The sequence below is a fragment of the Cnephaeus nilssonii genome, assembly GCF_951640355.1.
Source record: "Cnephaeus nilssonii genome assembly, chromosome: 15".
In the NCBI taxonomy this organism is placed as follows: domain Eukaryota; kingdom Metazoa; phylum Chordata; class Mammalia; order Chiroptera; family Vespertilionidae; genus Cnephaeus; species Cnephaeus nilssonii.
This window is the reverse complement of record NC_137086.1, coordinates 17675370-17963727: the sequence shown is the minus strand read 5'-3', so window position 1 is coordinate 17963727 and position 288358 is coordinate 17675370. Positions and strand designations below refer to the sequence as shown.

Genomic DNA, 288358 nt, shown 5'->3' with positions numbered 1-288358 from the left:
ATGGCGGGGCCCCCCAACCAATCACATTGCACCCGCCTTGGCTGGCCTGGTGCCAGTGTGTGTCAGTGTGGTCATCCAGATGGTCGTTCTGCTGTTCAGCCGTTTGGTCGATTTGCATATTACGCTTTTATTATTATAGATATTACTATAAAATGGAAATTCCACTTACTTTTCACTTTTAAGAGCCTGGTTACATCTATAACTTTAATCTCACAAGACTTCTGAAGGGCCTCTAATACTATGCTCAGATGCAGAGATAACACTCGATGAAATTCAGTGACTAAGCTGGACACTTAACGGTCTGGCAAAAAAGGAGGCCAATCAAGATCTCCCATGGGATTTTGGAATCAGAACACTGAAAGCTTTGAAAACTGTGGGAGCCAAGCTGGAGACCATATGGGGCCCTGATTAAGATGTAGAAGATGAGGACAGAGCGAGATGGAGAGGAGAAAGCGTGTGGCCCAGGGAGAAGCGGAGAGAGCAGACGCCTTAGTTTCTGGCCACTTCCCAAGTCCCATTTCCAGTGAAGGAGGTCCAGCTGGACCTGGTCTCCTGTGCATGACATGGATGTTGCTGGGCCCTTCTGTGCCAGCCAGTGTGACTTTCTGTTCCTGAAAGCTTTGATTGTTGTTTTGATTGTTGTTTTACTTATCTCCTGTTTCCCTGAAATGATGAGTAGTAAAATGAAAACAATTAAAATGGGAAGGGCATGTGTACTTGTCTTTTGGTGGCATCGAGGCAGGAGTGGGAGAAGCTGAATCTGACGCTGGAGCCAGCTCTGAGAAGAAGAATCTCATGAGCTGTGGCAGCCACTGAGAAGGAGAAGCAGCCTGCATACCTGGAGCACTCTGGGAGGCAAAAAGGGAGAGGATGACCTTGAAATTATGCTGTAAGAATGTCACTGTGGAGTCCCTGATGTATCTATGGTCAAGGTTCCATAGGGTTTGTTTGTTTTTTTTATCCTCACCCGAGGATATTTTTCCATTGATTTTTAGAGAGAGGGAAAGAGAGAGGGAAAGACAGAGAGAAACATTGATGTGAGAGAAAATCATCGACTGGTTGCCTCCTGCACAAGCTCTGACCAGGGCCCAGGACAGGGAGGAGCCTGCAACCGAGGTACGTGCCCCCTTGACCGGAATCGAACCTGGGACCCTTCAGTCTGCAGGCCTATGCTCTATCCACTGAGCCCAACTAGCTAGGGCCATTAGGGGTGTTTTTGCCACTCCCCTCCCCCACCTCCAGGAAAGATTTGGCAATGTTTGAAGACATTTTTGCTTATCACAACTTGGGGTGGGGGGTGCTACTGGCCTTTAAGTGGGTAGAGGCCAGGGATGCTGCTAAACATCCTACAATGCACAGCACAGCCCACACAACCAAGAATTACCCAGCACCACACGCTAAGAGCGTCAGAAATGACAAACTCTGATTTAGACCATGTTTAGTTCCCCAAGTATTTATCTATATAAAAAAGAATGTGCTAGGAATTTCCCACACGTATTACAGGTAACTGTCTTGATGACTAACATGTGACCTACTAGATCCCCTTCTCTGGGATCACTTGGATTGCCATGTGCAGCCAAGGCAAATCCTAATGCAAAGATAGATCTTCACCCCTGGGCCCTTGGGCGTGTCAAAGGGCTCATGCGTGTGCTCAAAGACTGATGTATGCCTTGCCGTGGGGTTCGCTGATCCATGTGGCATGTTCCTACATGTCAGGAAACCAAAAAGGGAAAGCCTTTTGTGGTGCGTGTGTGTCAGACCATCACGGTTACTTCGTTAAGAACCTGACATATGGTAATGCTTACCACATCCACCAAGGCTTCAACCAATAGTGATTTCTAGGGAGGCTGCAAACAGTAATTACGTTTCTGAAGTGGTAGTTTAGATCTTATATTGCCAGTGGGAAAAAATACTAGTTTGCAGGCATGCCCCCAAATGAGCTCTAAAGAACTGCTTCCAAGAGTCATTTATCCTCCGTAACGGAAGGGGCACGAAGAGCAGTAAGTCCGGGGCGGGGGGAGGCCTCAGTAAAGGATGAGGTGGGCCCTGACCGCCCCTCTTAGTTACTCTGGAAACGGCGCGGTCTCAGAGTTCCCGTGGAGTCTGGACGATGAGTTCTCTCATCTGAAGCTTCTCCACCTAACGCGTTTGACACTGGGTCAGCCCTGCCTCCTCCCAGCGAGCTGTCTCCTGGGGCACTGTGGTCGCGGTTGCCAAGGGGCCGTGCACTGTGAGTTTGGAGCTGGGTATTTGGTTCAGTCCAACTGTGATCCCCAGAGCCTGCCTGGCCTGAACATTCTGTTCTTTTTGCTCTGCCTTCAATTCGGAGGCACAGGAAAAACACTTTTCGCATTTGGCAGAGCCTTGCAGCTGAGGTGGGAAGGAGGATGAGGGTGTGTCTGTAAAATCCATACTATCTTCCTCTCTGCCTCTTGATAAAGAGTGGGTATGTCTCAGACCACGGGTTCCAGCTCTCCCCAGGCCGCCCAGAGGCAGGCCTGGGGCTAAGGGTCAAAGTCCCAAAGTGCATTCCTGAATCCCAGCAACCACTGGGGAGCTGGAGGGCAGAGAGGAGGGCGGAGACTGAGGCTGAGCGACTGGGGGCTCTGGAGGATGAAGTCCCAGAGGGTGGCAGGGACCAACAGAAAGAGAGTCATTTCAAAGCAGGAGACCCAGCTCCTAAGGAAACCACGCAGCCTCACGCTCCAGAGGCCCCCTCTGGACCATTGCCAGCTTCGAACCCTCTTTCATGGCCCTCCTGCCAGTTTTGACCCAGCTGTCTAGTGGCCTGTTACACAAGATGGGATTGGTACCTTTGTTCTTCATGGAAAGTTTTATGTTGGTGACGTTTTCATTCAGCTCCTTATAGTTCTCATTGAGTTGTGTGTATTTGTCATCCATCCGTTTAAACATCCTTATAACGAATACTCTGAATTCTTTCTCTGTTAAGCTGCTAGCCTCAAGTTCATTTAATTCCCTTTCTGGTGATTCTTCCTGTTCCTTCCTTTGAGAATTTCCTTTCTGTCTCCCCATGTTTTCCTTTTTCCAGGAGATCTCTGCCCTTCCCAGCTGCAAACTGTCTCACCAGCCGCTTCTCCTTCGCCAATTCCAGTTTTAGAAGTTTAGAGTCCACTCCAACAATAACTGTCATCTACCGAATGCTTACCATATGCTACACACTGCACATATGTAACCTTATTTTATCATGGTGATCTGGTCAGGTAAATACTCTTATACCCATTTTTCAGAGTAAGAAGTTGAGGCTTAGAGAACCTTAGTAAGCTGTCCAAAGTTATAGAATGAGTATGTCGAAGAACCAGAATTCCATCCCAGGCCTCAAACATTGAACCCCACTCAGTACCCCCATTTGACCACCCTGCTGATGGTTTCAGCTTCCTTTTTACCCTGATACATATATCCTAGGCCAGTGGTCAGCAAACTCATTAGTCAACAGAGCCAAAAATCAACAGTACAACGATTGAAATTTCTTTTGAGAGCCAAATTTTTTAAACTTAAACTTCTTCTAACGCCACTTCTTCAAAATAGACTCGCCCAGGCCGTGGTATTTTGTGGAAGAACCACACTCAAGGGGCCAAAGAGCTGCATGTGGCTCGCGAGCCGCAGTTTGCCGACCACGGTCCTAGGCTTTTTTAAGTATTCTGTTGACAACAGATAAGACTCACACTGTAAAATACATACACTGTGTAATGAAGTTGTCTTAGAAGTTCAAGAGATTGTCTTGAGTTATATTTGGGCCTGAACTCGCTCACAGCTTTCTCTCTCACACAAATGTTATTTAGGGTAAAGTGATGCATCAGGCATATTTTTAAGTTTGACCAGACATAATACGCCCATCTAAATAGACATTTGAGTGCATTGTAATTGACTGTGTCATGGGATGTTAAAAATGGGATGATCCTTTGTCTTAGCTTCAGATGCGATGACGTGCCAACTACTTCCATGTTCCAAAGTGGTCCTGAGGCTCCTCTCACTATTTCCTGAAGTGGGAGGAGTGTGGGAAGTGGGAGGAGGAGGAATAGGAGGAGGAGGGAAATGCCAACAGTTTTTCCTAAAGCTATTCCAGCTCTCTGGTCTCCAGCTACCCTCTTGGCGTCTGTAACCTCTGGTATAGTCTGGCAGTTAGCTGAAGATTGCGGTTCTTGGTTACTCCTTTGAGTCCAGCTTGGATGCCCAGTAACCCCATTTGAAATTACTGAGCGGTGGTGTCCCTTGGGGCTGGAGCATAGGGGACTGGTGTCTGACGGGTGACTAAGACATCTACAGGAGAGGGAGGAGCTTGTGGCAAATGAGACTACCTGTGCGAGAGTCAGCCTGGAGTCGCCTCTCCAAAACCGGTTGTGTGTGGAGGGCTGGGGAGCCCACAGCAGGAAGCAGCTGGGGTTAGACCACCAGTTCCTCAGGGGCTGAGGGAGGAACTGTAAACACCAGCCAGAGCAGACTCTCATGTATCCGCATCCGGAGAACGTGGTGAGGGTCCCCAACAAAGTGGGAAGTGCCCCACAGGAACAAGAAACAACTGTACATTCCCACCAAGCCCAATGAACCGGAATGCCAGCTCACAGTAGTAGCATCTCGGAGGCCTTTCTGTCACCTTCACCTCTCCTCTCTGCACCCCCCTCCTGTCCGCGCCCCCCTCTCCCCTCGGCGCCCCCCTCTCCTCTCCTCTCCGCACCCACCTCTCCTCTCCGCACCCACCTCTCTTCTCTGCACCCACCTCTCCTTTCCGCACCCACCTCTCTTCTCTGCACCCACCTCTCCTCTCCGCGCCCACCTCTCCTCTCCGCGCCCACCTCTCCTCTCCGCGCCCACCTCTCCTCTCCGCGCCCACCTCTCCTCTCCGCACGCCCCTTTCCTCTCTGAACTCTTGAAGAGACTGTCGCAGCCACAGGGAAGACAGGTAGAGGCATAGGCAGAGGAGAGAATCTAGTCGTGCCCCTTCCCATTGCAGAAAGCAAGCCTGGAAGTGCACGATGAAACTTCAAACTGGGGTGGCCATTGTAAAGTTGTTAAGTATTACCCAAGTATTATCTCTATATTAATGACAACTGAGACTGTTTGGAGATGTAATATGAACAAGGTCTTTTTAAAAACTCGAAGCGTGATCTGCAATACTAAGGGGCCTACTCAGACTTCACCCTGGGCAGAGGCAAGAACCGCCCACAGTGTATGAGCGGGCAGTTGGGGTGTCCTCTGTGTCTGCTTGTCCACACTACACCCTGATCTCCCCTCTTCCTCCGCACTCAGCCTGCTCCAGACACTGGCCTCGGAGCAAGGTCCTGCCTCAGGGCCTTTGCCCTTGCTCTTCCCTCTTCCCCACGTATGCACATAGGGTGCTCCCTGGCTCCCTCCCCTCGCTGTTTCAGCGCCCCTTTATAAGACATTCACATGACCATGCAGTGTAAATCCCCACCCACCCTCACTGCTCTGTGCAGCCCCCTTCCCCACTGTCTCATGTCTTCACAGCCCAGATCACCGCCAGACCCCTCATGTGTATTTGTTTATTGTGTGTCCACAGGTTGGCAGCTCTGGGAGAATGGAGGTTATTTTGTTCACTCCTCTTCCCAAATACCGAATTATGGATGGCACGTGGCGATGGCCCCATAAATATTTGCTGCTGCCACCACTGAATGTTGCCTCTGCTTCCCTAAATTCCTTGTAGCTTTAGGATACAGGTTTACTCACTGTATTATACAAGAAAGCCAGTCCGGGCAAGTTGACTTGCACCTTACAGCCAGAGCATGTTTTCTCTGTGACCAAAGGAGCCGAGAGGAGGGGATTCACTGAGCACTGAAATGCCAGTGACCTCTTCCCCTGGAAACCAGACATTGGGGTCCCCGAAGGAGGAGATTTTTCTTTTCTTTTCGAGACGAAGGAATGCAGAAACAGAGTCCCATCTCACTATAGCCTGGAGGGCGATTTTTATGAATTTTTACCACATGTCCACACAAAACTTCTGCCTTTCTCTCACTGAGGGAAAGAATTTGAGAAATTTCTATGGGGGTCTTGTCAATGTAGAGACTCTTACCAGGGAAAGTGATTTTTTCGGAAGCAATCTGAGTCATAGGAAAATAAGATTCTGTCTGTGACTCGCTGAGGATTTAACCTGTAGGGATAAAGGATACCTTCTGGGGACTGGCTACTCCAAGGGCTTGGTAATGACGCCTACTCCGTGCTTTCCTCCCGAGAGTCATGTCCTCCCAACACGCTTGAGAAGCGATTCTTAAATCAGGAGATGGTCCGGGAACGCCAGAAATACCTCCTCCTTCCCAACAGCCCTTCTGGGCGTGCCTTGCCTTCGCTCTTCACCATCGTTATTAGTGCCCTGTCTATACTTGTGAGGAAGAATAGTTTTCATTGAAATTTGACTTGGCTTGAAGGCAATGTTTCCCGAGATGACAAAGATTAATTGAGGGCAGTGACGGAAAAACCAGGACTGTGCAATTACTGCCCGATAGGTTACGAGTGTGAGCTCTGGAACTACACTGCTTGGGTTTGAAGTTGAGCTCCATCACTTCCTAGCTGTGTGACCTCAGACAATTTCCTTGACTTCTCCGTACCTCAGTTTTCTCATCTGTATAATGGGGATAGTGATAACCCACCCCATATGGATGCTGTTAGGATGAAGTGAATTCATATGTGTAAAGGGCTCAGATTTCACCCTGGGCAGAGGCAAGAATGGCCCCCTTTCCTACCGTCACATGTTTTCATAGCCCAGATCAACGCCAGACCTCTTAGGTGTATTTGTTTATTGTGTGCCCACAGCTTGGCAGCTCTGGGAGAATGGAGGCTATTTGGTTATAATATAGTGAGTAAATCTGTACCCGCTGTAAGATGAAGTGAATTAATATGTGTAAAGACCAGTACTTGGCACATAAGAATAGCTCTGTACATGTTAGCAGTTATTATTGTTGTTGGGGTGGTGATTAATCGTGATATACTGTCATCATTCTCATCACCATCCTTTTGCAAAACATAGCCATTTAGATTCTAGTTGAGGACTTAACATGGGTAAAGCAATAAATTTAATCTCTCGCTACAAGGTGCTGTCCAGGGTGGGCCATGCTTGATTTTTGGACTTCTTGGCGAAGGAACCACATAGGTTTGTGACTGCCATTGAGTTCAATTCTTCTAGGACACAGAAAGGAAGTAAATCTTGTTCCTTCTCTGCTCTGAGATTTGTAAGGATCTTTAGCCCATTGTCATGAAAATCTTTTAGATGATTGTAGGATAATTGGGCCAATCAAATGGCTGAGGAATGATACCCAACATTCTTAAAAAAAATTGAAGAAAAAAAAATCTAGGGAAGTAAGAAGTGGAAATGAGCTAAACATTTTTTTTTTAAATTATAAGGCCAGAATAAAAAGGAAACACCAATGTATTTTCTAAACTGAATCAAAACCATACTAATATGTGTTTTGTTCCAAGACCCTGGCTTGTGGATTTGACTCAGGAAAGGATTTTGGCGGCATTATCTCGGTTCACCTTCCTCCCTCAGGATACCAGCCCTGGAATGCAATGCGGCAGTGGGTTCCAGCCCAGTCACATCTGCTTCCTGGGGGAGTTGCCTTTTGCAGGTTGCCACAGGACCTGCAGCTTTTATAAGTCTCACCTCAGAGCATCGCCTGGTGCCTGCTGTGAGCTCCCCGGCAGCCCCAGCATTTCAGATAGGCGGTCTCTAAGGATTTGCAGCGGAAGCGGAAACGTTTGCTAGTTGATTAGAAACAAATTCTAAGTCCAGTGTCCACAACTGTTTGTTTTACAAATGAGGTAACTGTAGGAAAATGCAATCAACCAAACTGAAATAGCCTTTGCTCCTCGTGGACAGGAGGCTCTGGGAATCTCCTTGGAGTTTGGCCCTTCCCCTCCTGGTCTGTAAACAGGAACTCACTTAGGAGATCTCAGACTGACTTACAGTTTGTGTGTGTATATATTTTTTAAAGTTAAAATTGTGTTCTCCAGCTCCAAAATTTCCATTTGGTTCTTTTCTATGTCGTCTCTTTGTTGAATTCAGTCCGTTCTTGAATTGTTTTCCCGATTTCATCAGATTGTTTATCTGTGTTCTTTTGTAGCTCTCTGTGCATCTTTAGAGCAATTACTTTGCATTCTTGTCAGGCAGTTCACCTATCTCCATTTCTGGGGCGGGGGAAAGGTGGTTGGTGGGGGGGGAGGGCAGTTCCTGGAGGTTTGCGCTCCTTTGGTGTGTCATGTTTCCCTGATTCTTCACGATCCCTGTAGCCTTGCAGGGTCAGGAAAGACCTTCACCCGTGGGTGGAGGCACGCTGGGGCTGTGATCCTGGGTCTGGTGGTGCAGGGCACTAAGTGTGGGCTTGTGGTGGCTTTGCTGTCTAGACATCATGTTGCTGGGGTCCACACCACCAGCTGCGCAGTGCTGGTGAGCACAGTGGGAGATCTGCAGAGGCTGGAAGGGCTGTTGGGGTCCTCAGTGATGCTCTAGAGTCCAGCAGTGGTGACGGCCCGAGCTGGTGGGGTGCTTGTGCTCGGTTGCAGAGCCAGCTGTGGATGCCTGTGTAGTGTAGTGGCAGGGGCCAGTTGCAGATGCACATATAGTGGTGAGAGCCAGGGCCAGTAGCAAGGACCGGGCTAACTGCAGGTGCACTAGCAGCTTTGGGGCCCCTACCTGTCAGGCACACTCCTATGGCCTCAGGGTCTCCACAGGCTGTACACGGCTCCAAAATACTTGGGGAGTTGGGCCAGCAGGGTGCAGGTGCACAACTGGAGTGGCTAGTTGCAGGTGATCCCAGTGGGGCGTCTAGTGACAGGAGTCAGGCCAGATCCGAGCCAGCAGTGGCTGTGGAGGCCCTAGCTGTCGGGGTGTACTATTGCAGCTTGATTACAGTTTGACAATCAGAATTATCAAAAAGCCGTTTCCGATGCCTAGGCTAAATTTACCCTGGCCTATTGCTCCCTTTTGCCCCAATCTCCGCACTAACAGAAGCTTTCACTGCTAATTGCATGAGGACTTTCATACCTGTAAAGCAGCAAAGTCCTTTGCATTTTTCTCTCGCTCACACTATGTTTGTTCAGGGGGCCAGGGATTTCACCACCTTCTGCAATCACAGAGGTACACATTTTTAGACCGCCAGCGGGGGACCCCTGGGATTTCTCATGTTACAGATGTCACAGAACTTGCCTCTCGAGCTTATCACTTGCTGATGGATTGATTAGCTCAGACCCTCTGAATGAAGAGATGGCTATACATTTCTAATAATTATATTAATACCTCATAATTCCATAAATCTATTTGCTGACCATATCCAAAGAGTTAATGTTTAAAAGTTTGAAGAGGATTACAATTGCTTTGCTTCACAGCTGCTCTGATTTCTTCATTCTAGTCACATGTAATGGAGAAATTATTTGCTAACATTTGGGTGCTGACGATGTGCCAAACACTGATCAAAGCATTTTGCCATGGTCCAAAGAGGGAGGCACTAACAATAGACCCTTTTTAGAGATGAGAAAACTGAGGCTCAGAAAGTAACTTGCCAAAGTTAATACATTTAAGAAGTGGCAGAGCCTCCTGCCTGACAAACTCCCATAGGATCTATAGTACAGGAGGGCCATTTGGCCTTGGCCTTGGCCTTGGCCTTGTCTGTAAGGCCTTACATTTGGATGTTTGACATTATCTCCACATGATATGTTACAGGCAGTCATAGAAGTACAACAGAGAATTGAGAAAAGTCTGTCATACAACTTGGACCACAATGTCCTCAGTACACTATGGAGATACACACACGTGCACACGCGTGCGCGCGCACGCACACACACACACGTCATTTCTGTATATGTTAAAGTCTTTAGGTAGGTAAATATAAACATTTTAAGTATACCATAGTTCTGAAACCCCATTTTGATATTTCTTCCTTTTGTAACATACAAAGAGTCCCATCAATGAAATTGGCCTGGCCATGTCTTGACATTGGAAAATCATAGGATTAGGAGGGAAACTTAGACTCTATTTTGTCCAACTTCTTCATTTCATATGCGAGGAAATGGAGACACAGAGGTGTTGAGTAACCTCCCCAAGATCACCCAGCTAGAGTGCCCTTCTGAGGACAGAGAGACCCGTGTCCTGCACCCGCTGCCATTGATACCAAGCTCATGTTTCTAACCGAGCAAGGGGAGAAGCTACACATGTGGGCACAAGTGACAGGAACATTGTGGAGTCCAAGAAGCATTACTTTGAAGGCCAATCGCTTCTTTCAGTATAATCATTTTTTAAAAAAATATGTGCAGAAAGAGATTACATTTCTATAGAACTTTCCACATTTCAAAGCCTTTTTGGAATATAGAGTCAACATTGAGCCTCCTGACCACCCTGGGAGAGGTGTGTGCAGACATTGATGTTTCTGTGCTTCAGATGGGGAAACACACGTCAAGAAATATTACACACCTTTTCCAAGGTAACACGGACAGGCAGTGACAGGGCTGTTCCTGTAATTTGGGACTCTGGGCTGGACAGTGCCCTGAGCCTCACTGCTCTCCCATGTATGGCACATCTCACAGGAATCACAGAGGCGAACAGCACATGCAGTTTTGTTCTGATGCCATTCCTAAACTACTTTCAAACCCAGTGTATTTTCTCTGAAAGAAACTATTCTTCATGTGTCCAGTAACTTAGGGAAAGAGATAATTAGATCTTCTCAACCATATTCATAAAGTCAACACGATTTCAGGATCGATATGAAGCATTTCCACTGTCCCTAAGGTGTCTCCTTTCAGTGGTGAGGTGTGAGATCATTTACATGAAGCTCAGCCTGGGAACCCATCCTGTTGCGATGAAAAATGCAGCCCTGGCAGTCTTGCAATTCTTTGTCTAAAGCCCTTTGACCAAAGAGGGTGTTTCAATTCAGTAAATAAAAGACAGGCGCTTCCAGCGCACAGCTACCACTTGCGGCTGACACACACAACGGAGAAAGCACACAAGCCTTGGGTCCCGCCTTGCTGCAGGGTGTTTTCCTCTTTTAAGAGACGGAGGCAAAATAACCTCAGAACTTGACCACCAAGACTTCCAAATTGGTTGCAACACAACGTAATGGCAAAACGCTATTTTCTTAGCGGCTCACATTTTTGGATAACCACCATGGCCAAGAATGCCTGGCTTTATTTTTACAATAAACCCAAAGAAAATCTTGAATTCCACTCTCGATTCAGAGGTGGCAAAGATGCCGTGGGTTGTTCAGAGCAAAACCATCAAGTCTAATAACTCAGTCTTCCCCTCCCTGTTTAATCTGTACCTTGAGGCATTTCTTTCATGTTTATGCTGGTTTGACGCTAATCATGCTTAAATGCGATTTCGTACCATGTTTTCCTGTGCAGATCCGAGCTGCAATAGTTAACAATGCCAGCTCTTTCCCGGGCTTATCAGTAAAAAAGCATTTAGCCTGAGAAAACACTTCCAGTGTAAACAAGACACAGAATTGCACATCCAGCCACATCCCTCCGAGATCTGTCTGAGTAGAGAAAAGTACAGATCCACATTAAATAATTTCCTTTTTAATTTAGCACCAATGCGCCTACTTCTCATACTGCTTTTGATAGCTTGTTATCATCCATTTGTTACAGTGCTGTTAAATTTCATAGAGGAAGCAAGGTATAAAAAAATGCCTTACATGTACTTTAAAATTCTACACAAATGTCACGCTTTTCAATTTATTTTCATTATAATTAAGTTGGCTTAAAGATACAGTAAAAATCTTCTTCTAATCTTATCTTAGTGCAATTTGTTTATAGTTGATATACCTGATATTAGTTGTTTACAAGGATGTCAGCTACTACCCACTCCCACCTCAGTTCTCTTGAGACTGAAATTTGTACAGACTGAATTCTTGGTCAAGGTATGTATTGTAGTTTCTTAATGATAAATACATTTTCATGTTTTCATAATAAGGAATGGAAAGCAAACTAGCTGCATGGCTTAATAATTCATCAGACATACCTTGTTTGAAGAAAGCAATATTTTTTTCAAGAATTTTCCACCACACAGAATGGATATCCTTTTTTCCTTAAGTTTTTCTGCATCACAAATCCCATCCAAATTGTTCTAAAGAAGAAACAACAAGAGGTCCAGGCACCCTTTCTTCTCAGAGGAGCTAATCAAACATTCCCATCAACCTCTGAGCACTTTGAAAAGCACACTTTACACCACACACACACACACACACACACACACACACACACACACACACCGCACACGCTGCTTCTCACGCTGGTTTTAGTGCTGAATTAGGCGGTCCTCTTTCAAATTTCCACTCCCACTTGCTTTTTTTTTTTTTTTTTTGGTGGTGGTGGTGATGTGTGTGTGGCGGGGAAGGATAAGGACTTCTAAATATTCTTTTCTAGCCCAAAGCATGCATTTTCAATAAGCAAATTCTACAATTAGAAATTCTAAAAAGTAGAAGAGAAACACCTAGAAAAAATGAAAATATGTAATTTAAAGGCAGCTTAAGCAGGGCAATTCCATTTTCTCTTTCTTTTTCAAATGCTAGTGAACAGCTGGATCAAACTGCGTAAAGAAAGATACCAACAAACACCACCACGCTTAGTCTACTAGTTTCTCACTTTTGGAGTGAAAATGCTTGCTTTTCCGACATGTCAGAGCTGTTTTTTGGCTTAGTTCGCTTCGGTTCCTTCTGCATTTTGGCAAGCTTACTGAAATGACTGTAGTATTTGCTGCTAGTAACAGGACACAAGATAATAATAGTGGGAAGCAAAACTGGACTCATGCATGTTTCAAAAGCCCAGTGGTGGATAGCTCGCATCATAAGTGAAATCTGCTTATTTTAGTTATTTACATATTAGTGTTATCAATCAAATGGAAGGCATTCAGACCCAAAACACGCATTAGCATGTCACAGCATTATAAAAACAGACCATAAACAAGTACATCTGGAGCTCCTTGAGAGTCAGATGTGTATCAGCGTGGCAGAGCATCTTTGCTCCAGCAGGGGGAGCTAGTAGAGAGCCTCCCTCCTGTGGGGGGATGGGCACTCGGGCAGCCTGGAGAATCTTCCCTGCCAGCAGCCCTCCCGTCCTCAGCTTGTGGCCCTGGATTGCTTCGTATTTAAGATTATGGTTTGAATGTTATTTCATCCTTGTTTCTTCTGTAGGTTCTGCATTTAAATTATTTCTCAATCCTGTTCCTTCCTCCATAAAGTCCTTAGCATAGGACCATTGGTGGTAAGGACGATGCTGTCACGTGGAAGGTGACCTGTCCCACTGTTTGAGTCAGGGAAGGTTCAGATGAAATGGCACCCAAGAATTAACAATATCATATCGTTAATATTAATACTAATGCTAAGTGCCATTCATCAAATTTGCTAGGCATGGTGATAATCCCTGTACATTTATCATCTCATTTAATACTTAGAAGAATTTAGAGGGGTTAGTACTATTATTTCCATTTTATAACAAGGTGCTATGTTAGGACTTAGAGCTTCTTTCATTAGTTAAATTTATTTTCTTATGATGAACTAGAGGCCCAGTGCATGAATTCGTGCACCAGTGTGGCCCCTCGGCCTGGCCTGCGGGATAGGTCCAAAATCAGCTCTCCAACATCCCCGGAGGAGTCCTGAATTGTGAGAGGGCACAGGCCAGGCTGAGGGACCCCACCAGTGCCTGATAGGGGCCGAGGAGGGACGTGGGATGTTGGCCAGCCGGGGAGGGACCGCAGGAGGGCTCCAGGGCGTGTCTGGCCTGTCTCGCTCAGTCCTGATTGGCCAGACCCCAGCAGCAAGCTAACCTACTGGTTGGAGCATCTGCCCCCTGATGGTCAGTGCACGTCATAGCAACTGGTTGACCAGTCAACTGTCTGCCCCCTGGTGGTCAGTGCTTGTCATAGCGAGCAGTTGAGTGGCCTTAGCATATCATATCATTAGCATATTATGCTTTGATTGGTTGAACAGATGACTGGACACTTAGCATATTAGGCTTTTATTATACAGATAGTCCTCGGGTTATGTCAGACTTGACTTACGTCGTTTAGTGGTTATGTGACCATCTCCCATTTACAGTATTTATACAAAAAAAATTCTGTCATTTCGATGTATGTACCGTATTTTCCGGCGTATAAAACGACTGGGGTTATAGAAGATTTTCCTGGATTAAAAAGTCATCTTATACGCTGGAAAATACGGTACATATGTGCTTTATGTTTTTTATTACTTATTTACCACAAGTAAAGGTCAGGGATTGTTATCTTTCTTTTAATTTTTTTTTACTGTTTCACTTCATTACTGCTGTGTATGTGCTCCATGTGAGTGACGTAGGTGCTTATGTAGGTGACTTTCGACTTAAGGCGAAAATCGAGTTACATCGTGCCGTAGGAACGGATCTCTGATGTAACCCGAGGACTGCCTGTATAGGAGAAGGTAGAATCAAATATACATGTGTTGAAAAGCATATGAAGAGATACACAAAGAGAAATGCAAATTAAAAAGCAATGTTTGCAGCGATGAAAACTTTTAGGAATGGACAGCGATGGTTGCATAGCATTATGAATGTAATTAATGCTAACGAAGCAAGTACTAGATAAGTGCTTTAAAAAAATAAAATGCACATCAAGACTACTGTATTCATTTTCTATTTCTGTGTAACAAATTACCACAAACTTTCTGTCTTGAAATACCACCCATGTATTATCTCACGGTTCTGTAGGCAAGGTCTCTGCTCAGGGCCTCACGGGACTGAAATCAGTGTTGGCCACACTGGGTTCTTATCTAGAAGCTCTGGGAAATAATCCCCCTTACGCTCATTCAGGGTGTCGGCGGAATTCTGTTCCTTGCTTTTGGAAGACTGAGGTCCCTGTTTTCTTGATGGCTATCCGACAAGGTCTGCTTTCAGCTTCTAGAGGTGTAACCCCAGGCCTTGCCACATGGCCCCTCCCTCTTTAAGCCACCCATTGCATGTTGAATCTTATTCAGGTTTGGATTCTCTCTGACTCCCTCTTTTTCAACAACCCAGAGAAATTGCTTTTTAAAGGGCTCATGTGATTATGTTAGGCCGATAGGATACTCTTATCTTAATGTCAAGATAAGGTCATAACTGTCATTGCATCTTCAGTGTTGCTTTGACCTATAACCTAGCATCATCATGCCCAGGGGTGAAGACCATGGGAGCCATCTGAAATTCTGCCTACCATAAAGAGTGATCTTAAGAACGTTGTTCTGAAGGAGAATGAAAAACAGGTTGAGAAATATAATACGACACGAGGTGGTTAGTTTTGTGCGTCAACTTGGCTGGGCCACCAGGTGCCCGGGGATTTGGATAGACGTTATTTCTGGTGGGTGGGTGAGGGTGCTTCCGGACGAGGCCAGCATTGGAATCTGTGGACAGAGTAAGGCAGATGGCCTCCAGGTGTGGGCGGGGCTCCCCCAGTCCACTGAAGGTCTGGATGGCATGAAAGCCTGAGTGAGACAGAGTCCCCTCTGCCTCTCTCCAAGCCGGGGCATTGGTCTTTTCCTGCTTTGGGACTGGAACTACACCACTGGCTCTCCGGAGTCTCCAACTTGCTGACTGCAGCCTCCGTCCTCACGTTAGCCATTCCTTACCACAAATCTGTCTGTCTGTCTGCCCATCCATCCATCTACCTAATCTCCTATTGGCTTTATTTCTCTGGAGAACCCAGACAAGTCTAAGTACAATTATAAAAATTAAAATGTATGCACCTAAAACTGTACAATTTTTCCAAGGACACTTATAAATGAATGTATACTCATCAGCCTGTGGTACTTCAGAGCCTGTGCTTGCTGTGGGGGGCTTCTCTCGGACACCTGCGCGCTCCCACGCTCACCTTCTGCAAGTCTTCACATGTCGCCCTCTGAGAGGGGCCTCTCTTCGCCACCCTGCTTAAAATGGCACCTGCACCCCCAGCATTTCTTCTCCCTCTTCTCTGTTCTATTTTTCCTCACAGTACTTACTACTCTTTAATAACATTTACTACTTATTTTTTAATTATACATTCTCTACTAGAATGTAGGCTCCTGGAAGGCAGGGTTTTTTGTTTGCTTGTTTGTTTTAAATATATTTTTATTTATTTCAGAGAGGAAGGGAGAAGGAGAGAGAGAAGTATCAATGATAAGAGAGAATCATTGATTGGCTGCCTCCTGCCACCCCACACTGGGGATCGAACTCGTAACCTGGGCATGTGCCCTTGACCAGAATCGAACCCGGGACCTTTCAGTCCTCAGGCCGACGCTCTATCCACTGAGCCAAACCAGCCAGGGCAAGGCAAGGTTTTTTTAAAAAATGTTTTGGTTACTCTAGTCCTTGAAATGGACACATAGTAGGCATATATGCAATAAGTGTTAACTAAATGAATGATTGCAAATACACTAGAATGCCTGCCTATGGGGAAAGAGAACTGGGGTACAATGGAATAAAAAACATTAAAGCAATAGTCCTGGAGTCTTGTGTGGACCAGTGAGGATGATGTGAGAATTGATCCCACCCTTTACACCCAGGGCTGCAGCAGCAGCATTTTACCTATAAAACAGTCCAGTGGGCAGCCTCAGGGAAATCTTCTGACTTCTTTAAAACAAGACCACGGCTTCCTGGCAAGTGGCCTTGAGCTTGCTACATGGCAGGAACTGGACTTCTGGGTTATTTCTAGTTGAGAACAGAAACGGTGATGCTCACTTTTCCTGCATTGCTACTTGAGATTCTGTTTTGCTTATAAGTCACCCGTGGTTGCGAGAAAGCATCCAGTACTTTCCAAACTAGCTGTGTGTCATTATGTAAACTTGGGGCCCCAGTCTTGTACTGTATTTAGCACAAAAACTCAAATCTCTTTTAGAACAGTCTCTATTGAAAGTTTTTTATTATTGTCATAAATATTGGACTTGATGGCTCTTTAAAATGCTGCCTCATTCTTTTCTTTCTTTTTTTTTGACTCCAGAGTTAGGACTCAGGGAAATCAATGTACTCTTCATTTCACACAAATCCATTCTTTTATGTGACTTTTAAAAATGCAGGATGGCAATTTAAGAGTCCAAGTACTTGAGGCAGCCTTTTCAGACACTCCTGATACTTTTACTGAGTTACACCTTTTACAACACAAGCTCGCCGAAATGTAGAAGGCTATATTGTGTTTGACGCTACATCAGTTTTTCACAGAAATGTGGTTTACCTTGAACTCCTCTACAACGGTCTTGAGGCTCTTCCTCCACGCACGGCACAGGTGTCATTGCAGTTTCCCGGACACTGATGAATGTTCCTCCTAAAAACACATGTTTTGTGTAGTGTCCAGGAGAGTGGAAAATTTACTAACGTAATTGACTTTTGTTAAATTTATTTTATTACTATCGGTTAGAAGCAAAGAAGTATTCGAAGAAAAATACATCTTTCAAACTATTGATGGAGCCAAATTGGGACCACTGATAACTTATAAACAGGTAGACTATAGGTGTTCCAAAGAGATTTTGCCATGAATGTAAAAGAGCCTCCAAAATTAGAAGAAAGAGTTGTTAGGTATATATAAGAGGGCAAAAATTGATTAGAGATTAGATAGGAGTTACTAAATATGATGCAAAAGGTAAATTTAGTGGCACAAAGGAGATAGTGAACCATAGAATTCATTTTCTTCCTCAGTCTATTAAAAAAAGTGTTAGGGCCTGGCCAGGTCGCTCAGTTGGTTACGGCACCATTCCGATATGCCAAAGTTGCTGGTTGATCCCTGGTCAGGGCACAGGCAAGGAGCAACCAAGGAATGCATAGATGGGTGGAAAAGCGTGCCAGTGTTTCTCTCCTGCCTCTTCCTGTCTCTCTCTAAAATCAATAAATAAAACATTTTCTTTAAATGTTAGGAAGATTACTATTCCCAAACACTTCCCTGAAAGAAATGAGCTGGAACCACTGTATATTGGACAGCATCCACAAAATTCGAGGCCAAATTGACAGAAAAATAAATACAGATAAGTCACTGTAATTGCAATAGCATAAAAGAGATTCCAAGACCAAGAGGATGATATTGGGAACTGGTGGTTATAACGACGATCCTAGCATTAAGAAAAGGCTGCTGGTTGGCAGATTAGAAAAATACAAAAGTACTTTATTCAAAACAAGGGCTCAAATTAGTTGGCTGGAGATTATAGGCCTTATATCTCCCTTTTATGCCAAATAAGCAAATGAAGTCTAAACTGAAGGATTGGTTCACCGAACACTGGTCAGCTGGGGCTCTGCTGGCTCTAAGCTTTGTTGTGTTGTGCTGCGCAGCTCTGCTTCTCGCGGCAGCTCTGTGGGTTGGCTGATGAGCCTGTCCTACATGTATTTATTTGGGTGGTCAGGCTGCAGAGTAACAGCTATACAGGGGACAAGCTTCTCTGGGCCATGACAAAGTCACAAGAGAAAGTATGTGAAGTCTCTTAAGGCTTAGTCTTAGAACTGGCACACTGTCATTTCTAGCCCATTTCATTGGCCAAACAAGTTTTATGACTGAGCCCAAAGTCCAGGGACAGGAAATGAGACTCTACCCATAAAGAGACTATGGCAAGGGTGTGAATGAAGGCAGAAGTGGACATTTTTTTTAAATCCTCACCTGAGGATATTTTTCCATTGATTTTTAGAGAGTGGAGGGGGAGAGAGAGAAACACATTGATGTGTGCCACATTGATAGGTTGCCTCTTGCACATGCCCCAACCCAAGGGCCAGGGATTAAGCCTGCAACTGAGGTATGTGCCCTTGACCAGGAATCAAAACTGAGACCCTTTGGTTCACTGGCTAATGCTCTAACCACTGAGCAGCTGCCCAGGGCAGGAGTGAACATTTTTATAGTTCATACACACACTGGCATATTTTATCCGTGTCCATGTTTACCATACTGTCTTTCTTCCCATGTCTTATGTCTGGATTCATCTTTGTTCTTGCTGATAAAAATATTCAAGAAAATAAGAATTGGTAGATACTTTAACATAAAATAAATATGCCTCTGTCCTAAAATACATCATCTTACTCAATGGGAAAACTCTAGAGACATTTATATTAAGATCAGAAACTCAGCAAAGATACCTACTATCTCTACTATTATTCACATTGTAATTCAAAAAGTGAAATCTATTAAAGAAGAATTAGTAAAAAGCAAGTAACACTCCCCTATTTACTAGTATAGAAATTGATGTAGATGTGTGTGTGTGTGTGTGTGTGTGTGTGTGTGTGTATACATATAGCTCTTAGCTCTGTTTGCTGAGAATGCCTAGAAGCAATGAAACCCCACTATCAATGAGCATATGTACAACAAAAACTTGATTTCTAAATATCATTCTTCAATAAATGGAATCACATATCCTTAGAAAATACCTGATTCTAGGGCTGGGGATGGGAAAGTACAATATGTGCTTGGAACATTTTGGACCTTATAAATGAGAAAAACAATGGTAACATGAAAAGGATTCAGGGGCCAATGTAAAGGAGCTCTAGATAGCCAAATCTGGGACAGTTTGAACAACAGACCAAATAATGATATTAATAAATTAAAACATATAATAAACTAATAATTTGGGGGTTTGTACTAGTATAAATAAATAATTGAATAAGTAAATGGGGGGAGAGGGACAGCTTTTCTTTACAAAATAATTCCAACTCAATAATGAAAACAGATTGGTGAAATAGAAAATTACTGTTCAGCAAATAACATAGTAGTGGGTGAAAAGATGATGAGAAACAGGCTAGTTATGCAGTCTCAAAGTATCTTTCCTGAAGATATTTATCCTATATAATAAAAGGGTGATATGCAAATAGACCAAATGGCAGAACAACCGAACAACCAATAAAAGGGTAATATGCTAATGGTATGCTAAGGCTGCTCAACCACTCGCTATGATGTGCACGAACCACCAGGAGGCAGAGTCAACAGGCCGACCAGTTGCTATGACATGCACTGACCACCAGGGGGCAGATGCTTGGACTGGTAAGTTAGCTTGCTGCTGAAGTCAGGCCAATTGGGACTGAGCAAGATGGGCCAGACACACCCTGGAGCCATCCATGGTCCCTCCATGGCTGATTGTGCACCGGTGGGGTACCTCAGCCTGGCCTGTGCCCTCTCACAATCCAGGACCCCTCGGGGGATGTCAGAGAGCCGGTTTCAGCCTGATCCTGCAGGCCACTCCCCTTGGGAGGGCACCAGACTCAGGGCTCATGGCTGGTGAGCACTGCTGTGGCAGCGTGAGCCTCTCCCGATCAGGACTGATTGGCACAAGCCTGCAGCAGGCACAGTGGGGCCGGGATGAGCTGTAGGCGGCCTTGGAGTGCGGGTTTCGGCCTGATCCCTGCAGGCCACCCAGAGGGACCCCACCTGTGCACGAATTCGTGCACTGGGCCTCTAGTTAATTAAATAAGGGAAAATAATATCTTTACAGTGGAGAAACCTAGAAGACACCACTTAGCCTAATGATCACCATATACACTATTAGTAAGTAGACAAATTGCCATCATGTACCTCCTAACATGATGCCCAGAGAAAACACAACACAATAACTTTCATCTAAGGTATTTCACTAAAAAATGCTTAACTGACTTTAATTATGAGGACACATCAGCCAAACCCAAATAGAGGAAGAGTCTACAAATGTAGTAGGCTAATACTTTTCAAAAATACCAAGGTCATGAAAGGCAAAGACTGAGGAACTGTTACAGATTAAAGAAGACTAAGGCGATAGGACAAGTAATGCAATATGTACTCTTAGATTCTATCTTGGACCAGAAAAACGGTATTAATGGGAACATTGGCAAAATTTAAATGAAGTGTAAAGATTAGATAATGATGTTGTATCGATGTTAACTTTCTGACCTTGATAATTGAATTGTAGTCAAACAAAAGTCTTCATATCTTTGGCTCTTCGGTCTGGAAAAGTCACTTGAAAACTCAGATTCTTCATTTGTAAAATGAGGAAAATAATTTGCCTAACTGTTTTGACTATCAAATGAGGTGAAGCTGATAAAATAAACCACCCTGTAATCTGTAAATTGCCGCACAAATTGTTATTATTAATGATACTTATTATATGCCCTTGTTATGGGTAAGATCAGAGTATTCAGGAATCAGATCCTTTTCTTAATATTTGTCATAGCTGCTCTGGAGGAGAATATATAGCAAACATTACTGTTACTGTCTGCCTGCGGCACCCAACCGTGCTGGCTTGTGAAATCTGTGTGAAGGAGAAGTAAATGGAAGCCAGGCCTTGATGGGGAGCAACTAAGGTGGTGCCCCTGGAGGTAAACCACATCCCACCACATGCCTAAGGGAGGGCTCAGAGTGCCTTTAAAACACAAACCAGGGGCCTGGCTCTCTTTATGGAAGGGATCCCAAGAGTGCCTGCGCACAGCCTGGTCACAGGTCAATGTGTTTGCCATAATGTTTGGGTCTTAATGTAGAAACGACGACAGATTACCATTTGGAAAAGCATGTTTAAGTGACTCACCTTTGGATAGAGGTGGCTAGAGAGGTGGGAGTTTTGCTGCGGGAAGGAGGTCCTATGAGGAATAGAATTTCTGTTTGAAAGGGACAAAACTAAAATGGCAGAAAAGCCATGGGAGAAATCACAAAAGAAAAGACCAATAGGTTTGCAACAGCAAAAAACTATAATACAGTTTTTAAAAATCCACACATACACTGTGAAGGAATTAAAAGACAAATGACAAATTGTCAAAGGTATTTTTAATAAATATGACAAGTGGTTAATATTTGTAAAATGTAAATACTTAAAATAAATAAGAAAACCTCAAAAAACCCACTAAGTAGAAAAAGCAGACCAATGATATAAAGAAATCACATACACACCCACACAATATACATGTGGGACAAACCATCTAACCTATCTTTTTAAAAATATATATATTTTATTGATTTTTTACAGAGAGGAAGGGAGAGGGATAGAGAGTTAGAAACATCGATCAGCTGCCTCCTGTACACCTTCTACTGGGGATGTGCCCGCAACCAAGGTACATGCCCTTGACCGGAATTGAACCTGGGACCTTTCAGTCCACAGGCTGACGCTCTATCCACCAAGCCAAACCGGTCAAGGCCATCTAACTTATCTTGACATTCAAGAAATACAAATTAAAATGACACTGAAACACCATTTTTCTTCAGCTTGTTGACAGATTTGTTAAAGAAAATATTCAACATTAGTAAGGGTGAAGACCAGCATTTTCATGCACTCCTTTTAGCAAGCAGTAGAAATTGTTGTAAATTTTTGGAAAGCGTCCCGATCGGCGTGGCTCAGTGGTTGAGCGTCAACCTCTGAACCAGGAGCTCACAGTTTGATTCCCAGTCAGGGCACATGCCTGGGTTGTGGGCTCGATCACCAGTGGGGTGCGTGTAGGAGGCAGCCAGTCAATGATTCTCTCTCACCATTGATGTTTTTCTCTCTCTCCCTCTCCCTTCCTCTCTGAAATCAATAAAAATATATTTTAAAAAGGTTTTTGGAAAGCAATTTGGCAAGTTGTGCTATGAGATTTAAAAAAAGTTTATAATCTTTGACCTAATAATTTGCCTTCTGGGAATCTATCCTAAAGAGAAAACTAGAGACACATTTGGTTGAACCTGGATAGAGGACAAATACAGTCATCCCTTGGTTGGTTCCAGGTCCCCAGGGATACCAAATTCCACAGATGCTCAAGTTCCTTACATAAAATGGTGTAGTATTTGCATGTAACCTTACACACATCATCCTGTATTCTTTAAATCATCTCTAGGTTACTGAGAAGACCTAATACAATGGGAGAGTTCGTTTTGCAGCAAAGGGGGGTTTTCATTGGCCTGATTTGTCAAGCTAGAGTTCCTTCCACCTTGCTTTTAGGTTGACGAGGTTTAATTTAATTTTCTAATAAGAAAAGATGGTTTTCTCTCCCATGTTTTGTGATGTATTAATATATAAAAATTAATTAGCATAAACCACTAATGACAAAGCTCTTGAATTAAATGAATGCTAATTATGATGACAGCTGAGCATAACCACTTCATTAGCAGAACAGGAAAATGAAAACAGCACAGTGGAAAGAGTATGATGTTCCCAACCAGGTGGCAGGTGAGCCAAGGCAGAAACACTGTTTCATGAAAGTGTGGAAGTCTAGTGGTCAGTGTCCAGCTAGCAGGCTGAGTCCTGGGGCAATGGCCATCTTACAGAGTTCAAGAGGAGTGCACTTGACCCCCAGACTCCCTAATTTAGCAAAACTGTGCTTAGAGATGCTCCCTAGGATTTTGAGACACTGAGGTAGTGATGGGACTGGATTCAGCGGGTGGGTTGGGGTATTTATTTACCCCTTTGCCTTCTGACAGCTTCTTTTCTGACACCTTCCTCTGAGGGCACCCTTCTGCTGTTCCTTAAAATGACTGTCCTTAGTGGTCTAGCCCTGGCCTCTTTCCACCAAGGGCCCTTTTTGGTTTATTGAATTCACTTCCATAGATTTAAGTACAAAGTACAGGGTGTCCCCAAAAATGTATACACACTTTGAATAATTATTAATTCCAGGGGTTAAATCTGAAAAGAAAGAAATAGCAATTGAGCTACCAGGAAGAAAATGTGTATACAATTTTTGGGGGGACACCCTGTATATGCTAAATTCTTTCTATTCCTTATCTCTGGACTCTTATGAGTTGCCCTCGCTGTTATGCATCCTCCTCCTGATACTTCACAGGTGCCTCAAACCAAAAGTCCAGAAATGTCCATCTTTCTGAATTCCATGCCTTGATTTGTGGTAGCTTCATTCACACAGTTCTGTAGGTCAGAATCAGGATGGTCCCCACTCTTGTTTCAGCCTCATTTTTTTTCTCATTGTTTTCTTTAAAAAAAATATTTTATTGAGGTGTAATCCACATATAAAATTCACCCTTTTAAAGTGTACAATTCAGTGGCTTTTAGGATATTCAGAGAAGTGCATATTTTACCACAATCAATTCCAGAACATTTTCATGACCCCACAGAGAGCACTGCTTACCTGTTCTCCCAATCCCTCCTCCTCCCAGCCCCTGGGAACCACCAATCTACTTTCTATCTCTGTAGATTTGCCAATTCTGGACTCTTCATAGGAATGGAGCACACACTATGTGGGCTTGTGCGACTGGCTCCTGTCACTTATACTGTTTTTGAGGATCATCTGTGTTGTAGCATATGCACGTACTTTAATTCTTTTTAGGGTGAAATAATATTCCCCTGTGCTCATCGCTGTTTGACTGGACAGTTGTACACATTCTTAATTCGTTTCTTTGCTCTCAGTCTTATCCCCTTCAGTCCACTTCCTGCGCTGCTTGCGGAGGAATCTGTAAGCATACATCTGATTGCATCCTGCTTCCTTGCAGGAGGAGGTCCAAACTCCGGGGCACGGCCTGCCAATTCTATGGTACTGACATACCCGTCTCTCCCACCCCCTCTCCTCCCTACCCTGGGCACAGGCGGAGCGGATCGCCTGCTCCGTCTGTTCTGTGTGAGGTGACTCCTTCCTGTCTTTGCAGGTGCAGCTCTTCAGCCAGGAATGCCCTTCCTCCAAGGCTCCATCTAGCACACTCCTGCTCATTCTTCTCTACATATATATCTTCTCCACTTTCCGTGGGACCTTAAAGGGAATTCAAGGGATGTGTCACTGGCTAGAATTATTTGTGAATATCTGTGACCTTGAATCCAGGAGCTCCTCACTCCTTGCTCTGTCCTCAGGGCCTGGTACAGGGCCTGGAATACAGGCAGGCATTGATAAATGTTTGTTAAATAAATACATGTTTAGTGATAGAAATATAATGTTTTTGATGTTCCTGTTAATAGCGTACAAAATCATAAATAATGTGGATATTTTGTCTGAGCATATGTAATGACTGGGGTTATTAAATATCAGACTGTCCTGGAAAAATTTAAAAGCAAAGCTACCATTAAAAATAATAGAAATTTTTATTTTCTGGGAATGGTTTAACTTACTAAAAATTCACTAGACAATTGCTGACCACTCTATTTCACTCTGACACTAATAGCTCAAGGTTCTCAGTAAATAACTGGTTTGTAGAATCTGCTTTTAAACTTCAGTGTGCAAAGTGCCTTTCGCCCAGACACCATCAATTTTGATCATGAAATTCTCGTAGTCACTGAAGGCGTGATCATTAAATGTAGGTATCAAAGGGCTCTGTTGCCACATACTAAATCTAAGAAGCCAGAATAGAAGTCCTTCTTTTTAGGAAGTGAGGGGCTGTCTCTCACTGAATTGATCAGGTAGCAGTCAACATGTTGTTCTGGTACTGAAGTTAATGCCATGGTTTGTGTGCGACATTTTTGAGGATTTAAAAAAAACAATTTGTAGAGTTCTCGCTCTCTTTCATTAATAGCAACAGTATGAGAATGTCCTTTGGGAATTCTCAGATGAAGGTGGAATTGTAAAGTTAGTGGACTTGGCAAACGGGCTCACAGGGATGTGATATCCAAGGGCAGGTCACAGCCTTTACGTGCCGAAGCACCCTCTCTGACTCACCCCTCCACACTGACTCCTCCTTCGTGCCCTTCGCTGGCTGGTCCTGCTTTGCTTCTCCTCTGTTGTTGGTGTTCCCAGGGCTCAGTCCCAGGCTCCTGTCTCTACTTTACTTTCCTCCTAGGTTCCCATGGTTTTCCCTTCTCTGTCTGCCAGTAACCTTGATCCTGCACGTGACGGTCCCTAACCCCGAACATCAGGCTTCTGATGCCAATGTCAGGCCAGGTGGGACACGTGGAGTGTGGTCCCTTCCCCTTTACCTCAACAATGGCCATCCTGCCCAGTTAGCAAATTAAGATCTGTCTTGAGACAAAAAAAAAAAAAAAAAAAAAGAAGAAGAAGAAGTAAAATTTATGAGTTGAAAAAGCTATTACTTATCATTAAAGAGGATTTCTGATGATAAATTATTTTATGATTTCAGCATTGGAAAGCTCATTTCCTGCCACACGTAGCCAAATGCATTGCAGTTTGTTTTAGTTTCAGGATTTCTGGCTCTAAATTTAAAAGTGAACTCAAGCCAACCAGAGTTCAGATTCTCCGTGGGTGGCCTGCCCGCCCTCTTTCCCTAATTTTGTAGTTGGAAACACCTTAAAAGGAAGAAAAGTTCCCATTTGGGCAAAGCGAAGCAAAAATGTAAACTGCTTCTTACGCTATCTTGAACAAATATATGTTTCCTATCATTATGCTTCGTGGTTAACAGTCGGCTCTTGAGGGGAAAAGGGGGAAAAGAAATAGAAAAATATCAAAGCACATGCATAAAATCATAAAGATAGAAGAGAGGGCTGTGTGAGAGCTTACCGAAAAACAAAAAGGAAACTGATCTCGTTAGCTCTCGTGCCAGCTGAATGTTGGCGTCTTTCAGAATAGGATGGTAAGGATGGCCTTTCTCCGGCTTCCCAGTAGCTACGGAATCCAGGTCGCTGTTTACTCCTCACTCTCACCCCTTGGGCCAATTAGTTCAACCCCTAATTCAGTCTTAGAAACCCCAGGGCATCCCACCACGTCGAAAACATAACATGCCACCCTGGACACTTTTGAACTCGTGAAACATGTCCCATCTCTGCTTGGTGACTTTGACCTTGCTGCTCTTTTTCTGGTGAAAAGGGAGATTTTGGTGACATAGTGGCCCCTGGCTCTAATGGAGAACCAGGTATTACATAAAGGGTCCAAGAATTTTTAAAACATGTATTAAAATTGCACTTGGGGAAAAGAGTAACCCAAGAACTAAAGCTGCCCCGGGCTGGCAGCGGGAGGGCAGGTCGCTGCCACGCCCTCCTAGGCTGTCAGTGTGCAGTTTCCTTCCACCCGAAAACTGTCACGTCCGTCTCGGCACTGCAGCCTGCTTGCCATGACGTATGATTGTGTCTCCCACATAATTCCGCTCGGAAAACTGCCCTGAAGTATCTTCCCTCCATTCCTCTCTGGGCGCCACGGGTCCTCCCGTCCTCTGGCTCCCAGACTTCCGAGGAAAGCACTCCTGGGCGCTGATCAGGAGAGTGGTCTGCTCTGGGACACAGGCTTGCAACGCTGACTGCCCAGGTCAGCAGCAGACCACGTTCAAGGAAGATGAGCACATAACCCACAACTCCAGGTCTGTTTCTCCCACTTCCTAGACTTTTTTCTATAAGATTCTTTATTTTTTTTAAAGCCTGGATAAAGGACCCATATTTATTCTTATCACTTTCATCTCTAGGTGTTCCTTCTTGATTCTTCCTGGCAGTCTTGAAATGTTGCCTTGGTTAAAGTGTAAAATCGTGACAAGTATATGTTAGTGCGGATGGTTTCTGAGTCGAAATGAATGGGCTCTTTTTTATTTGCCGAATAATAACATGCTGAAATTATCCTTCAGATCAGAAAATGGGTTTTGTTTTGTTTTTTAAATTCCCTGCTTATATTTCCTTCGTTGTTGGCGTTTTGTGATTACTTCATTATTTGTAGTTGCAGATACTCCTGTTGTTTATCAGCGCCTTTGAGTTGTTGTCATCTGTTTGATTAATGGCATGGCACTTCCGTTTGGTCAATGCCCGTCAGTGTATCAGTCGTTCTTTGCTTTGCAGCATCCTCTCAGCCTGTGCTTTCCGTTTCTCCTTAGTGCTGACACATGTTGCACATTCTTCAGGTGTCTCAGCACCTCCTGCTTTAACCATCGTTATTTCTTCTTTTAAAGGAGTCCGGGCCATTGCTTTCAGGACTTGGGCAAAAATGTATGTTCTTCTTACTGATGTGATGAGAATACCACCACTTTCGGAATTTTTTTCTCCAGGTTTCTGCTGACTTGTACCTCTTTAATGGGAACTCAAGTTTTTTGAAGATGTGTTCATTGCTTTAGAAACGCACCTTCTTGTTTTGGCTCTTTCAGAGAATTTTACATTTATGTCTTTTTTTTTTTAAATATATTTTATTGATTTTTTACAGAGAGGAAAGGAGAGGGACAGAGAGCTAGAAACATCGATGAGAGAGAAACATCGACCAGCTGCCTCTTGCACGCCCACTACTGGGGATGTGCCCGCAACCAATGTACATGCCCTTGACCGGAATCGAACCTGGGACCTTTCAGTCCGCAGGCCGACGCTCTATCCACTGAGCCAAACCGGTTTCGGCTACATTTATGTCTTAGTTTAAGTTTGGAGGTGCAGTCCTCCGGTTCGCCACCAGCGGAGTGAGAAGCAGAGAAACAGTGTTGCATGAGAGAGTATTTAAGATCATGAGAAAAATTCACCTAAAAAGCAGAACACTCAGGAAAGCATAAGGGCTGTCCCCAAATATTGGGATAATGGGGGGAAAGGGGACTTGACAAGGAAGAAGTTCTCGCTTTAATATGCAGAAGAAAATGTTAATTGGAATCATGCAGCAAGCAGATGGCCCACACTGCGGTGAGGTGCTTTCTGCCAGTGGGGCTGAAGGAACAGGCACGGGTTTCAAGCCCAGGCCCCAGGCTCTGCTCGCTTTTAGACCTGCACAATATACATTCCATAATAGAAAGAAAAAGATAAGTGTGTGAATGATATACACAGCTCTCATAAAATTTAATTCATTTAATTATGAGATGAAGCTTGCAAATAGTGCCATTATATTTTATGCCCATTTTTGCCTCTTACCTTTAGGATAAGAGAATTCTATGATGTTGCTAATGTTCTTTTTATGATTTAAATATCCTTACCTTGAAGACAGCAAGTGGAAAAATAAGACAGCATTTTGAACAAGTATCTTTTATTTTCTCTTTAGTTGTTGGAATAGTCACAGCATCTGAGTTAGTATATATATATATATATATATATATATATATATATGGTATTTTGTTTTTAAGAAATATAAATTTAGCCCTGACCGGTTTGGCTCAGTGGATAGAGCGTCGGTCTGCGGACTCAGGGGTCCCAGGTTCGATTCCGGTCAAGGGCATGTACCTTGGTTGCGGGCACATCCCCAGTAGGGAGTGTGCAAGAGGCAGCTGATCGATGTTTCTCTCTCATCGATGTTTCTAACTCTCTATCCCTCTCCCTTCCTCTCTGTAAAAAATCAATAAAATATATTTTTTTAAAAAAGGAATATAAATTTATCTATAACATGCATATATTAATACACTCATGAACATGATCTATCCTTTGCTTTTGTCAATTCCTAAAGAATTTTGTTATAGCTAAACTAGAGAAAGTTTCTCTTTTAAAGAGAAAACCTTAAAACAAAACAAAGCAAATCAGAAAGAAAAATAATGCGACCCTTATTAGCTGTCAGTTGTCCCACAGTTCCACAATGGGGCGCTATTGAGTTTTGTATCTTGCCCTTTCAGTGGGCAGAAAGGGAACCTTGATACAAATGATAACCTAAGGCAATGCTTTAGTTTCTCATAAATGAATTATGTAATATGTATTATTCTTAAGCGAAGGTAACATGTCCTCACCAGATTGCTGGGTATATAATAGTATAATCTCACTTCAGAAGTGCCACACTCTCCTGTTGAATGGTATCAATTGGGCCTGAATTCTTTGGGGATGTGAACAAGCATAGAGAAATTTTAAAATATGCAAGTGGTGTGCTAGATTACAGATTCTATTTTAGGCGTTGCTTTTGTGAATATGGAAAGAATTATTTCAGCTATTAGATTATTTTTAAATATTTCAAAGGCCCTAAAGTTCCATCTACTTTGAGTCTTTTCAAATATAATGCAGTGTACCAATTTAGACTGAGGGAGTATGCTATACAAATAAACTGCCATTTCAGGTAATTTGGTGAAAACAGCAGTCTGGTTGTTTGGTATTGTGTATGTAGATGGAATGATTAATGTATTGGTTCTATATTCCTTTATAATTGATCTTTTACCTTTTTATTATTAATAAATATAGGTAAGAATGTATTTTTCTTACTGATGTTTTTGTTTCTTTTTGGATGAAATATCTCTTGCATAAGAGAGCAATTTTGAAAAGAAAGGGGAAATGAATGTGCTGTGTAAATCACATTTCATTTCTATGTATTACCTCAGAGAGGGGACACGTACTCTGATGGCATCTTCCTCTATTCATCTTGGCCTATTGGTAAAATCACCTACCCCACTGGTGAACGCATTGCAGAAACACATGGTCCATTCAGGTAGGCGGAGAGAACAAATGAACATCTATACTGAGAGACACTGCAAACACCTCTAAGTCTCACTCCTCCCGTAAGCCTTTTCTGACCCTCAGACCTTCCTGGTCTTACGGAAGTATGGCATGTAGAGAACACAAAGGATTTCAGGGGACACTCAACCTAGACTTGCATCCAGAGGGATCTAAAGTATCCCAGAAACAAAGCCATTTGGCTTCTGCTTAGCTACACCCAGGGAAAGACGGCGCTTTGCCTGTCAGGGCAGCCTCTTCAGATGGCAAATTCTTCAAGGTCTTGTCCCTATGGCCTTGAAAGGTTATGTGCCATTTTTATGGTGGTCTCTGGGTGCTGTCATAGTTGCAATAGGCCTGCCAGCTATCTCCCCTATGGAATGTGGCCTCCTGGAAGGCAGGACGGTGCATTAGTCATTATTGCATCCCTGGCACAATGCCTGGGAAATAACAGCCATTGAAGAAATGCTCGTTGCTGCATTAACATTCTGGGACGAAACTGGCCTGTGGTTCCAGCCTTTCCATCATTGTCTGCTACATTCCCACCAGAGCACAATGGAACTGTTGCTCAAAGAATATCACATGCATCTGCCAATTAGAGCTAATTTAATGGGTAGAAAGAGAGCTGGAGTTTTTTTTTTTTTTCCAAGGGTTTCAAAGCTGAAATGCTAGTACTTTTCAAAGATTAAGGCCAATTTATTAATTCAAACTAGACTTTTCCTGGAGTGGCTATCAAACTCCTCTGTCTGTTGCTTCTATACAATGTTTTGTTCTCCTCTTTGAAGTTCAGACGGCCTGAGATAGCCCTACCATTGTCTGTGATCTTGTCACACTTACCTGAAGTGGCTCAAACAATATAGGGGCTTATTTTGCTCTTTAAAAAGTTACTGAGCTAAGCAGTTCAAGGTTGGTAGGGTGATTGCAATGCCAACTTGCATCTTCCATTTCCGAGCCAATGGGAGGAAGGAGGCGCAAAGGGAAACACAGGCTATTTCATTTTATGGTCAACTCAGAGGTCAGTCACATGAACAGGCGTGCACATGAACATGGCTGTACCTCTTCATGGGGGGGGGGAAGGGGTAGGAAACATAGTCTTTAGTTGGACAGCCTTATCCCAAGCTCAGATTCAGTAGTTCCATTGTTAAAATACAAGGAGAATAATTATTGGTGGACATCTTGGAGTCCATGCCTCAAAGAGGCACTTGGCCCCAATACCGCTGAGCTAATTCTTTTCATTTATGTTTTTTCTTAAATTAGTTTTTTAAAATTAGTTCTATATGGATTTTTTCCTCTGCTGAAACTCAAGATCCAAAGTTTGTGTAGGGAGGGCTATACTTTTCTTGCCGGCATCATTTCCTCCAGTCTTTGCAAAAATTTATTCACTCCATCGTGTGTCAGGAAACTCATTGCCGCTGTAATGTGGATTGATTGAGAAAGCCAAACCAGGTATTTCAGCACCATCTATGTCCCAGGTGTTCATGTTTTAGCCCCTTTCCTGCTCCCAAATTCATGTCCATCAGCCTGACTTTATAGAATAGGGTCAGCACTGTTTTCCTGCGAAGGGCCCGGTAACAGATACTTTGTGGGCCACATATGGTCTCTGTTGCATACTTTTTTGTTTGTTTAACCCTTAAAATCATTGTTAGCTTTCAGACTGTACAAAAACAGGCTGCTGGGCTGCACATCCCATAGCTTAAGGAATGGTAATGTGTGTCTGTTTATTTCTCTTGAACAGTGAGGGAGTAGAAGTTACAGTATCCTGCGCCAGATGGTATATATCAAGGAACTGCAAGGGACATCTTGCTACACCTGAGCAATGGCTACAGCTTTATAATGCTGATATAGATAGGTTTGCTGCTAGATAGGTTTGATTTTGGTGACCAGAATTATGATACAGTCAGTATCATAAGCTTTATGCTCTCTATTATGTCACCAGAATGAAAGTTACAGATATATCTCAGTGCCTTTTTAAATGTTATAAACATAAATTCATCTACACATAACTTTGTTAGAAGAATGCTGAAAATACCCTAATAGCTCAGAAAAAAACAGCTAAGAAATTATTTTCTAATTCATAACTTAAAAATACCTACATATTGATTTCTGTCTGAAGCATTAAGTCATTCATTATGCAATTAGTCAAAGAGTGTTTGTTGAATACCTATAATGTATACCAGGCACTACACTGGATTGTGGGAATGCCGCCGTGAACAAATAAAACCCATACTCTCCCAGTAGGGGGAGCTCACATTCTAGAGGAGAAACATGGACAACCAAATAAGCACATTCATTTATAACATGATGGGTGCTGACAAGTGCTATGAAGAAAAATAAAGCATGCAGTTTAGGGAATAGATGTTGTTTGAAGGGGCGGGGCGGGGGGCGGCTATCTTGGAGTATTCACGAATCTCTAAAATGAAGTGAGAGTTGAACTAAGTCAAGAATGCAATCAGGGTCCAAGCTATGCCAGTATCTGGGGGAAAGGACAAAGCCTTTCTGTCAGGAGTGGTCAGGAAGGGGCCAGCTGTCTGGAGTGGAGAGAGTGCAAGGGGAGGATGTTATAAAGAAGGTCAAAGGGCGAATGAAGGCAGATAACGTAGAGCCTTGTGATGCACCGTAAGGACTTTGGATTTTATGTTGAGTAGATAGAGAGCCTGTGGAGCATTTTGAGCAAATTAGTGTTCTGATCTGACTTTGGTTTTGAAAGGACCACTCCAGTTGCTGTGTAGACAGTTGCCTAAGGGTAAGGGTTGAAGCAGAGACACTGGGTGGGATGTTATTACAGTTGTGCAGGTGAGAGATGACAGTGGGTAGACTGGGTGGTGATAGGAAATGTAACTGTTTTCATTCGGCTCAGCACTTAAGAAGAGCATTTGTCTTTAATTGTATATATTTCTAATCCTGGAGGGATCCAGTACCACCTCATTGTCTATCCCAGAATAGCTATTGCTACTGAAGTTGCCAAGGCCTCTTTCAATGGAAAACACAGGCTAATTAAACTAGGATTTATTTCAGGGTTTATTTTTATATCTCAAAATCTAGACATTGCCATGTTATTATTACTAATAAAGAGTCCTGGCTATAAGTTAGGATGACCTCATGAGGCAGTGCTTCCTTTAATATTGAAGAGCTGATGGAACTCTATTTAGAGCTGAGTTATGTAGAACACTAATCTCTCAGCGATGGCTTGATTTTCAAGCCTCTGCTTACATCATGGGATTGCTTTGTTGCAATAAGGGATGACACAATCAAAAGTTAACTATGCCTAACTGTGCAAGGCAACAACTGCACATAAGCAAAGCTAAGCTCACAGTGGATTCCCAATTAATTGTGAATGACAACTGAGTGATGAATTTAAGCATTTAAAAGTTAACACATTCAAGTGCTGAGGACACTATGTAAATTAGAGAACTATGAATACCCTCCAAGTTACCGTATTTTTCTAATTTACTGCCGGAGAGTGGCTTGGTTGCAGGGTGAATGAAGTTTATTACTGTGTCTCTGACTTCCATTTCTTTGCTATTTTTTGAAGTTCACTTCAACACTAACTTTGGAATTTTTTTGGTCCTACTCACCATTCCCAAAACATACCTGTTATTTGATTTTGTAGAGATAGCATCTCTTAAAAAGCAAAAATGGGGATATCTTATCAATGCAAATGGGTCCTTTTTCTAAGATTTTTTCTTTTACTTTTTTGATAGTTATAGCCTATATAAAGAAAAATGTACAGATTTCAGTATACTATACAGATTAATGAATTTTCATATACGTATGCACTTACGTAACTACTACCCAGATCAAGATATAGCATATTTAAAACATCCCAAATAACCCCTGTGTACCCTACCAGTCAATACTCCACCAAGAAAATCACATCTGCCCTCTACCTCCATAGTTTTTTTTTGTTTGTTTGTTTGTTTTCATAAAATGTATATAGTTGTTTGGATCTGTTTTTTTTTGTTGTTGTTTTTTTACTCAATACTATGTATGTGAAATTTGTCCAAGTAAATTCACATGTTCATTTTTTTCACTGCCGTTTAGTATTCTATTATGTAGATACTAGAGGCCTGGTGCACAAAAATAGTGCAAGAGTAGGCCCTTGCAGCCCCGGCTGCCTTGGCCCTCGCAGCCCAGGCTTTGTCCGGAGAGTCGTCTGGAAGGTTGTCTGGATGGTCATTCCACTGTTCAGCCATTTGGTTGATTTGCATATTATGCTTTTATTATTATAGATACAACACTTGATTTATCCATTGTACTGATGATGGACTTTGGTAGTCTTCAGCTTTGGGCTATTATGAATAAAGCTGCTATGAACATTCTTATACATGTCTGTCAGTGGATATACATACGCGTTTATACTGATTCTATATCTAGGGATGAAGGCTGCATCAGAAGGTCTATGTATGATGACTACTTTTTGCATAAACAGTGTTTTATATTATTGGACAAAGAACAAATTAGTGCCAGAGAGACAATAGTGTTTGATGCTTATATGCAAAGAATTCAATTGTTCAATTAAATTACTTGGAATTATTTGCTTGTTTATTTTTCTTTTTATAAAAGGGAGTGAGGAACCACAATGAGATACCACCTCACATCCAGTAGGATGGTCATTAAAAAAAAACCAAACAAACAGTAAACACTGCCGCAAGCAACTTTTTATTCAGCCTCCTCTGCAGAGAGGAAAGAAGTTAGAATGTCAGATTAAATTGATAATAAAATTTATTTCTAATTATAAAAAAAACACAGTAAATAACAAGTGTTGGCAAGGATATGGAGAAATTGGAATCTTTTGAGGGGAATGTAAAATGGTGCAGCTGCTATGGAAAACAATATAGAGGTTCCTCAAAAATCTATATATATAAAAGCCTAAGCAACCATTATGATCAAACGACCAGATGACCGGCCAGTAGCTATGATGTGCACTGACCACCAGGGGGCAGATGCTCAACATAGTAACAGCCCCCTGGTGGTTAGTGTGCTCCCACAGCCAACCTCCCATGACTGGCCAGCCTCCTGCGGTCCCTCCCCCTGGCCGGCTGGCCCCAATTGGGACTGGGCAAGATGGCCCTGATCGGCCCCAATTGCAGACCAGGCTAAGGGACCCCAACCGTGCACAAATTTGTGCACCGGGCCTCTAGTTTAAATATAAAATTACCATATGACCCAGCAATGCCACTTCTGGGTATATACCCTAATGCAGTGGTCGGCAAACTCATTAGTCAACAGAACCAAATATCAACAGTACAACGATTGAAATTTCTTTGAGAGCCAAATTTTTTAAACTTAAACTTCTTCTAACGCCACTTCTTCAAAATAGACTCGCCCAGGCTGTGGTATTTTGTGGAAGAGCCACACTCAAGGGGCCAAAGAGCCGCATGTGGCTCGCGAGCCACAGTTTGCTGACCACGGCCCTAATGAATTGAAGACAGAATCTCAAAGAGATATGTACACACCTATGTTCATTGCAGCATTATTTACAACAGCCAAGAGGTGGAAGTAACCAAAATGCCCATCAATATTGAATACAAAAAAATGTGGTATACTAGTATACATACATTGGAATATTATTCAGCCTTAAAAAAGAAGGAAATCCTGTCAAATTCTACAACGTGGATGAACCTGGAGGACATTATGCTAAGTGAAGTAAGCCAGTGAGAATAGTCAAAATCACAGAGACAGAAAATAGAATGGTGGTTGCAAGTTGTTGTCCAATGGATAGAGTTTCGGTTTTGTAATATGAACAAGCTCTAGATATCTGTTGCATAATAATGTGCATATAGTTAACACTACTGCACTGTACATTTAAAAATGCTTAAAATAGTAAAGAAAAAAAGAAAAATGTTATTTTAAGTATCATATAGCCTCGATTGAAAATATCCTCTAGTTTTAGGCAAACATGTTTTAAAGAAATGAGATGCAGACTGGTATCTACTAGATATACATGTTTTTTAAGTTTTTGTAAAACCTAAATGTAGTTGCTCACACAGGCTTCTCTGCTCCCTTGCTACCACATGAATGGGTTGGGAGGGGGGTGTAATAATATCTTTGAAACTGAATAAAATTATATAAGTACTTGTTTTAAAGGTAGTGAGGCGTGACTGCTGATCTGTAGAAATTAAGAATTTACAAGTTCCAGACAGTTATTCTCTACCTCTCTCTGATTAAATGAATCTATCTTTGTATTCCTGATCTTTGCATGAAACAAAAAAACTCTGAAGTTACAGTGACTCAGAAATAACTTTAGAAGCATTCAGTCCAGAACCTAGCAGGTTGAGATTGTCAATAGATGTGATTGAGTGTAAAGACCTCTTGCCAACAGCTGTGCTTCTGCTGAAGGCCCACCCACACAGAGCATATGCTACCTCTGCAGGGGACCACTGCCTGCAACTTTGTTGTGGGCACCAGAACTTTATGAGCAAAGTTGAGACATCATACCTTTCCTCAAAGGGTCATGAATTTAGGTTGGCCAGAGAGCATTGCATGCACAAAATTGTTAATGTATGGCAAGCTTTCCAGCCAAGAGTATTATTGGCCCTTAGTTGTTCTAAATTCAGCTTCCTGAGTTGACTTTACTTGAAAATAGACTGGGTTATTCACATGCTCAGAAAGAGTTACCATTTATTGTTATATAATTTGTGAATTAGTTTTTACCTCTTTTGGGGCAGGAGCCTTTGGGGTATTCTTGGGCAATGTTTGACCTTGAGCCACATGCTATCTATCTTACCCTTGCCATAGGGCCCATGACCTAATTTCAGAGTAAAGGATAGAAAAACTGCCTCCATCTTGCTACTTCCTAAATAGAACCCAGATAACAACATTGTAATGGCTACCGAAAGTATTATTTTTCTCATTGGTACTGTAGTTTTCAATATAGTAGATAATATAAATTATAATACTACTCATTTTCTGGGGCTAAATATAATTATTTGTATTTAGAATGAAAAAATAGTGTAAACATTTTCATTTTCCTCCCTGAATTTAATTTCCTTCCTTCTCTCTCTCTCTCTCTCTCTCCCTTCCCCCCTCTCCCTCTCTCCCCCCCCCCCCACCTCTTCATATACCAATTGAGTCCGTTTGAATTCTAGATCCAGCAATCTCAAGTGGGCTCTTACTAGATGTGTAAATTTTTGTCCCCTCAATGCATGTGTTTCTCTTCTTATAAAATAAAGATGGTGATTGTATATGCCTTAGAGTTGCTGTGATAATCACGGGATGTTTTGTGCATGGCTGACTATAAGCACTCAATAAATATAAGCTACTGTGCATTACTAATATGCTGGGCCCATATAACATAAGCAACATCAAGAATATTTATTTGGGGCAGGAAAAAAGAGGGAAAAGTTCTTTAATGCAGTCCAAAATTTAGATGATAATGGCAAATGTTGAGCGAGATCTTGAATCTTAACAAATTAGATACAAAGAAAAAAAAAGTGAGAAGTAGGAAAAATATATAATTTTAGTCAAATGAAACAACAAGAATAATGTTGTTGCATTAAATGAACAAATATTAGTTCAGGTCAAAAGCCACAACAGGAATTTTCCTAATCAGGAGTACCACTTATATTGGTAAAACTATTTTAGGAAATGATATTTCTTTGAAGTATATCAGAGACCAGAAAAACCTAGAACTGAAAGATCACCTGGTTCAACTCAGTCATTTCACTGGTAAAGAGGCTGGGGTTCTAAGAGAGTAAGCGCCTTCCCTAAGGTTACACATCTCCTGATGGCGGAGCTGGACCAGAACATGGGTCTCCTGATTGGATCCCAGGGGGGCATGCTACTGGAACACACAGCTTTCAAAAGGTGACAAGATCAAAAAGCCCAGTGAACTTTCACGCAGGAGTGAGAACAACTTTGCATTCACATCAGGGTTCATTTCCACACCTGGAATTCAAAGTATGTAAAAACAGATACCATTATCCCTGTTTTACAAATGGAAAAATAGGCTCTAGGTTGACTGGCTTTGTTGCCCAGCTTTAGGCTCCTTAAATATATCCCTCATGACCAAGCAAAATGGCACATTAACTTGCTGTAGCTATCCGCCCCTCATTCTGGGATACCTTCCAGGTTGCTTTCTATCTTACACTTCTATATTCCTTCAACATTGTCCCCTCTCTACGGAACATAAGACTCCCAAAGGATGAGTATTTATTGTTGTTTTTTTATAGCCAAATCCCCAACTTTTTGAACAGTGCCTAGTGTCTATTTGATGAACAATGTATTTTTCTTGAATGAATGAACAAAAATGTTGATACTCTGGATTTCTCCAAATAGCCACTTGGATTGTCAGATGCATTTTGGGTCAAGTGTCTAGACTCTGGTTTTGAGACCTCTATTGTTATATGTTGGCCAGTTGCATGTTCTGCAATCTTGGGTAAAGAGCTTGCCCTTGGGCTACACCCGGGATTCTAAGACACAGCCTTCTGAGCACATTCCTTTCTCCACCTAAAATTGACAAGAAAGAGGGTAAGACAGGATACTCTAAAAGATTAGACTTCTATATTGTAAAAAAAAACACACCCCCCAAACCTTGTATACTGATGCTTCACTAGTGAAGTTGCCCCTCTGAGAGAAGGAATAAAACCCAACACCCATATACACACACATAATGAATCCAGACAGGGTCTCTCTCCACGGGGCTCATCCACCCACCATTATCAAGGCTAACTCACCCTTCAGACTGGGTGATGCGGTTTCCTTTAGCTTGAAGTGACCCTTGATGCGTATTTGAAGCATACCTCATCAGCATATACAGACTGCTTAATCGCTGCTGTCACCAAGAGTTGGACAGTAAAACAGTTTTAGGCTTTTGCTGTGTTTCTTTAAACAAAACGCTTCAGTCTCTCTGGTGAAGTAGTCCTCCAGTCACAACCTGTGTGTGAACAAAAGACCTTCCACAAAGACAGCCTGAATGCAGAACTGCTATATTTTCTGACTCCCAGATGTTGTCTATAGGATTTTATAGAATTCCCCAGTGGGGTCTGAGGGCTCACACTGATTTACAGATGTGGTCACCTTCCTAGATGGCATCTTAGCCCTCCCAGGCTCCTGATACTCACCACTTCTGAGATTTCTTACCACTTTAGGAGTCTTGCCAAAGATAGGATAAGTGTGACCTTCTCCTCTGATATCTGCCATAGGAAGATAAGTTATAGGGTGCCCTGGGTGTTGGCAAATACATTTTTCATGATAAAGGCACCTCAGAGTAGATTATGCATTTTCATTTCTAACTCAGTAAGAGCAACCTTAACATCATCAACTATAGCTGAAATGGGCTGATCAAGATATGAAATCTGACCATCTGCAAGCTGAGGCAAAACTCATTGGCCACACAGAGTTGACTGGTGGCCACATCTGCTTCTGGAGAAAAGGGTGGACAAGCCATCCAATAGGCCTTCGAGATGGGCCAACACCTCCAGGTCATGGGACTGTTTCAGTGTCCTCTGCTTCAGTCTGAGTTGCTCCCATCTTTGTGCTGTCTTGTGATCAACAATAAGATATGGGGGTTAGATAAGATTAAAGAAGTTGAAGTGAGAAACAAACATCATTTGAAACACAAGTTACTCCATGCACATAACTGACCAGTCTTCTGATGGCCAGGTTCTATTTGTTGCTACACAGGTAACCTGCAACACCTAATAGGCAAACCCACCAAAATGCCTTCTTATCAAATCCTTAAAAATAAAGACCTTTATTTATGGCCCCTAGAAAAGAAAATTATAAGGATGGGAGAAGCTTTCTCTTATAAGCTATCCTATGCAACTACACTATGCAACCCTAAGACAGTTGGAATGGGTGTGGACAGTTTTGTGGCCATAGAGCATTGGGATAGTATTCGTGAGGGACACGGTTGATATCAGAGAAGGAAGTAGAGTGGCTTTTATGGCTTTGATGAGATTGTATCTAATTTTATACCTGTTTCCCTAGTTCTCCATTTTGCCCTACAGTTGTTTGTACACTTTTTGGGAAGCTGATGTGGGTGGACCATAGATGTGTCTTTAATTTAAAGAGAAAATCAATATGACTCTCCATTCTTCTGCCTGCTCCCCCCTCCCCCCCCCCCCCATGAAAGTTTAGATTTAAGTACTAAAAGTTTGGATTATTCTACGGGTCATCAGGTTGCAGGCTTAAGACAGGAAGTCTCACAAAATGTTTTGCAAATAGCTTATTATCAGAGGAAATGTCAGCTGAGTCAGGAGCATTGTTCCTCAAATGGGCCTGGGTGTTGAAGGATTTAATTAGGGTGAACAGTTGAAACAGGACAAAGATGGTTTTTCCTTGGGGACCCAATGTACTCTGTTAAAAGGCCAAAACAAAAATGCTTATGCAATGACTATCTTCCTAAAAATTCAGAACACTTCAAAAATTTCCATTAATTGTATTCTCACCACAACTTTGAAGGTTAATTAACTTATGATGCAAGTATATTTTTAGGGAAGTTACATATACAGCCATTACTGCTTTTATAAAAATGTATAATTATTAGGAAAACAAAATTTATTGAGTACCATAACCAAATATTTCCCTTGTGCTGGGAAAGAAAGGTATTTAGAGACATTTTGAGGATTTAAAGAAGAATCAGCCCACTAAGTCTTCCTACAACTTCTATTTTTCAATTCCGAAATATAAGCACTGGATATTTCTATTTGTTTTGTCTTGTATGGAGAAATTTTGTTTTAAATATATATTTTTTTCTATCCTCGAGGATATTTTTCCCAATGATTTTTAGAGTGGAAGAGTGAGGGAAAGACAGAGAGAAAAATCGATGTGAGAGAAGTACATCATTTGGTTGCCTCGTGCACACACCCAACCAAAGCCTAGGCTGAGGAGGAGCTTGCAACCAAAGTACTTGCTCTTGATCAGAATCAAACCCGGGACTCTTCGGCCCAAAGGCCAATGCTCTATCCACTGAGACAAACTAGCTGGGCTATTTTAAATCTTTTATTACAGTGGGTTTGCATCTTCCCACCTTTCTTTATGAAAGATGCTATGTTATTTGGTACATAGATATTTATAACTTTTACATCGTTGTAATTTGGAGACTTTAACATTATAAAGCAGCACTATCCAATGGAACTTTCTGTGATAATCAATAGAAATTTCTGTGATAATGGAAATGGTTTCTGTACTACTTAATTAATTACAGAAATTAAAGTAATTAGTTACTCAGTCACATTATCCCACATTTTAAATGCTCAATACCTATAAGTTGCTAGTGGTTACTGAATTGTACATTTAGATATTCCTTTCTTTGTTTAGCTCAGTGGTCGGCAAACTGTGGCTTGCGAGCCACATGCGGCTCTTTGGCCCCTTGAGTGTGGCTCTTCCACAAAATACCACGTGCGGGCGCGCATGCGATTGAAACTTCGTGGCCCATGTGCAGAAGTCAGTTTTTGGCTCTCAAAAGAAATTTCAATCGTTGTACTGTTGATATTTGGCTCTGTTGACTAATGAGTTTGCCGACCACTGGTTTAGCTTAATACTTTTAGGCTTGAATTCTACTGGGCCTGATATCAAAGCCTTGACCCCCCTGTCTTTTTGTTTGCTTTTGACTGGCACTACTTTGCCTAACTTCTTATTTTTAACCTTTCTGCATCACCCTTTTAAGGCAAGTGTCTTATATAGATCATAGAGTTGAATTCTGTTTTTATCTTAGGTTATTTAAACCCACTTACATAACTGCTATGTTTTATTTTATTTCTTTCATTTAAAAATACATGTTATAAATACTAGTAATCAATTCCTTCTCTCCTTACTTATTGTGTACTGGTTTCAAGCTCTGAACAAGTAAAATTAGCTTTTTAGTCATCTATCTACTGTTTTCCAATTTTAGTCAATGATATTCTCTTTCTTAGTGTTTATCTTTGTTCGTTAGGCTTGTACAATTCTGTATTTCAGCATTAAGTGATATGCTCTGGCTCCCTCCAACTACTCATGATGCAATTAATATTACCCTACTTACCCATTCCCTCTCCCCTCCCCTCAACATTTTATTATGAAAACTTTCAGACCTACAGCAAAGTTGAATTTCCAGTGAACACCCATATACATACCACCTACATGCTATCATTAACATCCTATATAATCCTATATAATCAAGAGGTAATATGCAAATTGACCATCACTCCAACACACAAGATGGCCACCCCCATGTGGTCAAAGATGGCTGACCCCATGTGGACACAAGATGGCCACCACAAGATGGCCTGCAGGGGAGGGCAGTTAGGGGTGACCGGGCCAGCAGAGGAGGGCAATTGGGAGTGACCAGGCCTGCATGGGGAGGGCAGTTGGGGGAGACCAGGCCTACAGGGGAGGGCAGTTGGGGGCAACCAGGCCTGCAGGGGAGGACAGTTAGGGGTGACCAGGTCGGCAGGGGAGGGCAGTTAGGGGCAATCAGGCCAGCAGGGAAGCAGTTAGACGTTGATCAGGCTGGTAGGGGAGTGGTTAGGGGTGATCAGGCTGGCAGGCAGAAGCGGTTAGGGGCAATCAGGCAGGCAGGCAAGCAGTTGGGAGCCAGCAGTCCTGGATTGTGAGAGGGATGACCCAGATTGGAGAGGGTGCAGGCTGGGCTGAGGGACACCCCCCTCCCCCGCATGAATTTTGTGCACCGGGCCTCTAGTATTACTATATTTGCTTTATCAATGTGTCCATCTGTCCACCACCAGTCCATCTTATTTTTTTGATGCACTTCAATGTAAATTGCAGACATTAGTACATTTACTCTCAAATACCCCAGTATATATGTCACTAACTAGAGATTAACATTTATCTTTATTTTTTAATATACTTTTTATTGATTTCAGAGAGGAAGGGAGAGGGAGAAAGAGATAGGAACATCAATGATGAAAGAGAATCATTGATCAGCTGCCTCCTGCACACCCCCTACTGGGGTTCGAGGCTGCAACTCCAGGCATGTACCGTGACTGGGAATTGAACTGTGACCTCCTGGTTCATAGGTCAGTGCTCAACCACTAAGCCACACTGTCTGGGCAAGCTTAACATTTGTTTACAGTATTTTTCTTTTGGTGTAAATTTTACATGCTATAAAATATCCAAATCTTAAACATACCTTTGCTAGCTCTGAAGAGGGTATACATCTGTGTAACCTAACCCTTTAACAAGATCTAAAACATTACCATTACCCCAAAAAAGTTTCCTCATGCTCCTTCCAAGTCAATCCTCACTCATCTCCCAGAGGTAAACTTGTGAGCTTTTTCCACAATAAATTAGTTTAACCTGTTTTAGAACGTCACAGAAATAAAATCATACAGTATGTACTCTTTTAGGTAAGGTTGCTTTCACTCAGTGTAATGTCTTTGAGATTCGTCCATGTGGTTGTTTGTATCAGTGTTTTAGTCCTATTTATTGCTCAGTATTTCATTGTAAGAACATAGGGCAGTTTGTTGTATAATATCTTAGTAATGCACGCATTGTTACCAATTTGGGGCTGTTATGAGAAAAGCTTCTATGATGACTTTGTACAAGTTTTTGTGAGCTTTTAAAATTTCTCTTTGGATTAGAATTGTGAGTTCATAGGGTATGACATAAGTGTATGTTTACACATAGGAGTATGTTTAGTTTATAAGAAACTTTGAGACTATTTCCCTACTGGTTGTACCACTTTATATCCACATCAACAATGCATAAGAAGTGTGTGGGTTCTCCATGTCCTCACCAATGACTGGTGTTGTCAGTCTTTTTAAACTATAGTCATTCTGGTAGACGTGTTGTGGTATCTTACTTTGGTTTTAGTTTTCATTTCCCTGATGACTAATGGTCTTGAGTGCTCTTCATTTGCTTATTGGCCATTGGCATATAATCACATTTTATTTTATGTATTCACTAGAGGCCCGGTGCTTGAAAATTCATGCACTGGAGGGGGGTTCCCTCAGCCCAGCCTGCCCCCTCTCACAGTCCAGGAGCCATCAGGGGTGGGAGGCAACCCAGCGAACAGGGGAAGGTGACACCTCATCACACCTCTGCTGCTGCCACTGCTGGCAGCACAAGCCTTGGCCAGGCCTGGTTACCTGAGCCTCGAGTGGCCCTGAGCGGCTGGGCAGCCGCCATCCGAGGCTTGCCTGCTCCTTGGGCCGGCCCTGGGCGGCTGTGGGGCTGAAGGGACTGGGGGGCTGGGGGACTCTGGGGGCAGGCGCCTCGGCGGGGCTGAGGGAACTGGGCGCTGCCATCTTGTGGCTGTGGGCGCTGCCATTTTTGAGGGTGAGGCAGTCAATTAGCATATTACCTCCTTATTGGCTCGCCATCTTTGCAACAGCATGAGGGTCAATTAGCATATTCCCTCTTTATTAGATAGGATTTTTCCTAGAAGGTTATTAGATAAATGAATGCATAAATTTTAGAGACCATTAATCCTATCTAATAAAGAGGGAATATGCTAATTGACCCTCACACCGTCGCAAAGATGGCAGCGCCCACAGCCAATAAGGAGGAAATATGCTAATTGACTGCCCCGCCCTCAAAGATGGCAGCGCCCACAGCCACAAGATAGCGGCGCCCAGTCCCTTCAGCCCTGCCAGGGCGGCAGGTGCGCTGCAAAGCTGGGCCTGCCCCTGCCTCGCGCCTGCCTCCAGAGTCCCCCGGTCCCCTCAGCCCCCAAGTGCCCAGGGCCGCCTGAGGCTCAGGTAATCAGGGCCGGCCGAGGCTTGTGCTGCTGGCAGTGGCAGCAGCAGAGGTATGATGGGGGCATCGCCTTCCCCTGATCGCCAGGTCGCCTCCTGCCCCTGAGTGCTCCCAGACTGTGAGAGGGGGCAGGCTGGGCTGAGGGACGCCCACCCCCACCCCCCCGTTAGTGCATGAATTTTTATGCACCAGGCCTCTAGTGTGTTCACAAAATTGCAATTTTCTTTTATTATTTTAATAAAACTTATTTTTTATACAATCACATTTTAAATAACTCCTTTTGGCTTCTGCTTTCAACAAGTATGAGACTATTGGTGAATAATTAGCACTATTTGGGGTGAACAAGAAAAAGCTGTGAAATCTTTAAAACTGAGGAATCTAATTTTATGCTACAAGATATGGGAAGCCGTGGTTACTGGTCAAGGCAAAAAGTTGGGGCCAAGGGTATCTGCCTTGTGCCAAAGGTCAGTGTCTGAAGGATGAGCGGTACCAGCACAAGCTTGGGTGTCAGGAAGTGAAGGCAGGCCAGAGTCAACAAACAAGATGACTCACAGGTAACAGGACACCCACGTTTCAGAAGCCACAAGAAGCCAGGGGCCTGGCTACAATTATGGAAAAGCTCAAGCCCAGAGATGGCTCAGACCAAACCATGATCTAAAGTCCTGAAGTTCAAGGTAGCCAATCAAGGACCCGGGGTCCGGAGCACACCTCTGTGCTAAGGAGATGTGGCTGATAGCTGTTTCTAAGCTCTTACAGGCTTGTGTGGGTCAGAGGGTCAAAAGCCAATCACAGAAAAGCTTGTCTAGGTCCTCCAGGTACAAGTAGGTGAATGGGGTAGCAGAAAGTCAGATCAGATAAAAGAAGAAGGAAGAAAGAAATTTCCTGTGAAGATTGAAACACACTGTAATGGAACCCTCCTCTGGCAAAACATTAGAAAAGTTACACGTGCTTGTATTAGCAAGCCTCGTATCTGCTGTCATCTCTTCAGAAATAGTATGTTGCTTTCCTCTGCATTTCTAAAATAAAGATCCAAAATTCATACAGCTTTGCTAAGATTTAAGCAATTATGGCACTAAAGCCTCCATTGTATGTTCTGCCTGTGTCTTATCCTCACCTCTGTTTCTTCTTGAAAGAGCTTGGGGGAGGTGATGTTGGAGGTGACATTGCTGTGTGCTCGATGAGGTAGACGTGAGCTATTGTAGAAGCATCACTCTTATACTTGGAACCATGAGACAGCTGTGGAAGTCCAGGCTCAGGCCCTTGAAAACAGTGCCCGAGGCTAAACCTTAAAATATTTTAATGGGGAGTGCAAATCTGGGAGGCAGGAGGAGACAAAGGAGAGCAGGTTGTGAAGTTGGCCACAGCTTGGTGACAAGTGCTGGTGAATGCTCCTTCTTGCCGGATGTCTTCAGAGAGATGGTACAAGGCTATTACATCTTCTTTCCAGGGGTTGAGAGAGAAGATTTATCCTTTGGCTTCCATTCCAATTGATGCCCCAGCAGCAAGAGGGAAGTCCAAGTGAGATGCTGATCATATTCACCAGAGTCATGAGGGACTGCAGCATTGGCTGACACCACAACCACAGGGACAGCGCAAGCCACTGCTTAGGGTTACCTCTGCCAGAATGTAAACCGTGCCCAGTACTGGGTGGCTCATCAACTGAGCCTAGAACTAAGACATTTACAGGTTTCTGATTACACAATAACTGACACCACTGAACACTTACTGCAAAAAGCAATTTATATATAATTTCATGTATGAATTTCATAATACACGTGTAAGCTTACAGTTGTGAGTATGTGAAACACAGTTTATTCTTGAATTATTATTAATTACTGTATTATTTTCCATCTGAACAACTGTAAACCTACTTCTGCCTCACCTTGTACATTGTTTTATATTCTGATTTTTTTCCATTTAATTTTCTATGGTGAAGATTTCCCCATCTCATTCAATATTCTTCAAAAGTACTTTTCACTGGCAACAATATATTCCACAATATGGATGTATAGTAATTTATTTCACTTTCCCATAAAATGCAACACTTTGGTTGTTTGTAATTCTCTGCTCTCATAAGTCATTCAGTGTGTGTAAGTCAGATTTTTCTAGTCTATGTTATGACAACCCTTAAATCTCAGAGGCTTAAAATAACAGATTTATTTTTCACTCATGTGTGGGGTTAGCAAGGGACCTCTGCACATCACAGTCACATAGCGACCAAGTCTAACAGAGCAGCACCATCTCAAATGTCATTGGTCATCGTGCCAAGGAAAAAGATAACTGTGGTAATTAAATGCATCCTGGAAGTGACACATGGCCACTTCTGACCTCATCGGTCAAATCTAGTTGCAAGGTCTCACCCAACCACAAAGAGGCCAGGAGGGGAAAAGAACCAGGCTTGGCAAACATTGCTGAACATGACACCATTACAAATGTCCTTGTACATAAATCTTTTTGTGTTTTGCTGCTTATGTCATTAAACATTTATAGAAAAATTGTTGAAGTAGATAGTACAAATATTTGTATGTTATTGATGCATGTGCTGGACTTTTATATTTTGGCTCTGAGACCTATACATGCCCTTTTATACTCTCCTCTGGGGACTTAGGAGCCTATAAACTACATTTCCCAGATTCCTTTACCCACTGGGTAGAACACTCCCCTCCCTCCCCCCCACACCCCACTTCTGGCTCAACAGCCAGGGGAGCCAACGGTCTATGATTACAGGGGCAAGCAGCAGCACAGCCAGCCCAGACACATCAACAGGACTGTGGGCTCCTGGCTCTCTGCTCAGAGTCCGTGGTGGTGCTCATAGACTCGAGTAATACCGCCTTCTGCCTTTTGCTTCTCCAGCCCAAAGGGTAGAGGTAGTTCCCTGTGATCAGTGACCTCTAGGTAGCACCATCTTCCCCTTTGGTACCTCAATTCCTCCTAACAATTTTTAAATCAATCCTTGTATTACATTTCCCCCATCTAAAACGTGTAACTGGACCTTTACTGATACCGTATATATTGCCAGATTGCCCCCTAGAAAGTTTGTGCCAATTTATACTTAGTCCTAAAGCATTGGAAAGTACCAGTGGCTACCCAGTAAAAAGTTTATTTGTCGCCCTCTTAAAGATCAAACTGGTTATTCAGATTTGGTTTCTTTCTAATCAGTGAATCAGAGACCCGGCTTCCTTCCATTTCGTGGCTCTGCCATCTCTGACAGTGGTTTGCAAGATCCATTTGCTTGTCTTCATTCAGCCAGTGGAAGGGGAAGAAATGGAAATGCATGTATGGGAAGTTTCCATGGGCTAAGCCTGGGAGGGGTGTATGTCTTTTTTTTGTCCACGTTCCATTGGCTAGAACTCATTCACATGACCACACCAAGCAAGGGCCTGGGAAATGTAGTCCATATGTGTGCCCAGGTAGCCTGAGGATTAGAGTGGTTACAGACTGGCAATGTCTACCACAGATCCCTCCCTGTTTGGCTCTAATAAAAATCTCCCCTCTGACATTGTATATACCGAAGGATAGTTTAGTCTATTTTAATTTTAACAAAATCTTTAAGAATTGTATATTCGTGAATATTTAACTACTTGCAAATAATGGTAAGTGTCAAAAATACCTGTCTGATTCTACTATCTCCTTAGTAGAGGCCACCTGCCTAGGGGGCAGATCCAGACTTTGTGGATTCTGAAGCTTGTGTAATTTGGTGGGAACTGTTTAAGAAAAAGAATACAGAATTAGTTATCAAAGTAAATATTTATTTAGAATGAAAAAAAATTGTAACTGTATTATATTTCCCAAAATGTGGCAAGTATCAAAGACATTATAAAATTCAGAAAAGACAACATAATATTTTAAAATAATTAACTTTCTAACATTTCTCTAAAATACTTTTCCCTGACATTTTAGCTGTTACTCTTAAATTGCCTCTTTATCAGGCTGCAATTTTGTAGCATCATTTTCCATAGACAATAGAATTTAATCTTTCCTCTAACATAGTTTGTCAAAGTACTTTTCTTTCTTTTGATAGTTTAGGAAAGTTTCAGGTTCATGACTCATAAGTAATACTGCCAAGTAAATGTGTTAGATTATTGGCAAACTTGGAAAAAAAAACTTGTCAAGTTTCTCATATGAGCTCTAAGATTTCAGAGCAATGCAGTTGTTTTGTGCAGTGACTATTGTTTAACTGTCCAAGAACTGACCCCACTCTTTGCTTTGCTAGGACCTCTCCCAGAGTCTCGCGAGTGCCTGGGGCAAGTGAGAGTACCTTGTTTAGCACTTGTTTAGCTTCTTGGTTATTCCACCTCTGCACCAGATCCTACCGGCAGGCTCAACCTTGGTTCATTTTCTAAGACCAGTCATGACCTAGTGAGGCTCACTATTTGCCAGAAGACTACTCTACGCTTTACTCTTTTGGTGTCTGACTGAGTCTCTAGATATTCCCTGATCCTGGATCCCTGGTCACCATGCTTTGCTCAAATGTGCAGAGAGCCCTGTTAACTTCATATAGGTTGCTATAGAGTCCATTACTGTTCTGTGAATACTTCATTCTGCTGATACCTTGGATGTAGCCTAGACATCTACAGGAGGGCATGTGCCCCTACCCCCACCCCCACCCCTCAGGCTGACCTAATTCCAGTGGCAGGTCTGGTTAAAGGCCCTGCACCCTCCATGTGCCCGTCCTGCTAGACTTGGTTGGCGAGGCCCTGTGCAGCCTGATCACTGGAAATGACAGTAAGACAAGGTGGGGGAGTCACAGGTGGTTTACTTACCCTTTCGGGTCAGGCTTGGGTTAGCAGTAGTGCTAAGGGTGTCTGACTGACAGCTTAGGCCCACTCCCCTTAGGCCTAAGTCATCAGCCAGACATCCCCCAAGGGCTCCCGGACTGCAAGAGGGTGCAGGCCAGGCTGCGAGACCCTCACACCCCCGAGTGCACAATTTTCATGCACTGGGCCTCTAGTGTGTAGATAAGGAAGGATACAAATAGAATAGAAAAATTTGAAGGACTCTGGCCAGTTTGGCTCAGTGAATAGAGCGTCGGCCTGCAGACTCGGGGGTCCCAGGTTCGATTCCGGTCAAGGGCATGTACCTTGTTTGCGGGCACATCCCCAGTAGGGGGTGTGCAGAAGGCAGCTGATTGATGTTTCTCTCTCATTGATGTTTCTAACTTTCTCTCCCTCTCCCTTCCTCTCTAAAAAAATCAATAAAATATATTTTTAAAAAATTTGAAGGAAAGGGGATAAAAGAAGATATGTATGTAGGGATTTGGGATAAGGAATAACATTTGAAGACCGTGGTTGTGCTGAAGGAGTGAATGCATGAATTTAAATCATACACAGCATCTAGTGGTGTGCTTACCCACCATTTATTTTAAAACCAGTTATTTGCAAATTGTCAAAACAAGCAATATGATAATACAATTACCAACCGTGAGAGAACTTTCTGTAATTCAAAGGACTTCAAAACCTAATTAAAAATCCCAAGGCTATAAATGAAAATATTATTATTTTACAAGTAAGTTTAAAAAAATATTTTTCAAAAATAACTTGGTGCATTACAACTATTATTACTTGCAAATAAAATAAATATGTCAAGAAGTTAATAATTAGATAATCCTTCTTTGCTCTTCTGACATATTTGGAAGACGTACATGCTATATTTCCTATGGCACATCTTCGATAAAGAATTTAATTTCAAGGAACTAAATATTGTTCATTTTATTTAGTCACTGGAAATGAGTCTCTGCTTCTAGGGTCACTTACCATTTATTATTAAACACATATAAAATCAATGCTGCTTCAGGGAGTATTAAAAGCAAAGTCTTTAGCTTATGTCACCCTTTGCTTGTAGGAGACTATTTTAATATCACTTTTAGATGTAGAACAAACTTAGAAACAAATCGATCTTGGAAACAATTCATAGAAACGTGTTCCCCTTTACAAATCACTCCTAGGTAGGACACTGCTCATAATAATAGAGGCTTATCACAGTCGCACCTTGGTTTGGATACAAGGGTCTTTCCAGGGGCTGTTGTTTCTCTGTGCACTTTACTGGGAGAACTGAGAGAGATTTTCAGTTCTCTGTAACCTAAAACATTTCTCAGCTGCTAATGACAGAGGAAATGGACTCTGCTGCTTCTTAAATTTTGGCTGTTTTTATCCCATTAGTGAAAGTTATCATTGAACGAAGGGGTGAAATCTCATCAGGAATGAGAAGCTCTAGAATCTTTGATCTATTTTTCCCCCTTTCTGTCAATATTTTCCATGAATGTGTTCACAAGCTGTGACAAAGCAAACTCGATGACAAAGGAGAAAAAAATGAATAATTAAAAAAATGTTTTGACAAATAAAAATGATGATATATTAGCATCAAACTAAGTATTCAGCAAAGGAGAAATGGTCCTTATTTGTCAAATACCAAACCCCTAAACTTTGAGGTAGGAATGCTGGGTGCATGTGGAGACCCAGATCACAGCACCTCCCAGCGAAAGGTGACTGTCACCTTCACCTGAACTGCACTTTCTCTCAAACTTCCTTTAACCCGCAGAGCTGGTGTCTTCTGTCTCCTGTGACTTCCAGTAGGTGATGTCCTCCATCCATCATTCTTTTATGATGGGACCAGCGATTTGGTGGTGTTTTTAAGACTCAGCTAAACAGTAATTTATGACATTTGTCCAAAAACCAACATAGTTCCAAGTTCAAGAGCAAAAAGAAAAAAAGAAATCACCAGCAGTTGCTACTTTAGAGCTCAAGACGTTGTTTCCTGGAGGATTTCATGTCTACTGTTTGGTTCTCTGTTTCAGAGCACGAATTGCGTTTCAGACAAAAAACCTGTGGTGGAGGGGGAGTGTTGGGTGTGTTGGGAGAGAACCCACGGTGGAAGAATGCTGGGGAGGAACAAGAGGTTCGTTTCTCTAGTCAGACACCCACGTGAGGAGGCAGTGATTCTGAGAACATGTCACACAGAGAACGTGGTCCTGATGCACCGAGAGCTGGGGAGGCAGCAGGAGCTGCTTTGTGGTTTGAAGATGACACAGAGACACTTCTCCAGGGACCTCAGGACCAGGGGTCAGTGCAGCTTGACCGGGACTCTTCCCTGATGCCCGAACTTTAAAAGCATCTCGTTACATCACCACACGAGGCAACGCCATGCAACCTCGCACCCATCATCACTGCTATGGAGTTTTTTCATTCGGCACTGACATATTTCTCTTCCCAGGGCCTAAAGGGCATCTTCAGCACCGTGTCTGGTCCTGGCTGAGGTCCCAATGAATGGAATCCCATAACTCTTGGGCAGTCCATGGGCTTGTTTTGTGTCCACTGTCCTTGTTGGCACCTCACACTTGTTTCCTGCTAGCACCATAGGTACGTCACCTGCATCCTTTGCTTGCTTACTCTGTTCCCTGTGGAGGTCAGTATCTGCAGATGACTTGCTGTTACTGATGGAAAATACACAGAGGAAGCCTTCACCTGTTCTCATGTACTGGTCTTCATGACACCGTACTCCTCTTGTCCAGCTGTATGTCCACAGACAGGTTTCACCATCTATAACCTGTTTTTAGCAAGAATCCTCTATGGTGGGATCATATTCAGCTACAAAGTGGTTCTGGATTAGCGGGATTGTCAGCACGCTTTTCCCAACACCTCCTGCTCCAAACACCACCAGTTTGCACTCAGCCATTTCACACAAGCAAGAACCTCAAGCTCTGGTGACTCACTGCGCAAGGATTTAGAGCCACCACTGGGAAAAATGTTGGAGACCCTGGAGCCGCCATGAACCGAGATTTGGTGGGTTTTCTCCTTGATCTGTGACCCACTTAAGCAACTGCATTGCATCCTGACTGCAGCTTTGGGAGGGCTTTTCGTTTAGATGGTCCTCATCGGTACTTCCACCCTTTAGTACCTATTTCTACTTGGTATTGTCTTTATTTGGTAGTTTAGATGTAGATTAATTACGACCATAGGGTTTCCAGATATCTGTTGAGTTTGACTGTATTGGAATAGCATTAACATTTGCATGACTTGACATTTATTGGGATGTGTTTATTGTTGTTGAAAGAAAATGGGAGGGCTTTGAGGGAGGGTGGCAGGGAGTGGGAACCAGCTAGGAGAGATGAGAATAGAGGCTGGCATGGCTGTCCTGGGTGGTTAGAGCTAACGTTGTCGAGGATCATGGCACTGAACTCTTGAATGGGGTGAACTTGGTTGAGCACAATGAGGAAAAGGCTCCCTTTCCCCTCCCATCTCAGCCTTCAAACACGCTCTGCCCAGTTTCTCCTCACCACTCTGGCTGGCATCGTGGTCTGACTTGATGGCTTTTCACTCACTTTCAGAAATCAGAAAAGTTTTATTTTGAGGTATAAAGAAGTCTGACTCAATGTGAATAACAACTTTCATCATATAGTCGTGTCAGAACGTCTCCCCTCCCCTGCCCAGGGCTGACCTGGGAACCAAGCGGGGAGGGGTTGGCTTGTTTTTTCTCTCTGCCTCCATCACATTCCCTCTTGCTCTGCATCCTTTCCTCCTTCTAGGTTGAGGTCGACCCTGCTAACATTTTTTGGGGACACTCAGGGTACACGCCAATCCAGTCTTTCAAAGGGCAAATCAGTCCTTCAGAGTTAAGGTTACTTTCTCTCTACAACCTGGAATAAAAATAACGTTTCTTAAACAAAACAAAACAAAAACCCAACAACAAGCAATACCCAGGGCACACAGTTTAACACTCTAACATCAGATTAAAAACAATTAACTCACCTTTGGGTTTACCCTGGTCAAATCAATCAGGAAATTGAGCAATTATGTGTGTTTGCTTAAATTATGTAGACAATTATCTTAATAGACCACATTGTTTTTGCTTTTGTAGATCCAACCCGAATCTGACTTGTGGTTTATTTATTTAAGTCCACAACATTTTGATGAGGCTATTTTGATGCAGCAATATTGATGCAGGTCTTCTGATGTCAAGACATTAATTAAAAAAAAAAAGAAGGGAAAAACCTTGTTAAACTTACAGTTTTAAAACATTACAATATGGGTAGAACAGACATCCCCATTTCCTAAAGTCTTGCCCCATCTTAACCCCATTCACAATGAAATGTTCCTTCTCTAAAAACAGCAGAAGAAATTTTAACATCTCTGGAGGGAGAAAACAAATGAAAAACAAAGACCTGAAAAAATAAAGTTCCAAGGAGTAGGACACTTCAGTTTTAACATTCATTCTTGTAACACCCTCATCAGTGCAAATTTGGGGGAGTCTGTCTGATTTTGTGGAATATTGTTGGATGGTATGGTTCTTTTGTCCTAATACTCTTGAGACTATAGAAAATTGGGGATAAATACCCTTATGAGAACTTTATACAATAGGCATATCAGAAAATAGAACGTAATGCATATGACTAATATTAATTGTGCAACCTGCATGAGACAAAAAGTACCATCACTTACAGAGTCCATTTATCTCATCCAAATGTGATTCAAGACTCCTGGCTTCTGTTCAGTTACAAACTCCTCTGAATTGTCTGCATCTCTTTCTTTCTGTGAACCTTGCGGAGCCTCTATTTATGCCACCTCGTCTCCTGAATGCGCCCTTTCAATCTCCCATCGTGTCACCTTCTGGCAGCTTATCCTTGTGCTCAGTAGAGCTTTCTTATTTTTTCACTCATTCCTCCCCCAATTCAATGGGAAGTGGTCTTACTGTTTTCCTTTATTTCTTTTCTTCATTTTTTGTCCCTGTGTGGGTCAGAGATTTCCCATCTCCGCTGAATTTCTTCTCCTCGGAATTAGACCTTCAAACTCAAGTCTTCAAATGGTAACAGTCTATTATATTAAATCTTTTATTACTCTCTAGTGAAGTTAATTTGTATAATTGCAGTATAAGATACAGTAAAATAGGAGAGATAATTAACAAGTTAATAATTCATCAACAATTACTACACACAGCACATGAACTAATTTTAAATGCCTGATTTGAATCCACTTTTAAGGAGATCAAATGTTAAATAAGCGGGGCACATGTGTATAGGTCAATTCTAATAGGTGATTCATTAAAGTTACACCTGTTTGGAAGAATTGTGGCTAAATATACATCACTTGAAAGTTACTATTTTAACAATTTTCAAGTGGACTGTGGCATTAAATACATTCACATTATGTGCAACCAGCACCCACCTCCCAAACAGAAACTCAGTACCCATGAAACACTCCCCATGTCCTCCCCCACAGCCCTTGGCAATCACCATTCTACTTTTCATCTCCATGATTTTGACTACTCTAGGTACCTCAAATAACTGGAATTATACAGTACTTGTCCTTTTGTGTCTGGTTTCACTTAGCATAATGTCTTCAAGGTACATCTATATTGTGGCATCTGTCAGAATTTCACTCCTTTTTAAGGTGGAATAATATTCCGTTGTATGCATATGGCACATTTTGCTTATCTGTTGATGGACATATGGGTTGTTTCCATTTTTTGGTTATAAAGCCACACCTTTTGAAAAATAACTGAGTTATAATTTACATGCAATAATATGCACTTGTTTTAAGCTTAACGTTTGATAAATGTATATATACACCTACATAGTCACTGTCATAATCAAGTTATAGAGTATTTCCATTACAGGCCTCCAGAAGTTTCCCTCATCTCCTTCTGCAGTTAACTCTACTACCCCAAACCTTCACATGCCCCGGGTACCACCGAACTGCTTTCTGTAAACTCTAGATTAGTTTTCAGGCCTTATTAGACCTGAAGGCTCTAGGTCAATAATGAGACAAAGAATTCAGAATGAAGGTACATACAATATGTACTTATAGTCCTAAAGGAAGCAAGAAAATTATTCTACAGTTTTTCAGACTCAGAGCAGCCTCTTCCTCTTGTTTGTTGAAAAAACTTTCCACATTTGTTCTTGGTTCTGTCGTAATATGAATAGTAAGGACATGCAGTGCTGACAATCATAGAAAAAAAGAGAACGTAGAGGGTTTCACCATCCCAAGATGCCTTGGCACATAGGACACTGAAAGTCTGCAAAAAGAAAATAATAGATAAAATTTGGTGTATTCAGTTCTGCACGCTCTTAATTTCAGATGAGAAAATTAAGAATATGCCAAAGCAGGAATTTAGGCTGTTCAGAGTGTTCATTGCTGCTTTCCATCACAGGGTCCTTGAAGGTTACATTGTTAGAACTATCATAATGTTAGGTAAGTGTCTCCTGCTGAAAGTTGTTTCCGTTCATTTTTCCGAGACCAGCATTTGACACCTAGAACACAGCCAGGCCCATGTTTGGCAGTGTCTTCCCCTCCCAGCTGTTCTGATACCTTGTAAGGGTGAGGCCATGGCCAGTCGGTCACCTGACTATGCCCCTGGGTGGCCTGGCACCGCTTCTGCTCAGGATGGTTCCACCTAATCATGACCCTGATCTGATGATTAAAATGAAGATTCATCCCCATCAAACTTGCATAATTAGGATTAACTATTCTTCACAAATAAAAGCTAAGTTGTGATCTTTGACTATGCCTGTTTCTTGATTATTTTTTTTTTGAAATGAGATAAATGGGAAGATAGCGCCCTTTCCTTTTTTGACAAGCAAGCCACCGTTCCTTAAATTCTTGACTCACCATATGGATTTCTAGATTCTTTTTGTTTTTGTTTCATCAGCTCTTTGTATAGCCCTAATTATTGAATAAAATTAGTTATTAGCTTAGCTTTTCTCAAGAAATTTTCACTCGTGTGCCTCATCATTGTCTTACTATTGCTTTATAAGGTTTTCCACATTCACTATATGTGATACTTTGACAGTCAGATATTTTTCTGGTCCTGTATTTCAGTAGTTAATTTATTTTTTTGCAATTTTAACATTTTCTGATTACTTATATCCTTAGGTGGTCTATAGGCTGAATAATGTACTTTTCCATTTTTGGTTACTTAACTGTCACTGTGATATACTATATATGTGGAAAATTTAAATACATTGTTAAACAAGAGAACTTTTCCCATCTAAATGACTAATATGAACATAATGCTCAAGGGCTAGGAAGCACTCTTTAAAAGTAATTTATATTCTTTTTCTAATTTTGAACCAAGTGCTGAAAATTAATTCTGTAGGTTAACTTTTCTAAATATATGAGTGAGCAAACATATTTACACCTTCTTTCATCTCTTCTCTAGGAGTTGGTGGGAAGTAAAGGTCTGAAATGAATAGATTTGGGAGGACTAATTAGTAGAATCCAGCTGTGGGAGGTATACTGAAGTGCGTGTTGATGGACTGACCCAGGCAGGTGAGGCCAGGCCAGCAGGGAGCCTGTGGCTTTGCCAGATCGGCTTCGATGTTAGGAAGCTAGACTTTGGTGATGGGAAGGAGAGTTGCTGGAAAGTCAGCTAAGGTTGCTGACAGGAAATATTAAGTGAAGGCGTTTAGGGAATAGGAAGTGGGAGCTGGATTCTCTTAAAAAAGCAGTCCGACCCAAGTACCAGGAGCTAGAGGAAAGGGTGCGCATACGGAAATGGGGCCACAGCCTGGGTGGGACAAGGTCGACCGATGGTTGTCCTGGAAGCTGTGGGGCACCTTGCAGTTTCCGGGTACCATGTGGGAGGAGAGGCGTGTGGAAGGCATTGAAGGGAAATGTTGCTATGTTATAATTTTCCTGGTGACAAGCATCCTACAATTTAAACTGTTTTCTCCTGTTACTCTTTCATGTTTACAGTAATTATTTAAAATCTACAAAAGCACCAATTAACAATTTGTTTCACACCATAGTTTCTTGCTAATCTCATCACTGTCCCCACAAAGAAGTATAATCAGTTTCCTCATAGGCATCTTCCTTTGGAGGACTTTTATAGATTATGTTGAGTGCCAAGGTTACTATACGTGTGCAAAAATAAATTGACTAAGAAAAGGGATTTAAATCTTGTGTTTTGCAATGGAGTATTCATAATTAAAAAAAAACAAATCCTCACCCAAGGATATGTATGTATTGACTGAGAGAAAGAAAGAGAGAGAGAGAGAGAGAGAGAGAGAGAGAGAGAGAGAGAGAGACATCAACCTGAGAGAGAAACATCAATCGGTTGCCTCCTGTACATGCCCCACCAGGGATCGAACTTACAACTCAGGTATGTGCCCTGACAGGGAATTGAACCTGGAGCCTTTTGAGATGCTGAACACGCTCCAACCAACTGAGCCACCTGGCCAGGGATGCAATGGAATATTCAAAGTGTCTGGGGTGATATCAGGTAATTTGAATTTAATTAAAAGTAAAAAGCATTCTATGTGGAAATTTTCACTAAAATCCTGAGGCCACTAAAGCTAAACCAGTAGCAATTTATGTGTACTAGTAAACATATGGCAAATTTGACAGTGTTACATGTGAGTCCTAAGAGTAAGTAATTTTCATTTCCACTAACACATACCGCACAGACAAATGGAGATACCAGTAAGGAAAAAACCCACAATTTTGCTTTAGCTGTGTACCTAATTAGGAGAGTCTGAGTCACTTCGATAGTGTTTCCTAACTTTGTGTGTGTAAATACATAGAAAAAAAAATAGATCTTTGATACTTTTAGAGCATCACTTTTGAGTAATGTTCAGATAGGTAAATATCAGCTAAGCTAGAATACTTTCTCATCAACCCCAAAGCTATTAACCATCGGGTAATTAGTTCTAGCTTTTGGCCAAGTAGAGCACAACATCAGCTGATGAAAATAGAGAGGGAATAATGTTGCCTTTAAATAATTACCAACCGTTTCTTAGGCTCAGTCATAGATGTATTTTGTTTAATATGGAACAAATCATTGAAATAAGAGACAACATTCTTTGGCATAGTAAATAGGAAATTTTGGTATTAACATGTATTCTTGAGGATAGGTTTTCAAGACATGGACAAAGCATACCGAGGAAATCTTGTATTGTTAACTTCAGATTTATTTTTCAAAATATAAATTCATCTTTCATGATCCAACTACATCCCACTTCCTAAATGAAGTATGTGATTACTACAGTCCGAAGATATAACTCCGATCAACCGCTTCAGCTGTAGACCAGCTCAAGCCATTCTGTTTAACAAGACCCAGGACCGAAGTTTAAACCTGGGATACAAACTCTTGTGAACCCTTAAAGGGCTACCTGTTAAAACCCCACCCCAAATCTTGGATCAGACAGACAGATTTGAGCCTTACCTCCGGTCTTCTTGCAATCAACTGACAAAAAGCTCCATTCTTTTCTCTAGTGCCATAGCATTGGCTACTGTGTGCTTCAGGCAGAGACCCTGTCTGCTCACAGTCCTAGGTTTGTATTGCCTCTACATATTCACACTCCCTTCTAATCACACTCACTTTTCTCCCCATTTTCTTTTATTATGGCAGTATACACATGACATAAAATTACCATCTCAACCATTTCAAGTATACAACTCAGGGTATGAAGTACATTCATATTTTTGTGCAACCATCCATCTCCAGAATTCTTTCCATCTTGCAAAATTTAAACTTATATGCCCCTTCATTAGTAACTCTCTACTCCCATTCACTCCTTTTATTTCGTATAAATGGTTTCCTTTGGCCTTATCACAACTACATTGTAAACCTCTTGTGAGGAGCAGCCGTGTATTACTTATGTAACATACAGATATGGTACTTACTGTCAGGCACTGTTCTGAGTGCTTTGCAAATATTAACTTACATAATTATTCATTTTTGCATGTTCCAGAGGGTCTAGCACGAGCTTTGCACGTGGGAGACCTTAGGTATTTGTGGAATGCATTTCGGTATCACTTAAGCATTTCCAACCGACTCGGCCTGTTATTCTGGTTGGAAAGATACAAAAGGAGCAGGTTACCCTGGGGAAGTGACATGTGCTTAATCTGACGGTAGGTCGCAAGTTTAAAGAAGCTCTTTATTTTAGCCTCTTTTAGGCCAGGTACCCACTAAGAGAAGCTAAGAGGGAAGTTATTTCTGAACCATAGAGGCTACACGAAGTGACTTAATGCAGTTAAGGTTATCCTTTCTATGGGGACCCACGGTCGATCCCGCAAAGATTCTGCAAAGGGAAGACCCCAGGCTGAGCGGCCCAGGACAGACCCAAGCCTGCTCGCCTGGAGGGGCGGGGCCAGCGGGCGGGGCGGGGTTCCGAGGGCGGGGCCCGGGGACGGGGCGGGGCGGGGCGGCGCGCGTCCGCACCGGGCGGCGATGGCGGCGGACGGCGACTGGCAGGAATTCTATGAGTTCCAGGAGCCGGCCCGCAGCCCCCGGGACCAGGAGAGCTATCACGCGGGCCCCGAGGCCGGGCCCGGGCCGGGCGGGGCTGGCGGCGGCTTTCCGGCGCTGGCCCGCAGCCTGGAGGAGAAGCTGAGCCTGTGTTTCCGCCCCTCGGGTCCGGGCGCCGAGCCCCCGAGGGCGGCTGTGCGGCCCATCACCGAGTGCAGCCTCCTGCAGGGGGACGAGTGAGTGCGGGCCCGGGCCGGGAGCGGGCGGGAGCCTCCCCTGCCCCTCGCCCAGACCGCCGGCCCTGGGTCCGCTGCCCGGCGGGACCCCGGCGGCAGGCTCCGCCCCGCGCCCTCCTTCCGTCTCCCCGGGCCTCGAGTCCCCGCCCCTCCCCGCGCGCCCTGCTCCCTCCCTGGGGCTCGGCCTCTGCGTGCCGGCGACTTAAATCCCCTGCTGCCCGGTTCCCCACCTTACACCGCCGCCGCCCCTCCGGCCTGGAAACCACCCCTGGTTTGGCTTAGAGGGAATCTCCCTGTAGAGCCCGTCGTTAGAGGCAGTCCCTCCTCGGCACAGGTGTAGCCATTCATTCATTCAGCAGTTACGGAGTCCGTTAAGTGCCCGAGGCTGCTTCGCACTGGGCACACCAACCCTCGCACGTAGGGCGCAACCGAGGCTGGGAGCTAGATTGTAAACAAATATTTGTCTGGGTGTGACAAATGCACTAATGGATAGATGTATAAAATTTAGGAGATTTAAAAGTGTGTGTGTGTGTGTGTGTGTGTGTGTGTGTGTGTGTGTGTGTGGTGGGGAGTCAGGAAAGTCTTGATAGAGAATGAAATGGGAAAATTGGATCCTGATGGGAGTGGGAGTTTGCTTGGCAGGTGAAGGAAGGTTCAGCATTCCAGCTCGAGGGCGCAGCACGTGCAGAGGTACCGGTGTTGAGGCAGCATTTAAGCCACAGCAATTTATTGGGTCCACCTGACAGCCCAGGTGTGGCGCAGGCTTCCACAGAAGCCGAAAGGCAGAGCTGTGGGTATGAATAGCGGGGATCTTCTATTCTGGTGGGGAAGACCAATACACAAATAAGTAATTATTACCGAATTATGTAAGTGTAATGTTGGGGAGTTCACAGGGTTTGATGAGAGCTGGGAGAAGGAAGGGATAGAGTTCCTGGGCGCACTTCATTTAACCACTTTGAATCCCAATTGTAATTTGGTTAAATAAGGATTGTGATTATGTACCACGGGACCAAAAGGGGGTTAAAAATGGCGAGAGTGAAAAAACTTGCAGCAGACTGTGATGTCAGGGAGAGGCGCCCCTGGAGAGGCTGTGGGTGAAATTGCTGGAGTAAATAACTGAGGACGTGGGTGTGGATGAGTTTTCAGAACATTGGTGGGAGGGAGAGAATAGAGTTTAGGGAAGAATTCTCATGAGATAAAGCTCCATGGGCGTAGACAGGGGCTTCTGGCTTGATGATCTCCTTTCCTCTTTGAGGCAGATTATCAGGAATAAGGTAGGAAGCTTGAGAAGGGGGGGGGGGGAGGGGGGAGGCGGGGGGGGGGGGGGCGTTGGGAATGGGTGCCTGTAAGCATGACCTAGCCGTGGTTTGGGCCCAGCTGTATTTGGAGACTATATCTTTTACTTTTACCTGTGTACAGTGTTCAGGTGTAGAGGGAGGAATTTATGATTAGATGTTGTACACAAAGATATGCACTCAGTGGCAATATATGACATTTAAAAAATTCTGTTCCTAAAAAGAAGATAGTATTAAGTGTGTGTGTGTGTGTGTGTATGTATACCTGTCTGTCTGTCTATATAATATAATATGTATATATAGGAATCACTAGACTCAGGACATTTTCTGGATTTATTATGAGTTTGGGTTTATCAAGAGTAACTTCTCAAAACAGATTAGTGGTTTGTACACAGATAGTTAAAGTTCCTTATTTTTGTTTCACTTGTACTGTCTGGAAAGTAGTGTATTTTAGCCTTTGCTTAAATCTTAGGATGATGTAAAACTTAAAAACAATTTTTGTTACTCTTGAAAATGGTTTTTAGTGGATGATACGTTGGTAATGTGTGTGGCTTGATTTAGGAATGCATGAGGAATCTCTCTCTTCCAGGGCTGGGCTGGTTACTCTCATTATCCCCTTTCTATTGCATACATCTGCTTTGCATTGCTTGTTAGAGTCCATTTCATGCTCCTTTCACCAGAGAGTTGAGAATTCTTGCACTCAGATATTGCCTTGAATATCTTCGGGCATGTTATTGAACTTTCCTGAGTCCCAGTTTTAGTTTTAGTTAAATACAGGGATTGTACTTATCTGCTAAGGCTAGAAGGGTCTGTTGTAGGATTCAGTGTCGATGGGACTTTGACCTTGGAAAGAGCTGTCTCGCCAGGTGTTTATGACTGCTCGTAATACTTGACGATAAGGATGAAGGCAAGTCCTGTCCTAACTGGAGAATTCTAGAAATCTTGCACTTCAGTGGGCCCGCCCTACTTCCTTCCAACTGCAATTGTTCTGACCTTGGTGGAGATAGGGGACTATTGATTGTCCTGCCCCTTCTGGACAGATCAAATTCAGTCACAGTCACTTTTGCTAGGTGAGTATTCCAGTCCACTTGTCCTTTTATCACAGCCTCGTGGATGTGAAGGGGCAAACAAGCCGTCCCCCAAAACTCTGGACTTTCTTCACCTCCTACTGGGGTTTCTGACCAGGGTTAGGTATATAGTCAGTGATTCAGTATTGGAAAGTCTCGTACCCAGGAAGGCGTGGGCCTCAAACCCAGCAAATTTCACAGTCCAGAAGGGTTGCTTCCAGTGTGAGCATGTTGGCAGTAGAGGAGATTATGATTCCAACAGAGAGGGGAATAGGAATGAACCAAGCATATGGGAGATTTGCTGGGTAAACAGGCCAGTTTTCCAGAGCCTTTGGGTTTACATTTTCAATGAGGCTAATGTGAGTTCCAAAGCCAAAAACATCATGTTGGGATTTTATGGTTTTGGCAGTTGTGGTCCTATTGCTTCATCTCTTTAGCACCAAATCCCAATGCATTAAATCAAGCATGTTGCTGCTTTATTTTGAAGCTTGTGTTCTTATTTCTAGGCCTCTAGTGGTCTTGCTTTTGTATCCTAATGGCTCACACACTTGTAAATAACCCCCACCTAATTATGTCATGGCTTATTCACAGTGAGATACCCATTATAAATTTTAGGGTGTTTTTTTCTTTAAGACATGTATGTGCATACCTCTAGCTGGCAAGTAGCTTATAGATGTAATGTTTAACTTTACTTCAATTAAATTTCATGTCATTTGTATCTCCGAAGTCAGTGTTTTTCATACAAGGTCATGTTTTATTATGCTGGTTATTACCTTGGTACCGAAACCTGCATTTTGGTCGTGAAATTGGAGTTCGCTGTCCTTATCTCGTGTGCTTTGGGACTCAATACAACTCATTTAAATTAATGTTTAGAGTAATTGAGCTGGAAGGAATGTCTGTTTCTTGTTCAAGCCTCTCATTTTATAGAAGGGAGGCTAATACAGAGAGGTTAAGGGACAGGCCAAAGACTCGTTTGAGGAAGATGGAGACCAGAGTCTATGTTTTCCTGAATATTAGTCAAGTGCTCTATTGCCTCCCACAAGTGCTGCTTGAGGTGGGGTGACTGCACTGCATAGCACCTGTGTGTATTATATTTGAACTCCCTTTCTTTCCCTTTTCATTTTATCAGTTTTAGTCCTTAGTCTATTATATTACAAATTAGATATTCAACCCTGATCTAACATTACAACCGAATCCTTTTTCCCAGAAGGGATAACAGATCTGCTAGAGAGATTATTTACTCTATGGAATGGTCTATATTGTTTGAAACTTGTAGAAAATTAAAGTATAGTGTATTTACTACCAGGCTGTAATGACTTAACTTCCCTGTGCTTTAGTTTCCTTGTGTGTAAAATGGGATAATGGTTCTTCATAAGACTGGCTTTTTAAAATACTGATTTGATAGAAAAACATCGATTGGTTGCCTCCTGCATGTGCCCTGCCTGGGGATCGAACCCACAACCTTCTGGTGCGGGGGGGGGGGGGGGGGGGGCGATGCTCCAACCAACTAAGCCACACAGGCCAGGGCAGTATTGCTTTTGAGAAGTGAGTGAGTTAATATGTAAGTTGTTTAGAATAGTGCCTGGCACATGTTACCATGGAAAGTGTAAGTTATCAACCTGGGAGAGTTTTCCATTTCACTCCACCTTCCCTCAGGACTTCTTGTCAGCCAATTACATGTTTTTCATTTAGTCTTATTTAGGATGCTCTACTTGGTTGATGTTTTTCTGAGAAACAGTGGGCCTTTTTTTTTTTTCCTTTGATATTTTTTGTTTTTCTTTCACGGTGGTACTGGATATTTGTTTAATAAAAGACATACAGAATACTAACTTTCATTGACTGTAGTTTTCTTCTTTTTAAGGATTTGGAATGCCCTGACAGATAATTACGGAAACGTAATGCCTGTGGACTGGAAGTCATCCCATACCAGGACCTTGCACTTGCTCACTCTGAACCTCTCGGAAAAAGAGGTAAATTGGGAATTGGACCAGTAGTTTCTTAATAACTGAGTCTGATGATGGAACTAACAAGGAGTATTTCTATTTACCCAACATTCATGAGTGGCCTCTTATTTCCAAGCAATTGGACTGGCCCTCTATTGCCATAAACCACTTATTAGCACATCCCTCTAGTTCTTCCCCAGCACACACTCCCTTTTTTATGTTTAGCTACATTTTCATCACCTGTGTATGAACATCAGTAACCAGCCTGTTTTTTCCCCACCTTTAACACAATTTTGATTAGCTGAGAACACTCAGTGAGAACCTTAGCCTTTGGTTTAATACACAATCATGTGCTACTTAGTGATGGGGATGCATTCTGAGAAATGTGTTGTTAGATTTCCTTGTCGTGTGAACATCATAGAATGCCCTCACATAGACCTGTATGGTATAGCCTGCTGCACACCTTTGCTCTGAGGTATGGCCTGTTGCTCCTAGGCTGCAAGCGTGTGCAGTATGCTACTTTATGAAACAACACAGGATGAAATCCAGCACAAGAGAAAATGATGATGTAATTAAGAGACACAAGAAACATGAGCTGTATGAGGTATAACCTGGCACACTGATTTACAGCAAACATTTTTTTATAATTAGAAAGAATATACTCTAAAGTAATGATAAAAAGTATACTGCAGTAAATACATAAACCAGTATCGTAGTTGTTTATTATCATAAGGTAATAGTACAGATCATAATTATATGTGCTCTATTTTTATACAGCGGGCGGCACAGTAGGCTTCTTTACACCAGCATCTCCACAAACACCTGAGTAATGCGTCACTAGGCAACAGGGATTTTTCAGTTGTATTATAATCTTAGGGGACCACTCGGGTCTATGCGGTCAGTTGTTGACCCAAACATTGTTATGTGGCACATGACTGTATTGAGGTACTAGAATATCAACAGAGTTAACTTTTTGATGAATTTAAAGACTTGCTTGTTGCCTAAAGGCTATGTATTGCGGATATTGGGGAACCTTTGAAAGACATTTCAGTTCTGGGCTTTTAAATGAGTTCTTGGCTAACTGAGGTTGCTGTGTTTGCTTGGTGTTATAAAGTAAAGATGCCTGAGGAAGGAAAATGAGCACAGGTGATAAGGCAGCAAGGGGGACAGAAGAGGGAAGATAATTGCTTTAAGTGGAAAATCACAGTGTTGTTTAAGCTGAGGAGAAACGTAGCTAAATTATGTCAGTTTCAGGGCTGGCTGTCTAAGTTCCTCATCAAAGAGCAGTGCAAACCCAGGCGGGATATTTTGGCATGCTCTTATTTCATTAGTGTATTTGTGCAGTTATTGGGAGCTTAATGCAGCAAGCCTGTCCGTATGTTAAATAGTATTGTTAAGGTTTTGTGCAAATGGTTTTCTTAAACATGTGATTCAGAAGAGCTTGCTGCCCGGTATTTTCTAGTAAAATACAGAGTTCTAGTAAAATACTTCCCAGTTTTCAAGTAGATGTAGAATTCTTACTGTTTGTGCTAATTATTGACCCCATTAAGCTGTTTCACAGACTGACCTGATATACCTGTAATGAAAAGGAATGCAACCAAATATCTTATGCTCTGTCTTCTGTTTGTTTAGAACCGAGCTATCATTTTGGACTTAGTTCCAAGTTTCCCTTCCTCTCTGAAGCTTCCTATTACTGATGTAGCCTTTGCTGACCTCATGGAATTATGATTTTAGACTCGAAAGGGACTTGAAAGAACACTTAATCCAACCTCTCACTTGGGGGGAATCCCCATCTGCAGCATGTCTGACAGATGGTCAGTTAGCCATGGCCTGAATCCTTGTACAGAAGGCAAATGCACTCCTCTCTGTGGGAATCTGTTACACTTGTGGGGTGTGAAAACCCTACAGAACGTATTGGTCCCATAGAAATTTAGCCCCATTGTCTCCTAGGTGCTAGTCCCCACAGACTCTGCTCATGTCTCAAATCACTATTGTGTTCCTTTATTAATCATTCTAGAGGCCTGGTGCACGCATTCGTGCACCAGTGGGGTCCCTCGGCCTGGCCTGCACCATCTTGCAATCTGAGACCCCTTGGGGGGGTGTTGGAGAGCCGGTTTCGGCCTGATCTCTGCAAGCCAGGCTGAGGAACCCCACTGGTGCACAAATCGTGCACCGGGCCTCTAGTATGCATATGAAATCTTTGGTTAATCTCTTGCCACCCTCCCCACTTCCCTCTGAGATTCATCAGTCTGTTCCATGTTTCCATGCCTGTGGTTTCTGCTCCTGCATTGAGCGTCTGCCCCCTGGTGGTCAGTGCGCATCATAGCTCCCGGCCAGTTGGCTGGTTGCTTAGGCTTTTATATATACAGTAGGTCCTCGGGTTACTTCGGAGATCCATTCCCACAGTGCAATGTAATGTGATTTTCGCTGTAAGTCGGGACCCACCTACATAAGCACCTACGTCACTCACATGAAACACATACACAGCAGTAATGAAGTGAAACAGTAAAAAAAATTTAAAAGAAAGATAACAATTCCTGACCTTTACTTGTGGTAAATAAATAATAAAAAACATAAAGCACATATGTACATATGTCAAAATGACGGAACTTTTTTTTAAAAAAAATAAATAAATGGGAGATGGTGATGTAACCACGAAACGACATACATCGAGTCCGACGTAACCCGAGGACTGCCTGTATAGATGTCTCTGGGCTGTCATGTGACCTCCTCCGTGGTGTCTCTGTATTTGTCTCTTGAGTAACTACCACTGTGCCTGGCATGTCGTCAGCACTAAGACAAGTGTTTGTTTACCTCCTGGAAGCATTCTTTGGATCATTCCAATTGTAAATGAAGGCCCATAGGAAATTATTTTGACAAAGGGAGAAGAAATTTGCTGGATCTTTAGGCATCTAGTACAGTCCAAATTCTTCCATGGGCACATTATTTTCCATTTGAGGCAGCTTCCTTCTCATAGAGGGAAACGGCACCACCAGCTCTGACCCTGGCACTGAAGGAGTGATATTTGGCATGCTTGGCAAAGAGAAGGCACGTTTATGCCGAATGGGAGAGTGAATAATGATACCCATGAAAGCCAAGGTTAGCTCTCAAAGTCCAAAAGGGATTCCAGCCCTTAACATATGTCATCTCTGTGTGGAGTGGGCTTGGCTCCCTTTCTGGAACGATGATCTGGGATCATTATTTCTGTTGTCATGGAAATTTGTTCTTATGGTTTATTGGTATCACTCACATGTTTTGGCAATAGCTGTAAGCTTATTCTAAATACAGGGACTTCTTGATCGTGCTTATATATAGAATGCTTCTGAGTCATTTGCCTTAGGAACATCTGTGCTATCCTTCCCCCACCATGAATATTTTTTCAAGGACTTCAGCTTTGTTTACGCACCTTTCTATTTTTAAGACTAGAAACAGTAAGAAGATAATAATCTTCCTTAGGAGTAATTTTCAAATTAAAACTTTCATTTGTCCATAAGGGGCAACTTATCTATAAGGGGAAAAATAAAACAAAACTGTGGTCTTCAAGTTACAACATAGAACAGTGATGGGAGGGGGGAGCTGTTAAAATTTAAAGGTCAGTGAAGGTAATTGTAATGTCTACTCCATATCATCCATATGCTGTTGTGATCACACTGTGGAATTTTTCATCTCCATGTCTCCAGTTTTGAAATCAAACATCCTCTCTCATCAAGAGTCTAATCTCTTGACCAAGTATGTCAAACTCAAAGGCTAACATGGGCCAAATAAACGAGGCATGAGCCCGCGGGCTGCAAGTTTGACATGCTTGCTCTTGATCTTCTTAAAAGGATAACTATTATAGTTTAAAAAGTAAACTAGAACTGTAGGACTTAACATGGAAAAGCACCCTCTGCCCTACTTACCCCATATTTGGTTCCCACTTACCAGAGGCAACCACTTTCAGCTACTTCACCTATTTCTTCTAACAGATAACATACTCATATCATTTTATTTGATTTTTCGATTCCCAGAGGGTGAGGGTTTAGCTCTCTCATAGTCCTCCCTCTAACCCCAACAACATAGCTCTCATAATAATTTACCTTTCCCCTATCTTCCCAATATATTTATATCAAAACATTGGGTTAAATTAATTGCCATTTATATTGATTATTTAAATATTTGCAGGTGACCCACTTTACATTATGATTAAATTTTCATTTGTAATTTTTTTCTTAGGGTAATTTTAATTGCCTTTTTGTGATTTATTTAGGTTATCAGTAGCTCACTAATTCAGCCTCAACAAAGCCATAAAACTAATTTTAATAATTGAAATACACTAGACAATCGATCAGTCTCTCTTTCCTCTCTCTTTTTCTTAATGCTTTTCTTGATACCCTCAGCAGTTAACAATTCTAATCTGAACTAGTTATTCTAGTTTAGCTTCACAGCCATCATTCTGGGATTTTCACTATCATTACAAGAATTCCCTTCACCTCTTTCATGTATTAGACCCCATGTCGTCTTCCTTTTTGGTTTTCCTCCTAGTTTTAATGGAGCATATTCTGCAGTAGCTTTCTGAGAAAGGGTACATGAGAAGTCAATTTTTTGAGAACTTAAATGTCTGAAAATGTCTTTATTCTAAATCCTCACCTAGTTGTAGCTGGGATTCTAGGGTGGAATTAATTGAAATGCAGAAATTATATTCATTGTTTTCTAGCTTCTGTTGTTGCTGTTGAGAATTGAAGTGACATTTGATACCTGGTCCTTTTAATGTGACGGATTTTCCCCCCTGGAAGCTTTTAGGTTCTTTTTCTCACACAGTGTTCTGAAACTTCACAATGATATGCAGGAGGCGGTGGCCAGGCCTCCTCGGCTGACGGTGCATTGAGAAACAGAATGAGCAGGTGTGCCATCCCTGTGATACAGCATGGACCTGCAGTCTGTGGGAGTAGATGGAGCCTGGAGTGCTGACGCGGCTGCTCTCCCAGCCTCAGGTTCTGAAGGGCAGCACACCTGTGTTCCTTTGCGTGCCTCACTTGCAGGTTTCTTACTCTGTGGGCTTCGTTCACCATTAAACTTCCCATGATCCTGCATGAGGAACTGGGGAGGTAGTAGGGAGCTACAATATTCAGTTGTATCCTCACTTTTATGTGTATTCTCTGCACTAGTGAATAAAAGAACTTTCCCAGGTTAAGTACTATTTTTAAAATTATGTGCCATCTGATAGAAACACATGGTTGCTTCTTACATAGTTCATTGCTGCCCATTTGTTCTTTGGGAACTCAGTGTGTGCTACTCCTTGAAGAATGGAGTTCTAATTTTGGGTCTTTCCTCCTCTGAATAGTCATGTCATGTTACCTAGGTGACAGGTAGATGATCACGTGTGCATTTTAATCTGCTGAGTTTTCCAGGCAGGGTCTTTACAATGACTACCAGTACTAAACTCTAAGTCATTAGAAAAGGGGCTGTTTCTATTGGTATGGACAGGGTTAAGGGACACCAACTAGGCCTGGTGTGATGCCTCAGGCTGCCAATAGCAAGCATACCGGCATCATTTAGCATGAAGAGTTCAAGAGGGAAAGGAGTTACCAGACGCTGGAGAGGGTAGCTCCTTGACAGGAGCTGCGGCCATTAGTCTGGCAGCAAGGGAAACAGCAGTATAAATGCCTAGCCCTCATCATTCCATCTTCAGTCTCCTGCTAGTGTCTGCCAGCGGTCTTTAACCCCCCGGAAGCCTGAGGTCACGGGCATCCTCTGATGTAGTCCATGAAGGTCGGCCTCCTGGGGCACAGAGCAGTGTGGAGAATGGAGGTGGGACAGTCTCCAACACAGTCAGGTGTAAACATGTTTTGGAACCCAGAGATTTTGGAAGAAGAGATGTTCAGCTGAAAAGGCTAAGTGCGACCCTCATGGACAGTTCCTGTCTGCCAGGGAGTTGATCACTTAGGCTTTACTCTGAATGCTAGAAGTTAGTTTGCAAGTAACTATGTTTTGTGTGGAATGTTAATGTATACCCATCTTACTGTTAGGTTGTTAACTAAATAACACTTGCTGTCTACTCCGCATTTGCTGTCATTCTCTGCAGCTTCTAACTAATGCCCTATCCCTCTTTTTGTACTCATCAGTCAGCTTTGATAGCACCCACTCTCATGGGAAAAACAGCTAAGTGTGTATCTGTGTTGGGCACTATGGGATGCTTGCAGCCCTCAGCAGTTTCATAGTTACTTATTCTGTATTGCTCTTATTTGCGTTGGAGGGGAATATGTAAAGCACTCCACTCACTGCCTGGCACAGAGCAACTGATAATTTCTCCCTTTGGAGGGGACGTTCCCAGCTGATGCTTCCTCTGCCATCGTCTTTACCCAGACCCTTTGACTTCGTTGTGATCTGAAAGTCCTTTAATCGTGGGTTCTTTTGCTTTTAGATAAGTGACAGCTTGCTCTTCGATACATCAGACGAGGAGGAGTTGAGAGAACAGCTGGATATGCACTCGATCATTGTCTCCTGTGTTAACGACGAGCCCCTCTTCACTGCAGATCAGGTACAGAGGAGAGATTCAAGCAAAGGGAAAGGGAACCTTGAGCTGAAACATGATTTGTTACTGTGGCCACAGGTGATGGGTTGTTGGAATTCACTTGTTTGTCCTAGATTTTCTGCTTATGTAGCTTAATAGTTGGCTCCTCCACTGACAGGAGAAGAAAGTGTCTGAACTCTGAAGCAGGTGGGATTATGGGATTTGGAAGATTTTCCAATATAGGCCATTTTCCAAGCTAAGCATTGTTAAAACAGGACAGCGAGTTACTAAGGGAGGGTTATTGCTTATACCGAAATCACAAAAAATATTGTGATTTTCTTTTTTCTTTAGATCTAGCCAGACATGGGTAATCTATAATATATCTGTTAGACATCATCTTGTTTCTCCCAAACCTGTGCAAAATCACTGGATGGACATGTTGTGGGCTCTGGAAAGAAGTGGGCATTATTCCTATGGAATGTGCTATAATGTCAGCCCTGTATTCATTTAGAACCAGTCGAATCAGCTCTCTCATTTTCTGAATAACCTTCCCACTCCTTTTGTATTGTCAAAATGCAATGCAAGAACTTCTTCCTGAAATAAACGTTCCATGGCCACTTGGACTGTGACTTCTACCACACTGTATTGTTAGGCTGGGAAAGCAAGGTCAGTCAAGAGATATATTATGGTCAGGTTGGGAGTTCATTAAAAATGTGTCATTTTGATGCTCCTTAGCCATATTTGTGGTTGGATTGTTCTAGGCCCGGGGAGAGCGAGGTGCTTAAAAAGCAAGGAATAGGTTAGAGGGCTGAGTGGGGTTGAGCGAGATATTTCAGGGAAATGTGACCCTGAGAATCATTGACTCCTCAATCATCTGCTTGCCTGCCATGGTCTTTCCCTGCTTTTAAGAGTTAGAGAAGCGGATTGCACAGCCTAGCTCAGTGCCTCATCTTACTGTTTTCAGGGCCCATTTTTGGAAAATATTCTTGCTAATTGACATACTTCCCACCTCCTTCAGGTTTACTTTTGTTCTTCCTTATTATAAGTGTTACATGTTGATTCACATTGTATTTTTTCTAATGTTTTATTTTAAATTCTTACGTCTGTTTTTTTCTAACGAGTGATTTTTCTTTTTTTTTTTTTTTACATTTCCTCTTGCATTCTATCTCTTTCTCAACTTTTGAAATCTGGAACAGGAGAAGATGCTGTTGTAAACTTTGAACAACATTGCTTATGACAGTAGACAATTGCTTAAGTTAAGGCAGATATATTTCTTTTAAAAATATATTTTTATTGATTTCAGAGAGAGGAAGGGAGAGAGAGAGATAGACATAACAATGATGAGAATCATTGATCAGTTGCCTCCTGCATGCAACCCAGGCATGTGCCCTGACCAGGAATCAAACTGTGACTTCCTGGTTCATAGGTCGATGTTTAATCACTGAGCCATGCCTACCTGGCAAGGCAGATATATTTCTGAAATTTTTCTGCTTTTGTGCAGCTTTCTTTTTTCTCTTTAATCTTTTGCATTTTAAGTAACTTTTGAATATCCCTTCACCTTCCATTGAATTAATATATGAAAAATTTTTTTCCTGCTGTTAAAGGAGAATTTTGCTGCTACAGAGGTCATTTCTGGCTTTATATGTAACTTTTTTATACGGTTGTATTTTCTAAATTTTATGTCAACTTGATGAAATGGCTTTAGATTGAGCACTTGCTTGTGGTAGGTGATGACTTTTCTGTCCTTTACTTTTGTTTGACTGTAACTAGGATCTGTTTCTGGCATGTCTGAAGTAAATGGTGCATGTGTTTGCAGCACCATTTCCCAGACATTGCAAGATCTGGCAGGGCCTCCTGAATCATGATGGGCACAGTAAATCATACCCTATTTGTATGTGTTTACTATATTGTACTTTTGTGGATAAATTGTGTTCATCCTTAAAATCAAAATGTGGTTACTGAGCGCGCCCACTCCTGCACACTGTTGATTAATGGGGAATTCAATGCACTTCTGCTCTGGTGGCCTCCGTGAGTGCCGTGTTTCAGGAGGATCGTTGTCCGTGTATATGTGATTAACAGTGGCGTGTGTATTTTGGAAGGTTATTGAAGAAATCGAAGAAATGATGCAGGAATCGCCTGACCCGGAAGATGATGAAGCGCTCACCCCGTCAGATCGGCTTTCGATGCTCTCACAGGAAATTCAAACTCTGAAGAGGTCTAGCACAAGCAGTTGTGAAGAGAGTAAGAAACCCTCCTTAAGTCAGTGCTCTTGGTGCTTTTTTGTGTATTTCACACATGTGGTGTGCCTGTCCCCAGCAATCTTTGATTCTCAAGGCTGGGTTGCATGGCCTTCTCTTTCCACTAATACTCGGGCATATTTTGATCAGGGACTAGGTCATAGTCACCTTTGAATCCTGTGTTACTCAGCTCGGGCTGCTGTAACCAAGTACCGCAGGCTGGGTGGCTGAGACGACAGACATTGGTGTCCTCACAGTTCTGGACGCTGGAAGTCCGAGATCAGGGTGTCAGCAGGGTGCGTTTCTTCTGAGGCCTCTCTCCGGGGCTTGCAGATGGCTGTCTCTCTCTGTCCTCTCCCGGACTTGCTCTGTGAGCATCTCTTAGTCTCCTTTCATAAGGGCATCAGTCACGTTGGATTAGAGCCCACCCTCATGACCTCATTTTCAGTTAATTCTCTCTGAGGACCCTCCTCCAAAACACAGTCTGAGAGGTACTGGCGGGTAGGACTTCCACGACGTCCTCTCTCTCACATGAGGGGATGGGCTGAGAAAAACTTCGTTTCGTCTTCCCAGTACTCAGTAACATGCACACACTGGGGCCTATGTGATTAAATATGCATTCAGTTTAACTCTTTCAAATGGACGTCTCTCTTCAGAAGTGCGCCAGAACCCTGCGAACTTGCTCGCGGTTTCTTGTCAGCAGGTAGTTTCCGTACTCAGTCGGCTTTTCCCTGTGTTCGTTCTTTCCTTTGTACAATTTTTTTCAGTCTTGATTGATGATTGATTTAGACAAGTAAAAAAGTTTCTTCTCGGCCCTTTGAGAAGTAACTTTGCCCACCTACTTCTACTTTACACCTGCCTCCCAGAAGTTTTAGGATTCTGAGATCAGAACAAGTTAATTGTTTAACATGGGTGGGGAACCTTTTTTCTGCCAAAGGCGATTTGGATATTTATAACGTCGTTCTCGGGTCATACAAAATTATCACCTTAAAGGTGGTTCTATATTTGGTCCAATATTTAATTAACTCACCCCTAATGCATTGGCAGGCCAGCCCAAATGATTTTGTGGACCTCATATGGCCCGCGGGCTAGACGTTCCCACCCCTGGCTTAGAATATGGCATCGCTCTTTGGCATGAAGGACCTGTTGTGCTCACTTGAAACATTGTTGCCTTAGTATCTGCTGTGCTTTCCTTTTGGTCATAGGAGTAAAAAGGCTCTCAGTATCTGAATTAAATGAACTCCTGGAAGAAATTGAGACTGCCATCAAGGAATACTCCGAAGAGCTGGTGCAGCAGTTGGCCCTGCGAGATGAACTAGAGTTTGAAAAGGAAGTGAAAAACAGCTTTATTTCTGTTCTCATTGAAGTGCAAAACAAACAGAAAGAGCACAAAGAAACAGCCAAGAAAAAAAAGAAACTCAAGAATGGCAGCTCTCAGAATGGGAAGAAGGAGAGAAGTCATATGCCCGGCACAGTAAGTGATGTTTTGCAGGAGGCATGGCGCAGTGGAAACGGTTTCCATGGCAATCCCAGCACTCCAGCCAGCTCGGGGTGGGGTACATGTGCAGGAGCGGGGTGCTCCTCCCCAGGGTGCTGATGGGATTCTGCTCAAGACCACCACTGTGTGAAGCTCCTTCCGAGGGGTTTTCATGGTGAAGGCATAATGCTTATCAGCGTAATCCAGTACTGAAATGTTTAGGAGAGAAGTAGAAGGAAGAGGCAGAATAAAAAGGGCTGGGATTTTGTTTGTCTTAAAGAAACAAAGCTTTAGAAGTGACCATTTTAATACATCAGAATGTTGTTGGTGCTTATTTATGTTTGGCTGGTGCACTTATGAAGGGTGTTTTTTTTTCCTTATTTTTGCTTATCTCTTATGGGTTGTAGAATAAAAAATGAAAAGGGGGTGCATTGAGAGGTAGCCGAGTTGCACTGAGCCTAAAAGCACAGATTGGCTTGTAAACAGTTACCTCCTGATTTGTCATTCAAGTTGGAAAATGCAGGTGTCAGGCAGTTATGTGACATCAGCCATCTGATGTACTTGATAGATTGAGTACTTGATAGACTAGAGTATTACTGACTAGTGAAAACAAGTTTGGAATATTTGATTCTTTGAGTCTGTATATTTTTTTGTTTTCTGCTTTTTCATTTTAAATGGTCCTATTAATTTCACTTGATTAAAATTTATCATAAATATCAACTGTCAATTATGAGATGTATTTCCTTATTGATTTTATGCTCTTTCATTTTGCTTTGATCAGTTGAGACCTTGTATATTGCCCCTTCATTTTGTTTGTATGAAAGAATGTTAATTTTATTTTTAAAGTCTAATGATTAGACAAAGGGATCCATTTTTCTAAAGAGCACATACCTTTTATGGTATTGATAATATGGCAATGCAAATCACCACAAACCAGCTATAATGATTTGTAATAATAGAAATTCTGTCTTTAAGTCTTGATTTGTTATTTCTAAAGAAAAGTTATCAGAGCAATAGATCTCCTGGACCACATGCTGATGGAATCCAGGAAAGAGAATGCAGTCTGGGTTGCTGGGCCACCAGGGAGCAGTTAATACAAACAAATTGAATCTTACCATATATAGCCTATTCATTATACTGGGTTTGGCCTGTGAGTAAATGGGTGTTTTCTTACTATGTCTATTTGTACATATAAAGGATATAACTTATAAACTGACATTGAAAATGTTCTCAGATAAAGGGTACAAAATATTTTCAAGAAATGGCAGTATTGACTGCATAGGTGTTTGATTACTTCCAGTGACTACTCTTGGAAAAAAGATACTAAAAAACCCCAAAACATTTGTTTAAATATACAATCATGGAAAGTTTGCTTTAGAATATCAGGGACAATATATCTCTTATTTAAAAAAAATGCACCCTTTAAATCACCCAATTATACGAATGTGATTAAATAAAATACTTAGTTTAAAGGTTATATAGCATGCTTGGTAATTTCTGCCTATCTGCTTTTAGGGATTACATGTAAATCCTCTACTTATTGGTGTTAACACTTGGCTTCAGAAAATAAATTTATCCATAAAGGGTTTAAAGGCTTCTTCTTATAACTCCCGTATAAAAAGGGTTAGAGTGGATACACTGTGTAATTTTACTTGGCATTTATACTGAGCAGTTAGGTCTTACTTGAACCTTTATTAGTATTGAAATAGAGTCATAGTAACAGTAATTTTTAAATATTTGAACTTGTGAAGTTGCTTCTTGAATCCTGATCTATTTGTTCAAAACCTTTAATCAGGCTAGGAATGGCATTGCTAAGCTTGTGGTACTCTAGCTTCTCGAACCTAAAATGCCAGAGAAAGACTGTCCCATCTGTGACACAAGGAGCCTGAAACCTGGGATTCTGAAAGGAGAGGTAGGGGGCTCAAAGAACCCAAAGTGAAAGGGTCAGTTGGAGAAAGGGATCCCCAAGATACTGCCTTCCCAGACATGTTATGTACATGCAGTTTTGGCAAGGCGGATCTCCGTGCCTTCGCTATCGTCAGTGATACTAAATCTAAAAATTGGTAGCTTGCCCAGCCGGTGGGGCTCAGTGGTTGAGCATCAACTTATGAACCAGGAGGTCATGGTTCAATCCCAGGTCAGGCACATGCCCTGGTTGCGGGCTCCATCCCCAGTGTGGGGCAGGCAGGAGGCAGCCAATCAGTGATGCTCTCTCGTCGATGTCTCTCTCTTCCTCCCCCTTTCTCTCTGAAATCAATAATGGTGACTTTTTACAGATAGCATGTGTCATCTGGTTTCTAATTAGTCACGTTTTTCTTTCTTACTTAGATGTTATTTTGTTTTATGAGCAGGACTTGGACTTTTTCCTTAAACATGGAATAGTTTCCTTTCATTTTTCCTTACGTATGTTTCAGTGAAACAGAACATCAGCTTGTAGTTGGTATAACACTTTATCCAGAATTACTAGCTTGTTCTCTTTTAGCTTATTCTCTTTGCTCTAAAGATACTGTAATGAAATATCTGGGTAGAAATAGAGCAGAGGTAAACTTTGTAGCTGTTAATCTTGGAGACTTGTTTTGTTTCAAACATATTATGCAGTGAAAAAACTGGGGGCTTAGGGCTGCTATTTAGAGCTTAGAAAACTTCTTTGGGGACATGAAAATACAATTAAATATGGAGGAAAATGAGTGTTTTATAGAATGAAATGTTATCTTGATTTGTTTTTTATTTTAATTTTAAAAATAAATGTTGGGTAAGCTAAACCAAAATTCATTCACCAGCAGATGAGGTGTCTTCCTCGTGCCAGGCATGCTGTAGAAGCAGTGCTAAGTGAAATGGCCTCCTGGAGTGTACGTGTAATGAGGGAAACAGGCAATAAACCAGAAAAAGAATGGGTAGACAGTGTAATTTTAGGTGTAATACATGTTACCAAGGAAACAAAAGACTGGGTGAGGTGGTCCATAGGGACAGTGTGGAGGAGCTGTTTTCAACAGGGTAGTCACTGTGTCACTGCTTCTGATTGGCAGGGCAGGCTGTCCTGTCCCTTTGCCACTCGCTCTTTGGAGGGGTGGTCGGAGGAGTAGATCTTCTCTTTGAAAAGATCTACTTTGACACCCAAGAGAGCAGGAAACTTTGTATCTCCCTGTCTTGTTCAGCATCTGGAAGAGCAGAGGGTGGGGGTGGAGACTGGAATGATCTGTTGGTCGGTGTGCATTTCTTCGAGCTGACTGCTGTGTGAGGCGTCGGCGCTTCTGTGTACCCGCTGCCTTTTTGTGGAGCGGCCCTCCTTTCTTCTTTCTCTGTACACTTGGGGGATTTTTTTTAAGCTCATCCTTCAAAATCATGGTCAAGCATTGTCTTCCTCTCTCAGAACCTTCCTCAAGACTCCCCCTCCTCCAATGTGGGATTGACGCCTCTCTCCTTTTTGGGTTAGTATTACTCCTCTCAATGAGTTCTGTTAGCACTGCCATGCCATAGTGTTTTTGTTTTGTTTGTTTACTTGTCTGTTTGTGCTATGGTTTTCTAAGGATAGAAAATGTGACTTTTTCTTGGTATCCTTAGTTCCAACATAAGGAACCTAATACATTTCTGCTGAATAAATGCATGAATGAAAGATCAACGTGCGAATCGGTATTTTTACCTTGGGTCTTTTTGCTAGGTGCCAACCCCCTGGAGGCCGAAGAGAGTATTAAGAGCTGTTGGTTAAGAGCTCTGTTTGAATCCTGCTTCTGCCACTGGGCCATAGCCCTTTGAGTTCCAGAGGGACTGAATGAAATAATGTACGTGCAAGTCCAGCGTTACCCTGAGTAAATGTAGTTATTGTATGTCCACTTGCCCACGAGACATTGCTACCTGAATATCTTGTAGGAATCTGAAATTTATCACATCAAACCAAGTTACCATTTTCCTAAAGTTGAAAGAAGGTAGCAGAGAAGTGGCCAAGGGGCTGATCCGTACCTGCCCCCTCCTTTTCTAAGAAGTTGTGCTTGAAAGGATGAAGTTTGCCTTGTACACATACTCGAATATAAATATTAACACGTTTTCAACAATAATTTGTTGATAGTTGATATTTCTCTGCATTTTACTTTATTGCAGAGAGCATCCCTAACCATGAGTGTAGGGCTATAAAATGGAAGGCCATTGTAGGGCCGAGAGAATCGTGGCTGTGTCATGTTTATGTTTTAATAATTTACACCAGTGAATTATGAAGTGGAACAAATTTATTTTATGAAAGATAGCATTACTTAGAGAAACACATATCCATTTTTTAATATTTTACCATTATCTATTGTTTGTATTTTGCAATGGGTTTTCGGTGTATCATGACCCAACAGTTAATGTAATAAAATCAGGAGTTGAGTCCTGATTCCTTTATGTCCTGGAGAGTTTTGTTAATTGTTTGTTAATATAATACAAGTTTGAGTAAACACCATAGTATGCCAAGAAATTGTATTGTTATTATATACTTAGTTTAGAGTATTCATAAGTATCAGGAAAGAAATTATAAATTTTTAGGATTAGTTATTTTACTCTAGTTTTAGTGTCTCTGAAATGTTTGGCAATACATAATTTAATTAGCATATTAATATTAAATTATATAAAAATTTAAAAAGATCTCTAGATACAAAAATATTACATTATTTGATACTATTTCACTTAACTCCTAAATTTGAAAATCTTCACATCACATCTTTCTGTTCTGAGACTGAATTTATTAAATAGTAGTTTAATAGTCAAGACATTTTCAAGTACTTATCTGTTCGGTATAATTTATATTTTCCTAGATCTGATTTTTTAAGAAAATTATCTTTTGTATAATTTGCATTTATAATTGCTTTATAGTTCACATTAAAATTATTTGATTTGAAGAAGTGTCAAAATAAGCAAAATCAATTTTCACATCTTAAGTAATATCTTAATAATCATTTGAATAAGTTCACTTGGTAATTTTTAAAAAATAATTCTTTACTGTTGAAAGTATTACGTATGCTCCCTTTCCCCCCCCCCCATCCCAGGCCTCTTTCACCTTCCTGTTGTCTGTGTCCATGGGTTATGTATATATGCATACAAGGTCTTTGGTTGATTACCTCTCATCCCCCACCCCCCATTACTTGATAATTTTTTTACATTTAACTATTGCTTTCAACTCTGTTTTTTCATGTTTTTTATTTTAAGAATTTTAATTTATCGCCGAAGCCGGTTTGCTCAGTGGATAGAGCGTCGGCCTGTGGACTCGGGGGTCCCAGGTTCGATTCCGGTCAAGGGCATGTGCCTTGGTTGCGGGCACATCCCCAGTAGGGGGTGTGCAAGAGGCAGCTTATCGATGTTTCTAACTATCCCTCTCTCTTCCTCTCTGTAAAAAATCAATAAAATATATTAAAAAAAAGAATTTTAATTTATTAAAAATAACTACTGCTTTATTTATTTTTAAAATATATTTTTATTGATTTCAGAGAGGAAGGGAGAGGGAGAGAGATAGAAACACCAATGATGAGAGAGAATCCTTGGTTGGCTGCCTCCTGCATGCCCCACACTGGGGATCAGGCCCGCAACCTGGTCATGTGCCCTGACCAGGAATCGAACCATGACCTCCTGGTTCATAGGATGATGTTCAACCACTGAGCCACGCCAGCTGGGCAAAAGCTACTATTTTATAAATTAATTTTGAAAATTGTCAAACTACTGACAGTGATGTGACTTATAAATAATACTAATTATATTTTAATTTCATTTTATTTTAGAAGTCACGAGTATAAAGAATATTAATGGAGTAAGAGTATAGTTTGGATGCAGAGCATTTCTTAATTGCTTTTCCTCACCTTTGTTTCTGACATTGAGCTTTGATATTGAAAGTTTTAAAAGATTTTCTGGCTAGTTAGAGATCTGTACCAGTTGGTATCAGATGAGGCTAAAAATTTGGGGGCAGAAATAGTCTGAATTTCCTGGCTTCCTGGTTAGTTTTGCTTCTTTGTCTTGGATCCTGCTTTCTGTGAAATTAGTTGACCTGTGCTGGGCATAGAGTGGGTCGATGTGTTTAGGACTCGATGAAAGAATTAACAAACTACGACACCATGTCTGATTCTAGTTGCCTTTCAGTTTACGTAGAGTGTTCTAGCTGTGTTCTTTCTATTGTTAAGAAAGACCTTGAATTACCTAAAAGGGTTACTTGTTTTCTGTTTTAGCTTTTTGGCTGATTTCTATATTCAGTTATAGACAGTAGTGTCTTTTCTTCATGTTATCATCAGTCCTTAAGCTATGAGACTGTGATCAGGAACGTGTTATTTCTCAGTTGTCATTTTATTCAATGAGGAGAAATTGAAATACTGTTTGTACTGTTCTGGAGAGAGGTAGAAAGATATGGTTATTTCTCCATGGGAATTTTGTCCCAAATGTATTCTAGCCTTTTTAAAGGAATAACACAGACATTTTTTTTGAGTACTTATATTTGCTGAACACTTGCTAAAATGCTTCCCCTGGATGATCTCATTGAATCTTCACAACAACCCTATAAAGTAGACAGTATTATTATTATTTCCGCTCTTTCATAAATAAGTTTAGATCACAAAACCAGCATGCATGGGAGCGAGGCTGTGCAGAGCTATGCAGGGGTGGTGTAAGGATGACACCCCCTTTTCAGTTCTGAGTTTGCGGGCCTGTTGTGGATGGGCTTGGCGATCTTGGCTCATTATAGATTTAAAAATAACCATCTGTATCTTGTTTGCACGTTGTTGCTCCTGGTTTTGTCTGAGAACAGTTTCTAAAGAATGGCTCATTTTGAGACTGTTCATACTGACGCCCCCAGGGGAGGAAGTGGTCACGGGACACTGGCGAGTATTCTCAGCACCCACTGTTGTGTGATGGAAGCCCCTTGCTTTGTGAGCCCCTTCCCCGTCACTTTGGCACTCTGTCAGTGCCGAGGGGAACAATGAAGTGCATACCGTAGTGCTTAATCATCTTCCTGCTTTAAATGGGCTCCTACCAACGTTCCATTCCGAGAGGCCTGTGGCAGAGCTGTTAGCCGCTCATGGAGATGGTGCGAGAGGTGCCTGGTCTTCCCTCTGGCCCATTAAGCACATGAGCGAGGCCTCCTGTCACGGCAGCGGCTCTCAGGGTGGTAAATGTAGTCTCTCTAAACGAGGTGAAGGTTACCAAAAAGTAAACGTGATCTGGCTCTGAGGCTTTATCGTTTTAAGATTCATTTTGCCTTCCCAGAGGTCGTGTTGTTTTTGACTGGGAGGTCATAAGGCAGACCGTGGTGTGCTCTTCAGGGCTCTCCCCATTTCTTCCTCGTCTCACACCTCGTCTTTCCTACCCTTGATCCGTCCGATTCATTGATCTTCTTCTGCTTGCTACTCTCTTTGTCATCCTAGGGGTGTGTGTTTCTCAGTCACACTGTCTTACAGACCATGCCAACACACTGACTGGTGCTTCGTCTTACCTCGTTAACCTCACGCTCACTCCCCGGGCCAGGCTCTTCAGCGCCTTTTTCAGAAGTCCGTTGTTCACGCCTTTGACAAATTACTTTGTATCGTGTCATGTCATCTTCCTCCTGTTCACCCTCAGATTACTTTTGCCTTTTAGCTGTTTGAAAAAATTTTCTCTCCTGCAAGACGGCAAGAGGCCTCATGATCTGGTGATCCACAGGCTCGAAGACTCCTGGGCTCTGGTCTTAGGAGTGCGACAACGTTGGCTGAGTGGACCTGGACAGGTGCCTGCTAGGACCAGGTCCTGTGCCAGTCACTGGGATGGAGAGGGAGATTAGTCTTGCTCCTTCCTCAGAATGCACTCACTTCCTCATCATGGCCTGGAGCCTTTGGAGTAGCTGTCTGGGAAGAGCGCCTGGCCTTGCCGTTCTGTCATCCCAGAGCACTCACGTGTGACCTTTCAGTCCTCTAGAGTGTGTGTGCATACGTGTGTGCTTTCGATTTGTCTTCTTAAAAAAATGATCTGTCTTGGTTGAATTAATTCATAGATTCATAGGCTTTGCAAATAAGACCCTTAACGAGGATATTACGCATCTGTTTTACAGGTGAGGAAACAGGCCTGGCAGGAGGGCCTGCCGTCATGTCGGTTAGTGGGAAAGCTGGGAGAGGGCCCAGATCTCTGAGGTCTGGTTTGACACTTTTCTACCCCAGTTGACTGTTGAAATATTTTCTGATTCCAAATACGTTTGACTACGGTGTGATTCTGGTTTCATAGAAAAATCTGGAAGTGTAGTGGTTGGTGGTAATTGGTGAAGAATTTTGCAGTTTAAGCCAATGACTATCGATCAAATGCCTCCTGTGTGCTGAGGATGGGCCTGTGCTTTGTGTGTGTGCAAAAGGAGAAGCCATTACTGCTGTCCTTAAAGATCTTGAGAATTGTTGAATTTAATAAAAAATTATCTATCTGCATCTAACTAAAATTTTTTTCCTCTGCTGTTTTTCTTTACATCTTGTGCCTCATCTCACTTTGACAAAAGTATTATAATTATCTTTTTTTAAACTGTTATCAGACAGACATATACTGATCTTTAATTATGTGCCAGGCATGGGTGTAAAAGATAATGAGCGAATCCCAGCCTCGGGGGCGAGCTGCCTGTGGGCTGGGGACCTGGAGGACATGCCCTTTACGGCACTGTATGCCGTCATCCTCGCCCAGGCCAGCTTGCCCACCAGGCGTTAGGCAGTGTCTGGAAACATTTGTCATTGTCATGCTGGGTGAGGTGGGGGCAGTGCCACTGGCATCCTGTTTAGTAGAGGCCAGAGGTGCCATTTAACACCCTGCAGTGCATGGGACTACCTGGGGCAGAGAATGACATACTCAAAATGTCAGTGGTGTCATGGTTGAGAGACGTACATGGAGTGTGATCATTGTTTTTAGTGCTTTTTGTGCCTGGCGTACATTGCTGTTGCCCCCGTTTGGTTTAGGGGTCTGGGGAGGCTGAGCTGAATCTGCACCCTGAGGACAGGAAGAAGAGTAAGGAGGGGACAGGCATTCTGAGCATTGGGAGTGGTACGGGCAGCCACCTGGACGTGACGTCTGGGAACCGCAGGTTAGGGACACCTGGGGACTGCAGGTTAGGGACACCTGGGGACTGCAGGTTAGGGACACCTGGGAGCTGCAGGTTAGGGACACCTGGGAGCTGCAGGTTAGGGACACCTGGGGAGCTGCAGGTTAGGGACACCTGGGAGCTGCAGGTTAGGGACACCTGGGGAGCTGCAGGTTAGGGACACCTGGGGACTGCAGGTTAGGGATACCTGGGGACTGCAGGTTAGGGACACCTGGGGACTGCAGGTTAGGGACACCTGGGGACTGCAGGTTAGGGACACCTGGGAGCTGCAGGTTAGGGACACCTGGGGACTGCAGGTTAGGGACACCTGGGGACTGCAGGTTAGGGACACCTGGGAGCTGCAGGTTAGGGACACCTGGGGAGCTGCAGGTTAGGGACACCTGGGGACTGCAGGTTAGGGACACCTGGGAGCTGCAGGTTGTCCATTATGACTCGAAGTTGAGGGAGGGAGAAAGAAGGAGAGGAAGTAAGTCAAGAAGAGGGGGTGCTAGTTGCCAAATGGAAGCCAGAGAATGGATGGCTCTGTATGCCGCGCTGCAGCATTTGGTCTTTATGTAGAGGCTGTGGGAACCCAAACGAGGCTGAAGTGGGTTGTTAAACACGGTCGATTTGTCTTTGGAAGGGTAACGTCGGTGTTCCAGAGAGAACTGGCTGGAAGGAGACGGGGACAGAGATGCGGGGCTGTGGCAGTCCTTCAGGGAAGGAGTGCGGCGAGGAAGGTCAGGAGGAACGGGAGAGAGCTGCAGTTCAGCAATACTGAGGAGGCTGCCTGGATTGGTTCGGGCACCGGCGAAGGGAGGAGTTAGGGTCAGGTCACTGGTCTCTGACTTGGCAAATACAGACAGAACACATGTTCCCTTTTCCGGAGGGAGCTATGTGGTATCGTCCACCCTGCTGTGCCCAGCCTCAGGGCACCATCTTTGGGGGCTGGCCGCCCTTTCTGTCAGCCCCGGATGCAGCCCCTGATGGTCCCATCTAACACATCCGCACACAAAGATGGAGAGGGACAGGGCTGCTGCAGTAAACACTTACGGGAGGAGGGGGGAGGGACATGTCAGTAGCTACAGTTTCCCGTCCTGCTGGAGAGGAGCAGACCCTGTGCATGGCCGCACAGGGAACTCCCAGGTCGGCCAGGTTGGCTGCGTCGGGTTTTGTTGTCTGAGGATCTTTTCTGTCCATTGTCCTTCGTAGCTCATCTGGGAGGCTGGGTAAGTCATGCTTCAGCTCAGATGTCACCTCCTCAGAGAACTTGCCTCTGACCTCTGACAAAGCAGGCATCCAGTTTTGACTGCCCTGCCTGTGGAGCTATCGGCAGGACACCGCCGTCTGTGGTTTCCAGCTCATGTGCTGGCTTTCCTTTTTCTGCCCTCGTACACTGCAGTGTCAGCTCAGGAGGGGGAGGGGTTTGGGCTGCTGTGTTCACTTTGAATCTGTAATACCGCAGTAACATCTGGCTCAGTATATTTTTTTAAAGAATGAGTAAATGAATGAAAATTATAGAATGCTGAAGGAGGAACAGGTTTCTTTTTTTTTTAAAAAAATATTTTTATTGATTTCAGAGAGGAAGGGAGAGGAGGAGAGAGAAACATCAGTGATGAGAGAAAAGTCATTGATTGGCTGCCTCCCGCACACCCCACACTGGGGACCGAGCCCCCAAGCTGGGCCTGTGTCCTAACCAGGAATTGAATCGTGACCTCATGGCTCATAGGTTGACACTCAAGCTTGAGATTTTTCTGAATTTATATCTGGTTTTAGTGTGCCCATAGACAATGGAGTCAGGTAATATAGAAAATTAAGTATTTTTCTCTTTGTTTTGTTGCTTTTAAAAATAACTATCTTTAATAAAAAAAAATGAGTTGATATTTACTTGAAAAGAGTTTCCTATTTTTATTATAGATTCTGGAGCGTACGATAAGTCATCTCTTTTGATAATGTGTTTCAAAAGTGTGAACAAACTATATGACAGCATGTGAAAAATCTATACAGATGGTTATCTGTAGGCTTTTCTTTTAAAACAAGCCAATTCCATCTAAGGTAACAGTTCGGCTGTCAGCAGAGTGAAGCATGTGCAGTCGAGGGGTCTTGCCCAGCCCTGATTCTTGCTAACACACAGCCTGGGAGGATGGGTTGGGGGAGGAGGGCGACTCAGGAGAAGCGCAGCTGAGCACAGGCGTGTCCGACGTGGTGCTCAGAACCTCGGCAGCGCCATTGCCACGTGACTAACACAGGCACTCTGCTCCTTCGGGGGCGGGGGGGGGGGACCTTTCGGTGGGTCTCAGCTTTTTGTTGTCTGGACTTCTTTATATTTGTAACGTTTATTAAAGACCTAAAAGTGCTTTTGTTTATGTAGGCATATTTTGGTTCTATAGGTTATATATTATATATCGAGATTTATCATATCAGAAATTAAAACTCTTAAGAGTTCAACGTATATATTAATTCATTAAAAATACCAATAAGAAATTCATTAATGCTTACATAAATAGTATTTTTATGAAAAATAACTATATTTCAAAAAGTTTAGTGAGCACAATGGCATTGCTGTGCATTTTTGTCATTCTCATTAATACCTGGCTTAATTGAATTCAGCTAAATTTTCAAATCTGTTTCTGCATCCAGTCAGTCATTTGGAATATTTAATTCTAAGTTTTTAGAGAATGAGATTTAAAAAAGCAAATTATGTGTATTTCTAAGAAAATAATTTAGCCTCATGGGCCCCTCAAAGGGTTTCTGGGACCTCGTGGGGGATTCCCTGGACCACATTTTGAGAACCACTGGGCTAAACTATACATTTCTTGAGGGCAGAGACCATTGCCTTGGTTTCTTTTCTTCTGTTCCTGGGAGACATAAAATATTCATCTTGATTCCTCACGTGTGTTTACTGAGTCAACTTTCCCCTATAAAATCGCTGGGAACGGAACCATCCGGTGAATCAGGACTGGCCTTCCTTTGCAGGACGCCTTTCCCCTTAGTTAGTCATCGTGTAAGAATTAATCTAAACCTTTGACTCAGCAGCCATTGAGGTGCCACTGATGCTTTTCACTGTGTCTGATGACATGTAGACTGGCTACAAATGAAGAGAAGACGTTTGGAAAGAAGCATTCCCTTCCCAGTGCCATGAATTCTAGGAAGTCTTGGAGGTTGTTGGGAGAAATAAGCGGGAATCGTTTCCTAGTAACGGAGTGGAAAAGTCCTTGCAGGAGAGGGAGGGCCTGGCTGGCACATGCGATCCGCTGTGCTCTTCCGGTTGCATTTTCTGCGCCCAGGCAGCGGCAGGTGGCCCGAGAGCAAGTGGGAAGCAGCAGGCGGCTCTCCAAGTAACAGCATTTCATTTGCCAAGTGCTGTGTCAGTGCTGTCCAAACTTACAGCAGAAACACACAGACTCAGGCTGAAAATGCTCGTACTGCTGGTGCCAAGTGTTCAGACTTTTGAGAAAATGTAGGTAAACAATATCAAAAGGTATCTTAACAACTATGGTAAATTTTGCATAAAACAAATATATGTACAACTTGCAATGTTTACATTGGAGCAAATTTACTAGCTACGTTAGGAAAAACCTTCATGAATACAGTGGCATAAAAGCAGTTGTTTTTGCATTTGACTTGCAAGAAATGGAAGTGAGAACCTTTTAAAAACCGCATGAATTTGTCTGCTTTATCTGAATGAGTAGTGGCATTTTCTAACTGCTTGCCTCTTGGGCACATACGTTACTGTGGTACATTCTTACTAATAGTCTTTGAACTTCTTTCTCTGTCCTTTTCTTCCGGGCCGTATATTGCTGCCTTTAGCGCTTCAGCATGGAAGGGATCTCAAATGTCATTCAGAATGGCCTCCGCCACACCTTTGGAAATTCAGGTGGAGAGAAACAGGTGCTCCGTTATCCTTATTTTCCTCATTCTCTGCTCTTTCATTCTCTGTGTAAGTGAAGGTCCTGAAAGCTGGCAGTTTTACTAACTTACTAAGACTGTTGCTTAAAAGAGAAATGCAAGTTTATAATATTTATAGTCTTGAAAATATATAGAATTTCCCTTTAGGAAAAAGCAGTATAGACTAAATGCATTCTTAATGCATGTTTTAGAGCTCCATTTTTCACTTTCACCTCTAAACAGATATTAACATATGCACATAATTAATTGCATGTGTAGAATATATAACTGTGAAAAGTAACTAGACTATGCTATTCTAATTCTAAAACTTTAGGAAACAAGATCTTATTTTTGGGAAAGAAAATCAGGAGTTGGTATCTTTTGGATTACTGTTCTAGCTCAGAAATGCCTATAGAGTATGTCTTACCTCTTTTTAAATGATACTCAGGTGTTTTTAAGGTATATCATATAGTCTGCCAACTCGCTTGTTTACCAAAGGCATGAAACACTTTATACAAATCACACATAGGTATGAGTGTAGTAACTTGCTTTTTATTAACAAATTTGTATAATGATTTTAGAAATATCACGAACATGGGGAACATCTACATTGAGTATGTTTAAAATTACTTTTCACAATTTGAAATTCTCACCTCAAAAAGAAAGCTCTTCCATTTAGCTCGTAAGTGAAACAATGCAAGTGCACAGCATGCAGCTTTGTAGGCAGTTTATCCAAAGAAGGCATTTGAGCCTAGGATTTTACTGGAGATGGTTCTGTGCTCCTTAGGAAGGGAAGTAACCGACATTAAATAATCCCTCACATCGACATTTGCAGCTTATAAAGGGCTTCCATGCAGGGATGGTTGAATTTTTAAATTTATTTTGGTGTTTCTCGCCTCTCTCAAACCCGTAAGATGGCAAAATAACTTTCAAACTGATCCAGCACATGGGAGCAGGCAGGAAGGCTCGAAGGCGTAGCCGGGTGGCACGCGTGACCAGGCCAGATTCCAGGTGCTTCTCCAGGCTGTCTGCCACCCTGCCGTTAGTGAAGGCCTGGGAGGGCACGCCGCCAGCTCTTAGGACCTTCTTCCCAGCAGGTGTGCTCGGTCATGCAGGTGGGCATCACCTGGGAGAGGTCTACACCAAAAAGATGATGGAACACCAAGTTTCTTCAAGATTGAGCAATTCACACTTTCCTACTTTTCTGAACCTAGGGATCTAGTTATTATTAAGTAACTTTATCTTGTATTTTTGATTACGAGTGGGATAAAATCACTCAGCGGATTAGGAATAGAGCTGAGATGTGGGCAGGGGCTAAATGGTGGGAGGAGCCGAACAGATAGCATGGGAAACTAGTGGATCTCTAGGTGAGCCTATGCAGACTGCACTGAACCGTATATTTTTTGGTGGAGTGGCCAGAATAGGAGAATCTGGACAATAATATTTAGACTGTGCTTTCATGGGACATAGTTATAGGACATAACTTGATACTTGAGAACCATTACACTTAGTAAACTCAATTTCAGACATGAATTTTCATTGTTCATTTACCCTTAGGCCATTCTCTTTCACTTTTCTCTCTTCCATTAATACCTTCAAACATTTATAACTACTTACACAATAATTTAAAATAATAATAATATACACATCTTAAATTATTTGGGTAAATGTGTCTTTGTTAGTTTCTAAAAGAAGCTAGTATGTGTTTTTCATGTGACCATTTTATTCAACCAGAAAAAAATGTCCTGAAACAGAATTATCTGACTATTGGGGATTATTTTGTTATGCAGAACTGTTACAACTATGCTTTTAGTTAAAATTACTATCTTAAAAATGTGTTGAAAATATGCAAGGAGAATGTTAGATAAGACTTCATTTTGAACACGTTGAACGAGTCATCCTCAGACCTCCTCTGAAATTTTTAATAACTGAAAGGTGAAAAAATGGGTATTTATGTTGGCATTGGGCTTGGATGAAGCAGATAGAGGTGGGAAAAAATGAGCTGCAGCTGAGACATAAGATATATGTGTCCGTTACTAATGTAACTCGTGTCATGTTATAAAATAGACCTCTGGTAACTGTTTCTAATTTTTGCAGATCAGATCATTCAGATTTAAGTGACACTTTTTTTTTTAAATTTGGCAGTACTTAACAACAGTTATTCCCTATGAGAAAAAAAATGGACCACCATCTGTTGAAGATCTTCAAATATTAACAAAAAGTGAGTAAAGACCAAACTAAACTGTTACTTACCTTTTGCTGATTCTAAATACTGATTTTAGTTGGCTGGCTACATTACTGTGGTTCTTGTTTGTTTTATTGATTTAGGGTAGTACATGATGGATTTCATCCTTTATTCTTTTGAGAATGAAACTATAAATGGTTCTGACATCTAACATAACCCTAAATCTACAGTTGATTTATGGGTTTTATTTTTTTTATTTTCTGGCCTCTTAAAATATGTACAGCTTGAACTTTTGGGGAAGAAATGTAACTTGATTCTCTATTACCTTTTGTATGCTTGAGAACATACCCATTTATCAGTAAGTAAGGTGCTTCATGGATCTTATGTAAATATCACTCAGTAACTGAATAAGAAAGATTTAGGAGAAGCCCAGCTCCCCCCTCTTATGAATATAGACCCCTAGACAGTAGTTATGGGTAGACCATAAATTGATAGTGATATTTTAAGAATATTCATTCATTGAGCAAACACTTAGTAAAGACCTCCTCTGTACCAGGTTATGTTCTGGGCATTTGGGATTCTCTAGTGAAGAAAGCGGACAAAAATACTCAAGTCTAACAAAAGTAACTTGTCAGACTTAACTATATGTGGTATCGAGTGTCTATGATAGCCATAAATGAGCCCTGAATTCTGGTTCTGTTCCTGTCATGTAGAGCAGCGGTTGCCAACCGGTGGTCTGTGGACCACTGGTGGTCCGTGAGGTCCGAAAGGTTGGCGACCGCTGGTCTAGAGGGATATCCTTAAAAGACACCTGCCCTCTCTTGGTCACGGGAAAACAAGGCTGAAGTAGTTGCTCCATTTACCTCATAGTAAATAAGTTAATGTACAGGGTGGGACAAAAGTAGGTTTGCAGTTGTGATTATGCAAAACATACTTAAAAACATTCAGTGCTTAAATATGGATAAATCAAGTGATGCCAGCCAGTCTAAAATAAATAAGAGATTAACTGGGTGGACAGCCCTCTAATTTTCAGGAAGAATTGACGAAGTTTTGAGTGTCCAAGATCACACAGGGGAATGGTCAGTTACATGGCTGGTCTCTTCATTCCCAGTCTGCTGTACTTTTAATGATGCTGGCTTTTGGTATGTGATTTTATATAGAATGGAAAACAAGTTTAAAATGTGATTGGAAGCAGAAATACTGGACATAGTGGCCCTCTAAGATGGGACCATACATACTGCTAGAGGTTAGGAATTACTGAGAGACCCGCCTTCTCAGGTCAAGGACAAACATTTACTTGGTCACACAAGGCCATCAGAATGTCCTTGGGACGAGTCTTAGGTGATATCTGCATAGTTGGACGAGCTTGGAAATGGTGAGCGAACATGTGCAGGGTACGTAAGTGAATGTCCAAGTTAATACAGTCATGAGGGCAGGTTGAGGGGAAGACAGTAGATGGAAGGATGGCCTCACTTTGAAAATAAGAAAGTGGTCACCTGGGAACTTTGGGAGAACCTGAGCCTCTGCTCCCACTGCCTGCACATGGCAGCCCCTGCACAGGGAAGCCCCGTGGAGACAGTAGCCGATACTGGTAAAAGCTACTGGAGGTGCAATAACCATTGTTAGAAGAATTAGAATAATGTCAGCTGTATCAACAAATATGGCTAATGCTCACGCAGCATGTATTATGTGCTGGGCACTATTCCACGTCCTCACATCTCAGTTAGTAGTGGAACACTCACAACAAGCCTCCGAGACAGGTCTTATTATCATTCTCACTTGACAGACGAGGAGCCCGGTGCCCTCAGTGGTTAAGTAACTTCCTCCGAGACTAGGAAGCAGCGGAGTCGGGGTTTCACCCAGGAAGGCTGACCTGAGTTACACCGTGCACTGTCGTGTCTGCGGGAGGAAAGGGGGCCGTTTTCCCCAGGGGGCTCTGGAGGAAATCTGTGTTGCCAATCACGGCAGAAGAACAGGATTTGTGGGTTTGTCTGTACTGTGTGGCCTAGGCTTGTGTTTCTTTAACCATTATAATAGTAGCTGTTTTTCCTATTTTGTCTTTTGCTTCGAGACAAAATCCTCAGATTCCCGTTAGGATGAGGCTGGTTCACCAGGTTCCTCGGGAGAGGAGGCGGCAGCCTGGCTGCCTCCTCGGGTCTGGCCTTCACTTTGGTCTCCTCTTTACAAGTTTCCAAGGCGGCTGGCAGATGTGCTCCTTGAGGACAGCTCACAGTTCAGTTATGTCTCTCCAGCTGTGGCATCTGCAGCCTGGGTTCCTGTGCTCCGAGCTCACAGCCGTGCACTTGACGGGAACCTGCTTCCAGCCTTTATGGCAAAGCGGGGCTCCGTGCGAATAGCCGGTTTCTCTTCCCTCCTCCACTGTTGGTGAAATCGGGGACATAACTCCCAGGGAGCTGGGGTATCCTGACCCGAATTCCTGAGCATTTGCAGGGGTATTCCCTTATCTAGAAGATAGTAATTTGCATGAACTGGTTCTACCATAATGAAGATTAAGGCTAAGTGATAGACATTAAATGATATTTTGATCTGAATTTAGAATTGTTGCCTTTTCCTTCTCTTTTGTTTCCTAGTTCTTCGTGCCATGAAAGAGGACAGTGAAAAGGTTCCGAGCTTGTTAACTGATTATATCCTGAAAGGTGAGTTTCGTAATGGCTTCTGTGCAGTGGTTGACAAGTTGTGATTAGCCAGTAAATGCGCTGTCTTGCTTAAGATTAAAAGTAACTTTCAAAAGCACAACCTTCATTAATTTCATTTGTGCTGGGAGAGGATACATGGCTTAATTATGCTACCAACATTACAAATTATGGTTATGTAACATTTACCTTTACTTGAGGTCCTGGGCGGGAAATCATTTCCACGGCTAAATTATAAACATCGAGGCGGGGAGTGTGAGAAATAGTATGGAAATATTGCCATAATTAGGCGTAATTAGAGCTCCAGCTGTTGACACTGGGAGGGTTTGCGAAGGTGGCCTCTGCCAGCTTGGGGACAGTAGGAAGAGGACGGGTTAGTGAGGATGCATGGAGGAGGGAGCGAGCATCCTCCAAAGGACTGTACCAGGGACTGGTGTAAGGGACAGGAAAGGACTGTACCAGGGACTGGTGTAAGGGACAGGAAAGGACTGGGACAGGGACTGGTGTAAGGGACAGGAAAGGACTGGGACAGGGACTGGTGTAAGGGACAGGAAAGGACTGTACCAGGGACTGGTGTAAGGGACAGGAAAGGACTGTACCAGGGACTGGTGTAAGGGACAGGAAAGGACTGGGACAGGGACTGGTGTAAGGGACAGGAAAGGACTGGGACAGGGACTGGTGTAAGGGACAGGAAAGGACTGGAACAGGGACTGGTGTAAGGGACAGGAAAGGACTGTACCAGGGACTGGTGTAAGGGACAGGAAAGGACTGGGACAGGGACTGGTGTAAGGGACAGGAAAGGACTGTACCAGGGACTGGTGTAAGGGACAGGAAAGGACTGGGACAGGGACTGGTGTAAGGGACAGGAAAGGACTGTACCAGGGACTGGTGTAAGGGACAGGAAAGGACTGTACCAGGGACTGGTGTAAGGGACAGGAAAGGACTGGAACAGGGACTGGTGTAAGGGACAGGAAAGGACTGGGACAGGGACTGGTGTAAGGGACAGGAAAGGACTGTACCAGGGACTGGTGTAAGGGACAGGAAAGGACTGGAACAGGGACTGGTGTAAGGGACAGGAAAGGACTGGGACAGGGACTGGTGTAAGGGACAGGAAAGGACTGGAACAGGGACTGGTGTGAGGGACAGGAAAGGACTGGGACAGGGACTGGTGTAAGGGACAGGAAAGGACTGGGACAGGGACTGGTGTAAGGGACAGGAAAGGACTGTACCAGGGACTGGTGTAAGGGACAGGAAAGGACTGTACCAGGGACTGGTGTAAGGGACAGGAAAGGACTGGGACAGAGACTGGTGTAAGGGACAGGAAAGGACTGGGACAGGGACTGGTGTAAGGGACAGGAAAGGACTGTACCAGGGACTGGTGTAAGGGACAGGAAAGGACTGTACCAGGGACTGGTGTGAGGGACAGGAAAGGACTGGAACAGGGACTGGTGTAAGGGACAGGGAGGGGCGCAGGGGAAAATGAAAGGAATGGACTTGCATGAACCCAGGACAGTGAAAAGTGAGCCATAAATGTGAGGAGCAAGATCAAGACCACAGGATGGCAGTAGTGATGGGGCAGATGATCGTTGGAGGAGTTAATGAGATCGCCTACTTTGCTCAGGGAAGAGCGAACTTGGGATGGTACAGAGGGGACAGGAGAATTTAGTTACAGGCAAAACTAATACTTTTCAATGAAATGATGTTTTGAAAAGTAGCAGTTATTCAGGTGACAGATTTTCAAAGCATCACAAAATGTATCCTGTGGGATTTGGTTCACTTTCAAGAGCAACCTCTTCTGGTAGCTTTTCTTTTCGGGAGTTCTCTCTCTCCTCTCCCAGTTGTTAGCTGAACTTAAGGAAGGCTGGGATTTCTGAGATGTTAGATAACCTGATGGGACGTTTCCTCCAGCATAGCTTCGTGGAGGGAATCCCAGTGGTAGAAACCAGGAGCGCAAAGGGGTCAACATGAGTTTCACCTGTAAGAGACTGGATTGATGGGGAGCCAGCCAGCCATTAGTTAACAGAGGGTAGAAAAGACATCGTTTTTTTTCATAAGCTGTTTTTCGATGGCAGGCTTTTTCTTCTTACATTCTGAATGTTTGTTTTTTTTAAAAAATCTGACGTCTTTGCTTTTGTGTCGTGCTAGCATTGGTATGAAAGCTGGATGTTCTGAGGTTTGTTCTTATAGATGCGGAACAGGAATGAGATGAACATGAAGACATGTCAATTTTTAATTATCGTGGGTGCCCAGGGCCTTGCCATGCGGGACAGAGAGAGAAGGAGCTTCTGAGGCATTCTCTAGCTCTTTTATCCTCCGACCTCATGGAGGAATTTATGACCCAGAGAACAGTGCTCTGGGCGGAAATGATTTCTACTTTTTCCCTCTAACACTCAGGCTGTACTGTGAATCTACACCGCATGCCTCAGGGACGCAGCACCCATCCCTCCCTCCCCTGCTTGGGCGCTGGCTCCTGAGCCCGGGGCTCTGTCCAGTACCTGCACGGCTGAGCTGCTCGTGGGCATGTTGTGGTTTTGTCCTGGCAGGACTGGGTGGAAATGAAGCCGGGGTTCAGATGAAAGTGGTGATACTTGTCCAAGAGAATGAAGGGGTGTGGAATGCTCAGGTGTTCAAGTGCACGGGAAGGTGTGGATATGGGGCGATTTCAATGCTAGTTTCCACCCATCCGGGCAACCCGCCGCCAGCTGATGGCGCCTCCCCTCTAGGACCAGCAGGACGTTTGCTTGCAAGGGGTGTTGCTCAAGGGAGAGCTTGCTGTCCCTTTTCTTGGTGGGCTCTCTCTTATGTTAGTTTAATACCAGTGCCTGGGGCTTGGCTGCCTAAATTAAGGTAACTTAAATGTGCAGGGGAGAAATGCCAGAAGGCAGAAAAGTGGCCTCATTTGGCCCGAGGAAGTTGGGACGGGTGCTGTGGGGGCTACCTGAGCGTTCCTCACCCCCGCCTCACTCCTCGCCACAGCCAACAGTGGTACCAAAGGCTAGTAGAGGAGTTCCGGCTGCCTCTGGGCTGATCCTGAAGCGTGTGCAGACTGGCACCTGTTGGAGTTTGCTTTGTTACAAGCCTCCTGGTACAGGGCTCACCTGGGCTTCTCTCTCTACGGGGTACCCTAGAGACGCGGCCGTGTGGTATCTCATTTATGGGCAACGGAATCAGTATCTTACGAGAACTTTCATTGTTGGGTGTAGCCTTTTAGAACCTTTTTTTAAAATTGCTACTGCAGACCCTTGCATATTAATATTTAGTTCTCCTTACTTAATGGTGTTTTTTATGTAGATGTAAATAAATGAACATACTTGTGTGTACAAAGTGACGTTTTCTCTCTCCCCCAGTTCTGTGTCCTACATAGGGCAGCCTCTGCAGGAGCAGCCTCTCGCGGCCTGGGAGCCAGATTTCACACAGCATTCCCCCGAGAGCCGGCCACCCTCCCTCCTGCTAGCGGAAGCTCGGCACACTTGAACTTGGGTTTGTGACGCAGTATTAATAGACCACGCCTTCACTGATTCTTTGTATTACAAACCAAGAGAAACATGGCACTATTTTGAATTCTAGGGATTTTTTTGTTGTTAAATATGAACAATTATGAATCCTTCTCCAACTTTTAGAGTCAGGGGGTGTAATATGAACTATGCATGTGCAGTTATATATTTTTTATTAACTGACCATATGCCCATTTGAGGTTTCATGGCTTTCTAGATATAAACTACATTGAAGAACAAGTTAAAGCAGCGGTCGCCAACCGGTGGTCCATGAGGTCTGAAAGGTTGGCGGCCGCTGGGTTAAAGCATTGAGAAATTTATAGCACAGCTGTTCCTCAGTGACGGCAAAAGCCAGCACTGATTTTTGTAGGAGAACCGTCAGTATAAATGTCACCTACCACTCTTGTCCAGAGACGGAAACTAAACTTGGGCTGTTCTCAGGATGAAACGAGACTGTGTGTTATCCTGGTTTAATCCTCACTGAGAACTGGAACTGTTGGCGATGACTGGTGTTAGAGGCTGCTGCGTGTTTCACCATTCATCAAATTTTAACCATTAAGTTGCCATTTACTTTCAGAATCTTGTGTTAACTTTAGATGTTTGAGTTTTGTTGTACGTGTCTGTGGAGAAGTGTCCTTCGAAGGGAGTGTGCTGTATCCTTAAGGTGCTTAACAAACTGTAAGCTGCAGCTTTGCCCATCCCCACTGCTGTTCTGTCCTCACGCCTTGTGCTTCCCCAAGTACTGATTGTACAAACAGCTGCTCATGGATACATCACTAGCCATGAAGCACTTCTGCCCATTCCAATCAAGTCAGTGCCCTTTAATAAATGTTGGAAAAAAGATAATGTATGCTTGAGAGCTTCATTTTTATTTTCAGTTTTTGGTGTAGTTTTTAACCAGCTGTCTTCCCTTGCAGTGCTAGATTCTTCCCCTTACTATGCACACACTGTCCTTCACTACGGGGCCTGAGCTGGGGAAACCCCGATTGCCTCCTGACGGTAAGGAGTGTTTGGGGGGAGGGGGGCTTTTCTGGAATGATAGGAGCTCTGCTCTTTCTATGTCTGTGCACAGTCGCTGAGATAGCATGGTGCAGTAAGAGTCTGTGTAGCCGCTGACAACCTGAAAGCAAAAGGACAGCTTGTTTTTCTAATCCCAAATGTGGAATTACTTTGAAAGTTACATGGTGTGATTTAAGATGGAAAGTGTTTATTTGTGGCCGAGAACCAAAGTGCAAACCATCCCCTTACCACTTTGGTTCTCAAAGAACTACGGTACACGCCAAGTGCCTGCCATAGATCTATTTTATTCTTCAGGAAATTATATTTGTTTTTCTTTTACAAGAGCACAACAGGAACCAAAGTAAAAGAGTAATAGATACAGCACTCAGGATAAATCATATCTTTAAAATAATAATAAAAAAATTTACACCTTGTCCTATATCCTGTTAGTATTTTCATAATATGGCCATGATTGAAAAAGCAAGCATTTACACTTTTTTTGATAAAGACTTTTTATGCCAGGAATGGATTAATTGTCAACAAAATTTTATAATAATCAGGCTGATGTAAATCTTATTTTGGTAACATATCATTAACAAATTTATTTTGGAAATAGATAAAAATATTGCCCCTTGATAATAAATCTTTTTCTTTGATGCAAACAGCTAGAACACCTTTTTCTTTTTTTGATATTCTAAGACAAAGAAAATGGTTAATCTTCAGATTAATAAATTAGGACATTATAATAATAAATTAAAATTTTTTTTAAAGTTCAGCAATCTCTGTCCAAGTATTTACAACAATACTTGAAAGTTCCTTTACAAAACAGAACACATTTTCTTTTCACATTAAGCATACTGGGTATCTGTGTCTTTCACAACAAGCATTTTTAAAAGAAAAAAAATCAATGCACAAATGGGTAATTAGTATAAAAGTGCTAAGAGCTGTTTGAAAAGTTAACACTATAGTATACAGTCAGTTATATTTGAGGCAAACTACAACAAACTTCCAGCTTATTATGGACAATATTCCAGTAGTTGTTTCAAACAGTTGTTTGAAGAAAAAAAAAAAAATCCAGGAGCTGATTGGTGATGCAGATAAACTGCCATCAGTGTTTCTGGCCAGTGGAGCGAATTGAAAACCGACTGAAAGCAAATCCAAATGAGTTAGGAGGTTTACTAAAGGAAGACCTTCTCCACAGCGGGTGTGATGTCACGGCCCAAGGCATGTACATACACACTCGCCCACACACACCTTTCTTCCCAATTAAACTGCAGGTAGAACGAGATTTCGTGTTATTCAAAAATTTGTAAGTGATCAAAAGTATTGATATGGAATGCCTGTTTGTCTTTGTTCTGGTTAAAAATCTCATAAAAATACATTCAACAGGAAAACATAAATTGTATGTGTATAAATATATATGTATGTATATATTATATACACACGCACACAAATACTTTTTTTTGAAGCAAAAGATAGTTACATAAATATTCCTATAATTGCTAAAGTTTAAAGAGGCATATTTTTTGAGCTTCAACAAAGGTGCTTGAATAATATACAATTAAAATGAAGTAGTTTTCTATTTTGTAGAATCAGTATATAATAAGGAAAAAAAAATCCCTAATCAGTCTTTTTAAAAAGAAAAGTTTCTTCTTAAGCTAGAGCTTCAACAAAAACTGTGAACAACCAACAATTGAACAGAACGAAGCAACAGCAAACAAGGAAGCGTAGCCCTGGGAATACCTGGCGACCTCCACCCGCCTCGGTGCCACGCGGTCCTGGGAAAGCTCAGTGCTCGTGCCAAGAAATGACTTTGGGTCCTGTTTACCTGCCGACTCTGCTAGGAACTGGCTGATTGGCTTGGAAGAAAACGAAAGCAGCAAAAAGTCTAACTGTAGATATGCTTAACAACCCGCTTCGGAGAAATGTGGTCCTCACCTTTCTCTCGCTTCCTCGCCGCCTACTGCAGCTGTGACTGCAGGGAAGGAACTGTGGCTTTAGACCTGGGATGGCTATCGAAAGGTTCTGCTGCGCTTTCTGTGCTGCTAAGGTGGCCGCGGCGGCGGCGGCGGGATCACAAGGCCTTTGGCTTCCTGCTCACTCGGCCCGAGCGCCGCAACCCTGCAGGCTCCGGAGCAACAGGAAGAGCATCCTCTGGGCCCCTGAACTGCTGCTGCTTCACGGGACTCCCCGAGCCAAGCTGACCAATGTCTTCCCAACACCACCCTCCCGCCCACTTCCCCAGCCAAACTCGACCGTCCCCACCCCCAAATACCTCTACCGCTATATTACAAGCAAATATGTCTTAGCAACTTGGAAAACTTTGGTTCTAAGGAAACACTTGGTCAGTCATCTTGAGGAAAAGTGGGAATGCTTGTTCTGCACACTGCCGCCGACAGAGCCCATCCCAGTCAGTTCTTAGCGCTGTACATCAAGTCACCATCCAACACAACCCACTAAGCAAGTGCACAAATTCTAGGTTACTTTTAAGAGCAGACTGAGTCACTTCTGGCTTCTACAACCTCATCCGACTTGCCTCCTTTCACACCGTCTGGTAGAACTTGTCTGCCTGTAGATGGTTGTGTTTCTGCATGCTGTAGAAGCCGCTGAACCTGGCGTCCGGCTCCGCAATCCTGAGCATTCTCTGGGCACTGTCCCCCGGGGCGCGGGCTCCTTTCTTGCAGTCCACAGATACCAGCTGGTTGCTTAAGGAGGAAGGCTGTTTAGCCAGGGAAAGAAAAACCACAAAGAATTAGCTGCTTTACGAATCCCAAATGAACACAGATCTAGTCCCTAACTCTAGTGGGATGATAGCTTCACAGTAAGTACACTGATGGGCCGACTCTCGGTGGAGCTTCCATCGGTTCTGGTGCCAGCGGCCGCTTCATGAGGGCACTGTCTTTACAGGTGAAACGTCAATAAATTATGCCAAATGGAGTGGACAAAGGAATTGGGGGGGAGGGGGCGAAATTGGTGAGGTGAGTGACATGACTATTTTCAAATCCCTGAAGGCAGACTAGTACTTGAGAGGGTTGGAGGATGAGTGGAGGTTACGACAGAGAATTCGGAAGCGCTCAGGCTGTACAACAGCCTGTGGGAGCAGGGTTCCTTTCCCGCCTCTGCGGAGGGGACTGGTCCTGACGCAGCACGCGCCCAGCACACAGGCTGCGCCCGGTGCATTTTTGTCTAAAGAAAATCGGAGGCAGGATAACCATCTAATGGACTTCACTGGGAGGGGTTATCTAGATGGTAAGGTGGATAAAAAAATTATTCAAGGCTGCTTTAAATTCTTGAGGTTGTCTGATTATTTTTTCTGAGGAAACTAAATGTAAAAGGTAGAATCAAGGTTGGAAAGCATCACAATATATTTCCTTTAATGAAAATGAATTGTCTTGCCTTTTAAAATAGGCAGATTAGACAATAGATGTAGGGTGTCCCCCAAAAATGTATACACACACTTGGAATAATTATGAAGACAGGGTTTATTAAAATACATTTCATTTTCAAAATTGAGCTATCGGCTGTTAATGTGTATACATTTCTTGGGGACAGTTTGTATACTCTTTCTCCCTCAATATGAAATCTGCCTCTCTCCCTTGTCTAGTGTCACTTCACGCAATCTCATCTCTCGCTCCCTTTCCCTCTGCTTGCCTCGGACATGTCTCTCTGACCTTTGACTTCTGTATGTCCCACAATCGCTAGCTAGCTCTCTTCCCGCCTTTCCTAACACCCCCGCCCTTGATGATTTCTCTCCCATTTTAAGTTGACAGATCACTGAGAAACACCAGGTGATCAGCTTTTAATTCCTTATATAAGGACTTAGGACTCAATCCAGGAAGTTGGGCCAGAACCAGACACCTGATTGCTACAAAGAGCGAAGTAGAAATGTCACTGGCTAATATAAAACATGTCTAACTATTCAAGAGTAATAAGCCTGCAAGCTTTCCTAGTTTGACCCTGCAAGAGGCTGGAACATTTACAGGACGATACCTTCGTTGGCGTTCGATACCAGCAAAGCAGGGGTATCCACTGTTTCTTCTGGTTGATGAGCAGGAACGCGATGATGATGGAGAGGCCTATCACGACGGGAACCACGACCGCGGCTATGCTGTCCAGCGAAGACTCTTCCGCCGGGTGCCGCCTGTTGTTATCGCCGTAATCGACCTTGAGGTGACCCACGTCTAAGGGAAACAAAAGGATTGTAAGATTTATTATCTACACTAGAACCTTTAAGGATTATTTTAATTACATTGTACAGAGAAATCAGCAACATGATTAAGGTCTAGTATTGATCCGCAGAGCTCTTAGTGATGGATGTAAAAAAGTATTCGGGTGAGGAGGTTAATAATTGGGCATGATGATGCTCGTTATAGCCAGTCAAGAAAATTCTTATGTAGACTTTAAAAGTGGCAAAAATTCAACTTCTGAAAATATTTTAATATTAACTTGTTGGCTCCTAAAATTTTAAAGGAAAAATATTAGCTCTGTTTACTTGCAAATAAGAGATTAGACAATGTATATTCTTGGACTTGCTAGGGAAATAGCTAAGACTATACTAGAGTAATAGTGAAAATTAAGCTAGAACCAAGAGCTTGGTGTTTTGATCAGTATTCTGGTTTACTGAGCTCTGAGCAAGAATGCCTTTTCATAAATTTGTTGAGAAGTCACCAGGCCTATTAGATCATTTTCCTGCCTTATTATTAATGTGCTGCCCAGGGGACAACTGCTAGTTTTGCTTATATGCGTGGAAGTCTTTCTGCTCCTTTTAATCATCCTCGCAATGAATACTGCAGACAGAGATGACAGGGTAAACATATACCAATCAGGAATACACGCTGGAAGTTTCCTTACTTTTGTTTCAAATAAACCACTGTAGTCAGGTCAGTTTGTCTAAATGCATCAAAGACCAGGTTAGAGCAAAATGCAGGACACAATCAGAAGGAGTTGCCCCTAAAATGTTCTGGAAATCAGCTCACGAAGTAGCACATTTTTGTGACGTTCAGTGTGTACAGTTTAAAAATCAATTTTTATGAATACACTTCTTTGTGTATGTGGGGGATAGGAGGAAGAGAACTTTCCTAATCATTTTAGCCAGTGTAGGGAGAAAAAAGGGACTTTCATCAGCATCAAGAGTAATGCCAAAGGTAAAAGTAATATCGAAGAATTAATGTTTTAAAGACACAGTGAGTAAAAGGAATGAATTTTTGGCTTACCACATTTTAAATGATATTGGAAATGGTTTTAGGAATATCTGTCACAAAAGATTTTTAAAAAGTAAACTAAGCAAAACCTTGGCGAAAGGAATATGAAACTTCAACTAGGGTCTGTTTACAAAATTCTGTTCTTAAGTTCTGTTTGGATGCAAGCAGCAGGCCATAAAGTTAGCTTTGAGCCTTCCTAGCAGCCAAAACAAAATGGAAATAAAGAATCATCATTAAGATTCATAATATATTTAAGATTCAAACCAATCTTTTGCTTACAAGAAGCATAAAATTCCCTGCTACTGACACGTGAGAAAATTTCTCCTATGTACTATATATTATAGTGAATGAGGCTGTTCTTATGACCAAGCCCAGCACCTAGGACAGGATGTGGCACAGACTAAGCACTAGTATTTATCGATTGAATGAGTATAAACATAATGCTAAAGCACCTCTCAGAGCAACTACACCGGGAGCCAATCACTGTGTCCGGGAGGCTGGCCCTCAGGTCATCTGGCTGGATCTCAGCATCACTTAGAATATCTGCTAGTACAGTAACAGACCATTAATCTCTCAAGCAATAAATACTGCTTCTTCCAAAACCTATCATAAAAATTGCATAGCAAGGGTTTTGAAAATGTCCTTGGGAGTAGACAGGAGGCAGTACTGAGTCATAGCTAAGAGCAAGTATATACTATTTGGATCCAGGGATCTGCTATTACAGAGAAGAAACACTGCCTTGCTTTACCTCTTAACTACTGAGAGAGTGACATCTCTCATACACAGCTGAAAGGACAGAGCAAGGAAAGTATAAAGCACGGAATAAACCTGGCAAGTGGGCAAGTCACCACGTAACAGACTGAACTCTCATGGAGTGAAAACTACCCAGAAGCAGAGGGTAACCTAATGCATACAAATGCTCAGTACGGAACCCAAAGGGACAGTGAATAATTTATAAGTCTATTCACACATGTAAATATCACTGATGGCTTAGAAAGTCCACCTGGGCCGGGGACATACTTTGTTTCATCATCACTATGTCTCTGAACATGTGGGGCCAGAAGGAGGCCGTTTACCCCGTGGCCTGCAGACTGACTTTATCATTCGGGTGTCAGACGTGTGACAGCCAAGCAGGCCTTCGCTAGAGCCGTTCTCTGAGGGCAGTTTTAAAAATGTAACAAGCCTGGCAGGGGTGGCTCAGCTGGTTGCACTAAAAAGTGGCCAGTTCAGTTCCCAGTCAGGGCACATACCTGGTTTGCAGATGCGATCCCTGGTCGGGGCATGTACGGAAGGCAACCGATGGATGTTTCTCTCTCACATGATGTCTCTCTCCCTTCCTCTAAGCATGTCCTCAGGTGAAGAGTAAATAAAAATTTTAAGCAGATGCTACGTCAGACTCGACAGGTGCCCGCGGCCTCTGCACTTACCTCTGCGGAGATGGACAATGTCGTTCTCACTAGGAGTGGGCCACCTGGGAACCTGCACGTCAGTCTCGCCACGACGATTCATCTTCTCAATGGGCACGTTGGTTGGTTCCGGGACGTACATTTCTGAAAGACGGGACATTTCTCATCAGAGATGGTGGAGGGGCTACTGTTGTTAACTGTTGTTTCCTCTGCCCAAGTGGATGGTGCATTCAGTTCAACACAACATGTGGGGACGTGAAAGATCCAGTTTCTGCTCTGACATGATTGCTGGAGAGTCCCTGGCCTGGCAGGGGTGGGGAGCATGTCTTAAAACCATTTAAAAGGAGAGAAAAAAAGTTTTCTCTGTCAGGGTCAGACCCTCTGCTTTTCATGGCTGATGGTGTTGACTATGGTTTTGTGCAAGCACTGGACTGGCTGAAATGAAGCATTGCTTTTACTTTCCATCAGCTAAATACTGCACTCGAATAACTGTTGCTTTTTAACCCACGAGTGTTGAATCATTTACATGTCACAGGAAGTGAAAAAATGAAAGCTTTTCCTACTCTTTATGCATTTCTTAGCCATTTCCCCCCAAACTCTCCCCCTCAATGGGAATGCTCTGCTGTCTCATTTAAGTCAAACAGGAACCGGGGGCTTTGGTAAATGCATTTCAATCATATCCACACTTTGATCAATGACATACTACAAACATAAAACAAAATTCTGAGAACATTCTTGTTCCCAAATATCAAGCCTTTTTTTCTTTTTTTAAGTCAAAGGAACCAGTGATAAAAGTCAAAGCTTACCTTGGCTCCTACAAATATATTTATATATCCTTACCCCATCTGGCTAATAACCACCAGCACAACTTTCTAAAAAAATAATCCTTGCCCTGACTGGTTTGGCTCAGTGGATAGAGCGTCAGTCTGCAGACTCAAGGGTCCCAGGTTCGATTCCGGTCAAGGGCATGTACATTGGTTACTGGCACATCCCCAGTAGGGGGTGTGCAGGAGGCAGCTGATCGATGTTTCTAACACACTATCCCTCTCCCTTCCTCTCTGTAAAAAACCAATAAAATATATTAAAAAATAAAATAAATAATCCTTAAGAACCTCTATTTTCAAAACGCAATGATAAAAGTCCCACGTCATCCTGTATGTCCTCTTATAATAAGGTTATTCAGCATTGGTAATACTAAATACTAATAGCCTAACTTGGTCCCAATATAAAATACATAAAATACTTAAAAAGTTAATAATCCTGTCTGCTGAGTGATCACTGTCTATCCCAAAGTTACCGGCTTTCAGGAAGTAAGCCATAAGATGAAGTTGAGAAGGAAAAAGCGATCGAGAAGACAGCATCTGCTAAGCTTCCCCGGTGAGCTCACTGAGTGCCCACCAGGGAGATGCACACTGAGAGGTTAGCAGCAAACTGCCCATGGCTGCCCGTCTGGGAACCGCAGAGCTCCGGCTGTCCCGAGAACCAGGTCCCTGTGGCCTCCATCCCGACCGCTTTCTTTCTTAAATTACCAGGTCTCAGACATGGCAGGACCTAGCCTCTCATCCTCCCCAAAGGTTCAATGGGCCCTTGAAAGCTCTAGAAAACTCTAGAAATTAAGACGAGAATTTACTGAAAATGTCACCATTTACAGAAGTCAGGGCCTCTCCAATGTTTCAATCTGAATCATCCAAAAAGCTTATACACTGCTGATTATACACGCTCTGGTCCTTGTGCGGCAGATCTGGGTTGTGTGTGCCGGGGAACAGTGTTTAGCCCTCCCACCGAGAAACCCTGAGATATGATGTGGAGTGACTATCCTGGAGGGATTTGGGGAGAAAATGAACTTGACGTTTACAGGGAACGTTTAAGTGGCACTGCACCCCTGAGCCCTCCCCTGCCTGGGCCAGCACAGCCTGGAACCTTCCTGTCCCTGCAGGCCGACCTGCCCTGCTTCCGCGGCCTCGGGGGAAAGGCCTAAGGTGGGAGCTACTGCGCAGACCTGGGGATGCCCACAGCGGAGAGCAGGAGGCCCCGAGCCGGGACCAGGTGCGTTTCACCTCGGGCTTTCCTGGGTGAGAAGCACCTTTGGAATTCGGCCTCCCACCTGTGGACTTCAACAAGAGAGGCGGCTGTGTGCATTCTCTTCCCACAGGTGCTGAGACAGGCTCTTCCTGGCCAAGGCAGGGAGAGGTGGGAAGACCTGCCTGGGATGAAGCAGGAGTCCTCCTGAGTGACGGACTGTCTCACTGTGTCCAATACGATTTTCCTAGCACGTCCTCTGAGGCCGACAGCGGTCTGCGCCTGGGGGTACAGACCTGGGGGTGCGGCTGTGATCAAGGCCAGCCCTGCCCTCCGGCCTCCCATCCCCACAGCTGCTCTCGCCGTCAGAGCTCCCGGGGCCTCGATCAGTCTGCCCACTGAACTCATCCAGCTCTGAGTAAAGCCCAGTCACACCCCTTTTCTATTTTAATCACAAAATCCTTAAAGCTCTAGTTTAGGACCCTCAAGTCGAAGAAGAGAGGGTCATTTCCCTCTAATGCAAACTTAAATCCCACTCTCCTGCAGAAAAGCAGCAGGTGCTCTATTTAATGTGGAAAACCAGGAAACTTCCTCTGAGCAGTTTGGCCAAAAAGGATGTATTTCTCAGGAAAAACAAACTGCTTGGAGAAACAAGAAGCGGGAATGCTGCTGCGTTTCCATGCCTAGACCTAGGCCTTCCATGGCCACGGCTGCATTCAACCACCTGTAACAGGTAACCCCTCCTGGCATTTACAACCTTGCTAGCTGCCGGCCTTGTCAGGGGACAGGCCCAGAAACTGAAAACATCTGGCCAGGCCTCCCAGGTCCCAGGTACAGAGTCACAATGACGAATTACTCCTGCGGACGGTCAGATCTGACTTGAACTTCAGAGGAACCCAAGACGACTTACTGTACTGGGGGGTATGTGCTACATTCAGGGGTACCTTACCAGCTGTGAGAGCCACCTTCCTCCCTTAACGTGTCCTTTTCTGGACCACCTGGGGCTCCCGAGCTGGATGCTCCGAGCTGAGGGCGCCCCTTTTTGGAGCTGGAGCCTGAAGTCCACGCCCAGGTTTTCTGCGAACTAGCTGCATGACCCGACGGGTCACTGAACGCTTCTGTGAGGTGGGACAAGTACAGCCAGCCGACCAGCTCACAGGTTTTGTACTTCTACCCAAAGCTGGCAGTGGGGCAAGTGCTTTGTGAAGGGTGAGGCTAGCTGATACGGTCAGAGGACAAAGCAAGGTGGCAGGGGCTCCCCAGACGCGCATGGAAGCCCGCAGGCTCAGTGAGGAGGCAGATCGTGGCGTGCGGGGAGAGCAGGGCAGGAGCCCGGCCTTCTGGGCAGGCGACAGATCAAACGTAAAGTGGCAACAGCCTGACTGCTGGCCAAGTGTGCAGAGCGGCAAGATGGAGAAAGGACGCATCAACAGCGTCAGGTGCAGAAAGGAGAGGCACAGAAATTACATTTCAACCCAGCAGTGACTCCTCACTGAGAAGCCACTGGAGAAACCTCGCTACCGAACAAGGATGTTAGCGGTGTCTGCGGTCTGTCCTTGTTAAACCCACCCACCACCAAGGAGAGAACCCACCTCTATTCCCACCCGTCACCTGCACCCAGGCCCTCACCGTCGCACACCTGGGATGGCTGCCCTGCGAGCGGAGCCGCCCGGCCTCGGCCTGTCCCTGCTGCACACACCCTGCCGGGCTCCCCCAGCACCTCTGCCATCACGTCACGCATCTGCTCAACAACGAGCCTCCCCACAACGCCCTGAAAGTCTTGGCGCAGCTCTGTTCTGTCCTTCGCTCCTGCTACTAGAACTCTTGTCCTGGGGCAGGAGGCCTGGACCTTTCCATGTCAGGGTCTCTGGTCAGATCCCCTCCTCGCTGCCATGAGGAGAGCCCACCTGTCCTTCAAGGTCTAGCTCAGGCCCTCTCCCGTGACAGCCTCCGAGGCCACGTCCCGCACAGGAACACCGGACGTGAACTCAGCACTCGTGGTCTGGAACCACCACGGTCTCCACTGCACCCCTTCTCCTCCTCTCCTGAAGCCATTCCCTAGACTGCCCGCACCCCTGGAGGGCTCCCCGCCTTCCTCACGGCCCCGCGGTCCTTCTGGGTCTCTCTGTAAACGGGCCTCAGCAGGGAGGCGCTCCCGGACCCTCGCACGGGAAGCGCCACCACCTGCCCTCCTCCCTGCCTGTGCTTTCTCCGCAGCCCATCCGCCTCCGCGCGCTGCCTACCCACTGGCCCGCGCTGCCGCCATCGCTCCCAGCAGCCAGGCTCCGTGGGCGCGGGCCGGGTCCCTGCTGTGCCCAGTGCCCACACAGAGCGTGGGCACAGCAGGCCCTGAGCAGATCTTTGCAGGACAAATACGGTGGTTTCACCATTTATATCATAAAATGCACATTCCTAGGAAAACTTAGGAAACCTGTGAAACAAAGGTGACACGTACTAGACCAAACAACCCCAATGAGAAATACACTTTCTGCATTCTCACCGGAAACACGTCTAAGGATTTCATTCCCCGCCTTGTGCACGCTGAGCGATGGCACCTCACAGCAGGGAACCCTGACTCAATCTGTACCTTAAACAAGGCCGCTGGGACACCAACATGCAAAGTCCCCGGCGGACGGCCCTGGAAGGGCGTGGCCTCCTGACCTGGCAGAATATCCCATCCTCCCTGGGGGACAAGGGGACCTTCTGAGGGCTGGTCTGCACAGCTCAGCAGCCGTGATGTGTGCGAGACCCGGTGAAACGGGCCCACGGCTCCCGTTTCCACTGCACAGCATGTGCCCCCTCGGTGGGCGTGGCTCCTGGCCCGCTGGGTGGCACGGAGCAAGATTCTCTAATAAAACCGAAGGAGACACGAGACTCGCGGTGGAGATGCAGAGGCTCCTGACTCGCCCGGACCTCATGGGCCTTGGTGAGTCCGCTCTCGGGTCTGCGTGCTCTGCGCTGCCCGAGGCTGTCCTGCCAGGGGCGCAGGGCCCACCGCGGGGACCAGGGCAGAGGGAGGAGGAGCGGTTCTTACCCAGGAGACACAGGCATGGAGACCAGCAGGAGGGTCTGGGCAGCTGTGGGGCTTAGGACTGAAACTGGGAGGCGGACTGAGCTTTCATGAAGGGTGGGAGGGTGTGGGGAAAAACGGGCACGGAGTTGCACACAAGGCCTCCCGGATCGGGGAGGAACCTTGGGGTCTGCTCAGGTTTCATCTGCAATCAATTTACCGCAAGAGTGGCAGGACGAGGGCTTAGATACCTGGGCACATTGGGCAGCAGCTTCCTTCCACGTTGATGGGCTCCACGCAGGGCAGCGGCGGGCAGCTGACGGTGGAGCAGAGGGTCTGGCCCTGCAGGCAGTAGCAGTGCGTGCAGCTGTCTATGTCCCAGCGCTCCTCGTCGGCGTAGGCCTTCCCGCCGAAGTGGCACACCACCCTCTTCGCGATGCTGTCTTCTAGGGGCAAGAACAGGGCACTGTGGAGTGGCTTGAGGTGACAAAGCACCGTCCTTGTTACACCCAGAGGGGAACCGCTCCGTACAATCACAACACGCTGTAGGAGTTCCAGAATCCGGGGGAACTTCTGCTCCCCCAGACCCCTCTGCCTCTCCCCTCTGCTCAGGAGACCCTCGTGTGGCCTGAACCTGACCGAGGGCCACCACGGCTACGGCACGGGGGTCAGGATTACAGCCGGCCGGGAATGACACCGACCGGGGAGGGGTCACCGGGCTGTCATCACCAACACACGTTCAATCACGGTAGGGCTGCTGAACATGCCGCACAGAAACATGAAAACTGAAACAAGTAGGTAAAGACACATCCGGAGGTTTTAGTCTACCTGGGGAGGTTTTTTTAAAAGTCCAGCTGAGGATGTTTATGGAACTAATGCAAGGAATTCCCACTTTTTGTTGATCTTTCTTGTAGGTGGTTCAGGGGAGTAGTGAGGGATGGACTGGCGTGTCAGAGGGAACTAGCAGGCTCCCGGGCTCGCCCAGAGGGGACTCCTTCATTCCCAGGGATGCCGATGGCGTCCTTCTCCTCAGCAGAGACTTACTTTAAAAACCACCTCACTCATTTCAACCCATTGTTCAGTAATAGATGGTTTTGAGAACGTGTTTTTAAGAGCTATTTTTATGTATGAGAACGTCCTCTTTTTTTCCCTTCATTTCCCTCGCCGTTACCACTTCTCCCACCCCCAGCGTTTTCCTTACGAGTTCTCTTCTCTGACACAATGCCTCCTCCTGGCTTCCTGAACTCACTCACTTCCTAGCGGTCATGCCGCCCTAGAGCTCGGGCACCGCGGCTCAGGGAGGCCCCAGGGAGCAGCAGAACGGAGATGGCAAGTCGCTGGGGGCACATGGGGCGGGCAGCCCTCGTCACTGGCCAGGCCAGTGACTGGATGACGCCTCAGAACCTGGGGAAGTTTATGCTCAAATTCTAGGGGTCCTTCCATCACCACTGGTCACTAGAAAATGGAAAACTGTACAGGAGTCGGGAACGAAGTTCCTTAGGAAAGGAGTGGGGTCAGGGTTCTTTCTAGAAGGCCTCTGGGAAGCTCTCGCAGGGATAATATTCACCGCCCAAAGCACGGAGCCCAGGGCGCTCGAGAGTTCAACGGAGCCGTGCACACGTGTGGGTCAGGAGCCGCCTCCTCCCAGCAGCCCGGACCCTGCAGCAGAGTGCCCAGGTGGCGGGAAGCCCCTCTCTGCAGCCCACGCTCAGGGCTCCGCCTTTGCCGGGGCGGAGGGGGCGGGGGTCCCAGATGGACATGCTCACGGATCCGTCCTCGGCGCAGCATCCTGTTCTTGCCCACGACTCCAGCACAGGCGGCTCCTCAGGCGGCGCGGACAGCGCCCTGTTTCTGCAGACGCAGTCTCAGTCCCTCAGCGAGAGCGCCGGAGGGAATCTACCCCGAGTGTTCAAATGCGTCATCTCTGTTTCTCAGCCCTTCCCATAATTCCTCTCATTCCGACTCCTTAAGGTTCAACAAGGGATATCAAGTAATCATAGAAAGTTCTAGTTGTAAGCAGAAGTCTTTCCCAATATCTATTAAAACATTTTACTGTAATCGTAAATGTTCCACCGAAGGCTTTCTGGTGCCCTGAATGTTCAGTTTGAGAACTCATTTGGAGGCTTTCAAACCAAATTCATGACAGAAGTGTTTGCTAACACGGAGTCCTTAGAGGAGGCAACTCCATCCAGATGTCCACAGCGCACGTGCCAAATGGCCGAGTCAAACCAATTAATGAACCTAATTCTAGTAATATTCTGACCGCCAGCCAACATTTCATTGAGGGCATTTGATTCACCATCAAATCTAGCATCTTCTAGGCACAGAATTCTTTCTGGAAGAAAGCACTTCTTCTTAAAGCAACACTGCTGATTTTATGCCGAGCTCAGGGGGCCACAAGCTCTATGAACCCCAGGACCATTATTCTCAGAGCTGACCTCCTTGAAGATCGGAGGTCGGCGGAGGCAGGTGGCCGTCAAGAGAGACACCAGATGGTTCTGAAAGAGGATGTGGGTGCCAAGTCCTGCAGGAGAGAACTGGCATCTGCCGAGCACCCGTGGTGCCCAGGCGCTGGGCCGAGCTGCACGTGGGTCAGCCTCACGGGAACGGAGAGGCTGCGCACCCCCCTCCAGGAAACCCGGGTGCACCGGGGGAGTGACTTAATGCAGCACAGCCAGGAGCAGCGGGACCCGCTACCCGGCTCCCTCTGACCGCTGGGCCCACGTGCTCAGCATGAACGCGACCGAGGGCTCCTTTTCCTCCCTTCCTCTTCACTGGGTCTCCAAAGGGCCTGGGCCTCGCCGGGAAAGTGGACACCCGTTTGGCGACCCGGCACTTCAGGGGGAAGGCCACGCCAGAGCCACTGCACTGAACTTACAAGTGAAACGAACGGAGGATTCTTGATTTTGGCAAAACCCTGAAGATTCTTAACCTTCTCCAGGGTGGCTCCCATGTGGTCCATTTTAGATGATGGTTAACGAGGTTTTGGTTAATAAGGCCTTACAGAACGGTGTCCACCTCTGACTACATTTCACCCGAAAGGCAAAGGTCGACACAGAGGCCTGGACGCACGGAGAGGATGTCGGTCGACGGAGCATCGCGGTTGCGCCCTCCTCCCCACACTCACACGCGTCTCTTTCCTGGATGTACCGCCTCCTTCCACGGCTCGTCTGGGTTTAGCCACGAAAGCAGCCAGGAAGCTTTAGGAGCTGCCTCGTGTACAGGGAGACACGGTGGCTTCTATGCAATTTGAGGTCTAAATAATAAATTAATAAAGCCACTGTCGTCTTTTAGGGGGAGCAGCAGAGTCTAATGGGAAGCACCTAAAAAAGCATTTTAAGCACTCGGGCTGGAGAGGGTGTAGAAATAGAGACACAGGAAGAGCGACTAAAAGTAACTGGTTTCTATTTGGCTCTCGCGTGAGCTGTGCCATTGAACGCCGTTATATTTATCACTCCAACTGGTCTGCTTACACGGACAACGGCGTGAGTTTTATTCTTTAATACCTAGTAACAACCCCAACTTCCCCCGGCCGAGTGCCTGCTCTGTCCTGGGCATCGTGCTGAGCAGCTCACACGGGCCAATTCCATTTGATCCCATCAGCCCCAGGGACAGGGTGTTAGTCCAATCCCACACAGAACCGAGGGGCAGGGAGATGACATCACGTGGCCAAGCTGCACGGCGGGGAAGTGGCAGGGCCGGGCCGGGCACCGAAGCGGGATGACCTCGGGAGGGTCCCCTTCCCGGGCAAGGACCCGGGCCACACGACAAGTATTGTTAGGTTCCCCACCGCTCGTATTTGCTGGGTCTTGAGGTCTTTGTCTTCCGAGGTACGTTACCTTCGACTGACTGCACCACACGCCTGGCCCAGGTCTGTCAGGGAATGGAGACCAGGAAGGGCCACCTCGGACCCATGGTCCTTCTGGGCCAACCTCTATTTACTCTATTGAAGAACGCTTTATCTCCGAGGAAGAGGAAATGAGGAGTGACACCAATAATAAGGCTTATTGTTAAAACACACACACACTGCTGTTTGTCTGCTTGCAGTCATATGTCCAATCAAACGAGGCCCTCTTCTGCACACTGTGGGAGCTATAGGCACAGCCCACGGCCTGCCCCTGCCTCACACCTTCGGAACAGAAGCGACGTTGCCTTGCCCTGCCGATGACTACAGTAAGAGTATGTGTGTCTTACAGTGGAGGAGTTGGGAGAATTCAGCGTGGGTTTTTTTCTTTTTCTTTCCTTTTCCTCGATTCTGGTTGATACCAAAGGGAATGAGAAAGGGGCAAGGCCTTGAGATGCTAGCTGCTTTCAAGCCGACGTCTCCACCTGCTCCAACTTCTCTCTCCAAGATAAGATAAGCAGCCCGGACTCTGCTTCTCCTCTCGAGCTGTGGCACTAATGGACACCTGGGAAAACCCAGAACCTAGAAATGTGGTGCTTTCTTCCTCTAGAAAGATCCAGGTCAGGCCTCCAAGAGGCACTGATGGGGCGGCCCAGCTGCTCTGCATCGACCATGAGGAGGGGCGTACATTCGCCCTGGAAAGGAGAGCGTCTCCAGCACCCCCCCCCCCCCCCCCCCCGTGGAGAAGATAAAATCTACGCTCCGCTCGAATCCATATTATAGCTGGGCTTTCCCACTTCTGCCAGGGCACAGCTTCGGTGTATAAATACTCCAGGTCTAAATCGGGCTGTGTCTGGTGGTGGTGGTCATGGAGTCAGTCTTGGCGTAGGAGTGACTTCCTGGGAGGAAGTCAGGCAGCTTTAGAAACGGCATCAGTTCTTTCAAATCTCCAGCGGACTATTTCGATCCCAATGGCCAAGAAACTAAATGCAGCTCCCACTCTCAGAATAAGTCCCAGCACAAAACAATCCCACACAGGGCAGGGGTGGAGGGGGAGCCGGCTCACCCCACACATAGCCACGGACAGCCTTCTGAGCACGCAGTCAGAGGTACCGAGGCCACTGAGGCCTCTGCCCTCGGGAGATGCTTCCAGACCGGGGGCTCCGTTTGTCCTGTGTGACTCCTTGAAAAGATGTGGAAATTGCAGGCCCTACTAACAACGTTATACTTCAATTTGGTTTCTTAAGTTTGAGGCTCGAGGACTAGAAGAAATCACTTAGGCAGGCATAAAATGGGACTGGGACCACTATGGGGACATGAGGTTAAGAAGAGGGAGTGGAAAGATCAGCCACCTCTCCCTAGAGACACGCTGACTTGGGCGAGAAAAGGGGAAATACTTTTAAGAAGTTTGGCTTATAAATGGAACAACGTGCATTAAGATGACCGAGCAGCCATGGCCCATTCAGGCTAAGAGTACGCAGGACGAGGCATACCACCAAAGCCTTATTTAGAGACCAGAGGCCCGGTGCATGAAATTTGTGCACTCAGGGGGCGGGAGGGGGGGTCCCCTCAGCCCAGCCTGTACCCTCTTGCAGTCCGGGAGCCCTCGGGGGATGTCTGACTGACGGCTTAGGCCCGCTCCCTGCAGCAGTCAGACATCCTTAGCGCTGCTGCGGAGGCCGGAGAGGCTCCCACAACGGCCACTGCACTCGCCAGCCATGAGCCGGCTTCTGGCTGAGTGGCACTCCCCTTGAGCGTCTGCCCCCTGGTGGTCAGTGCGCATCATAGCAACTGGTCGTTCTGCCGTTTGGTCGATTTGCATATTAGCCTTTTATTACATAGGATGTCCTCGTCCTTCACACGCTTGTCACTGGGATGCTCTGTCCAGGCCTTTCTCCTGCAGAAAAGCAGCAGGTGCTCTATTTAATGTGGAAAACCAGACTCCGCCTGATGCCCATCACTCACAGCCGATGTCCGGGGAGCTGTGACTATCTGCACGGCGCTTGCCACTCACCAAGCTGTTCGCCGTGTGGATGAATAACTTTCACGGCACGTTTGTGAAGCACAGGACACAGGACAGCATTATGATTCCCACCTTCCAGATGAGGGAGCTGAGTCAGGTCACGGACATGCAGCTGGAATGTGCCCGAGGTGGGCTCAGAAGCCTTTGGCTTCAAAGTTAAGTCCCCTTTCCAACACAAGTTATTCATCTTAAGAAAACATGTTGGGGACACAGCTGTGAAGACTCTTCCAATGAATATGCCGGCATAACAACACTGTGGCGTGACAATGTACCACATGTAATTCCATGGGTTGTGTGTGTTAGGGATGCAATTAAATAGTATTTTACTAGGTTTGATTCCTGGGCTGAATTAAACACCCAATGATCAACAGATGTTCCCGAGAGACACTATAGATATTTATCTCCAGAAAAAGATACCTGAACGAATAAACAAATCTGAGCGGAAATGAGGGCTGCTAACAGACTGGAGAGCGAGGGCAGACACTGCCTCTGTCGAGGAGAAATATTATCAGTCATCTGCTAGCTGAAGATCACGATGGTATTATAAGCAATTAGACAAAGCCGTTCACTTCACCAAATTAATCTTCAATCCTATTAATTATGCCTGTGTCACACATTCTACCGAATTAGCACACATAATGCGAGGCCTTCACACATCAGAGGGAGGCATTATCACTGCACATTAGCGACTTGATAATTTCGCTGAAAGGAACACAAAACTCGTAATTACTCTGCTTTTAAAGGGATCACCACTTTTCTCTTAGGGAAGAGAAAGGAATACCTCACAGGGTGACAGCAAGCACGCTTTTGTGTAGGGGTTTTATCACCAAAACAAGAAGTCCGAGTAAAGGCAGGTTTGAGGTGTTTAGCGCTCTCTGGTTGACTAATTAGGGAGGCCTAGGGGGGAGCTGTGCAGCCACGGGAGGCCAGCAGGCTGGGGGAAGCACGAGACCTTGGGAGCAGATGGTCTGGGTTAGGAAGGAGCTGGGCTCAACCTGAGACAGCCTAGGACCGGAGACCGTGTCGGTGCTGGTCCCCGGTGCCGCCTGGAGGAGCGATCGGAGCTCTAAGACACGCAAAGCCACGGCTTCCCATCTCTTCCCTTTGCGAGGTGCCCTCTGAAGGCGGGTGCAGGCTTTGCCACGGCAGCATGGGAACTGCCTGCAGGTGTGCTAGTGCCGGAGGCTCGGTGCCTTCCGTACAGAGAGCAGCTGCTAAGAGCACAAGCCTGGAGAGAGGGAGGGGGCAAACGGGAGTCAGGACATCCCACCCCACAGGCAGGAACTGAGCTTGACCTTGCACGCTTAGACACCAGGGGCGAGGAAGGGTCAAGGCTAACGTGACCAGGTGACTTGCAAAGTAAGTATGACGGCTGAAGAGGGGAATGCGTGACTGTTTCAATAATAAAACAACGTGCGAAGCATTAAGGCGAATGAGTGAACAGCAGCACACAGCACGCTCAGCCAATGTTACGTGCCCCCCAAAATGTTCCCCTGAACGGAAGCCTCGGGTTTACGTGGTACAATCACACCCGTGTCAGAAAGGAGCAGGGGCAGTTGTGGAGGGAGATGGAAGAGACACCAAGTTCCCAGCACACAACTGTGAGCATATCTGAACCACAATTTAGGGAAAGTGCTTGCACGTGAACTTAAAATCAGAATCACAACTTGGACCAAATTGTTATTTTCCTCCCTAAAGAAGAAGGTACAGTCTAAATCCGTGGTCGGCAAACTGCGGCTCGCGAGCCACATGCGGCTCTTTGGCCCCTTGAGTGTGGCTCTTCCACATAATACCACGGCCTGGGCAAGTCTATTTTGAAGAAGTGGCGTTAGAAGAAGTTTAAGTTTAAAAAATTTGGCTCTCAAAAGAAATTTCAATCGTTGTACTGTTGATATTTGGCTCTGTTGGCTAATGAGTTTGCCGACCACTGGTCTAAATGATGCAGAAGTTGAAAGAGGAAATACAAAGCAAAAAAAAAGGCAAGGACACTATATTATGACTTGCAGGCATCTTATCGTATGTTTGAATTTGTTAAACTGGTTTTGTGAGAAAGGGAAATGATTTACTATCATCATGCAGAAAGAAATTGACTAGCCGAGCAACTTACTCATCACAAATTTATCAGTTAAGCAGCACACCACCACAGGAGCTTTTACCTAAACCAAAGAATCTGCGAACACAGGGCAAGATTCACCCCCTGAAGGGAACACGCAATTCCCGGCGCCCTGGGCCCGTTTCCCGCGTGTGACGCCAGCGCCTGGGGGATGCGTGAACCCTTCTTTCAGGGCCGACGTCCTGATGTTTGAATGTGGTGACCCCGGCTGCCCCTCCGCCCCTCCCACCCTGGCCTGACACAGTGGCCTGGGCAGACCTCGGATTTAGACCTCACCACAGGCAGTGCGATTTTCCGTCGGAATTTCGGTCAGCCCTTCGGAGAGGTCAGGAGCACTAAGTTGGATGTATGCCTTGGTATATTTTTGGCTCCACTTAGGAGCTACAAAGCTCACGGGTATTACAGCCGAACCCAAGGTCGCAGTCATGAGAAGGTAGGGCAACCACATGTCCCCATCTGCTTGGGACACTCCTGGTCTCCAGCTGTTGTCCCATCACACATTACGAATAGACCCCCTTTCACTCTCAAAAGCACCATGGTTGGAAGAATAAATGACAGAGATGGTCAACCTATTAAAAGAGAATCCAGCTTTCAAACATACATAGAAATACTCCCTGACCAGGACGCAGAACAGTCCTGAGAGCAGAAATTACGTTTTTGGAACATCTTTCCCTCTCTCGTATGCCAACGTGCAGACTAAGACTCAGAGCAAGTGGCCCTCCGTCCAGCGGCCCGAGGCCACAGCCACGGAGAGGGAGCGTCCTGATGAGCTCGTGTCGTGGCCTGAGCGTCACTCCTGGGCTCACCCGTGGGAACTGCTACAAAGCTCCGCGGCTAGATCTCTCCTCCTCAGACATCACCCCAAAAACATGCAATGACTTGTCTCCAGAAAGCACACGTAAATCTCCAACAAAAGAGTGCGCAAGGCCTGCAATTAAGACAGCTCGCCTCCTTTCCCACCTGCTACTCTGAGCAGAGGGGCACCACTGGATGGCGAAACACCACTGTCTGCCACGTGACTTTATGAGCTTTCCTTGGTACAAAAGCAATAAAGGAGAGCGAGCGAGCGCCTGGGGAGCGAGGGCTGCGCCTCTGTCAGAGCCGCGGGCTGTCTGCGCATCGCCTCCTGGGCTCCGGGGCAGCACTGGTGGTGTGCGGAGGACTGGCTTTGGTACAGACGTCAGGGACTAATACGCGTGTGTCCTCTGCTCACGCGCTGTCTCCCCCTGGGTCACTGGAAGGTGAGGGCTCTGTCAGTTACCCAGGCCCCACTCTGGGTCCCTAGGCCCTGAAGATGGACAACTGTGCGGCTGAAACGGAACCAACGAAGCGTCAGCAGACAGAGGAGAAAACGGGGAGGTAAGTCGGTATTTTGTAGATAGCGAGCTGAAGGCAGGGGCAAGCTTTATGCGCTAAGTGTGCTGGGACGACACGGGGGGATTCCACGTGGAACAAAAGGCCGCCGTGAACGCCAGGGCGGAGGAAGACAGTGGGGTCTGGGGAAGTCTGAAATGGCCACGCCGCCCAACAGGACAGGCCCGCGCGGCACCATCAGGACACCCTGAGGCGTCTGATTCCGAGTAAGCCTCGCTCGGGAACACGCTTTCCCGCCTGACAGGACTCCTCTGACCGTGTGGCACGGCAACCAGAAGACCAGATTCCACAAGCAGGAACGGATCCGGCTCAGGGCTGTCGACGCAGACGCAGTGGCCCCGGCGGAGCCGAAGGGCCCTGCCGTGGTCTCACCTATGCAGTAGGGACAGCACTGGCCCTTTCTCAGAACAGGCCTCTCGCAGGACACCGCCGGGCAGGACTCGGAGAAGCAGCTGATGAGGCTGTTCATGCAGACGCAGCTGGTGCAGACGTCGGGCTTCCAGGACTCGGCGGCCAGGAACATGGCCCCCTCCTCGTTCCTGCAGTAGCTGGGCTCGCTGTCATTGCGGGAGGGCGAAGGCTGCAGGGGCGCGTCTGGAAAGATGAACAGGAGGTCAGCAGGGAGAGGTGCTGCAGGCCCCGTGTCCCACGGAAAGCACGCTCAGTCACGCGGCATGTGCCATGGTCCTTAAAAATGTCGCAGTCACGTCTGGCCGGCGTGGCTCCGTGGTTGAGCGTCGACCTATGAACCAGGAGGTCATGGTACAATTCCTGGTCGGGGCACATGCCTGGGTCCCCAGTTGGGGGGGCCAGGGGGAGGGACATGCAGGAGGCAGCCGACCAAGGAGTCTCTCTCATCACTGATTCTCTCTCCCCTTTCTCTCTGAAATCAATAAAAATCTACATTTTAAAAAATGTCTTAGTCACTAAACAGCAAGTCTGATTCCACCAGGGTTTGAATTTTAAAACAAAACGAAGAGGCTCCGTTAGTGGCCTGCACAATACCCACTCGCCTCCTTCCTTGGATTTCTGGGGGGTGGTTAAGGACTCCAGTCACAATGGGTATAAATCGACCAGGACCATCTCTCCCTGCGTTTCCAGTTTCCCTTGCGACTGGGGGGAGGCGGTGGCCACGTCACCCGTCCGCGGCGAATGTGACCCGATGGCTAGCCAGAGGCTTTCTGGGAGAGCTTCCGCTGCCTTAAGGGCGGGTGCGGTGCACTGCCATCCTTCCACACTCTCCTGCCCCGAAGGCGAGTGTTACTACAGCTGTAACATCCTCATCCCACGTGTGAGAGGGGGCCTCGACGCCACTAAGATGCCGAGTTAATGCGAACAAACACCGGCCGCCCAACTTCCTGTGCTGCGTGTGAAAGAAAGCTCTGCCTACACGCCATCCTAAGCCATCAACAGCCGGACAGCTTCTCACTGCACCTCCCCGCAAACACCGCTATGCAATATCCATCCCAACGTTCACACTCACAGGTGCAAGATGGTGGGAGACCCCATCACTCATCAGGACGCGCCCCCAGAGAAGTCATAAGCATCTTCCCCTAAAGACTGTGACCGGAAGGTTCCCAGATCCCGTTCCCGCTGGAAATGGGCACCCAGAAATCCCTTCGGCTCCTGTCCACTGAAATTACGTGAAAACTGTAACTTCAAGCAGAAAAATGACTGGATGGAACAGGGATGAAAATGTGCGTGAGAGAGATGAGAAATCTCACGATTCGCTGACAGAGGAGGAAGCTCTTCTAACCACTGCACGACGCAAGAGGCCATGTGGCCCACCTACCAACCGTCTCTGCGAGCCACGTTTCTGTGGATACAGGGTCTGAACTTTACAGGATCATCATGTGCTCCTGCCAATCCACGTCAGGAGCTGAGTGAATCAGAAGCTCTGAATGTCACTCTCTCCTTGCACCCACCTCCCAGCAGCAAGTGTGATCTGACCACGAGAGCCCCCCGAGGTTGGAAGTCAGTAAAATGGGCCCACACCTTCTCCTCTGCATGTGTAACCGTATCGCCTCCTCAGTCCCAAGGCAGTCACGACCCAAAGGCAGCCGGGGGGGGGGGGGGGGGCAGGGCGGGTCCCCTGCTCCACGTGCCCCATGTTAGGTCCGGCTGCACGGACCACATCCACGTGGCGCAGAGACGGAGGGGCAGGTCACGCTCTCAGGGGCCTTTCTGGGACAGCCATGGGCAGGAATAATCTCTTAGGAGAGTGACCAATGCCAACGTTTGCTTTGGCTGGAAATTGGGACAACTCACACTCGAGACCTCACCAGGCTCTGCAAATTGCCACGAGGTTGCTGTGGGATAGGAGAGCTTAGTAGCTCTTTCGAGCAATGCCACACCTCGGCCTAAACACTGAGGAGAGAGGGCAGGAACAGCCCTTCACCTTTGGGCTGAGCCTCTGAGCCAATGAATCTGGGCCACAGGTTGTGGAGAAGTCCCCCCCACCCCCGCCCCGTCCCCCTCCTTCCATCAGCTCCTGCTTTGTCCCCAGATCCTAGAACAAGTGGTAGCAGAGGTACTTCCCACGTCAGTTGAAGGTTCCCAGGTTATATGTGCTCCCAATTCTTTCCTTTGGAGGCGATCCTCTCACTCTGTCATTATTGACGTAAACGTCTAAGACCGGATTACTGCTCCGCAGGCCAGGAGTTGTGCCTGTTGCCATCCACCTGGGGAACCCCAGGCGCAATACAGGCACATTCCACAGCATTTGTAAGATGAATGCCCTAAGTGGACACCAATTCCTGATCACCAATGAAGACGCCACTCTACCACGAGGACGGGAAGAGTCAGGGTTATGTATGAACACAGAATCATCGGCAGAATTGACATCTGAATAAAAGAGGGATAATGGTAAAAGCAGGGTAGGGACTGGGCCATACATACCCTAACTACGGAGTACATATGAACTCCTTCTTACACCAGAAAAGATGCTGCACCAATTAAGCTTCTCAGATGACCACGGCTGCTAACTGCACGGAAGATTTTGTACTAAGACGGTCACACCTCGGCAGCAGTGCGTGCCCACAACAGTAAGTGCGTGGCTATTCCTGGGAGTCCACCCGAGGCAATTCAAACAGAGCATCAACGTGAACCCCGGAAGGGGCGGGGCCCTGACTGGCCGGATGGAAGATAGAACGCTGGCTTCCGGCCAGCCCACTAGATGATCCAATGTAAAGAAAAGTAGTAAAATGCAAGGGTTGATGTTTACTGCACAGAAATGCCCTAAGACTATACATTTAGAAGGTAAATGGTTACTGATTTAAGTTGAAAAGATAAAAGATTAAGCAACAACAAAATAAAACTAGTGAGCTGTCAACTTGGTAATTTTATATACACAAATTAAGTATCTTTTGGGGAAAAGTCATATATTCTAGTATTAATTTGGAAAATAGTCATACATTCTAGTGTAACTGAAGTGCTCCCTTAGTTACAAACCAGTAACTTATGTTTAAAATCCTGACAAAATGTGATTACATTTGTTCCAGGACCATAAATTTACCTGCTAAGGCCAGATTATCCGAGAACGAGAAGAAAACAATACTGCTCTTTGCACAAGCCGCGCCAGTCACTTAATTCCTTTGCATCTTAAGTTATTAATCATTACAGGAGGGAGGGGGCGAGCATTATGTGTATTTCAGTGATTCCCCTGTTCAACATTCTCAAAGTACCCTCCCCACCCTTACATACTTCAGAGAATTTTATTGATATTATTCATCAACCTCTGCTCTTCCCATTTGTTAAAGACAGAGATGGCTTTTCACATTAGCGAAATCATTTGGAATAATTGGTGTAGCAGGACCATCTCCTGAGTCTGTGATGTAGGGTTAAAAGAATGAACGGGGGGGGGGGGGGGGGGGGGGAGGGGGGAAGGCTCCTGTTTCTATGTCACCTCAGCTACAAGGCATATTGGATTCATAAATATGTGGTCTATGGAGGGGATGGATTTATTTATTTTAAATTTACCTTTATTGTTGAAAGTCCCCCCACCCCCCCAATGAATCCCCTCCTTCCCATCCCCACCCTTCCCCAGGCCTTCACCGCACTACTGTCTGTGTCCATGGGCTATGCATATAGGCACGTGAGGTCATTGGTTAATCTCCCCCCACCCCTCCCCTCTGAAATGCGTCAGTGTGTTGCATGCTTCCACGTCTCTGGATCTTTCTTGTTCATCAGTGTACTTTGTTCACTAGATTTAGAGGGGATGAATTCAGAAAGCAGGCTGCCAAGGGTTCGTGCCTGGGTTACAGGTGACTGGCTCTGGGACCCTCACACGTGGGGCTCAGCCTGCTGGCCCTGCACAGCGACAATGCCCGAGCCGCAGCCTTCCCGCCCCGTGCGTCCCGGGCCCTGCGCGGGTACCTGTGCACTGTGGGCAGCAGGAGTCCTGGGTGCGGGACGGGTTCTGGCAGAGCAGCGGCGGGCACACCTCCGTCTCACACATCACCCGCCCGCTGTGGCAGGTGCACTGAGTACAGGAGTCTATGTTCCACGTTTCTCCTTCCACAAAGTACTCTCCTCCAGGGGCGTGGCAAATGGAGGGGGCGCTGAGCTCGGGCTTCTGCTCCACAAGGTCATCTGGGGAAGGACAGAGCATCCAAACACAAGAAGTTATTCATCAGCAGCCACACCAACGCCCGAAGAGCCTGGTGCTGCGTGCCTGAAGGGACAGAGGATGAACTGACTGTGAGATACCGCCCTCTGCTCTTCTCAGGAGAAGAGTGAAGGGAAGAGTCCATGCACAGCAATAAACACGAGGCAACAGCAGAAGAGGTAGTTTTAGGAAGTGAGATTCAAGTGGCCTGAGTTTAAAAACAATAACCAGCCCTGGCAGGGTAGCTATTGGTTAGAGTGTCATTCAAATACATCAAGGTTGCAGGTTCGATCTCCATCAGGGCACATGTAAGAAGCCACCAATGAATGCATAACATACATAAGGGGAACTACAAATCGGTGGTTCTCTCTCCCTCCGTCCCTCCCTTCTCAAATCAATAAATTAAAAAATTAAAAATAACAATGAGGGAATCCAAGAGAATTAAATTACAGGAGCGCACTCCGACCACAGGAAAGAGAACTAGAGCCTCAGGGGAGCTCTGTGGACGTGCAGGACTGTCTAGAATGAAGGTGTTTTTCATTCCGAGCGCTTGCTCCACTCCAACTGCCATGCAACGTGCTCTCTCTACACGTGTTATTTCACTTCTTTACATCGACCTGGCGAGGAAGCTGAGGGCTCAGAGTGTGAAGGGCAGACAAGGGATCGGAACCTAAGTCTACGTCTGGGTCATGGGTAGGCCTCCAGGTAAAACATAACTTCCAACTGCTCCGTCCTCTCCATTATCCCTGGGACCCCGAGCACGCTGGTGCTTGGGAATGCACCCTGCTGCTGAGCTGGCCACTCCCCAGCCTAGATCCACTGCCAGCGACCGAGCAGGGATGTTCTGCAGAGTCAATGGTCTGGAAACTCTCACCTGAGAATAAACACTTTTTGGGGGAATAGCATCATCAGGAGAGGAGAATGCTCAGAGGCGGGTGATCACTCTGATTTCCTTCCCGGGAGGAGAGGCGATTCTGACCCCTTGATGAGGTGATAATGACAGAGAGGGAATTTAATGTTGCAAACACCTAGGAGGTACTGGGAGTTGCCTGGAGGTTGTGCTGAGGAAATGAGACGTGTGAAGACATGAGCCACATTCGTGCAATCCAAATACAACAAGCATTTCAAGGAGGTGTTGACAGGGTCGAACCCCGCCGAGCGGCAGTCTGGAGACGCACGGCGAGCTCACGCCTGGAGCTCGGCGGAGGCCGGGCCCCAGGACGACGCCCTGTCTGTGCAGATGCTCGGAGCTGAGTCACCCAAGAGCTCACAGGCTGTCAATTTCAAAGGAGTGGCCAGCACCCTGTGCACGCTGATGGGAGACGTGGCGGGGGCTGAGCTCCAGTTGAGGAGGTCACTCTCCACGCAGCTCCATCTCAAGGGAACTGGCAAGAATGGAACTCTGACTGAGTGGACATGGAACAGAAACCTGCCAGCAGCCAGGGGTTACATTCCTAAGCCACTGGGCCACATAATGTAGGAGGAAAGGAGAGAGGAAGGCAAGAATGAAAACTGAGCTGGGGCGGGAGGACAAGGGCCTTTCTCGTGGTTTACAGGGAAAACGAAATGCTGTTCCAAAAAGCAGCAATAAACTGGTGCTGGAAACGGGGGCTCTCCTCTGGGTCTCCTCTGCTAATCACGCCCTTAGGTCCGTGTATGTACTAATGTACTATGCACCTCGAGGCACGGCCTGCGAGTGGCACAGAGATGGAGCTGAAGGAGAAACTGGAAGGTAGGGGTGAGAAAGAAAACAACCACCAAGCAGCAGTATCACTGGGGAGATCTTCCATCAGAAGGGTTCCGGACTGCTCTCTTAGCCCAGAAAGAAAAACAGCCGATCCTGGAATTGGAAGAGGGAAGAAAATATTCTTTGAAGGAGGAGACCATGAAGGCAACCAACCATTCTGGGGTCTCTAGTCAGAAGAATCCGTATGCGGCAATCCACTAGGGCAGTGGTCGGCAAACTCATTAGTCAACAGAGCCAAATATCAACAGTACGACGATTGAAGTTTCTTTTGAGAGTCGAAAACTGACTTCTGCACATAGGCCACGAAGTTTCAATCACACTGTACGTTTCAATCGCACAGATATTTTGTGGAAGAGCCACACTCAAGGGGCCAAAGAGCCGCATGTGGCTCGCGAGCCGCAGTTTGCCGACCACTGCACTAGGGTAAAGGTATTTGGGAAAACTATACTTACATATCCATAGACAGGGGTGGGCAAAAGCAGGCCTACAGTTGTGAGTATGCGAGGGTTTATGCGTGTATTATTATTATTTATTATTGTATTATTTATTTGTATTACGTAAACAAACTTTTACCCACCCCTGTATATCAATGTGCGTGTGTTTTGACTAGCATACATGCACCCACAGGAACTCGGTGTGTGCTTGCATTAGCACTTTGCAGACCTCTGTAACAGACAAAACCAGCTCTGGTCCCGCTAACGTTCCCTTCTAGCCGAGCATCTGTCCTCAGACTGCCTGCATTGGCTCCAGCCGGACTCGCTGAGCGCATGTCCAGCAGGGACCCAGGTGCGGCCCGCACGCCACACACTCTTGCCCAGGAGGAAAGCAAGGGGTCTGCACTGGAAGGCATTTTTCCTTCCCCAGAGAGTCAACACAGAGTTCTGTTTCACCAAATGGCTCATTGACCTTCTGTTGCCGTGGATACTTGGAGGTTTTCCCCTACTTAACTAGCAGAGCACGTGTAAAAGGAAATAGTTTCGGGACAGAGCACACCTGACTGAGCTACGGGGAAAATCCATCAAACGGTGCAGCCCAGTCCTTTCCGGGGGCAGGAGGGCTGCCTGCACGGGGGGTGGGTGTGTAGGATCTCAGAGCTGTAAGGGAGGCAGGTGTCCCTCTCCCCGCCCCCAGGGCAGGCGCACCTGGCAGAGTGCGCCCCCTCCCTCTGGGCTGGGCCTGCCGTGCTGCACGGACCAGGCCCGGGTTCCCGACTGCACCCTCCGCAGAAGCAGACTTACCCACAGGCAGACACCGGACCAGGGCTGACCAGAGGGAAAACAGCCACGACTCCAAAATCTGACAAGTACTTTTTAACTTGAAGAGAAACCTGATGCTCCAAGGGGGCCTTCCCTTCTCCCTGCCTTCCTCCCAGCGGACAGTTCCACCCTGAGACAGCTCATCTCTCTGTGTCTGTCTGACCAGTGACAACCGGCTCAGTGTGTTTCCCCCTAACTCCACATGGCCTGCACTGGGGAAGAAAGAATGAGTAGAAGACTGCCTGGAGCTCTTTGGACAGAAGGCACTAGATGAAGCATTATGGCAATGATGACCGGTACTGACAACCCTAATTCGGACCCCCAGGAGTCAGAATCCCTTCTGCGCTTCTGCTAACTTATCTTGATGAGCATTACTATATTTTAAATGTTCTGGATGTGCGGTCACCCTGAATTTCTCCATTTGGCAAGCATGCCACATATCCATTAATTTATTTCCCCACCCCCATATCCATCACTTTAAAAAAGAGCAACAACTGTGGACTTGAATAATCCTCTCCACCTCCAGTATTACTTTTGTAAATAACAAGCTTTTATGGAACACAATTAACACCAATCTCTTCCAATTAACTAAGACTTCGGCCTTAATCCACGCTCCATAAAATGGAGAGCTGGGATTAAAGAAGTACATAGGCCCACAGGCCTTTACACAAATGTAGTTCAAAGACCACTATAACTGAGTGAGCCGTTCAAAAATGAGAGTTAGAGCTTTAGACTTTTCTCTGGTCTCTGGCCGAGCGGTTACAGCACCCGCTGACTCTGTGTCTGTGGTTGACCAGAACCACGGAGCGCTGACCCGTGTTCCAGGTCGTGCCCTGTGCCCTGCATCTCCCCCCACCCTCACCCCCAGCCCAGAGGTGATGAGACCCGCTGGGCAGAAACCACCTCGTAGGGAGCTCACCGGCCGGCAGCCGGCTTTTACCTGAGCATGACGGGCAGCACTGTCCTGGGCGGATGGTGGGGCTGCCGCAGGCGGGCACCGGGCAGGTGATGAGCGCGCACATCTCCCGGCCGTTGTGACAGTAGCATTCCCGGCAGCCGTCATGCCAGCTCTCCTCGTTCTTATGGTGATGGCCGTCCATGGACAGGCACGTGCCGGACAGGGCAGGTGAGGTGGGTGACGCGGGGCCCTCTGCACGGACACAAGGCAGCCTCGGTAAGGACGCGGCGACCGCACAGGGCGAACTGCCCGCAGCGTCCTCGCCGGTAACGCTGCCCAGCCACCCAGCGCCCGTCTACAAGGACAGTTCACTCAGGAAAAGAGTTTAAGTGAACATGTCCGCAATTTTGAAAAAAAAACAACAACAAAAAACCTGCAAGTGTATTTCTGTCCTATTTGTGGGATTACAGGTGAGTTTTACTTCTTTCATCCAACTTCCTCATTTTTATACAATAAACAAGCATTGATTGCACAGCAAATGCTGCCCGTATGTTTAATGCATGCGGAGCAATCGCTCTAGAAGTCACCCAGCGGGGGAATCCCGGGCCCCTGGCAGCTGGCGCGGTTTTGGTCAGCAGCAGAGTTAAAGCAGGGACTGGATTTTTGTTTACTCTGACCCCTTGAAACACCATTAAGGTGGTTACTGTCCAACTTTGAAAACACAGAACTGGAGAGATCTTTTATTGCTTCCCTGTGGACCATGCTGACAACTAAAACACAGTGTGTGTGTGTGTGGGGGGGGGGAGATGGGGAGGGCCGAGGGGCTGGAGCTGGGGGAGGGCGGGAATGGTGCCTAGGCGATGCTCAGTGGCTTAGGACCGGCCCTGGGGTGGGAGGGAGTCCCAGTCCCAAGGTCCCCGTGATTCTCGCCTGTAACCACGACAGGCCGGCGGCATGTGCTTACGCAGCAAACGTCTGAATTCTCGTGGAAACCATGTGAGGGGACTGTTCAGTCACACCCACCTGCGGGGGTCTGACAAGGGATCTTTGCCGCCTCAACAGTATCCATCCACTGCGGACGGAGGGAAGACCATGGAGGTCACGCTCAAGGTGCTTCAGGCTGAAGCCCTGAGCTCAGCAGTGGTCACCTCGGTCGGCGGGCTTGCCCGCTGTGCTTGCTTTAAATTCTACGGTGAGCTTTTCCTCTGGGAAGGTGGCAGGACAAGGGGAGGCCCCACAGAGAGGGACACGGTGTCCGAGCAGACGGCAATCCCCGAGACTGTGTCATCTGCACGGCGCCCCCCTGCCCCTGGCCGCCCAGAGGGGAAGGGCCACGTGGCCACACCTACCTCGGCACCTGCAGGTAAGACAGCCGCGGCTGTCGTTCTGGAATCCCAGGAGGCAGGTTTCATTGCACGGGAGCTCTGGGCACTTCCGGCAGCGGCAGATGTCACAGCCGTGCTTATTCTTCCTGGTAATTACAATTTTGTCAGAGGTCAGAAACATCCCCACGTCTGGAGTGATGCCCGAGCACTCACACCGAGGGTCAGGGACGCGGGGTCATTACTAAGCGGGAGGACCTGACTTGTGCTCGGGAAAGCTCCCGGAGGGGTGTGCGACGAGCTCCCTGTGGCCGCCGCCACGCCCGCCCAGGCTCGGGCACGCAGGTGCTGTGGGATGTCAACGTCAGAACCCCCATCACAGGCTGTCCCTCTGACCGGGAGCAGGGGCACCACAGCGACACGGGGAGAGCGTGCAACTCCGTGAGCAGTATGGCGAGGGACACGCTGTCGGTCGGGGTTGGAGGCCAGCGGTGGGGGCAAAGGTCCTTCTTGGGCAAGGGCCACGGGCTTCCTCCCACGACCACGGTCCCTGAGAAGCTGCAGCAAAATTGTAACGCGAGATCCACGTATGGACACGTATGGAAGGCGGGAGGCGTGAAGGCTCCGCGGAGCTGGGAAGTGACACCAGCGCTGACTGGGAACAGGAGCCCCGAGACCCCGCAGCCCGGGTCCAGGAGCTGCTCTTAGGCAGGAGCACCCGCGGGAAGGTGTGCCGCCCGTGGGTGTGGCAGAAGCACGTGGGGCAAAGGGAAAGGTTGAGAAACGCTTTTTCCCTTAATAAGCTAGAGTGCCTACGTCTGTGCCGACTGGAAAGATGATTGTTAAATACGTGAGTATATGTTTATCAATATTATCACACAGTTTAAGTGGGGAGTTTTCTGGGCAAATAATTCTCACCAATAATTCCTTTCTTTTTTTTTTTCTGAAAAAGAGAAGGATACTGCCTGTCACAGAAGGAGCTCCCTCACTCTGCCTTCAGGCCCAACATCTCATCTACAGGAGTTACCCTATTTACCCTCGGGGTTCATCCCAATTAGCCCTAAGTGGCAAAAATAGTGTTCAACTTAAAAAAAAAAAAATTCCTGTTCTCATCTTGGGCCAAGGAAGGGGCTCTACAACAAGACAGGCCTATGGGCAAACCGGGGTACACCCCCTGGCTTACCACTGCCCTATGGGCAAACCGGGGTACACCCCCTGGCTTACCCCTGCCCAAGGGACAATTAAACAGCGATTTACGGGGCGAAACAGTCTCCTTGTTTACTTTCCCACAGTGAGGACAACGAATTAAATGAATTATTCATATTCCTGTCATACACTGTGTCATTCTCAAGGCCTGTCACGGCTTTAACTGATTTGTTTGCTCACTCACTTACTCATCCACGGCCGGCTCCTCCCGCCCTCCGTTCTGTAAGCACCAACAGGCCGGCGTGATCACCGGGCAGGGGTGTGCCGGGGGCACCAATGCTGCCCTCATCCCGACACCCCCCCGTGGTGTCAGGCGGGGCTTCTCCTTCAGAGGCTATCCTTGCGAAACAGCCGCTCTTCTGGCTGAAGGGGTGCTCACCGTCCACGGTGGTCAACGTGGTCCTCCCGGGTGTGCTGACCGACGGGAAGACCAAGGGACGTCTCTAATCCCCTAGGATGAAGGCTCGGCTCGAGCGCAGCCTTGACCCTGAACTGTCCTAACCCTGCACCAAGTGGCTGCAGCGACTAGAACGCTACATTAGCAGCGAAGCTAAGGAACACCTTGCCTATTATTGGTATCAGATTCATACTTTAGGACTGAGAACAATGATGATGAGTTTACTTGGGGAATTTTTAAGAAGAGTGTTCCCAACTCATGCAATTAAATTGAGAACTAAGGTTCCTCACCTCCTTGATAAGCTAGAATTTCCAAGAAGAACGATAAAAATGATGACGTTAATAAGATGGGCAAGATATGAAGGCCCTAAGTCCCTTAGTAGTAGTACCATATAAACATATCAAATTGAAAAGGGAGAAAGACTAAGCGGAAGGGAACCAAGGAAAGATGAGCAGGTAACATTCTGAAAGGAAATTTTTAAAGGGGCCAACTTGATATAAAGGCAGAAACAGGTGCCAAGGCAGACACTAGAGAACAAATGTGAAGTGTCTTCCTCCCCCGCCCTGGAATAAGCTGATTGCACGGGGTTTGGCTCAATCAAAAAGTATTTGAAAATGCAAGTCACGATCCTCGTGTTCAAGAAAAGTCCCAAAATCTACTGCTATAGAAAGAGAAAAAAACATCATGAACTGTAGACTATGGAGGCATGGCAGGTGCGGGTGCTCGGTAGTGCATATGGGTTCCTGTCAGCCGACCTCCCGAATGGGTTAAACCAGCCATCACAACTGAGTCCCCGGGACAGCTGTGAAAGGCACCCACCTGTCCAGCCCCGGGACTCGCGGCCACCCCACCCCCTGCGGTGTCCACAGGCCGTGCCAGGGAGAGGTCGCCCGTAACAGGCCGCCGGGCAGCGTCCTCACAAGGACGCCTTCATAAAAGGGAAGAGTGAACGTGACTCTCACCTGGGGGACCCCAGGCTAGCCCTCCTTCCGATCCACCTGACACAGCCAGCACCGACGTTCTGACTGGGTCCGCAGCCATTCGCTCGCAGACACAGAACCGCCGACAAACACAGGCACCACAGACGCGTCACCAAGTCACACACCATTCCGAGCAGGGCGTCGCCTCCAGAAATACGTACAGGTATCCAAACGGGCAGCTCCTGTCGCAGGAGGTGGGCCTGCACTTCTTGGGCCGCGGGCGGCAGCGGCAGATCTCGCAGCTGTGGGCGTCCGTCAGGAAGCCGAAGGGGCAGTCCAGGGTGCAGCCGCGCAGGAGGCCCCAGCACAGCTCCTGCCCTGCGGAGACAGACAGCGGTTCCTTCCGCGGAGGCCGGCGGAGCGCGGCCGGCCACCCCGCCTTCCCGCCCTCCGCACACGGCTCCCTCCGCCACCACGCAGGAAGGGCTGACCCACGGGGCGAGCTCCGCCGTGGCCATCACCACGCAGCCCCACGCTCCGGCACGAACACAGCCGGTCCTTGCCTTACGTGCGAGAGCCGTTCCTACGCGCGACGTATCGCGCTTTCCGCCGGAAGTCGGAACCCACCTACGTAAGCACCTACGTCACTCACGTGGAGCACACACACGGTAGTAATGAAGTGAAACAGTCAAACAATTTAAAAGAAAGACAATTCCTGCCCTTTACTGGTGGTAAGTAAATAATAAAAAACATAAAGCACATATGTTCATACGTCGAAATGACGGAACTTTTTTGTTATATAAATAAATGGGAGATGGCGACGTAACCACGAAACGACGTACGTCGAGCCCGACGTAACCCGGGGAATGCCTGTACAGACAAAATGAAGCCCAGCCCTGAAAGCCAGATTTCTGAAGTGTATCCTCATCGGGCGCTGAAGAACAGGCTGGTGGGAATACTGTGTGCCGTGTGGGGGGAAAAAAAACTGAGCAAATATTTTCATGAAAATTTGATTTTATTAATCGCCTCACACTACTGATTACCGCTCACTGGTCAAATGTGAGAGTTAGAAACTTACACCTAAAACGTCATTATATATTTTGTTGCTACTGTATGACCGTCATCATGCACGTTCTTAAAGAGTCACACGTTTACTCTGACAAGTTATCACATAATCCTGCCTACTATGTACTGAAGCGTACCCTATTATAGACCCTTTTCTTTACAATCTGACAAAATATTGCACTTAGCTGTTCTTCTCCCCTACTGATGAACATCCAGGTATTTGGATACACTCAGTTAAATAATGACTAAAATAGACGTGTGCCAAAGGACTATCCAGATTAAGGGCTAACTCTGCGCTGTCTGAAATGTTCAAAGTGTCCCTATTGGTCAGTTTTAACTTTGTTTGGGGGGGGGGGGGGCGCGGGGAAGCAATGGTGATTGGCAGGAGAAACTACTACAGATATTCACTTAGCAAAAGTCTTCTAAAAAGGCTGTAAAAGGTATGATACAAGGATTAACAGCATACTACAGAGAATATAAAAGTGAAGGTAAAAAAAGCATGCTTGGTGATGGAACGAAGCAAGCTGAGACCTGTCTGAATTGACTGGGGAATCTGAGTGTGGCAAACGTCTGGGGGCGTCTGATTATGGTTCTGCATGGATCAGTAAGATGGGAAGCAGAGACGATTTATCGATGAAATAATAAATTAATCTTTATTGTATCTGGACATCCTGTAAGCCTAAACACTGTAAATAACGCACACATTACTAGGAAAAACAGAGCCCATTAGTGCCTTGCACACACAAATCTTCTACTCTAAAATTAAACCTAACCTACAATTAGTAGGTGAAATGAGCTCATGTTTTTACATAAGTGTTTTACGACAGCATCTTTCATGCATCTTAGCTGGCGATACACGAATGTTTAATTTGCTATCTTTTAAAAAGGAAAATGTGATTTATGGTATAATTTTCTACTTTGTCATGATCATAAACCTTTCGTTACACGTGTGTAATACAACCTCGTGGGTCTGTATTCCACTGCGAAACAACTAATTACTAATTCGCATCCTTAAAAGCCACATTCTCAAGGCCTCCCTTAAAAATTTGTAATTATGTAACCTGCAAGGCCATCATTTTTCAACCCTCCCCCATTCCCGTAGGAAGGGAACGGAGACGGAGGGAGAAGACCTCACAGCCACACGTCTTCCTCCGACACCGAGACCCACGCTGGGAGCCCACGTTTCCGTTACAAGCATTTTTCAGTCACGACACCAAGGTGATTATATGGGAACTAGACGAGTTAAAAGCCCTCTGAAAGCTTCCCAGAGCCAACCTCCCTGGGCATTCAATTCCTTGAAACTTCGGAGTCTGGTCACCTTCGTGCCTTTATTTTTCTAGTCCTTTAAAAGAGGTTTTTTTTTTGGTAGGCTCTAATCTAGATTGGGCTTCACCCTTAAGGAAAACGCCAAGTTAAAAACATTGCATAAAAAACTAATTCTGACCTCAACCACCTCTGCTTTGCAAAGGGAGAGAATTTCAAGCAACGGCTGCTCCTTCAGCTCAAGTGGACAGCAGACTCTGGGGTCTGCTCCCCACGGGAGGGGCCGACGGACAGGGACCTATTTCCCTTATTCACACAGCCCCGGTGCCAGCCCGGTGTGCAGCCCGGAGTGAGTGTTCAGCACGCACTGGCAGAAGGGACCCATCAATCAATGTCCTTGCTATCTACTCCTCCACTCTCATCCAGGCCGGCCATATTAACAGAAAAAAAATAACGGAATGAGAAAACTTACTTTAATAGGATTGAAAACTTTCCAAAATATTGGCACTTGTTAAACATCTCAAAATGCCACCTTTGTAGCTCAGAGACTCAGAACATTCAAGACGGCCTGGAAGGCAGTCCTAGGTCCATGTAATCATTATGGGCTTTTAAAAAGAGAAATATGCCATCGAGGCAAACATTTACATAAAGAGCAGAAGGAAGAGATGAGGAGCATCTTATTCACAGATGAGTGGGAGGTGTATACGTCTGTCTGAAAAGCTTTAGGACCTCACGGGAGGCGACCCCACAAAGAATGGTGGCTTCGTGTTCATCACGTTTCGGCATTATATGACTTCCCTGTGATCTGTAAGTGCTTTCTAACCCAGAGGGGGAGCTCGGCATTGAAGGGAAAGGTGTAAATCATGGCCAAGTACAAGGCCTGTACGTAGGGCTGGTCGATAGCAGCTGCATAACAAACTCTCTGCTTCCTCTGGAGAAAAAGAGGTATTTGCTCCCAGGGCCAATCTTTGCTCCACGGCCCACTGCAGGGAGCATGGTTCACACGTTATTCCACGTGAACACCGTGTAACTCACATGAGGGCACAAGGTGACAGTGCCCCCAGTTTCGCTGCACTGCTCTGCTACATACCTCACACTGGGCACGGGCAATGCCCACCAACCTGCTAGATCCGTTACGTGCAACAGAAAGTTCCTGAAACTATGAGAGAAATGCACCACTGTCAATGGGGGCTCCAACCCTGGCCCTAAGTGTTTGCTCAGTTACACGCAGTAAACACGGGGAGCCTGCCTCCCGAATACTGGATGCTGCACCCTTCTGTAGATGCCTGATTCTGATAGATAAGCTATAAAAAATACGAAGGCTTTTTCTCCCTGCTACCACCATTCATTTTCTATGTTTGTACCCGCTTCTAGATTAAAAGCATTATGAATTCCTAGAACTGCAGCATGTTAAAAGTGGGGAAGTTGTAAATATTCCAGCAAATCCACTTGATTTTTAAAGACCTAGAAAATAAGATGCCAAAAGATGAATGGCATCTGATTCATATAGATGTCACCTGAGCATATAGTTCTCGTGAGCTGAAGCTGACAGTAACAAACATTTCTAGTTAAAAAGCAGTGTTATTAATAGTGTCACCACTACTGTTATTAGAAGCTTATCCAAAGGACCTAATTTTGCCCCTGAACTTTCCTAAATATTTCCCAACCCGTTTTTATTTTAAATACTAGAGGCCTGGTGCATGAAATTCATGAATGGGGGTAGGGAGGGTCCTTCAGCCTGGCCTGCACCCTCTCGCAATCTGGGACCCCTCGGGGGATGTCCAACTGCCAGTTTAGGCCCCATGCGGGATCAGGCCTAAACCGGCAGTCGGATATCCCTCTCATAATCTGGGACCGCTGGCTCCTAAACGCTCGCCTGCCTGCCTGATCGCCCCTAAGTTCTCTGCCTGCCTGCCTGATCGCCCCTAACCGCTCGCCTGCTTGCCTGATCGCCCCTAACCGCCTCTGCCTTGGCCCCCGCCACCACAGCTTCATCCGGAAGGTTGTTTGGCTGTCCGGTCTAATTAGCATATTATGCTTTTATTATTATAGATGTCCTTGAGAACATAAGTCAGGGGTAAATTTCTCTGTGTGCACTCTCGATGTATTACTTCGCTTAGCGGTGTTAAAAGAAGGGTATCTGTTAGAGGTTCAAAGGAAAGAATCCTCTGCCATCCCTGCCGTGGACTCTGAAGGACATGTTTCTACTCGGGTTTGATTTCAATCTTAGAAGTAACTGTCTAGACAATGCAGTACCATCTCACACCTGTCAGAATGGCAATCATCAACAAATCCACAAACGACAAGTGCTGGCGAGGATGCGGAGAAAAAGGAACCCTCGTGCACTGCTGGTGGGAATGCAGACTGGTGCAGCCACCGTGGAGAACAGTATGGAGTTTCCTCAAAAAAACTAAAAATGGAACTCCCATTTGACCCAGTAATCCCACTTCTAGGAATATATCTCAAGAAACTAGAAACACCAATCAGAAAGGATATATGCACCCCTATGTTCATAGCAGCACAATTTACAATAGCTAAGATTTGGAAACAGCCTATGTGCCCATCAGCAGATGAGTGGATCAGAAAACTGTGGTACATCTATACAATGGAATACTATGCTGCTATAAAAAAAGAAGGAATTCTTACCATTTGCAGCAGCATGGATGGAACTGGAGAGCATTATGCTAAGTGAAATAAGCCAGGCAATGAAAGAAAAATACCACATGATCTCACTCGTTTATGGAAAATAAAGAACATTATAACCTGATGAACAAAAAGATAGATACAGAGGCAGTAAAGCACCAAACAGACTGTCAAATTACAGCGGGAAGGCTGGGGAGTGTTGGGGAGGGGGTGGGGGAAGAGATCAACCAAAGGACTTGTATGCATGCATATAAGCATAACCAATGGACACAAGACACTGGGGGTGGGGGTGGGATGAGGGCATGCAAAAGGGGGTAGGGGAGGCTGGGGGAAGGTCAATGGGGAAAAAAAAAAGGATATGTATGTACTACTATATGTAATACTTTAAATAAATAAATAAATAAATAAATAAATAAATAAATAACTGTCTATAATATGCTTGATTATGGTGCAATATCATTACAACATATTAGCATATTACCAATATTACCAACAGTAGTCAAGATAAGGTCCATTTTTATCTTTTTCGTATCCCTAGTGCTCGGCACACAGTAGGCACTCAACAAATGCGAGATGAATGGAAGAAAAAAAATGAATGCGTGAACAACAAACCAATGAACAGGACAGAAATATTTACTCGGTGCTCCTCTTACTCTAGGAAACCTTGATGCCAGCGGCCTATTTACTAGTACACAAGGCATGATCCCTAACAGAAAGCTTAGGCACCAACAGTGAGGACCAGTGCACATGAACAGGCTTGTGGTGGGATGCCGGAAAATAACACGTGGGAGAAATTTAGACAAAATCATTACTTACCAGGTGGCTGCAACGGGAAAAAGAACACACTCATGCCACCCTTCACTACAAGGAACTTGCTTTTTTCCTAAAACTGGGTAAGAGAAGGAGAGTATTCGAGGGTTTACACGGAAAGTTGTGTGAGTGTCCTCAGAGACAGGAAGGACCGGAGGCAGGCTGGTGCTGGAACAAAGCGGGGAAGCTGGGGGCTGTCCACGTCAGCTTGCTTGGGCTGACTCAGAAATGGATGCTATACAACAGCTACGGGGCAGAGGAAATGAGTGCCATGTCGGTGAGTAACGCTAGCACTGCATGCGTTCCCTTAGTCCTCAAAATAACCCAGCAGTTAGGCCTTCACAGATAGGGAGCGAGGGGCACAGAGGCCCCGGGGAGTAAGGAAGGCCACTTGCTGTGATCACTCAGAGGCCAGAGCCTGGGGGGGGGGGGGGGGGGAGAGAGCGTGGGGTGCATACATCCACAAGAATCTGACAGCCAAGGACCTGGCCTACGGTTACACCCCACTCACCTCCCAAAGGTGTGGCTTTCAAACATGTGGAATAATCAGGATTGCTGCTGGGAGGGGTGGGGGCAGAATGTTCTAGGACTAGACTTCTGACGCTAAGGTCAGACTGACAAATTCCACGTGGTGTTTAATTCTATCTTTAGGTAAACGGACGGTGGCAGTGAGTGAGAGGGCAAAAGACTAACCCAGGTCGATGAAATGGATACGTGGTGAGAACGGCGAGTCCACAGACAAGCAAGATGTCCAGTGGCATCCCTAGTTCTAATGGCTCCCTGCTCATTCACAAACCAACATCTGCCGCGCGCCGAGCCCCGAGCGTGGGCTGGGAGAGGAGCCAGCTACTGCCCCACTCCGGTGTAAACAAGTGAGGCTGGATTCTCACGGGACTGAAGTGTCCTCCTGATAGAACTGGCTTGAAATGCTATTTCAGTAGTGTGTCAGGTACTGATTTTTTTGCTCAGGGCAGGCCTTTCAGTTTATTCATCTTTACGGCTTGAACACCTGCTCCAGAACCTAGAGCTCGGCAGGTGTTGTCTATACCAGGCAAAGGAAGAGAGAGGGAGGAGAGAAGAGGGACTATACAGCCTTACAAATAGGTAAAATTTGCAAAGAATGCGTGGCGAGTGAAGATTTATATGTAAAACAAACAAACAAAAAAGACAAAAGGCAACCGTCTCCCTTACATCTACCTTTCTACATGTTAATGAAACGGAGGAGCAGGTATTCCTTTTAGGAAGCCAGCATGCAGCACTAACACGAGGCAGGCAGAGCAGAAGCTTCCTAATGGTCTCAATCTGCAAAAAGCCAGAGACGCTGTTGACTCGCTTTGATGACAACTGGGGGAAACGCCTCTTTGGACATCACTACAAAGGGCTCATTGTGGAGTGGCGGGGTCTTACGTAAGCACGACCCCGGGGACCAGACGCTCCTGACAGAAAAGCCCAGGTGAAGGCGGTAGGTGGGGTGACGAAGCACAATGACATCTACATTTTTAGACTTCAAAAAGTTCAGAAAAAAAATGTCGGTTCCCTCCCATAATTCGAAAGGATGTGTCGCTCAAGATAAGAAGGATTAAAATATAAAGGCTTCACGATACAATCGCTGATCACCTTCTTGTCAAAAAACACAGTTGGCCATTTAAACAAACAGGCGCGGCTGCCAAGACAGCTCCCTAAGGCACCGGGTTTGGCTATAGCAGGCAGAGAGGTGTGGCCCCGATGACTGGAGGCTTCTGGGAAACTTACAGATGGCAATACCATAGTCACAACCACAGTTCTATCAACTCCGTTTTAGCACCAACTCCACCAGGCTGGCAGGGTGACAACTTGCAATTAAGAAAACCGAATTACTCAATTCCTACTTTGTATCTGAGTAGCCAAGTAGCCTCACAACGGAAAGTATGGGACAGAGAAGGCGAAGAGGCGCAGAAAGCCCGAGGCAGTGGCTAAATCAGAAGGTGAGCCTCCATCGGCATTAAGGAATCCCAAGTCTCTGAGCCGGGGTAATTATTCCCGGAGGCCCAGAGAACCTGCTGATTACAGACTCTGGTCTGTGTTTAGGAGAGATCAGAGGGACTGCAGGGAGAGTTCAGAAAACGAAAAGGAAGCCCAAAGGTCCGTTCAAAAAAAAGACAGAGGATTCTAGAACTACAGAAACTCAGCCTGACATTCACAATGGGGAATTCTGCAGGAAGAATGGTTAAACGTGTGGTTTGTGACATTTAGAAGAGAAAGGCCTGGCCACCAGGAGCCAGCGTAGGTTCAGGAAGGAGCCGCCGGGCCCCCCCTGACTTCATTTTCTGTTTAAAATGGGGTTTCCAGCAAAGGAATGCTTCTGAGACCAGGGACTCGGATTTCAGATAAGATCCTGGTCTTGCGTTTCGAGACTTCCGTGTGGAGATAGAGGCGATGTGTCGTCCGCTGAAATCAGGGACCTGGGGTCGTTTTGCAGGAAGGCCTTTAGAGCGAGAGGAACGTGCCCTTCGCTCTGCACAACTGAATTTTAGTGCAGTGTTTTGGAGGAGGACATGTGAGTGATGCTCACTGAATCTAAGCTGGAGGCACTGAGGTATTCGATCAGATGACCAAGATTTAAAAAAATACCCCAACTAGTTGGAAAACGGCTTGAAACTCTCAGGATAATTTCTTGTCAAATGTGGCCTTGTATTTATGTCATTAAAGAAAAAAAAATCCCAAATGTTCAAATACAGAGCAGATGAGAACCACCTAACAGCAGCTGATGTAAGAAAAGCCGCTGGAGCTCCAGCTGCTTATGCCCTCGTGCCGTGGTCGGCAAACCGTGGCTCATGAGCCACATGCGGCTCTTTGGCCCCTTGAGTGTGGCTCTTCCACAAAATACCACGGCCTGGGCGAGTCTATGTTGAAGAAGTGGCGTTAGAAGAAGTTTAAGTTTAAAAAATTCGGCTCTCCAAAGAAATTTCAATCGTTGTACTGTTGATATTTGGCTCTGTTGACTAATGAGTTTGCTGACCACTGCCCTAGTGTGAGGGAAGAGTATGTGATGAGAGCGAACGCAAACTCAGGCCACACTGGAGCTGCACCGACCAGGCCGGATTCCGGAGCATTCTGTGTGTTTCTGGGCCACACGTTTATATAAGGACAAGGACATACCCTAAGGGGGTCAAAGGATGGAAAGGACCCAGGAAGTTCTAGGAACGCTATCACCGGGGGAGTGGCTGAGGGCACTGAAGGTATTGAAGAATCGGGGGAATCCATAATCATCTGAAACGTGAAGGGCGATCGGTTTGGTGTGTGGAGGAAACGTAACAGACTCTACCAAGTGTCAGAGGTCTCGCTCGGGGACGTGACTGGACTCCACATGGAAGTGAGCTGGAACCACACCGAGAAGCACATCCTAAGGGTCATGACAGAGTGTGACACCCTGTGTGGGCGACCCCCTTGTCACTGGGTGGCCCAGCAAGGTGATGCTAGAGGGAGAGCAACGGGGAGGTTAGGAAGATGTGCTCAGGGCTCTGAGGGCGGTACCCAGGATGCATCTGAAGACACAGAAATGAAGATGAAAAACAGAAAAACAGAATAAAGAAGCAGCATCTTGGCCTTTCTATTTCGCACCCCCCCCCCCCCATGACTGTGTATCTGTCTGTGTTCAGTACAATTTTTTCTTCTTCTTTCAGGTTGCTCAGAGGATGTCATGAACGGCCAAAGATAATCAATCACATAATGTGCTTTGACAATATCCAACCAGGCTCAGGAAAAAACCAGAAACCTGTCTCCCGTGTACTTACTGCTTTTGCACTGACAAGTTCGACAGCCATTGTGGTCCAGTTTGAAACCGTAAACGCAGTCCTTCTCTGTCAGGGTGCAGTTGGATAGCTCCCGGCACGCTGGTGGATCAATTGTGATGTAGGTTGGTTCTAATCATAAAAAGAGAGAAAAAAAAATCAGCGAAACAGAAGATTATCTCTTAGATGCTATTCAGTCTTTGAAATTCCACAGCACAGTAAATTAACAAAAAACTAACCCATTTTCATCAAATCCTAAACTTTTATACTTTCATAATGTCTTTTTTTGATTGAATTTAGAGGTGACATTGGTTCACAAATCATACACGTTTCAAGTGTACAACTCAATAAAATATCATGTCTTTAACCTCTGAAAAAGAAAGTTTTTAATTTAGATTTCTGACAATCCAAAAGCTCTATTTCTTTATGTCTGAGCAACTTCCGCATTTTTGGGTGCCCTCACACAATACCTCTCTGAGGGCCACCACTATGGGAAGCAGGTAAGAGAGGGTAAGGTGAACTCCACTTAAACTGTTAACTGTTCTCCTACTTCTTCCTGATGTTTTCTGAGTTTACTTTTTTATAATAATCAAGACACTGCTTCCAACTGTCAATGACCTCACTCTCCATTTTGCAACATTGCTGAAATGTTAGCATTTTTTTTTTCAACGAACTCAGATGTTTGAGAATATCTTGAAACATCTAGATTTCTTCCATCTTTCATGCGACAGTCCTTCAGCTATTATAGATGGCACAACGGGTAACAGGGCCTAGGAGCTTCTACTCGGGGCCTCGGCTTAAGCGTGTGGCAGAGTGAGATACAAGCCTTTGGGAAGAAGAGTGAGCAGCCACCTGGGAAGAGATACATAGGAAAAAACCCAAGGTCGGGCGATGCTTTACCTTCCCTGCCATTTAAACAAGAAAGAACTGATCTGGGCAGTAAGAATACAGCGTCCTGTGCGTCTAACAATGATGTTTCCAGAGCTCTTCATTTAATGCCTTCGAGCCTCATCACATTCCAGTGAGATGGTGCCATCATGTGTCCCATTTCACAGATGAGAGCATCTAGTACACTGGCTTGCCCAAGGTCACAGAGTTAGTAAGTGATGGACCCACGATTCAAGCCCAGGCATTCTGGCTCCGAGGTCACACACTCTTGGCCTCTGTCCTGGCTCCTGCTTCGCCGTCCGTGCAGGGGGAGGGGCAGTTTATGTCACGCCAGACGGTGCTGAGAGGGTTGTCAAAGGGAAGAGAGACACTCACATATTTATGGAGCCTCTTTCCAACCCAAAGATACTCTGAACGTCTTCAGTGCACGCTGGTTCTCACAATATTTTTTAAAGAGCTAAGTACAGACTGTCTCTACCTATGTTTTCACAAGTGGAAAATATGAGGTGCAGAGAGTTTACATAGCAACCCAGGAGCAGGCTGGGAATAGAACAGCACAGAGGTTCCCGACCTCCTGTCCAACACTCTATCCATTAGTCCACACTGTCTTCTCGAGTTTCTGCCCCCGTTACCATGGAAGGGAGACCAAAATAAGGTTTCTGCGGCCACCGCTAAGATCAAGAGTTCTAAATTCCCATCCGTCGTCTAAAAGGGGCGGGTGACTCAGCTCTCCACAGCTCGCAGGCAACGATGACTTTTTAAAGAGATGCTCTGCTCAGCATCCTCCCCGTGGGAGTTCATCTGAAGGAGGCAGGGCGCAGTCTCCGTTTTTATCAGAGCGCAGTTTGGAGACCCTCTCCCTGAAACTTTATGTGAATGTCCCAAAGCTGTCACATTTCTAATTCCCTTCAAGGATGAAAGCATCCTTCCTGACAGAGAACGTTAAACATCAAAAAGTAGCTTAAGTTTAGGCCAGTTTTAGGACAATAGTGGACTAAAGACAGTAATACTGCGTTCCTACATTCTCTTTAGAAGGACCATAAACACCTTCGGTTTTGAAACCCATGTAGTTTTTTCTTTTATCACTGCACTTATCGGCCACACAAATAATAATTCTATTTCAGCCTTTAGCCACAGGACTGCCAAGGTTTTTGCGAAATTATTCTAACCACCAATACGAGAGAGAGCAGAGGACCTGCTACATTTAAAGATACCACACCACAGATTATTCCATCGAGGAAGGAGTCAGGATGGCACCCCAGAGCATTCAACCGGCGCCGCCAGTGTTTTAAAACATGCAAAACCTGACCATTTCCCCGAGGGCACGGACCGCTTTCCCCTTAAATTGTCAGATAGAACAACGACAACAGCCGGCACAACAATAGCCACCCAGTGTCAATGAATCAAAATCATACCTATTTTTTTGGTCAGATGGGCCAAAAAGAATTTTTTTTTGGTGTGCCCCAGGATTTTAGTAATTAGTTTATGTGCGCCGTGAGAGAAAAAGGTTGGAAATCGCCGCTCTAGAGTCATTTGAGTGAGGATCGGGGTGGGTTCAGAAAGTCCAGCGCTGTAGCAAATGGCTTATCTAGAGACCAAAAACCTTGTATTCTTTACTGACATCGGGGTTTATGAGAAACTTCTGCCTTTTCCATATTATGGAAAAATATACATTTGGGCAGACTACATTGACACTGGAAATTCATAATAACCACAGGGCAGTATGGAATTTTACTTGGAAGTTTAGGGATTTGTTAAAGAGAGTTAATAGTGATGTATGTGCTATTTGGGGGCACATATTCTGATTACTGGATGGGATTAGGATTATGATCTGTGGTCAGAAAGAAAAGGAAAAATTAACTGGTTGCCTGAGGATCAGAACCTCAACCCTGAGAACAGTCCCACGTTTTATCCAAGCAGCTGCGTCCGGCAGCGCAGTTCTCCGGGAGAGGAAACACGTTCAGTCTTTCCCTACAACATGCAGGGTAACAGCTTTTGCTCAGTTTAACAAATGAAAAAACGTACACAGAAGGGCTGTGGCGTAGGCACTGGTCCCACAATGTTGCCCTGTAAACATTTTAAGGAAAACAAGTCCTACTGGGTGTCCTCCGGGCCCCAGAAGAAGTGGCAGAATGCAAGAAGCCAAAAATCATGTGGTGCCTCTAAATTTACTATTTTCCCCATTCATTTATGATGCACATGACACGGAAGCAATTGGGAAGAATACACATTTCAAATTCTAATTCCCTCCATATTTAATATTAAAACAGAGAAAAAAACTCCACAACACTCACAGAAAAACTAAAAACTCAACAAACGTGTATTCATGAAAAGCGTCCATTTGCGCTGGAACTATTCCATTCCCTCTCTTTCGATCAGGCAGAACACAACAACACTCACGGTGATAGAATAAACGTAGACAGAGGTCTAAATTAAAAAACAACATTCTAATCCTACAGTTATTATATTTAGCCAATACGTATTGCTTTCCTTTGCAAATACACACTGGAAGACATTGTACAAGCCTCTGAGGGTGAGATGCGTGTGTTAGGGGTGCTCCTGCCGCTGCCCCAGGTCACTGCAGCCACTGCGGCGAGTCACAGACATGTAAGCAGCCACCTCCTAATGCTTTATCTGAAGTCATACATCACTACCTCCTTCCATCATTCCCTCAACGTTTTGGTGTTCGGTTTCCTGCCGTGTTAGGCCACCTACCTGTATTAGATTTCGGTTAAGAATATTATTATGACAGAAATATGCAACTATAAACTTTCTAGCAAAACTCTGATATCATCGTAAGCAGATCTGGGTTTGCTTTCAGTCCCATCTATGAATATGTAACCTCAGAACTGGTCCTATCACTTTTTGGGGCAATTGTTTAAGGAAGAAGTGGTGTGAAACTCCTGAAATTCATGACCTTATTCCAGATCATGAACACCAGACGGAGACACATTTGATACCACCCTGAATCAGAGCATTTAGAAACCAACATTGCACTTACAGTCCTTAAAGAGTAACAACCAAGAGCTGGCTAGCGTCTTTGCACCGTTGCTATCCCAGGAAGGTCTTGGTAGGGGAAGAGTCCTTTTAAAGAATCCAGAATCACGGTGCCACAGTTTGCTTGTTTCTGACCCAGCTACGTAAAGAAACGGGAGGGCGTGCCTGTGAGAGCGTCCTGCAAGCTGGGCACCAGGAGTTGTTAATATCCCACACCTTCTCCAGTCTCTGCAACAGTGCTCGGCCTGAGCAACAGAGGAGTCTCATTTAAATCCTACATTTCGCTGCTCTTCTATTACATGGGGTACGGTACTGAAATGCTATGCCAGAGAATAGATGCCTTTCTACAAAGACTGAGTGGTGGGTTGGGTGATTATCAGTTGAAGGAGATTCTGGGGAAGACTCTTGGAGACACGGATGCATCCCTGTGTGGAAGGCCTGCAGCGAAGAAAACGGTCCCCTTTACAATGGCCGGGCAGAGACGTGTCAGGGGGCCTCTATGGAGGAGAGGCAGGGTCCTGCACGTCCTCACTTAGGAGGATGAGGGGAGGGGACGCTTGCACGAGGGCAGGGATTAGGTGAGGGGAAATTTCACCTGCTTCCAAGATCTCCCTGAAATTCCACCTCCTCTTGGGCTGAGTCAGCTGAGGGATTAGAGAAATACCTTCAAGTCCTCCCCAGGGAGAGGCTGGCACTGCAGGGATTCAGTCTGTGCCTACAGCTCTCTCTAAGGGGAGCCCTGGAACAGCTTCTCTGTGGAGGAGAATTCTAGAAATACTTCTGAGCCTGGAAGTAACAAGAACAAAAATGGGTGCTCGCTAGTCTCCATCCGTCTGCTGTTTCCTACCCTGCGTCTGGTGGGGACCGCGCCTCTCCTCAACCCGCTGTTTCCTCGAATGGTTTTCAAGGACTCTGGGCACCTCCCAGGGTCCAGCAGAGCACTTTTCACAGGTCCCTGGGGGCGAGGAGGGGGTGGGTGATCAGCCACCAATTCTCATCCCAGGTCTTAGGGATCAAATTCTGGGAGGAAACCTGTTATCCCAGGCAACAACATGAACACATAGTGGTTCATTATTTTACATTTATTTAGAAGTTTAGGGAAGGATATTTCTTTCATTTCCTAGGAAGCACAACCAACCCCCCAGATCAGTGAAACCATATCCAGGAAAACGTGTTTTTCAAGATTTCGAGAGTGCCAGGCGCTACATTTCTAGACCACCACCAATATTTCATATTGATGCTCAAGCATTTCCTCCAAGGAATTCTATCTCCTCAATGGGGATATTATCAAAGGAATTCTATCTCCTCACTGTGGTCATAATTAACGTGGCCAAGAGTATCAAGTTAAAACAAAAATCATTTTTCTTATTCCGAGGCCACAGCACTGGACCATAAAATATATACTTGTTTATTTAGGAGGTATAAACGGGTTAAGCAAATCTAAGTAAGCTCTCTACTTTCTTGCTTCTTATTTTATTTTACGCAAAATTCTCCAAAAAGGAGAAAGGGAAGAAGTTGAAACTCAAGTTCAACCTTTTAAGAACGGATTTTAAAGTTTTAATGTCGGTCCTATTGTCCTATTGGATAGTCTTAACATGTCTGGGACAACGGAACAAAAACATGTATTTTGACCTTCAGTTAATTTAAAAATGTGTTAACTTAAAATGTATATAGTCACTGTTCTTTTCTATTTCCGGTAGATGTAACTTAAATAAAAATGTTCACAGGTGCTTTTAACCCCGTGCTCATTCCTATTGCCCCGTTGGACTTCTGGTTTTGAATTGATTTTGATCTCATTACCTTGATTATTACCAGCTGGCTATCTCTTGCAACTAATACCAATGATCTCCATTGCGAAATGTGTGAAGCACTCTTTCTGATCAGCAACTGCTGGGAAGGCTGGCAGCCCCTTCGTAGCTCTTGAGGGTGGGTGGGTGGGTGATTCTGGGAAGTGCCCTTGTGGAAGGCACTCGGAGCCATCCCTGCTGGGTTGGGAGGGACAGGAGCTCTGGGTCCAGATTTCCATTGTCTCTGGGAACGCTTTCTCCCTGCGCTGGGGGTCTGGGCCCATGGCTGGTCTGAAGGGCCTGGCTGCGGGTGGCAGCTGCCCATCAGCACCCTGGATTCCTACAAATCCCTATCAGTGTCCCCACGCACACACATGCACACTAAGAAAAGTCTTTGTGGAAGAACCTCACTACAGGCAAATTTCTAGAAGAAGTCGTTTAGGCAGATCCACTCGTACATTTCTTTCGAAAGTTAAAAAATGTTAAGTAGAAAAGGATAAATGAAGTTCATTCCTATCTGTCTCTTATTTCTCTTATTACCTCCCCCTTTGGACTTTAATAATGGTTTGCTTACTTCGTGTAGCTCCTCTCTGTGGACTCACAAGCCTGCTTATTTGATTGTGAGAGACTAAGATGAACAATTATGTTCTCTTTTCAGACCTAATTCAGGCCCTTTCTTCCTTAAGATTTTTTGGGGTGGGGAGAGGGAGTGGGTTAAGCCAGGCGAGTATCTGATGAGCGGGACAATCCCGAAGCTTCACTCACTTTACGTGACTGAATCCATCAGGCCTCCTACAGCCCACCAGTTACCGGTAGTCTGTCCAAGGGCCATAAAACTGGAGATTACGGTGGCCAAGACAGAACCAAAGGAGATAGCTTATCTTTTTTACTGTCTTCGTATGTCATTCTGTTACCACAGTTGCTACTCAAATGTGACCGTAACTAGTCAGAAAACCATTGGAATAAATCACGAAAATGTCAACATAATTGCAGCCTGGGAAGAGAAATACTGTGAAGAGAAAATTTTCCCAAATGAAGCTGGAGGAAATCTCTATTAATGTAGACAATAAGAAAAAAAAAAGTGAAGATATAAAAATTCCCTAATCTGGAAATGGGAATTTCCATGGTGTATGAATGTGTATTTAAGAAAGTCTCATTAAGTCATGGAAAAATATCTCCTACAGTTGGAGTCTTCAAATTCTTTCAGGCATTACACATTTAGTTATCCTTTTTCCCTTTGTATATATTTCTCATAACAACACCTACATCCTTGTAATTTCTAAAGTACTTATCTCCGAGCAGTTTCTTTATTTTAAAACGAATGGTGTGAAAATGTTCCCAAGATCTGTATTATTTTATGGTCAGATAGAGAAGAAATCATATATTTACTTTAGACCTATTTATTAACTTTGTATGCTTTTTTCCAAGGAATCTTGGCGGATGGAGATATTTTTCTTCCTTTACCAATCTCATATTTAATAGGAAAAGACAGTAGTATGATTCTGAGATTATTATTAAACGGCCACAAAAGGCAAATAAAAAACAAACTTTTTCTATCGAGTGGGGTATCGTTTTCCAGGAATTCAGCTTGAGAAGAGCTCAGAAAATAACTGAGTTCCAAGAATAATCTGTACCTTTTGTGTTTGTCTTATATTTTATTCCTATATATTTCCTGTTCATTTTCATAGAGAATATATCCTGGTAACCTCTAACTGGAAAAACGCATGCCGTATTTGTAAGCATATGTATGTATGTATGTCTATCTTAACAACTACATTCAGCGTGGGGGTGTCAGATGGTCAGAATTTGATTCCATTAGCCCAACACTCTGAAAAATGGCTGAGGACCAGGGAGGAGGGGGTCCTCGCATTAGGGACCATGGTTTATTCACTGTTTGTGACGTCAACACCTAGCTTAGAACTTGGGCCCAGTAATATTTAATGATGAACAAGGGGGTGGGGGGGACACCTGTGCACCTTAAAGTTAGGGCACTTTTTAAAAATTTTTTATGAAGAAGGGTCCCCATTCAATACTGTCCCTGACAGGCTAAGTCTCTAATTTCCCAACTTGGAGGCCTGAACAGTACGTTCCGTAGGGCCCGGCTCACTGCAGCAGTCCCACGCACATTGTAGGTTCTCAATAAACGAGACCCCCCGACGCAGCACGCGAGACCAGCAGCTGTGGTGAAGCACGGAGACTGAGTGAGAATCCCCGGGTCCAAGCAGGCCAAACTGAGACACTCAGATGCCTAACGTGGGGCAAGTGATAATCTGTATCGCGGACTGCGGAAGGTGCGGAAGTACACAAAGCATCGGAGGTCTCCCTTCAACGTGCTCACCACAAAGTCTGACCGCTCCGAAATGTTCATTACCTGGAGAATTCACGTCTGTGACTACCTCATTCCTTTATGGTGCCAAGGAAGCACAGCATTATTAAAAGGGTCCTGAAAACAGCTGGGCACTCACTCAATTCAGCCACTCACCTCGCACGGGATGCAGGAGGAGCACGTTTGCCGACTGCTCAGCAAACCTCCTTCACGATGAGGCAGAGACTGGCGCGAGGGAGAAGAGACGAGGGGAGAGCTGGGACCGGAATGCACAGTGCTGGTGACGGTGGCTCCGTGCCTGGCACACTGCGGGGCTGAGCAGCCCATTCATGGACTCAGTGGGGATGTGAGTGCCACTGGTCAGGGCCCAGGGCTCAGACGCGAATGGGGCTGGGCAAGGAGGCAAGAGTGAGGGCAGAGCTGGCTCGGTGGGGCGCACCCCTACGTGGGGCCAAGCAGGACCAGACGAGGGGAAGCAGGCTTTCCCAGAGGTCAAACAGCAAGGTCAAGATTCCAGCCAGAGGTCAGGAAAAGAGCTGGATCAAAGGCGAGGCCACAAAAGTTCTGAATCATAGTACCTGGGTCTCAGCAATGAGAATGGAGCCAGGAGCAAGAATGGGTTTCGCATCCGAGCCATGATGATCAGGTACTTTCATATTCACGGCCTTATTTTCCTCCCCATTCCCCACCTTGAAGCAATGCCAAGGACATGGACTGGGGCAGGGGGAAGGATGTCAGAAGACTTAGCTTGAGTCCCTGTTCTCTCCTTATCTTACATGTGACGCTCGACCTCTCTGGGCATCTAGAAAATGGGAAAACCCATTTTCCCTACCTCACAGTATCACTACCTCAACGATGATCACAAAGAGGGGACCAGTCTGTAAACTCTACGGGCTACAGGAATACTGCTGGCTGCTACAGTTACTGTTCTGATGACTATCCTGCTTGCTCAGAGCTAGATCTGGTCTCCGACGATGGCTGAGTAAGTGAATTACGTGCCCATTTGCAGGCCTCAAACGTTCAGCTGATAAAGGCTATGACAACTGGATTGGCATTCTGGCCCCTGTCCTTTGTAACTGAAGCATCATTTTCTATCTCGACTGATAACATGAAAAGAAAGCTTCTGGGATGTGGGTGGGTCCACACGGTCTGGTGAGCTGCGGAGCGTGTTAGCGGCCAGCCACTGGCGCCTTCCACATTTGCTGAGTAGCGGTCTGATGCCATTGTTTCGCTTTCTGACTGTGTCCATGGCGTCTCGAAGAGAACAGAAATCTCTTCATAATCAGCTTATCCAATGTGCGTACGAACAATGGTTCTGTGTGCCTGGCTGGCCCCCGTTCTTCCTCTTATGACGGGGGCCTGGCTGGGTCTTTGGGGCTGAGGGCAAACGCATCCCAATGTCACTTATTACACTAGGTTGGTGGCTTTTAGTAGTTCTGCCATCTCAACTTGAAAGAGGAGCCGGAAGACCCATCTCTAAAAGCTGCCTCTGATCAGCAAGTCGTAGTTTCAGCACCTCAGGGATCTAAACCGTGTGTCCACAAGAAGAGACGGCTCACCCAGGACTTGAACAATATTTGGGAGTGTTTCACTCCGGACTGTGGCGCGCGTCTACTGAACTCATCTGGCCTCACATCTCCTTGGAACCTTTTAAACACGTGGTTCCCAGAAAGCACGAGAGAGTCACGGTCTTGAAAGGGGCTGCGCTTGCTGACCCTTCTCAGAATCCACGGCCTGAGGCCACCCCAAACTGACAGCTTATTATCTTTGAACATTTGTTTTTTTTTAGCTTCACTATTAAAATAGAGACTCCCTGAATTGTTTGAAAAAGTGAGCTGATACGCAGGGCCATGGCTTTCCAATTAAGGTGAGACAAGAACACCATCGCTTATCTTCCTACTGATGCCCAACCTCAGGGTGGCATGACCTCGGGGCGAGGCACAGGCATAGGCCACGGGTAGGCCCTGAATACATACGCAGGCATCACATACATCCTGCCTGATTACAAAGCAGATCCAAGGCGGCCTCAGGCTGCACCACGTGTGCATACATTGTTAAAGGGAGGAAATGAAGACCAAGGTAAATGTTAAGCAGGAAAGAGTATGCTGCAGCCAGGGAGGTGGTCCCCATACGGGGCGCATGTTGGGAGGGCCTGCCTGGTTGGGCAGATGGCTTCCCAGACTCGACTGTCAGTCTGCTCCAGCAGTCAACGTGGAAATCACACCCGAGCACTCCATGACCCCGAGGGTCCCCAAGGGCCAGCACCTGTTGGCCTGAGAAGTTTCTTGGGGATTCCTCGTCCTGATTCATGATGGTGCCGCAAGATCAGAGCTGGAGCCCTGACCTGAACCTTATTCTTAATGGGTGACTACCATTAAATTCCGTGGTCTCCAATGGTCGGGACACCAGAATTGGGCTCCGTTTCAAACATCTGTGACTAATCAAGCTCCTCTCTCGGATGGGAAAGTAAAATTCACCTGATGCATAACTAGGTGTATCTCACAGACATAAACAGTCAGTAAAAATTTGGCCTAACGGCTCATTCAAGTCAAGCTCGAAACTGTGTAAAACAGAATGCCTCGCCATCCCTTCGTGTCTCTGACAAATTTCATAGATGCGCTAAATGTTCACTGTCACTCACCCCGTACCCAATTTAGGACAAACGATGGTATGACCCTGGGAAAAAGACGGCTCGGCTGAGTCTGCTGGTAACGAATTTCCCAGTCTGCATGCCCTGAGCATTTGGGAATCTCAGACGGGGAGGCAGACACGTGGGTTTGATCGGCTCCCTGCCACCTCGCAGCCACCTGTGAGGGGGGCCCACAAATGGGCAAGGGACACTCTTTACTAAACACTTTCATTCCTCCCATCTGTGTTCTTATATTACAACTAGAGGCCCGGTGCACGAGATTCGTGCACGGGGCTGGGGGGGTCCCCTCAGCCCAGCCTACACCCTCTCCAATCTGGGACCCCTTAGGGGATGTCCGACTGCCAGATTAGGCCCAATCCCGGAGATTGGGCCCAAACTGGCAGTCAGATATCCCTCTCACAATCCTGGACCGCTGGCTCCTAATTGCTCACCTGCCTGCCTGCCTGGTCACCCCTAACTGCCCATCCCCTGCTGGCCTAGTTGCCCCTCACTGCCCCTTCTGCTGGCCTGGTCGCCCCCAACTGCCACCCCTGCTGCCTGCCCCACACAGCCTGCTGTTTAGTCGTTTGGTCGTCCCTCACTAACCCCCCTGCCGGCCTGGTCATAGGCAACCACCTTGTGAGGGTGTGATGGTCAATTTGCATATTACCCCTTTATTATATAGGATAATATGGTGGCAGACATTTTATACATCCGTGTGACATTTTATCTTCCACAATCAGATAGACACAGCGCAAAAAATCCTTCCAAGAGGGCCTTTAAAAACAAGTTCGCTATCTCTAATGCTAACCCTCATGTATCAAACAACGTAAAATCACTTTGTTCTTGTAAGATATACTTAAGGCTATATAAGGAAACAGTTTAAAATGGTATACTCAGAAATGGAGTTAGACAACTAAATATTAGAAATCAATTATACAGGAATCACCACCTCTTTTTTTATTTCTAAAAAGAGTTATTTCCACAGGGAAATTATTTTAGTCTTATTTGAAAATACATTTGAAAGGAGCACCTGCAATTTCACAAAAATGTTGTAATATAATATGGGACCATTTAAATACATGCCTCTAGCCCCTAGAAGTCATCCACACACTATGTAGAAGACAGTGAATTGATTTTTAAAGAAATAAACACATCACAAATTATACTTATAAAGACGTGTTACTGCTAAAAACACTCACTCACTAGTAAGAGCTGCTCTCAGAGCACCTTACCATGCCACAGAAGACCAAATGCCTTTATTTTACTGTCACCTTTTGCTTCCTCGGAACAATTTAACCCAGCCAGATCACTCACCTTTGTCACCAGACCGAGCTGAGAATGACTTATCTCCTAGAGTCTGACAAACCTTTACAGTCAGGGGTTTACAAAGCTGAAAATATTCAAAAGGATGTACTGCAAGCTCTCACATCAGCTAACAGAGAGGTACCCAACCCCTTCTGAATGACAGCATTTCTGCATTAGCTGGTTTTCCCATGCAACTACTGGAATGGAAGGCCACTTCACTTGAATATGCAAACTGTGATATGTTTAGAAATCACACCATTATGTTTCAAAATCATTTCCTTCCTGCGTAGTGGGACCTTGTATCGTAGAAACAAACAAGGTTTACAGGAGAACGGCTGTCATAGGTACTTTAAATACAGGTGTGTGGAGACCAATCCGTTCCCTCGCACAGAGGCAAACAGTCGAAGGAGATAAAAGATGAGAATTTGAACGTAAGGTGGTCTCAGACAGCCATGCTTAGGTAAAGCAGAACATCTCCTGAAAACTAGAAAATGTGACTACTAGTTAGCATGGTAAATTGTACGAGGCTGACCAAAACTACTGGGAAACCAATCCTGCTACTTCTGGTCCACGGCTGCACCAGAAAGGATCTTTCTTTCTGAAGTCGGCAAGCCTTTTCCGAAGGGCACGTCTCTTACCGACCTTCATTAACTTCTGGGTGGTTGCCTAAGAGTTGTCTCTTATCCAGAAAAGTTTAACACGGGCTCAGTGGAGACCGTGTTTATTTAAGTTTGTTGGAAAAACATTCCTATCATTTCAAGAATGACTAAATATTTTTCATTCACATAGTTAGCATTCCAGACTGTTTTCCTGCCTCTGTTGATTAGATGAAAATTAGCAGGCCCGGGTCTGAGCTATTAGCTGCAATTATTATCTTGGTAGGAGAATTATGAGACTCCCAGCAATAATGCCCTTTTAGGTGTGGGAAACGCAGAGCAGGGGCAATAAAGAGGGGCCTGCACCCCTGCAGGCCACCTCCACAGGAAATACGGGGCGGATGCGGCGGCCGGACATCAGAGCAGAGGGCTGGCGGCGAGCCGGGTGTTTCAGAATCGGCTCTGAACAGTGACAGGCTGACGTTATCTGAAATACCGACAGGCGTTTTAAATCACCAGGTAAAATCCGAGCGCTAGGAAATTCACCCACGACAAATTCCTGATGCTCAGGTTCAAGCCCTGGGGTGACACATGCTCATGGGCATTGCATGTGTTACTCTCCATAGGACCTTATTCGGACAAGCAAAAAAAAAAAAAAACAACAACAAAAATAAACCCGGCTGTGCTACTATGCTTTCACTGCCATTTATGGAGCTGGTTTCCAGGACACGTAGAGTTAAAGGGTGAACCAACATGCCTACGAGAGTCTGAGATATGACGGGTATTTTATTACTTTTGGCCCACTCGTGACAGCACAGTCTATGGGACTGAAGCAATACCACCCATAAACTGAGTTTTGATCCCTGGCATGTATCAGAATGTTAATAATCACGTGACCCTGTGGCATCTCTGACTTCGCTGCCTCTGGGGTCAGCCCAACGATGCCGGACTCCTCGCCACAGAAGCAGTAGCTTAATCATTGGAGATACTGTTCAGTGAGGAAGTCTTCTGGGCTGAAAACATGTTTTCTTCTTTGAAGGAATTCCCACCCAGATATGTGCCTGGTACAGACTTTTCTGGCAGCCCCGGGAGAAATCGCATTTGGAGGGCGGCTTGATTCAAACTCTATCATCAACATTTACAGGAAAGGATAGAGGGTTCCTATAAAATGAAGACGGAGGAGGAGGAGGTGGAGAAAGAGGAAGAGGAAGGGGGGGGGGGGAGGGGGAATATTTGACAGCTCAGACTTCCAGCCTGTTAGAGCTCAGAACACAGCATGCTGTCCCTTGGGTGAACTGACACTGAAGTGGCTACTAAATCCACAGGGTTGTCAAGAAAGGCCTAACACCCTCTCTTCAACACCTTCCTGAGTAGGACCAGGACTCCCCAGGTAAGGGATCCAAGAAGTGAGGGGGCAGGAAGAGAGAGCTGACTGTCTGGCTCAATCCCATTTCAGCCTAAATCCAGAGAATTAGCAATAATCCACACACAGGAAACGTCTTAGTCCTCCACTTCAAGGGTTGGTTCAGCTCAGTTTCAGATAACAGCTCTGCAAAAACACTCATTTTAAGCTTTCATTATAGAAAAATTAAAAAATAATACTGAAGTATACAGAACAAAATGATGGACACTCGTATACCCATCACCCAGCTTTGACAATCTATGAATAACTCTTTGATTATTTCCTGTCTGAAATATTTTGTTTGTTTCAGAGAAATAGAAACAGCAGAAAGGCAACCACCCATTCACCAACCACGAGTACGGAGTTGATTTACTGGCAACCAAATCCTAACATTAAATGTTACCCTGCAAAATATTATCTATGTTGTTCTACGTTCTTGACAAGGGATACTCTGGGTATTGGCTCTGAAATCCCCAGGGCCATAAAAACCACACCTGCTCCCAGCAGGAGCCTGCACATACGAGGCCTGAAGACCACGCAGAACACAGTGGCCCCCTGGGTGGATCCAGCCACAGCTTCAGGTGAGAGCAGACCAAGCCTGACATCAAGACGTCGGAGTGAGGATGAAATTCTTCTCTCTCGCATCAGGTGGCGCAGCCAAGCTGGCCTCACACCTGTCTACATCGCCTGCATTTTTCTTATGGAGTCATGTACGTGACATGCCCATTTTTCTTATGGGCATGTCACATACATCTTGCAACCAAAAATTCCCTCCCCAACACCTTATCTTTATAAAACAACCTTTTTAACGGAAAATGGTACTCTGTCCCTAGGGTCCCTCTGACATTAAAAATCAGCTTAGGTAGCATTTATGCCTGATCTTACTGGGGGGAAAATAAGCAATTAGCTAACTGTGATGTTAAAATAAAAATCCCCATGCATCAAAAGGTCGAGGGTTCAATTCCCAGTCAGGGAACGTGCCCGGGGTTGCATGCTCGATCCCCAGTAGGGGGCGTGCAGGAGGCAGCCCATCCATGTTTCTCTCTCCCTCTCCCTTCCTTTCTAAAAAAAAAAAAAATCAACAAAAACATTATTTTAAAAAAATCCTGCCTGTAAAAGTAGCTGAAGTAACAATGCTGTGGCACCTATACACTCACAAGGCATGTCTTACTGAAAAGCAGTATATTAAACATGACAGTGAGCGTTAGCCTTGGAGGGCCTGGGGGAGCGCCTGGGGGAGCCCACTTAAACTCTGCACTTCAGGGGCCGAACGGGGAGAGAATGAACCACACTCCACAAACCATCCTGGGAGGCCCCCGGCTGCCCCTGGAAGCGGATGAAAGCTCAGGGCTCTCAGGAGGGGGAGCGGTCAATCTGACGCTAATTGGTCCAACCGGCCTTGGACAGGGGGGCCCACAGTACCCCACACACTGCATGTAACACTGTGTTCTGTTCTCAAAGCGTGCCTTCAAATGTAAGTATTCGACCATTATTCTTTCTTCAAGGCCCAAAAGGCCATCAGCATCTGAGGCTCCGGGTAAGAGCCCCCGTCAGGGCCCGCTGCCTGCCTCGGCGGCGAGGAGTCCGGTGCGACGGCCTCTCCGGGCCTCCCCAGCTCACTCAGGCATCAACTCTGAGCACCTATTGACATGTCAGGTGCTGTTTTAGGGACTCAAAATAATACGGTAAATTCCTAGCTCACTCTTCCACGCTACTGGCCTACAGGAGGGTGTCATGCCCTGTTTGTCTCACAGGCAGTGGGACACTGCCACTCTCCAGCTGCATGACCTCGGGGAAGTTCCATGACCTCTGCACTTTGGTACCTGGGATGGGAATTTGGGATACAGTATCTGGGAAAGAGGGAAGTTGTAAGGACCCAATGAGCTGATGCTCCTCCAGCACCGAGGCCTGGCTCGCAGTCAGTGTGCAAGAAACGTTAGCTACCGTCCTTCAGGGCTGCCAATAAGACGATGCCAGCGGTGCTGGATGCTGAGGGAGACCTAATGGTGCTGCCTTCCCTTTTTTGTTTTTAGTTGGGAGGTAGATTAAGGACGTACACTTCAGGGGCAAACCTCGCATGCTATTCCATGCATGTCCACCCTAGCTCTTTACAAGAGCCAGAAAATAAAAATAATGTGATTGACGAACAAGAGGAGGAGGAGAGAAAAGACAGCCGAGCAAGTCAAGGACACGATCAGTGACAGACGTACAGACGGGGGTGGCTTATCTGGATACCTGAATTGGGTGTTGACAATAACATGGTCAGACTTAATCAGGAGAGGACTCAAGTGCCAATTTAAAAAGCACGGAGGTACTTGCGAATGAGTTAGCTGTCAAGTAGCAGCCTAGCCTTTGAGGGCCCCCAGGTTCACGTCCCCAGGGCTCTCCCGAGCACATCATGCTGTCACTTGGAAGGTATGTATCTTTAATAACAACAGCCACAACAAGGTCCTCCCTCCCTGCAAGTCCTAACACACCGTATTTGGGGATGCGGTAATTTATTCGGGGGAAAAAAATCTAAAACCACAGTCCTGGTGTGGGGTCCTTTCATATAATTTCAGGCTCTGACTACGCACCTTGGGATTGTAGCTCGTAGGGTGAGGGCCAAAATTCGTTATGCAATTGTGCGCAGAGGAATTTATTGTGTGGATAAGCTGCGTGAACACCAGTGTTTCTGTTTTTCTCTAAATAATGCTGGCTGGCTGTTCATTACACATTAACCTTGCTTGTATTCCATCTCCTCTGTTTGCCACTCTGCAATCACTGGAAATCCTATTTAAGTAGGCTGCTGAGAAAAATATCTTCAACGAGTTCTACAGACTTACTTAGGTCCCACAAACAAAGCAAGACGATTCATTCACCTGGCATTATTTTGCAAGTTCCTCCTTCTTATTAATAATAAATTACACCTCGTAGCAGTGTCACGATCTTCCGCTGTGCACTGTTTTTCCACCCCACACCAAAAGAATCTGTCTTCCTACGACGTCTTAACATGAGAGGGTTACTGGAGAGCAAACACCATCTTACATAAGACTCATTACTTAACTCAGTTCAAAACAAAAAACAAGAAACGCAAGATAAAGTAGTTCCCCGAGAACTAGACCGGGGAATCGTGAAAAGGTTCAGTGCAGAGCACGAAGGAGGCAGAGAGAGCAGGGAGAGAGGAGAACCTCACACCCGAGCGAGGCCTGAGAAGCAGATGCAGGATGTGTCCCGAAGGCCTCCTTCCCCAGGTGGCAGAAGAGGCCAGGTGGGCGAGCACATCACCGACACCTGGGGGACCTACAAATGGTTTCCTTCCCGTGGCCACACTCCTCTCTCCCCCAACGCAGGGCCCAAACCAGAGATGAGAGAGAGAGGTTAGCGAGGGAACTAGAAGCCGGGGCGGGGTAAACGGAGCTGACATTTGGGAGCAGGGTCAACAGACAACCATGTAGCCGAATCCGACAGACTTCAGTGTATCCCAGCTCAGCCACATAACGGCAAGCGACCTTGGAGGAAATGATCTAAACCCCCTGAACTCTCGTTTCTGCCTCTCTAACAGGGACTCAGGAGCAGGCCTTCAGCGCGGTGCTGCAGTGAGGATTTCCTGGAATCAGGTACACAAACAAAGCACTCGCCCCACACAACCTGAACGTGGACAGCCCCTGTCTCCCGGTTTAAATTCAAACAGCCCAAACGTTCTCTGCGAAGCTCACTAGGAGTCTTCCCGGACTCATCTTTGTGTCCGTGGTGTACGTGGATTATGGGAGGTTCTTCCTAAGTTTTATGGAATTAATGGCTAACCAAAGCTGTCATTCTTTTACCTAACGGTGGACGAGCAGGTTACAATTCTATGCGTATGTCGCAGACACCAAACTCCAGTGATCAAACTGGCATTCCCTCGCTATGCAAGCTATAGGGTGAGAATCAATCCGTTAGTTTCACATACAGTATTTATTTCTACTTGCCAAGTGCTCTCCTCTGCTCACCACGATAAATACGCTAACGATGACGATGAGCACAAGAGTTGCTTTCCCTCCATCCACTTTCAGAAGGGCCCTGCTTTTTTTTTGTTTTGTTTTTTTTAACAAGTTTTCTCAGTTTTGCTTTCCATTGATTCACGACTTGTGAAGTTAAAGAGTGAGTTGCTGAGTGGATGCCATCTTTCTGCTTTTGACTTTTCTTACGTTATCATGCACACGTACACACTTGAATGTTTCAAGTTGACAACAGATTGTCCCTAAGAACAGATAGTCCCACTTTTATCTGTGTTGACAAGGCAGGCTTGTAAAGCCAACTGTCCACCAGGCACACATATTTCTGACCCTCCTTTTCCAGGTCGGACACGCTGCCTTCAGGGGCTGGGAGGAGCGCACGTGTGAGGGAGTGGGTGATTGCCACTCAACCGGTCGTCTGGAAGCGACAGAGCCCGAAGTGTGGCAGCTGTGCTCCGAGCAGAGGAACGGTGAGGGAATTGGTGATGTCAACAGAATTGGAGTCCTCCAATTTCCATTTTTATACGATGTTTAAGCTCTTCAATAATGCTAGCCCCTCAGAGGTTAGTGAAGCAAGTCAGGCAGACTCTGACGTCTGCGTTTATGAAATTTGGGTAGAAGCAAAAGACTTCTTGACAGAGGACTCAGTCTACTGAATGAATTTCTGAAAAGAGCTGTCAGCTCCTTAATAGCTACTTTTAAAAATGCCAGAAGGATCCATCTTCAACACAGATTAATTTTTGACCCACTTGAGTTCACTTTACTATGCAAATGTGCTTCTTAACGACAAATACTCTCTACTGCGTCTGTCAGTGTAAATATCCCATCCCTTTTCTGTAGCAGCCGAGGTGGACGGAGGGTGAAGACCGACGTACATCGGTGTGCAAAGAGCCTTCCCAGGACGTGGGAAATGGAGGGAGATTGGGGTTCGGGATGCCTCAGGCTCCTCTCCTTCCAACAGGATGACAGGGAGTGAGTGTAAGAACCAAGACATCAGTAAAAGCCCGAGGGGAGTGGCAAAGCCACGCTATCGTGACGCTGGAAATAGAAAGGGTGCTCAGAGGGAGGGCAGCAGGCAGGGAAACCCTCCCCGTGGCTCCCGGTGCCTTTTCCAGCCCCAGGCTCCCGGGCTCCAGGAGGCATGACAAGTCGAACATGCAATGCTGGACTCATGGGCTTGTTTCCCATTTTATTCCACTGCACTGACCTCTGGATGTTAATTAGACTTCAAGTGAACTGCGTGAACATGTATACATGCTTGGGAATTACTCCGATTAGCCTATCCTGCAGCGGCAAAATAAAGACCCCATGATTCTCACTGTAAACGTGCAACATTTCTCCCAAAAGATAAATTTATCTGCTGCCGGTAACAGCAGGAAGCAGACGTAATGCCCGAGGAAATAAAGAACAAACAAGAACACACTGGCAGAAGCTCATCCAACACGAGACCCACGCCAGGGACTCGCGAGAACCGGCCCGATTTACCTTCGCACACGGGGCAGCACTCCCCAGGCACCTTGACGGGGTTCATGCAGCTCTGCCCGCAGACCGTGGCCACGCAGTGGGGCTCCCCATTGATGCACTGGCAGAACGTGCAGTCGTCTTCCCGCCACCGGTCGCCGTGGGCGAGGATCTGGCCGTTGGCGTAGCAGCCGGCGGGATTATTGAAGGGATACACCGGATCTAAAGGAAAGCAAGAGTTCCCAGTGAAATCGAGGGCATTCTGCATCGTTTCTCTGTCCGTACCTGCAGGCAAGGTTTCCCCGGTTCTACGTATCAGCAGTTCTTTCCCAGCTGTGGACCGCAGACGCTCAGGGCTGCAGGAGGGGTCTCGTGGGGACAAGCAAAAGCTGCTGTCACACTGAATTCCTGTCCATCCATCCTGCTGCTGCACCCAGGACAGGGGACATACGGCATAAAAACCGATGCTTGGTGCCCGGCCAGGTGTGGCTCAGTGGTTGAGCATCGAGCTATGAACCAGGAGGTCACAGTTTGACTCCCGGTCAGGGCACATGCCTGGGTTGTGGGCTCGATCCCCAGTGTGGGACGTGCAGGAGGCAGCTAATCAATGATTCTCCCTCATCACTGATGTTTCTATCTCTCTCTCCTTCTCCCTTCCTCTCTGAAACCAATAAAAATGTATATTAAAACAAACCAAAAAAACCCAACAAAATAAAAACTCCATCCCCCAAAACAAAGTTGGACCACACTAGGCACAGAGCTGGGGGCTGGTAAGCAGAAAACTCCGATCCACTGCAGGCTCTGACCACGTCCTCCGAGTTGTCCATTTACACATCTATCGCCCTCAGTTCACCGCCTGTGAGGCGGTAATGCCCGTCTAACTCAGGGCGCCACTGCTACTTCCAGGAGGAACAGAGCTCCGTCTCCTGGTGGCCGGGGGTCAGCGCGGACAACGGCGAGGAGCGGGGCGGGCTCTCCCTGTGGCCTTGCGCAGAACCAGGCTGGCTGAGGCTCAGCTTGCGCCTGGCGGGAAACTGTGAACCTCGCCATAGGTCTCCCGTGAGCTGGCAGCCAAGCAGCCACCCAGGTTGAAGGACAAAAATAGCCTAGGCCACTGTAACCATGTTTTCTGAGGTTACTGACCAGGACAGACGTGCTGCATACAAGACCTCCACATATCATTATCATGAGAGCAACTAGACGAATAACTGCATTTCCTTTTTCAGAATCACAGACAATCCGGTCTCAACAAGCAAGTGCTGCCGTGCGGGGAGGGAGGTCCACGCAGGTGTGAGCATGGTTCTCTGTGCTCTAAGGAGGTAACAGGGCGTCGAAAAGCAAGAGGCCAACGTTGAAAACCAAGCAGCCACCGCTTTAGAAAGGCAATCTGCCAGAGATGGAGGCGGCCAAGAGAGCGGAGTCAGATAAGACTTCATACATTTCTTATAAAAAATATTCCATGTCCACTCTGAGCCTGGGTCTAAGTCCCAGGAAATGAGACATACCCGGGTCCGTGCCCAGACAACTCACTGTGCTGATCACACAGAGGTTCCGATCTGTTTTCACACCACCCACTGCCAGGTGGTCTCAGCGTCTACTACCTCTGGGGGGCGCTAGGGAACTCATCCACGGGGACGGGTCAAAGTTTGATGTGATTTTTAAAAATCCCAACGGCACCTAAAAAGTGAACCACCTTTCTCCCATGTTGGCTCAGATAGTGTCTACTAGGGGAAAGGACTTCGCTGCTATGAACCGTTGTTCGGTGTGAGCGATGCGGTTTGCGTACTTTAAACGTTTTCAGATCTTCGATATGGTGTGCTAAATATCGCTCAAACATCGAAAAGCGTTCTAGGAAAACAGAGGAGAGCGTGTCACATGGCATGGCACCCGGTCCTCCCACTTCCTGTGTCAGACGAGACGGACACGTCCCGCTGCAGACTGAAGGCTGCGGTCCATTGGGACCAGCAGGCTCGCTGACCTTCCTACCCAGGGACAGAGGCGTGCGTACAGACCAGACACACAGGCAGGCAGGGCGTGGTGTTCCTGACTTCACTGCAGACTCCGACCAGTGGCTACTTTTCTGAACTTTCGCATCCTAATCCCTAAGAGGCATGGGTTGCAGTAAATGAAGTTCAGGGTTATCATCCTGAAATGTTTATTATTTCTGAACAGCAGCCATGGGAGGGCGGCGCCTGGTGGGGAACATGGAACGGTTACTTCTTGGGGGGAAGAAGGGAACACAGAGCAGGCTCCTGAGAGCCTTCTGTCCGGGGCCACACCTGATACTCGGCTGCCACCACCATGCCACAAAGGACCCCGAGTTCACCTCCACACAGCCTCAAAGGAGGGGGAGCAGCAGGGTCCTGGTCCCATTTGGCAGGGCGTGGGTGATGCAAAGGACCGGGGTGAGCTCCGCTCTGAGCTGGCTGAGACTGTGGGTGACAAGGGCTGCACCTGCCCTAGCTGAGCCATCCCAGAAGAGCAGGAGTGAAGTCTAGAGCACAGTGAGCAGAGGGTCCCCAGGACTTGCCAAGGAACTGTGGGGACGCAGGGGAGGAGCTGCGAGCACTCCCGGGAAATCTCTGATGCCCCCTGGAGACAGGTGACCTGCCGTCTACCCCCAGGGCACAACTTCCTTTGGGGCGGGGTATTTCCACAGTCTATGTGGCACTGACAACTCCTAAAAGACAGAGCTCAGTGTCCTGAGAAGGGAACCCCTGCAATAACCCTCTCCTTGGGGGTGAGACGGAACTAGGCCCGTTTTGAGCCAGGAAGACGCGTATGCCTCACCTTCACACACTGGGCAGCACTCCCCTTCGGGCACGTAGTACCTCTCGCAGTTCAGCTCCCCGCACTGGGCAGTGAAGCAGATGGCAACGCCGCCTTGGCATCGGCAGAACCGACACTTGTCCAAGCGAAACATGTCTCCGTCGTTGTACTCCACGTTGTTGAAGACGCAGGCTGGCTTTGTTTCTGGAGGGAGTTCAGACAAACAGGGCACACTCAGAGTCCCTTCCGAGCAGGGTTCTTGTATGTTTCTCAAACAGCCTCTAGAAAGATCTGTCTCTTAGCAGGGGGTTATAACTCATGAAGACTTGCTAAACTCGATATAATTTTTTTTGTAACAGCAATAAAGCAATGTAAAGTAAAATACACAAAACACATTGTCATCGCTTTGCCCCAAGGAATAGAAATTCCCCTTAGGGAAATCTACACTGAACCCCCACCCTCCCACCCCCCCACACACAAACACACTTGAAATAAAGGGAACCACGGGACCACAACGCTCACATCACCCATCTGTCCTTTAAAGGGATCACACCTGTTTTGTTAAACCATGCTCTGCCTCAAAAATTTACCTAGGTCTTTTTGGAGGCGATCTTCTTCTGCCCCTTCCGTGTTCTCTTTTCTCTCTCTGAGGCTAAGGAATTTGTAATTTTAATCGTGCTTGGCATTAACAAAACTCTTTCTATATGCTTTACTTTATACATCCCAGTAACAAAACCTGCTGTTACCACCAGTTTAGAAGGGATCCTAGGTAATTGGCTGAAGTCACACATTTAGCAAATGCAGCTCTTCAACTGAAACCTTGGGGACGTTCCACGTGTTCTGCTAAGCACTGCTTGTCCTGCATGTAGAATTCTCATCATGACAACAATTATTCAAATTTTTTTCTCTGCCCTGAAAAACTCACTCTAAATTCATTCCTATCTTCTAATTCTGGGTGAGTGAAAAGAACTCCCACCAGACAAAGATATCACAAGAAAAAGAAAACTACAGACCAGTATTTCTTGTGAATATAGATATAAAAATCCTCAAAAAGTGCTCGCAGACTGAATCCAGTAACATATAAAAATGATTAAATAGCATGACCAAGGGGGATTTATTCTAAGAATCCAACGTTGGTTTAATATCCAAAAGGCAATTAATGTAGTATGACATGTCAACAGAATAAAGGACCAAAAAATCCATACAATCAACTCAATGACACAGAAAAATCACTTGACAGAATCATATACCCTTTTATGATAAGAACATTCAATAACTTGGGAATAGAAGAGACCATCCTCAACTTGGTAAACAGCATCTTTGAAAAACTCACAGCTAACGTCATACTTAGTGAAAGACTAAAGGCTTTCCCCCTAAGATCAGGAATAAGACAATGATATCCACTCTCACCACCACTACTTCTCAACATTGTATCGGAGGTTCTCACAGGCAATTAGGGAAGAAAAGAAATAAAAAGAATCTAGATTGGAAAGGAAGAAGTAAAACAACTCTAGTTACAAATGACGTGATCTTGTATCTAAAAGAAAATAATTCTAAGGAATCTACTAAAACATTATCAAAACTAATTTACAACTTTAATGAAATTCCAGGGTAAAATTGCAACTGAAAGAAATTGTATATCTATACACTAGCAATGAACAATCTGGCAATGATGTTAGGAAAACAACCCCATTCACAATAGCATCAAAAAGAATAAAGTATTTAGTAACAGATTTAATAAATGAAGTGCAAAACTTGTACTCTGAAAACTATAAAGCATTGTTTAAAGAAACAAAAGAAGGCTTAATCAAATGGAGAGATATCCCATGTTCATGAATTGGAAGATACTATTGTTAAGATGATAACATTCCTGAAACTGATATACACAGTCAATGCAATCCCTATCAGAGATCACTAGCTAGTTCTTTTGCAGAAAGTACAAGCCAATCCTAAAATTCATATGAAAATGTAAGGGACCCAGAATAGCCAAAACAATACTGAAAAGAAGAACAAAGTTAGAGGACTCAGACTTTCTGATCTGAAGACCTACTACAAAGCTAGAAGACTCAGACTTCTGGATTTCAACACCTACTACAATGCAATCAAGGTAGTGCTGTACTGACGTAAGAACAGATTTATAGTTCATTGGAATTAATTACCTACATTTATTGACTTTTGACAAGGGTGCCAAGACAATTCATTGACGGAAAGAACTCTCTTGTCAACAAATGGTACTGGGACAACGGATATGCACATGGGAAAAAATGAGAATGATCCACTATGAATCACATCGTATAAAAAAATTAACTCCAGATGAATCATTAGAGCTATGATCTTCTTGTCACAGCCACAACTATAAAGTTCTTAGAAGAAAACAGGAGTAAATCTTTGTGACTTTGGAGTAGGCAATGGTTTCTTAGATATGATACCAAAATCACAAGCAACAAAAGAGAAAAGGAGTTAAACTGGATTTCATCAACTTTTGTGCTTCAAAGAACACCATCAAGAAAGGACAAAGGTAACCCGCAAATGGGAGAAAATATATGCGAGTCATATAAAGGAGATGCATCCAAAATATATGAAGTACTCTTATAGCTCATCAATACAAAGATAATCCAAACTGAAAAACGAGCAAACATCTGTACAGACACTGTCCCAAATAAGATACAGAAATGGCCAACAAGCACATGAAAAGATGGTTAACGTCACGTCATTAGGGAATACAAACCCAAGTCACAGTGAGACACCCCTGCGCGTGCTTAATGGCCATAATAAAAAACATAGAGATAGTGACAAGTTCTGATGAGGACGTAGAAAAATTGGAACTCTCCCACATGCTGGTGAGCATGTAGAGGGGCAGCTGTTCTGGACACCAGCGTGGCACTTCCTCAAAATACTCAATTCAGAGTTACCATATAACCCAGCAACTCCACCCCTAGGTATATGCCCCGGAGAAGTGAAAATATATAACATGAAAACTTGTATACAAACGTTCACAGTGACATGAGCCGCCTCCCCGCCCCCCCGGAAATAAAAAGGAAAGAGCCTCCATGCCCACCATCCGATGCACGGATAAACAAAATGTGGTCTATATGCATACAATGAAATATTTCTTGGCCATAGAAAAGAACGCAGTTCTGACACATACTATTAACACCAATGACCCTTGAAGACATTAAGTGAAAGAAGCCAGTCACAAATGAGCTACTGTATAAACTATTTATGGGAAATGCCCATAAGAGGCACATCCCCAGAGCCAGAAACGTGGATTACTAGCTGCCTAGGGCTGGGGGCTTTGGGAGGAAACAGGGAGGGCCTGCTTAATGAATTCCCAAGGGTCGGGGGAAATGGGCTGATGGAAGTGTTTTAAAAACTGATTGTGATGATTACACAATTCTGTGAACACATTTTAAAAAAACACACGGAATTGTACAACTTCACTTAATGAATTGCATGGTACGTGTTTCAGTAAATCTGGAACCACGAAAACCCTCCCAAGCTGAGGAACGTCTCCTGTGCTAACACGCCCTGCTTAATAAGGTGAGAAAAACCGGATTATGAGACACACGTCTCCCATGGGCTCATCTGTCCAACATCATTTCTTAACACGTCACCTCGCATGTCCAAAACAGACTCTCACTGCGTTTTAATTTGAGTATATTTACATTTGTGAGGTACTTAAGGACAATGACTTTCTCATTTATAACAATCCTGTGGAGAAGACACAACAAGTATGAGCAGCCATTTCTGCAATGAGGAAAGTGAAATGTAAAGAGATTAGGTGACTCGCCTAAAGTCACCCAAGTAGTCAGAGCTGAGCTGTGTGTGTTTGTTGACACAGGCTGTGAATGTGTTTCACCTCTTCCCCAGTGCTTGCTGGATGTAATATTTCTTCTTTTTTTCCCCCAGAAAATTAACGTTATTCTAAAAGAAATCGTCTCTTGGCTCAGAATTTATCTTTATACATTTAGCCACAAAATCTGGGCTGAGATAGGAAGGAACTAGGCAGTTAGGCCATAAGTTCCAAAATATGACATGGGGTGCTTTTACAATGAAATCTGGCCCGGGGTGGAGAGGGGTGGGGAGTGGGGGCAACGTACTGCACCCCCACACAATGCTGAGCATCCAGTCAAACGAAAGAAAAACGTTTATCAACCCATCACTAGTTATTCCTTAGTTGCATTCATCAACCGCATCTGCCACGTGAAGCCACAAGCCAAGCCCCAAGCCTGGGTGTAAGATTTGAAGTTGGGGGGGGGGGGGGGGGAGATTCTGGCAAGGGACACAGCGGGTCCAAGGAAGCTATTTTGACGGTGAGGCATGCAGAATCGTAAGCAGGAGGGTGGGCCTGGGGCAGTCAGGTTTCACTAGCAAATGCCCAGAGGGCAAGGGAGTGGGATTTGGAGGCATGGATAGTCCCCAAAAACACGGCCTAGAAAACACATTGGTCAATCCCTTAGGATGAAAAAAATAAAATCACACAACATAATGAAATGGCTGTTTGATGCTGAGAGCTGTAGAGGCTCTTCAGGAAAGTGCATGCCCAAGAGGCGGCTGTGGTCTCTGAGCAGCAGCAGCCAGTCACGCCTTCACCTGTCGGGGAAGGGTGCGAACCGCAGCCAGCGTGGAGACAGGAGGGCCTGTACAGGAGGGCCACTTAAATGGCTGCGGAGAAGAAAAAATACTGCAAAGCAGCAGTAATTCGCTCCGTCCTCCGTCCTCTTCATTGCAGAGATGCACACAAGGTGTCTTTTCAGCGACTTTCCGTGTTGTGTGTCTGCCCAGTTAAATGCTGTTTCCCAGCTCCGAGACCTCCTCCTCCCTCTTTACTATATTCCAGAACTCCGGAAGGAGAGCCAGCCTGGTGGTACCGACTGTCAATAGCCTGGACTGCCTGCCAAGTCACGCTGATTGGCAGCTGGTGAGAGGGATACCATTTTAACGAAGGGAAGGCTAAAATGCAGAACTTCCTATCAGCAGTGAATAAACCCAAAAGGGATACAGCGCTGCTTGTTCTCTTCAGTCTCCCAGCAGAACACGGCTAGTGCCTCGCCTCTGCTCTCAGCTCCCGGGGGTGAGCCGAACAGGAAGTCAAGTGGGTGGACGTCATAAGCCAAAAGAGAGACCACTGTGTTCACAGATGAGCAACCTCCGAAAATGTCTCTGCAGGTCAACAGCAAACAAATGCTCACAAAGACTGGGTTCATGGATAAAAACCTTTCTTTCCCCCTGTGGGGGAAGGGATTTGGTGTGCTAGAGTACGCCAAGCAGATAGTCTTTTGGGATAAGGGAAAAGGGAACAATACTTATAAAGAACTGCTAAATACTGTATCACTCTTAAGCAACACGAGCTTGATAAGGCCCCAGGAATACATGCATATGAGGTCGACTATGTTCTCTCAAAATGCCATATGCTTTCCATTACTCCGAAGAAAACAGTGTGTGCCCAGAAACATTACTGAGCATTACTGCTAGACAGGCGATGGTTTCTCAGTAGATGTTTCTGCACTCATTTCCTTATTAACAGACTTCAGGTCTGAGTTTTCTAGGCCAAAATTCTGCAGGCGGGTCACGCTGACTGGGTAAGGTTCTCCTGTGATGGCTCCGTTTTACGTGGTCGTTTCTGAGGCCGGAAGAGTCAGGGATTAGCTATGACCCTCAAACCAAAATGTCCTGTTTTATTTAGATGGTTGTCGTGCACCGTGGACCACTGGTCATATCTCAGGCACCAAATGGTATTTCACATTGGGCCCCTGAGATTTCCAATCCTAATGCCCCCAGGGACGACAGAGGTGGGCCAGGGTGGGACACCAGGGTGCCCCGGGACAGAATCGAGAGCGCACACCCTCTGAGAGGAAGGCTGTCACTCAGCCCGGTGACGGGCGATGAACGCTTGTCTGTGGGCTGGAGCGGACCCAGAACCGGTCTTTGAAGGATGCCTGGGGTTGCTCCACCCCGGCTATGAAAACCACCCTGTAGGTGATGATTTTGATGACGTCTACGTTTACACAAAAGCGGCTCAAGCACACCATCTGCTCCTTTGGTTTCTAAACAACAGGGCTCTCGCTCACCAACACCCCGCGAGCCCTGCCTTCGGCCCTCGTCCGGGAAGAGCAGTCACAACCTGTCACTATCTGGCTGGCAACCCTCCCAGCCTTCCGCCAAAACCAAACCAAACCAAACCAAACCAAACCGCAAAGGGAGGTGATGTTTACAGAGGATGTTCTGTCCATCTATTCGTCCGGGCGAATGTTTTCGAAGCTCGGGAGCTCCTGAATTCTCTGTGACCATTTTGTCACCTTGTGTTTTCACACACACACAAAATAACGTAAGCACATGGGTCATCTGGGTGGCAGCTCGGGAACGGAGCACAGCCCTGTGACCTCGGTTTCTGCGTGTGGGTTTGCTCCACTGTCACCCGCCGCCCTCGGAGCTGGGCTGGCGCCACATCTACTCCTCCGTGCCGGGAAATCTCCACGTCGAGAGACGATGCCACAGGCATCTAGGTTCCAGCTGTGCGTCCAAATGACCTCTGAGAACTGCTTTCCCTGAGCTGCATATTCCTCGTCTGCTTTTGTTTTTATTGAGAAGAGGAGCCACAGGAAACCGGTCTCTGCACTGGTGTTAGAGCCACGGAGCACAACACCAATGGCATCTTCTCCAGTTTCCGTATGAGGAGAGCATGGCCCTGCCCAGCGGGCCTGACTCCATCTCCCTTTTCACTGCGGCGGCCAGGAGGTCGGGAGCCTGCCTGGAGTTGAACTCCAGCAGCTGGACAGGTAGGATGCTCACGGCCCGCTTACTTGCAGGACCTTTCTTTCTGCCTTTCACTTTTAGCCTTTATGTACTAAGCTATGGTTCCGATTCTCTTTTTTCACTCATATTTTACCACCACGTTATTGTACCTATTCTCATTGTAAGGTTGCCTTAAATCCTTTGTGGATAAACAAGGCTTTACACACACACACACACACACACACACACACACACACACACACTAGACCTCTGCTTTTCTTAGTTTCCTGGGGCACAAGGTGGCAAATAAACATCCACACACATACGAGTGTGTGTGTTTATGTGTATGCTGTGGGTGTGCAAGGCAGGTGTGCATAATGTGCTTATATATGTCTAAAGAAGTCAAAGACAGATTTTTGAGACGGAATGTCCGTAAACAGTATTCAGCAGGACTATGACTCTTCACAGTATTATAGTTTCTACTCTCATCTACACATGAATGATTACTAGAGCAACAGAGACGCTGAGAGCAGGACAAGAGGAAAGACGAAGACCACCCAACAAGCGTATGATGGCAAGAAGAGGCAGTCCTGGAAACACTGTGACTGTGCTTTGTCGTCTCAACATCTCCTCCTGGCAGCTGGCACGGCCTGTTCCTGAACTCAGAGACTTTTAAAAAGTGGGGCTCTACACAGGGCAGGCCCCGGAGGTGAGCCCAGGCCACTGAGGTGGGGGTGTGTTCACTAGCTGTCCGAGTCACGTCATATCGGAGCGAGACGTAAGGTCCACTTCCAGAGAAGAAAGGCACGAGGCTTGGGTTCCTACATCCAAGAGGCAAGGGAAGAAGCGAGGCCACCCAGGGGCCACCACAGCGAACTGTGTACCAGAGCTGGGACTTCCAGGGCAGTGGTCGGCAAACTCATTAGTCAACAGAGCCAAATATCAACAGTACAACGATAGAAATTTCTTTTGAGAGCCACATTTTTTAAACCTAAACTTCTTCTAACGCCACTTCTTCAAAATAGACTCGCCCAGGCCGTGGTTATTTTGTGGAAGAGCCATACTCAAGGGGCCAAAGAGCCGCATGTGGCTCGCGAGCCACAGTTTGCCAACCACGGTTCCAGGGGACAAATGACTTAAGCTCAAAGTGTCGGGCAGAAGATGGAGGACCCCCACAAACGAACCCCTCTGTGGGCTGGCATTAAAGCAGCCCCCCTGTGGAGGGAACGAAGATGGTCTGAGTCAGGTCACTCACGCACCCACCCAACTAAACCTGGGTGCCCTGCGTGAGGCAGACGGTGTGCTAGTAGCCCAGACGCGAGGACAGACTGCAAGGACAGACTGCCGGCCTCTGGCAGCTCGGGTTCCAGAGTGAGAGACAGACGCCACACTTGCAGGGTGGTGAGCACATCTGAGATGCTGGGAGCCCAGGGTCAGGAGCTACTATTTCCATCTCAAATGGTACGAGTTAAATACCCACAGAAAAGCACCTACAACCAATTAAACCGCAGTGGCGCCAGAGAAATCGAGTCTGCGGGGCCATTTGCTGTTTAGCAGACACTGCTCCTGGCTGCATGACTGTAGGGCTATGGAGAAGCATCGAGGAGAGAGGGATGGAGGGAGGCACAGGGGACCTTTTCTGCACGTGAGGTCATAATTTAAAAGGTCTTTAGGTCAGGAAGCTCACCCCACCTCCTCTATTCCCTGGAATGTCCAGGACAGTGTCTGTGGATGTGAACAGGAGGTGGGAATGCAACATAACAAGGCTGCTTGCTCTTGAGGGACAATTCCAAGTGCTTCACGTGTAAAACCTCAATTTACGGTCGTTCATTCCATTCTACAGATGTGGAAACTGAGGTCGTTTGGTTCCTGTCTCTGTTCTCTCTCAACCACAAAGCCACCTTGCAAGTATTTCTTCAAAGCAAAACAAAACAATATGCGACCACCGGACTGAAAAACTACGGGGCGCAAGGGAACAGGACTCAACTGTCCTGCAACCTTTCTTGTGGGGGAGGGGAGGCTAGGGGGAGGGCGGACCACCTTCTGAGCTGATTTCTTATGGGCAGGCATGATAGGTGTCAGTCTGTGCAATTCTGATGCCTGTGTCCCAGTCCACCTTCATGTTCCTTGCTGAGTCTAGGTATTGACGAAGCAATGCGCTACAATTACTGACGTCTCCCTGGAGTTTCACTCTGTGGGTTTCTTCTGGAAATCCTGATGGAGGGGCTTGTGTTAGGTTCCCCTTTCTTCCAGCATCTAAATTCAATGGACGCCCCGTCCCCAAACACCGAGCCCTCTCACGCAAGGTGAAAGGGAGAGGTGGATTCTATTGGAAGGAATCCTGTGACCGGAGAACCCTGTTTCTGGGCCACGGGACTCGAACTGAAAGCAGGCCAATGCCAGCGACCAAGCACCGGCCAGAGATGTCCTCTCTAAGCAGAAAAATGTGAGCCTGGGGGAACAATGTCTTTTCTGTTTCAAACTGCGGCTGCTCCCCTGGGTGTCAGTTCCATCCATTGCCTCCTGGCGGCCATGAGAGGAGGGAAGGATGACAGGAGCAAGTTCATCACAGGGTCTATGATCTTCTCCTTCTTTTTTTGTTTTTTTAAATCCTAAAATTGCCGTGCTCCTGAAACTGCAGAGTATGACAGCTCCACGCAATTTGCTATTACATTTCCAAAATTCTCTTTCTGGTGGTTGGGATGATGATTCATTCCCTAATGCCCCTTACCGCTCGCAGGGACCATAACCAAACCTCCTTTGGGAGGGAGCGTCTGTCAGCAAGTCCCTGTGTATATCCCCTGCCCGATCAAAGGCAGAACCGGCTGGATGGAACCCTCCCTCCTCCTCCTCCTCCGGCACCAATGTCCACGCTCTGAGAACAAGAGACCCCACGTACCATTAACACATTCAAAGACATCACAGCACTTTCCAGGAGTCCCATCGCCACGGGAGACTATGCGGGGAACGGATCCCACCTCACACACGGGGAAACCACATAAGCCAGAGAGACACTCGCATCTGAAACCAAAGAAAAGGGAAGGAAAACCCCATGAATAAACAACAACACAGAAGTGGGGAGACCACAAAGTGGCTGTGGCCAGCGAACTCCACGGGATGACCCTGTTCCTGTGGGTCCGGTGTCCCTGGGGAGGCGGGAGGGGCTCCAACGTAATTTGCATGCCACAGAACTAAGGCTCATCTACGTAACACACACCCAGACTTCAAATGTTTACCATTTTGACAGAAATATTCCCAAATAAATGCATGACTTTGTTTCTTATTTAACGAGACCGTATTGAGCATTAACATCTTGCTGAGGACTCAGGGCCATTGTTATGGGCGTGCACTGTGTTACCCCATCAATCACCGGGGCCGGCTGGGTCACCGCAGAGGCGGGCTCCCCAGTGCCAGGCTGCTGCTCTGCTGCTGACCTGTAGGTATTTTCCAGAGGTTTTTCTGGCTCTCCTTTCAACTATGAAGTTATTGGCTTTCCAGTCTTTTTTCTTTTCTTTCTTCCTTTTTTTTTTTTCTGTGTGTCCAGTAGCACCCTCACCACACTAATTAATTTGTAATTGTGTCTACCAGACTCTCACTGGAGGCTGAGCAGCTCTTTCTATGTGAAGGGCCTGAGCTTCTGTAAGGGGGGGGGGCTGTGTGATGCTATTTGGAAGAGGACAGTCTTAATCTGGGGTCGTCTACGCTGAGTGTGCCTTCCTCACTACTTGCACGAATGAGGTGCCCGAGGGCCCGAAGCTAGCTCTGCGGGCTCGCACCCACAACTTCAACGCCTGCTGTGAGACTGGCCTACACACAGGGAAACAGCGGCAGGTAACCATCAGAGGAGAAAGGACCGTGGCCCACCGCCTGCTGGTCTGAGGGAAGGAAACAGGAGGCAGGAAGGAGCAGCGCACAGCAGCCGGGCGTCAGGGTGCGAACGTGATCCAGGGGAGGAGCAGGGAGCCCGGCCCTGGAATCTCCGGGGGCGCAAGCATGGTCAGAGGGTGGAGAGGATGGCTAAGGGGGGTCCCAGGTGGACGGCAGTGAAAGGAAGATCTCCTCAGAGGAGACACCTTACAGGAAGTGTGTGGGTGTTTCCCTACGGTGGGGGCAAGAGGAGAAGGTAACGCTGCCGGCAGGGAGGGCCTAGGAGCACATTCATGAACTCCGGTTTACCCCCTTCTCAGGTCAGGGATTACAGTGCTCATCTATCGTTCTTCGGATCTTTAATACATTAAAATACTCCTGGAGTCCGCGAGAACCTCAGTATCAGGTCCAGAGGTTTAACTGCATGACTAGGGAACGGCGGAACTAGAAGGAAACAAAGGGAAGTTAAAATCCGCACCAAAGACCATTCAAGCCGCCGGGAAGGTGTGGAAGACCGAGGCCGGCATCTCAGGCTTCTTCCGTGGGGCTGACGGCTACACTGGATTCCTGGGGGAAGCGGGTGTTAGATAATTAGGGTTTTGCTGCAATGGTATTTCTGCTTATGGTTTAAAAGGAACGTCTGCCTGCTTTCCGTGAGTGGAGCTGGGAGCTCTCCAAGTATAATCTGTCTTCCTACAGGAACACCACCTACAGGACCGAGTCAATACGAACTGGGCTTTTAGTCCCTAGCAGGGTTATCCTTGCGTCTTTCATTTTTAGGTGCCCCGCCCCTGCAGCATTAAGCACGTAACCATAGTACTGCGATAGTCCAGTAGCAATAAACTGTTTACATTAAAATGATTACGTAAATTGTAATCACTGGGAGGCCCCACCCAGATCCCAATATCTGGATGTGATTATAACGAGAGAGTCCTACCAGAACAGCTGGGATTCACATTCTTGCCTAATCATTCTAATTTAAACTCCAAAGAGCAGACAAGCAACCAAGAAAATGTGCCTTCACCATGTTGTCCTTCAACCCCTCAGGGACCTTTCTACTGAACAGTATGTGCCCTTATGTGCCTGGCTCTCTGCTGGGCTGTCAGAAATCACACCGACCTGAGAACCATGACCAAGTGGCTCTGCGTCCTCTCTTTGCCCTTTAAGGTTTGATCCAGGTCCCAGCATTCAAGTATCTCTTGTTTTCCTAGAGACTCACCTCGGTTGTCCGGTGTCACCAGCATGTTTCAGAAGACCTGACACTGCACAAAACTGCCCTCGAACCCACTGAGAAAAGGGAGACCCTTTTGCTGAAGCTTCACTTCTAAACCAGAGGGACTGCATGGGAAAGGTCCAAGGACTGCATATCCCGGCTTCTGCTTGCTGGCCTCCTCCCGGCACCGTCCCCTTCTCTGCATCTCCCTGGGCAAGCTCTCCCTACCTGTTGCCTCCTTTCGACTTCTCACAGCTTCCCCTGAACTTGAGACTTTGCAGATGTTAAAGATCATGAGCACCTTGATATAGACAAAAAAATTCTTGAGGAAAGGTGAAAGTCTGGACTCATGGCAGGTAACTATCAAGCAACGAGCTCTGGGGTTGAAACGTTATGGAACAGCCAGTTTTTTGCAGGCCGAAAAAGAGGTGAATAGCAATTTCACATAGTTCAGCAGAATGCAGCAGGCATGCGTTACCTTATGTCTACACTTACTCTGTCAGGTAACAAATGGGGGACGCCACCAGGACCCTCATCTGCCAAGGAAATTTATTATGTCTACAAATTAGGTGAGTCCAATGTATTCTTTAAAGGATTAATTATCCCGGATTCTCTGGTTTCCCAGCACGGGAGGCAGGCATGCTTCCCTTTTCCAGATGAAAGTAAAGACGACCTCCTGTCCTGTGTTTTTCACTAGAAGAGACTAGATTTTTTTCTATCAAGTCACGAAAAGGAAACGCTGAATTACAGAACTGAAGCATGCAAACTATACCTTGTCCTCACCAACTTTTCTCTTCATTTTTATTCTTTTTTTTTTTGCACCCCCCCCTCCCCTCCCCCGCTATCTTCCTCCTACCTTTTATCCCAATGCCTGAATAAAGAGCAAGCAAGGGGATGGAGAAAACGTGGATTAGTGGGAGGGACAGCAGACTAACTCGAGGAAGAGAGAGACGCTTATTAAATTGATGTCACCCTTACCCTTCACGTTTGAAACCCTCCCTCCACCTCAAAGTCTAGGCTCTAACTTGGTCCCCACTCACCCAAAACTCTCCTTTCCCAAAACTATGCCATCTCCATCCTACGGCTCAGCGCCTGTACTTCGTAGTCAAAAAATCTTCAGTTACTCCTCACTTGGTTGCTCAACTTCTCAGCCTTGCATTCAACACCCTCAGGCTCACATACCGGTTTCCCCAATCTCTCTCTCCCAGTATTTCTCTTCATTTTCCTTACGCTACAGCCACATTTTTATTCTCCAAACCAGCCCTGGCTGCACTGCCCAGTCCCTCTCCCCACCCCCTCCTCTCCAGCTGTCTGTCTAGATCCCATCTGTCTTTCTAGGCCAGCCTCAAATAACTCCGCACTTTTTCAAGGCCCTCCTCCCACTGTTTTGTGGCGACTACATAATCGTCTTCCCACAAGCTCTCTTTGGATCTACCATGTAGATTCGTTAAAGAAATACTTTTTAATGATGAAACAGAACAGGAGATGAGTAAACGGGGGACAATATTAACTAAACAAAACAAAAGAAAGTGAGAAGGAAAGCAGTGAGATTTCTATATTGTGAACTAAAAAAAAAGTACGCTAGGCATGATACCTTGAAGCAGAAGTGCTGAGAGCTCAAATTATAAATAAAACTACAAAAATAAAAAAAATTTAAATAACAGCATTGAGATGAAACTCACATAGCATAAAATTCACCCCTTTTAAGTGTGTTAATTCGGTGGATTATACTCACAGGGTTGGGCAACCATCATCGCTACCTAATTTCAGACCATTTCCATCACCTCGAGAAGAAACCCTGGACTCTCCACTCAGCCTCGCCAGCCCCTGGCACCCACTGGTCTATGCTCTGTCTCTATGGATTGGCCTAGTCTGGGAAGTTCCTATAAATAGACTCATACAATATATGCGCTGAGGGCTTTTAAACAAGGAGCAAACTGTATCTGCAATCTGCCAGAAAAATCAAGCCTCTAACGTTAACCTCAGTATTAAGATAATGATCAATCAAGGTAGCATATCAATAAATGTTTGCATAATGCAATCACAGCTAGAGCCAGGTGGATTGGTTAAGCTTTTTCTCCCTCAAACAGGTCAGGGATTCAGCTCACTGGGCATCTGAGCGCCCAAGAACAATGATGAACAGCACTCAGAAATCATCTCGGCCCCTAGAGGGCACTCCCTTCCTTAGGAGGCTCCTGAGAGGCAGTGCACATGTATGCTTCATGTTTGCTCCCTGGTCTGCAGAGTCCCAGGCAGGCCAGAGGCCAGGGTCCTGGCACAGCTTACAAGGTGCTTCTAGTCCGGCCTCTCCTTATCTTGCAGCTTCCAGGTTCCACTGGTTCCTCCTTAGGCCCCGCAGCTGAACAACAATGGCAGCATGCCATTCACTCCATCCACCCACCCCTGCCCCGTATCACCCTGTGCCACAGCTCAGATGTCCACACGCCTAACATCCCGGCCTCTTCTTTGCCCCGGTGAAGTCCACACAACTTAAGACCCCCTATTCTACAAGGCCATCTCTGATCAAGGAGCGGCCAGGCTTAACTTTCCCTCCTCTGACCTTCAGACGTACCCCGGGGTGCTGAACTCTGGGAGTGTACCTGCTCATCCCACAACATCAAAGTCCTACTTTTTCTCCTGTGAATTCCGCTAGTGCCGGGGACACATCTTTGTCACATCAAGGAAAACAATGAATGATACAGGCATCCAAACAATCTGAAATGATTATTTTTTCATGGCTAATAAGTCAGAGATTAGGCCATGCATTGGTTTTATAGTTTTTATTTTTATCAGTTTTAGATCGCGAGCTGATAGGTACAACCTCAGTGTGTGGAGGGAAAGACTATGGGGTTGGTCTGGAATGCGGACAGCAGAGTGCTAAACACAGACTGCTATTCTGCGAGAGGGGGCCAGGGCTCCACAATCTGCCTGCGTAACAAGCTCTCCAGGGGATCCCGCTGGAATCGGGGACCCACTTTCTAAGAAACTGACTCCTGCCGGTGCAGGCTCTCGGTCACCATAGCTTACTTTGCACTTTCCACCGGAAGAGGCCAAGGTCAACTAGTTTGAACATCTTAACGAGAATGATGATTTGGAGCATTTGCTCTCGATCATTTACAATCAAGACTCCTTCCTGTGAGTCAGGCGCAGTGAAGAAAAGATCGACTGAATTTACTATCCAACACAATCACCACCACCCCCCGCCCCCTGAACACGGGTGACCACTAGCAAGCCACTTAAACTCTGGGATGCTCCGTGTTCTCAGCCATAAAACGAGATGGTTGGACCACAATGAGCTTTCTTCTAACTATAAAATCCCATGGTTCTCTTATTGCCAACCCCATTCCCATCACTGCCACAGTCCGATTCTGGCCCATCCCTGCCTACGTACTGCCTGCACCCCGTCCCCGGAGCAGACCACAGCCTCATGCCCCATGCGGGTCTCCTCCTGGCAGCAAGAACCCCGGCCTTCACACCCAGCTCAGGACAGGCCTTCTCTCTGAAGCTTTCTTGTTCTTTTCTTTTTTTTTGGAGGGGGGAGGGTGGGAAAGGGAGGAGATGGGAAAGTATACTTACACACTTAGACATCCACTACTCGTTTTCCTTTCCTACGAAAGAAGACCGAGCTAGGCAGGAAAGCAGCAATATGCCCCACATATTGTCTCGTATCGCTAGGCTGTCTTCATAACCAAGTTAGGGCCTCATTACTAAGTAGAAGAATCAATAGTTTGCTTTGCCAGAAGGACTAGAGAAACCACAGAGGATACTAAACTATAGGGAACCGCCAGAAGGGGCCGTGGGGCGGAGGAGTCCTCTTTGCTACTCCCATGCCACTCAGCAAAGCGCAGGGGCGCCCTGGAATGTGCCCTCGTGGGGGGCGCCATGCAGAGCTGATAGTCAAATGTTATTCTAACATCCCCTGCAGTTAACTCCTTGGGTAGAGGAGGAAATCAGGAAGCAGCAAACCATCAGACTCCTCACGTTCCCCAAGCACATCCAAATCCCTGCCCTTGTCTGAAGAAAAACCGACTCTGTGGGGTCCTCCGTAAACGATGCCTCCCCACGCTGCTTTATCCCATGTCTGAACGGAGTGCCTGAGCCCTTCAAAAGGGGAGAGCCACTGCCTATAAATCAAAACCACTCTCCACACGTGGGAGGTTAGGTCTCCTTTTAGTCAGGAAACAAGGATAAACACAGAGTTAAAAGGGCAAAGTACTTGTGCTACTAGGATTCCACACGGTGTATTAATGAAATAACTGTCCGGAACGGAAAGTACAATGACCCACAGAACATTCCTGTGCTGTAAAAAGTAGCTCCAACTTTAATGAAATCTAATGTACTCTCTACTAATTACATGTACTAACTCTTTCAGGAACGTATTATGTTTTTAAAAAGAGGCTGCAAAGAAAACATCCAAAAAGAATGGGTTTCCCACCCGAGGGTCAAACGACCATTTGGAAAACTGTGTTCCTCCCCATGGACGTTTCTTAGTGTTATACTTTTTCTCATGTCTCCCAGGAGAGATTTACCACTCTCTACGTCACACACCTCCTTCCCCTTTCCTCAAGCTAATTCCTAGATGATATCTCCTTGCATTTCGCCCACTCAGGCAGAAATGGTGCATTCTTCACTTTCCTTTCAGAGGCATCAGCAAAGCCGCTCTGAATTTTGGGGTGTTGATACATTTTTCCTGGGGAGTGGGGGGAGGTGGTGGTGGGGGTGGTGGAAATTGGAGGATGTGCATTTATACAGGGGAGGTATAAATGGAGGGCTATTAGGCAAAGTGTTCCTTTGCGTTTCCTGGCATTAGTAATAATAACAACGCTCTCCTCTTCCTAGCTGTGTCAAGGGGTCGGTGATTATGGCTCCCCGCTCCAGGTTAGGATGTGGCTTAGGAAACTTACGCTAAGGTGCTAAGTTAAAAGCAAAAGTGGTATAAACTGTAGGAAAATGCAAGTTGCAAGCCTCATGGTTCCTGTAGGATTTATAAAATGATCTTCTAGAACCACGCCCCACGGTGGTGGGTGTGGCGATGAGAAAGCGGTGACACGCTGCACACCCTGCCCTGCCGCCTGGATGTGACCGGCTGGGGAAGAGGGCTGGGGACGTTCCCCAGGACCCCATCCTGGTGGCAGGAAAACCAGAGGCACAGAAACACGCCAGGGCCCGGCGGAAAGGAAAACGGGACACCTGGGACCCGGCAGGCGCCCTGAACCACACTCCATTCAGCCCAACAACCTGTTCACGACCCAGACCCAGCCATGCGCTCTGGGCCTTTCCTTCCTGAGGCTGCGGTGGGCCAGGTGGCCTCAGAGGGTGGAGAGGGGGCAGGGGAGAGACGCAGGAAAACCAGTCAGAAAAAGGAGGGGAAACGGGCACGGTGCACTCTGGGAAGGAGGAGGAGTGGGTTTGGATGTGGAGAGTAAGTTTTAATGGAGCAACATACGGCATTCTCCGTTCGGAGCCAGGATTGCCAAGTGCACCACAAGATATGCGTGCTTTGGAATGTGGGACTCGCTGGCGCGTGAGCAGGTGATTATTTTGTGCCCATTTGCTGAGTGTGGATGTGCAGGAGGGCACTCAGCTGCAGGGTGGCTGGGGTCACACAGGCCCTGCCTTCCCTTCAGGGAGGTGTTGAACACATAACCACAAATGGGGGGAAGTGGGATGTGGACTATCCCATCCCCTTCCCGGGGCCGGTGAACACCACCACCGTGACTTCAGGACGACGCGTCTATGAGAGCCTGAGCAAAGCGTTGCTGCTGGGCTGCTAACGCTCCTCCGGAGCCTGCTGGGCCGAGCAGGGCTGCCACAGCCGCCTTTCAGCACGTGTCCTCTTGGGTGCACGGGCTGTCAAGCCCCAGGCCTCTCATCCCTGTCATCAGTGCAGAGTGGGGACCCTTTGGCCTCCTATCCCCGAGGGAACGTGCATCCCAGAGTCCTGCTCTGCTTCCGGGACTCGCTCTCCCACGCCGCCTTCTCTGCCTCCCGACCTTTCCTGTGTGGACAACCTCTCAACACCCGAACATCACACCACCACACAGGGCACCCCTCAACCCTCTCCTACTCATCACCTGGTTCGCCCTGAAGATGCTGTTTCCTTGCAGTGCCTCCAGGGAGACCGCAAACTGCCCCCCCCCCCCACTTACTTGTTCACCTGGCTGACGGGAGGTGGACATTCTCCAAGCTGGCCTCTGGCTAGCAGCCCCATGTGGTTGCTCTCCTGTCAGCCAAGCCCTCCCTCGGGGGTGTTGCCTCCTACCCATTGCCTATGGGTGGGGGAGGGGGTTTCCAGAGAAAGCCATCTCACATCAGCCTTAGACTTGAGTTCTGGCCACTTAGGAGCCATATGGCCTTGGGCAAATTACATCCTCTCCCTAAGCCTCAACTGTACCATATGTGAAAACCAAGCTCATTAAAATATGTCCTAGGACTGCTATGTAGATGAAGTAAGCGGATACATGCAAAGCACCTCGGACACAGAAGCATTCAACGCCTGCTAGCTATTTCATGTAATTCTAAGCTGGAAGGCTTCATGTCTATGTGGGAAGGGCGTTTTCATCACCCTGACCTCACCCGATTTTTGGAATCCAGTGACTCTGGCCCCCGCTCCCCTCCAGCCGCTCACTCCGATGGCCACAACACTCTGAACTCTTTCAAGTGGAACATCCTACTCGCTGATCACAACGGCTCACCCAGTTCTCTCATGCGTATGCTCCCCCGCACTGACTCATCACCCTCACGGCACCTCTTACTCCCCGATCCTTCCCTTCTCTCCTCAGACTGGGCCTCGTCCAAAGTGTACCTCCTTAATGAGACAGCCCCAAACCCCTGGGGCTTACCTGAACCACCATCCTCATGATGCCTTTAAACGTCCTGCCCCTTTAACCTGCGTTTGCATCTGGTCCCTTGACCCCCCAACCCAGGTTAGTTAAGCCCGGAGACGGCCAACCTGAAGTCTGCAGGAGCTGGGCGGGAATCCTGGAGCGCAGAGCTACTCCAGAGGACTCCAGAGGGCCCCTGCTCCCAGGGGGCATCACTACTCCTTCCACATAGAAACGACATGGGGGTGCTGCTGTACCTTCCACATGCTCCAGGGAAGCGAGGTTTTCACGTGGAGCCTCCCAGTTTTTCAGTGTTGATGAGTAATCTAAAGATGCCCCACCCCCACCCCCACAATAGGCAAAAGGAGACATGTCTGGGGGTCAAATTCAGTCCCAAAGCTGCCAATTGCAAATTGTGACTCAAACCAATGACCTCCTCCTCAGTGCGGCTGAGGGCTGCCGGGGAGAAGCACACACCCAGCAGTAGCTGTCCTACGTCCTCAACCCTGAAGCTCCTCATGTCAATGGCAAACCTCCCCTCACCCCCAAGGATCACTTCTGACCAGATAAACAGCTGATGCTGTGTGTACCCGTGCCCGGCAGTGTGAGGGGCACAGACTGCGTAGTGTCCATCAAGTGGGGAGGCGTGGGGGTGGAGGGGAGGACATTCCGGGAAGAGGGGAAAACCCAGTCAAATGTACAGAAACAAGAAAGGCTGCAGTGTGCTTAGACTGGAGCAAATAGTTCAGCCCACCAGGAGCGTATTACGTTGGGAAGGGGACTGGGGGACCTTGTAGAGGGGCCTGCAGGGGACGTGGCTAGAGAGGTTGGCCAGGGATGGGCACTAAGGGATCCTGCATCTCACACTGAGAAGCATCTTTAATGGAAAAGATCTTAATCAAGGGCTGCAGTCTTGCAAAGAGGAGGTCATCTGAGGAGAAAAACCACTGTCATGAATTTCATTCTTCTCGAATCATAAAGACAGGTGGGATTAGAATGTTTTCAGTCGCAAAACATATTAGAAGTTTAAAAAGCAATGACGCCAATAGCCCAGAATGCCCTTTCCTCTTTCTCCATCTGCCGGACTCTGACTCATTCTTAAAGATTCAGTTCAAAAGTCAAAACTGTCAGTTTTCCGAATGGGAATTAAGATCCCTTTGCTCTGCGAGCTTTCTTTTCTCTTTTGCACACTTCTGCTTCTCAAGCACGCGGCAGCTTACGTGCTAGTGATTTATACACGCTCGCCTCCCCTTTGGACTGCAGGCTCCTTCACACTGGTGATGACGTCTTAGTCCCCGCAGGTAGCACAACGCCTGGCACAAGATAAACACTCAACCATTTGTTCCCTGGACACATCACAATCACTATGGGATCCTGATGCTAGGACTCGCCACAGGTGAGCTGTCTATAAATGTAGTGAAAAGCACATGTTATTTACCTGGGTTAGGCACTGTATAAGGCGCATCCTTACCATCAAAAACTACACCACCTAACGTCTTAGGAAGCGTCAGAAGAGTCTTCAAGAAACCATGGTCTCGCTATGGAAATCAAAGCACTGGATCACGTCATCACGAGAGCCATGAGACACAACTTCTTTCCTTTCCAAACAAGGGCAAAGTCAGGAAGAGATTATGTAAAAGGCAGCTAGCTGTCTGTCTGATACACTGGACTGACTGAGCATGAAGTCCTACAGAAACTAGCTGTCTCGACCTCCAGGGTCCCCAGTTAAGCGGTTACATACCTACTTGGGGCGAACAGAACCCCAAGCCCTCTGCATACCGTGTGTACACAACGCCCTGCCGCCCCCACCCAACGTAAAGGTGCAAATGAAGAGTGAAACACATGCTATGGAATTTGGGGGTGCGTCTGGCATTTCCAGGGGAGGAGGGTTTTAACATTTCAGGTTTGCTGACTTGTGATGTGGACAACTTCACAACACACTTTTGCAGAGCTGTCTGGTACCGTGGTTCTGGCGGCCTGTGTCCTGAGGATGACGACATCAATGGGGGTGGGCAGGGTTCGTAGGATCCATGCGGAGGAGTCTGCTTTCCAAGTTTACCGCGAGTGCAATGGAAATTCACAGCTGAGTAGCTGTCTTTCAGTGACAGTCAGAGGGCCGCGTATGTGGACTCTGGGGATGGCCAGGCCCCTTCAGACCAAACTGTAAGCCACTGAAGCCATAGGGAGAGCCTTGAGCTTTGTTTCAGGACTGAAACCCATATAAAACAAAACTATACACTAGACACTGGTCAAACGCACGGTGAAACACAGGTCTAAGGCGTGTGGGAAGGGAGCGCAGGGCTTCCACATACGAAGCAAATTACTGACAGATTAACGTCTCTGCACGGAGACAGTTCATCTCCAGTGGGCAAGGGCTCTACTTCTAGGAAAGCATAGTTTCCTCCATCTGGGGACACGTCCAACAACAACATGGAATTCCTACAACTATTTTGTTTTAAAAACATCGGAGTTTAATATAGACTCTGGCTTTTTTAGTTATGAGATGACTTGCTCTTTTGGGCCAAAAATTACTGTGACAGAGGGCAACAGAATAGATGTTCTTTTCTTAGTTGAGAAAGAAGGGCTTCGAATACATTTCCAAACTTTCCCCCCCCCCGCATGTGTTTAAAAACAAGAGAGAACGCTACCATGATAGCACGTCAGGAGTCAGAGAAATGGTTGAGATCCGTGCTATGCTAATGCATACTTTACATATTGTATAATGTTACGTTTCCCCTTAGAAGCAGCTGGATAAATTATCCAAATGAAAGGAAACCACCAAAGAAGTGAACTGAATGAGAGAAATTTGCCTACCAACAGACTGACGTTTAAACACAGGAAATGAAAACTATTATTAAGTGCCATCTTCTCTGAGACAAAGTCTTGGGAATAGATGAACGTGATAATTAATTATAAGGTTTGATAATGTCCTTTTGAAAATGCATCTCTAGGGCCAATTTCCACTGGCTATTCAAGTAGATATTATACAAGTAATTTAATCACCTAACACGATGTTAAAAGCATATGGGTCTACAGTACATATTACCTCATGATCTAAAGAGCTTAATACCATCTCAAAGAACTAGGGCGTGCTCCCGGTGCTATGACAAAAAACACACCTGTCAGTTCCAAGCCACCCTCCGGATCAGGATCTGACCTATGTGCCTGGTTGGGCTAATGTGCCCGTGTTCCTGTGTAATCTTCAACCCCTTGTCCCCCCAGCACCCTCCTAGAGGCTTCAACCAGCAGAAGGATGGGCCGAGGCTCTGGAGATAAGAGCTGACTGAGGAGCTCTGGGAAGCTCAACCCCCCCAAGTGTAAGTAGGTTAGCAAACGAAGCGAAAGCACTCTTGACACTGTCCCCCCCACGACTATTACTCAGAAGCAATGGATGACTCAGACGTTACTGGAGCAGAGGAATAGGAAAATCCACCGAGTTCTCAGTACGATGGGAACTGTGTGATTCTACGATCTAAAAGTATAAGCAAAGAGGGAAAGACATGAAAAATTATCATGAGCTATTTTCTGTTTTCTTTTTTAGGTCCTTGGTTTCTGACTTTGGACTTAAAGCTGGCATTATTACTTTATGGCTTTTTCTTAAATTCAGGTTTTATTATTTGGTACAAAGCCAGTCCATTAATTTTCTCGAGGGCAGGCTCCTCAGTTGGTGTGTGTTCTCTTCTTACCACCTTCCAAAGGTCTGAAGCTGTTTCGAACCGGCTGAGGTGCTACCTGTTAGGCTGCTGAGTTCCTTCCAGCCTGGGCCGTCTTATTCACCGCCGTGCCCCACACCCAGCCCCGTGTTCTCTGTCTACCATGAGACCCCCGTGACTCGTTGCCATTTCACTGAGCCCTTTCCAATCTGCGTCGTTTTCACTCACTGTATTTTTTGAGGTTAGATTCATTCCCGATTCAACTCAAGCACTTCTGAAGGGGAGAGACTATCTGCCAAAGATTCCTTTCCGCTGGCTTCATCCGGTATGAGTCAACTTCAGGCTGTGAATTCTGGAACCCCTGAAAGCTCCTTTCCGAAATATCTGTATCCTTCCCAAGAAGCAGCGTACTAGCAATCTGCTGAGATTCCGTCATCAAAACACGGTATCGCACCCAGAAGCCAGGACCGAGGAATGGGAACGAAGCATCCTCGGTTTTCCACGTGAAGCAGCAGTATGAACGTGTGCACGCTGCAGAGAAGGCGAGTCCCTCCCCGATGCTCTGGCTGTGGCCTGCATATCTGACATATCCCAGCTACAATGGGGTTGGCATCCTTCCTTTTATCTTACTTCACTCCCTGGACCTACCGAGTTTGGAGCTATTATGAAAGATGACAGGGTATGAGTTGGAAATTGACTTTGAAGGTGCATGTCTTGTAAGAGAGAAAACTGAGGCTTAAACAAGAACATGCAACTTAATTCAGCAGATTGCTCTTTATTTTAAGAGAAAAAGAAAGTGATGGTCCAATCAAAGTTAGGAACAAAGAATCTAAAACTCTTCCCCGAAGGCAATGCTCTGTGTGTCAATGTGTTTGTGTATAAGTTAGTGTGAAATACAGAACACTCCAAGAAGAGTATGGAAGAGCTAGATAAAGAGGGGTCCACAGGGAAGAGAGACAAAGACAAAACCTCAGGGAAAGTACAGCTGGAAGAAACCAGCACCCAGGTGGGTCCGGGAGCCCCAAGCACAGCACGTAGTTCATGCCAATCAACGTGTGGAGGTATGAGAATGCTACACCTCCCCCTCCCCTGAGCACGCCCACCAAGGCAGGCCCATGGCAGGGACAGCCACGTTCTGTTAGAAAGCAGTCTCTAAGAGTAAAGCCTTATCACGTGAATCCAGCCTTTGGTCAGGTCGCCTCTGCACCTGCTATATAAGGAACTATCTATTTACAGGTATATTTGAAAACCATAACAGGCCATCTATTTTATTGGATTATCACCCAGCTCTACAATTCAGCCAGCGCTGATGACTGTGGTTTAAATCGTTAGTCTAATAGTTTATTTCTTTTTGCCATTTCTAAGGTTTCTCAGTGAAAAAAAGAAAAAAAAAAAAGGAACCACCATTCTTTCATGACTTCATTTGGTCTTTCTCCCTCCCTTCCTCTCACTATGCAAATCATGTATTTCCCCATTATCTGTGAGACACTGGGATTTTCCTAAAACTTTCCTTCTCCTTCCTTTCCCAGTCTTCTGTTGCCAGCGGCATGGGTTCCTCCCCCACTAATGGGTTTGGGAAAGTCAACGAATGTAAAGGTCGAAGTTACTTTTGCGATCGTCAAATCCCACCTTTTCCTCCCTCTCTCACAGACAAGAAAGCAGTCCCCGAGGAAGGGAGAGGCGTGTCCAAGTTCATGCAGAAAGGGGCCTGGATGCTAGCGCTCAACATCAGCCCAGTGCTCTCTGCACGGTGCCACGTGATGTGTGGAGGATTCTTCAGCTGCTGGACAGTTTGTTCACAAGCTCTTCGCTCACAGAGGACAACAACAAAGCAAAGCAGAGGACATGGACTGTTAAGCCTTCCGAGTGGGGCTGGGGAGGGGCTCAGGCTGACCGACAGGGCTGCCTGGTGTGGCTTGTACTAAAACAGCACAGCCTGGCCCTGCCACTCACCGGGCAGGGCCCTTCTCAGGTGACAGGATCATCTCTGAAATGGGAGAGCCATGCAACCTGCCCCCTGGTGGAGGGGGAAGAGTGTGTGTGCGCGCACCTGTGTAAGCGCTACGATTCAGGCTCGACTACATTTCCACTGCAAAGTCACAGAACAGTTAACATTTATCTAACATATCATAGAAAACCTTTAATTCTTTTGGACTAATTCTTTTATTTTTAAAAAAATATATTTTATTGATTATTTTACAGAGAGGAAGGGAGAGGGATAGTTAGAAACATCGATGAGAGAGAAACATCGATCAGCTGCCTCCTGCACACCCCCTACTGGGGCTGTGCCCGAAACCAAGGTACATGCCCTTGACCGGAATCGAGCCTGGGACCCTTCAGTCCGCAGGCCGACGCTCTATCCACTGAGCCAAACCGGTTAGAGCTCTTGTATTTTTTTTAACATATTTTTACTGATTTCAGAGAGGAAGGGAGAGGGAGAGAAAGAGAGAATCATCAACGATGAGAGAGAATCATTAACTGGCTGCCTCCTGCATGCCCCACACTAGAGATCAAGCCCGCAACCTGGGCATGTGCCCTTGGCCGGAATCGAACCTGGGACCCTTCAGTCCATAGGTTGACGCTCTAGCCACTGAGCCAAACCGGCTGGGGCTGGACTAAGAAAAAGTTTACATGTTTCCATATCTTGATTTAAAAATAAAATACAACCTGCTCCCTGGTGGAGGGGGAAGAGTGTGTGTCTCAGAAAGCAAGAGACGTAACTGTTGCGGATACAGGTTCTGAAAGAGAACGGGACATTTTAGTCAGAGAGGCCAGAGCCAGGAAGAAGCTTGGGAGCCAGGCTCGCTGTGCTGGGCTCGAGCAGGAGAAACCCTATTTTAAGTCTGAACACTAGAAACAATGACTTATTTCCACCACCAAACAATCCGGTTGGGTTTTTCTCCATAACTTTTAAGAAAAATGCCTATTTACAGACAGAAATTGATAACAGAACGTTTCAGAACAAAAAGTTTGGGACAAATCTCATTAAAATAAATTTAGAAAGGGTGACTGTCAGTAACATTATTACCCTCATTCATCTTAATAAAAATATAAAAATAGTTATGTAACAAATCAAAATGCACAGGGTATTGAAAACCTCATTTGAGTTACAGTGAAAGTGAATAATGTAGAGAGGTAACACTGTCTAGATTTTTAACTAGTTAATGTCTACCCTGGAAGCCTTATCTACAACGACTGGTGAAAAGTTACCGAGGTCGAGGGAAGATTCTGTAAAATCGGGCACACACATTGGAGATAGCGAAGAGTGAGGAGTGTAGAGAACAAAACTGTGACCTAGGAGCTCTCTTGAGGAATAGCCCCGCGCGGCTGAGGGCAGGGCTGGCTGGCACAGGAGAACATGGGATGCCCAGGTGTACAGCCCAGGCTGGGTCTACCCTCTACCAATCTGGTGGGTCCATTTCCCTCAGACAACCATGATTGAATCAACCACTATAGAGGAGAATTTCCATGCAACACCCTTAAAAGGTTTTACTGTGGGTTTGTTTTGGAATTGACTTGGTTTCATTAGGCAGGTCTTGTGGCGTTTCCTTCGGGTGATGAGAGTCGTCCATTCCTGAAGGAGAGGAGTTACTAAATGATGCCTCAAGCTGAGGTGGTGCTCCGAGGCTCATTGAGCATGTCTGCTCCCAGGCGAACTGCTGATGGGCAAGGGAAGAGAGCTTAACGACCAGGTTACTTGAAGGACACCCGAGGACCGGAGCCCCAGGGCCAGAAGGACGTTCACCTTGGGAAAGGGTCACATAGCTGCAGCCCTCCACTTTCTACAACGAGAAAATGAAATCGAACGAGCACCTACATGACTAAATGTATGCCATGGCAGGTTAAAAATGGCCACAAATTCTTTGCCGTTTCTCCTGTGGGATCTATTGTCTGCTCTTGGAATCGGGGCTCTCCTGGTGACTGGCTTTGACCAACAGAAAGTGGTGGGGGCGGTGCTGTGCGATTTCGAAGAGGTCTCTTAAGCCTTTGCTTAAGAGACCTCTTCAATTCTGCCTTCAGGTAACGAGGCCTCCCAGCCATCCCAGCTGAGTTCCCAGACATGTGAGTGGCATCATCTTAGACCACTCAGCCTCAGATGAGGACCTGCCAGCTGACTATAGAAGAACCACCCAATTCACACAATTGTGAGAAATAATAAATCATTGTTGCTTTAAGCTATTATATTTGGGGGTGGCTTGTTACACAGCAATGAGTAACTGAAGCATACGTATATCGTGTTAATATGCACTATCCTATATAATAAAGAGGTAATGTGCAAATTGACCATCACTCCAACACACAAGATGGCCGCCCCCATGTGGTCAAAGATGGCCGCCACAAGATGGCCACCAGGGGAGGGCAGTTGTGGGTGACCAGGCCAGCAGGGGAGGACAGTTGGGGGGGGGGGTCCAGGCCTGCAAGGGAGGGCACTTAGGGGCAATCGGGCCAGCAGGGGAGGGCAGGAGAGGGCAGTTAGGAGCAACTGGGCTGGCAGGGGAGCAGTTAGGTATCGATCACGCTGGCAGGGGAGTGATTAGGGGGTGATCAGGCTGGCAGGCAGAAGCGGTTAGGGGCAATCAGGCAGGCAGGCAGGTGAGCGGTTGGGAGCCAGCAGTCCTGAACTGAGAGAGGGATGTCCCAGACTGGAGAGGGTTCAGGCTGGGCTGAGGGACACACACCCTTCCCCCACCATGCACAAATTTCATGCACCGGGCCTCTAGTGCTGATATAAGTAAGTATGTCAATGAGATCTGAATTCATATTTATTGATATATTTCCTTGACTTAAAACACACACACACACTATTATCAAAAAAGCTGCAGAGAGAGCACAGGCCTTTGAATCAAAGAACCTGGGCTCAAGACTTGGGCCTGCTCTGTCCCTTGTACCAGAGGACATTTGTGATTTTGCACAAGTCACGTATTTCTCAACCCGTTTTCATGTCCATAAGTTCCTCATGGAGCCAGATGACAATAAAATGAGAATAACCAAAGTGAATGCTTTGTAAACAGCAAGGCACAGTGCCCAGTTAAGCTGTCTTTGATACTGCTACCTACGTGCTACTTACAGAACTTTTTGTTTTTCCTTCTCTGCAAAGTTGCCATTGGGATCAGAGTGACTATCCTAACTGTCTGGGCTGTAAATTTTCTTGTGCATGGAGGTGTTTGTACGCACACATACAAAAGGCCTTCCAAAGACTATAAAGTGCCATGAGCCACATGGACAGTCCCATTTCTCCTTCTTATCATCATGCAGTGCTTAGGCCCAAAGTAAGGCCCAGCACACTCCCTCCCTCTGCCACAGAGCTCCCATCACCGTCCAGTGCCAAGAGAAAAGGATGAAAAGAATTGGCAGGGGGCGTGGAAACTTAAACCAAGCGGAGGGAGGGAAGAACTAAAAATGGTTAAAAGCTAATTATATCACACTAGCAGCCCGTTTGCACGAAGATTCGTGCAATAGACCTTCATTCACCTGGCTGCCTGAACCAGTTTTCTGCCGGCACCGGGGACCCAGGCCTTGGCTGTGGCCACCGCCTTCTGCCTTCTTTCAGTGTCGGGGCTTGGTCCTTGGCGGCGGCCTTGGGCTCGGCTGCACCCCAGCCTCCCTGCTACAAATTGCAGGAGCCAACCCCCAGTGGTTGCCTGCAATCCGTGCAGGCTCCCCGCTGGTGCCCGAGGCTTTCCTAGCCTTGGGCTCGGCTGCACCCAGCGTCCCTGTGACAGTTTCCTGGTGGGCGTGGCTGGTGGGCGTGGTTTGTGGGTGTAGCGAAGGTACGGTCAATTTGCATATTACTCTATTATTAGGTAGGATAAGAATGATGTCTAAACAGGATGAAACACTGCAAAAGAGGGAAACACAGGATGATGGGCCATCAAGAAAAAGAAGAGATGCAGCAAGGAATGAAGGCATAACCTGTGCTTAGAAAGGGCAGAGGGAGGGGGAAAACCAGAGTGGTCAGGGATAGACATGGAAGGGGATACCCACGTGTGAAAAGCACATCTAGAGGTCAGTGTCTGTCACATGTGAGGGCTCAATTCATGAATGAATGAATAACTGAGTGAATGACTGAACTGAAAACAGACAACTCTAAAATGAACAAATTGAGCGAGGACTCACCCCGAAACAGGGCAGCAAGGGGCCTGAACAGGTGATATAGTCTCCCTGGGAGTGGGAATTCCATTTGGATGGAAATGAAGGAAGGAGAGGATTATTTTTTAAGATAAGGTGGGAGCAAGCCTACAGATTCCTTTTGTAGTCTGTGGAAGGCATAATAAATCCTTACAAAAGGGTGGTTACTTTCACCTAAGATGAGTCTCTACTGCCAAACTTTGATATTTCATCCGACTTTGTCCCAACTGCACAGGGCCTTTCCATTTTGAATTCTCCACATAATCAGTTTTATCTAAGATGACTCTAAGTTCTTAACAATGCTCTTACCAATTATGCTGGTAAAGGTCAAACAATCATAATAGGATTTCACATGTTCTACAATGATCTTCTTTATATCTAAACATCATGCTTATGAGAGCAAACTTTGAACATGGTTCATACATAGGAACAAAGTTATGCCATTGTTGGTGTGTTTTTTTTTTTTCTCTTAAAATACTACCACTATTACTACCTACTCGGCTCTCTTCTTTCTATTTCCATTTCCACATGATTGTTTGGGTTTTTATTCTCTTGTCAAAGTATGACTTGTCTATTGTCCTCCCTAGTAAGGAGTGAACCTACGTCATATGCTAAACTAGGTTAAGCCACAGTCTGAACATATTCTGTACTTAGCAATTATTCAGTATTTATTGCATGCACAGAGGAAAAGAAAGACACAATTTCTGACCTTAGAAACATCCTTTTGTTGGTGAGACAAGACTTAATGCATGTAACACCAAGAACAATGCAAGGAAGTATATGATGAACTGCCACCTGGGAAGGTCTATTTTGGGAGTTCCTACGGGGTGGGGCGCGAGTTGGCTGAAGCATGAAGACCTTTGTGGGTAAAGTGGGATTTAATTGGAGTCCTGCAGGATGAACAATATTAGGAAAGGTGGAAGGGAGAGATAAAGGAACCCTGTGCTTTGAAAGGTGAGCTTGGTGTTTGGAATGGGCGGTTTATAAAGTACTGAGAACTGGGCCATTAAGAAGGGGGGTGGGGAAAAACTGCAAGGGTTTTAAAGTCAGCCAAAGCAGGAAGGTAATTTTCCTCTTCTTCTAACATATAAGTCATTATGCCTAAGAGTGGGCGCATTTGTTTGTTCGTTCATTCACTCATTCATTCATAAATGTAGGTTGGTATACATCAAATCCTATTCCAGGTACTAGAAGCTCTAAAATATTCTCTTCCCTTGAGAATCACACAGAACGGGAAGAAAGCTGACAAAAAGAATCCATGATGTTATGTGTGATTAAAGTGCTATGATAAAGAGACGCATGGGAATTAAGTTAAAAGGGAGCAGAGGAGGAACACCTAAGTCATCCGTAGGGGCTGAAGACTAAAAACACTTTGAAGAGAGGGAACTGCAATCCGGAAGGAGGAGTGAAAGCTGTCGAAGGGGGAGAGGAGTCAAGTGCAAACGCAAAAGGCAGGGAGCGTGAGAGCGCTCGGGGAGGGGCCGTGTCAGATGGAAACACAGGATGCGTGTGGACAAGGGCGGGGGGAGGTGAGCAGGGGTCACCGACTACCTAAAGCACAGGAAACTAAAGAGCTGTGAGAACGTACCCCTTCCCTGCAAATAATTTACAGTGGGGCCCTGAATGACTTCCTTCTCCATGTCCCCCATTCCTTCATCAGAGGCACCTTTCACTGACCACGCCTCAGTTCCGAATGCAAAGTCAAAAAATCTACACGTCCCTACAACAATAACCATCCTAAGGTGTATGTTCACCAGACTCACAGAAGCCTGGAGAGAAAGAGGGACGGCATCTAGCTGAACCTTCCTTCCAACATCACATTTCTTCTAAGCATTCCTGGCAGGTGGCCATCCAGACAGAAAGAAACGTCTCCAGCTCCAGGGAGCTCCGTCTATCTCAGGAAGCAGCCCAATTCATTACAGCACATCATTAGCTGTGAGAAAACGTTTCTCTTTCCACTGAGATTGAAGAGGTCTTCCCAGCTTCTACCCACTGCGAGCCGCTGGCGGGCCTCCCACGCGCAGATGGTCCTGCATCACCCTGATCACAGGGAGCGAGGGCTGTCTCTTCTCCTCCCTGAAGGGCTTGCTCACTAACGACTGGCCCTGTTCTGATGAACTGGGTTCTCCAATACATCATGCCACTTCCCTTTTCATAAAGACCTTGAAGGGGCATCTGTTACTTTCAACGATGCTCCGCTCTCTTCCTTTATTGATTAGTAATACCCTATGTTTGCACGATGCTTCACCCCTTTCCAAGCATCTGCAACGCAAATTCTCCTATCACAGTGGCACAAGAAGGGGCTGTGCCACTATGACGTTATCTTCACAGAAGCCTTTGTACCTGTTTTATGATACAGTGTAAAAAAAAAACCAGGGAAGTCATGTCCAATATGTCGGAGAATTTCAGGGTCTCGGACAGGACAGAGGTGAGGCGGGGTCATGTATTTTAAGACAAGAAAGAAGAAAGAATTGCCAGAACAGTCTGAAAAGTCTACTCCAGTTACGGACAAGTAACGGGTACTTACCTTCACTAAGGACCAGAGATGTTCCCCGATGCATAATCACAACTATTCATGCAACAAACACAGGTGCTAAGTGCCTGGCACTGGGACTGAGGGAGACAGAGTGAAAGGAGGCAGTGTCTGGATAGTAAACGTAGAGCAGAAGTGGAGTTGAAAGGAATGAGCTGACTTAGTCTAAATGACGTCTTAGTGGCCTGGGGAAGGTCATGGCAGAGGGGGAGAGAGCATTTCAGAAGGAGAAGCAGGATGTAAGGCCCCTGTTTCCAAGCAGGGTCTTCCCAAAAGCCAAGCCCAAGGGCCAGCTCCATGGTGGTGCTAGGAAGCCCCTCAGAACAGACCTGCAGCCCTTCACGCTCGGGGATGAGCCGATCCTACAGGCTAAGTGGATGTCCTGCTGCTACGACTAGAATGCCAGCCCCTCTTCCTCCCCATCAAGCCGAAGAGAGATGTGTTTGTTACTCCAGAAAGTACTGCAAAAACATAGCCTCCTCTTTGCCTCTGCAAGCAATAGGTCTGGTAGATGTGATTACAAATGTGAAGAATCCTTGGGGGGAACTCCATGATGCAAGGTTTCATCCTATTGGTCACCATGGTCAAGCTCCTGTAAGATTCACTGCAGAGGATGGAATGACATGCCAGCTATGGATGGACACCTCACTGCCTCCCTGGCTACCTCCTGAGGGGCATGTTTGCCTGGACAGTTCCCGGCCTGCAGAAGTGCACGGCACCCCGGCAGGAAGGATCTGTGAGGATTCGTGACTGCACCTGGTAACACCTGGCTTGGATCCGAGGAACCAACAGGTAAATAAATACCAAGGTGCAGTAACAGTTCAGTGATTTCTCCGCAGAACCGGGAGAAGACCGGGTTTCCCTAACTGTTGGGGAAAACAAACTGCATGCTTGAAACTGTGCCTCCCAGGATGCTAACACACAAGACAGGAGGAAGCTCACAAACTGAGGACAGACCGACCTTGTTGGCAGCGTGCAGCAACCGTCCGCTGTGAGTCTGACTTGAGTTTCGTAGCTATCCAGGGGGCACACGGCCTGCTGAACGGAGGGGCACTCCACAGTGCTGCAGTCCACGCTGAACACTGGAAGGGGCAGACAGAGGCACCGTTTACTGTGACATGTACTGGCATTTTGACTGAGTCCCCGAATGAAACCCTGGCTCGGGACACATTTCTGCAGCGGCCTCGCTCCCCAGAAGCCTGTCCTAACACGGGCACGTTCACTTCACTCAACGTTCGAGAACGGCACTGCGTCCCAGGTCTTCGCACAAGGAGCGCAGGGGACAAGACACTTCCGAGTTCAGATGAAGACACAGAGAGAGCAGTAAGCCAATGCTGGTTACGTGGGTAGGTGCGCTTCTAATAAAACAGTTCAAGAGATGCACAGAGGATTGTTTTGCCTGAAGCATTTACCCAGCAGTTGAAAGAAATCTGACTAATGGTTAGAGACTTGTAAAGAGGAAATCACTACAGCCTCGACCTATTCACAGGCCACGCGAGATACACTGCCAGAAGACCAAGGAAGTTAGAAATAACCTAAAGCAAGGAACAGCCGGGCCACCACAGCGGATCACACGTGGCAAAGAAGGTGAGTGAACAGCCAAAGATGACTTAGCACATGCTATCAGAGCCAACAGATGGATGCGGGGAACGGGCAAGAGAGAAGATCGGGGCTGAGCACTTCGTTAAGGAACGTCTGGCATTTTGACGCATGTATGCGCCTAAAAATAACTTCCTGTTTTATGTCTGATGGTTATTTTAAATGTGATCGTTAAAAGTAACAGATAAATCTGCAAATGAAGGCTCGGACCTTTTCGGGGGGCGGGGGAGGGGGGGATGAAGCAGCAGGTACCATAAATTTTAATCCCACCTCTCCCATCAAGCATACATTGAGGGGGAAAAAGAAGAAGAAAAGAGAAACGGACACGGTCCCTCCCTGGAGGTACTGGGGTACCAGGGAGTCATTTCTCTGCTTCTCTGAAGAGGAGGCCAGAAGTCGGGCTCCGTGAGCCCAAAGCGATGGACACGCAGTGTACCGGTGAGAACGCCCCTCTCCACGCGGGAGGAGGGACGCGGCTGCTGCGACGAGGCGCGTGCGTACCTGGTTTGCACTCATAGAGGTCACAGCACTCTCCCGGCTTCCCTGAGGCCTTGGACACCAGGATGTTCAGGTATCCCGGCTGGCAGACTTTGCGCAGGCAGCCCGCAGGGTCGCACACGCAGCGGCTGGGCAAGGGGCAGCACTTCCCGGGGGGAGCGTAGCCCTCGATCAGGACGGAGTCCTCAGGACAGCGCGGGGAGAACTGGACTTCACAGCGGGCCTTGGAGCAGTCCGGCTTCTCTTCTAAATGGGAGAGACAAAGTTTAGCACGTGCCGGGGCGCTGCGGGGCGCTTTCCGCAGAAGCACACGCAGTGTAAGGAGCCAAAGAGGACGGGAGAGAAAGAAACCTGGTGAAAACCCTCACAACAACCATGAAATCTCTCCCGACATCTGCTCACGACCCCAGGATGGGAGGCTGACGTTGCCTCCGTCTCCACCTTCCCTCTCACTTGTGTTGAACGATCAATGTCCAACGCGTTGGCCAAGATGAAGACAGGCCAAGGGAAGATGCCTACGCGGCCTGGAGAATCAGAACAATGAACGCCGTCACTGACTAAATGAGAGATCCTTGCACTGAAAGGGAGTTTTGAGGGCTGTTCTCTGAAAAGAGTGCGCGCTTAAATAACAAAACAGACCCACAAATAAATCATGGCTGCTTCAGGGGCGGGACAAGGTACATGACAGTCAGCATGGCAGCGCGCGACCTCCGTGCTCTGATTGCTGAGGAGAGGAGCTTATTAAGAGTCTATGATTCTGTGATGTGGAATCTCAGTAAGGAGGACGACGAGCCAAATTCCCATGTAATTTCCCCTAAATGACATCTGGTATGTTTCTGTCTCCAGCAGAGATCCAGCAAATGTCCCGCATTCTCTCTTCTCTAGTAGGATGCACTGATCTATCGCTGCCCCTCAATCTTACAAACAAAAACTGAGCAAAGCCCTAGCTTCCGGAGCCATCAGTCCAAACCTCAGCTCATTCATTTACTTTTTTAAGAAACTTACACCAACATGAATTAGGTCCTTGAGGAAAGACTGAAATACACCAAAAGCACATCATAGTAGCCTCAGGACCTTGGGGGTGGGGAGATGGTACCATGTAGTATCAGGGTACGCTATCATAAGCTCTGTCTTTCCTCATATAAAACCCACATAGAATCACAAAGCAGGGTTAGACCTAGTTCACAGTCTTCTCGTTTAAAAACGTTCACCTCTTTGTAGATAAAGAGGCTGTAGCCCCGAGGAGAAGGGATCCGCCCGAGGTCAGTGGTAAACCTAAGGCGAGAATCCCGGTCTCCTCACTTTCAGTTCTCCTGATGCTTCATAGCACAGAAACAGATCTATTTCCCAAGCCACGTGTTCCTCGGTCGTTTTCTACCTCAACTGCTGTATCTTTCATTTTACCGTCCATCTTCCTTATCTAGCTCCTTCACATCCAATCAAAACATAGTACAGGAAAGTCTTCCTCCTCCTAGCTCTAGTACATTCATTCAAAAATCCTTACTGAGCTCCTGCTGTTCCAGCAGCCTGGGGTACCCCATACAGAGAAGAAACATAGATCCCTGACCACAAAAAACTTACAACGCAGTGGAGGGTGACAGAAAATAAACAATAAGCAGTACGCATAAGCAAACTATAGAGATAGTAGAGGGTGGTAAGTGCTACAGGGGAAAGAAAAGAACAGAGCAAAGGGGAATGAGGATGCACAGAAGAGGGAGCAGTGAAAACCTGGGGGGAACAGGCATTGGAGGGAAGCTGATATCTGAACAAAGACCTGAAGGAGTGAGGGCTGGGCCGTGGAGGGGGCTGGGAGAAGGGCATCCCCCCAGAGGCAGGCACACCGTGTGTCCCAGGACCGGCACGGGGCCGGGGAGGCAGCAGCGGGATAGATGGAGGATGCAAATATCTTCTTTTCATACAATAAAACTACAGGCAACTGCTTTGAGTCGTGAAGAGGAATTCCACCCTTGGATCCTGGTCAGAATGGGCAAAAGGCAGAGGAGGAGAAAGTGAATCTTGACTGCATGGGGACTGACGGAGATGGAGTTTGTAAACTGCACCTAGGAGACGGTGTATCTGGCTGACACCAACACATGGTCTCATAATTAACAAGAGTTCTGTGACTTCAACTGCAAATAGCTCTTCATTCCTACTCTTGTTAATGGGCCAAAATTAATTTTTTTCTCTATCACATTTCATTACATTCTAATTGTGTAAAATATTTGGTATCTATAATCACTTTTCAAACGTATGCATCAATATAACTTGTTTTCATTAAAACCCAACACATTAGATCTTCCTATTTTGCTCTTTATGTCTCGTTAAACAGTCCCAACACTGTCATCTATTGATGTGTGTTCTGCAGTTAGGGCCTGAAGAAATTTGTTTACTTCTTAAGAACTGCCTTTGTAATACACTGTTGCAAAAAACACCCCTTGGAAATGACTTAAGAATGTTAAAAATGAGGGTTAGATCTGACTAAGTGCTTTTTCAACTTTTCTCAAGATGATCATACTGGCTTTCCCTTTAATTCACTAATATGCTCAATTAGATTTTAAATGATCCTTGTCTTAGAATAAACCTGTTTCAAAAGATCCAGCTGGACTTAATTCCTAAAATTAAAATTTTAAAAATTTATAAGCTTGATTAATATTAACCTGTAGCTCTCTCCTTTGTCTGTGTGTTAGCTTCATTCAGTCTTATTTTCAGAGTCACACTTTTTCAATGAGCTGTTTCACATTCTACCTCTTTCTCAGCTATCATACTGGAATTATCTGTTCTATGATGTTTTCAGAAAACCCACTTGTGAAACTATCTCTACTCGGTATTTTTATTTTAAAGTAGGGAGCGACAGATTTCTTCTTTGGCTATTATTCACGTGTTCTACCTCTTTTAGAATAATCTTTTCTTACTAACATACTTTAGTCAGAAATTCTATCTGATTCATCTAGATTTTTAAATTCATTTTAGGCTTTATTGATCAAACTTTCTTATTTGTAGTTTATATGTTCAATTCTTTTAAATTTTTTAGTTTCTTCCTTCTTTGCCTTTCTAACTATTTCATTGATTTTTCTTCTGTAGTATTTTAAGATTAATGCTTAGTTTGCTTTTATTTTATTTCCTTAGAAATGTGAATAATTTTAATACTTTATTCAAATACTGCTTTGGTTACATTCTAATTTTTTATATGCATTACTCTCAATGTAACTCATTTCTAAATAATCTATAATTCAACTTTGGTTTCTTCTGTAATAAAGACTTTCTAGAAGAATGCTGTTGAATTTCTGCATCAATGAATTTTTCTTGGGGGGCTGGCTTTCCTTTTGATTTTTAATTTATAGTTATATTGTCTTATTGCCTGAGAATGTAGGCTATACAATGTTCTACTTCTGTGAGTTTTGGTGTGTTTTTTTGGGCATGTGTGGCCTATGGCCAACTTTAAAATACACAGATATTTATAAATACAGATATTTATAAAGTTTGGATACAAACTTACAAATCTATCAAATCAAGCTTTTCTGACATTCAGATTCCCTGTATCTTACATTTTTAACCTAGTTTCCAGGAAGGATCTATAAAAGTCTCCCACTATGAACCCGTAACTTCTCTTTGTGTTTCTAACATTAGGTTTTTACTTTAAATTTTCAAGACTGGGTTGTTTACTTTGTGACTAGCAGGCATAAGATTCAAGTTATATAGTGACTTGGCAAATTGTAAAATAATGTTTTCAAATAATTTAGATTTCTAAGATCTATATCTTTCTTTTTATTTTGTAATTGTTAACCTTCTTAGCTTTATTCTTCTCTTCCTTCAACCCTCTAGTCACCTTTCAATAGAGTATCCAGGACCCTTACTCACCCAGCGTCTTCCCCTCCCCCAACCAGTCAGCAGCCTGTCACCTAAAGGCAACCACGGTTACCACAGCATCAGGAACTGTTTTTCTGATACCTTTTTTTCTCAGCCTGTTTCTAAATAAGTCTTCCAGTACATTTCATCTCTTCCATGGAGAAACTGAGAAGGAAAACTACAGCCACACCATGTATTTTCCATCATTTAGAAGGCTTTTCTGACATTACCTCTGAAATTTTAATTTTATCCATTTGAGAAGCCTCTTCTCTCCTGACAGTTCCCCTATGATGTCTATTATAATACTTAAGTTAATTAACAAGCTTTGCAGTCTGGTTGCCCTGGCAACAACACTTTGAAACTGGAATCTTTAATAATAACCAAAAAAAAACAAAACAAAAATACAAAAAAAACCCAAAAAACAAACAAACACCCAACAACAACAAAAACTGCCCTAGATATACCAAGACTAAAGCACTTGCAATAGCGGTAATTAAGGGACCATCCGCTGGTTTCCTTATTTTAATAGTCTTCCTATAACAGGTTAGCCCTTAAAATATTGATAGGGTCACTATTATTAGTTACAATAATACTGGAGAGATCGTACCACTCTTAGTCATTTTAACTGGTGTGCTACAGGTTGGCCAACTGTAGACCTCCAGGTCCGTATGTCAACAGGGAAAGTGTAATCATAATCTACGCAATAAATGCATTCACGAGTATTCAGTTTAAACACAGAGTTAAGTAAAACCGAAGTCAAATGAAATACTACTAGATGGGAAGAGAAAAAAGAGAAGAGAAAAATTATACTGCCAGATGCTAATTATATCTACTTCATTTTTATAGAATACCACACATTTACCACCAAGTCTTCCTCCTCTTTCAAAATCTCTAAAAACAACAACAGATATGCTAAACACTTATTAATGGAAAACAGGCAGCATAAAATGGGCTGGTAAAATTCAGAGAGGCAACCACAAAGTCAGTCGATGCTGCTGGTTCTCTCTCTCTCTCTCTCTCTCTCTCTCTCTCTCTCTCTCTCTCTCTCTCACACACACACACACACACACACACACACACACGCTTGCACGCAGTCAGGATCATTCTGAGATGATAGCTATTTCAAGAGACCCCAATTTGATTAGACCCGATGATGTCAGAATTTGGTAGGCAGAACACAGAGTAAAGAGGGAAGGAGTCTGCGATGAGTTTTCCCCACACCTCACTCTGGTAATCTCCCTCCTTCATATTCTGGAGTCCCCGAGTAGCTGGGCATCAGCCCTGGGTAGCACAGGGGCCGCTCGGTGGTCCTGGGAGATAAGTCTCCTCAGGGTATCAGCAGAGGCGCAATCAGTGACGTCCCCTCCAGTCCTTTCACTCACTCATTCAACAAGAATTTACTGAATGACCTCCACGGGCAGGAAATGAAACAAAGGCCTCGCCTTCCTGGATTTACAATTCCAGAGGAGTTAGACAATAAACAAAGAGCCACACAGCCTAATGCCAGGTGGTGATCAATGCTCCGAAGCAGAAACAGTGACTGACAGGGTGGACTGCATTCGCCTGGTGGGTGAGGGCAGGTGTCTGAGGACATGGCACCTGAGCAGTGACCTGAACGAAAGGAGAAGGCACACAGAGGGCAGGGTGGGAATGTCCGGGTGCGGGGAGCAGCAAGAATGAAGGCGCAAAGGCAAGAATGAGCCCTAGCCGGTTTGGTTCAGTGGACAGAGCGTCGGTCTGCGGACTGAAGGGTCCCAGGTTCGATTCCGGTCAAGGGCATGTACCTTGGTTGCGGGCACATCCCCAGTAGGGGGTGTGCAGGAGGCAGCTGGTCGATGTTTCTCTCTCATCGATGTTTCTAACTCTCTATCCCTCTCCCTTCCTCTCTGCAAAAAATCAGTAAGATATATTTTTAAAAAAATGATCCTACTCTCCAAGTACAAAAATATACCTCATGACTATTAAGGAGAAATCTAAACTAGTATAATTCACCAGTAAAAAATATATCAATAGAAAAATATTCTGATGGGCGTTTCTTATTAAGAATTCAATTCTCATAACATGCTCAAGAAAGCAATCTCTACTAACTGGGCACCTTCTATGTGTGAGGCATCATGCCTCTACTTGCTGTCACACCCCTATGCACTCCCACGTGAAAGAGATGCCATCTAGTTGGCAGAGGAGGAGGCAGGCACAGAGAAGCTAAGAAGCTTGGCCTCGGTCACAAAGCAAGGGGCAGAGGCTCCCAAGCCCACCACACTCTTCCCACGAAGCCCACCATGCTGGACGCCAAAGGAACTTCAACGTCCCTAGTCAGCTCTCCTGGAATTGGGGTGCTTCGTCAATGGTTGGATGTTTGCTCACATACAGAACACAAAAGTGACTTCACACACCAAAAAAACAAGGTTCCAGGTCTTTGGTGTGTCCTCATCTCTCCCCGGTGGGCCGCCCTCCCGACCTCATCAGCTCCTTGGCCTCACAGCCACCCCACAATAAAAGGAGGAACCTTCTGGTATCAAGGATTATTCAGTTCTCAAAGCTTCTATTACAAACGCAAGGCCTATGCCACCCCTACATTTTAAAATTTAGAGACTGACTCCTTTAAAGTTACACTGGGAATTCTTTTCATTCACATTCCATGATTTTATCATAACCTTTTTTGGCAAGCTGCGCGGTGAAGACTTGTTCCGCACAATCATAACCCCGAGGGGAAAAAATTAGGCTTGTTGATACAGTCCCAGAAATATTTCATATTTCAGCTCGTTCAGAAACCCCAGCTGTACTTTCCCAGCCTTTTCTTTGACTCTGCTTTTAGGATTTAACAGCGATGGAATCTACAGAGCCTTTGCTCGGTGGTTTTGCTCAAGATGCCCTATTACATTGTTTTCAATGACCTAATAAAGTTATAGTTTGCATCCTCGTAGAACATAAATTAGCCAAATAGAAATTTAAAAATTATGTGATTTGTAAAAACTGCAACATGTGACACTTCAGTGGTTCCCAATGCTGGCCGTGCATTAGAATCGCTTATAAGACTTGGAAGAACCCCACTCTCTGGATCCCACCTTAAATCAAACCAGAATACCTGGGGGAGGAGCCTGGGAGTTAATATTTGGTTCTGTCGCTCCCTGGAGATTCTCCTGTGATCAGGGATGAGAATCACTGTGTTAGTCCTGCAAGCAACCTGGGAATCTGAACAGTGAAGTTCCCTATTGACAATCGAGCTTGGCCAAGGGCATGTTCCAACGGCAGCTGGCCAAACGCCAAGCAGCCCTCCAGCTCTCTGCCGCCACCCCCCTGAGTGCTCCATGCCGTACGCTGAGCCCCGCTGTCCCTCTAGGAATGGCCCAGGATGTTACTGAACTCGGGTGAAAATGATGCTTTAGATTAGAGCTTTGCTACCAAAGGATGCCCTCCCGACCAGCCGCATCAGCCTCCTCAGGGAGCTTGTGAGAGCTGCTGAGGCTTAGACACCGCCCCCCCGCCCCCCCGCCCCCCCCCCCCCCCGGTGCCAATCTACTGCAGCAGAGCCTGCATTTTAGCAAGAGTTCCAGGTACTTCAGCTGTTGTCAAGATTGAGACAAACTGCCTCTAGCGTGGTGGCTCTCAAACAGCGGGCCATGGACCAGAGCATGAGCATCTCCTGGGCACTTACTGGAAATGCACATTTTAAGACCCCACATCAGACCTCAGAATTAGAAACTCCAGAGCCATGTCCAGCAATCTGAGCAACCCCCAGCCACACACACACACACACACACACACACACACACACACACACACACGTGATGCTCATGCGTGCTCCAGTCTGAGAACCACAGAGCCAGAATAATGATTCTCAAACCTGGCAGCATACTAGTATATGAATTCCGCCCCCGCCGGGGGAACTTTCCCAGCATTTCCTTTTACTCTGGAAAAGTGTCGGGTCTCAAATGTGCACGTAGGTATCCTACTGAATCTCAAATCACAGTTTATGAAAATTTATTAGAATTTTGAGCCAGAGACATTTTATTTCATTATCTGTTCATTCCCACCAGGAGCGCGTATTCAATTTACTCCTAAAGGGATTTGCCATTCAAATAATTACATTTCTATATTCATACACAGCAACACATTTTCAAAATGTAGCAATGTTTAAAAATCTGGCAATAAAACAGGCCAAAGGATGGTTTGGATAAATGTACAAAGAAGTAAAGATCGACTTCAAAAAGATGATATTTTTACCTAATACACTGCAGCCTTCTCTAAATACCTGTCCCACCCTCACCCCCTTTTTGTGGTTCCCACCCTTTTTTTGGGCCATAAACACAAGCCCACAAAAAAAAAAAAAAAAGGAATGAAAGGTATGAGAGAATGGGGCAAGTGACTAATGAGGAAAAACTTCAATGAACGAAATGTGTATAGTCAGTTCAGCGACATCTGAAGAGGAATCTTCATCAACAGCTTGAAAATGTCATAAAGGCATAAACACTCGGAATGAGGCACTCCGCAGGGTGGTGTTCAAACGGAAGGCAACATCCATTACAGAACACAAACAAAGCCTCTAGTTTGCTGAGTGATTATGTGACTCTGGGTGGGTTCCCTCCAAATACTTCAAGGTTTCCTCCCCTGAGGAAGAGATGCCTCTCCCATTGTGTAATGATGGCACCGATTTGAAAAAATATAACCAAACGCCAGATTTTTAAGACGTTGAGAATGAAGGGTCTGGTGTTCTTCACCTGGAGTTTGCGGATTTCTGCGACGAACATCCTCCAGCCGGAGGTGTGAGCCCGGCCGCCGGACTCGGGCCCCAGGGACTCCCAAGCCCTGAGGAGGACCAACCAATGATGTTTTAATTAAAGGAGAAGCCAGTTCTTTTCTCTTGAAACTCCAGGATTTGTTAGTACTGTGGAGTTTTAGTGGTACAGTGGAAATGTGATCTGTGATTCTAAAAAACAGGGAACAGTTACACCAAGGGTACTGTCAGTAATGTTGTCAATAAACTCCTGAGTCCTGAGGTGGTGTATGGATTCCCATCGTCTTCAGAAGGACTCCAAAGAATATTATGCACTGATCTGAGGTCTTCAGGGGTTCCTGGAAGTGACTATACTTACGCAATTAAAATGAGACACCAAGAATAAAACGGGTGCCGAACAGCATGAAGGAAGGACAGGCAGAGTGCCGCAGAGCGCTGTTCTGGCTGTGCTGACCACAGCGGCCACAAATGAAGAACAGCAGCTACTTCACGGCTCAACGGGAGTCCTCATGAGGGTTTGCACATCTGAGAAAATCCCATATGGATAAAAAATTTGAAAGTAGGCTTTTGAGAGAATATTTTGGCCGCTTCGCTATTTTTTTTTCTTCCTCCTTCCCTTTTAATTTGTTTTACTAAAAATAAGTTACTCCTATGTTGCACCACTCATTTGCCACTTAACAAGGGTTTCTTTAGGCCAGTGGTCGGCAAACTCATTAGTCAACAGAGCCGCAGTTTGCTGACCACTGCTTTAAGCTAATGTTCATCTTTTATATGAGAGTCAGTGTAGTTACTAGTTGACAACAAAGGTTTCAGAGCCAGAAAGAACTATGTTCAAATCTTGGCTTTTTTACAACTAGCTGTGTGATCTTAGGCAACTTTCTTGACTTCTCTGTGTCAGTTTCCTCAAGGTTCTTATAAGAGGTAAGTGAAAAAATATATATGGCAGGTAGCCGTGTGCCTGCCATATCTAAGCGTACAACAGATTATTCATAATCAATTATTTGAAGTCGAGGCTTTGAATCAGATCTCAGAATACTCCTATACTCATATAAATACTTATTCTACAAGATTGTTGGGGGATTAAAAAATATACATTCTTTGACATAACAATGTTATATTTATAGAATATAAAATATTACATTATAGAAGTAAAAGAATATTTCATGTATTTTATATGCGTATATGGGGTGGGCAAAAATAGATTTACAGTTGTAAGTATGGGAAACAATTTATTCTTGTAGTACTTATTAATTATTGTATTATTTTTCCATATGACCACTGTAAACCTACTTCTGCCCACCCCTGTATGTGTGCATGTATGCATATGTAGACATAAACACACACACATAGGGGGCACTCTTAGACCCTCATGTTAGCTCACTCTCCCTCTCAGTTCATTTTAAACACAGCATCCGCACTATAATGCACAGATTCACATCATTAAATGTTTGCTATTGTTGATGAAAGTGGAATTATGAAATTCACACATATGATATTATACACCCCCCCCCCCCCGCCCACACACACACACACAGTCATGTTAGCATGCCGAAAAGTTTTCAAGGGTTGTTTTTCTGCCAGCCTCCAGTACTTTCTTAATTCCTTTTTTTATAAAAAGGGCTACTCTTTGAGAAAGCAGTCTTTGCTCTGCCCAGAGAGAAGGAAGTGCCTTATACAGGTCATTTTCCCTGGAGACTCTTCCCCAGCCGTTTCTGCGTTCAAGATGTGTTGATGAGCCCGGCTTACAAAGTCATCAAATGGACTAGATGGCGTGTAACGGTAACGAGCGACTCCCCGCACGGAGGCCTCCTGACATTCAGACCTAGGCAGGGAAGGTGCTCCCTGGTGAGAAAGTCCTTCTTCATCGCCAACCACCTCTCAGAACAACCCCGTTCCCTTCCCACGACTCTTTCTCTGACCCACCCTCCTGACGGGTCCTTGGGCTCCAGCACCAACTTCCTAATCAGCCTCACCGGGGGCCAAGCCCCTGGAAGGGCCCCAGGTTTCTATGCCTTCTTTGTATTCTTTGTGTACCCACGGCGTCAACCCTAGGCCACGGCCACTGCCAAGAGGGCACCTGGAGACTACAAATATGCGAGCTGCAGCTGAGCAAAGGGATGTATTTACTTTCCACCCTGAACTACAACTTGACCTGCAGCGAAAACAAAAATACTGCAATGCTGTATTTTTTCCCAGAAATGATAATTATAGTACTCCAAACATTTTTCAAACTTCAAGCTACCAAAATGGAAAAAGCATTTCAAAAAATAATTTATTAAACAGGCACTTATATTCTTGGTAGCCCTTACATGGAAATTCTACCTTTTGTCCCCCCTTCATAGCCATTAAAGGGCTTGGCTCCTGGCTCAAAACCCGCTTCCAGGGTGAGGTGGGGGGCAGCCTGCGGAGCTGAGAGGTAGATGGCTAAATAAAGAGCCCTTCCCATTCCTCAGTCAGCACGGGTTCAGCTCCCTTTTCCACATCAAAAACAGGGTGATTGAAGAAGCCCCGTGTGTATGTGGGGTGATACAAAGGCACTTCTGGCTGAAGACACGCCTGAACCAAAAGCAGGCCTCCTCTCAGTACCACATAAATCCCAGCTCGTTTGTACTCCCGTTTCCTCCCCTCATTCTCCACCTGGCCCTTTTCCTCCAGCCCAAGTTTCCCTGGGTCCAGTATTCCAGACCTCCACGGCACTCTCAAGCTTTCCAACGCTCCGTAGGTCACTGGTTCTCACCTGAGCATGCTGGAGGACTTGTCAGGCACGGAATGCTGAACCTGACACCAGAGTGGCTGACTTAATTGGTCCGCCTTGGGGCCTCCAAATGTGCGCTTCTAGCAACTTCACAGGTTACTGATGCGGCTGTCCCGGTATCATGCTTTGACAACTGCTGCTTCTGACCAGAGCTGTTTGAACATTTCAGTCTCTTATAAACTCTACCATCATCTTTCCCCCCGACCCCCATCCCGACCCCCATAGGCAGAGCTGGTTCTGTCTGTGTAAGCCTTTGTCTGTCTGTCTGTCTTTACACATGCACTAGAGCTGACTCTGGGTACAAGAGGACAGTGACATGCTTGATGAACCTGACCGATCTGAACAACAGCAGTCCAGCCACTCTCATCCTCTTCTGTATGAAACAGCAGTGTGCATGGAGCTGCAATCTCAGGCCGGAGATAACATTCGGAGAGGAGCTTGTGCAGAGAGCAGGCAGACTGCTCAGCCCCGTGTGCTGGGCAGCAAAGAGAGGTGAGAGCGGCTGCCACAGGGAACACTTGCTTAGCGGTTGGGGCTGTTCCCACATTTCAGGGATACAGCTTATTTCCAAAACCTTTCGAATATAACAAAGGACATAAGGATTCCATAAATAAGTCTAACAAGAGTGAATTAAAGGAGACAAAATAGCCTGTGATGAACCAATTCTCACAAACGCCTACTCCAGGAATTAGGAATTTGTGGGAATTTGGAATTAAGAGTGTCATGAAACTCAACTTTGCAAGTATTGCGGACACTGGGCTCCGTAAAGGTGCTAGACGTAAGTTCCTTTTGTTGTTTTGCTCCTCAATACCTACTGTATAGCCCTTGTCCATACAGTATTCCAACCAGTGGGAAGGGAGGAAAGTGGAAGGGAAGGGCACAACTCTCAATGGCATAATCTGAAAAGTTACACTATTGAGTCCGCTCCCTTCATATGGCCGGGGCTTAGTCACATGGCTACCCTTTCCAGCAAGGGAGTCTGGGAAATGTAGTTTTTATTCTGGGTGGCCATTATCTCCCATTAAAATTTTCTACTTATGGGACAAGGGAATGATAGACACATGGACATGGGGACAACAACAAATCTCTACATCAGTTTCCTAAGAAAATAAACTGTGTAAACAAGGGAAGCACACTGCCCTTTGAAGAATGAAAGTTAAAGAAGCATCCTGAAGAATCACTAGAGAAACACACTAAAATAAGCAGCAATACATGGGCTTCTTACCGAACACCTACATCAATGTGTTAAAAGCACCAGAAAGATTCTTAATCATTTAACAACTCCACAGATATTTAATCATCAACTACCATGTATGAGGCACTTACTGAAAGCAAGAAGATAATATATATCTCTTAGCCATTATTGAGCTAGATTTTCCATACTTATAAACTTTTAAGCAGAAAGTCTGGGCTTCTTTTGAAATGTTCTGTAATTGAAAGTTTTCAACAAATTAATCTAATCCTTCTTACAATTAAAGTATGAAAAAAAGGATTAGAGATTTGAAGATTTAATTACAGGGGATTGGAGGAATTAATATGCTTGTTCTTGCATATAAATGTTGGAACGGTTCTACCTACAGGACTTACTTGTCAAAGAACCAGTTTCTTAGTCAGAAATTCTGAGCTGTAAGTGGCGCAAACGGTGGCCTAGAGAAGACAATTGTCTTGGCCAAGGGTCACTCGCCTAATGACCGTTGGGGCAGGGCCAGAAGCCAGGTCTCCGGGAGAATCCTACGCCAGTTCCACCAGGACACAGTCGCCACCCCACCTTTCTCATCCTTTGATCTGCAGTCTGCATCTTTCCCTGACCGTTACTCATCTCTTTCATAATAACTAATATTGCTTAGACGCTAGCTTAAAAATCTGACCACAAAGCCCCTTTATCATGATATCAGCTGAGTATACAAACGAAACCAAACCAAAACTAACCCGTTGTAAGTGGAATGACTAAGAAAGGTCAGAAGAGCAACCTCTGGTCATAGGGTGGCCGTGGTGCTGTCCACCACTCAGGTGCTGACAGGCTACGCATCCACACAGGCAAAGCCTCGCCCTCTGAGCCTCAGAGAACAAACATCCAGGGAATGGGTGGATGGCAGGCCTGCCAAGATGGACGACAAGGGCAATCTGTGTGCCCACAGGAGCCTTGGGACAAGACCCGGAAGGAGACAGCTCCCAAGCGGAACACCCTAGGGCCTCATACCACACGCTTCTCTGTAACAACCTAATCCCCAGGAAGTAGACCTCGGGGCAATTTCTCCTGGTCCATTCAGAAGAAGAGGCCCAGCCAGAGAAAAGTGGGAACTTTAAGATCAGAGGAGCTGGCGATACCAGACAGGGTCTCTCCGCATTAAGGACAGGAGAAGCCTCGGGTGGACGCTGAATATGGGCTTCCAGGACTTGCTTGGTGTAGCCTGTACCTGAGAACAAGCCCTTCAGGCCGCCACGGCTTCCTCGCATTTTGCACAGCGTTCTGTGCTCTTCTCCGTGTGTGTGTGTGTGTGTGTGTGTGTGTGTGTGTGTGTGTGTGTGTGTGTGTGTGTGTGTATTTTCTAATTTATTTTTTAAAGTTGATTTCAGAGAGAGGGAGGCAGAAGGAGAACGGGATAGAAACATCAATGATGAGAATCATTGATTGGCTGCCTCCTGCATGCCCTCTCCTGGGGATCAAGCCCAGAACCCAGGCGTGTGCCGTGACTGGGAATCAAACCATAACCTCCTGGTTCCTAGATCAACACTCAACCACTGAACCACCCTGGTTTTAGGGGGGACCTGACTTACCTGCACCTGGTGATGGCTGAACTCTTCTGATTTGCGTAGCCTCTGATATTTAGACTCTGCCCCGTCACTGAGAGGAGGCTTCCGCCTGCCCAGTCTAGTCAGGACACGGTGGATCCGTTGTCTAGCAAATGAGAGCCAGTCTTCTCTATCCATTCTCCACTCACTCCTCGTCCTTTTCTTACTAGTTTCCTGTGGTGCAGGCCCAGCCACCTCATCCCCTGGAAAGCCACTTATTAAAAGCCGGCGTTTATGTAAGCCCTATCTTTTGCCCGTGTTATAAATGAGAACATAACAACTTGCCTTGGGAGGCGGAAAGGGAGCCTCACAGAGGGTCAGATATGAACAAGTGGGAAAGGTAATCCGACGCGTTTTCTTTAGTGATAATGGGAGCTTATGGCTGCTGTATGTGAATTTCTAGTTTCAGTATTAAAAAACCAAACACACACACACACACACACACACACACACACCCCTCAGATTAAGCAGCCGTCCTTTCTCTCTGAGTTCCTGTGCTATCTCAAAACCTCAGGATCTGGGTGGACTATTGTCCCAATTTCTAGTTCTACTTGGAGATCCCACTGTTTCCTTGCCCTCTCTGTTCAAGATGCGTTCTTCCTAGGAAGCTAACACAATTGGATCGGCTAGATGTTCTTTTAGAAAGCATAGGCAGTATTTGATGCAAGTGGCTACGGACATATGCTAGATTTTACCTGAGCTTAAAGCTTTAAGTTAACAAGAGATGTGAGACATCTCAATTGACTTGCAAGAATAATGGTGTGTTTTTAAAAGGCTATTTATTCAGTCACCATAGCATTACTGGGCCTCCTATTAAAAAAAGAGATGGAAGGACAGAAGAGACTAAGGATTTCCACAGGAGAATTCCCCAAGTCTTTGCAGACACGCTAATTGGTGCATCCTGCCGTATATTACAGCTGCCCAGAATGCGATTTTACATGTTGGCCAGTACCCTCACGGAGGTATTTCTAGGAATTGCTCTTCCTGCATTTCTGAGATTCAACCTACTGCCAAATACAGCATACCAGCTTTTTAATTTGTCCCAGATTTCTGTTTTCTGGTAAGGAACCATTATTTCTAAGACCTCTTTACTCCTCTTCACTCTTGCCACCCGCCCTCGCAGCTGGCTTTCTTTTATATAGAAAATTGTTTTGACCAGTTCATGAATGCCTACATATGCGATAATGAGCTAAGAACAATTGGGCAGTTGGCTTGTCACCAGCTAAGCAATTTGCTCCTGCTAGGTACTTCACAGCACACCTGATTCAAATTACAAATTACTACAAGTCGCAGATCTTCTGGGTCACTGTTTCATGAATAATTGAATTCGTGAATGTTCAATCAATGAATCACAAGGGTCTACTGTGTTGATTTCTGAGAAATAAATCTTGCATAAGTCATGGCTCTTCTTATTTAGCAATAACCTCAGACCTAACTCTTTCACCCCCTGCCCACTTAACAATGCACCCAGAAGGCTCCACCTCTGAGCCTCTGATGAGAATGTTGGGGAAACAGAGACTGTCACCAGGAAGTCTCCTTCTGAGTCAGAGAAGGATTTCTGACTTACCGATTCCAAGGGCACTGCCGGATCTAACTTCCATCCTCCCTTATGTCACCGCGAAGTAAAAATTATTAAACTGAGGAAACGATTTTTTAAAAATATTTTTTTTCTTGATTTCAGAGAGGAAGGGAGAGGGAGAGAGAAATAGAAACACCAATGATGAGAGAGAATCATTGATCGGCTGCCTCCTGCAAGCCCACGTGGGGGATCAAGCCCACAACTCGAGCAAGTGCCCTGACCAGGAATCGAACTGTGACCTCCTGGTTCATAGGTCAATGCTCAACCACTGAGCCACACTGCCCGGGCAAAACTGATTTTTTTTTTTTTTTTTACACTAGAAAAGAACTGAGACTGCCCTGACCGGTTTGGCTCAGTGGATGGAGCGTCGGCCCGTGGACTGAGGGGTCCCGGGTTCGATTCCGGTCAAGGGCATGTACCTTGGTTGCGGGCACATCCCCAGTGGGGAGTGTGCAGGAGGCAGCTGATCGATGTTTCTAGCTCTCTATTCCTCTCCCTTCCTCTCTGTAAAAAAATCAATAAAATATATTTAAAAAGAAAGAAAAGAACCAAGACTAACTTCTAATCACAACTTAAAAATAAGCAGCCTAAGTTTAAACTGCCAGAAATATATAAAGCTGATGGATTTGTTCAAGTGCGTTTTAAGTAAAGTAATGAATCAAACAGCCAGCCACCTTTAATGTATTCCCAGGGAAATAGTTTTAAGCAGGAAAACCTTGTCTTTTGACACTATTTCTGAACAAACCTATCTGATGGTTGAGGTCTTCTTACTCTCTGTACATTTAACCTCCTCAATGCCATTTTGTGAGCTGGGGAACACCTGTCTTTACATTAGGGAGAGCCAAAGTGGTATTCATTATTTCATGTGCACATGTTTCTGGGCAACTCCGTGGCCCACAGTAAGCGGGACACAGGGCGTCTCACCTCCACTAACTCACTCCTGAGTTTGGGGGAGAACAGACCATCAGCCGGCATGACTGGGTTCTGCCACGGATTTGGTCCTGGGCCCTGCCACAGACTCAGGCCTGAGCCTGCACGAACTGCCACGTGATCCTGCACCATCCTTTTCATTTCTTTGGGCTTCCATTTCCTCTCCTGTCAATGGAAGGTTAGAAGATGGTAATTCCTAAGGTTCTTTCCACCCCAAGGAGCAGAGGACAATACCGGGAAAGTTAAAACAGCAACACAAGACAGTAATTAAAGAGGCGGACCAAGGCAGGATGTTAAGTGACAAGTGAGTGGCAGAGACAAGGAAGATGGTGACGTGAGAGATGCGTGGCCTCAAGGATCAAGTGTCATGTCTACCAAGGCCTTGAAACAGGAACAGGACTTAGAGCAGGTGGAGCGAGGAAGCTGGGAGCAGAGACCGCTGCTGGCAGGGGACGTGGTCCAGGTGAGAGGAGTGTGGCCCGCGATGGAGCGCACCAGTCCACTCCAGACCCTCCCCTTCCGAAGGGCACGCCCCAAGTCTCACTGAAGAGCACGCATGCCCTGCTGCCTCTGTGCTTTCAGTCAGGGGTGGCCATCTCCGCCAAGGCTCCTTCCCCACGTCCCCAGCAGCCAGACTGCCCCACCTACCCATGCAGCGTTCACTGAGCACTGAGTACATCCGGGGCCCTTTGCCAGAGATGCACAGGTATAACAGCATTCTGGTCACTTTCAAGCAAAAGTCATCTCCTCTGTGCCCTAGGCCTTCACCTCTGTGTCCCCCACAAGTCTGATTCCTTCCTCTAGTCTATTTTTCACAGACTCTGCACTATGTCAATTCTATGAAATGTTCACATTGCATCACCAATTACTTATATTCATATCTTGGCATTCCATGATCCAACCTGATTTCCCTGAGGACTGGACTTCTGAACCTTGTACTTCTGGGTCTGCTCAATGCCCAACGTAATACCACAGCAGGCAACCAAGGAACCATTACTTCTCTCACTAATATCCCTGTAGTGTCTCTACTTCCCATCTGTCTGCCTGTCTCTATTTACCTACCTACGTATATAGGTCTAACATTGACTAATAGTGTAACCTCTCTTGGGTAACCTGTAACCTCTCCTAGTTCCCCCACCTGTAAAATTAAGAAGTCTCTACCTCTTGGGCTTGTTCAGGGGTTTACCGGTAAGTGATACACAAAGAGCTTATATTAGTATCTGGCATATAAGTAAAGCAGCTCTTGTTAGCTCTGATTGGCATCAGCTGCTGACCTGAAAATAGTTACAAAAGGCTCTGGGATCTTTTTATAAGTCATGGAACCACACCAACAATGTAAAGTCAAAGAATCCAATGATATAAGGGTAAAGGACTCAAAAAGATTACCACAATAGTCAGGTAGCACCAATCCAAATTAAGCAAAAATGTACAAGTTCCCCAAGCCTCCTTCTTTAGCTATACAACATTAGCGAAAGGCCGGGGCTCTCTTAATAGGTGTGTAATCGTTGTGTTACTTTAACACTGTCTGTGACAATGAACAGCATATTACCGTAATGCTGTACTTCGACCACACTGATTTTTAACAAAGGAACCAGGTAAAAATGATACAGTGCTTAAGCAGCTGAGCAGAGGGTGTGTCTCAAGGTATAATTAACTTTATGGACTTTTTCAAAGGTCTCCAGATTCAACATGGTAGTTACTTTAAAGAGTTTAAAAACATGCTCTATCTGGCCGGCATAGCACAGTTGGTTGAGTGACATCCCCTGCACGGAAAGGTTCCTGGTTCGATTCCCAGTCAGGGCGCATACCTAGGTTGCAGGCTTGGTTTCAGGTCAGGGTGCATGCCGCAGGCAACCAATCCATGTTTCTCTCCCTCCCTCCTCCCCCACATCTCCTCTCTCTCTAAAATCAATAGAAACATTAAAAAACAAACAAACATACCACCACAAAAAAACATGGGCTCTATCAAAAGCCTTAAGTGGGCAGTGGTTCAGTGAGTCCTGGCTGACTCTGGCTTAGGGCACCCCAGCAAGACATTCGTTACTTTAAGAAGTCAATGAAATTGTCAAAATCAGTTCCAAAAACAAACCGCCTAAATTTATTTGTAATTTTTAAAGGGCTTTTAACATTGAAATGAATTCTCAAGTACTCAAAAATCTGATTTACCCAATGAAGAGATTGTGTAAATACTCTAGCGTGGAAGTTTTTCCTTTCTTACCCAGCACTCTAAATATTGCTCCCATTACATATACATATGCTTAAAAGTTCATCTGAAAGAAAGTAAAAAGAAAAAAAAGAAAGAAGGCTGAAATTCGATAGTGCATTGCCTTGCTGTAACTAGTCCCCGAGTTGGACATATTTAAGGCAGCTGAGAAAAGACGACAAGAAAAGACAAGAATCAAGAGAACACAGTTTTAGCCCTAGACCCATCACTGATTCAGCAGTAACAGCACAGATCCTGGAGAGAACAACGGTTTCCAAAGTATTAACTGGAGGATTCGGGGAGCTGCCCTGAGACCATCCCAGAATAAAACCGGCTTCATTACATTTGGGATGAGAAAGCAGGGAAAGGGCAGTAGGATATTTAATTCATGAAGCTGACTTATACAACATTATGTAAAAAAAATGTTTACCGCAGGTATTATGACATTGTACGTAATATCACGGACTAACCAAATCTTCAGTATCACAGACTCAGGAACACAGCAGATCCCTTTCCACGCAAGTATACTACTACTTCAAGCAAGCATGAGTCGGAGGAGGGGTAAACAGGGATATAACCTGTCCAGAATAATCCTCAGACTGCATGGCTATCAGAACTCAACAATCTTTTGGACATTCAGAATTTCAAAGGGCACTTACAACCATTCAGTTGCACAAAGGAAAAAGGTTCACCCACCTACCTTCTACTCAGGGGAACTTTAGTACGTGGTACAGGCCTCTCCCCACATGTACAGCAACACACTAGCTACAGTTCAGAATAAACACTTAGAGCGAGTCAAGAATCCTTAAGTTCTTTTTGAATTAAAACATCTTAACTACATTGAAAGTGTAAGGCATGACAGTAAATAAAAGGACAAAGCCCGCGGGACAAAACCATCAGACACATACATTTCAATCCTGTTGTTCTTCAAAGTCACCTTAGAAGTTACACAGTTATTCGGATTCTGCCATTTCTCAACACTTTTCTGTAATGTTCTTTTTGACATTTTCTTTAAAGGCAGGTCATGAGATATACAATAAAATCAGCCTCAGTGCCTAATAGTTCTCAGTTATGTTTTAGCAAAAAATAGAATTCCCCAAAGTGCTCACCTATTTTATTAATCAGATATGACTCCATATGCCTTTTGGCTATTTCCCAAAATAAAATCTAACTTCAAAGAATGAAAGTTTGCCATTACCAAAGACATTCAAAAGAAAATGCGGCAAATACTGAAGGCAACAAAAAACAAAAAGGAGGAAGGAAGGAAGGAAGGGAGGGAGGGAGGGAAGGAGGGAGGGAGGGAGGGAGGGAGGGAGGGAGGGAGGGAGGGAGGGAGGGAGGGAAAAAGGAGTAAAGGAGAGAAAGAGGGAGGGAGGGAATAAAGACATTTATACAGGGAATGCCTCACTAGGACAAGCACATGGGCTTCCAAGGTAATGATGATAAAAGACCATCTTCTAGGCTTTAAAATCTGTTTGGAATTTGTTTTAAATAGTCCCCACCTAAGAATCTCAATGTGAGGTATACCTTACTACATTTTATTCTACTTTTGTTGCCAGTTGGTAATTCCCTTAGCCAGAAAGCATGGGCATTATATTTGCATTCTGATTGAAATATTAATAACTTCTGATTGAAAGTGGGAAAGCAAGAATGAGTAAAAACAAACAAACAAACAACGGGGGGCATATCTAATCATCTTGTTAAGACCAGAAACATGACTAATAAAATGTTTATGGAAAATAAAAACGCCATCGAGAAAGATGTTTGCTCTGCGAAGGTTAATTTTAAACAGTAATTAGCAGAAGTAAACAGCACTTGAAACAGCATTGATTACAGCTCTCCACAATGCCCAAATGCTTTTTCATAGCATCACTTAAATGCACAATTTCTCAAAAAGAAAAGCCGGAAAATTAATTAGGAAAAACAAATCATAATTGCATAAAAGCCATACTTCTAAACTTCTTTGGAAAATATCTCTGCATTAATCTTACAAGTTAAGGATATGAACACTGAAATTAAATATCTGTTTATAGCTCTGGGTTTCATTTAATTGCAGTTGTGTAGGACCAAGGATCAAAAGACTGCAAGAAAACACTAGTTTTTACAATGCCACGGCAATAAAATTTCCTCTCAGCGGATCACTCGGAGTCCACAGCTACTGACAGTCAACACCACCACGGAGCTCCCAGCACTGCCAGGGCCTGCCATGGAATGAAGAATGGGGCCAGGAGGGATTTGAGGAGGTGAACCACGGTATGGTCCCACCAGCTTCCCCAGGACTGGAGAATCAAGCCCCACAAGTCCCATGACACATCACCACCACCTGCCTCCTTCCCTTCACCCGAGCAGGACCCATGCCTGCCCCAGGTGCAGAGTGGCCACTTGCTCAGCTGTCCCAGGTTCCGTCTTATCTCATGTCTTTATGCCTTCTCTTCCTTTCCAGCTGGCAAACCCTCACTAACCTTCAAACCTCGGTTCCATGAAGGGGATGACTTCCCTGACCTTTAGAAAGAGTCACCTGGCATGCACAGGTCTGATGGACGTACCTGCACGTGCCTCTCAACAGACTTTCTGAACCCAGCACTGCAAGAGAAAGGGGCCTTTGCTATAGTTCTCATGTCTGTGTCTAGCATGGCGCCGTGACATCACTGGTGATCATCCAATCTTGTCAGACTGAACAGACCAGACAAGTAACAGAACTGATGAAGAACATGGGATTGAGAATGACACCATTTAGTTCCCATCGTGGCTCTGCCTGTACCTGGCTGTGTGACCCTGGGCAAGTTCCTGTAACCCTTCAACTTAATCCACGAATTTTTTGGTGAGGATTAAATAAAATCATGTCTATGAAGTGCCTGGTGGCATCGGTACAGAATAAATGTGCTGGAAATGTTAGTTACATTACATCACAGGCCCATTCTCAGAACCAAGAGACTTGTTTTTAAACAAATCAAACCAATACAGCTTGCTGGTGGGCAGGAGAACATTTTAACCATGGGAGATCTGAGAGTCAAGATATGGACAGAAGAAAAAGGGCATGAAAACAGAGACAGAATACGTAAGTAAGCGAAGGGCTCAGACATCTAAAGACAAGACTAAGGAGAAATAGAGTCAGGAGTAAGTGATGAATGTTTAAAATGAGCAGAGCACTGAATGCGATTTTATAGCTGCCGGGTCGGCAGAACAAAGAAATCAATCACCTCACTGGGCTTTATTGCCATCGATTTGGTATAGATTAAAAATATTTACAAGCTGCCATCATGATTCACTCTCACAGTGGAATATGACCCCCGTACATGACGACATCCAGGTACTGAATATGCGCTGCTCAGAGCAGCTGTGCCAGAATATTTCCAAAAATCCTTCTTTGATTTACTCACCCATGAATTTCTCATCTTTAAAGAATAATTGGCTCCAGAGGAGATAAAACGGAGCTTCATGCTCAGGTTCTAACATAAGCTTCAGGGATGAGAAAAGCACTCCTGAAAGAGCCAGCTGCCCGGGCACGAGACCTCCTTCGTAAAACCAGTGCATGCAGGCTCTCCAACGTGATGAATGAGGTGTGTGGGAACGGCCTGGGTGCAGCCTTAACATGTTGCCAATCTCAAAACTCTGTGTTCTGGGATGCTAGTGGATCTGCTTCAAGTGGCAAGAAAATGTGCTCTGGTCAATAATGCAATTAGGAGACTCTACATAGTAACACAAGTACCTCAGGGGGCTGCAGATTTTACCAAACCATGTGGTCACCCCGACATCAGCCTCAACTTTCCAAAGAGGTACTAGATGTAGTCAAAAGGATGGAGCTATTAATGAAACTGACTGAAGTACAGGTAGGCGCGTTTTGATGTCACAGAGAGACGGTCAAGTCCTCTCTCCACAAAATGACCATGCTGCCCTAAGAGCAAAGAGCACGTACAGGAGTGGAACTTCAGCTTTAAACGTTAGGATACCTACCCTGTGTTAGCAGATGAGGCAAGGAAGACTACAAGAGGTGAAATGACTCGCCCAAGATCACAAATCCACAGAGACCTGGGGACAAGGCAGCACGGGAGCCAGCGCATAGGAAGTCTGGGAACGAGGGCTCAAAGGGAAGCCTGCTGTCCCACCTGGGGCCGTCACTCTTGCTTTGGGCCTTGAATGTCTCCCTCTCCGCGGGCTCTTTCCCTTCTGGGTATCAGCATGCTCCCATTTCCAAAGTCTAGAAAGTAAAAACCACTCTTCGTTTAGCTCTTACCTTACCCGCAGGCTATCATTCTAGCCTACTCCTGTTCCTTCGGCCTCCACCTTTGAAAAAGTGCAGTCGATACTCACATCTGTGCACCGCGCCCACCACTCTGAGCCGCCAGATGTGCTGCACCCCCCACCACGGCCTCCCTTTACCTTCTCCTCCAGCTACAGAGATCCTGTCCATCCTTCAAGGTTCACGGAAAATGCCACCTTCCCTGGGGAGGGAAACTAGACTGATGCTCCCAGGGAGAATGTCACTCCTTCCTCAGCACTCCGGTCAACTTTTCCTCCTACCTCTAGAGGAGGAAATCACTTAGCTCCTCGGACTTTCTCACTGAATTGTTTCCATGCCCGTCTCCCCATGAAAGCTGGGTGCATGTGAGCTAGGGCTACATCTTATTTCTTGGTGTATACGACGTGAAACTCCCCTTCAGTAAGAGTTTAACTGTCACAAACTTATTCTGGATCTTCCTGTTACTGTTTTTAAGATACCATGCAGGGGAGATAGTTCTTTTTTTTGTTTGTCTGTTTGTTTGTTTTTACCTTTGAAGACCCTACAAGGATCCCAAACTCCAACCACCCAGATAATAGGTTCCTGAAATAAAATAAATGGAATCCAGAAGAAGAAAAACAAGGAAGTTAAAGAAATATATCCTGCTGTAATAGTATGCTATTTTTTCAGGCTACCAAGGCTGCCATAAACTGCATCGGCTTTGTTAAAACTGGTAAATACTTTAGGCTGGCAAAAAAAAAAAAAAAAAAAAAAAGCGAGGTGCATGAATATTGCTGGAAATAGGCCAACATAAGGCTATTTCACTGTGAAGGGGAAAATGCGATGGTAGAGGGAGTTGGGAGGCAAACAGACATAAGAAGAGGGAGGGAGGAAGAGAGGATAAGGAGAGAGAGAAGCGGGGGGAAGAAAAGGGTGTCAGGAAAAGATACAGAGCAAATTAATCACTGTAGACACAGGAGCTAAGCGGGCTGGAGAGAAGTCAAGAACGGGCGCATAAGGAAGAACGGCAACATCTACACAGAGGAAGGACCTACTTCTGGAGGGGACCTGGTGTCCAACGTGAGCGAAGGGCTCTGATGAGAGGAGCTGCATCTCTGTTCTCGGCTGAAAGGCCTAAATTGACTTGGATGCTCTGACCACCGCCCCGCTCCCCGTGCACCCCGTCTGCCGTGCTGAGGAGGGAATCAGAAACAGAGCCCTGGCAATGGCTTCGGCTGCGCAGCTGGTCACGCTCTGAAGCCAGGAGCGACTGGGCTCAGGGAAGAGGCTTTTCAACTACAGAACAGATTCTCCCATTAATCAGGAATGGCCATGGGAGGAAGGATCCGAGCCAGTCAGCTACTGGTCTGGATATTGCTAATAATTTCTCTCTCTGGTTTCGGGAGGATCTGTGCCAGGGTTTCTTCCAAGTGCACGCAGCAAGCATGGTTTTGCCTTTGAATTTGAAAAAACTGGCAGCAATAATACCAAAAAGAAATGTGACCAGGGCCAAGAGGGTGAGATCAACGAAATTAGGCATAAGTAAAATCAAACGGCAGGTCAAAACATACTAACCCTACGCTGTTCTCTTCCTTTCAGAGGACTACAGAGTATTTATTGCAGGATGAGTTAGTGTCTTGTTTTCTACCAGCTGCAAATCTCCAATAAGGACACACTTCTCTCCTTGTCAGGCCAACGACAGGCCATGTTCACGGTCATGACCCCCAAGTATTTCCGAACTCTGAATGTGTTTTATAACTTTAGGATACTTTCTGACAACCAATCTGTTTATAGTGTCACTTGATTAACTGTTTGCAATCAAGGAACCAGAACATCCTAACCTAATGCCCTTACTGAAAAATCTATAATGGATCCACAATGACTACCATATAAAGTCCATTTTTTAGCATGTCATGAGTGATCTTTTATAATTAAATTTTAACCCATTGTTTTTCAATCACCAGACATTTATTCATTACCCTCTAGGTGCCAAGTACTTCCTCTGCTTTAGGGAATACAGACAGGCACACGGGGCGTAGAATATGGTTTAAGTTCACAGCCCCAGAAAGTATGACGAGGACCTACCACACGGAAGCACGGTCCTCGGTCAGGGCATGGAGAGGAGGAGTCAGACAGCTTGGGGATTCCTGGTAAGCTCAGGCGTGCGCAGGAGGAGATGCGAATGCACTTCCCACCGGTGGCCTTGCTGCCCTAGGATTCCAGCGAGAATAAGCACGCCTGAGACAGGGATGTGCTTGTTGTCAGAAACTTAAAAACCAATTTTAAAGGGAGGCTAAGCAAATCGGGGCAGGGGATCTGTTGACAGGCTAACAGTGGGAGAGAGATACACCGCCTAAGGAGAGGGAGAGGATGAGAGGGTCAGCAGAAGACCACGCTGAGGAAATGCAGCCGCCAGCCAGCATGCGGGGAGCTTCAGAATTGTGCTCATATGTGTTCCAGACAATGAAACACTTTCATGACTTAATTTCGAAATATCCCTATCTGAAGAGAAGGCCTAAAAATAACCCCTTCCTGGATACACTTTGATGCATTTCACAGGGTGATTTTTGTTGTTGATTTTGAGACAGAGAGAAACATTGATTTGTTGTTCCACTTGCTTATGCATTCACTGGTCGATTCTCCTATGTGCCCTGACCAGGATGGAACCTGCACCCTTGGTGCATCGGGATGGCTCTCTAACCAACTGAGCTGCCCGGCCAGGGCTTCCAAGGGTAATTCTGACTCCATCCAATTTTTGTCCAGTCTTCCCCATCTCAGGAAATGGTACCCACTGCTCAAGCAAGGAGCCTGGTATCAGTCTGGAGTCCACCTCCTAACCTGACCCTCAAATTTCATCAGTTTGAGACTTTTTAACTATTCCTGCCTTAACTATACACACTGCACCCACTCCCTTTCCTTCAACTCTTATCTGGCCACATGTCACTCTTTTTGACAGTCCTTCAGAGACCTACCCTCAACCCCTCAGGTTCCATGCTAGCCTCCTGCTACAAGACCATATTTACAGCCAAAGTTATCTTAAAGAGGCTGTCCTATGGGCTCTATCTAAAGCTCACAACTTTGAATGGATTCCAATTGCAGGTAGAATAAAATCCAAACTCTTTACCTTCTCTTCTGTATGATTTGTCCCTCTCTCCCTCCCTCTCCTGCCGCCCTCCCCTCCCCCCGTCACTATGCCACAGCCACAGGAAATCTCTGGTTCCCCCAAACACAAAGCTCCTTCCCACACTGGGATTGCTGAATACGGGGTTCACTCTGCCTAGAATGTTCTTCCCCGGGCTCCTTGCACAGCTAGCTCCTTTTCAACCTTCAATTCAACTTAACCATCATCTCTTCAGAGAGACTTCCTCAGTTATCCCATATTGGTCTCAGCATTCTGTAATCCCGCTGTACTTACATAATCTTATTATTTACTTGATTATTTCTCCCATAACACTGGAAGCTCAGGGGGACTGGGACCTCATCTGTCTTGTTCTCCTTGCACCTAGCAGTGTCTGCCACACAGCAGGTGCTCAATAAATATTTGTTAAATGAATGAATTAGGGGAAACTTTATAGGTATTTGCTAAGAGTAGGTAATTATCCCCTTCAACCTGCCTTTATAGGATATTTTCAATATATAAACAAACACGCTTTTGTGAGTCAGAGGGCTTTTGAAAACGACTTTTAAGGCTACTTTTAATTTTAAATCTGTTAACATCTGTGCATAACAGCACTGGGTCCTCACTTTTTCATGTCAGAACTATACAGGTGGCCCACAAGAACTCGTGATGCAAAGACTGAGGGTGCCCGGCACCCAGTGGCCGAGGTGACCAATGTAAAGAAAGGCACAGGCTGCCACCCAACTCCTACGGACAAAGAGCGTCTACGAAACGAGAAAAGCTTCCATACACAGAAATGTACCGGAGATAAAGCTGAGAAAACGTGGAAACAGGTCGATGTCCCCGGGGTACTGTTTTGATGCAGGTATTTAAGTGAACAGGAAGTCAGATGCCACTGCTTTGCTGCCTTGAGTTTTGAGTGACCCTTCCCTAGTGATAAACAACAAAATGACTGCAATACCAAAGAGCTGAAATAAAGTCAAAATATACGGTAGACCCTTCCCAAGTCCTTCAATTAAAATAGTCTCTTCTCAGCTACCAAAGACACTCTTGAAGAAACATCATCCAGCAGCTGGAAATCCAGATGAAGACTCCAAACGACAGTATACACCGATGAATGTCTTGAACACAGGGGCAAAGATTCACCAGGTTCAAAACCGGGGCACTGACTGCAATAACGTTTGGGTCTACACGCACATCTTTATGTGTACATTTGCAGGCATCCAATTTCATACAAAATGTGTGTTCCTGTGGGATTCTGTCTGCTTGCTTTTGGGTTCTAGGCTCCCTCTGAAAACAACAAGCCATTCAACTAGGTCCTGCCACTGAGCACAGGGCAGCACCATATTATTGCTTTTGGCCTCACGACTGTCCTTTCCCGCTTGCGTAAAAAGCCTGTGTTGACTGTACTGTGAAAAAAATTAAAGGAAAGAAAAGCCCTACTGTTGTAACGGTGCCAAGAAAGTATAAGAAAACAAACCCAGATGCTAGAATCTGAGGCATTTCCTCTGCTATGTGACTATGTCCTTTAACTGAAGGTCAAAAGAACATGAAAGAGCTGAAGTATATTAAAGCCTGAAATGGATATTTCTGTGGCCCTCTCAGCTTATGCATGTCAGTGACACACATTTCGCTGACATTTAACAAGCAGGATTTATTCAGAAGCATTCAAGAAAAATCCTGGTATCGCTTTCCAACACCATTTATTTACATTTCTGGTGCTTTATATTAATATGGATTGGTTCATTTCCCTGACAGCCCAAGTCCTTCCAAAATGGCAGTAAGTGAATCAAGTCCTTCTTAAGCCCATTTCACATTTACTACCCCTCATCCTTCAATACATCCATGTGCTGTCATTTTATAACCTCTTTTTTCTGGGGACATTTCATTTCTTTTTGATGCTATGGGTAATAGTAAATAATGTGAGATTAATCTTTTTATTTCACTTCTTAGGAGGTACTTGACATAGATTTATAAAGAGCAAATGTGTTTTCTGGTAATAGGAAACAGTACCTCCGCCCATGGGAAATAGAACACAATCAATCATGTTCTATTATGTTAAACACACACACACACACACACACACACACACACACACACATCAAATGGGCAACCCCATTTGGTAATGTGACTGATATCAAAGTTTTCAAAACACATTTAAACAAAGAAAGAAATGCTCTTAAAAATCTTGATGGAAAAGTTAGTATGATTGAGAAATAGACAACACAAAGTCATGAAGTATTAATTAGTGTGTGATTTAATTAAAAACCCACCTGAACTGAACAGTGATACAACTGTAAGATGTGGCAAAGATTTAATAAAGATCTCACATCCGTCAGAGAGCAGTAAAATACAGCCGAAAAGTCCCACTGCAGAGCCCTGAATGGCCAAATAGGGAGGCTCCTGGAAAATACTACTTCCCTTAAGAGTGGGCCAGAATGAATGAATCTCAGGAATTTGGAGACTTTCCTGCTATGCTGGATCCTTACCTTCTTCCCTAGTGTTCTTCTTTCCATATATAGAATCGGTGCAGTTCATAAGTTTTGTTTTTTAGTTACCAGAACTCCGAGTTATTTGCTGGAATGTTTTAAATAATTCTGTTGGGAGTCAGCAGGGTTACTAATGGACATACCATCTAATCATGACCCATAGCAGCTCTTGTCCACACAGAGGAAAAACAAGCTCTCTGACTTGTTGCTGTAGAAATGTCAACATGAGGAAGACAGTTTTCAACTTTATCTCTCATATTTCCTTTGCTACTCAATAGGGTCAGCTTCCTGGCATGTGGGAAACAGACAAAACAGCTCAATAGCAAAGCTGGGTGTGGTTGTTATAGTGATAAGGGAAATGAAAGTGGAAGGAGTTTGAATAATATTTACTTGGAAAGTCTTCCCTTTTCCTCCATAAGCTATTCACAAAGTACATAATATTACAAAATGATCCTTAAAAAAAACACACACAACCTGTTGGAATGTATAGCCAATATTTAGACTCTATGACTAATTTCTACCATCGAATAAGAGCAAAACTTTCAGGAAACTCCTAATCAGAGAATGGAACACAATTATCAGTACTGTCATATTTGACAACAAATAGGTCACTGCAGACATGTCCATATCAGGGAAGATAAAAGTAATCATACGGTAGCATTTATTTCCATGTATAAACTGTTACGTCACCATGTGTGTTTATATGAATTCATACATGCGCATGGGACATAGGTACATACAACGTACTTCTTAGCACAGGACATACACAAATGCATATGTGACACGTATGCTTTTTTAAGAAAAAGCAAACATGCTTCCTATGCACATGAACACACACTATCGTAAATGGTGTGGGATACACTCTCTGGATTAAAGATGTGTGTTGAGCTATTGACATGTCCAAAGGACCCCTGAGGAAATGGGGCTTGGATTGAGGCCAGGCCAGGAGGCACCAAAGAACACGTAGGTGACATTTCTGGGAGTTCCATGCCGCACTGAGGTGTGACACCACAGACTGACTTCACTGGGAAAATTCCTGACGGCACAGAAACAAGCTGGCTCCCCCTCAGAAATCATTCAGAAGATTCCACTGCGATTAGCAATCAGAGTGCCAAAGGGCACGAAGAACATCGAAGTGGAAGAACATTGTATGCTCTTTTTCCTACTGCAGGGATAAATCGTAACTTTAAATATGAGAGGGGAGGCTGACACACCTCACTAATTGCCCAGATCTGGGTCGGACGCAGCTGAGACCATCAGATGTTGTTTCGTGCCTTAGAAAGGAAGCCAGCGAGGTCCTCCGAGGCCGCGGCAGGACCACCGTGGGAGCGGTCGCCAGTGCCCTGCTCAGTGTGGTCTCGAGGATGCTTCAGAAGCCACTTTAAATGCACCTCTGCCATCAACTCAAACTGCATCAAAACACCGAGACAGGCGTCCTTTCATGTCCGCTGTTGCAAAAACACACCCCTGATATTTATAAACGCTCTGAGGGGCCGATTGGACTTTTTTTTTTCCTCCGGGGGGGGGGGAGGGGGTGGGGGAGGGGAGGGTGTCCAAAGAAGAAGAGTAAAAAAAATCTTTTATATAATAAGTACATGAACAAGATCAGAAGGTATCCTAGACACCTTTAAAATGCCCTTCTGTGAAGTCAACAACTGGCGGCCTTACCTAGCTTCCTCACTTTCAGGACTTCCACTCTAAACAACAGAGCATGGGAACAGATTTGAAAGAGGAGAAAAAAAAAAAAAAGGTTCTTTATTTCATTTTCCAAACTGGGTGAAAGGAAGAAAAAAAACAACACCTAAAAATACACAATGAAATATGAGCTCATTTTACTGACACGCAGCTTTTCTCTACATCTATAAAACTTGGATTTGTATCTCCTGACAAATATATGGATATATTAAGAAAGAAGCATCAAATTTGTAACATTATTAATTCCCGTGTTGTTCCTTTGTTATTGGACCAGGAAAAGAAAGCCTACTGATAAGGAGGAAACACTTTACTTGCTTTTCGGGAAATTTAAAAAAAAAAAAAATCCCAGCGACAGAGAAAAGAATAATGAAGTGTAGGAAAACTAGGAAGTTGTCAGCCAGAAACAAACAAACAAAAAAAAAACACCCCACATCCACAATTTAAAGGAACATTCCAGTTTCTTAAAAAGTCACACAGATATTAATTCATCACGTGTTAATGCCTTCCCTCTTCCAACTGCCCCGGCACTGCTCACAGCTGCTGCTTCCTCCTGGTGCAAAACACACTTAGCCACGGAGACGTGGGGTCAAAAGCAGGAAGGCACCCGACCAGAGAGTGGATCCCGCGCCTGAGAGAACCACCCACCCACAGGAACCCATTCTTCCCGGCTCAGAGACGATGCAGCATCGAAAGAACCCTCTCATAGGTTTCAAAATAAATTATGGCAATGCCCAGAACAGCATGCTTAGTGAAGGCCAATCTGAACCAGGGGATGAGTCACGTTTTATTTTCACTGGAGCATTTCTTTAAAAAACCCAAATCCTGAATTTTAGTGCTCTATAATACCTTTCTTGAGAAAATTATACATTCAAAAATAGAGGCACCAGTCCTAGAAGTAAATATATAATAATATGTCTATGACTCGTAAAATAGCTTTGAAGCTGATTAAAATACGTTTCGATTTGCTTTGACCAGTATCTTCCAGACTGCGAATGGCTCCCCTGCTCTTATGATATACGCCTGCCTGTGTGCCCCTCTCATCTCCCCACCAGACTTCTTGGGGCGAAGTCCTTTCCATCATCTCCATGCTCCGCCCCCAGCAGCCTGGCCAGCCCCAGGTCCATGCTCCCCACAGGTGCGGAGCACAGTCAGGAAGGGGCAGGATTAACTTTGGGGACCCTTGCTTCCTCCTGAAAGTGCTCTCCTACTTCTGCAGTGAATGCCCTGAATAGGAACTCCCCAATTAGAAAGGATTAAAATGCAAATGATGGCTGAAGTAACAACATTCTAGAATGTACTCAATAAAACTGATTTTAATTTTTTCTTAGAATATAGGTGTTGATGATAAAAAGAGAAAAAAAGAGGATGCTGGGCTTTTGGGGTGGGAAAAAGGTAAAAAATAGGATGGGGTGGCCAGAGAGAGAAAAAGACAAATTTGGCAACCTTCACCATTTTGACCTAAGCTTAGCTCTACTCACCTTCAATAAGGGGAAAAAATCACAGCTCTGTCTAGAGATGCATCTTTATGTGTATATTGTATGCACTGTCTCCTATTAGTATTTTCTTGCTTTTTAAAAAATTAAAACATTCCAAGAGTATTTGAAGGATCTCTTAATCAAGGTACTAGTAAACATAAAACACTGGCAAGGGTGGGAAATGGAAAAAAACAGTATCTAGCAGAGAATCCTTACCCATATTGATACATGTATAAGGACATCTGAAATGATCCCTTTCTGACGGAATGTAAATTCCTGCTCAAGTGGTTATACGCCCAAACTGTTTCTTGAACTTTCCTTCTAAAAGACTTTTTCTTTTTTTTTCCTAGAAGCAGAACAAATATAAACTACCATGCTTGCCCGAGTTGTCCAAAATCCCAGGTTATGGTTTTGGACTACCAATGACACTAATTCATGAGGTTTTAATGGCCTGAGCTGATGGTGCCCACCCTCTGGATGGCGGGTGGAAAGAGCGCGCCTGGGGCAGAAGGGACAGCGCCTGCTCCTCTCAGGAAGGGCCCTGCCATGGGGAGAGGGGTCCCCACCAGCTCCCTGGGCAGCAGCTGAGAGGTCTCCTGCACGCACTCCTGGTCCTCTGCTCACGTCAGGAAGAGCCTTTGTGGGCCAGGGTTTAGGCAGACACAGCTGGGCAGAGCGGCAACTCGGCAGCTCTGGGTGAGAGAGCATGCGCCAAGCCCTGGGAATAACGGAGAGGTCGCCTACAGCCAAGTCAGAAACCACAAACACGCAGGGACTGCTCGGGGCTACCAGGAAGCTGAAACATTAACCTTCTAAAGGCAGTCCCTCCCGCACCACACCATTCCAGCACCCCTGGGAGGTAGAAACAGACGGCATTAGGGTGCTTTTAACAATAACAGCAAGTATGTTTTTAAACATATATACCGAGGATGTAGTCTTTAATCTCAAAACAAGCACACGCTTGTAACCAAAACGGCTCAATGGCACTTTCTGGAAGTCCTGCACTCACCTGGGCCTGGGTGTAGGAAGACGAGAGCAGATAGCTGGGCTACACACAGTGCGGACAGAAGAGAGGGCTTGAAAGCACAGGTGAGGAGTTAAAGCAAAGAAAGGGGGAGGCCAATCAACGGCACAGAATGTTATCGGCTGTTTACCTATAACTGTACAGAAAGCCCCCTTCTAAAGGTCAAACTGGAAATTTGTTTTTACACCATTTATTGATTGTAACCTCAATGTGGCTAAATAAAATGCTCCTACACACACACACACACACACACACACACTCACTCTCTCTCTCTCTCTCTCTCTCTCTCTCTCTCTTTGCACTAGGATATAAACGATTTAACTGTGACTTTTCTGCTGGGCACATGAAATCACAAACAACCAGAAGGTCACTGTATGACTTCCAACAGTTAAAACGCAGGTATAATTATTCTAGCAACTGCTCCTCTCCAGCTGGTCTTAGGCCAAGTTCCTTGAGTTTCCTGTTTTGATTTCCCAGATCGTCGAATCTGGTATCCGCCTTTTGGTAGGCCTTGTTTCCCCCTGTACCAGTTTATGGAGACATCAAAACAACAAGTTTGTACCTAAAACATTAAATTCTACAAGACTGATTCGGCTGTCAACCAGAATGAAAAGTCTACGGCGTATGAAAATAAATAACTTTGTCTACGCGTTCTTTCCCCAGGACACTGCTGGAATTTAAAATGAAACACATATATTTAAGATTTCCAAGTCACTTTATCTATATGCTCCAAAAGGGGAAAGATAGAGCGTATTATCAATCTGTGGTTACTTTTACAGAGAGGGGCGACGGCAACACAGAGTTAAAGTTGCATAACGGCCTGGCTGGCGTCCGTAACCAAGTCGCTGTAATGGCACGTGGACAGCCCCAGGAAAAACCCAATCATCTGGGGCCTTGGTGGTAGAAAGGCCCTTACCCATCTGGAAGATCGGGTTAAACAGCGACTTATTTGGCCAAGGGAAGGACTGGTGTTTCCCAACTTGATAAACAATGTTAACGGAATTCCTCAAAAATGCTTTAAAAAAATATTATGTAGGAGCTAAAGTAATGCATTCAAAAGCATAATACTGGTGTGGCTGCCTGAGAAAAACAGAGTCTGGGATGAGTGTGAAGCACGTGGCTAACTTAGAAATGAGGAATCGGTGCACATCACGTCCTGCAGCAGACAAGGCCCAGAGGGTCTTGCTTCAGGATAAGAAACAGCGATGGGGAGGGTACATCTTTCATTGGTAGTTGTGTTCATATATTCTATTATCAAGGATTACATAACAACAGTCTTGAAAGGCCAAGTGCTTCCCAAACTATATGTTTTGTCCCCCTAACTATATAAACCTCATAAAACGTACAAAACCCACCCATGCTTATCCACCCTTCCACGGATATGTATAGTACCGATCAGCTGTAAGGACCTTATCAATGTACCCCTGCTATATCATTATGCAGTCCACAGCAGTCACATTTTGGGAGAACTCAGAATTTGACTCTCAGTATATCTACCTGATCCTGTGGCAATGATTACACTGAATCACTGTTACTATAGTTAATACCATAGGGAAGATTTGGGAATAATGACATTGAATACCATGCAGATCAATAGAATTGTAAAAAAAAAAAATCCACAGACAAAACATGTTAGCCATATTTCTCATGTTTAGCCAAGTGCCAACAGGTACACTTACAGAAAGGGTCATGTCCACTAACAAGCATCCAGTCTTAGGATCCGCTTTGTTCCTCACCACGTGACCCTGTGCATGTGCTACGAAATGCCTCAAATTGCGTTTTATTTTCATATTTACTTGGAAAAAACGTTTAAAGACTTGCATAATGAAACCATGACTAGGTATTAGCCTCTGAAGTAGAGCAACTTATAACAAGTGCTTTGCTTTTAAAAAGGAAAATAGCGGAAATCGAGTCAGTCCAAGGACCACTTAAAGGCACGCTGCTGTCTCACACCAGCACAGCGAACACCAAGCGAGGCCGGTTCACAGAAACCCTCTGTGGCTTTCCTCAAAGTCCCTGGAAAGCCCAGCAGTAGGACTTCCCCTGAGGGCTCGCTGGTGATCCAGACCCCCCAGTCCTAGTCCAGTTCCGGTAAATCTAAGTCTCTACGTGACCATCAAACTCTCTCTCAAAGAAAACGAGGAGGTTCCCTCTGTGCCCGACACCCAGGCCTCACTGTGGACCTGGAGCCCCACGTGGGAACACGGGTCGGGCGGAGCTGGTGCGGCTGTCGTCCCTGGACTCAGATCAGGAGAGGCAGCAGACTGCTTGTATGGGTCAAGAGGGAATTCTGTTGCACTACCTCACGTCTACATTTTATTCTTTTGTCCACATTATTTCCCTTCCTGTGTTTCGCTGTCACATCCATGTTTCTCTCTATATATCCCTTTCCTTTCCTCTCTCCCCAAAAATAAATTTTAAAAATCTAAAAAATATAAATAAATACAAAATAAAACCTCAAGCCCATGAGACACATGCAGTCCAATTACATACCAACTCCATGCCGTTGTTGCATTTACCTACAAGGCTTCTGGCTTAGGGTTTCTCCCCTATTCACTGCGTCTGTCTCCTTCCCAGCACTGACTGCACGGTCAGTCGCTGTAAGTACTCTCTGGCATAGCCCTCAACCTCCATGCCCCTCTCTTTCTCTAGGACTCACCAGGAAAAATCTAAACCCTGGTGAGACCCACCTCTCCACCTCCAAGACATCTGCTGCCTGGCCGGAGAAAAGGCACACGCCTGTGCTGGCCAGGCTCCCTGCAGGTGGGCAACCACTGGCCTGAAGTAGCTGTGGGCGCGAGCAGGCGACCCTAATGCATTTCCCTGCTTCATTGGCTCGTCCTCTCTCTCAGATGTCTGCTTCACGTTTTCCCTCCCTCCTCAATTTTTCATACCTCTTCTTCCACCTCACCGTCAGCTGGCCTTGTTTCATTCATCTCTGAGACACAGGAACAATTTTGCTCCTCTTCCTCCTCAAAGACTCTGCTCCTGCAATTACCATCACCTTTCTTACCGTACTGGTCTCTCCTCCAAATCGTTCTTGTCATCAAACAGGCTGTAACACCTCCCGTAGTTTTAAAGTCTCTTTGGACCAGTGGTCGCCAATTGGTAGTCCATGGACCACTGGTGGTCCGTGAGGTCCAAAAGGTTGGAGACTGCTGCTCTGGGCCTATATCCCCCCCACCCCCCTAAAACAGTCACCCCATTTTTCAGTTCCACCCTATCACAAATATCTCAAAAGAGTTTTCCCATTCTGTGGGAAATCATTCTTCTATGATTTCAGGTTAGGAACCCCAGAATCATCTTTGTGCATTTTCACCTTTCCCTCAAGTTAGATGGCACTGTAGGTGTTTCTGTCAAAGTGGTGAGTACCCACCTCCTCCGTGCTGTTTCCCTGATATACCCCTACTCTCGCCTCCTGTGGCGCCCCATCTAAACAACCAAAGCCACTCTCCAACGAGCCTCCTCACTGCAGCCTCTTGCCCACTAGCATCACCCCTCCAGACCCAGTCTGCCCATCACTGACTTCCCCATGCCCTGCTTCTCCCTGCTCATAACCTGCAATGGTTTCTGATAGCTCCCATGACCCGGCTTACATTCCCTGCACAATGATGAAGTCGTTTCACAATCTGGTCCCAGCCGGCCTCCCATCTTTATTTCCTATTAACTATCAACATCACACCTTGCTGTTTTAGACTAGTTCCCCAAGTGTCTGACATGGAAGTCATGCAAATCTCACGTCTACATTTTATTCTTTTGTCCACATTATTTCCCTTCCTGGATCCCACCACCATCCAAATTTCAAGTTGTTCCAAGTGCATCTCCTCCATGATACCTTAGGGACTATTAGTATATAACAACCATGAGGCTATCTATATAATAAAAGCATAAGCGACCATTACGGCGGAACGACCAGAATGACCGGTCGCTATGATGCGCACTGACCATCAGGGGGCAGACACTCAACACAGAAGCTGCCCCCTGGTGGTCAGTGCGCTCCCACAGGGGGAGCTTCGCTCAGCCAGAAGCTGGACTCACAGCTGGCGAGCACAGAGGCGGTGGTGGGAGCCTCTCCCGTCTCTGCGGCAGCGCTAAGGAACAGCGAGCTGAGTGGTAAGGAGCAGCGAGCAGTAAGGAGCAAGGGGTCCCGGACTGCGAGAGGGTACAGGCCAGGCTAAGGGGACCGACCCCCCCTTCCCCTCACACTGGGCCTCTAGTTAGTATATAATTCCAGATCACAGTTTTTTGGCCCTAAGCTCCTATAGCATTCAAAGTGTTCATTGCTATTAATGAATGAAACTATATACAGTACTCTATTTCCACTAATTCTCTCATATGCAATGTATACTTGAATAAAAGTAGAGCTTTTTCTTCAAAATTGTTTCTCAGAAAAGGGAAACCCCCTACAACTGACTTCTTACAAGAGCTCAAATACTGCAGGCTGCTGTATTTTGAAAAACAAAGTACTATTTGTAGAAGATACATTAACTTTAAGTGACCTCAACCAATCCTATTTCTGTATTATATAGAGGCCATCTGACAGAATCTGTTAACAAGGGGGGGGGGAAAGGAACAGAAATTTAATCAGCTATAGCAATTATTCCTGAGAGAATGATCTCAGAATTGGAAGTGCTGTATCTTGTAAACAGCCTTTTTAGAATCACTTTGAAAATCAATGCAGTTAAATCCCCACATTGTCAAGACCATAAATATACACCTAACTAATTAAAAATGCAACAGTCCTGGTTTTATGTGAAAAGATACTGTGTTTTAGGACAAAACCTCTTGTGGTAACGTGGATTCAAAATCTGTTGTATCTCGACAACTTAAGATGGTAGCGAGGAGGGTGTGCCCAGAGATCGGGTGTCAAAATGACTTGGAAGGTGGTCTAAGCCAAGGCATTGACAGTGATGCATCTGAAACATTTGAATAACACACTGTGGTGAAATGTAAGAATGGCAAAAACCAATCATCTAAATTGTTGTACTTTATACCATGTGGTTTTAAATATGTATGAGTAACTGACTTAATAATTTAAACAGACATTTGACCACTGCATCTACATCCTTGAAAGTTACATACTGAAGTTGGCAAAACCCTATTTTTAGGCAGGAAAGCGGGGTGGGGACAGGGGTGAGCAAAGAGTCAGACAGTAAAAATGAGTTCATTAACAGACTGCATTGTCTAATGTCATGATGTGACTGAAAAAAAGACTTTACATGGTTAGTCCCAGGCTTCTTAGTGAACTGCTGCGTGGAGCTCAGCTATCCCATTTCCAAATTCAAGGACTAGACTAAATGTTATCTAAGACCCACTGTGGTTCTAAGATTTTATGCCTATTGTTTTCCACTATATTATATTCTCTTTTAATAACTCAACAGCACTGGTACATACAAATAGATGTTATCTACAGACTGTTATAAATTTCTTATTCGTTACTGCCATTTAACATGACCTGGAAACTTAATGCAATTCAAGACGAAAGTCTTGCTCTACTGCCCTCATGGGTTTGACTTTGGACCTTGAAAATCGTCGGTATTTCATTTCAGAATGGCATCATGTTAGAGATAAAAGGTATATTTAAGCGTGTCTCGTTCAGTCCTCTTTTCTCCCTAGAAGAACCTGGAGCAGAGAGAGAGTTCAGGGACCAAGTGAGACCCAAGCCCAGGCCTCATCCTTTGTTAATTCTGCCACGGCACCAAGCTCTTGGCATGCCACTTGTGATTACTGTAGCTAGGAATCATATTTTCAAGTCCTCCATCTTTCTTCTAGGTAGCATGCATGAATGTACAACAGCTATGAGCCATATTCATGTAATTTTCTTGTTATTTTAATATGATTCCTGACTTCATTCTAGAGGTGAAGTACCCAGCAATCCATCCACACCTACGTAATTTTGCCCCATGGCAAAACCAACCAAAGCCTTCAATCGTCACCGCACCATTCTCCCATCCCAGCTCAAGAGAGGATGCTTTCTTGCCAGATGAGCTGCATTTCTAATTAGCACTCTCCTCATGGAGCATCTTCCTGTGGTAAATCAAGCGGAATGGACCAGGGGACAACAGATGCTGATCTCAAGCACACCACTCGCGAAAGCTCCATTACGGGGAGGTGACCTAGGCAAGCTGGCACCAGCTGCCTTCTTCATACTACCATAGCATTATCGGGCCACGGCTCCCAGGAAACACACACACACGTGTGCGCACACACCCCATCACGTCAGCACCTGGTCAACTTGATGCATCTTGTCTGGGGTTATAAAAGCTATCCATCTCTGTGAGCCTGTCTTTGCCTTCCCAGGCTCAACAACTGTCACTGCTCAGGTTCCGCGATGCTAAGCTTACGACTGTGAAAATGAGTACTTACCCTGAATCCTCTTTAACGCCGAAAGACACAGATCCTTCCTCGGAAACTCAAAGGGGTTGTTGCAGTTCCGAACGGTGACACATTCGCATTTCCCATTGATAATATTGCAGCCGGAGACAAGGTTTTCTTTACATGGTTCAAAACCAAGCAGTTGGTCATCATCCCAGTTCTCATCTGTGAAACAATTAAGAACCACATAATGTTTGCTTGTTAGCTTCCTTCAAAGAAAGGCCTGTTGGAAAGCAAAAAATGTGCAAGGCTGTCAAGATTAACATCCGATTTGGGCACCTCAATTTACGGAAGGCCGTCTGGCTGCAATGTTACAAATGAATGAAACCCAACCTCCTGATAACTGAGGAGACTGAAATACAGCCGCCCATGTACTAGTAGACAAGCGTTTGGGATAAATAACCACTGCTTCTCTTATGTGTTATGATAATTGAGATTCCTTTAAGATTTGAAACACAGCTTCCTGGATTTCCCCATGTTCAATCAAACGACTAGGGGTCACATCAGTCAATCTACAAAAGTATTCCCCAAAAGCCCACAATTTTTTACGCCACCTGATAGAGACCACCTTCGGGTTTAAAATGGCTCTCAAACTTAATACACCAAGGCAGGCAATAAACATAAACAATCAGATACCAGCAAGAGTTAAGAACGGGATACCATGGCGGAGACCTCCTGCAGTGCATTTCAGGAGCGATGCTAACACCCATCACTAATCACGACCAAAGCCAGAAGGACAACAAAACCAAGGACTACAGCCTGGTGAGAGGCTGAGCTAGTCCAATTCCGAACCCAAGACCGAAGCCGTGTGCTGGTCACAGAATGGAGGCTGGAAGCAGCGGACGATTAAACCCAGCTTCCACGGGACCCAGCTCACACAAATGACACAAAAACGACAGACAGTAGACAGACCCAATCCGAAATAATAGTCCTCGGAGTTGAAACACCTCCTATAGGAAACCAGATTATTTCTCTATGAATCTCTGGGTCGTTATGTGGGTTTCCCCCCCGCCCTTAACGTTATCTTTACAAGATACCTTATCGCACCTCTAACTGGGTACTGGCTGTTAAAGAACATGTTTCTGATACCATATCTGAAGAGAATTTTTTAAAGTGCTTGAATTTAAGATCCCTTAAACCCGTTGCTCAAACAAAGGCAAGTAGGAAGCCATCTTAAGAATGTGTTTTCTCGAAGATGGTGCAAAGGAACAGCCATGATTTTTATGGGGCTAATTTTTACTTCTGGTGACATCGCTGATTTACTGTATAAGTTAGGCGAAAGACGTGCTTTCCTACACCAAAATAAGTAACTTTCTGGTCAAGGGGTCTTTGGAAGGATATCACTTAGAATGTAAAGAGCTGCAGCATGATTCTTTGAAAAGGGAGGATAGAAAACCTCCTGTGTTTTAATTTTAGAAGCTCAAGCTCATAGGAGATAAAAGGCTTAGCTCTTCGTGAAATGATTTGAGAAGCTTAAACAAAACCACACTTTATATCTGTTTTAATGTTTGTTTTCCTAGGTATCTGGTCTTCAGAAATGACCATGTATATATAACATGCACACACAAAGGTATAGTCCTATCATCAAGACAACAGCGAAATTACTACATTACTCTGAAAAGGAAACCAGAAAAGAATATATTGAAACAGTTCAACATGGAAAAGTGGGTGATCATTTTTATCTTCAGTTCTGATAAATAACAGAGCAGCACATGTAAATAATTTCTTATCTCTATATTTAACTGTGGGCATGCTATTCAGTACCACCAGCCTCATCAAGGTAAGTGACATTTGCCACGAAGGAATTTTTGAGACCGTATATTTAAATGTGTAACTCAAATAAAGTTCAACACCAGGAACTTAAAAACTTCTAAAAAATCCAAGTAACATTTGAACCACTAAAAAACCATACTTCTCTTCTTTCCCCTAGTCTGAGAAAAACTCTTTATTGGTATTTTTATAAATATGTGCAATTAACATATCCCCAAACGGAATGGACTCTGATGCAGATTTTCCCCCAGAATAAACATCCCTTCCCTTCATTGTAACTAGAACTCCCTGAAGTCATCCCTTTCCTGAACTACAACACCCTCCACCCAGACCCCCGGCCACAATTCTCCCGTCCCTCCGCTACCCCACCATTCCCCACGCTGTCTGTCCCCACAAACATCTTCCTCAAAAAAACCAAACCTGCTCAGTGGTCCAAACTTCTTACTGAGTATAGTAAGAATAAGAACATAAGGTTCTTCATGATAAGTCTTATACCTACTTCTGGACTCCTCTTCCACCAATCACTCCCATGCCTGCGTGCTCTAAGCCCACCGAGATCCTCACTACAAACCATGAGTAATGCTTCCATGCCTTTGCTCACGGAGCACCATCCGCCTAGACACCTCCTCCTCTTCGTCCTCCGATAGTTCCTATTCGTCCTTCCAGACCCAGTTCCAATTACACCGCTTTGAGAGTCTTGTCCAGCATTGAGCTGCTCCACCCTCCATGCTTCTGCAAACACCTACATAGACCTTTGTCCCCTACAGTGATGATTTTTTTTTTGTTAGGCCAAACTTCCTCTCTAGACAAAGAGTCCTGACCAACGGAGCCGGGTCTTATCCGACTTTGAACCCCCTTAACCACAGAATTTAGTATAGTGTTCAATATCTATCTATCTAAACTGGTATCTATCTAATATCTATCTATCATGTCACTGGTATGGTCAATGCAGTTATCTATGTTTTTTCTTTTAACAGAAAATGTGTTGTTTAAAAAGTATGTCTGTATATACACGCACACACATACATATAAACATCACAAGGAAAGCTATGTTTCCATGTAAAGAGTGTGTCTGCACAATGAAAACCGCCTTTAAGACGCGGATTAGAAAGGCATCCGTGAGGCACGCGTTCTGAAGAAATGCCTGGGCCCACGTTGGCACTTTCCTCACAAGAAACCGTCTATCACCGGGCTGCTTCCCACTGCGGCTCTACCACTCCCACCTCTCATCACCTGGCTGCACCGGCGGCCCTCCCACGGAGTCCCTCTCGGAGCCAATGGGTTCCACTGCCAGATGCTTTCCCGGCCTCCCCACAGCAAGGCCCTTCCCCCCCCCCGCACAGGGAGGCAGGATGAGAAGGCAGCTGCCCTGCGCGCTCTCCTGGCTCCTCACTGCTGCCGGCTTCGCGCGCAGCCGCAGCCTCTGGGCGATGGTGACAGCGTCTTGTCTTGAAGCAGCACGGGAAGCCTGAGGTCCCCAGGAAACGCCGAGGCCACCCTGGCCGGTCAGGAAGCATCGGACTCTGAAGCCAAACATGTCCTATATGCCTTTATCTTCTTTTTCGAGAGAAACCCTCTCCATTCTATGTCCCCATCCTAATCAATACTTGGTTTTTCTTCTTGGGAAACAGTTCCTTTGGCAACCACCGCCTTATAGGATCAAACACAACATGCTTCTGAGACAAATGCTATTATGTTTTCCTATTACAGGGCATTATTCTTTAAAACCACTTAACAGCCACAACGTAGCCGAAGGTTTGATCACAGAAATCAACTCTGAGCCCAGTGGAGCTGCTGATGGCACCTGGGAAATTTGAGGTTATAAAATCTCTTTCTCCCTAAGTAAATCACACACACACACACACACACACACACACACACACACACACACACACAGCGCCGGGATCCAGGTTCTGGTTCTCTGTCAGATTCCTGGTTTCTCCATGGACCTGTGGGGGTGGGGAGGTGGGAGAAGTTAAAAAACAATAGTGTCTTCCTGGTACATCCATGTGACAAAAATTCTCCCAGCCTGAAAGCTCAAGGCAACTGAGATAACTCTGCAAGTGTTTTCTTTTAAATATATTTTTTTCCATTGATTTTTAGAGAGAGGGACAGAAACATCGACGTGAGAGAAACTCATGGATTGGTTCCTCCTGCACCAGTCCTGACCAGGACCTGAGCTGCAAGTGTATTTTTAAGCGTGTAACTTCCACAAGGTGCCATATGAGGACGTTATTTTCTCTAAACAAAAACATGAGAGACACCTAATAATTTCATGTATGGATTGAAAACCGTGCGTGTCCCAATAGGTCCCAATATGTGGGTACTACAGTGAAGAGCCAGTGATATCTGGCTGCTAACCTAACGTCGCCACTTGGGTGTTTACCAAACGCCTCGAACTACGATGCTTCTCTCTGGAGACGGCCACCGTGCTCAAGTGGGCCGCGGCACAGTGACCCCACGTGGATGTGCCATCTCCTCCCAGGGAACATTCATAAGATGTGTCATCAAAGGCTGAAATGTAATGACTTGTGCCGCTTCAATCACGGAAATTCTTAAGGGAAATTGATTTTTTTAATGCTGTTTATTATCATGTCAGTAGGATTTACTACAAGTGCGTGGCGGGGACAAATGCAAGGACCGACTGGCAGAGTTTATACACGTGCGCTATAAAACAAAAAGCATCTCAGCTTCCATGCGTGCTAAGATGCCAGCCGTTTTACCACCATCGCTTTGGCATCACCCGTGCAAATGCTGACACAGAATAAAAACAAGGAACATTTAATAGGACTATGAAATACCTTTGACCTCATATACTTGGGCTCCCCCAGGTTCTGGGGGCCCACACTTTGAGAACTGCTGTTCTAGAACAAGAGCATGTCTTACTGGTATACCTGGGCCAAGGCAAATAACAAAGCACACTCTGGGTACCTCTTCTCTGAAGTTACCACTGAACCATAAAAACACATGTGTGTTTTTTAATATATATTTTTATTGATGTCAGAGAGCAAGGGAGAGGGAGAGAGAGAAACATCGATGATGAGAGGGAACCATTGATCGGCTGCCTCCGGCACACCCTCTACTGGAGATGGAGCCCAGAATGCTGGGCATATGCCCTGATCGGGTATCGAACTATAACCTCCTGGTTCATAGTTCAAAGCTCAACCATTGAGCCATGCCGGCCGGGCAAAACACATGTTTCTTTCATGTGAAGTAGCTGATACAGAACTGGTAAACAGGAAAAGAAAGGCAGGATAATGCAGAAGTTGGTGTTGGTTCATAATGTGACTTTTTTTGCCAAGTTTTCTCATGATTAAAGGAAAAGTCTTAGCAATAAGAGGCCACCTTTAAGAAAAGCCTGATAAGCTTGTTTAAATTCCTTCCTTTAGTGCCAGAAACGGCTGCTCTGGTGCCTGAACCTTCCACTACATTAAACTGCCCAGGGAGGTTACAAGTTAGAACAAAAACACAGAGCCATTTTCTCCGTATTTAAAAATCATGAGAAGATACTACCCTTGGGTTTTCCATTCATTTCAGATGAACCAGGTCTCCATTAAAAGTGAGTGACTTCCAGGCCCCGTGCCCCGCAGGAAGAGCAGGAGCTCGGGAGTGGCTGAGGCTGTCAAGGACGGGCTGCAGGCTCGGGGTGCAAGTGCCACCTGGGGCGTACACCTGTGTCCGTGTTTCTATTTGAGTTCTTCTTTATATTTATCCTGTGCACACAGTTCCATGGGCTCTGAGCGACCTGCCCAGCCCTATTTTCCTCAGCAGCTCTCCTCTCTTTAGCGGAGTGAATGATTCTGCCGAACGTGCTTTTTGTTCTAGAAGCACACCTGTGGCGTCGAAGCAAAAACACCTGTCCTTCCAACAGGCATATTCTGTCCCAACCTGGACTCGGTCTTTCCGCCCACAAAGTCTGTTCCAACATTTCCTCCTTCCATAGTTGACACAAAAGGTTTTAAAAGTCTTACTGGTGGTGAAGAAGAGCTTCAATCCTGAGTAGGAAAGGGGGTGTTGAAAAGAAGAGGGCGTGAAGGAAGAGGCATCTTGGAGCAGGTACGAAAACACATCCGTCCCCAGATCAGGGAAGCCGCAGTTCCAGGGGACACACCCCTCGGTACCCTGCCTGACTACTCCTAGATGCCACCTCTCTGCCCTTCAAAAGACCTTTCCGTCTGCTTGCTGGTGTCTGAACTCCCCCTAACAGAGCAAAACGCACTGGGTATGACTGCACTTGCTGGACCAAGGGCTGTGTGTTCATCCGAAACAGGACTTCCTGCAGGCAGAAGGCCTTTGTATACTCCGAGCCCCCTTTTCCTACCTTGTATCTGCGTAGGTTAATGGAATTTACTCCAAACCAAGGTATAGCCACGCCCCATTATGTGGCAATCCACTCACCAGAAACATGGGATAGCAGATATTAAAAGGCAAGAAGCAACTCCACAGTACACACGCAGAAGCTCACAGTAATGGAATTCTGCTGGCTGGGGAAAGGCTTCTGGGGACATATATCAAATTAATTCTCCAGCTGTGCACATATCCCCATGCCTAGAGTAAGATGCAAACAGCTAATACTGGCATCTCTTTCCAGGCCAGCCTAGAAGCTCCAGTGTAATGTAAAATCGTGGCTCCTAACTCCCCCAATTCCTGGCGGGCTGTTATCAGGCCTTCAGTTCTGCTCAAGGAGGAATCGGATGCCGTGAGCTTCCATTCTCTCTGCTCCAAGCTTAAGGCGGATGTTCCAAAAGCGGTGCTTCCCTCCCCTCGCGGCCTTCCTTGTGCTGTAATCAGTGCAACGCAGGAAGGCAGAATTACGGTTATCAGAAATGATGCCTGTTACAAGAATGTGTTTTACGGACATTTCCACAAAGTGAAACTATGTTTGGGCATATGTAATCATACACCAGAATGGTCAAAGCCAGAATCTAAAACAATGGAAATCCTAAACTATGCACACAAATACTGTTTGAAGATTAACTCTTAAACCGACATGAACCTCTAAATTATAACAAACATGATCCTTGATTCATTTTATATCCAAGTGGGGAACTCTTTAAAAAAACAGTACTGATCCAATATACTAAATCAGCTTACAGTAAAATATTAATGATAAGCAAATGTTCCATTACTGTAATTTTTGTCAGACACCTTAGCAATACAATTAACGGAGGAGGGCCAGAGATGAACTATATAGGCTGTAGATTCTTCATTCACCCTTCCTTTTAATCATTCATTCCTTTCGATTGTACATCCAGAACTGAGCACGGTGCTAAGGATTTAACCCTCCCAAGTACAATTTTCCATCATTCTAACCCAAACCGTACCAAGGATGTGAATAAAATGTTTCTAGGAATCCTGAACCAGAGGAAATGGTTAAGTAAGGGATGGGTAATTTCCTATTTGGTAGCAGAAGCTACTGGGGAACAGAGAGGCGTTTAAGACAAGACCAGCAGGGTCTCCAAAAGCAAGGAATTCATGGGACAAGATGAGGAGAGACTGGCACTACAGAACCCCAACTCTGTGACCTCACAAGTCTACCGACACCAGGAACTACCCATCAGCCTTAAGTAGAAAAGCAGACAGAAGTGGGGCAGGCCCTGGGGAGGGCCCGGCCCAGGAGACCACAGCCTCAGCTCTGCCGTTAGTTCACAGAGCAACCCTGAACAAGGCGTTTGGCTCTCTAGGCTCCGATGGTTTCCTGACTAAAACAGAGGTGGCATGATTAATACGTGAGGTTCCTTTAGACTTTATCCTCAGGTTTCCTCGACTCTTGCATCTTCGTTGGAATTGCACAATGCTAACAATTTATTGGGAACAGTGTGATAGAATCACCTGCTTATGGTATTTGACTGACAGGTATTAGATGGCTCATGTAAATTTTTCCCACACTGCAATTATTTTGACTGTACCCTATGGTTTCATTTCCTCTGCTTTGAGAATAGGTCCCAACAATTTTAAAGGAAAAACTCAGGCCTCTTCCCCTGCCCAGTGTTTACGTCGTGCTGTACTGGCTGCCTACTCAGGCACACACCATTATTAAGCAATACAGTCCTCTCAGAGCCTGAATATCCCTCAAGACATGTAAACTCCTTGTCTAATCAGCTTGTAAGAACACTGGTTTTCAGTTATCAAATGCACTGCTGATTAAAAATTAATATATCATGCCCTGGCTAGTGTGGCTCAGTTGGTTGAGTGTCGTCCCACGCACCAAAAGGTTGCAGGTTCGATTCCTGGTCATGGCACGTGCCCAGGTTGTGAGCTCGATCCCCAGTAGGGGACTTGCAGGAAGCAGCCGATTTATGTTTTTCTCTCCCTCTCCCTTCCTCTCTCTCTCTAAAACCATTAAAAACATAATTTTAAAAATTAATATATCTTAATTGAGGGGGAAATTATCAAGGAGATTGCTTTATATTTCCTCACTTCACCTAGATATTCTAAAGCGATCCTTGACTAAAGCCAGGTGATTAGTCATCCCTTATGTGCCTTGTCCACAGCGTTTTATTCTCCTACAGAGGTGTGCTTGTGTAAATAAAACTCAGGGACGGGTGTTATTAAGACCAGCCCTATCAAACTTCTCAAGGATAGGAAGTTGGGAAGCAACAGTCTACAAAATAAAATCCAACATCTGGCCATCCAAGTCTTTGGCATGGAATACAAAGCCTGTTTAGATCTGATCCCAACCCACTTGATCAATCTCATCTCGTCCACTCCTCCCCCTTACTCCAGCAATACTTAATGACCGTATGCTCCCGAACTGCCGGGACTCCACGGCTCTGCACAAGCTGTCCTCCTTCTTCTAGAAAGCTCCTTCTCTTGCCTTGCTTTGAAAAGCCCTCCTCAGTCATTAATGCTTTCCCCAGTTTCATTCACCTCCAGGGACTAAATTAAGTTCTATCTCCTCTGTAGGGCTTCTACTGTCTATTAAAATTAGCTCACTCATGGCAGCATAATGAAATGGATCCTCTAATCTCTGCCACCAGAAAGTGGCTTCATTGACGCTGAAGGTTGAGTTTGACTCTTCTGTTTGTCATTGTGCTGTTATAGGGCTTAGCAAACAGTAGCCTGGCAAAATAAATGCCTGCAGAAGGAATGAACAGGAACAGGGGGTGAGAGGACAAGGGGACTTGACTTTATTCAAGGCAATCGGGATCTTTAAGCGCCAGCCTTTTTCTGGAGAGCGAGTTGGGCAGTAAGGAAAAAAAGTCCATTATTCAGAAATAACAGAAGCATCTTTGGCTCTCGGTCTTCCTACTTGTGGAATATTAATACTAACTCACGTTTTCTTTTTACCTCAATACTGTATGAACCAACACTTCCGTATGTCAATAAATACGTATGACATGTCCAATAAGCGAATAAATCTAATATTCCTCAACCATGTCCGATAAATAACAAGTAATAAACTCTATTGTCTTCCTTTCTACACTTCTGTCTATCATGACCATCATTAATGTGACACACGTTAATGCCTCTTGCCAGAAAGGGACTTGTGGGTATAAATAATGCACAGTACCATTGTATAAATATGAATGCGTGCTCTAACCTAAAATCAGCTAGCCAAATGGCCAGGAGCAAAACAGAAGACTAGATAGAAGAATGCCATTTTTTTTCTAGATTGCACTCATCCCAAAGTGTGAACCACGACAGCGAAAAGCATAAACGTGACCAGAATTTCAAACAAGAACCACAGAAATGAACATGGTCCTCTGAAAAGAGGCACTTGGAAGGATATAAATTTTTCATTCTACTAGCTGAACAGTTAGCACAGATGACGGAGCACATTCCACCCCCACGACGAACCTTCTGATCACAGCTCACATTCAGCGAGCCACAGTGTACACGCCAGAAACTACTCTGGGTGCTCTCCACAGACTCACATGTTTGGCTGAGGAGAGAAGCTAAGCAACGTAGGTCTGAATCCCATGGAGGCTGTCATCAAGCATAGGATGGGGAACAGAACAAACAGGTAAGTGGGGTCGTCAAAGGGTTGGGCAAAATTTCAGGTTCAACGCGAGTCCAGAGGACATGAGCATCAGGGAGGAGGAGGAGGGAACACTGCAATTCTCCCATCTCAATGTGTGAAGCCCATGGCATCGCAAATGGACATGGTTTAGACATCCCACTGCCGACGGTCATTACCACCGGGGCGGGCCAGGAGGAGGCCTCTCTAGGACACCTTCTGAGCCAAGAAAAATGGAGTTGCAAGAGCATCTTTGGAAGCATCAGAAGAACTGAAAATCCAACAATATAAATATCATCTCAACCATTCTAGCATTCAGGAAACAAAGGTTTCTTTGTTAAGATGACAATGTCTTCATATACAGTGCAGCAATATTCCTGAGGCCCACATAGTGATTTTTAAAACGTATACTCCTCTGTACATAGCATTAACGAACCTTTTCAGGATAACTTTGTGAAACTGGGTAGCAGTTCTTTTGTAAGGAATGTTTTTACAAATCAGCTTGACACAGCTGTGAACTTTGCCTTCATGATTTATCAGAATTCTTTGAAGTATACCAAGTGGAAGATAAGAAGCAAAAGAAGTGATCAATTATATTCCTAGCTGATCCTTACCACTAACTCCAGTACTGGCAACAATTATATTCCTAGCTGATCCTTACCACTAACTCCAGTACTGCTCTACAAAGTATCACCCTGAACTATGATCATGCTGAAAAGCCCAAACCTCCAAATTCTTCCATAAAGTATGTGTCTCTCTCTGTTTGGTCTTATTTATTCTTACACATTCCCTGAATGTCCTGCTATCTGCTCCCAGTAACAAAGCACAATTTGCCAGCAACAGTCAATGAACACTTGTGTGTGTGTGTGTGTGTGTGTGCACGCACAATTCACAATTTCCTACTGTTTCTCAGTCTCATAAGGGAAAGTTTGATGTGTTTGTTGTCTTCTTTTTCCTAAAACACCATTAAAATTCACATTGCTCCTATATGTTTATGTATGAAGTACTGTTATAAATTAGAAATGAAAATGAGAGAGACAACTGTGGTCTATTAAGGGCTTGTCTGATACATTCATTTAAAGGCATCAAGCCCTTGACATTCATTCTAGAACTCTCCACCTAGACACAAATGTAAAACTGGGGACAATGACAAGCGGGACTCTTGTAGGTCAAGAATGAATACCAATATCTTGGGAGGACTTGATTTACACAGCAAGGATGTGATCCGTAAGATTCGTGTGAAACAGATTGTATACAGTAAATATAGTAAGACCACAGAAAGACTGTATGAAGTCTTAAGAACATGTTTGAAAAATACATTTGCACTTTTCTCACACAAATGGAGCTTCCTTTGTGTAGTAACAGAACCTCTACACCTAAGACACTCAGCTCGCAGTCACTGAGCACTCAGTTGTGGGAGGAAGGGGGAAGCGGGACAGGGGATCTCAGGGATGACCATGCTCCCGCCTGCCTGGAGGGCCAAGTCCGACCCCTCCACTGATCAATGAGGCAGCGCCAGCTCCCCTTCCAGTGACTCCCCACTGCACAGCCAGCGGCTCCTTCCTCCCAGGCCAGGAAGCCTCAGGGCCTGGAACATTGTCCCCCAGGTATGCGCACGGTTCACTCCCTCACTCCTCCAGGTCTCTGATCAAACTCAACTTCTCAGCAAGACTGTGCGTGACCACTCTACGTATTTAAAACTGCAAACCAAACACCAGTGTCCCTCCAGGCCGGTGGGGATTTTCCTCTCTGTTGTTCATCGCTCCATCTTCTGCACCTGGGACAGGGCAGACCATAAGGTAGACACCTTGAGTAGTGAGACACTGGCCTCCTTACCACTGGGCCTCCCTGGTGGCTTTTGGAGGCAGGGGAGCCACACACCCGGGTTTGCAGGCCCATTGAAGGAGTGCAGCAGCCAAGACATTTCTGCTGAGTCCCGGGTCCCCTCTTCTCAGGGCTCTGTGAAATGTCATGTGAGAAAGGAGGAAGGGGGATTAGCACCTTCCCTTCCGAGAGGATGTGGCATGACATCGCCTAATCCTCAGGACAACCCTGGGCACAGGAAGAGTCAACTGACTCAGCGTGGAGGGCTCCAGCTGCAAAGGAAACCCAAGCCCTTCAGGTACGGCGGCAGCTGGGATCTCTCTCCTCGACAGGTGTTTCAGAAACACTCCGCCGCCTACCGTTTCTCTTCTTTTCCCGTGAACACGAGACATAATTTTAAACATCCCCCATGAAAAAAGCTGGCTTGCCTCCCTGGCAAACCTCACGTGCAGTTTGGCAACAACTCGGCCCGACTGTGGTTTCTCCAGGGTTTGTGGGAGGCGGGTTCCGGCCCAGCTCTGCAGCCACAGGCTTGAACCGGGAGGAAGGGAAGCCGAGGACACCAGGGTCCCTTTTCCGGCGGAGGGGCAAGGAGCTGGTGGGGACATCACCCCCTGAGGCTTGGCCTCGCAGTTCTGGAAAATCTCTCTGAGGGAGGTCACTGACCTGATGGAATCCCATGGTCCAGGGACTCCACCACTGACAGCGAGAGAAAGGGCCAGGCAAGTGTCAAGTGGCCTCTCAACTGAACGGGCATCCACCCCCTTTACAATCCTCGTCTCAGCACGACTCTGTCTCACCAAGGGTTACCATGTTTAAAAGCACCGGGGTCGTGCCCGGCTGCTGTGGCTCAGTGGTTGAGTGTCAACCTATGAATCAAGAGGTCACCAGCAGTTCAATTCCCAATCAGGGCCCAGGCCCAGGTGGTGGGCTCCATCCCCAAAAGGGGACGTGCAGGAAGCAGCCAATCAATGATTCTCTCATCAATGTTTCCATCTCTCTATCCCTTTCTTTCAAATCAATAAAAACATGTTTTTTAAAAAAGTAAAAGCACCGGAATCTCAAATTGGGGTGCACGTTTCTTCAGGAGGGTCTTTCCCACCTTTTAACATGTGGCTTCTAACGTGACAAATGTGTCATCTGCACAGTGGCTGGGCATGCCGTATTCCACCTTCACTTTGACCACCCTCCCTCTACCACAGGTTCCTGGGCATCTGCTCGGCTCCTCCCTTCCTCTGAAATCCTTTCCTCCTGACCCCACTGCCCCGCCAGCTCACCCCCTGGAGCACAGCTCTGCGGGAGGCCCCACCCATGAAACCGCCTGCTCAGCCTGCCAGCCCTGCGCCCACCCCCCTGCCCACCTGGTGGCCCTTGTGGTGGCCATCAGCCAGGCCTCCCGGGGCGGCCACACTGCTCGGCACTTCCTTTCCCTCCATCCCACCCCGAGGCCAGGGGGCACGCCTCCCCCTCCCTTGAGTCCTTCCTGTTTCCCAGGCAGGTCCATCCAGGACACTCCGCTGCCAGGGGTCAGAGTGCCACATTCCAGTGGCTTCACACCCCCATGGGGAGGGCTCCGGATTCCTGCGTGGGGGGTGAGGTGGGGCAAGGAGGCAGGCAGGGAGGTAGGGAGGGAAAAGTTCAGCAGAGGTCGACTGGGCCTGCTGTGCCCACTGCTCTGGGACCAAGGTCACGGGGCAGGGAGGGCGACAGGGGCCGCACGAGCTCCCTCCAGGGTGGGCAGGAGCGGGAGAAAGCCCCTCAGCCTCTCTGGGTTTGGAAGGGAGACGAGGCCATCCTGCAGGCACAGTCGGAACTGTAAAAAGCCCACGAGAACACGACCTACTGCTTCGGGCCTCGGTTCCCTCATCTGTAAAATGAGAGGCTGGCCCAGAGGTGCCTTTCTGAGGGCCCTTTTAGTCCGTAATTCTCCAATTCCTGGTACAGCAACAGTTCTCCGACCTCAGGCACCGATGTATTTTTGGCTGAAATAGAATCCCACTTTCACTCAGAAGACAACCCAACGCCTCGGAGAGCGAAACTCTCCTCTTCCGTACCGGCTTCCTCGGCCTCGGACGCACTTTCTCCTGGGACCTCTGTGTCCTTTGCCCTGGCCATCGTGGGCCTCCCACCGAGCCCTGCTGGTAGGCCCTCAGGCTCACACAATCAGGCTCCAGGAAGCGCATTCCAGCAAGGTCGCCCTCGGGACCTAGGGCCACCGCGTGTTGGGACTTGACCACTCAGGCCCCACCTGGACCCGGGGAGAATCATGACCCAGTGCCGCATCCTCGAACCCAGACCTGGGGAGGAAGGAGGAGTGGAAGCCCAAACTGGCCACGTGAGAACAGGTGAATAAGCTGACCAGTCTGGGTGTGGCACCTCCTGCCCCCTGCCCCCCAAGACAGTCAAGCTGACTGTCCTCTCCGTAGGATAGGGGAGTGGGAGAACCTGGCTGGACGACTGGCATTCGGGACAGGAGTCAGCCACTCACCAGCTATCTGATTGATGGGAAGGGAACACGGGAGGGGAGGAAAAGAGACATGGTGCTGGGGCGACGGGGAGAGGGAATAAAGGGAGTAACGGGAGACGCAGCCACGTAGCGCTGCCACTCATGTGTCGGACGACGTCACCAGAAGCACGTCAGCCGGGGTCTGCCTCTACAGGACACGGTGGAGACAACATTCCGCGCGGTCAAAGCCCACCACCTGGACTTGGCAGTAAATGCCATCTCTTCCTTTTCCATAACCACCCACTGCTTTTAACAAAGTAAAGTCTGTGGATAAGATGATAACAATGGTTCTACAAAAAGGTATCCTGATGTCGAGTCCATCTCATTTGAAACAACTGCTTTTACTGAAAACACACACACACACACACACACACACACACACACACACACACACACACACACCCCAAACACAGAAACGGACTGATTTTCACCATCTTCTTGTCAAGCCAGGACAGACAGAACACTGCCTTTACTTACTAAGACCCAGACCCTAGTGAGAGAATGTGTCTTCCAGGTGGTGAATCATCTGGAACTAACCAGGACTTGGACTTTCCCCCCACGTCCATGCCGCCTTTCCTAGGAAAGCGGCCCCGTGCCCTGTGGAGCAGGAGGACCCGCACATCAGCGCCTGCCCAGGCGGCCCTCCAGGACTGGCACAGATGGTCACGCAGAGACGGGCACCGGAGCCCAGGGTGCCGCTCCAGCGGAAGCTGTCAGATGCCCTGACACCACCGCTCTTCCTTTGACGGAGATCAGGTTTTCAATGGGCCGCTTCCGTCTGGGTGAGCGAGACGCGAGGAAGACGGATGGCAACTGTCTTCTCTGTCCTTTTTATAAACGAGGAATCCTTCAAGCCACCTCCGACACAGTCTTGCTACACAAGAATCATACTGCACTCGTTTGCACTGAAATCAATTTATTGTTGTTTTAAAAAGCCAGGGTTAAGTTGTGTTTGAATGAGCGCATGGGCGTGTCTGTTTAAAGCTCTTCCCATTTCTCTGTGGAAAAAGGATAGTTACTATTGTTGTGATACTGTTACGTAAATCATTTTCTGAATCAGTGAATTTTTTTTTTTTTAGAATGAAAAGCAGCACTCACAAAGGACTTCAGGTTCATACTTTTGTCACTTTTGTAAAACCCTTAAATTTTTCAAACTGTAATTTCCAGGAACTGGGTCAAAAACTCCTGTCCCGAGGATCACAGTCCCTATCAAGAGCGCAGAAGGATATATATATTTATATTCTTCAGTTCTTGCTACAATTTGAAATAATATTAGCAAAATTTTTTAAAACTAACTTGAACTTAAAAAAAAAAATCACTAGCTTACCTCCTTCGACCACAGTTAGAGCTGTGACCTTCATCCGGAGAATGGTCTAGACACCTCAACAAAGATGACTGGCAGCACCCTCTCCCCACCATCTCATCTAGGCAATGTGGGGACCATTTGTTCCTTTCATGGTAGGTGAGCAGTAACTCTGAGAGCAAGGCCTCAGTTCAATGCCCCACAGAAAGAGAGAAACAATCATATTAGGTAGCACCTGCCTGGGGGTAAACTCAGGAACAAAACTTCCTTATTGCCCAGCCATCCTGGCTCAGTGGTTGAGCACTGACCTATGAACCAGGAGGTCACAGTTCGACTCCTGGTCAGGGCACATGCCCAGGTTGTGGGCTTGATTCCCAGTGTGAGGCACGCAGGAGGCAGCCGATCAATGATTCTCTCTCATTACTGATGTTTCTCTCTCTCTCTCCCTCTCCTTTCCTCTCTGAAATCAATAAAAATATATATTTTTTTAAAAACCTTCCTTATAAACACTTTCCAGCCATCAGTGTGGTAAGTGAACAAAAAGAAAAAAGTCCCACGATTTACGCATTCACTGAAAGCATTCTTTACTGAGCAACTACTCCTTGCAAGTCCCCATGCTAGGCACTGAGTGGGCTACAAAGAAGCAAGAATATATTCAATTAAAGAGCATCTTTCTACCCACTTCCCACCTTTAAAGCAAACGTAAGTCAGAAAGTAGAGTGAACCCATCAGGAAAGGGCAGAGCCTGCTTAGTATCGCCATCAGACAGGCTGGAGTTTGAGATGTTCCAATAACAATGCTGACTGGAAAGAAAGCACCTGATTAAGCCGTCTTTGCCCTTTCAAAATCACCTCGGGAGCCAGTCAACATTAATCAAACTTCGGACACCAGGTACACGTTAGGTCTGATGAACAAACCTTAGGCACCCGGCGACTGACACCGACTATGGAACGTCCTACTCCCCTGCCCCCCAACCAAGGGGCAAATGTCCTCGTGCCTACAATGCTTTCCTGCAACCAAACAGGACTTTTCTTTTCTGTTAAGAGATGAGGAATCATTTTGCCCACCTTCTGAATATTACTCTTATTCCACGAGACATTTAATGAGGACCTGTTACATATAAACCATAGTGTTCAATGCTGCGGACACAATAACTAACATGGACCATATGCTTACTACTCTGTACCCATTCACAGTTCAAGGGCTTCACGTTCACTTAGGTCTTTCTTACAACAACCCTGACGTGGTAGAAACCGTTATTATTCCCATTTGACCGATGGAAACTGCACACCGAGGTCCAGTGGCCCGGCCAGGAGAACGCACCAGGCAGGACGATGAACTGACTTCGGAGCCAGAACTGTCACTAGTGCACAGTCTCGCCTTTCGTAAATAAAACGGCGTTTCTCCTTAAGGAACCCATCTACATGCCTCCTGAGGAAGTCATGTCCTCTGGGAAGTTCTTCTCGAGACGCTCCCTGACAAATGGGAGCAACATGTGCTAGCCATACAGGGGGGTGAGGAGCCCCAGTGTGCCAGCCATACAGGGGGGTGAGAAGCCCCAGTGTGCCAGCCATACAGGGGGGTGAGGAGCCCCAGTGTGCCAGCCATACAGGGGGGTGAGGAGCCCCAGTGTGCTAGCCATACAGGGGGGTGAGGAGCCCCAGTGTGCCAGCCATACAGGGGGGTGAGGAGCCCCAGTGTGCTAGCCATACAGGGGGGTGAGGAGCCCCAGTGTGCCAGCCATACAGGGGGGTGAGAAGCCCCAGTGTGCCAGCCATACAGGGGGGTGAGAAGCCCCAGTGTGCTAGCCATACAGGGGGGTGAGGGGCCCCAGTGTGCTAGCCATACAGGGGGGTGAGGAGCCTCAAGACTCGAGTGATTCAGGTCTGGGGAGCAGGGCCAGCACTGGGAGCGCCCAGTGCCCCGGTAAAGGCAGCAGACGAGCAGAGCCGTGGCAGAGCTGTGGCGGGGTCCTCTGGGCACTGTGGGCCCTGTCCCCAGGCTGCTAACAGCAGACGGCACCTGGATGCAGGGTTGGGGTTGACCAGGGCAGCGGGGCTGGGTGAGGGTCCTCCTGAACCCACACGGGTGGATGCAGGGCCAGGGGTTCAGACCATGAGGGGAAATCAGTGACCACCCACAGACAGACACAAGATGCGGGCCTGGGGGCGCGGAGTGGCTGCCCTTGCCGTCTTGGTGCCCTGGAGACGGTGTTGCACAGACAGGGCCGCAAACCCCACATCCCACAACTCCAGCCCTAAATGCTACATGGCTCTAGTATTTACATACTGCCTCTTCCCAAGATGCTTGTTGTTCATTTTTTTTTTTTTAAATCAATTCTCCTGGCAGGCCAGAAAGTTGTTTGACTACAAATTCAAAAAGAAAGGAACCCAAGTGGCTGTGGCCGGTACACTGCGGGGAGACCATGGCGACACCCACCAAATGAGATCCAGACGCCGAGCGGCGCCCCTTGCAAGCACGGGCTCCCAGAGGTAAACGCGTAAAGCTGCTATAAACAAATCCATCATAAACAAACCCATGCAGCGTTTACCCCTGGCGAGAACCTCGGAGTCTCCGACCTCCCTCAAACTCTATTTATGCCTTCTCCCCGGTCTCACATCTCAACAGCCAGAAATAAACCCAGGGCTCTCAAACCCCACCCTCCCCTCCTCCCCTCTCCTCCGAGCTGGCCAAGCTCCAGGGCTCCGTGGGCAAGGAAACGCAGCGCTCTCTTCTGCGGGCACGTTCTCCCCAACCCAGGGGTTTCACTCTCCACCCCTGGACAAGGAACAGGCAAGCCAAGGACAGTATCCATGGACGGAAACGTTTAGAATCGCAATGTTCAGACGCTGCTGAAGAGAAAACACAAGCCATCTTGGTTGGTAATAAAGAGCAACCGATTAATGATTAACTGTGTAGCACTGGAGATGATGTCTTGATTCCCACCTTGAAATAAAGTCGTATAAACGGTTACCACCAACGCTGGGCCAATGCATAGGAGAGCCCCAGGCCCCCTCCCTCTCCACAAACCTTTCCCCTGAGAGTGGTCAGCTTTCCCACACCTTTTTATTCATCCCAGAGACACCATTTCAGCATACATGTTCTGGTGGTGGTGGGGGTGGGTGTCAAAGATTTGCTGGGTATGGTTGAATATAAATATCTACTAAACTCTGTGCTTTCATTATTTAAAAAATTGTTGACTTTAGTAGTTAATGTTACTGTCCCATGATATCAACTGAAATTCCACAAACACCCATGGTTAAGCTATTAGATGTGTGATTGCGCCTTCAAATTGTTCAATTCAAAGTGTGCTTGTGTTGAATCAATGCGTTGGCCCAGAAAGGATCTGTTATATTCCCGTTGTGCACACACATTGGCTTTGCTACGTGATGTGGCTTAAAGGAGTCGGAACTGGCACGGTCTCCAACAAACAAGCAGCCAGGTGAAGGGCCAATGTCTCCTGGATTGGAAGTTTTTAACTGGTAGGTATCATCCACGGTTTATAAATCCTCAACGATTTGTAACTCGGAAACAGTCATTTAATATTAAAGAAGTAATCAACGTTTCGTCCTTCTTTTGATAAACCAAAAAGCACTTAAAATGTCTATAAAATATATCTGAAGCCTGGCGATTTCATTTTGCATACATACTGTTTGCACAACTAGTTTTGGGTGAGAATTTGTATTTTAAAATGAAGATTACAGAAATGAATCTGAAATAGTACAGCAAGATGCTATATAAACCTTTGCAATATGAAACCAGTATCTTGAGTTGTAAAAGTCACTTATCAGTACATCAGCCAATAATAATAAGGGGAAAAATATCTTTTTTTCCTCATAGAATTTCAACAAACTTAACCCCGAAAATGATCCAAGTTTTTCCAAATTTTACGTCTGTGCCGCTGGATAACTCCTGGGCCTCTGGTTTTCGTTTGTAAAATGGTGGAAGTGGAAAACTATTTTAAATCCTCAGATAAAGTCCTTGGTAATCAGAGCATATGTCACCTGGATGCAAAGCACAAAGGCTGCTAATTAATCTTGAAATTAACAGCTAGTCCCTATTTAGGACGCAGTTAATTATGCCCATTTTTCATACTAAATAAACATTTGCAATCCAAGAAGGCACTACAAAAAAAGTAACAGAATTAAAACATGCCTACCCAGTGGGCTGGCTATTTGCACAAAGCCTATAAATAGTTACTTAACAGAGGGAACGGTTTAAGAAGAAAAAGCTTCAGTGCCCTCAGAGTCAGAATAGTCCTGGTGGTAGCAAAGATGGAAGACAAGATAATGAAGGGCCACAGTCCTCAGGCCACAGCCCCGTGCCCGCAGGAGCTGACGCTCAGGTGCAGGGGGTCAGGCAGGGGAGAGGAGACAACTGTGGACATCTGCCTGGAGAGCCTGGGCACGCAGGAATACAAGCTAAGCTGCACAGCATTTTCTCTTAAATTCACCTGGAATGACCTCCTGCCCTTCCCTGTCCTCCCCGCCCCCTTGCCTTCTCCCCCCCCCCTCCCCCTTTTCTAGAGTCCTGAAAGCTTTGAAAGGTGGAGAGGAAACAGAGTTGAAACATGCAATCAGTCCACCTTCATTAATCAGCTTGAGTCATAATAACGAAGACTATAGAGCAACATAGGAAAACGCATTCGATGTCATTTTAAGTGCACAAGGGCAAGATACAAGATGTATGATAAATAAAATATGTGTTGAGAAGGAGACTAACAGTGTGTGTGTGTGTGTGTGTGTGTGTGTGTGTGTAAAACAAAAAACACACACAAAAAACTAGTTCTTGTGTTTGGACCAAGAGCATTTTGGATCAGTTTCTCTGTTTCCCAAACTTTCTAGTAAAGTTATGTTGCCTTTATAACAATTTTCTTAAAAAGAAAAGCTAGAGGGCCTAAAATTTCCCCAGAGCACACACAGCGAGTCATGGGAAATGAGATGTGCAAGACATAAAACCGCCGAGAGGGAAATTCAGGTAACACCTTTCGGGGCGACCACCGAAGGGACCTGGGTGGGTCTCTTTTTACAAGGCAGGGCCCGTTCCCACACGCATCCAAGCTCCAAGAACCTTCTGCGCAGGGGAAGTCCTACGGCACTCCAGCCGCAGTCCTCTGTGACGGCCCGCCTTTCTCAACGCAAGGCGTGGGCAGGACGCCTGCACCTGTACACCCGGTGCGTGCCTCACGGACTGCAGGAGAGAAGACACGGGGGCGAGATGCCCACAGCTCCATGCAAGCCGCTCAGGAGACAATCTCCATGCACTTACCTACACGAATGAAGGAATGACGGCCAGAGACAGACATGTGTTTCCTGCTGGCAATCCCTACAGCTCCTAATTGGAACCCAGCAGCTCCAATGAGATGAAAACGCTATCATGATGGGAGAACGGACCCGAGAGAGAGACGGTCAGAACAAGAACATGGATGCTGTGAGGATTTTTGGGGGGTACGTGTGTAGGGTGCATATATGGACGTGAACACCACATGGTTTATAAAGTGTGCACAGCTGTCCACTGTAATGACATACTTTTCCACCATAATGAAAGACAGACAGACAGAAAATGCCTATGTTTCCATGAACTAAATCGCACACAGACTCGGGGACGCCTTCCCACTGCCTTCTGCCAGTCCACGGGCTCCCTGCGAGGCTTACCCTAAGGTCACGGGCAACTTCGCTTCCACCCCTCGGAGAGCCCCATCTGCGCGCTTCCTCCAAGGAAGGTCACAAATGTGACCTTTTCTCCCCACGCGCTGTCTCTGGGTCCAGCTGTAGGCATGGCAGGATCGTCAGAGGCCGGTTCCAGAAACGCTCTTTTCCCCCCGTTAACCGGCTCTGAGAGGTTCTTTTAGGGACTCGGGGACACGCCAATCGCGATAGCCGATAGTGGTTCCCCTTCGCACCCACTCCTCCGGCTCTCCTCTGCCAGGAAGCCTCCTTTCCAGGGACAAGCACTGTTTACCTTGGCTTTCAACCCGAGGGGCACTCCCTCCTTCCAGTGTGTTTCCCAGGCCTCTGTCTCCATTCAGTTATTTTATTGAAGATGGAGGGTAACTGTGCTATCGTCCAGCAGCAAGAACAGCTCGGGGTCCTCCCACCGCTGCCTTAAGGTGACCCAGGAAGCACAGGCTCTGGGATTCACTCATCTCTGACTTGGGCACCATCTGCCATCAAGTTAAATTCTCCTCCTGCTGATAAAGTCTTTGAGAGGGCAACGCTCCAAGGAGGAGAACATGACTTGCTTCCCAGGTCTGGGTGCTGGATTGTAAGTTTCCCACGCTCCTGAGGCCACATGGTAGTTTTAAGCCGTTACAGGACAATCAACAATGGACCCTCAAGAAATTACCTTGCTGAGAATCCTCCCTGGTCAGGGCATTATAAAGAAGGAGATCGCTACAGCCTCAACTTTACTGGGCCATCAGTTCCAGCCTACCCACCTCCCCTGCCCCAACACTTTTGCTAATGACAGTGGCAATGGATAAAAGGCTCTAAAGTAGGTGACTACAAAGCCACCAACCATGACAATAACATTAGGAACAGTTAGCATCACGTGTGAGATGAGCATCTCACATGTGGAAAAGATGAAGCTTTTTCAGCAGAGACATCAACACTAAACTTGCCCTAAGGAAGTGGGACGCTCTGGGCACATTCACTAGTGATGAGAGGGTATAGGTGCCCAAGCTTATTATCAGGATAACTGTGGCTCTGTAGGTTTTTTATCTTGGCCAAACCTCTCTCCTTTAGCAGCTGAAAATCTAGTGCCAAACGTATCATCCACAGGTTCTAGTTTGCTGTTGCAGCCGTAAGGGGCTAGTGTCTTACTGTCCTAATTTGTAAACCACCTTGAAGACCTTTGGAAAGTAAACAAACAAACAAAGAGTTCATGACTGCCGCTGAAGGAAAAACAACTCCGTGCTGCTCCATAACAAGTTGGGACTCCAGCCATGAGTCATCAAGAATTCCTCCGTCCCTGAAGTCATAGGGTTTGGAGTGAGTCCAAATGGGATTTTGCTTTTTTAAATTCCTTATATTGCATTCCTGTGGACTTCCTGTTCAAACCATTGTGTGAGGCACTTTTATTCTTCAGCCACCCGCTTCCACCCTTCTGTCGTGGGCTTAGGGTTTCCTTCCCCAAAGACATCCCTGAGGACTTTGGGAGATCACCTGGAGCAGAAAGTAAGTGGTGCCATTCATGGGCATGGCACTAAAAATTCAATACATGCTTGTTAAATTAAACTCCCTCCTGACCAGTCACCATACATGTGTAAGACCCAATCCTGGGTTTTCTGAAGGTATAAAACACTGTTTTATTATAACCAATCAGCCATACGGCCACGTGAAGCACGTCTGTACAGGAATTCATGATTGTTTATCCGTTGTTTACAAGCAGCTGATCACCATAGCATCTCGCCAGCACTAGATCCCTGGTGGCAGGAAGGTTATAAGCAGCCACCCACCCACCCACCCAACCCACGGAGGAAAATTCTTAGGAGCTGATGAAGGGTTGGTGAATGAAAGATGACACCTTTATGACAAACCGGCAAGAAGAAAAGCCCTCACAAATAAAATAAATACCTTTAACATAGTTGCCAAAATAAATACAGCTGAAACTAACCTGTCATGGCAAAATTGGAAGAATAAATTCTAAGACGGATCCGGGGTAGGGGCAGAAGAAGAGGACACGGCCCCGGTTAACCAGTTTTGAGCTTCCTTCTGCAAGGATGTGACTTCTCCCTGGGATTCTCTCCACAGGTATGTTGTGTGTTGCTCGTTTCAGTTTCCACGATGTGAACCCAACAGCTCCGACGGAAAAGTTTTTGTATAATATCTTGGATGACCTTGAGTCTAGATTTAGTCAACAAATGTGCATTGAATGCTTCCTGTCTGCCAAGCGCTAGAATAACACACAACCCTGGCACTCGGGTGATCACAATGAGGCAGGGGTTCAGCAATGTGAACTCTCACACAGTGTGAACAGTGCTATTTGTGGTCCCTGGGGGTGGCGGTAGGGGGTGGGATGGCATTATTTTTTCCTGGCCAGGGCAGGAAGGCTTCACACAGGAGCCAGCAGGGAATGGCGAGGTTTGAAGGGTGAGAACACATTGAGAAGGATGTTAAGGTAACTTTGGGAATCTGAAAGCCGACACCACCACACCCATTTTCCAGTTGCTGGCTTTGCCTCCCCCACCCCCACCCCCCGCCGCCCCTGTCCCCACACACACATCCCTTTGGTTGCAACAGAAATTAGACAGTATGTGTCGCATCTACCTCCTAATCTCTGAGTTCTCTCTCCATCTAAAACGGACTTGAAATAAAGTTGGAAAACCTAAACCTCAGGAGGATAGTCAGGGACTGAATTTAGGAGTCTAATTTCCCCTTACCCGTGGGCTTTTTGTAATAACATGCAAATTACTGAGGCTCTCGGGGAAGTTAAATGCTTCTTACACTGAGATTATTTTTTTTAGGTAAAGTTGGGATCATTATGCATATGAAATATAGCCCTTCTGAAGAAAAAGGTCACTGTTCGTCTTTACTGGCAGCCGGCCCCCGTTTTCTCTCTGCGCAGCTCCTAATGCCTTCTACTTTTCCATTCTCTCAAGAAATAGTATCGCCCAAGCATTTCCGACTCAAGGGCATATGCTTACATATTCACACACAGTTTAAAAAATATAATACGTGGACTATGTTCAGTGCCAAATGTGGCTGTAATTATATATTTCTTTTGGACATGTTTTAGGTTATTAAAGCATGTAAATACTTTATCTCCCTCAAGTTTTCCAGGACTCTATTGGCAGGGAAACCTTTTCCTTTTTTTCTTTCCAGAGCATCGAACACACTTTCCTGAACACACAAGTCCATAAACCTGCTTGCGGAGGGCTCACCTTTTCCCAGCATAGTCTTTGAAAAGAATTTAACCTCCTTCCAACAACAACTTCTGGCTTCTTTTCTCTTGCTTACTTCCCTACAGAGGTATTCCATTTCTCACCCTAAGTTTCTGTTTCTCCTTTTTGCTATCACATCTAAAATTCCTATGTAAGGCCAAAAACTATGTTTACTGATAACCTACTAGGGAAAAAAAAAATCATCCCACACTGCCTTCAGGGTGATAAAACTTTTTGTCCCAATCCCCCCAAAAAATAAAATCAATCCGTGATCTCACTGAACTCCACTTGCCTACATAGAGATCTCCCAATTAACGAGGCAGTTTAAAAGCCAGAGCACTTTAATTGGAATTGGTGTGTGTGTTTTTCCAAATGTATTAGGACAATGCACAATCTTTACTTATTGAGAAGTCATTTTCAGTTTGCTGATCTACAGAGTAGATAGTATACTTAATTTGCTCCTGGCATGCAAGTTGTTTTCGGCACAGCCCTAACACAATGCCAAGTATTCTTTATCTGTGCCGAGCCCTCAGCAGCAAGTGAACACAGGCACGCACACACTCGATGTCCAGAGGCACAAAGGTAGGGAACTACATCGTGAGAGGAGGAATTATCACAGCTTCCTGCCTCTCTAAGTCCTATCTGTAACTGCACCAGGGGCCCGCCGGCCGATGCTACAGATATGTTTTACCATCCTGCGCACACGTCTGCGGGCCAGCCAGTCCACCCCTCCTGGTAAGGATCCTTGTTTCCCGACGCCTTATCACTGTCTGACCCCAAGTATCGTATCCCACTGTGTCAGATGAACGTCACGTCCCCTCCAAACATCTCCGCAGAACTCTCCTGCCAGCTGTCAGCGCGGACACCATTACTGCAAGGGGTTCTCAAGGATTTGACGCTTGGCAGCAAACTCTTAATACCTGGGCTACAGATAGCTGGAGAGCCGCGGGCAGCCGTGCTGGGAAGCACGGGGAGGCCCGTGAAGAGACGGCTGGAAAGCAAGCCTTTCCAGTGGCTTCCAGGGCACCTGGGATTCAGCCCGCCCTGGGTTGTGGCAGGGATTCGCCAGGGAAGGAGGGTCAAAGCGCAGCCCAAGATGCGGGCCTGGGAGGAACCACAGGGACCTTCTAGCACTGTCTCCGAGGGCAGCAAACTGCACCCTCTGGCTGCTTCCAAGAGGGAAGAGTTGGCTCAGTCAGTCAGACTCTCATTACTGCCCGCCTGCCCGCCCGCACCGTTTGAAAGTTCTGAAGCTCACATGCAACCACCCCAGCAGGAAGGGAACCAAATAAAGACCTATTGATATACCAAAGGCGAGTCCGGCAAACCCATTTAGGCAAAAGCTCCGGTTGGTAAAAGAACACCCACCCCATCCACGGTTATGTCAATCGCCACCACTATTCGCTATCCGGAAATCTACCCTGGAAAAGAGAGGATAAGATCCGGAACAGGATTTCACTTCCGATATTATCTTTAGAAAAGAAAAGAAAGGAAGAGAGCACGCCACAGTGCTAGAAGTGTTTTCTGTCACACAATATACAACGTCTACCCTGTTACTAGCAAGTTTAGAGCAGTGGTCCGGATGTAAAAACAATTTAAAAAAAAATCTTTGGGAGAGTAAAAAAGCAAAATATCACAGAAGCCTAAGAAATTAAAGGAATTCACATGGCTAGGGAATGGCAGCGTAGGTAACTGAACTGGAAGTGAGAATCATGGAGGAGATCTACATAATAATTAGCTGCTGAGCTTTCTCCTGTCGCACACCCCCAAATGGAGCATTTAGCATGCAGCAGACTTGTTAGCGAGCAAATGCCCAACTGGAATTAACTAGCACCTCATTCTGCAAGGCTGCTCTTGGCAAAAATGGGATATCCACAAGGCAGAGCAATCTGATTGCTGGGGAGGCTGTGCTGGGCCTCCCAATCTGCAGAGTACCACAAATGACGTCACACGTCGGGGCCACAGGTCCACACCACCTCGCTGCGCGCCATGCCCTGCCACTGGGTAACAGGCGAAGGGAGAGTCAACTTTCTAGTCCCCAACAGACCACTTTCCAAGCTTCCCTGTTGGCCTGAACTTGAAACACGAGTGGAGATCTGCTATCCGACAGGCACGCCAAAGAGCTTCCTGGTCCCAGGGCTCCGTGACACAGGGAGGGTGTGACGCAGGGAAGGGACAAGGAGCTGGCCAGAGGGCAGCAGGTCCCTCTGCAGAGGCTATAATCATTTCGTCCTCCAACATGAGGCACCCAGGTGCTCCCCTGGGCCGGCCAGGGCCTCTCCTTCCACGCACTACTCCTGTTATGTTTCTTTAAATTCAGTCAGCTCCTTAAAGGAGACTCCCTGGCAAGTGAAAACAGCAGCAAAGGTAAAAGAATGCTGAGAATTTGGCTGCTGCCTGCAGTATTAGGAGAGACAGCAATTACTCAACTCTCCTAGTGTCAGAGGCAGAAATGAGCATGTGAATTTCAGCAAGTTTTGGCCTGTCTTTGCTCAAGCTTCTCCCTTTGCATATCTGTCACCCACCTACCTCACCGTCCTAATAATTAATGAAGTAAATGAGAAAAAATGGAGCAAGAGCGAAAGCAGCAGGCCGGCACAGAGAGGCATGCGTTCTACCTGGAGTCCAGATTAGGCCAGTTAATAAAGCTTAAAGATTGCCAGCACTTGAAAGATGCCCCTAACTTCCCGAGAGATAACGATGTTTTGCTGTCTCCACCCGCATCGGCTAACCCTAACCATGGGAGAACGCCTGATCATTTCCTCCAAGCCCTTCTGTCCATAGCATTAGGCCAAGAATCATGCAGACACCACCACCTTCTCCTTCCTTAGCTCTGCAAACACAAGGTAATATTTGACTCCTGCCCAGCACTCCTTTGTAATAAAAACTTAGGCCTTAGGACCAAGAAGGGCCTTAAGATACCTGGTTCAGTCCCCCTGCCTCCACGCAGGTAACCATTTAATGCCCTTTTGACAAATGAAGGCAAAGTCAAGTCAAGGGAAGTCCAGGAGGTTTTATTTCAGTTACTGAGCTACTAAGAAATGAAGGGGGGTCTGGGAGCCACGACTCCCCCCTCCTGCCCCTCCTGCTTTATCAAGCCATTCTCATGCACAAGAATGTTGTGATATGTACCTTTCTGGAGCAGCCTTAAATCCTTCTTGCAACAAGCTAGGATATGCACAAACCCACTTACTCTTTTGATTAAAATATAGAATTTATTTGCCCCTTCACTTTGTCATAGATAGTGGTGACGAATGTCCCTAAAAATTTGTCCACAACATGAGAACTCAATGGCTCTGAAATAGAAACAGCACACCCAATCTTCCTCTAACCATTTCATAATCTTTCCACGCTGGCTTTCAGAGATAAAACTGTCTGCAATCCATCCCTGTTCCTCCACTTCAGCATGTAAACGCCCATATCTTTTTTTAAAAGAAGGCAAAGCTCCAAACTATGGAAAGTGCAAAACAATAGAAAGGTTTTCAAGATCTGCCTCTGACAAGATGATGGGACGTTCTTCCTCTGCAGGTTACAAACACACCCTCCGAGGGGACGACAGAGCCCACCCATCCGTGTGGCTGACCCCTCCCACGTTCCCGGGCTGAAGTGGTCCTACTAGATATGCAAGGTCTTCTCAATACCCCAAGTCTAGTTCAGGTTACACTTCCTCCAGGTAGCTTTGCCTCATTTGGGCAGGTCTCGGGGCAACTTAAAAAAAAAAAAAAAGAGGCATCACAGCCCTGCCCTGTTGCGATGCCTTTCGTTTCATCACAGCTGTGAACCGTTTTTGCTTTGTGGCCTTTGGATGAGAAGCTAAATCAGTTACCTCTGGTAGACCAGGACTTTGCAGGCTCAGGTTTCACTCTGCCCTGCCAGAAATTCCTTTCTGTCTTAAATCTGAGATGTTTGTTTATGGTTTTTGTTTTGAAATGCTAACTAAGACAGGCACAGTCCCTACAGTATATCTTTTTTGTTTTTAACCTGCTGTAGCCATAGGGTGTTAAATACATAGCTAAAATTCCCACAGGAGACTCCTCAAACTATATTCTCAGAAACTTAAAAATGTAAAATGACAACACCTTTAAATAGAATTACCACCTAATGTTCATCAGACAAATGTTCCCAGCACATTTCCAATTAGGGTTTATTTTTCAATTTGACAAATATATACTTAAATGAAACCCTGAAATTTGAAAGTTTATCACATTTTGCTTGTAGGTTTCATGTTACTAAATACTAAAAAGATCACATGATCTCATTTATGGAATATAATGAACAACATAAACTGATGAGCAAAAATAGATCCAAAGACACCGAAGCATGGAACAGACTGTCAAACCCAGGGGCGGGGGGGTGGGGGAAGGGAGGGAGGGCTGTGTAAGTGATCAAACAAAAGACTTGCATGCATGCATATAAGCATAACCAATGGAAACAGACGGGGGGGGGGGGGGGGTGAGGGCCTGTGCTAGGGGGCAGAAAGCTGGCAGGGAGAGGTCAATGGGGGAAAAGGAGACATATGTAATACTTCCAACAATAAAGAATTTAAATGAAAAAAATAACTAAAAAATCAATTTCTACTGTGTGATAAGAAGGTTTGGTTGTCAAGAAGAAAATAAAAAAGTTATCAGCTATTGACCCCTAGGATTTTTATCTTCATCAATTTCTTTCTCCTTGTTCCATAAGGCCAACATAAAGATTTGCCTTGTGAGTTCTCCGACGCCATTTACTCCGAAGCCGGGCATGAAGGAAGAGAGAGAGTTCTGTCTTCCTCAAGTGGGACCAAACCTACATTAGGAACAGAGGCGCTGAGATATTTCCATTCTAGGTCTTCTTTTCTAGCCTTGCATTGTTGCACAAAGACTTCCCAGGAAAAGCACACTAAAAACCCACAGGGAGGCTGCAGTATCAGCCCACATGAAAGACGGATGGGATGCATGGGATCAAGAAGAGCAAGACTTGGACCCCGGGCCGGCCACGATCTCCTGGCTCACTCCCAAGCCTGCCTCGTGTCTGAGTCGGCCGGGCCTGCTGCTTCCTTCTGTACCCTCAGTCATCCCAACCTGGCCCTGGCGATACTCCCAGGATCCCCGGGATCTCCAGGGATGCCTGGAAACTCACAGAAAACGGTCTAATAGAAGTAAAAGTAATTCACTTTCACAAAACCATATGCCATCAATATTGAGATATGTCACCTTTTTAAAAATCTTCACTTGAAGGAGCTCTCTGGACGTTGAGGAGTCAAACCACAAAATCAAGCGAGTGTCCACATGATGCTAAAGGAACACCAGAGGGGCTGGGAGTTACAGTCGAGCGGGATCAGACGGATGAATGTTCCCTTGGTCCCGAAACCCTGGACTCAAGGCCCCCTGCTCTCAGTACTTCACAGACCCGTTCGCTCTGACAAACACCTGAGACCAAAATTTCTCTGGCCGAGTCCTCTGGCAAAGACTTAGTTCAGTGTGGAGGAGGTGTGTGTGTGTCCACGAAGTTGAATTTTAAAAAGCTTATATACATAGAGAAAGCTAACAAAGAAAAAAATGAGAAAGGATGGAAATGAGAATTAATATTCTTTTTACAATCTATTTGGTAGCAGGAATACTAGCCATTATATGGATATATATATATATATATATGTATATGTATATGTGTATATGTATGTAATATATATGTACACTCATTCTCACCAATCACTACGATACCTACTTGATAGAAACCCATTAAAATTCCATTTTCACAGGTGAGGAAATTGAAGCCCCAAACAACTAAGCAAGCTAGTTGCTCGTAAAGCAGTAACCAAGCAGAGATTTGAACGCAGGTTTACCTAACCCCAATGCCTATTTTCTATTTCCTAAAACATCGTGCACAGAAGGAGGGAGCAAAGGATACCCTCGGGCCTTGCTTGGTGCTACGCCCTCCACTAAATTCTTCCTCGTGGTCAGCGTCAGAGTTTGGGCCCCTCTCAGTCCTCCCGAGAGGCCAGCACTTCCGCATCTCAGAGCGTGGCAGTATCCATTTTGGACTATAACGAACTGCCTCAGCTAACCACCGTGAGACCATGGCCTCTGTGAAAGCCGGGCCCCTACCTTATTTATTGTGGTAAAAAGGGATTATCCTGAGAGCAGGTCTCGGATGCCACACTCTGTGCCCATGTACCAGCTAGCTTTTCGCTCCTTAAAGGGGACCAGCAGCATTGACACCACCTGGGAGTTCATTAACAGCGCAGGCTCTCAGACCTGACTCAGACCTTCTGAATCAGAACCCGCGTGGGTGATTTGTATGCACATTAACATTTCAGAAGCACCGGTTTCTCTCATTTCGTCCTCGCCACAAACACAGGTGGTACCTAGTACTATTAACAGGTAAGGACACTCAGGCTTAGAGAAGTGGTAGCACCACCATATAGCACAAAACCCAGACCCCATAGCAGCTGCTCAGTAAATACTTGTGAGTGGAAGGATGGTGAGGAAACAGGGAGGGCTAAGAGAACACAGAGGAACGGGCTGGTTAAAAGTCTGGCCTCTGCTTCTGCCTAGCTTGTACCCCCTGTGGCGACAGGTGGGAGTGGGGCCCCGTGCAAAACAAGCTGTTTCCTTAGCTCACGCCATGCCAAATGCAGTGGTAGCCATCCGTGTGGACGCCCCCGGGAGCTAGGGGCAAAACCCTCCAGAATAAAATGTGAAGGAAAACATACATTACAAGTTTAGGTGCCCCCCCCCCCTTTCCCAAATAAAATAATAGCCCACAGATAAATGGTTCTACATTTACAATTCCTACAACTTATTGAAGAAAATGACAGATCCCGCCTTCTTTATTTTGACCCAAAATATACGAACTTGGTAGAAACTAGGCAAAGTATAACAAACGGGCAACAGGAGGGAAAGGCGCAAATAACTTCAGAGGCCTTTGCATGAGCTTCTTAACTCAATGCACGTAGGGTGTTTCGGGGAGGAGGAGGAGGCACTTGAACTCAATAAGAGTTCACTCCCTTCCTAAGAACTCCAACTCCTTAACGACTGATGAGCAATTACTCAGGTAGATGAGGGTGAAGCCCAACAAGAAAATGAGTCCATATCAAGTTGTTTTACTTATATGAATAGCAGCTTCATAATTATTGTTTACCACCTGCCATTCATTCTTCTACGTGCTTCACAGGGAGGGATTTAGTCACTATTATTTAACCCACTACAGAAAAACTGAGATGCGCAGAAAGAAACGGGAGTGCAGATTTGACCCCAGAAACCAAATTTCTAATACAAGTATTTCACACTGGCAATTAATCAGGGCTGGGGGGAGGGAGGTCAAGACGTGAAAGCTGTTCATTTTGTCACAGGTGAAAAAGGGACCTTTTTTAAATTTTTTTTTTTTTCATGTGGGCCCAAAATGAACACTTGCTAGTGTTTACCTGGAAAGCTTTCTTAAATGTAAGTATATTCAACCCCTCCCTGTGTCCATAAGCCGGAGGAGGCCTTGTCTGAGCACAGAGGTTTTCCATGACTTGACCAGGCTAACCGGCCAGGACAAGCAGCCGAGAGTGGGTGAAGCTGGCAGATGCTGATCAAGGGACGCCTCTCAGTTCACTGCCCACACTCCTCTGCCTGGTGGAACAAGCCAGAACAAAGAGACTATCCCTCTCAAAAGGCAACTTGCCATTGTGAACCACGGCTAGTAAAGTGTGAAGAATGCAGCCCCATTCTTAGATGTTGGGAAACACTATTTTGTATTGCACAGGCTTCTAAGAATGGGGAGGGTCCCCTCCCCCACCCCAAAGAACTCCTCCTCGCACTGTTAAATTTAGTTCAAATTTGAATTCTCCTTTTCCGCTTTGCTACCAGAGCTTGAAAAGATCCTCCCAGATCCTGTGATTCCTAGAACAAATTTTGGCCACATCTTTCACTCGCCAACTAATCACATACAGACTCCCAGAATCACTTGTACTTGGCTCGAACTTACATTATTATGTAGACTTTTTAAAGGTCTTGCTGCCTAATTCTTTATCTTGATTAAGAGTGTCAAGAGTGGGGAACGCATCGGAGAGGTCCCCAGGCTCTCCGGTTGCTCCCCAGCCCCGGCAGAGGGCCTCGTACAGAGTAGATGATCAATGAATGAGTGGCTGCTTTCCATGCAAAGACAAGTCAGACCTTTGAAAATTCAATTTTGGAAAATTCAGTCTCTGAGAAGGAAGGCTTTTAGTTATGCATGCATGCTTGATTAGTCCACTGTTTCTTCCCCAAATAATTAATGGAGCTTTATTAGGGCTCCTCCAAAATCCTGATGCTGCGTGTGCTGTATGGAACACAGCGTCACAGGAACCTGCTTCCCCATGTTTACCTTCCCCTCACTTTACCACATCCCACCTGATGGTATGTACACGCCAAGGAGGACTGCCATCTCTCATGTCAGTGCCATAGCCTGAAAGACGTTAAACACACCCACATTTTTCAGGAATTTCACAATTAATGTCTGGAATGTGTTTTGGATTATTCTTCAAAGGATGACATAGTTGCCCTAAGATGAGTTCAATTATTTTTCCCTTCTCCCATTTGTCATTCTTTAGTCCTCCCACTCCATTATCTTTTCAGGGTCATCTGTTTTATCTATTTCCCCCAACTTCATAATGCCTGTCCCCTGGGGTCCCCCCCTCAAGCTATCCCCTGGTTCATGCAGATCACGGCATGTTCATCAATCCCCACAAAACACAGACACCTGCACCAAATCACGAAACACGGCCTACACCTGGGTATCATGCCCATCGTTAAGATTTGTTCAAAACAATTTTCTTCCTAAATTAACCTGTCCGTTTGCAACTGCACTGCCAACATATTGCTTATAGACCCTTGTAGACCGCCCTGGTCACTGTTACATATGTGTTAACGGCTGCAAATGTCTCTAGACTTGCTTGGTGTTGCCTTTCTGGTCCTGTGCAATTCCTTTGCCAAGTGTTTTTATGTGACCAGACTCCTCAATGCCAGTGAGGAGGACTTTGCAAAGCTTGATAGTCCAAGTGAAGGTCAGAAAGTCCTGTCACTTGTATATGTGCAGTGAATAGTCTCTCTGTGTGTTTTGTCAATATTTACTTTGGGGAGGAACTAATTATTTCCTTGTTTACTTGCATTAGTTTCTCTTCCCATACCCTATGAATGCATTTTTATAGGCCCTCTGCTTGCCTCTCTCGCAGGCATGGCGAAGCTCATGCTAACTGAAGACTTGGGAGGGAGAAAATGAAACACATTATGGCAACAGTATCAGAAAACCAGTCTGTTCTGTGCTGTAGGTACCCAGAACATAGCCTTGATTCTTGTACTCGCTGCCCTCTGAAAAGTGGGAGAGAACATTTACAGTACCTGGGGGAATAAAAGAAGGCGGTTTTCAGACAGTCGTGGTGAAAATACCGAAGTCCCATAAAGAGGACAGAACCACAGGACAGAAAGTTGGTGCTCAACTGCGATCACCTGGATCTAACACAGCCAAGGTCTCAGGGTAAAGCCACTCAACAAGCTTCCGCGCCACTACGTCCACACACCGTCCAACGCAAGCCATCATCTGCCCTTTATTACTTAGAGAGGGAAGACTCCTTGGCACCTCTCCCCAGCCCTTACCAAAGCATAAGCACTATTCGACATTGAGAAAAAAAAAAGGTCCTCACCCCCTTATCTCAACACATAATCCTCACTGTCCAGTCAGAACATTCTTCCTAGAAAATCCCACTTCAGTCGCTTCTCAACACTCTGTCTCGGATCTCCCGAGGAGGTCCCCCGTCCAGTCTTCTTGCTCCAGAGTTCAGAATGCAAACCTGTTTCTCTGGCTTCCCGGCGATTTACCTGGAGGCAGGTAGCCCAGCCAAGAAACAGGCCACTTCGGATGTTGCCAAGGGCACAGGAAGACTCACCAAATGGCTGGAAACGGGAGAGAGAGTCGGGTCTTCCCCAAGGCTAGCACTCGCTTTTTTTATTTAATATATATTTTTGTAGATTTCAGAGAGTGTAATAATCCCTTTTCCACATCCCGCGTGGTCCAGGGTTCCGGTTCAGGGTTCGAGTTCTGGAGAAGGGCCGCACACAAATGAAAGGAGACTTGAAGAAATTCAATTTGGCGAAATGGGGGGCCAGGCGGTAGTCCAACTCTAGGGGAGAACTGCTGCTCTGGCCCTGCCATCCCTTTTATTGAGGTTTTGGGGAAAAACATCTTAGGCAAGATAAACAGAAATTTACATGTAGCCCTTAGGCAGGAAATAACAGAAACTTACATGGGACAAAGGTGGAGGCTGCTTCAGCTAACGAGGTCTCAACTAAAGGGTGAGTGGTTAGAGCAATTAAGGTTGTTGACCAGCCTTCCTGGCTTCCTGTCAACATCTCTCTTTTAGTGAAACTGATTGGTTTCGGGCAAGAGAGGAAGGGAGAGGGAGAGAAAAAAAATATCAATGATGAGAGAATCATTGATTGGCTACCTCCTGCACCCCCCCACCCCCCTACTGGGGTCGAGCCCGCAACCTGGGCATGTGCCCTTAACTGGAACAGAACTCGGGACCCTTCAGTCTGCGGGCCAATGCTCTATCCACTGAGCCAAACCAGCTGGGGCAGCACTCACTTTTTAGACTGAGAGAAAGCAGAGAAAACCAGAGGTGTCTGGTCCTAGGCTCAATTTTTAAAATGCAATTATTCTAAAACTTTTTTTATTAATAATTTAATGAGGATACACTTAATAGCAATCTAAATTATGCCCCCGTAAATTCGAGTGTCCATATCATGTGAGCCACCGGACCCAACTCTTCACATTGTTTAACCTTTCGGAAAATATTTTTTCTTCAGCATTCTTTTTGTAGAGAGGACTGTTCATTTACCCAATGCACGCTTACGGAGAGCCTGCGATGGCCCAGTGTGCCTTAAAAGCCTAAGGCACTGAGCCACAAGTGGGACAGGGTCCATTTCTGCACTGCTTGATCTAACTCACTCCGTGAGCTGCAGCTAACAATATGATCCCGCACACACAAAACCAGTATGGGAAGTAACACAAAAATTACTGCAAGTTGGCAAACAGAGCAGTGTAATTTATATTGAAATTATGTCACCAGAGCAGGTAGGTTAGTTATGATAATATTTCTATACCATGCAATATGTTTTCTCAGTGGAGCCAATTAAATAAGTTTTTCAAGAGTTTTCATTAACAGATACAACCAGTAGGGGTCATTTTAGTGCAAAAATTGCAGCAAAAGAGACTTCAACATGAATAAAATGTATCAATTCCTACTCATGTTAGTTATGATCATCGTGTTTCAGGGCATGACTCTCTGAACAAAAATGGAAACTGAGGGAAACACTGGCCATTGAGAAGTTTCTTGCAAAGTAACAGAAAAACAAGAGAAAGTCAGCACCTTCTAAATAATTACTGATGTGTAAAAACTCCTCTTAATTATAAAAAAAAAGAAAAAAAGGTTACTTGCTTAAGCTGTTTTCCATAAATCTTGTAAGTAAAGTGAAAATACTGGAAATGGTAGATACACTTTTGAAAATATCTGTTTAAATCCAACCATGTATCGTGCCAGGTAACACTGTCCTTCTAACTTTGAATTCATGGGTTCAGAATGTAACTTGACTGCTGCTTTTTAGAATTCTAAAAAATAAAATAAAATAAAGTGCCCTGGGCACACCATTTTGGTAGCTGAAAACAGGCCTGCGAAAAGAAAAGTGATGCTAGGGAACATGAATTCAAATATAATCACGGCAGCAACGATTTTAAAGGCTAACACCACGTGCATGGGGTGTTCCCAGAAGAAAGGAAGCTATGAGGGGTTCGCATCATTTCAGAGGAATGAAAGGCTCACCAACCAACTGCCAAAGTAACTATACGCTGTGACGCGGTTGCTATTGTTGCCAAAACACTTGATGACTGCCCCCTAGGCTCCGCATCGCCTCCACCAGAAATACATCATGAAGAAACAACACGAGGGTGAGAATCTTCAGAACCCCTCAAGTCCTCCTCAGAGCACAGCCCTTCCCACTGCCTTGAACCCCGGTTCGCGTTGCCTGTTCTTTTCAGATTTATGAGGGGCTGGCTTCAGGCAATGGTACCCTCCGAGTGGCAGGGTTCAAAGATGCATCTTTCAGTCCAAGTCACAGAGGATGACCCGAGTCAAACACATAAAACTGTACCAGAAGTTAATCTCCTGGCGGTTTTTCCCTGATGAGAGGCATAAAAAAAACAAAATGGGACTTAACACCAGGTGAGAGGCGTTTGCATTTCAGGCAAATGAACTCATCTAACCCAGTGTCTTCAGGGGGCCGTACCCGGTCCTTCTGAGCAGTGTTCCCTCCACTCACTGCCCACTAAGCTTCCAAACCAGAGAGACCTCCCAGATGGTCCTGTCCAAAATCTAAAAACAGCGCGTATAAGTGAATATGCACATCTGTGTATTTAAAGGAAACCGCAGAATGGAAGCCTTTGACTACACCCATCAAATCCCTAAGGTTGCTACCCTCTTTCTAGTACCCAACACAACCAACACATCCATTGCCGTACCTAAGGATGCTTCAGAAAAAAACCCTTCTTCCTTCCCTGTTTTCCTAGGTGCTGGCTGTGAGCAGTAAGGAAGGGAGGCGGGGGGGGGGGGGGGGGGGGGGTAAGAGGGCCCCTGTCCCTCCCCCTCGCCTTGCTGCTCCTCTGCTCAGACACTAGGATGCCCCAGAACAGCATCATCACCCCAACGTCAGCCCGAGCAGCGATCCCACTTTGCAACTGGTGCTCACGAGTCCTGCCCATGAGCCAAATAAAAAGAACTCCCTGCCTCTTGTCTAGACCCCAGAGCAGACCAGGCACCCCGAGGCCGAGGCAGGCGGGCCGAGTTTCAGGCCCACACCCTCCTACAGCGGTTCTCTCGGGGGAAGGGGAGGCTCCGTGAAATCTCATCGCTTTCGCCCTCCACCAGCCTCCCCTCCACACCCCGCGCACAGCGCTCGGTGGAGAACAATCCTCGCTGTCAAACAAAAAGGAAACCGGCAGCGCGAGAGGAAACACGCAGATACCTGATCTCGAACAGCAGCCACGAACAGGAACAACTTTTCACTCCCAGATGCGAGCCCCCCCCCCCCCCCCCCCATCATCCAGCAGAGAAAAAGCCTTCGGCCGTTTTCAATAGGCAAATAAATAAATGAGTAACCACCGTACGTAACTTCCCCGGGGCTGACAGACGCCTGGGCTGAAGCTGATTTATATGCGGAGGAGGAGGACGGGGGTGAAGGCAGAGCGCCAAGGGAAAAATAACGAGAGAGTCCCGGGGAGTGAGAGGGAGACACGTCTCCTCCGCGCCCAGCGTTCGCGGCGGGCGTGCGGCGCCCGGCTCCACGCTGCGCTCCCGTGGGGCGGGCGACGGGGCTCGGCGTCCCCGAGGGGCTCGCGACGGCCTCCGCATGCAGTGCCCCTGCCCGCGGCACCCCCACCTCGGGGCGCACGGCCGGACCTCCACACGCAGCCCAAGCCCGAACGGCCACACGCGTGCGAGTCTGGACACGGCCGGAGGGAGACCCCCTCCACACACACACACACACACACACACACACACTCCCCTGCCTCCACCCACGAAATCCAACCTCGCCGCGGCAGGCCAAGCGCGGGGGGTGGGGTGGGGGGAGCAGCGAGCGGGAACGGAGGGGCGCGGGGCTCCCTCCCGGGCGCGGGGGCCGCCCCTTCTCCCGCGGAGTCCTCTCCCCGGAGAAAGTCTCGGCCAAACTTTGTTCTGCGCCGAGGGGACGGCGCGGGCCAGGTGGGAGAGGGCCGCGGCGCAGGGCCCTTACCTTCACAGACGCCCACTTCGTACTCGGTGATGGAGTCGCCATTGAGCGGGGGGCGGATGACACAGCGCAGCCCCCGGTCGCAGGCTCCGTGGAGCCCGTAGGCGCCGCCGCAGCTCTCGTTCCGCTGGCGGGCGCACATGTAGCAGCAGCCGCAGACGCCCTGCACGATGCTCCCCGGGCAGTTCCTGGGCTCCTCGCACTTGGAGTCGTCGCAGGGCAGGCAGACCAGCGCGCGGGTGCCGGAGCGCGCCAGCAGCAGCAGCGGCCCCAGCAGCCAGACCAGGAGGTGCCCGCAGCCGGCCAGCCCCCTGCCCCCCGCCACCAAGTACATCCTCCTGCGCCGCCGCCGCCTACTCCTCGCAGCCGGGCCGGGAGCGGGGCGGGCGCCCTCCCCTGCGTGGGGCACACGCGCCGCCGCCGCAGCACCCGCAGCCCGCGGTCCTCGCCGCCGCCGCCGCCCCCCTCGGGGTCTCCGGGGCGCGCCTCCTCTCGCGGGGCGAGGCCCCCGCCTCCCGTGCGGGCCGCGCCGACCCCGAGCCCACTAGCGTTGGCGCCAGCGGTGGCTTCCCCTCCTCCTCCTCCCGGGAGGGAGGGGAAAAAAAAAAGAAAAAAAAGTTTCCTCTCGGCAGCTCCGGTTCAACCCAAACTTCTGGCGGCGGCGGCGGCGGCTGCGCTCAGCTCCAGCCCGGGCTGGCGGCGCCTCCTCCTCCTTCTCCTCCTCCGCGTCGGCCGGCCCCGCGGCGCTAGCGGCGGCGACGGCGCAGCCCCCGGGCGGGTCCCCGCCTCCCGAGCCACCGAGCGGGCGCGGAGCGGCAGCGGAAGGTTCGCGGTGTTCGCTGCGCGCGCCCCGCTCCACTCACTCCTGCGCCGCTGCTCCGGGCGCTTGTTTATGGCTGGAGCCTCCGCCGCTCGGGCTGCGCCCTCCCCCATCCTACCTCATCCCAGGCCTCGCCCCCCCCGCGCCGCGCGCCGCTCATTGGCTGCCCCCGCCACCCTCCCGGCCGGCCGGCCCCCTCCCCCTCCTCCCGCCTCCCTCCCCGGCGGCCGGGCCCTTCCTCCCTCGCACGCCTCCTTCTCCTCCCCCTCCTCCTCTTCCTCCCCCTCCTCCTCTTCCAGGAGCCCGAGTACCGAGCCGGCCTGGAGGCCGAGCCTTTGCGCGCCTGTTTCCGCGGGCGCTGCGGCTCGGGGTTCGGGGCGCTCCGGCCGAGCAGCGAGAGGCGCGCGTCCCGAGCGCCCGCCCGCCCGCAGCGTGGCCTTCCTGGGAGCCCCGAGGGCGAGACCTCCGGGGCCAGTTTTGAGTTCGGAGAGCGACGAGGGGGTCCCCACCATCTCGGGGCCGAGGGGATTGTTGGCAGCCTGGGTTGGGGCGCCGTCCGGATCGAACCCCGGGAAAGGGAAGGAAATGCATGGAAGCCTTCGTAAAGTGGATGCGAATCCATCTTTCACTCGGAGCTGGGAAGAGACTTTTGTGAAAGATATTATGTAATGGAGTCTCGGGAAGCTCGGGGCGCCTCCAGCTACGCTGCTGGTGAATTAATTAAGTGCTTTGAACCGGTCTGGGTAAATACCCCGCGGGGGAGGGGGGTCTGCCGGGGGCTGCGGTCGCTTGGCTTGAATTGTAGCTGTCCACCTTCTGCGTGTTTGGTCTCTCCGCTCTGTGCCCAGGCGCTCTGTTTGGGAGGGGGTGAAGGGAAAGTAACAGAGCTGACTGTTCCTCCCTTGAGTAAGGCGGAATCCTGGATGATCACAAGTCTTGACGTGACTAGACCCGTATATCTCCTGCATCGTTAATGCCATCTCAGAGTGCCCTCTTCTTTCCCAACCTCGTGGACAAAAATGGTGGGCTTTAATTTTTTCATTTGTTGTGAATATGTTAATAAAGAAGACGCATGGCCCTACCCCAGTAGCTCAGCTGGTTAGAGCATCGTCCTGATACGCCAGGTTGCGGGTTCCATCCTGGTCAGGGCACATACAAGAATCAACCAATGGATGCAGATATAACTGCAACAACAAACCTCTCTCTCTCTCTCTCTCTCTCTCTCTCTCTCTCTCCTTTCTCATATCAATAAATAAATTTTAAAAATAATTTGTATGCTTAACATTCTTTATGATAAACCAGGTTTTAAAACAACAGAAACGATGCAGAATGTGTCCCGTGGAGATGGTTTCTCCTCTGTGGCTGTCAGAAAAGGTTCTCAGAATGATCAGCTCTGTAGTGGCCCACCATTCATTCACAGGATGTGCACCCGAGTCCATAAAATGAGTGAATTCACAAAAACTGACCTGGATCGGTGTGGAAAAAACAATCAGGCCCTGCGGCAGGTGTGAGGTGGGAAGGGCCAATGGACTTTCTTACCCAAAATGGTCTGACTGCAGGAAGGTGGCAGCCAAGTGGGCCCTGAAAATCATGACTAATGAACCCAAGTGAATAGCATGGCGGTGCAAGGAGAAAGGAAACAGAGCTGCCTTTGAAACCCTCTGTTTGCGGAACAAATTTATACTTATTATAAATATTTTGGTTTAACCACTCTAATCCTGAACGGAAAAGCCAAAGTTACCAGTGGAATATTCCCCAGTCGCTGGCATCAGAAAGCTAAACCTTTCTACAAGTATATGTCTTTGTCCTGAGGAGGGCAAGAGGCTCATTAATGATCAGTGATTATCAGCAGGTAATAGAGAAGAAATAGTAGAAAGGGGAAGTGATCGTCCCACTTTCTGGAAGGTAAACCCTTCTAGAGCTGTTGGGATGACCAGTTTCCAAGAATGTTGTAGAGACAATTCCTGCAATTGTGCAGGTCAGCTTAGATGACCTCCGAAGGACCTCTTACCCTAAGGTTCTATGATTGTAACTACTAAGTGATAAAAGTCATTTAAAATATGCTAGATTTTCTAGTAGCAAAGTTCAAGGAAAAATTAACCACACAACACTGTGAAATATGGCCGTTTCTTATACCCCAACTATGCAGCAGCACTTCACGTGGGATTTGCCAACAAACTGTCATCATTATGCTGTGTTAAAAGGCTCTTTCCACTCTTGCAGAGGAGGTTATCTGTATTTCTGTTCAAATGGAAGTATAAAGGCATTTTTAAAACCCAGCAGATAACATTGTAGGACTCAACAGGAAAGGCCAAGGTCAGGTGATGGGGGAAAACGCACAGAAAGAAAATCACTTTCCTTTGACAAAAAAAGAGAGTAGTAATCTTTGTCAGAGTCTTGGTTTTTATTCGTGTTTTTTGTTTGTTTGTTTGTTTGTTTGTTAATATATTAAGGGTTAGGGAAAGCTAGAGATTGAACACAGGCAAGGGACTATATGGAGGTCCCCATCCATCCTTCTTAGGATCCCAGGGGTAGGACAACCTGGAAGGTATAGATACAGGTTGATTTCTTACGGGAATTCAAGCCAGCCTTAGAACTGGAGAGAAAGTCTTAAAACTTAAGATGGATGCATCAGCTCAAAAGACTCCAGTTACAGGCAGTCCTTTGCCAGAGCATAAGTCAGAGAAGCAAGGGAGAGCACAGGGTAATGACTGGAAGCCTAATAACCAGTGGCAAATAAACCTGCGACGGCCTGGCAACTCCTGGAAGCCAGAGCGTGAACGAGGAGCTCCGTTACAAAACAGCTGTTTCTTCCAGAAGCCCAGGCAATGGAATTGATGCTCAAACACAGAAGGAGTCCCTCATCTCTAGAGACTAGACTGAGGATACAGAAGAGACGCTGGGTGGTCCCAACGTGGTGCCATTTGGGGGGTCAGAGGAGAAAGTGGACTGAGAGGGATTGCATAGACCCTGAAAAGTATGTACAAATATACGAGTTAGAGTCATACGTGAAACATGATTCAATGCCCCCTCCTCTGGGAAGCGTCTTGAGCTTTCCCCCTGATCTGTTCTATAGCATTTTGTAAGGACCTCTGCTTGTAGCATTTATGCTATATTACAAATTGTTCTGTAAATAGCTCGGAACCCCATTAGATTGACAGCTCATCAGAGGGGGGCCTAATTTATAAGAATACAAGCCCGTGTGAATGAGTTGGAAGAGGGAGAGAGGGAAGAATTACAGACCAAAAGGTATTTAAACGTTCTTGCCTGTGGCCCTTGTCTCATGGTTTTAGTAAATGCCTCTAAAATAAACACTTGAAAGGATGGTTGGGGCAAGAGGGAGTCTAAAAAACTGAAAACAAACAAACACACACAAAACCCCCCACAAACAGTAACAACAACACAACAAAACAAAAACCAGAACACAAAAGAATGCCACAGGTGGGAAAGGAAAGGGAACTAGAATATACTGCTGATGGAAGTCTGCCCTCTATCGGCCATTGAGGGGTTTGGATGGGAGGGGTTTGCTACGTTGTTGAAAATGTCTGAAAATCAAAGTGCCCCGTGGGGGGCCCAGCCGAAAGCGGGCCTGAGAGGGCGAGAAGGGAATTCTAGCATTCGAGCCCTCCTCCCTGACGCCGTGCCTGGTCCAGCCTCGCTAGTCACACTGTGGGATGTGCAGGCGGTTTACGTTTTCTTTTCCTGAAGCAAAAAGAAAAATGTAGACGTTGACTTTTGAGTCTGATACACACATATACACTTAGAATTGAATTGCACAAGAGGAAAAAGTCTTGATTTTTAATGTTATTGCATACATAGTAGAAAGATCTATGAAAAAAGCAGGGCAACAGGTCTGGCTCCTTACATCCTCCCACCCTCTTCCTCCTCCCCCTGCCCCCCCCCCCCCCCTCACTCCCAAACCATCCCATCTCTGGTTCCCTTCAGCTGGAGTCACCTCTACATGGGTTCTCACTTCGTCTTGGCTTGTGCCATTTCAGTGATGTAGGGGGACCCTTAATTTGGGAACTCAGCCATTGGATCTGGAGCGCTGGGTTTGGTACCTGGGCTGTGTTATCACCACTTAGTACCAGTTTTTTCTAAGGCAGTGGTCGGCAAACTCATTAGTCAACAGAGCCAAATATCAACAGTGCAATGATTGAAATTTCTTTTGAGAGCCAAATTTTTTAAACTTAAACTTCTTCTAACGCCACTTCTTCAAAATAGACTCGCCCAGGCCGTGGTATTTTGTGGAAGAGCCACACTCAAGGGGCCAAAGAGCCGCATGTGGCTCGCGAGCCGCAGATTGCCGACCAAGGTCCTAAGGGACTCCCAGCCTTACCTCCCCTGTCCACGCATGGCAGCTACTCCAGAGCTACTCCAAGAGGCATATCACAGAACACAGCTTCTCTTTCAAGTTGGGCCTAGGATTCCTCTCCCGGCTTCCCTCACAAGTCCGAACAAGTTATTTATCCCTTCTGAATCTGTTTCCTCCTTTGTAAAATGGAGACAACAATACCAAACACACAGGGTATTGTGTGACTTAAATGGTTGTTCTCCTTCTCTGTTGTTATTTTGAGAGTCCTTTTAATTGAGTGTCTCCTCAAGGTTTACCCCTGAGCTGGGATCCTTGCTAAGTGATAGCTCAGCACCTGTTCCTACACAGCATCTGCGGACCACATATTTGATTTCTTTTTCCCTTTCGACAATCTTCCTGTTGGTCCTACTTTTCAGTTTGTCTAGTCTTGGAATCACAGCCTTTGAGATTTCTTTTGGGAACTTATTCCAGGCTAAGACTTACTTTAAAGGGTAATAGTTACAAATAATGATAATAATAGTAGTCGCTTCACTTTATAGAGTGCTTGCAAATAAGCACTGCACATGGGTTAATTTAATTAATCCTCGAGTAGCCCAATAAGCCTAGGCCAGTGGTCGGCAAACTCATTAGTCAACAGAGCCAAATATCAACAGTACAACGATTGAAATTTCTTTTGAGAGCCAAATTTTTTAAACTTAAACTTCTTCTAATGCCACTTCTTCAAAATAGACTCGCCCAGGCCGTGGTATTCTGTGGAAGAGCCACACTCAAGGGGCCAAAGAGCCGCATGTGGCTCACGAGCTGCAGTTTGCCGACCAGGGGCCTAGGCCTTAGGTCATCTCCAATGCCTTCCATTGTCTCTATTTTGTGGTTGAGAAATCTGAGGCCCAGGCACAGAAGGTTGTGAGACCTGCAAGATCTCAGAGCTCTGGGGACAACGATCAGGTTTGAAAACCCATCCTGTTCTGCCTATAGAACCTGTGTATTTAACTGCCCCTGGTAGTAAATTGGTAACAGGTGAGTTGCTTTTCTATTCCGGTTTATTGCTTTCTGTGGACCTCAGTCAAAATTAACAGCTGTATGACAATATCTTGCCTTCTTTGCTAATTTGCATATGAAAAGTTAAAATAGTGATTAGTGCTCTCCTCGGAATGGAAATATCTCCATTGTTTTCCTAATCTCCATTGTTATACTAATTCCCTGGGTGTATTGCCACATCTGATCCTCACTAGACCCTGATGAGATAGGTTTATAATTACCTGCATTTTACAGGTGGAGAACCTGAGACACAAAAAAATTAAATAATATGCCCAATGACACACAATTTAAAAGGAAAAATTTGGATTCAAACCCAGACAGTATGGCTCCAGAATGCATGTTATGCAATACTGTTTCTAATATATATCTCCTTTACAATTACAAGCTCATTAGGGAGAAAATAAGAAAAATACAAACAAGTTTTTTTAAAAAGAAAGATCACCCCAAATCTCACCATTGAGATATGAACCCTAATAACATTTGCTATACATTCTTGAAGAATTATTTTACCCAATAAAATATAAAATTGGATATGCATCCTACTTTAACTCCTTTTTCACTTATAGCTATACATGGCTTATTGATCTTTAGGATCAATAACTGTCTCCTTTTTACCACTGAATATCATTCCATTGAGTGGATATACCGTATTATATTAACTAGAGGCCCAGTGCATGATTGAATCATGCACGTGTAGGGTCCCCTACACGCTTTTGCTTTCGATCGCGGGGGAGCTGGGTGCCTGTCCGCTGGTGCACCAGGCCTTTCAGAAGCCTCCAGCTCGGTGAAGGCTTCGGAAAGGCCTGGTGCCGGAGCAGACAGGCACCCAGCTCCCCCGCTTTTGATGGTCCGCAGCTGGACGTGAGCTCGCTGCCCCAGAGGCCCCTTCTGTTCCGCAGCACAGCCATGGCGCAGACGCTGAGTGATGCGAGCTCAGCGTCCTGCCGGCCCAATCGGCTACCCCAGCCACCCCGAGTCCCGCCCCCTGCGCCTCCCTCTGGCCCAATCGTGGGCGTAGCGGAGTGATGGTAATTTACATATTACCATTTTATTAGGTAGGATAATGCCATAATATGCCTTTAAGGTTTTTGTTTATTTATTTTTACATTTTCACTGTTTTAAATGGAGCTGCAATGTATTCCCAGGTAGCCAAAGTTTGAAACAATTGTCCAGTGATTTTCTTTGGTAAATTTCTAAAGTGAAATTGTTAATTGTGCGTCAAAAATCTGCCCCATCTTTCACACACGTTGCCAGATTGCCCTCCAAAAGGTTAAATCTGCACACATTCCCTCCAACACCCAATGAAAGCGCTCATCTCTCCAGGGAGGAGGCCCTTCCAGTTAAAAAGGCACCTGTTGTTTAAAAAGCACCTGCCATTGCAAAGCTTTTTCCCCCCTTGAAAAATGTTCAACATTTGGAGGTTTTAGCTATGAATCATCAAATCGTTTTAACCTGAAAAATTACCAAATCATGTAACCCGGCAAATTGTATGCAGTGTGCTTTTAAGGGAAAGTGTATGTCTTCAATTAAAAATTTTTCCCAAGGAAGGAGTGCTTTTATAAAACTGAACTAATAAAGGAAGTAAATGATTGAGTCTCCTCAAAAGGTGAGGCTATTTTGGCTGATGTTCTGTGCTTGCAGGCATTCTTCTGGATAGCTGGAAAAAGCTCGTGGAAGAGGACCCAGCCCTGCATTACAACAGGGAGGAGGAATTTCCACTTACTGCATTGCTTCCCAGCTCTCTATGTTCTCTGTCCACCCAGCTGCCTATTCTACTACATGGTTTTAATCATCCAAAGAGTCATAGATCCAAATTGCAGACACTTTTTGCCAAATTTACATGGCATCTATGTTAAGAAATAAAATTACATTTGTTTCAAAAATGATGGTATTACTCAAAACATTCTTATAAAGTTTATTCTGGAACTGCCTTGTAGTCCCATGAGAAAATAGCCTCATTGTTTATTTGTCATACCTGACCCAACATATTATAACTCAAGTAGATGATATTCTTCATTCACCAGATTTGCCTCTAACATACTTTTTTTAAAAACAAAAACAAAAACAAAAAACACAAATCCTCATTCGAATATATGCTTTTATTGATTTTTTTTTTTTTTTTTTTTTTTTTTTTTTTTAGAGGCAGAGGAAGGGAGAAAGAGGGAAACATTGATCGGTTGCCTCCTGTTCACACCCCAACTGGGGATTGAACCCAAAGTCTAGGTATGTGTCCTGACCGCAATCAAACCCACAACTTTTCTATGTACTGGATGACGCTCTAACCAACTGAGCCACCCAGTCAGGGCTCTAACTTACTTTTTATCATCTCTTTCAAATTGATCCTCAAAGGATGGAGCTCTGTTAGGAATATTTAAAAGAATCAACACATGCTCCAGAAAAATATCAAAGAAAGAGTTCTATAAAAATGGTAGGCATCGGTTGTTTCCATGGACCAAGCACAGAGGTTTTCCAGCGACTTGTGACAAGGAGACGTCACTCGTTTGAATGTAAATTCTGATATGATCACGTTCATTAGAATGCTGATCATATCCTATCTAATAAAAGAGTAATATGCAGGTTGACCATCACTCCAACACACAAGATTGCTGCACCCATGTGGTCAAAGATCCTGCCCCCATGTGGACACAAAATGGCCACCACAAGATGGCCAGCAGGGGAGGGCAGTTGGCAGGGACCAGGCCTGCAAGGGATGGCAGTTGGGGGCGATCAAGCCTGCAGGGGAGGGCAGTTGGGAGGGACCAGGCCGGCAGAGGAGGGAAGTTGGGGGTGACTGGGCATGCAGGGTAGGACAGATGGGGGGGGACCCAGGCCTGCAGTGGAGAGCAGTTGGGGGGGACCAGGCCTGCAAGAGAGGGCAGTTAGGGGTGACCAGGCCTGCAGGGGAGGGCAGTTAGGGGCAAACAGGCTGGCAGGGGAGCAGTTAGGCATCAATCAGCCTGGCAGGGGAGTGGTTAGGGGGTGATCAGGCTGGCAGGCAGAAGCGGTTAAGGGCAATCAGGAAGGCAGGCAGGCGAGCAGTTGGGAAACAGCAGTCCTGGATTGTGAGAGGGATGTCCGACTGCCCGTTTAGGCCCGATCCCTTGAGGGGTTCCAGATTGGAGAGGGTGCAGGCTGGGCTGAGGGACCACCCCCCTCCCCCGTGCACGAATTTCGTGCACTGGGCCTCTAGTATTTTTATATTCCTGTTCTATATTTCATACAGACCCAATGCTGATCATATACTTTTATATCCCTGTTCTATATTTCACACAGCTGTCTTTCATTGAAACGAGATCTCACTACCTAGGTTACCAATAGCTATATTCCTTCTTTTCATTATGGACGCACGACTAGATACACAGCTATCTTCCTTGCAGTTGGATGGTGCCATGGAACGTGGGTGGAAACGATGGGATCTTGCCTCGGCCGGCCTCTGAAACCTCTCCACAATCCTGCATATTGTTCATTCTCTGCGCTGGTAGGAAGCACTAAATGGATAGAGTTTGGAACCACTAAATGGATAGATCCTAGGTCCATGAATGACTACATGAAGCAGACCTTCCACGTACGACATGTTCACACTCACACACACACACACACACACACACACACACACACACCTCATTGCATCGCAGTGAGATTTGAGTGAGAAATCAGTCTTTACTGGGATAAGTCACTGAAATTTGGGGCTTGTTTGTTACAACAGTTAGCCTGTCCTAACAGACTACTTTAGCTTGAACGGAAATAACATTTTACTGTTTATTCAGGCCCTAACTATTATTCTATGTTCTCAGACAAAATGCAATTTTGACATAAACTTATAACTAAGTTGCAATTGTTTGTTGACTAATCCTGGCATTTAAAATATTTTCAATATTATAATGCTCCAAGAAGACCTTAGCATTTTGTTTGTATTGATTAAAAGCAATTAAAATAGGTAGTATAGGAACTTTCCACTTACTCAAATGAGAGGGTGGCCATCTACATTGTACTACCCAGTGAGTTTTATTTCTGAGGCTCCATCTCTGCCCATGACTTTACAGTGTGTTACCGAAGTTACATGCACTCAAAGGAGAATGAGGCCCTTCAAATCCTCATTTTTCTCCTTTTCCCCCAAGTCCTTCAGAATATATCACTTCCTCCCCAAGTCTCTTCTGTAAAACTCTCCATGTATGCTCCCCTTTGAGGCCTTCATCACTAATATCATCCTCATTGCATCAATGTCCATGGATTTATTATGAACTTTAAATCAGTAGCTCCTTATATTTGTCATTTGAACTTAAAGAATACTTTAATATTTTGATATTAGGTTCTAAGGTCATCATGTCCATCTCCTTTATTATTGATTTTCTTTGAGAGCTTAATGTATCTTGGTCACTTTATTGACTACAGTGGTAGTTTTTTTTTTGTTTTTGTTTTTTTGTTTTTGTTTTGTTTTGTTTTTTGCCAGCTTTTCCAAGCTCAAACTAAAGTTTATGCAAAAAAATCAAGTTCCTTGACCAAATGCTAGCTGCCAGCAGGCTGTGACTGTGTAAATGACTACTGGTCTGAGATTAGCAATAAAACTGTAAGAGTGAGCTCATAAGGCATGAAACCATGCAGGAAGAGGATATAAGAAAGAGATTCCAAGAGTGTCTCTATCATTAGCTGATTATTGCCAAAGATCACGTCATGTTTTCTATTTAGATTTGCCAGGGAGAAGAGCTAACCAGCAATGCCAATCACAGGAGTTGGAACAAGAGGGCTATCCTATTTTTCCCTTGTCAGATTATTGTCTAAATTAGGAATGTCCTCCATGATGGTGAGGCGTTGTGCCAAAAAGTGCTCTAATGGAAAGAACATGATCTTGGGAATCATGTTGACAGGATCAAATTTTGACTGTGTTCATCCCTGTTGTGTGACTTTGAATAAATTATTTTGTGTTTTATTTTTTTCATCTGTCACTTAGGGAATTAGCACCTATAGGATTCTGAGCATATAATAGATTCTTAATAAGTCTTTTAACATTTTTAATGCTGAGATTTTTTTAAAACCTGTAATAGGTTCAAATATTCACTAAATGTTTGCTACTCTTAAAGCTTGTGAGATGAGATTTAGTCTATGGTTCTAGAACATAGTAGTACTTCTGGCCTGTGTCAGGATCAAACCCATTATACTCCCCCATAGTCCATATTTCCCCCAAAATGTTACTTTTCACCTCTGTCCCTTCACTTAGGGTAGGAGATGTCCTAACAGGCAGGATAAGGCCTTTGAAGCCAGGCAGCTGGATCCTACATTCCTAATCACTACTCTAATGATAAAAATAAACGTCCCTTTCCTTGTGCTTGAAGGTCTCCTGTCTAGTATGGGCAACTGGTAAATAAGCAGTTTTAACATAGTATAATATAAATTTACATGAGGAAATTGAAGGAAGTTTCACAAAACTTTTTCATGAAGGAAAAGATAATTGAGTTGAATCTTAAAGGAAGAATAGGTACCAGGTTTAGGGTCGAGAGAGGGAGGAGAAGAGATTGCAAGCAAAGGAAATGGTGACGTGCCTACCACAGGGCTTGGCTCATAGTAGGTGTTTAATATACAGGGTAGGGAAAAACTAGGTTTACAGTTGTTTGTATGGAAAATAGACAATAATTAATAGATACTAATTCAGGAATAAACTCTGTGTTTCATGTACTCACAGCTGTAAAACCTACTTTTGCTCTACCCTATATGCTGGTGAAAGAAAGCACAGAGGCTTTTGCAATGGAAAAAAATTAAAGTTTGAGGTAACTGGATGCCTGGTGGCAACTGATAGGAGACAAGGCCGGGAAGTTGGACTGGATGGCCAAGGCCCAAGACCTAGAGCAGATAGTTTAGACTTCATTCTATAGGGAAATACTTGGAGCCTTTAGAGACAAGTGACTTCATCGGATTCTTATTTTGTAAAGACACCATATCTTATCAATTTCAAGACCCTTTTGCAATATTTTAACAACTCTGAAGGTGAGGTGTATCCCACAGTTGATTTCATGTCACAGTTTAATCAACAGTTGTTTACTTTCTTTCCCAGTGGTTTATAAAATAACTAGAGGCCTGGTGCACGAAATTCGTGCATGGGTGGGGGTGTCCTTCAGCGGCATGCACCCTCTTGCAGTCTGGGACCTCTGGCTCCTAACTGCTCTTCCTGGCTGCCTGATTTCGCCCTAAAACTTAAGCTTCTTCTTTTTTTATTTTTAATATTTACATTTCTTCTTTATTTTTTATTTTAAAAGTCAAGCTTCTTGAGAACATGAGGCGTTTACCATTATTCCATATTCCTTACAGAGAGCTAAGCATGGTAAACACAGCAAATACTTAATACTTATGGGCTTCTATACAAACACTTTCCAACCAGGAATGTTTTAATAGGCAGTCTCCAAAAACTTGAACTGGAAAACCTAAAAGTAGAGTGCTCAGATTTCAGGCATCAGGTGCTGTTAGCAGGATTTCTATCCCAATTAAACTCTAATTCTTAGCTCTTAGCTCTCAACAGTCTGGACAAACTGCCCTCACTGTCTCCAAAGTTTCTTATTTGTCACTATCCCATTTTCCTTTTTTTTTTTTTTTTTTTTAGTTCAATGTTTTATATCCACATCAGTATCAACATACCATACAAAACCCACCTGCCAGCCTAGCTGAGCAGGCAGGAGGGGGGGGTCCATGGCAGCATAGAAAACTGGGGTTCTTGTCCCAAAAGAGGAGAAAATGGGTTTACAGTCAAGGAAACAAAATCAGAACCCAACATGATCAAGAAGCTTGAAACTGCATCCAGCGGAGGTGCTGTGGGCAGCGTGCATCTCGGCTGGCCCCCGTGTACCTGCAGCAGCCTCGGCTCCTGGGAAGCCTGGGGTCAGATAGGGCCCAGCTCTTGAGGTTATGTTTCTTAATTTTGCTTTTGGGGGAGGAGGGCTTCTGGGCAGCAGCTCCATGTGGGCGTAACCGGTGCGGGTTTCACTTCAGGGTTTGGAGGGGAAGTTGGGTCTGTGGGGCGGGATCCACCTGGCCCCAAAGGTCCCAGCTGAGGTTCTTGGAAGTGGCCTAGCAAAGTTCCTTCCTGCCTTCTTCCTGCCCTGACCCCAGGTCTATGGCTTAAAAATCAGGGCACCAGGCTGGGGCTGAGCACCCCAGGGGCCTTTGTAAACATGGCAGGTACAGGCAGGGGGAGCTTGGGGGAACTGTAGGAACGGGTGGGGGCAGCCAGAGCCAGGGGAGGGCAGTGGCAATTGGGGAAAGGGGACATGGGGTGGAGGAGGTATACTCCTCTAACAGAGACTAAGAGAGATAGACAGGACAGAGATGGAGATAGAGTGACAGGAAGAGAGAGACTCAGAGAAAGCAAGAGAGAAATTGAGACAGAGAAAGATTCACAAAAAAGAGAGACAGACAGAAAGATGGAGTCCTGCTCTGTATGAGTCAGCGGGCTGGCGGGGGGGGGGGGGGGGGGTAACCCAGGGCTTGCACGGGATGTGCCAGTGTGATGGTAAGTGCATTGTTGGTTGCACGAGGGAGGTGTGCTGGTCATGCAGCACCAGCTCCTCAGGGACCCGTACAGGTTGTAGGGCTCCGCAAAACCCAAGCCAGTGGCCGAGCGGTAGGTGACACAGTGCTTGGTATCGCCGTCCGCCACCACAGAGCGGGCACCGCAGCCCCGCTGGCTGCTCTCACGGGTGAGGAAGGTCCCATCCTGCTGGCCGTTCAGCATTTCCTCAGCCTGCGTTCCCACATACCAGGTTCGTTCTTGCCCACATACCAGGTTCAAGATCTTGCCCACATACCAGGTTCGTTCCTCATGGTGGGGAGGTCATCCTCATCCTCCACCAGTGCTTACTGGTCTTCAGTCTCATTTTTGATTCCCAGCCCCTCGTTGATTTTCTTCTGCCGGGCGCCTTTCTGGCTGAGCCACACCGGGCACTGGTCTCGGATCTTGCGCAGCTGCATGAGGTCTGGCTTCAGGCTGTTCATGCGCTTATCGATCTCCAGGTTGTCCAAGGCCTGTGTCCGCAGCTCCTGTCCCAGCTTCGTGCGGCTCTCATGGATCTCGGCGATGCGAGACTTGAGCCGTTCTGAGTTCAGCGGGATCCTCTGCATCTCTTTTCCGTTGCCCTCACGCCGGAAGCGCTCCAGGTACTCCTGGCTGCACTTCTCTGGAGTCTGGCCCTGCTCTCCGAAGATCTTGATGGTTTCACTGAAGCTTCGTTTACGGTGCGCTTCCTCTGCAGCTCCCGGGAGGTGCGTGTGTACTCCTCCCGGAGCGGGTCACGGCTCTTGTCCTCCGCTTCGAACCCAGGTAGCAAAACCTTTAATTCTGCTCTTCCTCCGGCAAACCTCAATCGAAATCATTTCCCGCCAGAAGTCACGTCCAAACACTGGGAGACTGAGGACGATAGGGCTGACCATGTACATGCGCAATAACAGGCTCATAGTCTAGCGCCGTGGTCGGCAAACTGCGGCTCGCGAGCCACAGGCGGCTCTTTGGCCCCTTGAGTGTGGCTCTTCCACAAAATACCACGGCCTGGGCGAGTCTATTCTGAAGAAGTGGCGTTAGAAGAAGTTTAAGTTTAAAAAATGTGGCTCTCAAAAGAAATTTCAATCGTTGTACTGTTGATGTTTGGCTCTGTTGACTAATGAGTTTGCCGACCACTGTCTTAGGTGAGTAACTTAATCATAAAGAGTATCATTGAGCACAGTGGTTCTCAACCTTTCTAATGCCGCGACCCTGTAATACAGTTCCTCATGTTGTGGTGACCCCCAACCATAAAATTATTTTCGTTGCTACTTCATAACTGTAATTTTGCTACTGTTAATGAATCGTAATGTAAATATCTGTGTTTTCCGATCGTCTTAGGCGACCTGCTAGGTTGCCCCACAGGTTGAGAACCGCTAGCAGGGTCGCAAAGTGTGGGAGGTAATGGGGGACTTCTGTAATATCCTCAACAGTAAAAATGTTGCGACCCACAGGTTGAGATACCGCTAGCAGGGTCGCCTAAGACCATCGGAAAACACAGATATTTACATTACGATTTATAACAGTAGCAAAATTACAGTTATGAAGTAGCAACGAAAATAATTTTATGGTTGGGGGTCACCACAACATGAGGAACTGTATTACAGGGTCGCGGCATTAGAAAGGTTGAGAACTACTGATTTAGCATCTATTAGGAATCAAACATTTTGTGAGGAAAAGTACAGGCCCGTTGAGCTGGAGGCCCCTGGAGTGCCCTACCCAAGGGCATCTGCTCTTTGCCCCGAACTTTCTTACAGAAATAAAGTTTAAAAGTCCTGGAAGAGGCTTCAGATACCCCCGGTTCAACTCCTTCATTTACAGACGAGGAAATGAGCTCCCGATTACCTTAAATTTGCTGACTCTTAGCAGCCTCATCCACGGAGGCTCTAGTGTGGACCCCCACCGCGACCCCTCCACATGGCAGGTTCCTTGTCTACCTGCCTCTGGATGTGCCCTGACTCCAGTTATTGAGCAGACAGCACGAAAGGACCTTTTGCCTCTAATGGCCACAGTTCAGAGTTAATCCATTTTTTATTAGTTCCCCTGTCTTTTTGGGGATTCATTCTATAGCTGGAATCTAATTCCTTTTGTCTAGGTACCTGGTTGTCGGCATCCAAGCCTCAGCTGATGAGTGGTGGGGTCTGGGTTGTGCTCTGTTGCCTGGGCATTTGCTGCCTGAGTTTCTAATGGGCCCCACCTGTCGCTCTGTGCACCAGCTCCTTCCACACCACCCTGAGGCACTTCACCTGGTCCCAGAGTAGCAGTCTCTAGAAAACAGAACTCCCTGCATTACTGTTTTTTCCCCCTCCATCTGACTCCAGACTGATTATATGGGATGCTGAATGGAATTCTGTTGAGTATTTGCTTCTTTCTCCAAGCCCCAAACTCCAGAACACTTATTCAAACATGAACACACACCCCCCCCTTTTTTTTTATCTCT

General features: G+C 46.1%; 3 protein-coding genes and 1 pseudogene across 7 annotated transcripts in view; 1 reads left to right on the top strand and 3 right to left on the bottom strand.

Moving 5' to 3' along the window:
• The window catches only part of VIT (vitrin), a 93834-nt gene extending 81733 nt beyond the window's left edge, over positions 1 to 12101 (bottom strand). Inside the window, exon 1 of the mRNA XM_079791890.1 lies at positions 11978 to 12101. The gene's annotated coding sequence lies outside the window, so the exon portion shown is untranslated. The remainder of the gene's footprint in view (positions 1 to 11977) is intronic.
• Positions 12102 to 51819: 39718 nt separating this feature from the next.
• Positions 51820 to 52376, bottom strand: LOC307111579 (GTPase NRas-like; annotated as a pseudogene). Its single transcript has one exon. The product of its transcript is annotated as a GTPase NRas-like (transcript).
• Positions 52377 to 59841: 7465 nt separating this feature from the next.
• On the top strand, positions 59842 to 97033 carry FEZ2 (fasciculation and elongation protein zeta 2). 2 transcript variants are annotated; one of them, XM_079792696.1, is made up of 9 exons: positions 59842 to 60121; positions 64345 to 64453; positions 70827 to 70943; positions 73016 to 73157; positions 74359 to 74627; positions 87472 to 87552; positions 89695 to 89770; positions 92326 to 92391; positions 95736 to 97033. In XM_079792696.1, exons 1-9 carry the CDS (start codon positions 59868 to 59870, stop codon positions 95750 to 95752), a joined length of 1131 nt encoding a protein of 376 aa, XP_079648822.1. In that variant the 5' UTR covers positions 59842 to 59867; the 3' UTR covers positions 95753 to 97033. The 2 variants fall into 2 exon arrangements, with proteins under 2 accessions (XP_079648822.1, XP_079648821.1); XM_079792695.1 differs by lacking the exon at positions 87472 to 87552.
• Positions 97034 to 97166: 133 nt separating this feature from the next.
• CRIM1 (cysteine rich transmembrane BMP regulator 1) lies at positions 97167 to 273103 on the bottom strand. 3 transcript variants are annotated; one of them, XM_079792688.1, is made up of 17 exons: positions 272230 to 273102; positions 234193 to 234366; positions 194969 to 195211; positions 193830 to 193950; positions 171549 to 171670; positions 161936 to 162118; positions 159170 to 159367; positions 139778 to 139906; positions 130445 to 130601; positions 127728 to 127849; positions 126421 to 126630; positions 122246 to 122461; positions 118244 to 118465; positions 108769 to 108963; positions 103510 to 103632; positions 100872 to 101062; positions 97167 to 99600 (listed from the first exon to the last, which is right to left on the bottom strand). In XM_079792688.1, exons 1-17 carry the CDS (start codon positions 272558 to 272560, stop codon positions 99424 to 99426), a joined length of 3114 nt encoding a protein of 1037 aa, XP_079648814.1. In that variant the 5' UTR covers positions 272561 to 273102; the 3' UTR covers positions 97167 to 99423. The 3 variants fall into 3 exon arrangements, with proteins under 3 accessions (XP_079648814.1, XP_079648815.1, XP_079648816.1); XM_079792689.1 differs by having other exon boundaries at positions 108769 to 108960; XM_079792690.1 differs by lacking the exon at positions 234193 to 234366 and having other exon boundaries at positions 272230 to 273103.
• Positions 273104 to 288358: the final 15255 nt, after the last annotated feature.

Coding starts and splice junctions, on each gene's coding strand:
- FEZ2 (XM_079792696.1), top strand. CDS start 59,868: ATGGCGGCGGACGGCGACTGGCAGGAATTCTATGAGTTCCAGGAGCCG. Junction 60,122..64,344: donor AGCCTCCTGCAGGGGGACGA/GTGAGTGCGGGC, acceptor CTTCTTTTTAAG/GATTTGGAATGCCCTGACAG. Junction 64,454..70,826: donor TGAACCTCTCGGAAAAAGAG/GTAAATTGGGAA, acceptor TTTTGCTTTTAG/ATAAGTGACAGCTTGCTCTT.
- CRIM1 (XM_079792688.1), bottom strand. CDS start 272,560: ATGTACTTGGTGGCGGGGGGCAGGGGGCTGGCCGGCTGCGGGCACCTC. Junction 193,951..194,968: donor CCTCTATGAGTGCAAACCAG/GTACGCACGCGC, acceptor TGCCCCTTCCAG/TGTTCAGCGTGGACTGCAGC. Junction 127,850..130,444: donor AGCTGCCCGTTTGGATACCT/GTACGTATTTCT, acceptor TGTAATTACCAG/GAAGAATAAGCACGGCTGTG.